The sequence below is a fragment of the Cyprinus carpio genome, chromosome B7 (genome assembly GCF_018340385.1).
Source record: "Cyprinus carpio isolate SPL01 chromosome B7, ASM1834038v1, whole genome shotgun sequence".
NCBI lineage: Eukaryota > Metazoa > Chordata > Actinopteri > Cypriniformes > Cyprinidae > Cyprinus > Cyprinus carpio.
The window spans coordinates 38,047,829-38,336,186 of NC_056603.1; the positions used below are offsets into that span (position 1 = coordinate 38,047,829).

The window sequence follows — 288,358 nt, forward strand, 5'->3', positions numbered from 1 at the left end:
GTGCCAAATGTTTTCTATGGGTGAAAGATCTGGACTGCAGGCTGGCCATTTCAGTACCTGGATCCTTCTACACAGCCATGATGTTGTAATTGATGCAGTATGTGGTCTGGCATTGTCATGTTGGAAAATGCAAGGTCTTCCCTGAAAAAGACGACATCTGGATGGAAGCATATGTTGTTCTAGAACTTGGATATACCTTTCAGCATTGATGGTGCCTTTCCAGATGTGTAAGCTGCCCACACGCACTCATGCAACCCCATACCATCAGAGATGCAGGCTTCTGAACTGAGCGCTGATAACAACTTGGGTTGTCCTTGTCCTCTTTAGTCCGGATGGCATGGCGTCCCAGTTTTCCAAAAAGAACTTCAAATTTTGATTCGTCTGACCACAGAACAGTTTACCACTTTGCCACAGTCCATTTTAAATGAGCCTTGGCCCAGAGAAAACGCCTGCGCTTCTGGATCATGTTTAGATAGGGCTTCGTTTTTGACCTATAGAGTTTTAGCTTTGAAAAATCCACACAAAATCTGAGTGTACCATCTTTCTTGGGAACCAAAACAACCGGACTGCACCATTCGCTCCTGGATGGTTCAATGATCCCCAAGTCCAGCATCACTTTCACTTCGTTCTTCAAGGCAGGTACCAGACGAGCAGGCACTCTACAATGTGTTTGTCTGATGGGCTCAGTTTTAAGAAGGCTAATGTTATGCTGCAGAAGCTTTGTTTTACCTGGCTTGTCGCTGAACAAACCCTCTGGTACCCGCCTTTGGAATTCCATCTGCTGCTCGGTTGTCAAATGATCAACTGCTGGGAAAGTAAGCACTTTATCCACCGGAAAGTACTGCTCCTCTACTTCCTCCTCTTCGTCCACTTTTCTTGCCCACAACTGTTCAGACCATGAGCCTTTTCTCTCATGCCAGGGTCGTAGGACGTGACTACCAACATGGCGGCGCCCTGTGAAAATGCTGTATCTCTACTCGACAAAAACTAACTTTACTTGCACAACGCATACGTAAGAAAACCGAAATAGCACAGAAAAACGTGGCTATGCCACCAAAGAAAATAACTAGTAAAGCAGAGATGGAGAACGAGATGCAGGAAATTCGTAAGTCGCTCAATCACTTGACTGAGGAGTTGTTCAAAGTGACTCACCAGCTAACGAAGCTGATGGGACTTTTCGACGAGGTGAAACAATTGAGAGACTTGATAAAAGAAAAAGACCAAACCATCAATGAGCTTGAAATGAGGATCGACCAGCTTGAACAATACACGCGGATGGAAGACGTTATCATCACAGGTTTGAAGGTCAAACCCCGCTCATATGCCAAAGCGGCAGCAGTGGGGAGAAATGTAAGTGCGGATGCTGACACTGAGGATGTAGAGTCACTGGAGAGACAAGTTGTCACATTTCTGATGGGAAAAGATATACATCTAGACGCGAACAACATCGCTGCGTGTCACACTTTGCCAAGAAAAGACACAAAACAGCCAGCAATCATTGTGCGTTTTGCAAATAGGAAACACAAAACTGATCTACTGCGTCAAGGAAGGAAGTTGAAAGGAACTAATGTCTATTTAAATGAGCATCTTACAAAAAAAAAAAAAAAAACACAGATCGCTCGAGAAGCCCGCGTGCTGAGAAGAAACGACAAGATAAAAGCAACATGGACGAGGAACTGTAAGATCTTCATTCAGCTAAAGGGATCTACTCCAGAACAAGCCAGGGTAATACTGGTAAGACAACTTAAAGACCTTGATCAGTTTAGATAATGTTGACTGAACTAAACAAACAACTAACGAAAAAAGACATTCTTGACGCAGGTTTGATGAACATTACGCTATGGACAAGAATATTATGTTCGTTCATTTAGACTGTTTCAGATGGATCTCTTTGTCTTCTGTTTGAGCTATGCAGATAATGAAAACGCGCAGACAAACTTTCAGACATCACGATAAATGAATAAAATAGGCTTACTTTACGTTGACTACTGTCGGATAAACTTTTGTGTGCTGGACTGTGGATTACAGGCACATTCTTATGCGTGGATAAACTGGATGATGGGCCCACTTTACGTTGGATGGAGGAAAACTGCTACAAAATTATCGTTACTGTGGATGGAGATCCGACTTATGGGCATCACTTATAATTTCACAATTGGGAAAAGACTTAAAATGTTATATAAAATGTGGACTGCACTGTGGGGATTTGGGAGTACTGGGGTTCTAGGAGCATTTTGTGAGGCGAGTCTTGTGTGCGTGTATGCATAGTGGGTAATACATAAAGAGCTATACAGTATAAGAACAATTCTAAAACAATATGACTAAGTGTGATTATGATTTGAAGGTAGTTAATAGTGATAAAGATGAACATGAATTAGAAAATACTGGTAGTCCTTATAGAAGTGAACTGATTGAACATAGTAATTTAATTGTGCATGACTTTTTAAACTACAAAACAAATGAGTTTGGGGAACATATAGATCCAGATAATAATTTTTATAATAAAATAATAAATGAATGTGAATATTATACTGAAGAGCAAAGTAACAACATTAATATGGAAGGAGCTTTTAGCTTGATACATTTCAATAGCAGAAGCCTGTACAAAAACTTTGAAGATATCAAAGAATGCCTTAGTAAAATTAACAAATTCAGTGTCATTGCAGTTTCGGAGACTTGGTTGGATGCGGACAAGGCTTGTGAAGTGGAATTGGAGGGATATGAGCTCTTTACTAAGAATAGGATTAATAAAAAAGGCGGCGGTGTCGCATTATATGTGGATAACGACTTGAGCTGTAAAATTGTTGATAGTTTGTCGACCACCATTGAGGGAGTTCTAGAGTGTTTATCTGTCGAAATCACAGTTCTAAAATCTAAAAATATAATTGTCACCAGTCTCTACAGAACACCAGGATCATGTTTAGATTTATTTAATAAAAATGCTGACAATTTGTTTGGTAACCTTAATAAGATGCATATTGTGTGTGGTGATTTTAATATTAATCTCTTAAATCCCCATAATAATATGAAAACAAGTGATTTCATCACAACTATGTATAGTAATAATCTATTTCCACTTATCACTAAACCCACAAGAATCACAGCTGATACAGCTACTTTAATAGATAATATATTTACGAACAGACCTGAAACCCAAATAACTGCTGGATTGCTTATAAATGATATTACTGATCATCTTCCTGTGTTCAGTATTTTTCACAAACTCCTTAATAGGGCTACTATTTCCAAAGTAGATCAAATTAAAATTATACGTTATAGAACCCCTGAAACCATGACTGCCCTAAAAAACGATTTGTTTAACCAGACATGGGATAAGGTATATGCCACCTCTCACCCTGATAAGGCCTATGACATTTTTTTGTCCACACTATTAAGTCTTTATGATAAACACTGCCCACTAAAGGAATACTCTACTAAAGATAGAACCAACCTAGAGAAACCATGGATAACAAAGGGCATAGCCAATGCTTGCAAAAAGAAAATATACCTTCACAAATTATTCATAAAACATAGAACCAAAGAAGCAGAGGACAAATATAAATCATACAAAAATAAGTTAATTAACATAATAAGATCTAATAGACATTTATATTATCATAATATGTTGGAACAGCACAAAAACAACGTCCAGAGTACTTGGAAAGTACTAAATAGTATTATCAAGAAGCAAACCAACAAAAATGATTATCCAAATTACTTTGTGAAAGACGGCCAAATCTTAAATGGTAATAAGGAAATGTCAATGGCATTCAACAATTTTTTTGCAAATGTTGGACCCTCTCTAGCCAATGAAATCCCTCAACCGTCAGATGTAAAGGAAATAGATAAAAACATCATTAAAGGAAATGTGAACTCTCTGTTCTTGAGGAGTGTGGATGAAAATGAAATTATCCAAATTGTGAGTAAACTTAAGAATAAGAGGTCAACCGACTGTTTTGAATTTGACACAATCGTAAAAAAAAAAATAAAAAATAGTATTGTAGCTCCACTCGTATACATTTTTAATCAGTCTTTTCTTACTGGCATCTTTCCATCTAAAATAAAAACGACCAAGGTAGTACCCATTTTTAAAAATGGAGATAAACATCAGTTTACAAACTACAGGCCAATTTCACTACTTCCACAATTTTCAAAAATTTTAGAAAAGTTATAAGACTTGATGATTATCTCAATAAATTCAACCTTATTTCAGATTATCAATTTGGTTTCAGGTCAAACAGAGCAACCTCAATGGCAGTCATTGAACTGGTTGAGGAAATATCCACAGCGATTGATAATGGAGAGTACACAGTCGGTGTTTTTATCGACCTGAGCAAGGCATTTGATACCATTGATCACAATCAGCTGTTGGCTAAAGTAGAACGATATGGTATCAAAGGCATTGCCCATGATTGGCTGAGAGATTATCTTAGTGGTAGAGATCAATACGTACATATCAACAACTTTGACTCTGAAAGAACAAACATAACGCATGGAGTTCCACAGGGCTCAATATTGGGGCCAAAGTTGTTCATAATGTACATAAATGACATTCCGGAGGTCCTGAGAAATTTAAATTGTATCTTATTTGCTGATGATACTAGTCTCTATTGCTCTGGACAAAATTTAGAGTTCCTCTTGGAGATAGTGGAAAAAGAGCTTTCCAAATTAAAAACTTGGTTTGATTATAACAAATTATCAATGAACTTGAATAAAACTAAATATATTATTTTTGGTAATAGAAAAATTGAGGAACCAATTAAAATTAAAATTAATCATATGGAAATTGTGAGAGTGTGTAACAAAATTTTTGGGTATCTATATTGATGAAAAACTTAATTGGAAATTTCACATAAACTTTCTAAAGACAAAAATATCTAAAGTCATTGGTATAATGTGTAAAATTAAATCATGTATTAATCAAAATTCACTATATTTATTATATAATTCACTCATTCTTCCGTACCTAAATTATTGTGTAGAAATATGGGGGAATAATTATAAATCTATTATCAAACCTATCTTCATATTGCAGAAGAAAGCTATTAGAATTGTTAACAGGGTTAATTATTATGCACCAACTAACCCATTGTTTATTAAATTAAAGGCATTGAAATTACAGGATTTAGTTGATCTTAGCACAGCTGCAATGATGTATAAGGTTCACAATCTCAAGTTCACAGTCTGTATTCAGGAGAGGTTTAAGCCCAGAGAGACTCGATATAAGAGGAGTAAGGAATCGGGGTCTATCAAAAAAATAAGGCCAAGACCAATACCAAAGGGAGGTGTTTCTCAGTTAGAGGAGTAAATCTATGGAAAAGCCTGGATGACACATTAAAAACAATCTAAATCAATAAGGATGTTCAAAAAAAAATTTAAACCAAATGTGATTGGTAGCTATATTGCATTAGAATGATATTGTTTAGTTTAAATACCAGTAAAATAAGTAGAAGGCCGGTGTATAATGAAATGATTCATGGCAGAATTAAGGTAATGAAATGTTTAGAGGAAAATTAACAAGGTGACTTGTGTAATGTTATTAGTAATGGTTTACATTTGGAAAATTTCATTAATATGTTAGTCGTATGAGCTGTTAATATATAGCTGGTAATATTCTTACATTTGTTTCCACTTTGCTACTTTCTGATTATTGTTGCCTCATGCTGGGTATTTAAATCTTGGTGTAAATAGGGTTAGGCATCAATAAGTGTTTCACTTCAGCCTAAACCCCTTCAGTCATCGCTGTACTATAATAATTCTGTTTGTGTATGTTGTTAATTCTGAATGACTGAAGAAATAAACTACTACTACTAGGAGGTTAATATGAAATACCTGATATTTCTTTCAACGATCAGGTAGAAGGATTTCATAATTGGTAGAGCTCAATTTCCGTACCACTTCATATGGCCCTTGCCATTTGGCCAATAAGCTGCTGTCTGATGTGGGAAGCAGAAGCAAGACTTTTTGCCCTGGTGAAAGAGTTCTACTCCTGCTTGATTGGTCATATCACTGCTTTTGCTGTTGCTGGGCATTTGTCATATTACTCCTCACCATTTCCACCATAGAATCCATCTTCTCCCGCATCTTGATGACATAAGATAAGATGTGCTCGCTTCCATTATCTGCTTCCCAAGCCTCCTTTAAGACATCTAGCAGCCCACGAACCTGACGACCGTACAGTAACTCAAAGGGTGAATATCCCGTGGAAACCTGTGGGACTTCCCTGTAGGCAAACATCAGATAGGGCAGCCAGTGGTCCCAGTCAGCACCTGTTTCAGACACAAATTTGCGCAGCATTGATTTTAATGTCTGATTGAATCTTTCAACCATTCCGTCAGTCTGAGGATGGTAAGGTGTGGTCTGAATGGGATGTATGCGCAACATTGAATACACTTGCTTGATTTGTTTGGACGTAAAGTTTGTTCCCTGGTCTGTAATTACAGTATTTCCTTGGGTATACCAACCCGTGAAAAAAGTTGAATCAGGGCATTAACAATTTGTCTTGTCTTTATGTTTTTGAGAGGAAATGCCTCTGGGTATCTAGTTGCGTAATCTGCGACCACTAGAATATACCGATTCCCTGTACTAGATCTTTGCAATGGACCAACAATGTCCATAGCAATTCGAGAGAATGAGACATCAATGATAGGAAGACTGACTAGAGGTGCTCTATCACCCTTCTTAGCTGGGCTCACCAGTTGACACTCCGGACATGACCTACAAAAATCCATTACATCCATGTAGAGCCTAGGCCAATAAAATCTACTGCCAATTCTGGCTAGCGTATTCTGCTACCCCAGGTGTCCTGCCCACGGCACTGAATGCCCCAACTGCAACACCTTGAGTCTTATCGGTTCTGGAACCACTAATCTCTCTCCCTCAGCACCCCGAACATACAGCCTGTCATCCCGAATTACAAAACGATCTTTCTGTACCATTAATGAAGAGGTCATATTCTCTGCCTTTTCAAACAGAGATTTCAGTGTTTTGTCCTGTCTCTGCAGCTGAACTATATCATGTGAAATATGTTAAATTTCATCAGTACTAGGTTTAGGCAACTTTTCAACCATTTTTGTGCCCTCCACTTTTCTCTGCCGTCTATCACGTCTAGACTTCTTTACTTTAGGGTGCACGTCAAAAGGTAAATCTTTCAAGGACTGCTTACAGGTCCCATCATGCTTAGCCTGAGCTCTCGTCACCACCCTAGCCTCTGCTAACACCCTATCAGTCTGCAAAAGATCTACAAGCACTGGAACATCTCTACCCAATATCACTGGATATGGTGCCTGCTCTACTATACCAACTGACAAATTGTAAGCCTGATTGTCTATTTCAATTACCAAGTCTGTCTTGGGGTATTCTCTCTCATCACCGTGAATACACCGAACCCTCAGTTTGCTTTGCCTTGATATATCCAATTCACTCAAACATTCAGTCCTTACTAGAGTTTGACTCGAACCCGAATCAACCAGAGCTTTGTAGAATTTATTCCCTATCTTCACCTCAATGACTGTGTCTTTGTTCAACTCTACCTCCCTGAACTCTAACAATGGTCTTGGTACATAACAAAGGCGAGTATTGGAAACTTTCTGTACGGGGCAGTCTACTTTCTTATGTCCAGGCTGACCACATGCATGACACACAATTACAGCTTTACCTTTGTACCGATTAACTACTCCCTGATGTTTACTAGTGTCTGTACCCAAATTAACGTGAGGGACATAAGAACTTAAGTTAAAATTAGTCAGACCACTACTCAAACCATCCCCAGACTTACCAGTTGGGCTGATACTGTAGTTCCGCCATCGTCTGGGTTGATTCAAAGATCGTCTTGCTGCCATAAAGGCCTCTGCCATCTCTGCCACCTGCTTAGATGAAGTAGGGTTGTTCTGCTTCACCCATGTTCTCGTATCTAGACTAAGTAACTTAAGGAACTGCTCTAACACAATCTGGTCACCGATCTCTTCTTTCGTTCGATGTTTAGGAGTCATCCATTTCTCATACAAGTCTTTCAATCTTACTTGCAGCTCTCTTGGAGTCTCATCCTCCTGGGCACTGTACGATCTGAAGCGTTGTCTGTACATCTCATTGTTAATTTCAAACTGGTCAAGAATAGCTTGTTTAACATCATCATAGTTTATAGCATCATCAGAATCCATGGCCACATAGGCTGCTCTCGCCTTACCAGTTAACAGCGGAAGAAGATGCAATGCCCAATCTTGCCTAGGCCATCTGCATGCTTGAGCAATGCGTTCAAATGTTGTTAAATAATAAAATAATAATAAATAATAAAACAAAACAAGCACTGAAACTACAAAACACAAAGGAAAATGCTGTCAACAGCAAAACCTACAACTCAACCACTTGCAGGGGTACGTCTTTCAGTTCATACACATCTCACAGCAGACATGTACTTCAAGTCAAAAAGTTTCTGCCTTCTGCCCCCTCCCATTACCACTAACAAACTGACTAAATAGGCTATTTTCCCGCCAGACAATAATGGCACGAACCAATCATAGGGGAGCACATATCTCAATGTACACCTCACCAAACACATTGCCTCAAACCAGAAATACAAAAAGAAAATGACATTAATAAAAAGAAAAAAAATACCTCTTATATACCGCATAACTACACTGAAACTGACTTATTCATATAACGGATATGTTACCACATCTCCTAGCACCCCTCCCATTTAGAAAACGGAATGATCTTAATTACAGGATGGCTCTGGTTACGCGCGTTACCGGCACACTCCATGTTCAAACTGGAACTGACAGGTAAGACTGGTCTACACATCTCCAACAACTATACTTATAAATATATGAATAAATTATGGTATACAATAAAGTACTGTGAAACACGCCATCTCGTTATTATTGCCTCTACCACTTACAGGCAATACTTACAATATGCTAGCTACTAGGTGACTTTCACACAGCTCTTGATAATCATAGTCCATGGGACATAATCCATACACATTTTGTCAATGAAAACTTTAAACACATTGCTTCCTTCCCCATAGACACAACACAGCCAGATATTAAGTGGGCGCTTTGGTGATGACGTCCTCCCGATCGTCATCACATGGAGAACAGCTGTTTGGAGTTTCCGGGACTATTTCTGATGACATTTGAATAGAAATTTGACCGTGCCTCCATAAGTGACTTTGAGTAGTCCTTTTGATGTTCCCGAAAAGCGAGCTTGTGCACAGTGAGACCTGTGCTTTTGAATCTCCTCTCAAGGGAATGCCCAGCTGCCTTCATTTTCCGTAGATCACCGGTATACCAGGGTGCTGATCGGGTGAAAGTGACTGTTCTGGTTTTGACCGGGGCATGAAGATCCAGAATGCTTCTGAGGGTGTTATAATAGTCCACTGAGTCCATGGGTGGTAGACAGTTTACAGAAAGGAGATGCTGGAGATCAGATGCCATAGTTTCTTGGTTGATGTTTTTCAGATTTCTGAAGCAGATTTGGCGTTTGGGCTTGATGAAGCTGGACAGTGAAGACATCTTCATGGAGATGGCCTTATGATCAGAACAATCCCAGATCATACACCAGAAGATTGCTGAGATAAACAGAGTTTGTAATAACTAGGTCAAGAGTATGGCCCCTGGTATGAGTTGGGGAATCGACAAGTTGTGTCAAATTAAAACAGTCGAGTAATTGGAGAAATTCTGCTGCAAAACGACAGGTTGCTTACATTTAAATGCAAGGCATTCAAACGAAGACAGCTCAGGCAGGGTTATAGGGGACAAGATCAGATCACTTCGGTGGATGACAGCCAGACCACCACCACACCCTGTACTCCGGGCTTTCTGTAAATAGCAGTAACCAGGGGGACAGGTCTCATTTAAAACAGAAAAAACATCTGGTTGATGCCAGGTTTCTGTAAGGCACATCATATCTAAACACTTTTCTAGAATATGATCATGTATGAGACAGGATTTATTTGTGATGAATTGTGCATTAAAAAGTTCAATCTTGATATTCGTTGCAGCAGTGTGTCTCTGTATTGGCCGAAGTAGACTGAGATCCACTCCACGTTTTCTCCGGTTTCCATCCAAGTCAGTGCGTAGCGTTGTCATGGGAACTTCAGCACTACTAGTCCTGGGAGTGACGGCGCTCTGATGACGTGTTCGAGATGCGACAGTGCGCACGCCAGACCAGATGGATGAGATGTTATGATCAGACCGGGAGAAAACAAACTTTCGTCGGCAACTTCTGTGAACATAACGGGGTCGGCGAAGGAGTCCAAGTTGTTTAATGACTGATGTACACGATGGAGTGGTATAGTTGTTGAATTTCTTAAGTTGATTGGCTGAATAATTCAGCATTATGCCAGTCGTGGAGAGTGGTCTGCTAGCTGCAAGCCATGTTCGTGATGCACAGAGAAAAGCCAACAGACACAGCAAGCAAACCACCGTGACCATGGGTGAACACCTCGCGATCATCGGCAGCGATCTCAGGCGAAGGCCCTACGGCAACAGGCAGCGACGGACAGACACGGGAATCCACAGGCGATAGCAAACTGGTAGGTGAGCAGCCGCTTGAGTCGGTGGAATCCGTACAGAATACATAAAAATCCACATATAACTTTCTGAACGTATTACTGGTTGATAAACGTTATGTTATAGGTTATACCATAACAACAACTGTTGGTTAGAGAAAACGGAGAAGCGGCGAACAAACCATGCCAGCTTCCTCTCCCAACGTCCTCCAACCTCAAAGGCCTAACTGAACGAGCCTAACTGAACTAAACCAAAGCTCATGGTTCTCTGACCTGATTTGCTGCGGCAGGTGTTGCAGCAGTTGGGGAGTGTTACTAGCCCATTGACGCAGTTCAAAATCCATCCTCGGCCAGCAGATGCCGCATGTCATCCACTAATTGTGTGGCAGTCTCAAGAGAGGGGACACTTTGCAACCAGTTGTCCACATAGAAACAACGATCTACTGATACTCGTACCTCACTGTCTGGTTGGCTGTGATCAGCAACATGTTTCAGAAGAGCAAAGGTTGCACAGCAGGGGCTGCACGTGGTGCCAAAGGGTAACACTGACCACTGATAGACATCAGGTGCATTGGTCGGTTTCAGGTCTCGCCACAGGAATCGCAAGAATGGTTGGTCTTCTGGTAGGAGACGCATCTGATGAAACATCCCCTTTATGTCACTGCTAATGGCTACTGCATGCTCTCTGAAACGGAGAAGTACTCCCAGCAAGTTAGCACCCAGAGTTGGCCCAGGAATAAGATATTCATTTAAGTTCAGCCCTTGGAAGTTGAAAGAACAATTGAATACTATCCTGTTCTTTCCGTTGTGGTGGACCATGTGATGTGGAATGTACCACCCTAGAGTCTGTACAGCTGTGGATTTGGGAATTTTTCTCACATAGCCTGATTCTAGCAGCCTATTCATCTCAGATGTGTATGCTTGGGATTTCTCAAAGCTCTGTGCCAGCTGATTTTCAGTCCTTCTCAAATGAGGCATTACCGCTTCCTTTGGAGCAGCTAGAGGTGGAGGACTGATTTTCCAGAGGAGGGGGGTTGCACACCTTCAACTTCAACCCTCATGGTTTTCTCCTCCAGAATGCGCACAGCTTCTGCATCTTGCTTTGACCTCGTCCAAGTCGTTCATTTTGGTAGGGCAAGATATCCATCTGCCACAACCGCTCCACTTGACTGTATAGATCATTAGGTGCAAGGCTTACAGATGTGAACAAGCACTGTTGTGTATGTGGGATGTGTTCAAGGAACTTTGATGGACCTTGGAGTGTCCATCCCAAATTAGTTTTCACAGCTGCTGGACCTCCGGGGGGTCCCAAATGAACTGGCTCAACAGGGGTGATCAGTTGTGGGTAATCTGACCCAATGAGCAGTAATGGCCTTGCATGGTCAATTGACTGAAGAGGTAGACCTCAGAGATGGCGATATTTATTCTGGAGCATTTCAATTGGGTAGGAATGAGGGGCTAATCCAAGCTCCTCAGCAGTGAATGCTCTTCTGATTATGAAGTTGCGATCTGGTTGTGTAGCTGGACTCACTGAGAATGATACTGTGAAGCCATGGATAACGCGGATGTCTTGGCGCACTGTGCGAAGAGACAGGTCTTCGGGTTTACCATTGAGGTTGAGTAGCTGAGCTGCTTCATGGAGAAGTATTGTGCGCTCTGAACCATCATCTAGTAGTGCGTATGTATCTAGTGAAAAGTCTCCGTTGCGTATGAGAACTCTGCACAATTTCAGTAACACTTTACTGCTGCCAGTAGGTCTATCAACATACAGAGTTTCTATCGTGGTGCTGGTAGACTGGGTGATCTCTCCCGTTTCTTTGGTGGCATTAGCACTCAGTTCATTGTTGGCCTCATGCAGAATTTCTAGATGTCTCCTTTGACACTTCTTGCATTTCGCCTTAAGAGTACACTGACCGGTTTGGTGATCACGCCCACATTTCCAGCCTCTCTGATTGGATCTGATCCAGATAACGATCTGCTCTTTGGTCAGCAGCTTGAAGTTTGAACAATGATTTAGATAGTGCTGAGTTTTATTACAGAAGGGGCAGTATTTCTTTGTTTTTTCTAGTGATTTCACCTCAGATACTGTATTCCGGAGAACCGATTCAACCTTGGAAACTGGACTTTGCTCTCTTCCATGGAAGATGGCAGTAGATTTGTGTGCTACTTTAGGCACTCTTTGCTGGTCTTTGAGGAAGCTCCGGCTCTCTCTACCAGGGTCAATACTCAACTGGGTACTGTCATCTTGCACCCTCACCTCATACTCCAGCCATTCTGCAAATTCAAGAAAGGTAGGGATAGGTGTCTTGAGGGGATTGACATGCCTCTTAAAGTTTGCTCTTAGATCATGAGGTAGTTTACCGAGGCGGGAGACTTGACACCCACAAGTCAGTTCTGTACGTCCAGGACTTCCTAACTGATCCAGCATTCCAACGAGGGCTCACACCTTCAATGCAAAAAGCCTGAATACTCTGGTGTCACCACTTTTTATGTTGGGTCCATCCATCAAAACAGCAATGCGTTGAAGTGCAAGTTGATGCGGTTGCCCATAGAGTTCTGTTAGTGCCTGCATGGTATGAGTGTAAGGGTACCTGCTGTTACTGTAGGAGTCAGCAATGAGCAATGCTTCTTCAAACTTCAAGTGGTCCATCAATATTTGGAACTTGAAGTACTCTTTGTTATCAGCAGGCAGGAGATTGTCAAGAGCTACCTTTAACCTGGCGAACTCACGTGGATCCTCTTTGGTGAAGTTAGGAATGGTAGGGGTTGGACCATGATAAGTGTTCTCTTGACTGATTAGCAATGAAGAACGATAAGGCACGAATGGTCTCTGCCGCCTGGAGGTAGGGCTGTAATAGTGTGAGGATGGATGTCTTGAGTGATGATAGCTTTCATCAGCATGCTCCGCCCTCTGGGGTGATACTGCACGCTCTGGCGATGGCGAAATTGATCGGATTGCTTGGAACCCGCTTTCATCCTCTGAAGCTCATGAATGATCTCATCTATTCTATCACATTGACGTTCTGAGTGCAACTTATCCTTACTGTGTTTCACTGACCTTTCTCCTTCATAACGTGGATCGCTTTGATCTCTTGTTGACGTTACTCTGTGGTGTGACAGTGAGGTAAGAGATTCGATTCTCCATATTGCACGTCAAATGTCTGAGTGAATGAAATGGTTGAGATGGAGACAATGATCTTGAAGTGTGAGCTGCTGAGTGTTCACTGAGGTCGCGTCTGAGTTGACGGTTCTCTTTCTCCAGATCCTTGAGGCGCATCTCCAGTGCTTCAGGTGAGAAGTGTGAATTCCCCCCATAGGCAGGAAAGTGATCAATGCCAGCAACCAGGGTGCTGTGAAGTGGTAATGGACCTCCTGTAGCCCCTATTGGCTGTTCTCCTACGTTGGAGTGGTCTGAGGGTTTGTGTGCTGATGGCTGCTCTGGCATATAATCCACCTCATAGTCATCAAGGTACTTTGGCATCTGCGTTCGCCATCGAGAGTGAACTGTAGCATCACTAATCTCCTCACCATGTATGGACATTATATTAATTCAGAAGTTGCCTACTTCCGGCTCGAAGGACCATGTAAAAGATTGTTCTGCTCTTAGGTGCTAATTAATAAACGGTGGAAACCACTGAAACTTGTCCGATCAGAACAATTAACTTAGATGATGTCCGTTTAGGAGGAGCTAGATGCACACACCACTCATAGACCACTCACTGCAAACTCGAACAATATTTAATTAAGTGTGGTTCTAGAAAGAGAAACAACAACAACAAAGTGTAAATATACACACTGATAAACATCAATATGCAAATGAATAATATCTGCATTTGCTATGACATTAACACTGATAGTGCGTCTAACAGCGATCGTATGATAAGATTGGCTAGAGATTAGCTGACAGACACATGTGCTCGACAGACGCGGTAAACACACGTCTTGAAAGACTAATGCACAATCAAATATAAACACAGTATAATGAAGAAACAAACTTACTCTTTGATGTACGCACACATGCGATAACTCAATATTGCGGGAGAACGGGCATTATCATCACCGTTAGAATCGTCTCACGCTAGTAATAATAATAGTGATCATATCTGCCCTGAAACTGCATCAGCGTCCGGGTCCTTTTTAGACTTCTGGGTCCTAACAATAGGCGTGTGACTGACGCCTGACTAAATAACAACAGCGATTAACCATTACACATATACTAGAACTGTGTGAACATTAAATAACTGGCCGTCATTTTAGTACACTCCTCCTCTTATCCTTCCGGAGCTCCTCCGTGGGACTCGAGACCGGTGGGTGGTGCATGTGTCGCTCATTTTCAATTACTCCACCGGCCTCGCTCCATTCCCACGGCTCTCGGCCCCGCCCCACTCGTCACATTTACTTAACATATTTAAACTTTTTTAATGAGTTTAACTTTCATTGTTACAAACTTGATTGCACATGAACATCAGCACCAGTCTTTTTCACGATTCACGAAAGTTGTAGGATACATACTGTATTAGAGCAGTGTAGGCCCAAATAGGGCTTGGGCGCCGCGTTGCATTCTGGGATGTGGCGGCCATGTTGATGGCCTCGTGAATGTAAACATACAGCAAGTCGAACGAGAAGAAACAGAGTTGGGAGAAAGAAAAAATATGTTAAAATCGCAAAAAGGTTGTGGGATTTACAGGGATACGCTAAGTAGGGATGCCAGGGATCGGTATGTGGACAAAATCGGCACTATTAACGGTTTGGATCAATATGAAAATCCCAACAAAGAGTGGAGCACCGACGACGAGTTGCTGCCGCACTTTCGCATTACAGATATTTTCGGCTACCTTGTTTGTTTTGTGAGCGCCTACACTTCAGAACAGTTCCGAGGCTACAAGTCATTGGAGTCTCATGTGCAGTTCACAAATGGATGGGTTAAGGAGCTGCAGATCATAAAGCCGGCAAACAGTATACAGTAATCCGGACAAAGGTAAACTGCACTCCGCCTAGTTGCTAGTTTACTAACCGTTAGTGCTAACAACCATTCACATGTACTTTTAACTAACTTATGTGTTTCAAAAGTTTAGTTAGTAGCTGTCAACCCTCCGTTTTTTTCCGGGGTTCTCATGTATTTGAGCTCTTTTCCCGCTGTCTTCCCGTTGTAGTATTTTCCTGTAAAATATCCCGTTAGCCCTTCCATCGGACCTGTCAGTCTCTGTGCTGTTGTCCTGTTGCTACACAGTTGCCCTTCCAGCAAAACAGATATTTTCAAACCATCGTTTTGCTTAACGTTACTTAAAGCAACCTTAGCGTGATATTAGCCTTTTTAAGATAACGGCGTGGTTGTTGTGAGAGCACGATTTCACACCAATGTAAGCAAAGTCACGTTAGACATAGCTTCACAATCTCGCATAGTTAATGCAGCAGTTTTGTAGTACGAATTTTTGCTGTCAGCAGAGGGATAGCAACAGAAAGATGAATGTAGAAATTTCCCCGTATTTTGGATGAGTAACCCAGGAAATTTCCCTTATTTTCAGTGTTTACTTAAGCTATATAAATTAATATTCAGATATTACACCTCACTTGGTCTCCGTGGTCGCGCCTCCAAGCAGGAAAGCAGTGGAAAGTTGGGCGATTTTTTTTTCAAATGGCGATTATTTGTTGCGCTATTACACCCCACAATACAGCAACGGTTTACCATGGTTGAAATAGATTTTTAATTAATCAAATTAAGACACACGGCTGAGAGGGAGTACGTCTAAACACTGCGCATTAGTCCGAGTAGCAGTAAAGAAGGCCATCAACATGGCGGCCACACCAAGTAATGACGTCACGACGCCCAAGCCCTATTAAAAAAAAAAAATAATAATAATTCTTCTAATTTTGTGCCTTCACATCTTGTAAAACATTTTCAAATCCTGCATTAACGGTTCATATGGTATTTTCATAAAAGGTTATATATTAATTTGAAAAAAAAATGTAACCTGCAATATGCACTTTAATAGGGTAAAAAAGAAACCTCATGCCCTGCGTTGCAATGTGCACACTATCCATCCTCAATTCTGTTTGATGTTTCGGTTTCAGATCCTCTCAGTTTCTCCTAAGAAAAGTAGAGGTTGGGGAGCAGATGTTAACCTTATACGTACAGTCTATGATGTTAACCAATAAATGGCGCCATCTGGTGGGAAAACCCGCATAAGCGGGCTCATATTATCGGCTAACCGGCTATTGTGACTGTTGCCGGAGTCTCACTGCAAACAGAACATACTGATGATGTCACCGTATTTTTCAGATGGTCACTGACATTTATCTTGACGTTTGAGAAGCTTCTTACAACTATGACTTTGTCCATTAGCCTTTATATCCAAGTATCTGTTCTGTAAGTTTTCCTGCATCTTCTTTGTTGATTTGTTTTGAATTTATAATATAGGTAGCAGTTTTATGTTTTCTGTTTATTGTTGAAAGTGAGACAGAATAACAGTGGCATCTTACACACAGAAGCCACTGGCACGCCCAGTTCTGCTCATAACAAGTTGACATAGGCTACCCCTTGCAAAGTGAAAATGTTAATAATTTTAACAAAATAAGAAGGCTCATAAAAGTGCATGTTTTTATTAAATACTGTCGTGAATAAGCTGTTTCACATACAGTATTCTTATACCGCAAGAAAAAGCTGAATTTAGGCCTATAAATATGATACCGTTCAAAAGTTTACATACCCTTTTTAATATGTTGTTACCTGGAGGACAACTGAGGGACTCCTAACCAACTATTACCAAAGCTGCCAACCTTCACTGATGCTCAAGAAAGAAACACAGTGCATTAAGGGGGCATTCACACTTGTAGTTCGGTTCCTTTGGATCGGACCAAAAAGGAAAATGATACATTTGGTCCTGTTCCGCTTAGCATTCACACTGGCATTTTTGACAGCGAACCTAAAGGCACAGTAATACGTTCACAACCTGATTGGTCAGCTTGAATGATGTATACATTGTGACAGAATTCACCAACAAAAGGTGCTGCGGGTGTATGATGTCAAAGCACCCATTAACCAATCAGTCTGCTCAGCGCCGCTTTAAGTCGAACACACCTAATGCCTTCTGCTGGACTAAGCGCGCTTGTTCTTGCATGTACATATAATTTTATTTTCTCCACCTGCAAACTCACAAAGAGCTCATAAAAGGCAGTCTACCTCATCGTTGCTCCACGTTTGCCTTCTGCCCATTTTATTTTTGTTACACCATGTCGTCAAATTATGCCGCATAATGTTGCATCTTGTTATTACTCCCTGTTTTTGGTTCGTTTAGAAGTATTTGGTCCGTGTTGCATTCATAATTTCATTCGAACCGCACCAGAGTCCGTTTGGAAGCGGACCGAGACCCATCTTTTTAGTGGTCTCGGTCTGCTTGTTTGTGGGCCCCAGTGTTCGGATGGCAGCGTTCACACTTACTCAAACGATCCGCACTAACAGAGCAATCGCACCAGAGTTCATTTTAATCAAACCAAACATGACAAGAGAAAAAATTCTCTTTTTCTTATTTGAGTGTAGGCTAAACACATTATTCTACAAATTTGCAGGCCTGTTTACTATTCATACATTTTAAGTATGGAAAATAACTACAAACAAATCTCTTTTAAATACTGTAGCGTTCTCAGACAAGGACGAGGCGTTTTGATGTACAAGGGGTGTTTATTGGGGTTGTTGTCGACCACAACCCATGCCGTACACACCCCAACTTCTAAGAGAACTGCACTTGAACCAGCAAGGCACTCTTCTGACCCCTCCTTCTCTCTGTTTCCCCTTACACACTCACATCCAACTCGAACATCCAATAACAGTTCGCAACACAAAAATGAATAAAGTGCAACATTAACATTAAGCACATTGTTATCTACAACCCAACAACATTTTGAACATGCTACAATAGGCCTACAGAGAAAAAAATAATAAATAAAAGTAAGGTTTTGTCTTCATACACTTATGGATAAAGAATTTACCCAAAATCAACATCACACTGATTAAAAATTCAGTCTTTTTTCCAACAACATACCAACTACGAAAGACCTAATGGTTCCTAGAAAAAATGCTTTCCCGCTAAACACGTGACGGCGATGATTCAGATGGTGTCCGGGAACCGGGGGAGTGGGGGGGCCTATACGCTATTTAATTCGAGTTCTGCCGAATTTACAATTAGCCTACTTCCTTTTAGGGTTCTGCAGTCAAAGCTGCACGTCCTCTGGGACTTTCAAAAGTCTTTGCACCATCAAACATCCCTGTTTTTCTAATTAATACATGTATCTCCGACAGGGCTATAATGTGATTGTTATTGAGGTATGAGTTAGGACACCAGAGTTATATTCTAACGTTATGAAACTTTTTTTTTGTTTTGTTTTAATTGTTCAAGATGCTTCTATAAAACCGTTCCTTATTTCTGCAGTTAAGATTAAAAAATAAAGCACAGGAGATTTTTTTCTGTAGGCTAATGGATTTTGTCTTAAATTATGTCTCAAGCCATTTTCTTTATAATACGCCTACAGATCGAGAGTCCATGTGACTGAAAGGGGATTTACAGAAAGGGTCTGCTGTCCACGTCAGCCGCGCATGCTCCACTTTTCCAGAAGAGATTGCTGCCACATTAAGGCCCTGTGTCCACCAAATTTATTTTCCCCGCGGGAGCGCCGCGTTTTTTAAAACGCCAGGAGCGTGCCGAGCGCTGAGCGTCCTTTTCGCGCTGAGCGTTCGGGCGTTTTCTTCTCGCGCCTAGAGTTGAAGAATGTTCAACTTTGGATAAAACGCTGCGCTCATCACGGTCACTTTCTAGTCAGCTAACCAAAACGCCAGGCGCTCTGCTGAAAACGCCACCTGTGAGCTTTTTGTGGCGCATCGGTTTTTTTTTTTTTTTTTCAGATGAGACGCTTTGGTTTATAATATGATACGGAATATCCGCTAATCTGTTACTTGTATCTGATTTGGTAGATAATTTGTTCCTGACTAAAATACTCAGGATGCTCGGAAACCACCAGCAATATTAATTTCTCCTCCATTTTTTTCGTTGTTGCGCTTGTTGACACATACGTCGTTGTAACAAAATGACAGTTGTGACAGCTGATCGGTGTGCAATTTGCCCCGCCCCTCCTGCACTCTGATTGGTTAGCTGACCAGAAAGTGACAGTGATGAGCGCAGCGTTTTATCCAAAGTTGAACATTCTTCAACTCTCGGCGCGAGAAAAAAAAAACGCAGTAACCCCTCACTGCAGAACACAAGATCCAGGGGGCGTGGTTGGATCCCCATCTAGGGGTTGGAGATGGGTAGGTTTAGGTATATATATATATATATATATAAGGTGGGAGAAGTTGGATCTGGATCTGGAAAAAGACGCCCAGCGCTCGGCACGCTCCTGGCGTTTTAAAAAACGCGGCGCTCCCATTGAGAACAACTGAAAAAATACGCTAGCCGCGGGGAAAAACACTTTGGTGGACACAGGGCCTTATTAAGAGTCAGAGTCAGTTGGTGTACTGTAATGTTAGAAGTATGAAGCGTAACTTCTGTGGATCTACGCCTACCTCCGAATGCACAAACGTGTCGAATAAACGTCAAAAGAATCAGAATACAAGAATGGGTCAGTCAGAGAGCGGATATGTTGCTTCGAAAGACTTTGAAACCAGATCAGACGCAGTAAGTTAATGCTTCTTTGTTTTGTTATATGGAATGATTATATACGGAACGGTTTGCGCCATTACTTTTACGCGCCCAACCTGCACAATTAAGATTAATAAGAAAAGTACACAGAAACCAGCGACCTAATGTCAGGATTTTTGTTGAATAATACATTAAATTTATGTTTGTTTTCACCAAACCCTGTCGTAAACTCCCAGAAAGCTTATGACGTGTAGGATGGAACTGTGATACATTTGTCTTTTGGTCGCTCGTTATTCACTGCCACTATATGGATGAGTGCAAGCGGTACATTTATTTAAATTTCTCCATTTGTGGTCTGAAAAAGAAAGGCAAACAGCATTAGAACAACACAAGGGTGAATAAATCATGACTCAGGCATTTTGGGTGAACAGGAAGTTTCAAACGTTTCACACGGGCTACTTTTCTCAGTACCAATAAATGTGCAAAGTTTTACGCAAATTAAAGGCTATGTTATGTAATCTCTCACTAAAAACATCTCGCGATTTAGAGGCACGTCATGAATGCTGGTTTTTGGGACATAGTAGCTGATGACGAACAACCATGTTCCACAGCTAGATTTTCATATAGGATTAGAACTGAAAGGTAATCTTCTTTTCTTCTATCAGTGTTCAGGTCAGCGGTCGGCTGTTCCTCTGGCTGTGGTTGAGGAGATCTTACTGAACCTGCCTGCACATCAGGTGGTCCAAGTCTGTCGGTTGGTGTGTCATGAGTGGAAGGAGCTGGTGGACAGTGCTGCACACTGGAGAGAGCGCTGTCGGACAGAGGGGCTCCAGCCGTATGATGCTTCCAGACCCCCAGAGGACTGGCGCCTGTTTTACTTTCTATCCAAGTTTAGACGTAACCTGCTCAAGAATCCCAGAGCTGAAGGTAGGACACATAATTAGGATTGTACAATAAGTGTCACTATAATGAATTTTGCATCAGGTGTCTCTTTTCTGATGTTTTTATTAGATGGACTTCAAGCATGGGAGATTGTACAGAACGGTGCTGACCGCTGGGTGACGGAAAGGAACAGAAATGAAGGTGACCGCTGGGCAACAGAAAGGAACAGAAAACTGTTTCCAGAAAACACAGTCACCAGATGTTTTGTAACATATCATAGGTATGGTTGATATTTTAGATCTTCAAGAAATGTTTTAGCTCATTTTATTTCAGTCGATGTTGCAGTATGAAGATAAACCAAATACCAAGCCAATCCACACATGAATCACCCAACTCAACTTTGTCCTCAGTCAATGTTTTAAGGAGCAGCTGATTGATTTGAAGAAAGAAGGCTACAGTGATGCTTTCATGGATCAACTGCGACCTCGTATCAAAATATCAGACTGGTGAGCATCCACTCAAACTCCCGCAGTATCTTAGGTGGTGGATTCTGTCGTAATTTACTCCCTTGTTCATGGCATTCTAAACCTGTGTGACTTCTTCGTACAAAAGAAGATACTTTGAAAAATGTTTCAGTGTTTTTTTTTTGTCTATACGATGAAAATGAATTGAGTCTAATATTGAGCACAATCAGCTTTCGAAATATTTTCTAATATGAAAACACAATTTTTGAACAGAGCCACATTTATTGGATGTCTTATCTGCAGGTATACCCCACTCTCTGATTATGGAAGTCAGTATTGGTTGTCTGTAGAGTTGCTTGATCAGGAGAAGAATCCCATCAGAACCTATCATCCTTATAAAGTTTTCTTTCAACAGGGGAGCGATTATCCATGGTGTCAAGTAAGTAGAATAACACGGACAGTCCAGTTATTCCCCTGTAATCAAGCTAATAGTCAAAGCTTAACTGTCCCTGAGTTTGTTCTGCTTTATTTCAGATTACCTACGTTTTTAGGGATTATGGACCTGGGGTTCGGTTTATCCGTTTCACTCATGGAGGCATGGGATGGTCTGGAATACGGGTTACTAACAGTAGTGTGGAAATCTGTCCAGCTGCAGAGAGGTAGTGTTTTCCAGAGTGATTTTTTTTTACATTTCTAAATGCAACAGGCACAAAAGTGACCTTCAGGTAAGGAATTCTATTGAATTCTATTATGTCTTTAGGAGATCACATCATAAAGCTTTATTATACTGTAGATGTATTCTGTTCCAATAAAGATACTGTTCAATGAATCTTATATCACGATACGAGTAATTTTATGCAACGAGAACAATGATCACAATACTCGATATCAAAGCAAAAACTAATACATGCCTAATTAATGTGAGTTAAAAGTCCTCAAGTTTATTAAAGACAAATAAACAGTCTGTAATAAAAATTGTAAAAAAATGGGGCGGGGGTAGAAAAATATAAAAATCAAATAAAGTGTGGTTCGATGTTTTTTTTTTTTTTTTTTTTTTTGATTAGGTCTATCTAATAGAAATAAGAAATAGAACTGGAATAATGAATAAAGTAATCAATTGTAAAATAAAACTTCACTGTACAAATTAAATATAAAGGGCTGGGATCAGAAAAGCACCACAAGCTGGAATATGATCCCAGGTTGCCAGAAGCACAACAAATTTTGTTGAAAAAATAATATACAAATCCATATACATTGTCAGGAAAGTAACAAAATAAAAACAGTACGTATTACATCGCTGCAATTACATCTCAAGAATTATTATTGGTCTAGATCAATGGTTCCCAATCCTGGTCCTGGAGAACCCCCAACACTGCACGTTTTTGTTGTCTCTTTTATCTGACACACACATTTGAGGTCTTGAAGTCTTCACTTAAGAGCTGATGAGTTGAATCAGGTGTGTTTGAATAGGGAGACGTCTAAAATGTGCAGTGTTGGGGGTTCTCCAGGACCAGGATTATGAAATATTGCTTACAGGCACTGTATTTATCTGTATGTGTTTACGCAGAACTTGTATTCACATTGCAATCCCTCGCAGAGATAATTAATTACCACAGAGACACGAGTCATATGTTATCATTTGGTAATACTTTTTGTATCTTTTTTTTTAAAGGGGTCATATGATGTGATTTCAAGTTTTCTTTTCTCTTTGGACAAGCTGTTTGTGAAAAGATAAGATCCCTAAAGTTGCAAAGACTAAAGTCTCAAGCCCAAAGAGATATTCTTTATAAAAGTTAAGACTTGTCCACGCCCTCCTAAAACGATTCACATAACACCGCCCAAATGTTCATGCAAAGAAAGAAGGCGTAACTTTGATTCTCGCTTTAGTATTGTTGCTGCCGCCATGTTGTGGAGACGCTGTGTGTTTTGTTGTGAAAGCAAAAATACTTTGTTTGACCTTCCAAAAGAGGACATAACTAGAAATCAGAGGTTAAGTTCTATTTACAACACTGTTACAGAACAGTTTAACCCAAACATTCAGATGTGTGCAGCGCATTTTATGGAGGACTGTTTCTTGAACCTGGGAGAGTAGACTACAATGCCGGCTGTTCTGACTCACAGTCTGTAAGTACGTTTACATATGTAAAGGATTTGCCACTGATGATTCAAACGCAAGTTTTGAGCAGTGTAGAGTAGCACTTCTTGTTTGTCGTTTCTCCGATTACAAATGCATACATGGTTTTATGTTTATGCGGTGCAATGCAACGCAACACAGAAAAAGACAGTATATGTCATTATAATACGTCATTATGTCCCCACTGGATGCAACAAATGGCTCATTTGTAATGGGTTTTATTGTTTTTGTCTTGCTGCACCGGTGTTTTGACTGGGACATGCATCACAATATGGTAAGAGGCGTAACATTTCCGTCACACGCTTGAAGCATTCGGCCAATCACACAGCACTGGATAGCTGGCCAATCACAGCACACCTCGCTTTTCAGAACGATGAGCTTTGTAACTGACGCATTTCAGAAAGGCGGGGCATAGAGGAGAAAAAATAATGTATGATGTTTTATTAACAATGTTCGGGAGGAGCACGATCAGATAATCAACCAATATGGCACAGGTGTTACTCGTTTAGCTAACCATCCTAACTAGCACAGTACGTATATATATATATATATATATATATATATATATATATATATATCCCTCCTCCACCCCAACTCTTCACTCCTAATCTATTTTTATCCCACATTAGCACATTAGGGATGGGGAAGTTCTCTGGTTTCGGGCTATATTTTAGGCTCGGAGCCCTCCCCCAGGACAGCGCGCCAAAATATGCTTAATATTTGCTCTCAGATTAGATGTAAGAGTGAACTCGTGAAACAGTATGTGGAAAATAATGTGTTTTTTGAACCTTAAACCTCATAAACACATTTCATTACACCAAATACACCAAATAATGTTCTTTTTAGCAACATCATATGACCGCTTTAAAGATTGAAGCTGATCACACTGCCATTTTCACTGCCATTATATTAACATTTTTTCAACATTTCTGCTATGTTTGAAGAAAGAAATAAGGGCATAATTATTATTGCTCATTGTTGTCTATAGGCTATTTTAGTAATTTAAATAACATAGGTTAATATATTATCTAATATGATTTTATAATCATATCTTAATATATTAATTAATGACATTGTAGTATAATATTATACCACCCAAATATGTATTTACTTCCTTCTAATTCTCATTGTCAGTGCAGGCTTGTTTAGCTTATTGACTGTTAAGAAAAGTGATTAGTGGCCTGCATAAAAAAAGCCTTAATAATATAGTTGATGACTTGACATAATCATTTCATGACACTTCTTTGTGAAACCAGTGGCATAATATAGTAAAATAATATGTTTTTTAGCCATATAAAAACAGTTGTTGTGTGTGGGTAAAATTTACCCGCTGGCAATTTTAGGTATACAGCGACCCCTGGCAGCTCTAGTGTTAAGGACACAGACAGCTGTTAGGCTGCTGTCACTTTAAGACCTAATGAATGAATCCAATATATATACAGAAGTCAACATTTGAAGTGGATCAAAAAAGTTTATCAAAGTTGTCCTAAGACAAGAACGGGTATTGTTTTGGTTTTAGGACAACTTTAATTGTATTTTATTTTTTTAATTTAAAGAGGGGAGTGTTTCCAGCATAATAACACTCTGCAACTCATTCCATAACGAGGGAGCAAAAAAAGAGATGTCAGTTTTGCCGATCTTTGAATATACTGACACAGATGTGATTTTTTCCCAACGCTTACATGAATTCACTTATGACATAACTGATTGTATTTACGTGAATATTTGCCATGACAGGCATTAGGACAATTATTATGTGAATTTGACCGTTTAAGCACAATAAAGGTGATGCACCTTTATGAAAATAAAATTATACACATCTACAATAATTCTCCTGCAAATTATACTTAACAAACAAATCAAACCACTATTTAATTTTGTTTTGCTCTGAGCTTATGAAAATCATTTTCAATTTCTAAACATTAAAAATTGTGATTTGATCTGAGAAATCTACATGTACGAATGAAATGTTTTTGTCCAAATAATAATAATGTTATTCAGAAGGTTCGTTAACATTCATCTTATTCATAACAGTATTTCTCTCAACAAATGAGAGAAACAAAAAATAATAGTAGTCTGCCATAAAGATGCTCCCCCACAAGAAGCAGATTAGGATGCTGCAAAATTAAAAAAAAAAGTGAAAACAGTGACATACAGCCAAGTATGGTAACCCATACTCAGAATTCGTGCTCTGCTTTTAACCCATCCAAAGTGCACACACACACTGTGAACACACACCCAGAGCAGTACGCAGCCATTTATGCTGCGGCGCCCGGGGAGCAGTTGGGGATTCGGTGCCTTGCTCAAGGGCATCTCAGTCGTGGTGTTGAAGGTGGAGAGAGCGCTGTACATTCACTCCCCCCACCTACAATTCCTGCCGGCCTGAGACTCGAACTCACAACCCTTGGATTGCAAGTCCGACTCTCTAACCATTAGGCCACGACTTCGAGTTGTTATTGCTGGTCAGAAGGGCAATGTTTGACATTTAAATAATGCAAAGGTACCTGCTATTATTTGTGTCTTGTTTGGTTTACTGTAATATCGTCAGAATATGAGACGTAAGTTCTTTGTTTCCAATTGTAGGCTGAGATGCACAAAACCTAACTTGCTCAAGAATCCCAGCGCACAAGGTGATTCATATAATAAAGATTGTACAATAAGTGTCACTATAATGACATTTTGTGTCAGGTAATGGCTCTTTTCTGATGTTGTCATTAGATGGACTTCGAGGATGGAAGATTGTACGTAGTGGAGGTGACTGCTGGGTGATAGGAGAAAATTGGAAACCAATTCCAGACTCAGTCACCAGCTGTTTTGTAACATCTTATGGGTATGTTTGATATTTTAGATCCTTCAAGGAAAGTTTTGAGCCAATTTCATTTCATTCAGTAAAAATATGAAAATAAGTAAATTGCCAAGCCAAATCCACACATGAATCACCCATAAACTTTGTCCTCAGTCTATGTTTGAAGCGACAGCTGATTGACTTAAACAAAGAAGGCTACAGTGAGACTTTCATGGACCAAGTGCAACCTCATATCAAAATATCAGACTGGTGAGCATTCACTCAAACTTTCATTTATTGCTACAGTATCTTGGATGGTGGATTTCATATTTTATTTTTGTGAATGACCTGTCCATCTGAGTCTAAGTCCATCTGTCCATCATGTGTCTTATGCTGGAATTGTGGTTGGTAGTATTGACAGATCTGACACAAATCAGGTTCCAAGATGAAAAGCCCAGTTTGTTCATAGGAACACTTTTATTTGTTTGTCTGGTGCAGGTATGGCCCACGCTGGGACTGTGGAAGTGAGTATCAGATCTGTGTAGAGTTGCTTGATCAGAGGAAAAACCCCATCAAAACCTTTCAGCCTGAGAAAGTTATACTTTCATTTAAGAGCAGTGAGCAGTGGTGTGAAGTGAGTAGAATAATACTGACGATCCAATTATTCCCCTGTAATCAAAATAATAGTAAAAGCTTAACTGTGTTTGTTCTGGTTTATTTCAGATGAGCCACGTCTTTAAGAATTATGGACCTGGGGTTCGTTTTATCCGTTTCACTCATGGTGGAAACGATACACAGTTCTGGGCGGGTCATTATGGAATACGGGTCACTAACAGTAGTGTGGTGATCTATCCAGCTGATGAGAGGTAGTGTTTTTAATGCAGATACAAGAAAGCATATCATGAAACAGAACATTAAAAATGAAAACAAAGCACAAACGTTAACTACTTCTGCTCCACCCACTTGAACACATTGGGTGTTAATGTGGACAGTAAAGACCACAGCCTCTAGCATCAGCTTTTAAATGGGACAAGACCTGAGAAATCAAAATTCCCTTCATCTTTCGACATGTAAGAAGAGGTCACTAAACTTTAACAACATCCTGTTGTTTTTGCAAGGTTTAGAACTCAAAACCTTCCCGTTAGTCTAAAAACTAGGTATGGGAAGATTCCCCGATTGCTCGGTGCATCGGCATAAAAAGTTAGTGATGCGATGCATCAGTTTAAAAAGTGTGCATTGGCTACAAATTGTCATTTATGCTGCGTTTCCGGAACAATTGTACCAGGAACTTTTTTCCCCAGGAACTATTTTCCCCCCAGACCTGTTGCTTTCTGCATTTCCACCACGGTCTAAAGTAATGTGAAGATTAGGCAAATAGTCTGGTGACGTAGGTCTGCGCGTGTTTCTCGGTATGCAAATTTCAGACTTGCATCCTCGGTAGTGCGGACTTTGCGAGTTCGATGTGATCTCCTGCAGACGAGACGACGCAAGTCCGGTAATTCTGCAAACAGCAGCGTACTTGATAACATAAGTCGGCTCGCCTTGGTTTCCTGAAATACTTTTAAAACTACATTCCATGACACAATAATAGTAATATTTTGAAAATGATCAGAATAAATGGTGGTTGAAATCACAATGCTGTGTAAACTCAACCAATCAGCATGTTTCAAAGTTCCGGACCTTTGAAAAAGTACTACCTCGCCAGCAGGGACTTTCTGAGGGGCATTTTTTTACCCAGAACTTTATTTAGATCCTGGTTTCTGTGTTGGAAACACACCGAGTACCAGCCCAAAGTCCCTAGTTCCTGGGTAATATTCCAGTGTTGGAAACGCGGCTTTATATCACGATGCATCGATTCTAACATATTTTCATCGGTAAAAAATGATTTATTTATATACAATTACTAGTGGATGCGCTATACTTTTATTGTTTAGAAAGTGACCAATAATCTGTGACCAATATTTTATTGGTGGATTGATTTCTCCTCTCTAAACTGTTTCTCAAGTGCGTTATCTAATCACTGCTGCTGCGTAAATATGACGCATCACAACACCACGGATACCAGAGGAAAAACTGGTATTAAAGTCCAAAACCTGATTTGAAATAACCTAACAAATCAATCAGGGCTAAAGCGGTTTCATTAATGACAATTAAATTCACACAATCTCATTCATTTGTGCATGCTTATTTTTAAGCAGACCTTAATGTCGATTATGGATCAAATCGATCCACCATGACAAACAGCGAATATATCTGCGCTGTTTAATGCATTTGAGACGTTGTGTTTTCCTCAGAGAATAACTGACATGTCACAGCTATATTTTTCATCTGTAAATGTTAGAAAGTCATGCAAAACATATCCATTTGCTGTCAGGAGTGGGCGAGGATGACGCGAGTGAACGAGCGCTGCTGCACGCATGCACACTAAACAGACTGAGCGCAATCGAATAGGAGTGCAATAATTCTGAGTAAATTATATATTTTGCTAAAAAAAAATTGTTAAAAAAATGTTTTTGGACATTAAATGTGTCTTTTGCAGAATTTTAAATCTACATATAAAGTGTATTTTTATGTATAGCACAGCAGTAACTGTAAGTGGAGTATTGTAATAGGTAAATCAAATGTAAGCTTGTAGGCTACCTTACTAATTACTAAGCTCAAATGAGTTAATATGTGTTTCTTATAGCAGTTAAAATGTAGACAGTTTCTTTATTATTTATTTTCATTTTTAATTCAGTGATTTTAACTTTTAATTTAGTAATTTTAATGTTTTAAAGAGCAATTTTAGATTGTAATGTTCTAATGTTCTGCTATCTGTTCTGCAAACTTTGAAATGGACAGCTGTAATAAAACCAGAGAGAAAAGCTGCATGGCTAGAAACTGTTAAAAAAAAAAAAAAAATTCAAATAATAGTATGTAAGGCAGTGGTAATATCATACATAACAAAACGGTCAATAGAGGAGCTTAGCTTAGCCTGACAGTTAGCCTGCTCTAGACCAGGTTAGTTTCCCAGCATAAGTTGCCACAGTGAGCTTGATCTAGGCCAGTGTTAAATTTGCTTTATATAACCAAATCATGACAATGAGTCAGACAAACTGAAATAAGCCTGGCTTTTTGGTTAACTTGTTTTATGAAACAGGCCTTGAGGCATTAGAAGTGATCATATTTTCTCCTTTGCATCATATTTCATATTGCATCACATTGTGTTGAATCATATCGCATCGGTAGCTGCTTCATATGTATCTTTAATGTATCATATCGTTGGCTATGCATCGAGATGCGTCATAAGATGCACATCCCTACTAAAAACAACTTATATTGAAGCCAATCTACCAAAATGACAGGTTCTGGAATGTGACACTTTATGAAATAATACTGTGGCTTAACCCTCTCACTGTTTCACACATGTAGGTGAATAACAAGAGAGGTGAGGTCTATGCAGAAACCACACGATAAAGATGGCTCAGAAAACAACAATCGATTGCATCGATTTCCGTCTAATTCAAATATCAGGAAAGAGTGGGTGAACTTTATTTTTAATGAAGTTCTAGACCAGGGGTTTTCAACTTATGGGGCGAGTGAAATTAGACAAATGTGCGGGGGGGCACATGTCCTGAAAGGTTGAAAACCCCTGTTCTAGACCATGTCAGTAAGAACTCAGTCCTTTCTTTACTTCATTTTACCAAAGATTTGTTTACTAACAAAGCACAATTCGATGCTGGACCTTAAGAAAGATTGAACTTAAAAGACGATGATGTGCCAACTATATTGGGTCCAAAAATAATGTCGCACCTCATGAGCATGAGTAACTATTTTTATTACGTGCTAACTATTGCTTTTTCTGTTATTATAGACCATTTGTACTGAATATATTATGCATTTTTAGCTTATATTACAGCAGCGTCCATCTATGAAGGATGTAGGCTGTTAAACATACACAACTGTTAATCAATCATAGCAGTGGGCGTTTACTTCTGAGTCTACAATCCGCCACACCTATTCAAACATAGTCTCAGCCTCAGACGTCACGTCCCGTGGACCGTTGGCTAAATATCTGATGCACTTGGGACACAAGAGTGGAAACACTTCAGGAGTGTCGAAATCCAGAGTCGTATATATCTGCCATCAAGACACTCCACCTCAAGACATATTTCAGTTTTCCAGAAACAGATAAGGGTGCTGCCAAATTAAGAGTTGTTATCACTGGTTAGAAGAGCAATATCTGACATTTAAGTAGTGTGAAATTAGCTACTATTATTTGGGGGGGGGGGGGGGGGTTGGTTTACTGTGATATCCTCAAATTTGACTCTTAATTTCTGTGTTTCCCCTCTTAGTTTCAGTCTCACATATCGTAACTTGCTCAAGAATCCCAGCGCACAAGGTGATTCATATAATAAAGATTGTACAGTAAGTGTCACTATAATGAAATTTTGTGTCAAGTAACATCTCTTTTCTGATGTTCTCATTAGAGGGACTTCAAGGATGGGAGATTGTAGCAGATGGAGGTGACCGCTGGGTGACTGGAGGAAATAGGACAACATTTCCGGTCAACACATGTTTTGTGACGTCATATGGGTATGTTTGATATTTTTGATCCTTCAAGAAAGTTTTGAGCTCATTAAATTTCAGTCGATGTTGCATATGAAAATCAAGCATCTAGCCAATGTACACATGAATCATAAACTTTGTCCTCAGTCTATGTTTGAAGGAGCAGCTGATAGATCTTAAAGAAGAAGGCTACAGTGATGCTTTAATGGATCAACAGCAACCTCATATCAAAGTATCAGACTGGTGAGCATCCACTCAAACTCCCATTTCATGCTACAGTATCTTATGTGGTGGATTTCATATTTCATGTGATAATACGTGAGTAACCCGTCCATGTGTGCATTATGTTGAAATTGTGGTTGGTAGTATGAGAACCTAAAGTGTTATGTCATTCATATTTCAATATTTAATGTTTTTGGCATATTATTTTGTAATTTTCCTCATCCTCATGTCATTCCAAACCTGTATGACTTTCATCCTTCTGTGGAGCACAAAAGAAGATTAAAAAATAAATGATGTGTTTTTTATTCATACAATAAAAGTTAATGTGGACCTATGTTATTTAGGCTTTTAAAATACCTCCTTTTGTATTCCACATAAGATAGAAAGTGACAGGTTTGAACTGACATGAGTGAGAGTAAAAGATTACAGAATTTAAATTTTTAGGTGATCTAGACCATTAAGAAGACAGTACCAGTGTTAAATCAAATTCAAATTAGAAAACACAATTTTTGAACAGAACCACATTTATTTTGATGTCTCATCTGCAGGTATGCCCCTCTCTCTGATTGTGGAAGTGAGTATCAGATCTGTGTGGAGTTGCTTGATGAGAAGAAGAAACCCATCAGTACCTTTCAGCCTGAGAAAGTTTTCTTTCAACAGGGGACGATTTATCCATGGCGTCAAGTGTGTAAAATAATACTGACAGTCCAATTATTCCCCTGTAATTGTCAAAACTTAACTGTCCCTGTGTTTGTTCTGGTATATTTCAGATGTTCCACGTCTTTAGGAATTATGGACCTGGAGTTCGGTTTATCCGTTTCACTCACGGTGGGAAGGATACAAAATTTCAGGAAGGCCAACATGGAATACAGGTCACTAATAGTAGTGTGGAGATCTATTTAACTGATTAGACAGAGTGTTTTCCAGATTTAAATTCATCAGCTGCAAAAGTGACCTTCAAATGATGAACTGTAGTGATTCAATATGCTTTTAGGATATCATATATACTGTTACATAGCTCTATAGCAAATATATTCTTTTCCATTAAACATTGTATGTTACACTGTTAAAATGAAGTACCTTAGTTGAAATGCTCATCATGTAATCAAGCACAGCAATCTTCTCAAAGTTACTGTGTGTGCTCATACAAATTAATTTCTAAACATTATACACTTGGTGACTCGATTTGAGAAACCTATATTTATGAATGAAATGTTTTGTCATAATATTATTCTGAAAAATCATTAACATTCATCTTAATTCATACCATATGTTATATCTTCAAATGAGAGAGACACAAAAAGCGGGTAACCTCTCAAAATGGGTAATAAGACTTTTTTTGGAACATAATAAATACAGTATACATTTGTAATATGGCACTTTGGGACTAAATCTCATAATAAGGTAACAAGGTGTTTATATAGTAACGTTACTTCTTATAACATGATGGCATTATAATAGTTTTTCCCCACAAAGTTATCCCTTCTCTTGTTGTATTTATTCCATTTTTAGTTCAAATTAACATTACATAATTTCTACAACTGACCACAGATAGACTTGCACACAAATTCATCCTCTATTAAAATGTACTTACTCTACAATATCATCGCTTGCCTCCAATCCAAAACTATGCTTTATCTTATCAACAGTCCAACGAAGCAAAGAATCAGTCATGATGAAATTAAAACTGTGAGACACTGCATAATCTGTACATCAAGTGACAGATTTCGGCATTTACGCATTTAGTTGGCTTCCGGGAGACGTGTTTCATAATAAAAGTCTCCCTAGACACTATATAAACATTTAAATATGTGTTTTGAATTAAAAGTCTATTCAAGTTTACCAGTAACATAAATCAAAGGTAAATTATGTCCCTGTTGAAGTTTCTTGAACGTACCATATGAGAACTGGTACTTTTCTCTATGCTGGTTAGGACTGACCAATCACAATTGTTTGCAATTGCGATTTTATCATGATTGTTGTTTGCTACTTCGAGACTTGTTATAGCACTTGTATATCATTGCTCTTTGTTGATTGTGATTGCTTCCATTGTCCTCATTTGTAAGTCGCTTTGGATAAAAGCGTCTGCTAAATGTAAATGTAAATGTAAAAACCCATGAAATTTATCAAAAGTAAATGCATTTGTAATGTTATAGCCTAAAGAATTCTATTATGTGCCAAAGTTATATATTAAGTTTCATTGTACATGAACTACATTCATGTTTTCTTAATTATGATGGTTATATTTTATTTCATGTGATTAAAACATGGAAAGTGGTCCTCGAGGGCCAGAGCTGAGAACCTCTGGACTAAAATATACTTTCCTAAATAATAATAATAATAAATAATTATAAAAACACAATGTAGAAATTCAAAACTGGTGCAACACGACAATATGTGCAATGAATGTTTTTATCATAAATTTTCAAAAAGAGAAAATAAGAACACCATAACACTTTAAAATGTCAAACCAGAATAGTAAGATAACGCATCACCAAAATGAAAAAAATGAGTAAGAAAATGTTCTGCAGGAACACACACATTCACTTAACTGATCATAATAACATGCTATATGTGACTGCTTTTCTCTGTAATTTTAAAACACTTATTTTTTCTTACAATACTATTGCAATTAAATATAAATAAATGTAACCTCCAACAACAAATAGTTAAAATAACTGTAATGACTGTGATTTCTGTTTGACATGCTTATATTAAACAATATTTAGCTCGCTTACTGTCATGATCACCTGATATGCAAAACGGAAATACAAGCATTTATATACAAGCATTTATATACACACACAGTTATTTACAGAAAAGTATATAACAGTCATACGTAAGTTACACACTGGGAGAAAAGCACATTAAACTCACTCTAAAATTAGCTATTTTAAATAAAACATAGTTTTAATAATGTGATGTCACTTACAGACATATCACACCAACATAATAAATAAATAATTTAAGCATATTTTAGCACATGGGTGTGAAACTCTGCTCCTGGAGGGTCACAGTCCGGCAGAGTTCAACTCAAGCCTGCTCCAACACACCTAACTTTTGTTTTCAAGTAATCCTGAAGACCTTGATTAGCTGGTTCAGGTGTGTCTGACACATTCTTCACAGCTTCTGTACTTAACATAAACACATCCATGATCCATGGTCAACCCAACAACAAATCCTGCATACAGGGGCTCAGTAAATGTTGAGTTGATGGTGTAAATTGGGTCATTTTGCCAGTTTCAGAGGAAACATTGTAAAAAGACAGAGCCAGCTGCCTGATCTAGATACACTCCTATTATGTTAGAACAGAATGAGGGTGCAGTGTCCAGTCAGGCTCTCTCTACACATAACCTGCTCAAATCTTTGGATGATCAGGATATGGCTGCTCCTCTTCCAAATATGTTGCCTTTTTGTTGTTCTCAGATGGAATGAGATGAGTGTTTACTGTGTTTCGATCTAATGTGAGGTCACAGGCATCTGAAGGGAGATTAAACATAAGTGATATCACTAAAGATCTTAAGGACATTTTCTTTGATATTATCATGTTTGGCCTTAGCTTGGGATTGTAAGGCCATATTCTTCTATGGCTGCTTTAGAATGATTAGTTTTATACAATCACAAAAATTTATTGAAAAATAAATATGCATTCAGTTTGCTTGTCAGCAAGAGAACTTACATTTCGGCAGTCCTGGTGTGATTTTGAAGGACTCTCCATGGAAAAAACTAAACAGTACAGAAAAAGGCATGTAAAAATGGTCTTGGAAAAACAGATACATGATGAGAGGTGAATTAAAGTCCTAAAATTCACAAGATTTACAAATTTATGTTGTACTGATTAAGTGAGGAGCACTAAAATGAATTCTTTATTGTCCAGCCAGATCTTTTAGTGAAAATTAGGGCAAAATAATTCTTGGCACAAAAGCTTTGTAGTCATTAGGCTGCTTGATTCATTGCATATGCTTGCTCAAGGTAAAATACAAAAAAATAAATGAAAAATCAAATAGAATGCTTTTATATTATACATTATAAAACATACAAATGTAACTTGCATGATTTTAGGTCTACATACTTAAGTATCTCCAGTTTGCAGTTTGGATGGTTCAGTCTATCAGAGAGCATCTTTACTCAGGAGTTTCCAGTAGCTGAGATCCAGCTCTCTCAGGTGTGAGGGGTTGGAACTCAAGAGCTAAGGCCAGACAATAACAGCCTTCCTCTGTCACCATACAGCTAGACAATCTACAAACATGCAAATCAACAGTCAGATAATCTACAAACACACATTGTTTTTAGAACAGTTTACACACAGTATCAGACAAGATTCTATTAAAAGTGAATTTTGTCTTTGCACATGTCTGGAAATATATGGGGCACTTGGGTGTAATTTTTAAACTGGATCTATTTTTTTATAATCTATGAACTGTTAATTATTTTTTTTTTAAACCTCAGTTTCTCTAGTTGACAGTTTGATCTCTTCAGTCCATCAGAAGCTTTACTCCTGAATCCTGCAAGTCACTGTTACTCATGTCCAGCTCTCTCAGGACAGAGTTTGATGATTGTAGAGCTGAGACCACAATTTCACAGGATTTATCAGTGAGATTACAGTCAGCAAGACTATAAGAAAGCCAAAAAAAAAAAATTTAAAATAGATCTACAAACATCTGCATAAGGTAGTTCAAATATAAGACGCAGCATTCATTAGCTTAAGTTAAAGAAGAATTTTTTCTCAAATGGTAAGAGTTTTCTTCAACCTTCTTCTGATGTATTAAATTTATTGGGATCAAGTTCTTCCAGCACCTCTTCTGACATCTGATACATGTAAGCGATTGTTGAGCAAATTGCAGAAGAGAGTTTATTTTCTGAGTGTTTGTCTGATTTCAGAAACTCCTGGATCTCTCTGTACATAGTCTGGTCTTTCATTTCAAAGAGACAAAGAAAAAGACTGATAGATCTTTCAGTTGAAAGATCATATCCATGTTTAATTTTGTTTTTAATATAAGCAGTTGTTTTCTCAATGCTCCTTGAACAGCTGTGAGTGTTGGTCAGTAGATCCTGTAAGAGTTTCTGGTTGGAGTCCAGTGAGATGCCCTGCAGGAACCGGAGGAAAATATCCAGGTGTCCATTCTAAGGTTTCATCTACTGCTCCTCTGAGCAAATTATGCAGAGAATCAAAAAACATTAGTACCGCCATAGTGTTAATTACATAACAATAAAAAAACAAAAATAGCAGCAAGAAACTCCTGAAAGCTCAGATGTATGAAGCAGTAGACTTTCCTCTGATGAATCACAGATTCCTCCATAAATATCTCTGTGCAAATCCCAGAATACACTGAGGCATCAATTACATCTATGTCGTACTCTTTCAGATCCTCCTCATAGAACATGATATTGCCTTTTTTCAGCTGTTTGAAAGCCAGTTGAGCAAGTTTCAAAATCGGATCTCCGTTGGGCTGCCATAGTTTTCCTGGATCTCGTTCATCAGCGTACTTCTGATTCCTTATGTTACTGTCAAGGTCCAGAAAAGTATGAAAGACATTGTCAGAATACTGCATCTGCCATCAGTGGTTCAATTTGAATTTTATGAAGTGACGCAAATACTTTTTGTATGCAATGAAAACAAAAATAACGACTTTATTCAACAATTTGTCTCCTCTGTGTCTCTCCACATCACCGTAGCGCCATTCTAGAGAACATCCTCTGTACGCAAACTGCATACGCTATTCTGTGTCAGCTGTGCCACAAGGATGTGCTTTGTTTCCATTCAAATCAAAGAGTAAATACACAATGTATTAAGATACATTTTTGAATTGGATGACCAGGGTAAATTGTGCTTTCCCTTTCGATTCGGTCACTCTACATTGCCATGGGAATTACCCTTTTCTCCAATTACTACTGAAGCCTTATTGAATCATGACAAAATGCGCTGTATAGACAGTGCTCCTAGCAGACCGCAAGAGTGGCTTCTACAGTCACTATTTTCTGGTACCAAAGAAAGATGGCGGACACTGCCCAATCTTGGACCTGAGAACGCTGAATCGCGCGATTTCCAAGCGCTCGTTCAAAATGATTACGCTGAGACAAATCCTCTCACACATCAGACTGAGAGATTGGTTTATCTCTGTGGATTTAAAAAATGCTCATTTTCACATTCAGGTAGCCCCTCACCACAGGCATTTCCTGAGATTTGCATTTGAGGGGATGGCATACCAATTCACGGTCCTACTCTTTGGTTTATCCCCGGCCCCTTGTACGTTTACATGCATGCATGGAACTGTGCCTCCTCTCTGAAGTTAACGTTATAGCATCCAAATCCAGAGTCATGGAGCCTTCTTCATGTCTGGCCGCTTGACGGGGCTGGCCTGTAACAGATCCACTTCCTCAGCACGTGTTGAACACTATGTCTGAGGAGAGTTTTCATAAATTGGTACGGGTCGTGGGGCGAAGACCCATTCAGCTACCCAATGCCAATAATTCTTGCCTTCCTTCAAGAGCCTAAAAAATAAAAAATAAAATAAAAGGCCCGTTCGAGCTCATACAATCAGCGAGCTTGTGTGCGCTCTCTCTGCAGGCACTGTCAATTGACAACTCGTGTATTGAGTTCGGGACAGGTGATTACAGGCTCAACATAAAGCCTAGAAAGGGTTATGTGCCTAAAGTGCTTTCGACTCCATTTAAAGCGCAGGTCATAACACTATCTGCTTTCCGTCGCGAAACTGGCCAGGACGGAACCGCTTAATACACTTTTGCTGTGCCCTGTACGTGCAGTGCGCATTTATACAAAGCGCTCTATATAGTTATATAGTATGTGAAACTTGACATACTTAAGTCGAGCCAGGCACCATTGCTGTGACACGGCGGAATTTTATACATTCCCATAGCAATGTAGAGTGACCGAATCGAAAGGGAACTTTCTCGGTTACTCACGTAACCTCGGTTTCCTGAGATGAGGGATTGAGACATTGCTCTTATTGCCGTGTCACCAAGCTCAGGATCTTAGAATGCCAAGTGCTTCAGTAAAGATTCTGAATGGATGACGTAGAAGCACTGCTTTATATAGAGTGGGGGGACCCCTCATATTTTGCGTGCTTTTTTATCTTGTGGGAAACATGCAGGCCTAAGTATCTTTTGTAGCTTCTGGAGGACAGTAAATGGAGAATATACTGTATATAAAAAATAATTATCTTTATCTCATGTGAGTGTATATAATTATAAACACATTAGTCAAAATCCCTACTCATTTTTTTTAGGTTAAAAACCATTTTAATATAGAATGTGCATCTTTTACATCTGTATAAAGAGCTCAACATTTAAAACTTTCAACCTTTTGAACTTCCATCCATCAGTGGAAAAAGGGAACAACACAGGGGTCTTTTCATTCATCTTCCAATGAGCCAAAGACTCTTAACCTCCCAGCAAATTTGCAGGCCTGTTTATTATTCATACATTTAAATTATGGAAAATAACTACAAACAAATCTCTTTTAAACACAGAGAAAAAAATTAAAAAAATAAAAGTAAGGTTTTGTTTTCATACACTTACAGTTATGGATAAAGAATTTACTTAAAATCAATATTACACTGATTAAAAATTCAGTCGTTTTGTTTTCCAACACCATACCAACGATGAAAGACCTAAATGGTTCCTAGAAAAAATACTTTCCCGCTAAACACATGACGGCGATGATTCAGATGGAAGTCCGGGAACCGGGGGACAAACGCTTTTTAATTCAAGTTCTGCCGGAATACTGTAGGACTTACAAATAGCCTAATTCTTTTTAGGGTTCTGCAGTCAAAGATGCACGTCCCCTGGGATTTTCAAAAGTCTTTGCACCATCAAACATCGCTGTTTTTCTTATACATGTATCTCCGACAGGGCTATAATGTGATTGTTATTGAGTTTTGAGGTAGGACACCAGAGTTATATTCTAAAGGTATTAATTTTTTTTTTCTTTTATTTAGAACTGGTCAAGTTGCTTCTCTAAAACCGTTTCTTATTTCTGTAGTTAAGATAAAAATAAATAAAGTACTTAGGAGATGTTTTTTTCTGAAATGGATTTTGTCTTAAATTATATACTGAGTCAATTTCTTTATAATACGCCTACAGAGAGTGCATGTGACTGATTTACAGAAAGGGTCTGCTGTCCACGTCAGCCGCGCATGTTCCACTTTTCCAGAAGAGATTGCTGCTACATTAAGAGTCAGAGTCAGTTGGTGTACTGTAATGTTAGAAGTATGAAGCGTAACTTCGGTGGATCTACGCCTACCTCCGAATGCACAAAAGTGTCGAATAAACGTCAAAAGAATCAGAATACAAGAATGGGTCAGTCAGAGAGCGGATACGTTGCTTCGAAAGACTTTGAAACCAGATCAGACGCAGTAAGTTAATGCTTCTTTGTTTTGTTATATGGAATGATTATACGGAACGTTTTGCGCCATTACTTTTACGCGCCCAACATGCACGATTATGATTAAAAAGAAAAGAACACAGAAACCAGCGACCTAATGTCAGGATTTTTGTTGAATAATACATTAAATTTATGTTTGTTTTCACCAAACCCTGTCGTAAACTCCCAGAAAGCTTATGACGTGTAGGATGGAACTGTGATACATTTGTCTTTTGGTCGCTCGTTATTCACTGCCACTATATGGATGAGTGCAAGCGGTACATTTATTTAAATTTCTCCATTTGTGGTCTGAAAAAGAAAGGCAAACAGCATTATTACAACAAAAGGGTGAATAAATTATGACTCAGGCATTTTGGGTGAACAGGAAGTTTCAAACGTTTCACATGGGCTACTTTTCTCAGTACCAATAAATGTGCAACGTTTTACGCAAATTAAAGGCTATGTTATGTAATATCTCACTAAAAACATCTCGCGATTTAGAGGCACGTCATGAATGCTGGTTTTTGGGACATAGTAGCTGATGACGAACAACCATGTTCCACAGCTAGATTTTCATATAGGATTAGAACTGAAAGGTAATCTTCTTTTCTTCTATCAGTGTTCAGGTCAGCAGTCAGCTGTTCCTCTGGCTGTGGTTGAGGAGATCTTACTGAACCTGCCTGCACATCAGGTGGTCCAAGTCTGTCGGTTGGTGTGTCATGAGTGGAAGGAGCTGGTGGACAGTGCTGCACACTGGAGAGAGCGCTGTCGGACAGAGGGGCTCCAGCCGTATGATGCTTCCAGACCCCCAGAGGACTGGCGCCTGTTTTACTTTCTATCCAAGTTTAGACGTAACCTGCTCAAGAATCCCAGAGCTGAAGGTAGGACACATAATTAGGATTGTACAATAAGTGTCACTATAATGAATTTTGCATCAGGTGTCTCTTTTCTGATGTTTTTATTAGATGGACTTCAAGGATGGGAGATTGTACAGAATGGAGCTGACCGCTGGGTGACGGAAAGGAACAGTAAACCGTTTCCAGACAACACAGTCACCAGATGTTTTGTGACATCTCATGGGTATGTTTGATATTTTAGATCTTTCAAGAAAGTTTTGAGCTCATTTTATTTCAGTCGATGTTGCAGTATGAAGATAAACCAAATACCAAGCCAATCCACACATGAATCACCCAACTCAACTTTGTCCTCAGTCTATGTTTGAAGGAGCAGCTGATTGATTTGAAGAAAGAAGGCTACAGTGATGCTTTCATGGATCAACTGCGACCTCGTATCAAAATATCAGACTGGTGAGCATCCACTCAAACTCCCGCAGTATCTTAAGTGGTGGATCCTGTCAATATTTCTCATTTCTTTTCATTATTTTATTGTTCATGTCATTCTAAACCTGTGTGACTTCTTTGTACAAACGAAGATACTTTGAAAAATGTCTTAGTGTTTTTTTTTTGTTGTTTTTTTGTTTTTTGTTTTTTGTCCATATGATGAACGTTAATTGGGTCTAATATTGAACACAATCAACTTTCAAAACATTTTCTTTTATGTTCTGCAGAAGGCCGAAAGTCACACAGGTTTGGAATGACATGAGTCAGTGTAAACGATAACAGTTTTCATTTTAAGATAAACTTTCCCTCTAAAAAGACAGTACCAGTGTTAAATCGGATTCTAATATGAAAGCAATTTTTGAACAGAGCCACATTTATTGGATGTCTTATCTGCAGGTATATCCCACCCTCTGGTTATAGAAGTCATTATACGTTGTATGTACAGTTCCTTGATCAGGAGAAGAATCCCATCAGAACCTGTCATCCTTATAATTATTTCCGTCAACAGGGGAGCGATTATCCATGGTGTCAAGTAAGTAGAATAACACGGACAGTCCAGTTATTCCCCTGTAATCAAGCTAATAGTCAAAACTTAACTGTCCCTGAGTTTGTTCTGCTTTATTTCAGATTACCTACGTTTTTAGGGATTATGGACCTGGGGTTCAGTTTATCCGTTTCACTCATGGAGGCATGGGATGGTCTGGAATACGGGTTACTAATAGTAGTGTGGAAATCTGTCCAGCTGCAGAGAGGTAGTGTTTTCCAGAGATTTTTTTTTTTTTTTACGTTTCTAAATGTAACAGGCACAAAAGTGACCTTCAGGTAAGGAATTCTAATGAATTGTAATATGTATTTAGGAGATCATATCACAAAGCTTTATTATGCTGTAGATGTATTCTGTTCCAATAAAGATACTGTTCAATGAAGGACCCTAGTTGACAACTAACTACAGGTTTATTAAAGACAAATAAACGGTCTGTAATAAAAATAAAAATTCTAATTTTGAGAAATGGGGGGTGGGGATAGTAAAAAGATAGAAATTAAATGTGGTTCAATTTTTTTTTTTGATTAGGTCTATCTAATAGAAATAAGAAATAATACAGAAATTGAATAAAGTAATCAAATATAAAAAACTTCACTGTACAAATTAAATATAAATATTTTTATTAAAGCTACAAAAGTGAGGTGGAAGGGGCCGGGATCAGAAAAGCACCACAAGCCGGGATTTGATCCCAGGTTGCCTGAAGCACAACAATACTAATTTACTAATTAGTAAATTAGTTTACTAATTTTTTTGTGGAAAATTTGTATACAAATCCATATACATTTTCAGGAAAGTAACAAAATAAAAACAATACATAGTACATCTCTGCAATTACATCTCAAGAATTATTATTGGTCTATATTATGAAATATTGCTGACAGGCGATGTACTGTATGAGTTTACTCAGAACTTGTATTCAAATTGCAATCCCTCGCAGTGATAATTAATTACCATTATTGCTTATTATTGTCCATAGGCTATTTGAGTAATTTAAATAACATAGGTTAATATATTATCTATCTAATATGATTTTATAATCATATCTTAATATATTAATGAATGACATTGTAGTATAATATTACACCACCCAAATATGTACTGTATTTACTTCCTTCTAATTATCATTGTCAGTGCAGGATAGTTTAGCTTATATTGACCGTTATGAAAAGTGATTAGTGGCCTACATAAAAAAAGCCTTGAAAATAAAACAACAGGACAAAAATATAGTTGATGACTGGACATTATCATTTCATGACTCTAGACACTTCTTTGTGAAGCCAGTGGCATAATACAGTAAAATAATATGTTTGTTAGCCATATAAAAACAGCTGTCATGTGCGTGGGTAAAATTCACCCACAAAGATTCATTAAAAAACCTTATACTCACTTTTTCTGTGGGTGAAGCTGGATCACGAATGATTCGTGCGAACATAGATGCATTTATGTAGATCAGGGGCACATTCTCTTCAAAAACAAACATAATCCACTGTGTCTTCTGCGCCTCTGATGTCGGGAGTAAATGACGACTGCTATGTTCATTATTACATTCAACAACAGAACACCTCAGTCGTTTAGAAATCATTCTTGCATCTACTCCGGCGGTGAAACAATGGCGGACTGATGACAGCTCACTCAGGGCAGGTCTAAGGTAAGACGCCAGTCCAGTTTGTGCTGAAACCCTACTGTCAATCAAACTATCGTGGGAGGGGCCTGTTTTTGTGATGCGGTGTGAGAGAGAGGAGGGGCACACGGCCGTCGGGCCAGGATGCCGGGCCGTCTATCCCCTTCAAGCGCTGCGGCCAGCGAGAAGGATGCAGCCACTGGAAAAAGCCGCCACCCCTCGCGCCCCGGACCGAAGAGGGGAGCGCGTGCGGCCGCTGGACTCCGCCCCTTACCTGGACCCTTTCCTCCTGAACACTGCCCCACCTACATGAACCCCGCAGTACGACGCAGACACCAGATTCCCTGTTTATTTTGGACACACCTCCCCTTTTGGACACTTTTTTTTCCCCGTTTTTGGTTTATTTTCTGTTAATAAAAGCCTCTCTGAGGCCTGACGCCACCCACACTGTGTCTGTCGTTTTGCTCCTCCCGCCACAGGTGGTTGTGTACACACACTGCCAACACACATTTAATTTCAAACAGCTTGTAAAAGTGTATGTAGCATCATATGACCCCTTTAAGGACACAGACAGCAGCTTTAAGACCTAATGAATAAATCCAATATACTGACACACATGTGATTTTCTCCCAACTGCTTACGTACGTTCACTTAAGACATAACTGATTGTGTTTATGTGAATATTGGGCAAGACAGGCATTACGATAATTATTGTGTGAATTTGACTGTTTAAGCACAATGAAGGCGATGCACCTTTATGAAAATAAAAATATGTAAATACACATCTACATTAATACTCCTGCAAATTATACTTTACAAACAAAGATTGTACAATAAGTGTCACTATAATGACATTTTGTGTCAGGTAATGGCTCTTTTCTGATGTTGTCATTAGATGGACTTCAAGGGTGGAAGATTGTACGTAGTGGAGGTGACTGCTGGGTGATAGGAGAAAATTGGAAACCAATTCCAGACTCCTTTACCAGATGTTTTGTAACATCTTATGGGTATGTTTGATATTTTAGATCCTTCAAGAAAGTTTTGAGCCTATTTAATTTGATCCAGTTAAAATATGAAAATAAGTCAATTGCCAAGCCAAATCCACACATGAATCAACCATAAACTTTGTCCTCAGTCTATGTTTGAAGCAACAGCTGACTGACTTAAACAAAGAAGGCTACAGTGAGACTTTCATGGATCAAGTGCAACCTCATATCAAAATATCAGACTGGTGAGCATTCACTCAAACTTTCATTTCATGCCACAGTATCTTGGATGATGCATTTCATATTTTATGTGATACATTTTTGTGAATGACCTGTCCATCTGAGTCTAAGTCCATCTGTCCATCATGTGCCTTATGCTGGAATTGTGGTTGGTAGTATTGACAGATCTGACACAAATCAGGTTCTAAGATGAAAAGCCCAGTTTGTTCATAGGAACACTTTTACTCATGGTGGAAACGATACACAGTTCTGGGCGGGTCATTATGGAATACGGGTCACTAACAGTAGTGTGGTGATCTATCCAGCTGATGAGAGGTAGTGTTTTCAATGCAGATACAAGAAGCATGTAAGCATACCATTAAACAGAACATTAAAGGTGCTGGATGTAGGATTGACACTGAGTGGTTGAACTAGGTATTGCAGTCCAAATTCAAAATATTGGAGAGGGTTTTTTTCACCCGGCCCCTCCTCCTCAGACTTGAGCACACACAGGTTGCCAGATTGATGACACAAACAGGAACGAGCGCACTTGACGATGAATGAAATGAAATACGCTGTGTTTTATGCCAACTGGCAACCTGGGGTGCCGAAATACAATTGAGTAAACTGGCAGTGGGTGGGTTTCACAAACCAAAACAAAGACAGACATAATGGCCCAAAATGCACATTTTTAAAGGAGAATAACTGACTGTAGCATTGTTTTTCAGATAAACAAGTATGTTAACTTAGCATGTTTCTTAAATATCTGCAAACATATTATGGTATTTTTATGCTTTAGTAGAGTCAAAAATGTACATACAGCACCTTTAAAAATTAAAATATTGTGCAAATGTTAACTACTTCTGCTCCGCCCACTTAAATGCATTGGGTGTGTTAATGAGGACAGTAAAGACCACAGCCTCTAGCATCAGCTTTTAAATGGGATCAGAATTCCCATTTAAAACTTTTAACTTTCATTAAACTTTAACAACATCCTGTTGTTTTTGCAAGTTTTAGAACTCAAAACTTTTCCATTGGTCCAAAAATAGCTTAAATTGAAGCCAATCTAACAAAACAACAGGTTTTAGAATATGGTACGTTATGAAATAATAGTGTGGCTAAACCCTCTCACTGTTTTGCACATGTAGGTGAATAATGAGAGAAGTGAATGCAGGTCTATGCAGAAACCACACGATAAAGATGGCTCAGAAAACAACAAGATGCTGTGTAGTGCCAAGTTGTCTTTGCATTGCCTTCCTTCTGATCCAAACGTTTGGAAAGAGTGGATGAACTTTATTTTTAATGAAGTTCCAGATCACATCAGTAAAGACTTGGTCCTTTGTTCACTTTATTTTACCACAGATTTGTTTACTAACAAAGCACAATTTGATGCTGGATCTTAAGAAAGATTGAACCTAAAAGACAATGATGTGTTGACTATACTGGGTCCAAAAATAATGTTGCACCTCACGAGCATGAGTAACTATTTTTATTACGTGCTCTCTTTTGCTTTGTCTGTTATTAAAGATCGTTTGATATGTACTGAATATTTATGCATTTTTAGCTTATATTACAGCAGCCTCCATCTATGAAGGATGTAGGCTGTCCAACATACACAACGAGCCTACAATACGCCACACCTATTGAAACAGAGCATTTAGTTGAGGGATTCAAAACAGGACAGGAAATAACCTATTACTTCTAAATTTATGATGTTTTTAATGTAAAAATTCTTGATAACATTATAAGTGGACCTCAGAGAACAGTACAACATAATAAAAAAGGCAGTTCATGACCACTTTAATGTGCCTCTTGAGGCCGAGATTTATCTTTAATTTTAAAGAAATTTACACTTTACAAACAAATTAAGCCACTATTTAATTTTGGTTTACCCTGACCAGAGCTCATTTTAATGAATTTCTAAACATTGTGAAGTGTGATGTGATCTGAGAAACACATTTATGAATGAAATGTTTTGATGAAATTATACAATTATTCAGAAAATACATTAACATTCATCTTTCCTCATACCATATTTCAGATCTTCAAATGACAGTGAGAGATATCATACACTTTATCAAAAACTTCTCAAAATGGGTAATGAGACTATTTGTCTAGTTGTTGGTACCATTAGTACACTTCCCATAACACAGTTGTCCAAAACAGTTAATCTAATCACCTAACATGCAAAAGTTCACTTCATGGAAGAACAAAGTGGCATTGATGAATATGAAATTTGGGGTTTGAAAAAACAGAGCAAATAGAAAGAGGAAGTTCAATCTGTATTATCATAGCTTTATAAATAAAGCATATAGCCTTCATTCAAGCCACAGGAAGACAAATGTTTTGCTAAAAGAACAATACACAATCTTCCAGCCTAGGGTGAAGTTATGTACATAAACAATTTTAATGAAAAACTATGTGCGTGGCGCAGCAGGATTTTGAACGGCCTCCAGAGTCATATATATCTGCCATCAAGATGCTTCACCTCAGAAATATTTCAGTTTTCCAGAAGCAGATAAGGGTGCTGCCAAATTAAGAGTTGTTATCACTGGTTAGAAGAGCAATATCTGACATTTAAAGGGTTAGTTCACCCAAAAATGTAAATTCTGTCATTAATTACTCACCCTCGTGTCATTCCAAACCCACAAGACCTTCGTTCATTTTCGGAACACAATTTAAGATATTTTCGAGATAATATAAAGGCTCTCTGGCCCTCCCATAGGCAAGGTAACTACCACGTTCAAGGTGCAGAAAAGTACCAAGATGATCGACAAACTGACATCAGTGGTTCAACGGTAAAGTTACGAAGCTACAAGAATACTTTTTTTGCACAAAGAAACGGCGTCACTTGTGGATGCTCATTCACAACAGTATCATGACGTGAGTGTGTGGCGGTGCTGACCCAGATCCAGGATAATGACGTCATCACGCAGGATCTGGCTCAGCGCCTCCACCGCCACACGCTGGCGTCATGATACTGTCATAAGCGCGCATCCACTAGTGATGTAGTAGAGACGAAAATGTGGAATAAAGTCGTTATTTTTGTTTTCTTTGCGCAAAAAAGTATTTTCGTAGCTTCGTTACTTTACAGTTGAACCACTGATGTCACAGGGAATACTTTGTTGATCATCTTGGTACTTTTCTGGACCTTGAACGTGGTAGTTACCCTGCTGTCTGTGGGAGGGTCAGAGAGCCCTCAGATTATCTCTCAAAAATTTCTTAATTTGTGTTCCGAAGATGAATGAAGGTCTTACGGGTTTCGAACAACATGAGGGTGAGTAATTAATGACAGAATTTAAATTTTTGGGTGAACTAACCCTTTAATTAAGTAGTGCGAAATTAGCTACTATTATTTGTGTTTTGGTTTACTGTAATATCATCAGAATGTGACACTTAACTTCTACGTTTCCCCTCTTAGTTTCAGACTAACAAATTGTAGCTTGCTCAAGAATCCCAGCGCACAAGGTGATTCATATAATAAAGATTGTACAGTAGGTGTCACTATAATGAAATTTTGTGTCAAGTAACATCTCTTTTCTGATGTTCTCATTAGAGGGACTTCAAGGATGGGAGTTTGTAGCAGATGGAGGTGACCGCTGGGTGACTGGAGGAAATAGGACAACATTTCCGGTCAACACATGTTTTGTGACGTCATATGGGTATGTTTGATATTTTAGATCCTTCAAGAAAGTTTTGAGCTCATTACATTTCAGTCGATGTTGCATATGAAAATAAATCAAGCATCTAGTCAATGTACACGTGAATCATAAACTTTGTCCTCAGTCTATGTTTAAAGGAGCAGCTGATAGATCTTAAAGAAGAAGGCTACAGTGATGCTTTAATGGATCAACAGCAACCTCATATCAAAGTATCAGACTGGTGAGCATTCACTTAAACTCCCATTTCATGCTACAGTATCTTATGTGGTGGATTTCATATTTGTGACCCTGTATCACAAAACCAGTCTTAAGTCACTAGGTGTCACGGTAGGAAATCCATTGTTTCCTCCGTGTCATGTTTTGTGTTTGTTTTTGTACTCACGTAGTCTCCATGTGCTCGTTTGGTTGATTGTTGTCACCTGTGTGTTGATTGTCTCGCTCCAGCTGATCCTCATCTCCACTCAGCTACATATACTCATTCATCTCTCTGTCTGTTGTCAGATCCTCATTCATGTCTCCGCTTCCTAGTTGGATTACCGTCTCCCGTGTTCGTGTGCTGGATTGTGTTCGTGTTGTCGTCTTCGTGTCAGTGTTCCGGTCTGTTCCTGGTTTCATCCATTGACCGTCTTCACCTTCACCATCGACTTCACCATCCAGCTCTTCTCACGCCACCGTAGACCTTCTTTTCCATTGCCTACATTCTGGACTCTGATATCAATAAACTTCTTCTGATTGCCTGCATTTGCTTCCTCCTCTTTTACAAGCCGTCACAGTAGGATCTGACCATCATGGAAGCAGCAGGCGATCGCTCCCCATCTCATCTGGAGGAGTTTCTGCAGAGAGCCGTTGGTCGTATGGATCGCCAAGACAAGGCGATAGATGAGATGGGTCGAGCTTTCCAAGCAATGGTGACGAAGGTGTCCGAGCTCGCTCTCCAGGCTCAACAACAACAACAACCGCCACCCGCTGCACCTCCCACGCCACCCACACTGCCGATCGTCGTCTCCGGGGGGATTTCCCAGTCCGAACCACGCCTCCCCATCCCTGAGAAATATGCGGGTGAGCCAAAGTTTTGTCGATCATTTCTGTCTCATTGTTCTCTGCACTTCGCCCTGCAGCCCCGCACGTTTAACACCGAGGAAATGAAGGTGGCATTCGTCTTGTCACTACTGACGGGGAGGGCTGCCCTCTGGGGGACGGCGGTGTGGGGAGAACCAAGACAGCTGCTGTGCCTCGTTCCACGCCCTTTCGGAGGAGATGAGACGGGTCTTCGACCCGCTCCGTCGCCGGGAGAGAGGCGGCTAGACTTCTCACGGACCTACGTCAGGAAGACAGGTCCGTATCCGACTATTCCATTGAGTTCCGCACCCTGGCGGCGGAGTGTAAGTGGAACGAAGAGGCGCAGTGGGATCACTTCCTGCATGGGTTGGCTGACCGCATCCAACAGGAGATCCGCGCCGTCGAGCTCCCCACTTCTCTCAATGGCCTGATCGACCTCACCATCAGAGTAGACAACCGACTCGACCAAGCCGCCAGACGGAGGGGGAGAGCAGTTCTCGCGACCAGACCGGAGGCTCAGCGTCAGCGCTCAGAGGTTGCGGTCAGCCCACCTGGAGATCTTGAACCCATGCAGGTGGGGCGAGCTCGGCTCTCCCGGGAGGAGAGGATCAGGCGGAGATCCCTGGGACTATGTTTATACTGCGGCAGCCAAGAACATCACATCCAGCGCTGTCCGGTAAAAGACCAAGCCCGATAGTAAAACGGAGGCTACTATCGGGTGGGATCTCTGCCAGGAAGACCTCATCTACATCGACACTCCTTCCGGTGAGTCTACGGTGGTCCACCCACGCACTCGATCATCACGCTTTGTTGGATTCTGGGGCCGAGGGTAGTTTCATGGACTTTAAGTTTGCTACTAAACTCAACATTCCTCTCACCTCCCTCAAACACCCCATTGCACCTTTTGCACTCAACGGACACAGACTGCCAGTCATCACACAGACCACTTTACCTGTTTCTCTTATCACATCTGGCAACCATACGGAGGAGATTTCATTTTACATCACGGACTCACCTCAATCCCCCATTGTTCTCGGTCACACCTGGCTCCAGAAACACAACCCCAGGATCGATTGGCGCCTCGGATCTGTGGTTAGCTGGAGCGAGGAGTGTCATTTGTCTTGTCTTTTGTCTGCTGGTGTTAATGTTTCTGAGTCTGTGTTTCAGGGGGAAGCAGTGGATTTGGCTAACGTGACCGCGGAGTACCACGACCTGAAGGAGGTGTTCAGTAAGTCTCGTGCTGATTCTCTTCCTCCTCATCGTCCCTATGACTGTGCGATAGAGTTATTGCCAGGAACTTCTCCGCCTAAGGGCAAGTTATATTCTTTGTCTATTCCAGAGACGGCGGCCATGGAGAAATATATATCCAGTTCTCTAGCAACGGGGTTCATCCGCCCTTCTTCTTCTCCAGCGGGGGCGGGGTTCTTTTTTGTGGGAAAGAAGGACGGATCCTTGCGACCTTGCATTGACTACCGAGGGCTGAACAACATAACGGTAAAGAATACCTATCCTTTGCCGCTAATGTCTTCAGCTTTTGAGAGGTTGCAGGGAGCGTCCGTTTTCACTAAATTGGACTTACGTAATGCTTATCATTTGGTCCGCATCAGAGAGGGGGATGAGTGGAAGACTGCCTTTAACACCCCTAGAGGCCATTTTGAGTACTGCGTGATGCCTTTCGGGCTAACGAACTCGCCGGCAGTCTTCCAAGCACTCGTTAATGACGTGTTGCGAGACATGGTCGATCTGTTCATATATGTTTACCTGGATGACACATTGATTTTTTCTTCATCTCTCCAGGAACACGTGCAACACGTACGACGAGTGCTTCTGCGGTTGCTAGAGAATGGATTGTTTGTCAAGGCGGAGAAATGCGTTTTTCATGCACAGTCTGTTTCGTTTCTAGGACACATCATTTCGACTGAGGGTGTTCGCATGGATCCTGAGAAGGTTAAGGCTGTGGTAAATTGGCCATCCCCAGAGTCTCACAAGGCCCTGCAGAGATTTCTGGGGTTCGCCAATTTTTACCGGCGTTTCATTCGCAATTTCAGCCAACTAGCCGCTCCTCTGACCGCCTTGACCTCCCCTAGTTTGACGTTCAGGTGGTCAAACGCAGCCGAGGCTGCGTTTGCCAAACTGAAAAGCTGCTTTGTTTCAGCTCCCATTCTCGTCACCCCTGATCGCTCACGTCAATTCATAGTGGAGGTCGACGCGTCAGAGGTGGGGGTAGGAGCAGTGTTGTCCCAACGCGCATCCTCAGACGGAAAGGTGCATCCTTTGCGCGTATTATTCTCACCGTTTATCTCCTGCGGAAGTTAATTATGACATTGGCAATCGAGAGTTGTTTGGCAGTCAAACGTGCACTGGAAGAATGGCGTCACTGGCTTGAAGGGTCGGGTGTACCTTTCATTGTATGGACGGACCATAAGAATCTCGAATACATTAGAACCGCCAAAAGACTTAACTCCAGGCAGGCTCGGTGGGCATTGTTTTTCGGTCGTTTCGATCTTTACACTTTCTTACCGGCCGGGTTCCAAAAACATCAAACCCGATGCTTTATCCCGTCTTTTTGAGCGTTCCGATTGTACTGCTACTCCCGAGCCCATTTTACCGGGGACCATCATTATCTCCGCCGCTCAGATGGGAGGTCGAATCGAAGGTGTTGACTGCCTTAGAAGGGGTAACGCCCCCGGCTCGTTGCCCACCGAACCGATTGTTTGTGCCGGAGGGGTTACGGTCAGACGTTCTCCAGTGGGGTCATTGTTCCAGTGTTGCTTGTCACCCAGGGGTTAGTAGAACTAGGTTTCTAGTCAAGCAACGATTTTGGTGGCCTGGTATGGCTCGTGACGTCCACGACTTCGTCTTGGCTTGTTCAGTTTGCGCTATTGGTAAGACTTCCAATCGACCTCCAGATGGGTTACTCTTACCGCTGTCTGTCCCTTCGAGACCCTGGTCCCACATTTCGCTAGATTTCATTACCGCCCTCCCGCCCTCTAAGGGCAATACGGTGATTTTAACCATAGTGGACCGGTTCTCGAAGGCGACTCATTTTATTCCCTTGCCCAAATTACCATCAGCCAAGGAAACAGCGGTAGCTGTCATTGACCACGTCTTCCGTATACATGGCCTTCCGACAGACGTGGTTTTCTGACAGGGGTCCCCAATTTGTGTCCAAATTTTGGCGAGAATTTTGTAAATTGTTAGGAGCGACTGTTAGTCTTTCTTCCGGGTTCCATCCCCAGAGCAATGGTCAAAAACGAGCGAGCCAATCAGGATGTCGAAAGGGTTTTGCGATGTTTGGCTTCCAATAATCCTTCGTCCTGGTGTCAGCAACTCTCAATTGTGGAGTACGCACACAATTCTTTACCAGTGTCATCTACGGGCATGTCTTCATTTAAGTGTAGTTTAGGGTACCAACCACCTAATTTTGTCAGTACGGAATCCGAGGTTTCGGTCCCCTCCGCACACGCACTAGTCCAGAGGTGTCACCCCGCACCTGGACCAGAGCTCGCAGAGCTCTGCTCCAGGCTAGGTCGCGCACCAAGGCTAAGGCCGATCACCACCGGTCGAAGCCTCCCCGTTACGTCGTCGGTCAAAGAGTGTGGCTTTCTACCCAGAATATTCCTATGCGTTCCATTTCGAATAAGCTTGCTCCCAAATTTATTGGCCCGTTTTCTGTTACCAAAATCATTAATCCGGTAACAGTGCGTCTTAGCCTTCCTCCGGCGTACAGGAGGGTTCATCCCGTGTTCCATGTGTCCAAAATTAAACCGGTGATTTTTTCCCGTCTTAACCCGCCTGCCCCGGTTCCCCCCGCCTCGTATCGTTAATGGGGAAACCACATATTTGGTTAATCGTATTCTGGACTCTAGACGGAGGGGACGCGGATTTCAGTACTTGGTGGATTGGGAAGGTTACGGTCCGGAGGAGAGAAGGTGGGTTCCTGCTCGGGACATACTGGATCACCGCCTTATTGATGATTACAATCTACAGGTAAAGCAGGCTGGGAACGTCAGGTGACGTCCTAGGGGAGGGGGGTACTGTCACGGTAGGAAATCCATTGTTTCCTCCGTGTCATGTTTTGTGTTTGTTTTTGTACTCACGTAGTCTCCATGTGCTCGTTTGGTTGATTGTTGTCACCTGTGTGTTGATTGTCTCGCTCCAGCTGATCCTCATCTCCACTCAGCTACATATACTCACTCATCTCTCTGTCTGTTGTCAGATCCTCATCCATGTCTCCGCTTCCTAGTTGGATTACCGTCTCCCGTGTTCGTGTGCTGGATTGTGTTCGTGTTGTCGTCTTCGTGTCAGTGTTCCGGTCTGTTCCTGGTTTCATCCATTGACCGTCTTCACCTTCACCATCGACTTCACCATCCAGCTCTTCTCACGCCACCGTAGACCTTCTTTTCCATTGCCTACATTCTGGACTCTGATATCAATAAACTTCTTCTGATTGCCTGCATTTGCTTCCTCCTCTTTTACAAGCCGTCACACTAGGGTGTATTTGTAGCAATAGCCAAAATTACATTGTGTGTGTTCAAATTGTTAATTTATTAAAGATATTAAGTGAAGATCATGTTCCATGAAGATATTTTGTAAATTTCCAACTTAAATGTATCAAAACATACTTTTTGATTAGTAATATGCATTGCTAAGAACTTCATTTGGACAATTTTAAAGGCCATTTTCTCAAAATTATTTGGTTTGGTTTGGGACTTGGTTTGAGAAACCTATATTTATAAATTAAATGTTTTGTCATAATATTATTCTGAAAAAGCATTAACGTTCATCTTAATTCATACCATATATTATATCTTCAAATGAGAGAAACACAAAAAGTGGGTAACCTCTCAAAATGGGTCCACTGCAGAAACGATCAGTGTGACAGTAAAAATCTTGCCTTTCATAGTTTTCCCAAAGACCCTGACAGGTAATTATTCAGGGTTAAAATATTGAGTGTTTTGAAGTGGGACGTGGCGCTGTCTTATGTACCTGCTAACTTCAACTGTTTTTTTAGTAGTAAACTTTTTTAGGAACTGCAGGTCCTAGCCATAGAAACCATAATAATGATTTTTATGGATATGACACTAAGTAATGAGCTTATGCAACTTTACACATTTAAAATTACTTAGCATATTATTGTTTACTATTACTCCACTAGGTCTGAAGTATATATTGTATGCTTTAATTCCCTGGAACATCCTACAAATATGATGATCTAGATTAAGAACATGATGCATTGCTGTGTCTCTGTCATAAGTTAATAATTAAACAATTTTGGAGAAAGTGGCTGTACTTGTTTTTTGTTGTTGTTGTTTTTTTTACAGTCTTCCTTTAACTTTAAATTAATATAAGACAATACTGCAAAAACAGTTTACTGTCAAGCTGTTATATTCCTGTTATAACACTATAATTCTAACACTTTTCAACCGAAACTGACATGGTTTCTAGAGAGCAAAGGGTTTTGTGAAAAAAGGGAAGACTTTAAAATAAAGTCTGTAAAACAAACTGTTAAAAGGATTTTATGATCACTGATTGTACATTATTGTTGTCATCATTCAGGATGTATTTCAGCTTTAATGTAAAATTTTTTAAACAAAGCAGCTGATATTTGCCATTGCGACAGCTAGAATCTAGTGCACTGCTGAGTCGCTTTCACCCCAAAATGGCGGAAGCGCTGGGCTGCTGCTGGGCGCTGCTGTTGCAATGGAACATTCTACAGAGTTTCGCCTCTTGGTCTTATACACTCTTTGGCCAAAGTTTCTAATCAGTAATCATCTTAGAAAATTGGAAGGCCTGTTTAGTCTTTATATATATTTCAATGACTGAAATAACTACAAAATCTCTTTACTGTTTGTTGTCTTCATACACTTACATTTATGGATAAAGGATTTACATAAAACCAACATTACATTAATTTCCAACAACATATACAATCCCAGCAAAGAGTGCGTTTCCATAATGTTCCCTATTTGTTATTTTTTGGGGAATTTAAAAACAAAAACAGAAAACACTTACCTTCCCAAAAATTTGCAGGACTTTTCTTGCTGTTTGTAGCTTAATGGTTGTACCTATGTTTTAAAGCAACGTACAATTAGATGAGCAAAGGCTATGAGCAAATGCGGCTGTGAAAATAAATCTGCATTGTTTATCCTTGTAATCTTTCATTCAAAAAATTCACAAAATTCTAACCTATCATTCAAGTAAAACAATTAAAAGTCTCATTGTGAAATAATGCTTTCTCTAGTTCATGTTGGCTACAATATTGGCACCCAATTATTGCAGCGTCCTTTTCCCAAGATAACAGCTCTGAGTTTTCTCCTATAATGTCTGAAGAGTTTGAAAAACACCTGAAAAGAGATCAGAGACCATTCCTTCATCTAGAATCTCTCCAGATCCTTCAGATTCCAAGCTCCATGTTGGTGCTTCTTCTCTTCAGTTCACCTCACTCATTTTCTACAGGGTTCAGGTCAGAGGACTGAGACAACCATGGCAGAAGCTTCATTTTGTGCTCAGTGACACATTTTTTTTATGTTGATTTTGATGTTTGTTTTGGATTATTGTCATGATGGAAGATCCAACCACTATAAGATTTATATAAGACCATTATAAGATTTCTTACAGAGGCAGTCAGGTTTAAATTTGTTATCTGTTGGTATTTGGTAGAATCCATGATGCCATATATCTGAACAAGATGTCCAGGACCTCCAGCAGAAAAACAGGCCCACAACATTAAAAATCCAGGAGAATATTTAACCATGGGCATGGGGTACTTTTTATCCCTGTTTGTACTAAACCCATCTTGTGTTTGGTGCCAAAAACGTACTCGTTTATTAACGTAACCTCGGTCCCCTTAGATACGGAATGAGTACTGCATCGTAAGCCGTTTAGGCTAAGACGCTATGGGGAAAAGTCCTTTTCTCTGATTTCTGAAGACTTTTTCAATCACGTAGTAAAACTGCACGACCATTGGTTTGTGGAGTTCGATAGAAACTAACCCGCGCGAGCCTATGGTGAGCGAGCCTGCCCGAGCCTGCCAAAAGGGGCGGGGCATCGGGCTTTATAAGCGGCCGTCTCACCTAGGCAAACTGATTTAATTACACTGAAGCGACGACATGAGGTGTCCTTACACATAGCACGGCAAAGTACGCAGTACTCGTTCCGTATCTAAGGGAACCAAGGTTACATTAGTAACCGAGTATGTTCCCTATCGATACTACACTCGTACTGTGTCGTAAGCCATTTAGGCTAAGACGCTATGGGGACAAGGTAATCACGCCATGCTATCAGGAAGGATGACTGGGTATTCATCCAGAGCACTAAGAAGGGCTTGTAATGAATACGTAAAACATCCCAGACAAGTCGGGGATGTAATTACACCAGTCATCTTGTTGACCTCCTACAGTTCAGGCGCCATGGGGTCTGAAACGTGTAGGGGACACAGCTAACCCCAGGGACCCGGATGCAGTCGGGGTACTAGGCTGGACAACAAGCAAAAACTGACCATGACAGTGGGCTTATGCTGACAGGACCTGTGTTTGTAGCGTCTGTACATCCAGGTTGTAGAACCTGACAAATGTGGACGGTGAGGCCCAGCCGGCCACTGCACAGATTTCTGCGATAGACACACCACTAGACAATGCCCATGAGGAGGCCATGCCCCTTGTGGAGTGTGTTCTAACTCCTTTCGGACATTGGAGCCCGGAGGATGAGTAAGCGAGAGCTATTGCGTCCACTATCCATCTGGATAGCCTTGGCTTCGAGACCGAATGACCCTTGGTGCGGCCTCTGAACCACACAAAGAGCTGTTCCGACTGTCGAAAAGAGGCGGAACGGTCAATGTAGGCTCCAAAAGCCCTGACAGGGCAGAGTAAGTTCAACTCGTGATCATCCTGAGAAGGAGGAAGTGTGGAGAGAACAACAATCTGGTCTCTGTACGGAGTGGAGAGAACCTTCGGGACATACCTGTGCCTTGGCTTCAGGAAGGCCTTAGTGTCGCCAGGCCCAAACTCAATACAAGAGGGGCTCACGGAGAGCACCTGTAAGTCTCCTACTTGCTTAACCGATGCTAGCACCACTAGCAGAGCGGTTTTCAGTGACAGAGAATGTAAGTCAGCAGTTTGAAGGGCGGCTCTTTGAGGCCCCTAAGAACCGTGGCTAATTCCCATGTGGGGATCATGAAGGGGCGAGGAGGGTTCAGCCTTCTCGTCCCCTTCAGAAAACGAACAAGCAGGTTGTTTTTACCCACAGACTGCCCAGCTATAGGAACATGAGAGGCTGTGATAGCTGCAACATAAACTTTAAGGGTAGAGGGTAGAGGGAGGCCGCTATCCATTAAGCCTTGGAGGAAGGACAATATCTGAGATATGTCACAAGTGAATGGGTCTTCACCCCGGGCTGTGCACCAGGCGGTGAAAACCAACCATTTAAGGCTATAGAGGTGCCTTGTGGATGGAGCTCTAGCATGTAATATGGTATTCATGACGCTCTCTGGGAGTTCTACCGACTCCCGTTGAGAGCCCATACATGGAGAGCCCACAGCTCGGGTCAGGGGTGCCATATCGTTCTGTTCGCTTGAGAGAGGAGGTCCCATCTCAAGGGGATTGGCCATGGCTCCAATAGCGACAGCTGCGACAGGTCCGAGAGCCATGGTTGGCTCCTCCACAGAGGTGCTACCAGGAGGACCTTGTGGGCATCCTCCCTAAATTGTCTGATGACTTGGGGGATCAGAGCGATCGGGGGAAAACATGTCCGCCCCTGTGTTCAGAAAACCCTGCACATGCGCTGCCCTCAGCAAGAGCAGGTGGTGCTGGGCCCACTCTAGGACATCTTTCACTAGAGTGAATAGGGGTTTTGAGTAGAGCCCACCTTGGCGATTTATGAAATACACCACTGTCATGTTATCCGACCGGACTAGGACCTGGTTCCCTGCCAGGAGTGATAAGAAAGCGTAGAGAACTCGACATACAGCCAGCAGGTGGTTGATATGGAGCTTGCTTTCTGTACTTGTCCAGACGCCAAAGGTCGGATGGCCTTCGCACAGGGCTACCCAGCCCGTCTTGGAAGCATCTGTGAAGATGACTTTCTGCCTGCCAACTATCTCCACCGCTGCCCCCTGCTCGTACCAGCTGGGGTTCGTCCAAGGGGCCAGGGTTGCACTGCATGCCTGGCTCACTTTGATCATGTGGTGACCGTGCCGCCAGGCATGGGGCGGGACTTGAGGTTTTAGCCAAAACTGTAGTGGCCGCATGTAGAGCAGGCACAGCTGCAGAGCTGGCGATGCTGAACTCATGAGACCTAATATCTTTTGAAACCTCTTGAGCCGTTCCGGGCGTTAAGGTTTCCGCAAGCTCTGGCGAGACTTCGGCCCTCATACGGGTCGAGTTGATAATTGTCCCCAGGAATATGATACACTGGCTGGGGGACAACAAGCTCTTGGAAAAATTTATCCTGAGCCCCAAACACTCTAGGTGGTTGAGGAGGAGGGATCTGTGAGCCACCAGCTCCGCCTCTGACTGGGCCAAAACGAGCCAGTCGTCGAGGTAATTCAGTATGCACACTCCCATCTGTCTGAGAGGGCTGAGAGCCACATCTATGCACTTCGTAAAAGTGCGAGGAGCCAGGGACAGCCCGAATGGAAGGACCGTGTATTGATATGCCACACCCTCTAAAGCGAATCTCAAAAAGATGGGGGGCTTCGCTTGGGGCACCCAGAACAGAACGGGGGGACAGGAATTCGAGACGAGGCAATTTGGAGGGTGGTCCGGCCACAGCGGGACTTAGCCTCCCCCTCTTCCCCTCTTCCGGCCCAAGATAGTGCTGGACACGGTGCCTCAGAAGTCAGCCTGATGCACCGTGTCCAGCACTATCTTGGGCCGGGGTCCCTGCCGCTTTGGAATGGGGTAGTGCTTAGCAGAGCTTTACCAGGCTTCTGAGTCGGTGCTGGCTTGGGGTGACTCGAGGCAGACGAAGACGAGCGCTTGGGCAAAAAGTGTTGCATAGCCTGGGATGTTTTTTGTACAGCGATGAAGCGCTCAGCGAACCCATCCACAGTGGGGGCGAAGAGACCAGCGGGGGAGACAGGCGAGTCGAGGAAGATGGTTTTATCAGCATCCTTGATCTCCTTCAGATTCAGCCAGAGTCTTCTATCCAATGGCAGCAGGCGGGCACAGGTGTGCGGCCATGGCTTCGTCCACTGGAGGGATCTTCTCATAGCCCTTCTGCCCAGTGCCGTCAACTGCAGTGAGGGCGTGAGAGGAAGATGTTTTTTGAGGCGGGCAGAGTAAGGGGCGCGCCACGACTTCGTGAGCTCCTTGTGGACCTCAGGGAAGAAGGGTGCAGCCCTCTGGAGAGGGGCCTGGCGGCATCCCAACAGGAACCACTCATCTAGTCAGCTGCATGAGGGCTCCTCAGGTGCAGACCACTCCAGCCCGAGTTCCTCGACGGTCTTAGACAGGACATGGATCAGCTCGGTGTCCGCAGAAGTCCTGGCGTCGACCGGCTGGGTAGACGGCAAAGGGGGCGGGGTCCTGAGTCGAGCCCGACCGACCCTCGGCGTCTGAGGCCACTAATGACATGCTGTCGTCTAGCGCCGCGTCTTCGGACTCACCGAATGAGACCAGGTCGTTCACGCTGGCAGAAGGACGCTGGTCTAGGTGGGAGAAATGGATGGGCGAAAACTCTCTCTGTGGAGAGACTGATGCGGGCCTTGAGCCGACGTGAGCTTGATCTCATCCGAGCGCTGGAATCCTCTGCCCCACTGTTTCTTCCTCACAGGCTCCTGGGAGGAGAGAAACAGGAGGGTGCGAGGGGCGGAGTCGCTTTCTGCTGTAAGCGGTACGCCAATCAGGGGCTGCTTGACGGTGGCGAGCTGAGGCGAAGAGCTGCAAGGGGGGCTGGCTGCTCGAAGTGACGTGCTGCTTGTGAGGGTGGAGCGCAGGGAGCGGCGAGCTGGTCAGCGGTGATCTTGGTTGCTTGCTCAGTTGCCTCAGGTCTCGGATCCAGCGAAGAGATATCAGTCATCACTGAAGGAGAATGAATCAGACGGCCACTTATATAGCCCGATGCCCTGCCCCTTTTGGCGGGAATGGGTGGGCTCGCTCACCATAGGCTCGCGCAGCTCTGCTACACCGCCATTGGTTTGTTTCTATCGAACTCCACGAACCAATGGTCGTGCAGTTTCACTACGTGATTGAAAAAGGCTTCAGAAATTGCAGAAAAGGACTTTTGCCCATAGCATCTTAGCCTAAACGGCTCACGACGCAGTATGAGTGTAATATTGATAGGGAATCTGTTTTTTGGGGATTCATCTGACCATAGAAGCCAGTCCCATTTGAAGTTCCAGTCATATCTGACAACTGAATATGCTGGAGTTTGTTTTTGGATGAGTGAGGAAATTTTTTCTTGAAACCCTCCCGAACCACATGTGGTGATATAGGGGCTGTTTGATTTTTTTTTTTTTTTTTTTTGAAGCCTTCTGACCCCAAGATTCAACTAATCTCTGCAATTCTCCAGCTGTGATTCTTGGAGAGTCTTTGGCAACTCACCGTGCATTAGGACGATATAGACACACATCCTACTTCCATTCAGATTTGTAACATCTTTACTTGATTGGAACCTCTTAATTATTGCCCTGGTCATGGAAATGGGGATTTTCAGTTCTTTAGCTCTTTTATTACAGCTACTTTCTATTTTGTGAAGCTCAACAATTTTGTTCTGCACATCGGAACAATATTCTTTGGTTTTATTCCTTGTGATGGATGATTAAACAAACAAACAAACTTTTAAAAAATGACAAAGCAAAACAATTCCCCTTCATGAAGCACTAAGAAATTAGAAATTAGTAAACCAAGTGAATCAATCAATCAATCATCAATAATAAATTTTCAATCAATTAATAAACAAATAAGCAAACTTTTAAATGACAAAGCGAATAATTTCCCTCAAATGCTTACAAATTAGGCATTAAAGGGGTGGTTGATTGCGATTTCACTTTTTTAACGTTAGTTAGTGTATAATGTTCTAAAGCAGCAATTTAAAGCGATCCTAAAAATAAATATTTTCTCATCACTTACCCCAGTAAATCAAAAAATAAAATTCATCAAACATGGGTTTGTTTGTTTTTATGACAGCACATATTTCCACTTTGCTGCTCCCAGAGCTTGAATGTGGAGGTCGCTCCCTGCTTCTTCAGCTCTGTTTTCTCGGCCAAGGAACCAGTGATGTCTTGCTCCCTCTCTCCACACTTTATGTTTCAACTCACCCAAAAACTGCACAACACCTGCACATAATTTCCAGCTCAAAAGCACATCACTGGCCTTGAATAAGGACACATTGGCTCTCTTGTAACGTTTATTTGTTACTACAGAGAGTGAGTTATCTGGGTTTACATTCCATCCTCATGTCTGTATCTCCCTGATAGTACAACAGCGCCTTGCAGGGAAAAAACATTCAGTTCCGATGCAGTTCTCCTTTGAACATCAGGTGGAGACAAATATCTAAAAACAAAAATCAGTCATAATCATTTTAAGTAACATCTCATCTTAACTTACTAGGCCTTTTAATTTATTCGCAAAATATTTTTTCTTTGATGCAACAGAGCTCTTGTGATACACCTGATTTACAGGTGGTCACAACCTCAAAAATAACTATCATTATTTACCTACAGATGAGGACACCTGTTAATAGGGGGCACCTATACAAATTGTAAAAAAATATATATATATATATTTTTTTTTCAGTAAGCATTTCTCAAGGTATGCTGAAAGCCAATCTCTGCATAAATCTGTATAAGCTAATTAAATTGCAATGAAGTACTTGTTAAAAGGGGACACCAAGGTAAATTGCAATTGTTTTTTTTTTTTTTTTTTCAATGAATATTTCTCTAGATATGTTTGTTTTTGAAAGTCATGTTGTAGGCACATACCCTAAAGAATTTTACACCTTTATTGTCCCATGTTAATTTAACACAAACTGACCTCATAGCAGGGCATGTTGTCACAATGGAAACCCGCTGTTTTTGGTCACTGGTTGAAGAAGCACAAATCGTTATAGAAGATCACATTTATGAACTGAATATGATCACAGTGTGTATAAAAACATTTGATACCCCAACCTCGCCCCAAGCTGACATTTGTGACAAATGACGTTATAAATAATGCAACTTATACATTTAATGTACACTTATCATCTTTTGTGTAAAAATCTGAGAGATCTGCATCATGGATATGCAGCCGAAAAATTTAAAGATACAAAACAGATTTTGGTAGTAGCGTGGCGTTTATCATTCAGCAAAAAAGTAAAAATTACAGCATTTTTTTTTTTCATAGCGTAGGTTTTTTAGTTTACTGTAAAGTCAGTAAAGAGAGATATAAGATACAAAAGAAATTAATTCCTAAGAAGAGCATGAGTAGACATCTCGAAAAGGTTATTTTACACACAGACTATAAGCCGTCCTTTTCGCGTCCTGCGATGCCGTGACCTATAACTATTAGCCCAAGGCATGTTTTCATGCCTACTAAACCTGACCTATAGGTCCGGCCTACCATATATATCCCAGAGACAGAGGGTTTTCATGTTGAAAAAAACAGTAGGGACCTTCAGATGTCCTGTCTTCAAGTTCATAAATCCATAGCTTTGTTTTTGTCAGTGGAATTTGTCTTTAAGGAAGTCGGCTACATATAGTAACTTGTCTGGTGGCTTTGTCATGAAATGGATTTTACAGCATCAAATAAAAGACTTCTCTTTAAGTCTTTACATACATAGCCTATCACCAGAATTCAAACACAGCTCTGAGGATATTCTAGTTTTAATAAACAAAAAAAGGTCAGAGGTCATTTAACATTTGGTGCTAAATTTACTGCAGCCATGTTAACGCCTCACTGGCAAGTGTTTACAGAGTAAGAGCTTTGAGACGCGTCTCATTCCAGTCTCAGCGTCACTGTTTGTGCTCTTTCAGTCATGTTCTGACAGCAGTGTGTATGGGCATACCAGAGCAACATTCCCAAATGACACCTCTCTAGGTATACTTTTACATACGTCAACCTTATCTGCTTTTTTACTCTCTATCTTTTTGTGTGCACTTGTGAGACTAGTTGAGATCGGTTACAGACCTTTTGGAGAATGTGCAAGAGGCCATTTTTGTTCACCACATGATCTCAAGTTACAGACCTCATACTGTAACAGAATATTTTGAAGGGCCCAAAATGGGTGTGGATGATCAATAACATACTTTTCACATCACACTAGACATTCCTTTGTCAACTATTGTCAGCATCCTCACAGTTTAGATCTAATAAGGTTTGGTTTAGCAAAAAACTGTTTATTAAGAACTATTTTAATATCACATGTAACCATCATGTAAAAAGTAATAACATTTTCCTTACACTTCAAATATATGTGTGGACACGTTTTTTTTTTCTCTTTTTTTTTTTCCTGAAATGTGTTTACACTTCTGAGGAGGTCTGCAGTACATTAGAGTGCAGTTTAAGAGGATGTGGATGAGGTGTACTGTCCCAGAACTGAGATCATGAAGGTCAGGACCCCCTCAGAGAGATAATGTGAAACACCTGAGGCCCTGGAGGAGCTCAGAGCGCTTTCATACAGAGTCTACTGTTGAGAGTAAACCTGGTAAACCTGAGGCCCCACAGATATCAACACGGTTCCGGTGATAACCTTTGCATTATGGACTGAGTTTCATATAAAATGGGTCATTTGTTGCATAGACAAAAATGGCACGGCAATATTTTGCTTATTTAAATCTATGGACAATCCTTGTTTCTGTAAATTAAAAATATAGAAGGTTCTTAAATTTTTTCACTCATTTTAACGAATCAATGGACATGAATTTTCATGATTTACTGGATAAGGAGATGATCAGATTGGGGGGAAAAATCTACACATACATATATTTATTTATTTATATATATATATATATACTTAAAATTTCTACTCAAAATATTTTACAGATCGACATGACAATAAAAATGTATATTCATTATTATTTTAATGTTGGTTTTGTCTTATTTTCATATGTGGTAATAATTTTTTTTATATAATATTACAACAAAGGTATTTATTCTCAAAAACATCTGACAATAAGCAAGAATTTTCTATTAGACATCTCACTATACCCCACTACAGTATGTGTGGTTAATTATTTTTATTCCTTTGTTTAGCAATAATGTTGACAATGTTCAACAGTTTTTTTTGTAATTTTGATTTTAATGTTTATTTATTTGAAACTGATTTTCAAAAATAATCCCACAATGAGTAATATTCTGGAGTAAATAGACTGACAACTTAACCTTGTCTCCGCTTACCACATTTTTTTTTTTCATTAAGACATTAAAACAATTGAATAAATGATTTACTCATTAAAATGTAGAACATTTCAATGTAGAATTGTTAATTCAGTAACAGAGAATTCTGATCTAGCATTTGAATACTATTACAAGTATCTGTATGCATCCAAACAGTCTGGTCTTGCTTTAGATCAGCACAACCATCTTTTATGTAAATATATTTTTCACAAATAAAAAAAACAACAACAACACAATTACATTATTACATGCCAGAGAGAGAGAGAGAGAGAGAGAGAGAGAGAGAGAGAGAGAGAGAGAGAGAGAGAGAGAGAGAGAGAGAGAGAGAGAGAGAGAGAGAGAGAGAGAGAGAGAGAGAGAGAGAGAGAGAGAGAGAGAGAGAGAGAGAGAGAGAGAGAGAATTTGTGTGAATGTGAATTTAGGAAAAAGGTTCCGCTAGGAGCTGTGATGAAATGCCTCCCCAGGACACACACAACTGAGTCATGATGCTTTTATTTGAGGTCAGTATTACTTGTATAGTAAAGTGAACTGCAAAGCAATAGACACATGTTCCCTGCATGCAGTTTTCTTTATTGGGATAATATATAATGTGATCATTCTTATCGGTTTCATTCAGCTGTAAGAAAACTGGTATATACAGTTGTAGAATATACTCTCATACAATCATGCATTTGCTGGTGTGAGGTTACAAAGCATCTTTTCAGCACAGGATGCACTTGGTTAAATAAAAACTACTGTATTTTTGTTCAGCCCGTGTGTTGTAACAGCACATAATATATTTTCCTTAGACAGTAATAACACAGATCACATTCTTTGTCATCTGTACTCTTCTCAAAATAAGCCCTGAGCAAAAGGTCCTGTAAACAAGCATCACATTCAGTTACTCACTTCATGCTACTAATCTAAACTAATCAGCAACAATACATTCTGAATCTACTGTACCAACCTGTGCTGCTAACTGATTTGTTGCACTGATCACAAGTTTCTTCTCTCTTTTGAACAGATGAAATATCATAGACGTTTTCTTAAAAGAAACAGCACATCCAAAAATGAGACAATCAATCAGGATTTACTCACCCTTGCATGACTTTATTTCTTTAATGGAACGTTTTTACCAGAATGTTGACAGCTCATTTTCATAAAATGCAAGTGAATGAGGACTGAGGCTGCCAAGTTCAAAATATGTATGCAGGCATTATAGACGTAGTTTATATGACTTGCGCAGTACATTTAAGTCATATGATAGATCTGTGTGAGGAAAAGAAGAATTCAGTGAAAATCTTCCCTTACATTCATAATCATTGGTTATAATGAACACCATAATAATAACCAGTCAAGTTTGGCAACAATGACATCAAATCTGTCATGATGTGTTCTCTCATGCCATGTAAAACTATGCCAATACATATTTGATTTAAGAGCAACAGTGGAGGGAAATAACTGACTTCAGAAGAATACGAATACAGTGCATGATTCACTACTTTTTTGATAATTCAAAGGAATGGTTTACTCAAAAACGAAAATTTGCTCACCCTCAAGCCATCCAAAATGTAGATGAGTTTGTTTCTTCATTGGAACGGATTTGGACTAATTTACATCTCTTGCTCACCAATGGATCCTCTGCAGTGAATGGGTGCCGTCAGAATGAGAGTCCAAACGGCTGATAAAAACATCACAATAATCCACAAGTAAGTCGCACAACTTCAATCCATCAGTTAAGGTCTAGTGAAACAAAAAGCTCTTGTAAGTTTGTAAGAAACAAATCCATCATGGTGCTTTTAACATAACCGTTGCTTCCAGCTAAAATACAAGTCCTCTGTCCATAATGCAGTTTTCTCCCATGTCTCATCTAAAACAGTCTAACAACAGTTCTAAACTAATATATCAGTGGATTTTGATGTGAGAGGACAACAGGGCATGGATTTTCCACTGGAGGAAGTTTTATAACCAATTATGGACTGGTATTTTGGCCAGAAGTGAAGGTTTAAAGTTTAAAAGCCTTAATGATGGATTTGTTTCTCACATTAACTGGTGGACTGGAGTCATGTGGATTACTTGTGGATTATTGGGATATTTTTATCAGATGTTTGGTCTTTCATTCTGACGGCACCCAATCACTGCAGAGGATCCACTGGTGGTCAAGTGATGTTTGCTACATTTTTTCAAATCATGGTGGCCTAAGGGTGAATACATTTTCAGCAAATTTTTATATTTTGGGTGAACTGTACCATAATGCTGCTTTATTTGTAATTATTGGAGCTTGACAGAGCAGTCCAAATTCCCTTACATTGTATGAAAAAAAAGAAGTGTGAAGATTCTGCATCTCGCTTCTCATTTTGGGTTTGGAGCGAGGTGAGTAAAGTGATGATAGAATTTTCATTTTTGTGTGAACTATTCATTTAAGACTTTGGCAAACAATTTTTTGAGAAGTGCATGCTGTTTTCAAATGCAGTTTATTTTGTGCAGGATTGAGTATGATAAATAAGTATATTCACTTTGCCCAGTTGCTAAAACAGTTCATGCGATGCCGTTGCATGATGTAAATGGTCAGCTAGTCATTCCTTGGCAAGTCTCTGTATTAGTGAATACCATTCTGTCCGTTTCCGTGTAATGTAGGTGGGTGTTATGATCTGAGCGGGCAGGTGGGGACAGCCCTCGACTCTAGCACTCTCACATAGAGCCTCGGCATTACAGATCACATACATGCCACAGTCATAGCTGTTCTGTTGCGAGGGGCTTTGCTCCTCCACAAAGGGCACTTTTGCTCCAGTGCCTACAAAAGCCTCCAGCTTAGCTGCAATACGGCGAGCATGCAATGAGTTGCTTCCACTCTGGGAGTCGTAGTGGGAGAACTGGTTGGTGTCTCGCCGATAGAGAAGCAGGCTCCAATGGGAGCCACCGGCTGATTGATTAGAGTTGTCATTGACAGCCAAAAAAACCCACCGACGAGACGCAAGACTCAGCGGCTCCAGGAAAATGCTGAGTTCCTCTTGACATGAGGCGTACTTTATAAACTGAGCGACTTCAGGGCTGATGAAACAGACCTTCTCGCCCAAACTTTGGAAGCGTTCTGTTGCAAAATACTCAAAGGCAAAACCTATGACTTGATCGTTGAGCCAGTGGGGTCCGTTTAAAAGTGCCACATCTGAGCGCCGCAGGAGACTGTCCTGGTAGCTCAGTACCACTGGATCCATCCTCAAGGGAACCAGAATGACAGCAGCAGTTACTGTGGGGGTGAGACTTAAGAGATTTTATTGATTTACATGCATAGTACCAAGTTAATAACATGCTTTATCATCAAGTCAACTTTTTAATCGTCCTTCGCTAAACACTTCAGCTTATCCAAAATTCAGATGCTTGGCTATTAACTAGAAAGAGAGAACATATAACTCCAGTTTTAGCTGCTTTGCACTGGCTTCCTATAAAATTTTCCTCTATATTGCTAAATTATATTCCGTCAGGAATATTAGGAAAACTGGAGGTTCCAGCAACAGGTGAAAGAAAATTTAAAAGAACGTTCAAAATCTTTACACCATAGTTTTTAATTATGTATTATGTTGTTAACATACTATACTTTTACGCATTACGTTGTTTTTTAAACTTGTGTGATGCATTTGATGTTATGTTTTTTTTATTTGCTTAATTTGTTTTGTGCGTGTGACATTTGATGCTTGTGCTTCTACATAAAGCACTTTAAACTGCATTTTATGAATGAAAGGTGTTATTTAAATAATGATGTTTATTATGTTACATTATTATAATGAAACTGTTTATCCTATCCATCTATCTATCATCTATCTATCTATCGATCATCTTTAACTGTACTTTAACATAACACTTTATGTTCTTCTTACAATTTTGTATGGCTTTTAAATTATTTATATTAGTACAACTTAAAGTTACTCTGATCTGTAGTTCTTGTGTTAGTTTTAAGATATAAGACCATTTATACTGTCATTTTATAAGTGCTTCAGCGTTATTTAAAGTTGTCTTATTTGCAAAAACTGCACAAATCACACACTGCGCACGGATGCAGGCCAAACAAACAGCGATTTAAAAACAAATACATTCCGCTTCTCAGCTTTCTTCATAATTTTAATAATGACAGTCAGTCATCTACTTTGACAACATATCGTTTCTTACCTTGCTAAAGAAAGAGTCTCCTAAGTAAGCTCTCATAACGTCCACCTTTCTCTACCACAGGCGTAACGAGTGCAGGTGCCGTAAACCTTTCACTGTTGTTATTGAAAATGTCGCGCTTCTGCACGATTGCGACAGTGTTGAGGGGCAGAGCGCTTTTCCGTTTCTTCGCCTCACGTACACGCCTCTTTCCAATACCCAAAGGTGATTGGCTGACATTCGTGACGCAACTAATACGTTTTGCATCTCTGAAAGACAGCCACCGCCCATCGCCGCAGCTGACCCCGCCCAATTCCTCCCGACTCCGAGACCAGCGCGTCTAAACGCTGATAGAAGCAGCACTGATTAAGCAGAAAAAAAAACAGAAAGGAGTTTCAGCGAGCGAAGAAAAAAAAAACGCCGCACTGTTGGGAAATTTCAATGGGAAAAGGACTGTAGTCATTTTTTTAGTCAAAATGGCACAGCGGCACGTATGTTTGGACACGAGAAAGTTGCGAGGGACAATTTGAGAGAGACAGTTCTGGGATATTAGTAGACTCGAGCTGCGCTGGATTGGATCTGTCCTTAAAGGAGACGCGCAGCACACTGGATTTTTACATTGAACTCCGAGAGGTGAGCTTTAGTGTGTTAAAAAAGGATTTTCACTTGTGCTTTCGGCGAATTACACAAACAAACTCATCGTTCCCAGTTACCATGTTGACTCGAAGGTTCCCTGCAGACACCAGTTTTATCTCCGGCTTTATGTCTGTGGGTTCTCGGGACGTTTGCGCGTGGCATACGTGCAACGCTATATTGTGATAGTTCTTTTGCTTCGGTGCCAGCAGACATCAGGGTTACCAGTGAAGGGTGTAACTAGTATAACTGTGTTAGAATAACTCTGAGCTGACATTTCAAAGCGGCTGAGTAAACCTCTTTTAAAGTGTGACAGATGCCCTGGGTGGAGATGATGATGATGATGATGATGGTGCATGTATTATTGAACACTCACTTCAGCCTCAGTACTGCAGTAATCATGGGCCAAATCTGCACAGTCATCCGGACCCAGTCATAATGTTTCATTTTCCTTTCATTCACTGGTCTTTTTTTGGAGATACTGTGGCCCTGAAATTATGTGGGCACTCAAGTTAGAGTTAAAGGTGTATGAATGTCATTGCATTTAGCTAGCATCTACAAACAAATGATGCTACAGGTTTTTTTTTTTTTTTTTTTTTTTTTTTTTTTTTCTCAGAACTAACGTTACTTTTCTGAGCTATTTGGAATGTCTTTTAACCATCTGATTCAACTGTTGGGGCGGCCCAAGAGATTGTGCCAAGACATGACTTTACCCTGACAACTGTCTGGCCCTGTATATAACATCCAAAAAGTTAGTTAAAAACCTCTCGGTGAGGTCAGAGAGCTGTTTTCTTTTAAATCAGATTCATAAGTCACCACAATAGTTTGCTACTGTTCTAAAACTATGTGCTTAAAGAAAAAGTACAGTGGTGATATCATAGTTCTGAAATATTGTATTAATGTGTTTATATGACACTTATTTTAAGCATACCACATTGCTATAATTTATTTAAATAAATAATGTAAAAAAAACAACAACAACAGCACTACTAGACTTTTAAAAAAAATTATTTGTGAGAGATTTTTTTTAGAGAGGCTTTCAGTTTGAAACAAAATCACTTCACAGGTTTAAAATTCCTTGTTATTAAATATTAACGCAGAGCAGAAATAGAAAAGTTGCATCACATAGCCTGGGGGGGAGAAGGTAAGGCCGGATGAGAACACTCATTTTAGTGACTGCTTGAAATGGCCCTGTGGGTGTGAAATCCTTTTTTTTTTTTTTTTTTTTTTTTTTGCTTTTTTTTTTTCCCAAATGCTGTTTGTTTCTTTTTTCTTTTTCTAGATTCTGTTTAAATGGTTAAATTACATTTTAGTAATAAAAAAGCAAGTTTAACTGAAATCATGAACCTTCTGCAGTCTAACAGCCATTTATTAAAAGTTTAACATTACATTTAATACATTTGTCTCTGGATTCCATTTTAATGGTTGAATTAAACTTGAATCAAAAAGCATTTCATAACACTGGAACAATTTGATAATTTGTTAAAATTTTTAAAATATAGGGCCCTATGAAATATTTTAGTTTTTTTTTTTCACAGAAATTCTGTTGTCTGTTTTAATTTTTCTGTATGTATAATTTAATATTAACATTTTATTAATCTTTATAAATGTAATCAAATGAAAATTGAACAGTTCTTTTTTTTGCAAAGAAGAGTACAACAAAGGTTGTGTGATATACCTTAAAAAGAAAGTGTTAATAAATGTATTATCATTATCATTACATATTACAAAAGTAGTATGTAGTCATCAAAGTTTCTTTAATTTAAACTAAACTTTTATTTTGGCAGGTTGTAGTAGTGAAGACCTTTAAAGGGATACTCCACCGCAAAATGAAAATGTTGTCATTATTCACTTACCCCCATGTCGTTCCAAACCCGTAAAAGCTTTGTTCATCTTCGGAACACAATTTAAGATATTTTGGATGAAAACCGGGAGGCCTGTGACTGTGCCATAGACTGCCAAATACACTGAAAAAAGTGTTTCATTCATCCAATTAAAATAAAATTAGGGTAATGATTCACATCTATATTTTATTCACATCTATACATCTATGAAACCCTTTTTTCAGTGTAAATAACGATGTCAAGGTCCAGAAAAGTATGACAAGCATCGTCAGAATAGTCCATCTGCCATCAGTGATTCAACCGTAACATTATGAAGCGACGAGAATACTTTCTGTACACGAAGAAAACAAAAATAATGACTTTATTCAACAATTCCTCTTTTCTTCTTGTACAAAAAGTATTCTCGTCACTTCATAATGTTACAGTTGAATCACTGATGGCAGATGGACTATTTTGACGATGCTTTTCATACTTTCCTGGACCTTGACAGTGTTATTTATTAGGCAGTCTATGGGTCAGTCTCAAGCCTCCCTGTTTTCATCCAAAATATCTTAAATTGTGTTCCGAAGACGAACAAAGCTTTTATGGGTTTGGAACAACATGGGGGTAAGTGCATAATGACAAAATTTTCATTTTGGGATGGAGTATCCCTTTAAGTTTCCATGTATATTTGATATGACGGTAGTTTTTATCAAATGAAATGGTCAAATGCTCATGAAAGTGAACTCTCAGAGCAGCTCTGGAGATGAAGCTCATGCTCTGTTGTTCTCATATAGTGAGACGGCAGGCGCTGAAAACACCACAACTGTAATGCGTGCTTGAGCATGTGTTGTAGACTAAACTGCATCAGTCATTCACACAGAGACATGCAGAACATGCAGACTTCATTTTTAAATAGTTGTCTTTCTGCGCCTAAATAGTCACAGACACAAGTCCATTCGTGCTTTAAGCATACAGCCTACTCTTGATTGATCTAATATTAGCCATATTCCATGACATTCCGCATTATATTGTAAATTCCATTTTTATGACTTGATTCCGTGTTTCTGTCAGCATTGTTGGAACTCAGAGGGCCTTACTGTACTTTATGACTTCGGAAGAGGTCTAGCTTATTGTTAGAGGCTCTGTATGATGAACCTAGCTTGTAGGAGAAATCTGAAGCATTTTTTTTTACTACAACAATAAGAGGAAACTTTCATAGGAAGTAGTACAACTTTCTGCCAGCATCAAGTTGCCTGGATTGTACTGTGAAGGAGATGCAGTAAGTAAACCATCCTTCAGAAACACTTTATATGGACATATGTTGTATGCTCTGACTAAAACCTTTCAGCATAGTATAACCGTTCATCATCTAAACAAACCAAACATGAGTTACACTGTCTGTTTTTTATTGTATTTATCTCATAAATGTTTATCTTTTGAATATGTCAGCTGTTCTTCGGACAGTAAGTTATTTAGCTGAATTGCAGATTGCGGACAGCTGTAAGCACAAAGACAGCTGAAAAGGAGTATGGGTCATATTCCCGGGCTGTAAATAACTGGAAACAACACAACATTATTCCTTAAACCCTTCTGTATTTCAAACACAGACTGATGTGTGTTGACAGTTCATTGTTTGGTTACCATTCACGTCATTTTTCATATAAAGATGCTCACGCGATTGCCATGCTATTTTGCTTACTTTGTGCATTTTGACTTCAGAAATATGTGTATTGGGTTTCCATAGAGCCTAATTGACCGCAATATGTGCCAGTCCTAAATTATCATCAAGCAATAAATCATCTTGGATTTATGTATCTTGCAGGCTGTAATTTTTCTTGGAGCTTGTTTTCGAGATGATCTGAAATTCAAAGCCTGGTGTTATGTTTGTCCAATCCAAACAAATATTTGGAGTGGATTTGGATGTAATTCAGGTCCGTGTGTTGTCTAATTCCAGAACTTCCCTTTAAAATGACTTTTAAGCCTCTATAAACTCCCAGCAAAATGATTCACTGAGAAAATTATTTAATAATCTTTAATAAGTTATGATGGTTTTCCCTCATAGAATATGACATTTTAATGGTTAGTTCATGCAAAATTGGACTTAGTTAATCACCAGCTTGTCATTCCAAGAACATAAGTCTTTTGTTCATCTCTGAAATACAAATTAAAATATTTTTTTGATATTTCTTCTGTCCCTTAATTCCCTTTGTTTCTTCAAAAAAGTTCATAAAAACATTGTAAAAGTAATCCATATGAATAAGCAGTTTAATCCATGTCTTCTAAAGAGACACAAAATTCATTTATATGATAAACAGATTTAAATTAGGCTTTTATTCACACAGATGCATAGCATGTTTAATATGGATTCTTTTACAATCTCTTTCTGGTCTGTGTTTCCCAAAAGCTTTGTATTGTAGCTCCATTGCCCCCAATGGTCTCTATCAACTTATCTCACAATGCTTTTGAGAAACGCAGCCCTGCACTTTTTGTGTTTAAGTTTTGGCTGACTGGACCTTCAGAGATGGGACAAAAATCTTTCATGTTTCATTAAAAATATCTTAATTTATGTTTTAAAGAAGGAAAAAAAAAGGCTTATTAGTTTGAAATAACACAAGGGTTTGAACTAAGCCTTTATGTTAACTCAGTTTATTATGAATAGTTACTTGCTGATTGATTAAAACTCTAGATGTATCAATCTTTAGGAAGGCCTGTATACATTTAACAGACCTGTTCACATGGGTTTCCTTGCATTTACGTAAGTCAAGGTCTAGCCTTAAACATCTACAGATAGATCAGTGGGGAAAAGAGTGCATGTGTTTTTGAAAATGAGAATATTTTTAAATCAACACAACACTGAATGCACAAGATGCAATGTAATGGGCAGAGACATCTGTCTAGATGTAATTGGCTGTAGTGGCAGTGGTGTAGAGGGGATGAATTAAAGCCCAGCAAACTGTTGATATGCTAATTAAAGCTAAAATATCTAGATGAACTAGTCGTTGACTGGTTGTTTGTTAGAGGACTAATAGACCCATTCCTAATCTTTCACTTCACTCTATTGAAGCACTGAAAAAGTTATGAAAATCAACGTCTTCCCAGATTTGACCCTTCAAGACAAACCCTTGAGGCCATCATAATCGCTTTAGCTAACTTCTCTTCATTTGGGGATTTTGTGTTTTGTGCCATTGCAGAAGAGTTTCAGTGGTTTTTCATGCCCATCTTGAGTTGGATCCTCATTTAAACAAGAGAACAACTAAATCCATTGCTGTCATTAGCTTGTGATGAGTGTCTACAAGATGCCTCTGCATCCCTGAGAACAGATCCTGAAGGCAAGCTGTCACATTTCCTTCTTCCTGCTGGAATAGGAATGATTTAATAGTTCCCAGACAGTAACAATAAACAGAATGTTGCATGTAAGGGATAATCAATGGCTAGCCGGCTGTCCCGCTTATGCCATGGTCATTTCCCAGCATTCACATATTAAAGATGTTAATAATATTTGTGGTGCAATATTTGACCGGAACAATAAAATTGTTATTTTCATCAGTTACAACTTGTTAGATGTAGCATTCTACTCGCTTTAAATCAGACAGAGCAGACAAATATATTAAGTAGTGCAGTAAGATTACATTTATTTGAATGAATTATAGCATTTATTTGAATTAACTGTTGAGAGAGAAAGAGATGCGTGTGTGTGAAGTAGCCTACCTGCACCATGGTGATACTTTTGCTGATGAGAAATATGATGTAGCAATTTAAGCTTAGGTATTTTATACAGGTGCAGGGCAGTGTTGACAACAGCTTATTCAACTGTAACTGTATGCTACTATGGTTACCAATGTTTATAGGAAGCACATTAATATAAAACGTGATTAAACTGACCTGGAACTACCTGTGCAGTTAAACGAGTTTAATCAACACTGGCCAGCCAATCAGAATAGAGTATTCAGACAGACCATGGCATAATAGTGCATGTTGTATATTGGAATTAACATTTTATTTTATTTTTTTATTATTCTAAAAACGTTAAGAATATTTTGAATTGACCAAAAGTACTGAATGTTCTTTTCTTAAGAAAAAACTTTTTAAGAAGAATCCTCTTAAAATTCAGCATAAATAACAGAATAATATCTCAACTTGTCTTAAATCCCCAAAGGAAAGATGTTTTATGAATTTGAGTTGATTCAAATATTAAGCATTACAGCATAACACTAGCTACATAAAATACCTATTACTGTTATTAGGAATGTGCGCAAGTACTCTGAAGTGATATGAACGATAATGCAAATAATTATTGTTCAAGGTTATGCATGACGTGAATTTTTTTTCCTTTGGCAAGAACCACCATTTAAACACCAGAGCCTGCTATTTTTTTCAGTTTTGCAAGAATTGCACTTAGAAACTTTTTTTTTTTTTTTTGGTTACAAACTTCTTGTTCTTCTATTGCATGAATCTGGCCTAGGTCTTAGATATGACTCTGGGGTTTTCTTCCCTCGTTTTATTGACTTTGAGGTAAAAATCACAAGTCCAATCATGTAGAAAGTAAAAAGCAGTATTTCCTCAACAAACTGTGGGATTTAAGGCAGACATGCATTTAGTGTTTGTAGCACATCAGGGTTTGTTCCATTTCCTAACCTTAAGTATGAGCAGTAGCTAGTTATGCTTTAAAATACTTTGGATGTAGTACTTAGCTAGCTTAAGTAGGTAAGTAGGTACCTGTCTGCTCTTGATAAATGTGCAGCTGCAGAACAGGTGTTGACAAGCCACTTTTTGTAGTGTAGGGGCCCTAGTAAAGGGGGCACTGTAAAACTGGGTCGTTTCACTAAAAGTACATGACCGTAAGAGAAAAATAGGGCTGCTCTGACCTTCTTATCATAGTTAGAAGACACTGCACCTGATCTATTTAAGTTAAGTGGTCAGCACCAGTCCTGCTCTGTACATTATCATCTCTCCTTCAGTGTTTGACTGTAAGGCACTCGGGGGCCGCAGGAAAAATGTCAGAAACTGCTGGCTGTTTGAAGGGTAGGGAAGATTTATCAGTAGCTTATCTTGTCTCAAATCTTGGATTTGGTCTTAACATGAGTGCTCTGCAAAACCAGTTTGTACAGCAAGCCAAGAAACTACATATGAATGAAAAGGCTGTAAGTCATTTTCTTCATCTTTAATGGAATGGGGAGGTAAACGGTAAATTACTTGGTGCAAACTTCCTGTACATGTTGTTAATTACTCATATGGTTCAGACCTATATTTTCTTTCTTCTGTAAAACACAAAAGCAGATATTAGAACACAGTGTCAGAAATACAAAGCAGCTTGCTCTCTTTCACGCAACAAAAGTAAGTTGCTTTGGATAAAAGCTTCTGCTCAATGACTAAATGTAAATGTACATGTAAAAGTGGATGGTGATTTATAATGTCAAGCTTCAAAAAGCTCCATGCGTGATGTAACAAGATTCCAGGTGCAGTTTTCTGTCTACACTTATTGCTTTTCCTTGTAAAACTTGAGAGATTTATAATATAATGTTTCTAAACTTCCACAATGAATTTCATCTTGTCTGTGTTTAATGTCTAATGCACACATTCATGATCAGAAATGAACTTGTATGTTATAAGAAGAGCAAGACAAAGCATAAACAAAGCAGCCATTTCAGTTAGTACACAAACATTCATTCATCCTTACCAAAAGACCACTGGTGCTGTTGGAATGAACACAAATCTAATCTGCAAAACTTAAAGTGAACTTTAAAATCACTGTAAAATCAAAATTGACTTTATTTTTCACTGTAATGTCGCAGTTATTTTAACATGCACCTCATGATTTTTTAAATGTTCACACGATCATAATCTTTAATCATGTAATATGATGTGGCAGTATGCCAATATTGGTGTCTTTCTATATAATTAAAAACGTGGACTTTTCCATTACCAGCATAGTTCATACTTTTACTGTGTAGAAGTATGAGAATTTGGTACAGAGTCCAAGACTTGAAACATGTCAAACCAGTGGTGTTTCTGTTGCTTTTAGGCCTTTGTTTGGATTCTCCTTTTTCATTTGTACAGATTGGCTGTGTCAGAGCAATGATGGAAACAGGAAATTATAGGCCTTTTGATGACTGACATGAAGTCAGAGAAACCATATTTTCCTTTAGTGTAGTTTTAACTGTTATTTTACAGCTTAAATTACACCTTTATATAACTCTTGGACAGTGATTTGTATTATGAAGAAGGTCCAAAATTAGCTTTTTAAGGATCCTAATGTTTAAAAAGTGATTGTTGCAAAATGGTTCATTGCTGTTTATGCATCAGTAAACCAAGCCAGTGACTAAATTGTCTGTTGACTTCTCATTGTTCCTCTTAGTAGCATGGAAACCATCTGTTATTATTGAAATTATTAAATTATATAAAGAAAGTGAGCATAGAACACTACTTTATAGTTGCTAGAGCTGTCAATCACTTCAGTTCAGTGCATACTCAGTGATCAATGCTTAGCACTGCAGTGCGAGTATATCTAAATACAATATCATTTATTGTTAGTTAATTTCAGCACCTGTAATAGTTTTCAAATCAGGAGAAGACATGTTCCTTTAAATGGAGTGTTTAAATCAGAGTTCTGAAATCGGGGTAAAAATGGGGTTCTATTTCTAAATTCCAACAGTTTTTGATGTAAAACTCCTTATAAATGCATCTCATGAAATATTATAAAAAATGCAATTTGTGACCTCTTTAAAAAACATAAACGATTTTATAATGGACTGAATTAGGATAGAATTCATGGAATAACACTCTCTGAATGAGCGTGATTTTCTTTGTTTCTTCAGGGGTTAATATTATCAGTGAAATCCAGCTATGATGTGTGTTTGTTTATCTGGCAGACAATGTGCCGGGTGAGACGCCTTCTGGTGGGCTTCTTGTGTCCTCCTCCTGTCTGCTGCTGCCCTCAGGACACACTTTGCTCAGTCTAGCAGTTTGTCATGAAGTAGACATTTCTGAAGGGGAAATGGTGTGTGCATAATCCTCTTTACTGATATATCCAGCCTTAAAACATCTCATTCTCTCCCTGTAATGCCCATACAACTCACACATGCCTTAACTGGCTATAATAAGTAAAAAGTGACAAACTGACAGTGAACTTTCATTGTGGGCGGGGCTATCCAGCATTTTATGATTTTTACAAACCATGACCACTTTCTCTATTGATTGTTAGAGTTACAGTGCAACATCAAATGTCTGTACCTGGTTTCTTTCTTGTCAGAAACTAGCCAGCATAACTTAGGTAAAGGTGGGAGCTAATTATAACTTTAGGGAGGGCGGTTTGCTGCATCTGTTTTTAGTGGGTACAAGAAATAGTGCAGTGTGTTAAAGGTGCGGTATACTCATTAAAGTCAATATGAGCACAATAATGTCATGTTTTGGTTTTGGATCGGAGTCACTCTTCCTGTACCGCCCATGTTGGGGTCTTTGTCCCAGGAGCGGGCGCCATAGGGAGGACAGGAAAAAGACCATTGCCATGGAGACATTGACGAAGAGGCGGCTTACATGCCAGACCTCCACCTTTCTGTACTCACTTACTGACTGAGTCTCTCCTGTTCATTATTTTTAGTAGTAGCTCTTGATTGTACATTTAAATTGATTAGAAGCTTCATTTTTAAATATGTTTGAGTCAGCATTGCATTGAAATTGCACCATGGATGCAGAACATTCGGCTTGGGCTCTTTTGCAGAAATATTGTGTTCTCCTGACATGCAATAACAATAGCCAGAGAAACCAGGACACATGCTTGTGGATGTCAACACCTGTCAGCACTAAGCATTACACATGCATGTTTGTATTATAACATGGGATGCTGGGTAAATGAAACACAACTGCAGCTTCCATTTGGAAAGGCTTTAGATGCTGTGAGAAGGGTCTGCCTCAAACTAAAGGTCTTTTTTAATTAGAGTAAAGACATGACGTGGGCTTGAACCTGAGCCAAGGTTTGAATGGTTGTGAGGCCCGGCTGAGCACGTGCCGAGGTCAGCAGCCAGACACACTGGAGTGCCGCTCACCCCAGATCATATGTCTGTATGCAGGACTGCCATTGGCTAATGGTTCCAACTCCAGTGTGATGTCTATCTGGCAGGGATCAAATATAGCTGCATGCAGCTTTATTGTTGTGCATGCATACATAGGTCCCTGAGGACACTCTAGAGTGTCTGTGGAGGTGTAGCCTATAAAACATGAAATTTAAGTGCACTTTTATGACATGACATTCACTAATTACTTCTTTATAATTAACGATCTTTAAAGCATTATATAATGTAGTGTTGTATATCAGTGTTGTTTATCAAAAAGTGTTCCTGAGAAAATCAGGCTGGTTATGGATGAGGGTCCCTGCTTTGAAAACCTGGACCTCGAGGACCAGAATTGAAAACCCCTGGTATAAGTAATATTAATGGGAAACACTGCAGCATCAGTGTAGAATTAGTAATTCACTTTGCCCTTTTTGAAGTATGTGAATCAGTTTGAGTTCGATACTGGCATGTTAATTTGATCTTGATTCGATGAATGTAGACATGGTCCTGTGATGTTTAAATTCGTCTTTTGTGTAACTTTTTGGCATGGAAATTGTCTATATCTGGGTCAATAAAGTGAACTGAAAGTGATAAAACATTGCATTGTCTGTAGATTTGAAAAGAAGCACTGATGCATATGAAAGTGATAGTGTAAATCGACTTCTTTAGTGAATTTCTCCCAAACAAGGTCAGACCATGATTTATAGCTCTGTGATATGACTCATTCACTCCAGAAAGACTGTTCAGACCACCCTCTATGTTCCTAATTCATCTCCCTCTTGTGTAGCTTGAATGCTTTCGGCTGCACTAGTGTCGGGCCGTCATGATTGTCATGACTATCCATTACCACTATCACTGGCCTATCTAAATGCACTGTACTTACTGTTTACTCACAATCCTCATTACTGATTCAGAGCCCGATCGATAGTAATGACGCATAACCCTGCATCTCTTTGTGCACCCCGGGGGGTTTTTACTGGCATGATGAATAGACAGATTAAAATTTCAGTATTGATATTTTTCTGGTAAACCCTTGTGATCTAACTGTGCTTTAGGATCACATTATTATTTTAGTGGACAATGGATGAAAAATGATTCTACAGTAGTCACATACACATGAGTTATGTTGCATAGTCTCCTAGTCAGTAGTGATCAAGCCACAAGCAAGACATTTGATCTCCTTCATTTTCTAACCAACTGTGACCATGACAAAGCGTGCCACGACAAGACATTTTGGCGATCTCTTGGTTTCTTTTTCTGTTGCGCTGATTGAAAAATCAGTGTTTCAAAAAGTGTTTTGCATTAAATGCTAAATATTGAAATATTATAACTGTGTAGCTTTGCAGCATTTTTGTTCCTGGTTTAGGACACAGTGTTTGAACCAAATGTCCAGTGTTGGGGAGTGTTACATTAAAAGTTACATGTTACATCATTGTGTTACTTCCTAAGAAAATTACTTCGTTTTTATAGAAGCTTTTATTATATATTTTTTTCTCACAAAGAATGTCTCTTCCATAATGATACCACTATGCAATAATAATAATTAAAAAAAAAAATCTAAAAAGAAAAGTAGGCTAACTACTATGAAAAAAAGTACTTTTGTATTATGATGAAAATGTTTCACTTTAACCCTAATCTGTAACACGCATTACCCCCAAAACTGGTCATGACAGCCCTAGCGACTCCAACTTATTGTTTTCTTTTCCTAATAAAGTAATTTAAAAATCAACAAAAACAATGTTGATAGCATTGTGTCCAAATGTTGACACAAACTGAAGGACATGCTGTTTCTCTGCCATTTTTGGCTTATATACTTGCATGTTTCCTGCTCCAGCTCACTCTGAATCCCTTCAGACTGATACAAGCTTGAACTAAGTTTTGTGGGGTCAGCCAGTCCGATTTGTTGAAGTGTTAGTGTCTCTTTTGCTTGCAGTTCTAACATAAATATTCCATTGTTGGCTCCCTGACGGTGAAGAAATTGTTTAAATTTGTTTCATTTTGGCTTCATTTACCCTACACAATGTTGTCAAGTGACAGAATCAATCTGCTTGTTATATAACACATGGAAATTCCCCGTCTTCTTGCCTGAGGATATTCCTTGGTGAAAAGCAGTTTTGCTGTGGTTTTAATCCTGGAGTGGAGGAGAGAAGATCAGGGGCAGGTGTATCCTTCCAGATGTTTCTCATAGTGGTTTGTAACGGTCTGAGAAGGCCTGTGATACATTTGCATTTGCTCATTCTGTGCTGGGATGGGGAGTCGCAGTGAGGAGTGATGTCATCCCTCCTGTCCGTCTGCGGAATGGGAGACTGTGACTCCCCAGCAGGCTGCTGAATGACTAGAGACAGACTCTGGAATCCTCCCAAACCTCTTTACCATCTACTTCTCCCCACATGGAGGACCCTTTCTCTCAGTTCTGGAAAGTGTCCAAATTCACATTCTGTCTAGCTTAAATAGAATTAGTCTGTCTTAGTATTGTTGTAGGTATATATTACAGGGCTCCAAACAAAAAAATCGAGTAAGGAGCCATTGGCTCCTATAAGAAAAAAACTTAGGAGCCAAATAATTTTTTAGGTGCCACAGAATAAACGTGTTTTATTTATTTTATGATTATTATTATTTATTTATTTACATTTCAACATTTCAATCATACTGTCATGTATTTATGTCTCATCTTTTCTTGATTTTATCAGCATTTTAATCCATCTTGTAGATGACCTGGGAACTAAGGTTCACTTAAAGTGTGCACTAAATGTCTTTTCCAGTTTGAAATCTACAGTCACAAAGAATTGTTCATTACACAGAATCTGTACCAGTATCATTGAGCATAAGCATCACTTGGCCAATGAGTGTAGCTTGGGCTCCTCCTACATGAGACATTTCAGTAAGTTGTACTGTAGGATCTCTTATAAAATAGCCTACCTTTTGATGTTAAAGAGCAGGTCAGATGGTATTTTAAAATGTCCCAATATTGTATTGGAGTCCCCTACATCAGGTTTAAATGCATCTAAGGTCAGAAAACATTGTAATTTTCTCAGAATATACATTTAATATTAGAGTCATTTGCCAATGATTAGGAAATGATTCGTTTCAAGCAAGTTCGGAGCAAGCCCCTCCCTTCCTCAAGCCTACTCTGCTCTGATTGGTCAGCTGGCCAAACCTGTTGTGATTGGCACAGAGATGAGTCCTTGAGCCAGTTAGCCAGCGCTACCATTGACAAAGCACCTTTACATAAAACAATAATATAATCAATCCGTTCTTATAATGACATAAAATACAAAAACACTTATGCAAGCGAATCGTGCCCACAGCTAAAGTTTAGCTGCTAAACTGTGAACACTAGGTGGATACGTTAGCCGAGTGCTAACGTGACTAACTGATTAAACAATACAGTTTGTAAACCAAAATATGTCTACTGTAATGTTTGAAGAACGACAGACAAAAGACGCTTGGTCTTAACTTTTAATCAGAACGCAGAACAGTTGTATCACAGGAGCACCAGCCGAAATCACTCATCTCTCCCGCATTAACCCTGTAACTGCCAGTGCAGCACAATAAACAGCAGTTTCACAATTATTATTAAGTCTGTGTGCTACACTACATTCTTTATTATTAAACAAAGTAATTAGAACAACGTCAGTCTACAATAATCGACATATTCTTAGGTTCACTGCGAATTTTTAGAACTACTTCAGTAAGACAGTAATATCGTGCTTTACCTGGAAACCTAAAGCTGCACTAGGTATACATCACATATTGGCACAAAAAATTATATTTTGAGCACTCAATTGAAAATGTACACCTAACGTATCAATCGTACTACTTACAGGTCGTGGTTCAGAGAGCTTGTTAGTCCAAATTAAGAAGATTAGAAGCCAACGAAGATAAAAGCCCAGATTAGAGAAGCAGTTCTTGATAAAATGACAAGCACACAACAAAAGGCTCGAATTGTATTTCTGTGGTATCCTTGAACACCGCGTCTTCTCAACATGATGTAAACGCACTAATATCAAAAGTGTTTGTGGGCAGATCAGACTCTGTTCGTATTTCGCGGGCAGGCGGGGATTATGCAAATGTGTTACCCAGTGACGTACACCGGTAACAGGCAAAAGAGTCGAAAATATAACGACTCGTTATGGCGATTCAGGACCGACTCTCTCTTTTGAGAGACAATATCTTTATTTATCATGCAATTTTTTGATTAACAACTTTGCAGATTGTTTTCATTTAAGGATAGCTACGTTATAAACTGCAAAAGAGAGATTTTTCAAAAACCCATCTGACCTGCTCTTTAATTCATGTTCATTATGTACTATATTAGTAAAGAGAAAGATTAAATGGGTTCACTTGCTCTTGAACTGAGGCGCTAAAGCGACCGCGCCTGCCCCATTAAGGAGCGCCAAAACTGTATTTTATGAATTTCGTTATGAATTCGGAATAATTTTAAAGCTGGTACTTTTTATTAAAAAGTGACAAAGCACAGAGCTTTTTGCGATTACTGGACGGCAGTTACACTTCAAATAATGAAGTTCACGCATTAAAAGAACACAGACCAAGATCTTGTTTAGAAGAAGCCATATTAGTAATTATTATAAACGAGAATTGTTAATGATATTGCCAATATCCACACAGCTGACAGCTTTACCTGTTCTAGTTTGTTCAAGTTGTGCACGAAATAGACGCTGTATTTTCTGCACTTTCGCTTCTTACGTCTCCGTCATTTCTCTCTCGCTGCACAGCGGAGCTGCGTTTATCAGACTGTGTGCTTCAGCACTGATGTGCGGCAGAGATGAGGACTGTCTGAAACTCTCTTTTTCCACTAAAACTTTGTTTAATACGTGAACATAACAAAAGATTTGATCGCAAAACAATTAGGAAAAAAGGCATTATATTCAAATTTTTAAGTTGGATAGCAATAACACTCGGGCTGATTCTGGCTGAAATGCGTCTCGGTTCAGTCTCGGCATCGGTGAGAAGATAATGGGCCAGAGCCACGCCGACTCTACAAAACACTTCTGGCTGACAGACGGCTTCTTCCCTATGGGCCGATCTCTGCTGAAAGCTGTTGTACACGCGGCAGGTCCACACTCGGTGTAGTTGTGTGTATTAACCTTCAGCCCGAGCTCGTTTTATCACAGACGCTGCTAGAATGAAGCAAATCATCCACCTGAGAAAACTTTTTTATCGGTTAATTCCTGAGGAGCTTTCGGCGGGTAGTTGCCAGTGGCGACCTCAGCAAAAACATCACTCGCAAATTAATATTTATGGTCGCAAATGCAACTGTTTTAGTCGCAGTTTGGAGCCCTGTATTATTAATAATGAGAGATATACAATCTATAAAGAAAAGGATTTTTGCGATAGTTCATTTTTAACGTAGCTATTATTATTATTTTTTTAAATACCAGTAATTACATGGCTGGTTTTTATTATATAATATTTTTATATAAATGTGAATGTACCTTTTTTATTATTAAGCACTTCGTGAAGAGCATCAAAGGTTTCTATTTGTAACATGTTTTTGAAGCATTAAGGTTCAACAATAAAGCAATATTTTTAGCACCAAACGCAATGACCAATCAGAAGTGTTTAGTTAGCCAGTGGTGCATCTGCTCATTACTGTTTGTTCATTGTGAGATCATTGACTAAATTCTACATGTTTGCTAACCCTTTCATTATAACCAACAAAATGTGAAAACGGTGTAAATATAAAGCTCTATTCGCATAGGATTAGTATTATCTGGAGACTTTATTTAAAAATCAACCCCCCCCCCCCACACACACATATCTGAATGTCATGTGGCGCATTTGCACAGGATAAACCAAACCTGTGATTTTACTAGAATTTACTGACTTATCTCCCGGATATGATGACAAGGCTTTGCGTAACATTATATATCATAAACAGAAGAATGTTACTTACCACATGCTGCTGCTATACATGTCATCCATCTTCATCTAGTCATTATTTTTTCACTCTTCTGATGGTTTTCAGCTTTCTTTTTCTGCAAATTGAACTTGTATGGTGTATAGCGATATGACCCAGCACATAAAATACTATCAAAACACTCCTACGGTGCCTTTATTCTTTGCAAAAGATGGATAAAAAGGCACACAGGAAACAAAAACCTTGATATATGACCCCACCAAATTACAGAGATGCCGATTCGCACTGGACTAATATTATCACATAACCTCTGTGTTTTGGCGAAATATGGTAGGTAATTTGTGGGGGAAATTTTACTTTACAAATTACAGACATGGCCGATTCGCACGGGACTATCACAGACAACCTCCACAATTATTACAAAGGACTAGAGGTCACCAGGTAATACTACTCCCATGCGAATAGGGCTTTAGATTCAGTGTGCAGTGTAAATGGCTTCACTGATTATGGCAGGAGTTTTTGTGGGAGTTTCACTGAACTAAAGCTATTGACAGCATAAGTGATTAAAAAGGGATTTAAAAAAAATGTATTTGCTGTATGTATACATTTCTGTTCAAAAATTTGTAATATAAATATAACAACAGTGTATAAATAGGCCTATAAATAATACTTCATACACTATCATTCGTTTGGGGTTGGAGTTTTTTTTTTTAATGATTTTGAAATAATACTCAGTATGTACTTTCTCATCACTAGTGAAGTACATACTTGTAGTTTAGAATATTGTGAATGGTGAAGTAGTCCTTTCTCTTTGAAGAGATTTCAGGAAATGACAGTCTTCTGATCAGCAGCCTTATGCTCATGTGTCCAGCGAGAGAGGGAAAGTAAAGGACAGGGAGGGACGAGCAGACAGGAAACTGAAGAGCGTGGCATGCAGACGTACTGCTGTGATGCAGCAGTGAGGGGAAACGGGAGGGAATCTCTCTTTTTGAACAGCCTGTGTGTTGCTGGCTCTCTATGAAGAGTGGCTCTTGTAGATAAGGTCTCTAGAGTGAAATGTCACAAGCCAACACGGAAATTGTGTCAGAGTGGGAGAGAGTGAGAGGAGGGATTGTCTGTCTGTGCTTTGAACACTCCGTTTACTGTCATCCTCTCCAACAGCTTTGACACCAATCCACATGGAGTAGCTTTATAGTCCCAGCCACAGCAATAGGCTGGGCAGTTAAAGATAGCCCTTCCAAAGAATGAATTACGAAATGTCCTTTATTTTGTCTTTCTAGCATAGTGTGTGGAGCACCAGGAGAGAATAGCACCATAAATGCATTCTAAAAGTCCAGCATTGAAGCATTGTGATATAGCTTTGTGTGAGAAATATACCAAAATAAAATTATTCACTTAAGATATTCCCTTTTGCTCTAGGTCTCATATCACACTTCTGCATGTGATGCATTGACTAAACTAAAATGCTATATAATGTTAATCATGTATTCAAAATATGAATTTAAAAACAAAGGATAAACGTTATGTAACGCAGGAATTTTTTTTATTATAAATAAGCCTGAAATACAGGGAGACTCTTATATTTAGTGCATTACTAAACAATCGCCATAAAGTCAAACCTTGTCATAATTCATCAACGGTCTATCATAAGCAATCATTTGGCATAAATGTTCTTTATACAGAGTTCTGGCATGAAACTCTAGATGGCGCAGACCGATAGGTCTTACTCAGTCTGACCTAATGACATCATTATCACATGGCACAGCTGATTGGTTCTCTCCTGTATTAGTAGCCAATGAGCTCGCTGCTCAGCATTCAAATATATGACTAGGGCTTACCGTAGCAGTTGCAGCTTGCTTCAGAAACCCTCCACCTTCCCCAGCTCCACCTGTATAGATCTGCTACGAGGTAATTCATGTATGCTATATGGGGGTTATTTCATGTATGTTATATTTACAGCAGCAGTATTTCTTACATGCTCACAGCAGCATGTTGTGGATGTACTGGCAGTAGCAAGTCTCGGTACTTGCTCTGCCGCAGCAGCAGCGTAGCAGATCTATTCCGCCAAGACCAAATACATTAAAGGGGTCATATGATGCGATTTCAATTTTTCCTTCCTCTTTGGAGTGTTACAATCTCTTGGTGCATGAAGAAGATCTTTAAAGTTGCAAAGACTAAAGTCTCCAAAGAGATATTCTTTATCAAATTTAAGACACTGCCACACCCCCCAAAACGGCTCATTCAAACACACCCCCACATATCTACGTCACAATGTGGAAATATTTGCGTAATGCCTCCCAAATGTTCACGCAAAGAAAGAAGGCGTGGTTTCAGTAACCGCAGTTAGTATTGAAGCAGCCATGTCAGGGAGATGCTGTGTGTTTCTAGGCGAACGCAAAAGCACTTTATGTGGCCTTCCGAAAGTAGATGCATTTAGGAATCTTTAAGATTACTTACAACAGAACAGCAACGCATTTTATAGGTGACTGTTTCGTGAACCTAGGAGAGGAGGTAATTCTGACTTTGCTACGACAATCTGGCACTTCTGAATCAGCTACTGTAAGTATGTTTTGTTATTAGTTTTTTGCTATTGACTGTTCAAATGCAGAGTTTTGCGTGTCGTGTGTTTGTGTGTGTGTGCGCTTGCGGTGTTTGGCCAATCACAATGCACTGGGTCAGTTGGCAAATCAGAGAAGACTGCGCTTGTCAGAAGGATGGACTTTGTAGAAAATGACGTGTTTGAGAAAGGCAGGGCATAGAGGACCTACAATAATGTACAGTATTTGAAAAAGAATGTGTTTTTTGAACATTAAAGCATGTCAACATATTCTGTTACTCCAAATACACACAAAAAAGCATCATATGACCCCTTTAACATTGTCACGTACATTACCATGCCAATCCCTCCGAGACTTGTCATGACAGAAATGTATTTATTGTGAACCGATCTAAAACTGCAAACCTGTAGAATGTGCTACAGTGCCACATTTTGACTATGAAACTTGCAGCGCTTTAATAATCACATTAGGCATTGATCACAATTATTGCCTTTTCATTCCCAAATTAAAACCTATTAAAATTATGATTAAGATGTTTGTTATACAATTTAAGATATTTCAGACTTTTTAAATACCTGCAGGGAGTTTTATTCACACACATGCTCCTACATACACTTTACAGTTCGCACTAGGCATGGGCTGGTATGAGATTTTGACGGTATGATAACCTTAATCAAAAATATCACGGTTTCACGGTATTGTTGTTACAGCTCTGAAATGTGTTATTTTTAGTAACAAAATAATTATTGTTATACAAAAAAAAATTTCTTCCCCGCTGGACAATATATTTTGTTTTTGAGCAACATACAGAATATTAGAAACAGTAGAATTAGTTAATTTTTTTTCTTTGATTTGTTTCCTAAAAATAAAAAAATAAAGACTGACATCTTTATTTAACCTAAATATGTAATTACAGTTATTTAATTTTAGTTATATAATTCATATACATTTTTTTATATTATTTCGTATCATTTAGTTATATAACATTAATCATACACATAATTTGATTTATTAATAACCCAATTTGAAGCAAAAACAGAATGTTCTGTCAAGCTTTGTGAAATTATACCACGTAAACTTTTCAGGAGACAGTCAGCTCCCCTCAGAAACACATTCTATAAACCCCCAAATCAATATTGAGGATTTTCTTCCAATAGTTCGTGCATCATGAACAGTGAGAGATCTGCCTGCTACAGTATTTTTCTCTGTGCGTCCGTCTTCAGTGTCTCTGGCCTGTGTTAACAGGTGTTAACAGACTTCATATTTTCACATAAATTACATTTTGGAAAATGATTGCATTGCAAAGCAGTTCTTGCAAGTCCAGAACAGAGAGTTGCAATAAGGCAAAAAATGTCTGGTTGCCGATCGCTTAAAGGCCAAAGTATATTTCGGCCATCCGCGCACCATCGGCATAACGTTATTTTCATCATCAAGAGGGCTCGCGGACAGCCGTGCACCCCGTGGTACTGCGCATGTGTCGAGCTCATCTGCGGCTGAGTATACTTTTGAAAGCTGTGCGCGAGACGGAAAGGAACATGCTGAATGTGAAGTGTACCCGGGCCTTAAGTTCGTCATCCTACACATACGTGACTGACCACTAGCTCGCTCACACCAACAGAAGGGGGAGGGGTCAGTGTTACTCTCTACACTGCACTCAGCTTGAGTTTTACTGATTTTAGAATTACTGATGGATACTGGTTTATACTGTGCATCCTTAGTTTTATATTAACTTTAAAAAGTCCACCCAAAATAGCCTCATGGTTAGTGTGCCGACATACAGCGCAGTTGCACTCCCGTCTCATTGTCCTTTGCCGAACACGTTCCCCTCTCTCTCTACCCAATGAGTCCCATAAATATAACTTAAAAAGTTCACCCAAAATGTAAAGTTCTGATATTTTTTTCTCATCAGATCTTTTAGACTCCATTGCATTTCAGCTAAAAAATTCTTCAAAATATATTCTTATGTAAACGTTTTGTAGTCAAATCCAGTCAAATATCTAACCTAAAAAATTACCACCTTTACCTTGCAGAGGAATTTTTATGTGATGGTAGGATCATTATCCGTTGCTCCATCAGTGGAAAATAAAGGCTTATCTGCTGGACTACTTTCAGGACACCAGCAGCTTTGGGCAAGATCCTGAATTCTGCTTAAATGCTTTTCATGTAGAGAGCTCTTGGAATTCACAACAAAACCCCCCAAAATCTTAATTGTCATAAACAAACCTTGCGTATCATCTTCACTATCTGAAACAGGCTTTTGAGATAAACATCCAACTCATTTTTTTTTATTTTTTCTTCCCTTTCGGCCCATTTTGAGATTTTACCTCTGATGTGAAAGGTTAAAATTTTTCTGTTCCAAAAATAAAAAGTGTAATGTGTAGTATGTCGAAATGGATCTCGTTTTTCACTTTCAGCTCAGGAAATCTCTAGTTCCCCTTAATTAATGATCATTTGCCTGGAGGCCTGCGGAAATATTGTATCTGTAGCTTATGAACACGAGTAAGGCCCTGTAGGCAGGTTATAGTGTTACACACACTGCTCTGTTCTTTGTTTCACTCGGATGCTTATCAGTACAGCTGCCCTGCTTTATCATCAAGGGTTAATTGAGCTCGATATAGTAACATATGCTTGCATTGGTTGCTCTGTGAAATGCATAATACATTTCAGCTGCATTTGTTATTACTGACTGACTGTCAATTATCTAGTAAAGCAGATATGAGATATGGTGTAGCTGATGATTTAGTGGTTAATGAAGACAGTGGCTGTTTTTCAATCAATATTTTTTTTTTTGTGATTCCAATTGTGTAATCTTTTTTGCATTTCTGGTTCTTAATATACTTTTAAAATGTTATTTTATAGATGGCAAGCTGAATTTGGTTGATTGAAAGAATGACTTCTGAAAGATCACGTAATACTGAAAACTGTAAAATTCAGAAGCTTTGCCATCTCAGGAATAAATTAAATTTTAAAAGTATATTTTAGAAACGAAAGCAGTTATTTTATAGTTTGTAGTTTTATAGTTTGTAATGATATTTCTCAGTGCTGTTTCTGCTTTATTTTTGATCAAATGAATGCAGCCTTGGTAAGCATGAAGCTTATTTCACAAACATTAAAAATCAAAACTTTTGACTGGTAGTGTATATTTAAGTATTATTTTTAAATTTAAGGAAACATGTAAAAAGTTAGATGCTTGTTTTCATGGCAGTATAACATTAAGCAACGTTATGAATATTGCAATAATTGTAATTAGATTTTTAATTTGACCATTAGGTTTTAGACTATTTTTGTTATTCCCTTCTTATATCACGACATGTAAGTTTGATTTATTTCTATGATAAATCTGATTTTATATAGGCAAATTGTTGCCTATTTATACAGTATATTGATGCATATGAATAATTTAATAATTTCCTTTAAGTGTGTGTGTGTGTATATATATATATATATATATATATATATATATATATATATATATATATATATATATATATATATATATATATATATATATATATATATATATATATATATTCTTTCAAGTGAAATACTTGTACTAGCTGTCTATTACGTCTATGGTCAATTGGCTACCAGTGTCCTTAGAAATTGCCCAGACAAAGTCATTGCCGCCTCTGTAGGCGAGATCTTCAGTAGCCCAAGCTCTCATCTCTGAACGTGTGGCTGTTTTGACTGCAGGCCTGGCCTGTAATTACACATACAATTGTGAGGGGAGTATGTCCATGGGGCGAGTTGGTGCCTGAACCGGTATGCCCTCCCAGGCCCCTTTTACCCCTCTACCCCTGTCATAAATCAAAGGGCCAGCTGCTAGCGGCTCATTATCTGTGTAATTATCTCATCCTGCAGTCCTGCTTTATCTCCAAGACAGCCTGGGCCTCACTGCCCTCACCCGGTCCTTTCCCAGACAGACCCCTGCATGAGCCCAGTCTCATCCTCTGGTGTAAAGCCTCTGATCTTGTGCCTCTGCATAGTCCTGTCTTCATTACTGATATGTATAATCTTATTTTTAATTGGTATTTTAATGAGTTTCTGGCATGACCACTGTTAGTAAAGTGATAAATCCCTCTGACATGAATATTCGGTCATGTTCTTGAGTCTTACAAAGTTTATATGCATGTTTAAGCTGCAATATTATGATCATAAGACCTTCAAAAGGCATTTTAAGAAGTATGTTGAACATGAGTTATTTATGAAAATGTCCAGGCTGTTATTTTACATACAGTGAAAGTGGATGGTGACCACAGATCCAAGCATGGTAAAAGTTTGAATAAAGTAGGCTACTGCAAAATGAGTTTGAATAAAGTAGGCCAAACCCGCAAATGAGTTAGCATGAGTTTGCACTTCCATCTCAGTTGTCCTGAGGTCAGTGCATTAATGGGATTTTGCTTAAACTACATCAGTAATACACCATTATGATTTTTAAAGCTTTTTCTTGTCTTGCAAAGGTCAGTTGCTAAAAAGCGGCTACATTTGACTACAGAGACTACAGAGGAACATTAAACACCTTCAAGCTAAGCAGGAAAACTCATCTACTCACAAGTCTGCTTTCACAGCCTCGTTGTGTTTATTATCATGCTCTTGAAAACTATTCTAAAGCACTATTCGGACGGGACTAGTTTTCTAAACTACGTTTGAGTTTCGATTCTTACCACCTGACGTCTGCAATTTTCATATACCAATTCGGACGGGACTAACATCTTCGTGTTTATTACAGAGGTGGGAGGGTCTGTTTTGTGCATCTGGGCATCACACAGATCACGCGCTCTGTATGCGTGCATTGCATATAACGTTAGTCATTCGGATCGATTACCATTAGTATTATTACACAATAAATACTAAAAACTAAATGGCTAGTATAGCAAAACCATGTTAATGTGTGGTTTCTTTAGTTTAATTTGTTTTTTGTAGTAGGCTAAACCCATTTTTTATTTTCATAAAGGTGTATGAAAATCTGTAATTAAAACATTATGTAACTGAGTGCATAAATGAACGTGAGTAACGTTAATCTTACCTGACGCTGATATTACAATAGCAAATATTAACAGTTTACGTGATCTGGCTCTTGATTTTATTATTATTTTTTTTTTATTATTATTATTTCTTTGCCGGGAAGCAAATATATCAAACATGCGCGCTGTAAGAGCATCTATGGTAATTCACGTTGGCCAAAACACACAAGGAAACGCGTTGTGAAATAAAATATCACCGGCAATCACAGACATTCGCATTCGGACGGGATTAGTTTTCTCAGAGGATCACTGAGTTTGCTGAAAAACAGTAGGTAATTCGCTCTGGAATTATCACAGAGGTTGTGTGAGAAAAACACAGACATGGCAGATTCGGACGGGATTAAAATCACCAAGTACGTCTGTGAAACACAGATTTCTCTAACGACCCCCTGTAAAACTAGTCCCGTCCGAATAGGGCTTAAGTCAAACTTTCAGGGAAAAGACTGGAAGAGTTGCCAGAAGATTAATTGTGGTGAAATTGAAGTGTAGTTCGTTTAAAGTCTTAAACATTTTACTTCTGGAGATTGTATTTAGGCTTCAGAAAAAATGTAACTTCTGGTGTGGCCTACAAAAATACGTCATCGTTGCAGAAGTCAGACATGATGTAAGTTGGTGATAACATGGACTTTGAGAGTGGCAAGGTTACCCCAAAGATTTCGATTTCAGTGATTGATTTTAAAAATTTTTATCCTGTTTACCCATAAATATTTCATTACATTGTTGGAATTTTATCTTATTTGTTTGGGTAAACTATCCTTTTAAAGACCGCTTCAGCTGGAGGACTTCTAGGTTGTGTATATGTTTTGGATGTTGTGTAAGTGCTTTTCAAAAGTAATGCATGTTTGTTCTGCATATTTTCCCTTGTGTTTTTATTTTTGGCAGCAGTCCTATAAAACAGTTCCCGTCCTTTGCTTTGAAACATGTTTGTTTTGCAGCAGTATATCTTTGCTTATTACCCGCAATAATAAACCTAAGCCCAGAGGCAATGAACATATTGAGATTATGGATGTTTGTCCTCTGCATTTTTGAGGGTTTGTCTCAGTGATGTTTTTGTGTGTTTAAAAGTGTGATTTCCTCTTTCCTGCTTTCTCAGAACATTATTGACTCTTACAGTGACTTCTAAGTGCTTGTAAAAGCAGTAGAACGTAAGCTTGTAGGCAGTGCTGATCCTAGACTTCTGGGGGCCCTACGCAAAACTGTGTCGCGGGGGGCGGGGGTGGGGTGGATGGGGTTGAGTGAATGAAACGCATTTGTCCATGTTTCTCTCCCGTCTTGAATTGCGCTCATGGAAAGCGCTTGAGAAACAGTGTCTCTTCTGTGGCTCGGTACTCTCTTAACTCGTTTTTTAAGTCTTGAGCAAGACTGTACAACATTCACGTTACATGATTTGACAGACATTTTCATAGAAAGGGTGACAGCGCACCGCATTAAAAGAAATGATCATTCATGTTTTCATGACCGCTGGCCAAATTCAAAAACTAAAATAAAATTAAATCATCTTGGGCATCAAGGGGGCCCCCTGGTGTTTCGGGGGCCCTACGCAGCTTGGATATTTTGCGTATAGAGGATCGGCTATGCTTGTAGGTTCAGGCAGGAACACTTGGTCCTCCGTGCCTCATTAGTCCCTGTTTCAACTGCATACATACTTCGGTCTCTATGCTTTCTGCTGGTTGGCCAGTGCTGAGATCATATGCTCTTATTGTATAGACATTCTTGCCTTCATAATCAGGGATAGCTGCTCCAGGAACTGTTACCCTGCAAAAGATCTCAAGCAGCGTTGAGTTTTGGAACAAAGGGTCTGTTTGACTAAATTGACTCAGGGCATTGCACTTGCAGTGCCATAGATGTAGCAGTGTTGTTTGAATGGAGCTCTGCCTCCAAGTGTCCAGCAAATGAGTCATTGAGCTAGTCGTGGAGGATGGATGGTTTAGAGTTTCCTTCGGGTTCACCACACAGTTTTAGAACAGTTGGTCATAACTATGCCCACACAGAATTAAAGGGTTACTCCACCCCAAAATTAAAATTCTGTCATTAATTACTCACCCTCATGTCATTCCAAACCCTTAAGACCTCCGTTCATCTTCGGAGCACAAATTAAGATATTTTAGATGCATTCTGAGAGCTGTTTTCATCCAAATCAAAGCATAACTAAATGTAGAAATCGTATCTGTGTGGTGCGGCTGACACAGAACAGCATACGCTGTTTACGTTCAGTGGATACTCTCCAAAATGGCTTTTACAGATGATCTTGCTACGTTTCTGGATATTGATCGTGTTACTTACATTGCTGTCTATGGGAGGGTCAGAGAGCTCTCAGAATGCATCAAAAATATCTTAATTTATGTTCTGAAGATGAACATAAGGTCTTACGGGTTTGGAACGACATGAGGGTGAGTAATTAATGACAATATTTTCATTTTGGTGTTTCTCTTTGTGAGGTTTGGTTAGCAGTGACTGAAACGCAGCTTTACACGCAACTGTCAGTCTGCATGGAGAGGATCTTGAGACTCCAGTAGCTTCAAACATCTGTCTGCTGCTCAGCAGTAGCTTTTTTTACAGCTGGCATTACAATACAGTTCATTTGTTTGACAAACTTTCCTTAATAAATCTTTATCTGACCAAGATCTTCTGTGCTTTAAATCACTCACAAATCTTTTGACAGTTCAATGATTTCTGTTTGCTTTTCGCAAAATATTGTTTGTTTTGATGCATTTTGGAAGACATTGCATTGTTTCATACTTTTCAACTTCAGAAAGATCTTTCTTCCTCACCATATTTCATGAGAACTGTGACTTGGTTAATAATGTGGAACAACCTCTTTAAGTAGGGTTTCCATTTTACCTAAGAAGACCTGGCAAACTATTGAACAAACCTGTCTGAGATTGATACCAGTTATCCAAAAAGATGTGAAAAACAACACAAACAAAAATCTGACTCTTTATTGTACCGAAATCCTATTGATATGTCACTTGCATAATAATTTGGAACGCAGTGTGTGTGTATGTGTGTGTATATATATATATTTACACACACACACACACACACACACACACACACACACACACACACACATACATACATACATACATATATACATTAGTCAGCAGCCTTGGTTCCAGATTTGTTTTTCCCATAAGGATTAGAAAAAATCTTTGTTTAAAGAGTTATAAGCTATGAATCAAACCAGTCAGCTATGAGATGATTGAAAATTGGAAAAACAGACGAAGTGAATATTCTCATTTCGTTATTACTCTAGATTACGTGTGGGATGTTTTCCGTGTCACTTGTGCAAATAAAATCATCACGTAATGCTTATATCCAAACAGGATGTGTTAAACTAAAATGTGTCTATAAGCTCTTCGCTGATTGGTTTGCAGGCGTATATTGCGTGTTTACCGCAATCACATCACCCAGCACAAATTCACATCTTTGCATTGACTTTGTATGTAATCTAGTAATTAATAATTAATAAACTAATAATGAACTAAAATTAATAATTAATTATCTAATAATTAAATTTGGTTTTGGTGTGCACACACCATAAGTTTGTGTACTTACAATTTTAGTGAGGGAAAGAACTACAATCCCATGAAGCACTGTGAATGACATAATCATTATATATTATTTATATTTATATGGATAAATATCAAACTGTTGATTTAATATTAATTTGTGTATATAGAGCAAAAATATTATACATTTATTGCAAAAGATGCATGTGTGTGTGTGTGTATATAGACAAATATTTAAGTGGTTATAGAGTGTATAGTTTTGGTGTGATTTACTTTGTTTTGTTTTTCTAATTGATGGATATTTCTTTGCAGAATCATTAAACACGATTGTTGGAAAAATATGTTGAAATATTGTAGGCTGTTGGCTTGTATAGAAGCATACAGTCAAATTGTCCATTAACAACCTCATAGCTTGTGTCTTTAAAAGTTATTATCAATATAGTAAATTCTCCTACATAGAAAATGAATAGTTTACTTTCAGAAACTGACTGCACTTTATTCCAATTATTTTTAAAGGTGATTCTCATTATATTATTATTACTGTAATACAGTAGCATTACTGTATTAAATGGTACAAAAATAGGCTTTGTTTTCTTTAAAATATAATTTGCATGTGTTATATGCCTATTTGTTTTATATTTGTTTGGTCCAGTAGCCTCCAGTCACACTCATCCACTGTCCATGAATGTCACAACACTTCTCATGCATTCTCAAGGACATGCTTCAGAAAGCCTTCACATGTGATAAAGATTGGTTACAAAGAAGTGTAAATTCCTGCCAAGAGATTCACAGTCTTGATCACAGGCCGGAACCCTCACTGTCCACATCAAATTATTTTGTTCAAGAATGCCCTGCTGATACTAAAGGAAGATTATAGAACATCTTTGCCAAGTGTGTTAGCCTCAAAATGTCTGGTACGTCTACAATGTGACCCAACCTGTGTTTGTTTGGAAAAAAATCGTATCCTCTCCTTTCTTGGAATTTCTTAAATATATGGTTTCTTTTTGACTAGATCATGTTTGTGAAGTGTGACGTTCTTGATGTCCTCAGGCTGTAGCCATTAGTTGATTGAGCTGGTATGGTAAACAAGGTGCAGCGTGGACCCAGGAGCAGAATCTTCCTCTAAATCTGTTGCTATCCTTTAAGTAGTGTGCTGCCATCTGCTCTGCTGCGAGGTCCCCAAATCCTCTGAGAGCTCAGCGAAGTGCACCTCTAATACTCTCCTTATGGCTACTTATGCAATCTACAGAGTGCACTGAGTTGGACATGAGTGTTTATGTGTGCATGTTCATTTGATTCTGTGTTCTGAGCCAGAAATCAGAAAGTATGATATAGTGTATGTATATTATATTTAGTGTACATTTTTGTTACATATTTGGCACATTTGTTACTGTATTTTTATATAATTATATTTAAATTAATAATTTAATATTCGCTTTATATGATGACATACTGCAAACACTATTATGAGAATGCAGTATGCACACTATGCACAGTATATATTTTCTGAATGCCATAATGCAGTGCACCTTTCATTTGTGCAGTGCACTAATGTTGAAATTCTGTGTAATAGCGTTGTTGATAATTATTGTCATGTTATTATCCAATATATAGTCACTATTAAAATTCTGTACTATAATTAAAAAATAAAATCACTGTATTTAAATAATGTGAAAGTAGTTATCACAACATTATAATATGCAACAGATAGATATTACTTTTGAGATTTAAAATAAATTATAAATGTTAAATATACATATTAATACTCTGTCAAATCTACCACATTTCAGAAACTTCCAAAAAAAGACTTAAAATTAGTTGACTTTATTGCATTATATGCCAATAGTTGACCATTCAAAAATATGGAAAAAAAAACAACTTATTTTCTAAAGTGTGCATGCCTGTATCTCAGTGTGATTCAGTTACAGAGATATGAGGATCTTAATGTGGCCCATGAGTAAATTAAGTTAATGAGTAAAATTTTTAAATTGTCACAACTGATACTTATTCTTTTAAAGAGGAATGTCTGAAGAACAAACAATGTCGAAACTAGAAATTGATCTTTTTTCCCTCTATCAAAACAATTGCATACATACAAGTCTGAGTAACAAAAATTTGCTTTTTTCCAAAGTTTGTATGCCTGTAACTTAATAAATACTAAGTACATCTCAATATAATTTTAGATTCTAAATATGAAGAAACTTTTATTTTGGTATCCTCGTTTCTACCCGTTTTAAAAGGTCAAAAACTAAATGTTGTTTGCTTTTAACAGCTTAAAAAAATTGATTAGAAATTTCAAGTGATGGGATTTATTTGCTTTATGATGACTGCACACTTCTTGGTAAATTAAACCTGTACTGTATTGAGGTTATGTGACAGCATTGTAGAATATTATTGTTTGCATTTTTCATGCGTTTAACATGCAGTTAAAATGGTATGCAGTATGTGCTGCACAGTACACAAAAGTTATGCTAGTATTCCTAAACATAGCCAGTGTGTTGGAAACCAGCTACAGGATGATAGGATCTGTTAGTTTTGCCATAACACTTTCTGGAATCCTTTTCCTTAACAACTATTTTTCCACAAATGGTATCCAAACATTCTACTTGAACAAGTCTTGGACTGCATTTAAGCCCTAAAACAATCCTGATGTTTAAAAGATGTCTAAATACAATCCCGTTTCTCGTCCACAAATGTCCCTGTGTAGATTGTGTCGGTTATATCAATAACAATACTATGGAGGACTGAACAGAGACCTCAGTGAGACCTGTCTCTGCACCTGAGAGGGCTGGCTGGACTCCAGATATCAGTCTCAGCCGCACAAGAGGGAGGCTCATTGGCTCCTGATGAGAGACGGGCACCAGCAGACAGGAGCAACATTGACCTCACAAGCACAAATAAATAAAGCCCTGCTCCTGAACGGGCTCCTGTATTGAAACACCAAAGGCTGTTAGTGTTTGATTTGTAGTTTAAAAGACAGCCTGTGCCTTGAAATAACACATCAGATTGTGTGAAGACCATAGACTGTAAAAAAATATGGACGTAGTGTCCGTGACGTCACCCATAGACTCCTCAATAGCGGTTTTGAAGCTCAAAGTGTGCAGAGCGGGCCGTCGCCATCTTGGCAGCGCGTCACCGCGCAACTCTCCCGGAAAATCGAAAATGGGCAAAAAGGCGGGAGCTGTTTGCTGAAGCCACGCCTACTTAGCGCGACGGCATTGTAAGCAACAGCAATCCACCTGTTACTCAAGTGGCCACGCCCTTAATTATGCAGAACTTTAAGGCTTAATACAATTTAAACGGATGAGTTATAAAAAAAATCACCCCCCTCACAGTTGTCATGAAGGGCAAAATTAGCAATATAGACCAAAATCATTTTTTGCACCAGGCTGTAAACATGTTTTTTTTTCTGCTGTAAAGTTGGGCATTTTAACAATGGGGAGTTTATGGGACTGACTCCCTTTTGCAGCCAGCCTCAAGCGGCCAGTCGATGAATTACAGTTTTAGTCACTTCCTTATTGGCTTCACGTGAGAGAGCGGGAGGTTGCCGCTCGGTGAAGACTGATGGTAGACTCGTGACAGGTCTTTGGGTGTTATTTCAGTAAATTAACTATTTTATTGGGCGTTTATAGCGAAGTCAGATGTATTATGTTAAACATTGACATTTATGTACCGTTTATAGTAATTTAACAAAGCAATTACTATGTTTTTATTTTGCGTCAGTGTACACAGGGCTTCTGTAATGAATAGTAACCCTTAGAGACTATTCAGGCATTATTAAGTGGATGGTTGTGAATCGAGTTATTGTGTGTCTGCTAGAAAAGGTGGCAGCTGGTGATTTTGGCAGCCGGCTGATTTTCTGTGCTCTGTTGAGAGCAGATAGTTACCCAGTGTGTATTGAAACACAAATCTGCCCATTCTTGATAGTAACTATTAAACCAGTCTGTTTCAATCACTTAAAAACTGTAGCTAATCATTTAACTTTATCTTTTGGTTTGTTAGTTTTGTGAAATTATGAGTGGGAGTACTAACTTAATTAGTGTACTCTTGCTAAAAGAGAACATGTCTATGAATACACAATATCTAGATATCCAGACAGAAATGTATGTTTTGCAAATTCATCGCGTGTTTGATGGATGATGAAAATAAATCTAAAAAAAACTGCACGCATTCTATTTAACCTATGCAAAGTTGTATTGTAATCTGTTTCTCTCTTCAGAATGCATTGTTGTTTTGAAAATTTGTAATTCAAATATCCCTGAAACACTGTTACATCTTGTTGAATGCACATTCATTCGTAGAATTTGTTTTTTTTTTAAAGAACTGGTATCTGATTAAGTTGAAAAATGACAAAAAATAAGAAAATTATGAATAATTGAAAAAAAAAAAAGATTAAATTGATCGTTGGCCTTATGGTGGCAATACCAGTGAGGTTACAGATATGTCATGTATCCTTACAAATGAAAAGTGTTTCTTGTGTCCATTAATTTATTATTCCATTAGTGATATATTTGCTTGTGATAGATACCTCTACATTTCCCAAAAGCATTGTATATTGTTGGTGCCAAGGGCATTTACAGTATACAGGGGTTGGACAATCAAACTGAAACTTATTTTAGACCACAGTAATTTATTACTGCCTTCTTTTGCTGCCAACAGACCATCAATTTGTCTTAGGAATGACCGATACAAGTCCTGAACAGTGGCTAGAGTGATTTTTGAGCCATTCCTCTTGCAGAACAGTTGCCAGGTCACTATGTGATGCTGGTGGAGGAAAACATTTCCAGACTCGCTCCTCTAAAACACCCCGAAGTGGATCAATAATGTTCAGATCTGGTTAATGTGCAGGCCATGGGAGATGTTCACCTTTACTTTCATCTTCATCAAAATGCTCTTTCACCAGTCTTCTTGTGTGTATTTGTGTATAATCATCCTGATACATTGCACCACCTTCAGGGTACAATGTTTGAACCATTGGGAGCACATGGTCTTTCAGAATGGTTCGATTAGTTTTTGGCAGGGACGTGCCCATCTGATATTGCTGCCCAAACATAAGCCTCTTTGGGGCTTCTCCACATAGCCAGAGAAGGTGGACTCATTAGAGAGCAAAACATGTTTCACATTGTCCACAGGCCAAGATTTCCACCGATGAAACTGACATGTGCCATTGGCACAAATGACCAAAGGTTTGTCTATAACAGCCTAACCATGAATATTGACCCTGTGGAGCTCCCAATGAGCAGTTTTGGTGGAAACAATAGATTTGAGATTTGTACAATTAATTCTGCAAGGAGTTCTGCCGTTGCAGCTCATGCATTGACGGTTACTAATGTTGGATGTGGTTCGCAATTCGTGGTGGTATGCCGACATTACCCTGGATACCATGGCTCTCAATACACCACAAAGACTTGTCCTGGTCACAGGTACAGCGAGACATGCACCAACAATTTGTCCTCCTTTGAACCCATTAGGTTCTGTGGATTTTTTTATTTTTTTATTATACCTTTATTTAACCAGGAGGTCCCATTGAGATTCAGAATCTCTTTTACAAGAGAGACCTGGCCAAGGTAGCAGCCAAATCACAACAAATGCATACATAACAAACACTAAAGTACATTTTAACAATAAAAGAAGTACAAAATATTAAAAATAAAAATATAAAACACAATGAGACTCTTAAGAAAAACAAGAACATGTCTCCATCACAACACTCTTTATAGTAGTTTTAAATTCATTTAAGGACATAAGGGTTTCTAACTTTAGCTCTTTTTGTAGATTATTCCACCCCCAAGGTGCTAAATAAGAAAAGGCAGTTTTTCCCAATTCGGTTGTAACTCGTGGCACATTAAAAAGCAACCACTTTGAGGAGCGTAGCTGATAGGTACCAGAGCAAACAGAGAGGAGGTTACAGAGGTACAGTGGAAATTTGCCAAGTATAGCTTTATAAATAAAGATATACCAGTGCTGTTGTCTATGAATTTTAAGTGATGTCCAACCAACTAAATCATAAAGAATGGCAGTGATGGGTAAGGGACTTTGTAATTGTTATGAATCGTAGTGATGCATGGTAAACTGAATCTACATGACGCAGGATGGAAAATGCAGCATGCATGTACAATATATCTCCATAATCAATTACAGGCAGAAAAGTAGCTTCCACAAGTTTCTTCCTAGCACTAAAAGTAAAGCAAGATTTGTTTCTGTAATAGAAGCCAAGCTTGACTTTAAGTTTCTTAACTAAAGCAGTAATATGTTCATTGAAGGAAAGCTTATCATCTATCCATATCCCCAAGTACTTGTATGAAGACACTCTTTCAATTGATTTCCCATCTAATGACAAAATGCCACAATTGTTGAGTAGCTGTGCTCGAGCTTTTGAGAAGACCATAAACTTTGTTTTCTGTGTATTTAAAAAACCAATTTTAGACTCAATAATGTGTATTGCAATGCCTGAAATGCAGTCTGAAGTTCCTGCACTGCTACTGAAATGGTGGAAGCCTGGGTGTAAACCACTGTATCATCAGCATATAAATGTAATTTGGCTTGAACACCTCTATCCAAATCATTTATAAAAATTGAAAACAAAATGGGTCCTAAGATTGATCCTTGAGGGACACCTTTAGTTATCTCAAGAAAATCAGATTTATAACCCTCAGCATAAACACATTGAATACGATCTACCAAATAATTCTGGAACCATGCAACAGCCTTCTCACTTAAACCAACTGAACGTAGTTCGGTCAATAACAATCCATGATCAACCGAATCAAATGCCTTAGAAAGATCAACAAATAATGCAGCAGAATGTTGCTTCTTATCTAAGGCCCCAATAATATAATTTGTCACTAATGTAGCAGCAGTGATAGTGCTATGGCCACTTCTGAACCCTGACTGAAAATTATTTAAAATATTTTTGTCAGTCAAATACTGTTTTAACTGTACATTCACAAATGATTCCAAGATCTTTGACAAAACAGAAAGTTTTGATATTGGACGGTAATTATTCAATTCTGATGGGTCTCCACCTTTATGTAAAGGGAGAACATAGGCTGCCTTCCAACTTTTATCCAGATTATCTGTACCTGCTGACTTTTTGTGATCAATGTCTCTGAGGGCTTTATGAACTTCTGAAACTGAAATCGGTTTAAAATTAAACAATTCCCGATTTACATTTTCAGATGCTGACATGGCTGGACATGGGACAGATTTATTTATGGTTTGATTAAATATGAATCCAGCCTGAATAAAGTGTTTATTAAACTGATTGACTATGACTGCTTTATCTTTTATTTCATCTGAACCAATAAGAATCTGATCTGGGAGGTTTGAGGTCACACGTGCACCCGACAAAGATTTAATTGATTTCCAAAACTTTAAAGCATTGTTTAAGTTTTCTGTGGTTGACTTAAAAAAAAAAACCTCAGATTTGGACTTTCTAATCATCAAAGTACACTTGTTTCTTACAGTTCTAAATGCAGTCCAATCAGCAGAAGAGTCGGAAAATCTGGCTTGTGCCCACATTTTATTTCTCAAACAGATTAGCTCTGATAGGCTGTCTAAAAACCAATGATTGTCCTTACCACTGATCCTAAACTTTTTGATTGGTACATATTTATTTACAATGGAAATAAAATTTGAATGAAAAAAAATCCCATGCCATTTCAGCATCCGAAAACAAAGACACCCTGCTGAGTTCACTATGATACAGATCATGCAGAAAAGCTTGTTGTTCAAAACTTTTGAAATGTCTTTTTAGGATCATGCGTGGTTTTACCTTAGGGATTTTTGTATTTCTTACACAAGCGACTGCACAATGGTCACTGACATCATTACAAAATACGGCAGTTGAGGTATATTTATGAACTGAGTTTGTTACGATTAGATCTAGGAGAGTAGATTTTATTTCTGCTTTGGGATTTATTCTTGTCTGGTTCATTAATAAGTTGCACTAAATTTAAGTCATTACATAAGTCTTTAAAACAATCAGAGTTCCCAGACAGCCAGTCCCAATTCATATCACCCATAATAATAAATTCAGAGTCATTAATTTTATGTAATATTTCGGATATAGATTGGAAAGCATCCTTTGAAGCAGATGGAGGTCTATAGCACCCAACTACTGTAATATCAGCATCTTTTGAAATATTCACTTTCACTGTCAGAATTTCAAACTGTTTAGCTTTAGTTAGTGACAGGGTTACCTAGCTTAAAAACTTGGATTTCACATATATGGCAACCCCACCTCCTTTGCCAACCCGATCAGTTCTATAAACTTTAAAACCTTCAATAGAAATAAATTCATCAGATACAGATTTTTTAAAGCCAGTTTTCAGAGATAATAATGATATCAGCATTGGTTGTATTAGCCCAGATCCTAATCATATCCATTTTAGGGACTAGGCTTCTAACGTTTAAATGTATAAACCCAAGGCCATGTCTGCTTTTGAAATCTGAAGGAGTGGCTAAGGATTGCAAAGTATTAAGAAGACCAAGAACAGGACCAGGATTGGGCTGAACATTACCAGATAACATCAATAAAAGCATAATCAAACAACGTAGTTTTTGTTTAGCTGGGTAATATTTATCATTACCACTGTCCTCTATGAACTGAGAAAAAGAGTAATCTGAGACAGTAAAATGATCATTTAACAACAATAAGTTCTGGAGATACAGGGTGTTATTAATTTGTGAACAATTTTTTTGGTAACACAGGTTGATTTTCTGGCAGTACATCTCATAATAACTTGTAGATGAAATTGAGAAATGACCGTAATTTAACTGTATCAGTATACTACTCATTTTGGGCATATTAAATTCATCTAGTATAGGGCTGGACTGTAAAAGTATGAAGAGTATAAACAAATGCATGATGTCAAGTTACCAGGTTTAGTTGAAGAAAGCCTTAAAAGGGGTGAACAGTAGCTTGGAGTCAAAAAGTCAGGGCTATAGGATGGAGGCTAGCAGGGAAGCTTCCAGGTGATAGCTCGCAAGCAAGGCTAATAGTAGCAGGCTAGGAGTAGGGTTATCAGCAACAAAGCTAGCAGCAGGGCATCCAGGTGGTGGCTAGCTAGTGGGGCCAGCAACAAGGCATCCGGAAGGTGGCTAGCAAGTGGAGCTAGTAGCAGAATCCTGGTGGTAGCTAGCAAGGGCAGCTAGCAGCAAGGCATCCAGGTGGTAGCTACCAGCAACAGGCTAACAACAGAGCATCCAGGTGATGGCTAGCAGACAAAGCCACCAGCAGCAGGCTATGAAGCAAGGCCACCAACAGCAGGCTAGCAGCAGAGCTACCAGTAGCAGGGTAGCAGCAGGGCATCCAAGAAGCGGCTAGCAAGCAAGCAGGACTACTGACAGCAAGCTAGCAGCAGTAATTCCAGCAGCAAGCTAGCAATAGATCATGCAGGTGGTAACTAGCTGCAGGGCTAGTTGCAGCAGGCTAACAAGCAGGGCTACCTGTAGCAGGCTGCTAGCAGGGCATCCAGGTGGTGGCTAGCAAACAGGGCTACCAGGTGGTCAATGTCCAGGTTTTAAGTTCAAAATTCAGCCTTATCCCCTATTAAAATAATCCCAGTATGGAAGAGAATGTCCTGTTTCTCAAGAGTATACTCATTTGAGTTTAAAAGACATAAAAAAGACATAAAACATCACAAAAAAAAACTAAAATCTTGAGATCTCAAACACTAAGGTCAACACATAGGTGTGGCTCGGCTGCCATCTTGGATGCATCATGGATTACAGTAGCTGTGCTATTGCTCTGCTAATTCAACTTTAATACATTGCCATTTGCTGATGGAATGTAAATCAGTGAAGACACGCATATGGTCACAAAACCTCCAACACAGAGCTGGATGATTAATCGAAACATAATTGAAACCGAAATTCAGAACCTCTAACCGACGTAATTTTCCCATTTCGGTTATTTTGTTTTTTAATCCTATTATTTTCCCCTAAAAAAAAAAAAAAAAAACTTTCCGTGTGAAGTCGCCATTATACAGACATCTATGACAATTGCGCTCCCGTCTTTTGCAGAGATGTGCGTTAAAAGAATGTAAAAATAAATAAATAAAATAATCGTTCAATAATTGTAATCAAGGTTTTGATTTTAGGTCATGTCATCCAGCCCTAATCCAACACTATATTTGCGAGTGTTTCAGTTTCATTGTCGAACCCCTGTTATTAGGCTTGCAATATTTTTTGGCTACGCAGCCCAGACAAATTAATTGGCCAATATTTTGAGATAAACTTTGCCTACTTGAGTAACATGAGCAGGATTAGTTCCAAAGTTAAGGAAAGGACGTGACATGTGGCCAAGTGTGGTGCCCCTTACTTGGAATTTGTGCTCTGCATTTAACCCATCCAAGTGCACACACACAGCAGTGAGTAGTGAACAAGCACGCACACACACAATGAACACACACCCAGAACAGGGCGCCCGGGAGCATTTGGGGGTGTGGTGCCTTGCTCAAGGGTCTCCCCTCAGTCATGGTATTGAGGGTGGAGAGAGCGCTGGATATTAAATGCCCCCACCCACAATCCCTGCCAGACCTGAGACTTGAACAGACTTCCTATCCATTAGGCCACGACTGCCCTTAATGGACAGTTGGTTGTTTAGTGTTTAGTAACAGCTTTGTCCGTGGGTAACAGACATTTAATGGTTTTGACATTTATATGACTAAATATTGTGTGAAATTATTGTTCAACAACTTTTCAAAATGATGCAAAATATTGTGTTGTCTCTCATAATTAATAGATATTGTTATCAACCACTGGAAAATCCAGTTGAGCACTAATATTTATTTTTTATTTTCTTATTCTCAATGACTACGTATACATGGACATCAGTAATTGAATTAATTACCTTATTCTGAATAAGACAATTGTCCGATTAAGGTGTTTACATGAATTGCTTTTAGAATATTCTTTTCATGTTTCTGTTTTATATGTTATAGTACATAGATCGATTAATGAAACACGTCATTACATCACCACACGCCATCTGACGTCCCCTCCAGAATTTCATGTATAAACATATAGTTCATCTTTATTATGATGCCATATACAGTTTTGGGTGTTTCATTTTTAATTTACTAAAAGCTTCAAGTTAATTATTTGTCATACTATACAAACAGATGACAGAGTTGTTGAAGCCATTCTTTTGTTTGCCCTCAAACGATTGACCACTGCCGTGTGTGTATCCTGTCTCGAAATGTCCTACACAATGGTAATAATGTGATTAAGCTGTGTACATGTCTTTATTGCACATCAATAATGCGACTAAAATAGGAATACTCCACATGTCTTAATTCGATTAGTGTTTACTTTGATTATGACTTTAGCTGGATTAAGGTAATCAAAAATCTCTGTTTACATGGTAGATTCTTAATCAGAGTATTGTCTTAATCGTATTAAAATCTGAGTATTGTTGTCCATGTAAACGTACTGATTGTCTGTTTTCTTTCTCTGGCAGTTGTAATGTCTTGAAGCAGTACCTGGCCCGTTTGAAGGATGTGCAGTGAGTGCTGATGGAAACTGCTGCTCCAATATGAGTGTTCATGATGTTGGTGGGAGACGACGCTTTGAGGACTCTGAGTTCACCCTGCGCATCTACCCAGGGGTCATCGCAGAGGGCAGCATCTACTGCCCCATCGCCGCCCGTAAGATCACTTCGGCTGCGGAGGTCATCGAGCAAGTCATTGATCGCCTCCAGCTAGATCGGACGAAATGCTACGTCCTGGCAGAAGTGAAGGAGTTCGGCGGGGAAGAATGGATCCTCAACCCAACCGACTGTCCCGTCCAGCGCATGATGCTGTGGCCTCGCATGGCCTTGGAAAACCGCTTCAGCAGCGAGGACTACCGCTTCCTGCTGCGAGAGAAGAACCTCGATGGCTCCATCCATTATGGCAACTTGCAGATGTGGCTGCAGGTCACAGAAGAGCGGCGGCGCATGGTGGAGCGGGGCTTCCTGCCACAGCCCTTGCCAAAGGACTTCGATGACCTTTGTAACCTGCCGGATCTCAATGAGAAGACTCTGCTGGATAACCTGCGCAGTCGCTTCAAACAGGAGAAGATCTACACCTATGTGGGCAGCATCCTCATAGTCATCAACCCCTTTAAGTTCCTTCCTATCTATAACCCCAAATATGTTAAGATGTACGATAATCACCAGCTGGGCAAGCTGGAGCCGCACATCTATGCGGTGGCGGACGTGGCTTACCATGCTATGCTGCAGAGTAAGCAGAATCAATGCATTGTTATTTCTGGGGAGAGTGGATCAGGCAAGACTCAAAGCACCAACTTCCTGATCCACCATCTCACAGCTCTAAGTCAGAAAGGCTTTGCTAGTGGGGTTGAGCAGATCATTCTGGGTGCCGGACCAGTGCTGGAGGTAAGAGCTGATTATATAAATTTAATATTTTACAAGTTTGTTGGCAATGGCTTTTATAGACCTATGAAAAGTCTTTTCAAAGTTTATTAAAAGTTTATTAGGTATTAATAATCAAAAACCGGGTACACCTTTTGTTGTGGGTCAAATTGTCCCACATTTGTTTCCATGCAATGTGCCAATAATCAACACTATTAAAAACAATAAAAGTTCATGCAAAAACAAAAACCCTTTATCATAACTTGTCAGTGACCAAAATATAAAATATGAGAAATGTAAAAATCCACATCTATTTTTATTGTTAGACCCACAACTATTGTTCAAAATTAGCTGCAAAGACACAAAATAAAATTGTTTTTGTCATGACTATTTGTAGTCGTTATTTGCACACTGAGATGCAAATAGTATCTAACATTATTTGTACTTAGTCTAAGAAGTATTTGTTGTTTATGTTGTTTCTCTGCATTTTTGTTATGTCTGGTTTTCTAACTCCAGTGAGTGTAAAATGAAACGGCAACAGTCTGGTAATTAAGGTCCATAAAACTAGCAACCAAAAAAAAAAACAAAAAAAAACATTTGTTGTATTTTTTTGATAGTAAAACTCAATTAGATAAAAAAAATAAAATAATATTATTTAGTGTTCGACAATCTGCTGTGAAGGTTTTTTCTTTTCCTTTTTTTTTCTTTTTCTTAAACCCTACTTTTTGCTGGTTTTCAAAGTGTTGATTTTTGGCATGGAAACTAATTTTTGGTCAATATGACCCCAACACAAATGTAATATCAAAAATTGTACAGCCTTCCAAAGCACATCTATGTGTTCAAAAAATAAACCATTTAACCACTTTTTGAAGCAATTCGAAAATTTAGAGTTCACATCAGGAAGGTTAATACCATTTGGTAGCAAGTTATAGGTTTGAGCTTAGATCTGATCTTTAGGAAACATTAAGTTCTGTCGTAACCCACTGCAACGTGTCTAAACATTCTTTCTGTTGGTTGCTTGGTTGATATTCCTGTCAGGTCATGCTTGGTATCTGTATATTAAACACGTCATGTGTATATGGTTGTCTGTGATTGTGTTGCTTCATGCACCATTTTTAGTTCCAGTGTGAACAGAAAAACTTGTCACGCCAAGTTGTCATTTGTCTTGGTTAGTCTTTTGAATCCTGAGGCATTACCTTTGAGGTCTGAGAGCCATTCGCTCTTCGGCCTCTGTTTGAAATACCCAACGGCACACCTTTAATAAACCAAGTTATTGTTTTGTGTGCAATTGTCACATTCTTTGATTTGCTTCCAGTTTTGTGTGTTTTGTAGCCTAGATAACCTCTTTGAGTGATGATAGTTTAGAAAGGCATACACTAGGTCTTGCAATACAATGTTACAGTCATAATGGAGCCAAAAGAATGGGTTTTAAAGCTGCTCTTGTGGATTCCAGTGATGTCAGGAATTCCACATGGCTTTTTTCACCAAGACGCACATGATGCTGTTTTGATAACATTATCATAGTTACTGTGGTTAGTGCTTTTCTGTGTGTAGTTTACCGGTAGGGTCTTTTGTTACTGGAAGAGTGATACGTTAAAAGTCGGAATCAAAAGAATTTGTTTGCACACATTTATTAAAGCATACTTGAACCATAAGAGGCCAAGATAAAATCAAAGCAACTGCCTCTTGTGGCCTATTGCTTTAGCATGTTGTTGCCGGCATTTTATATAAGACATAATGTGCATTCATTATTAATAATAATCATTCAAAACGTAAACCTCTTTTGCCATGGAATGTACTTCATTATTTGGCAAGTCTCTGAATATATAGCTTCACTAATGTAGTTACTATTAATGTTCCACTGATATTCAGCTTTTATTTTGTCTCATTCAATCAGATTTTAGTTCTGTAACTGTGGGCTGTGATCTATTTTAAAATTGAACACTGTAAAATGTTGGTTCAACTAAAGTTTATTTAAAGTTAATTGAGCCAACTGAACTTTTTTGACCTTTTATAGTAAAAGAATATTTAATCCAAAAATGAAATGAAATCATGTCATCATTATTAACTTCTTTCTTCTGTGGAACACATACAAGGAAATGTTTAGCAAAATGTCTGAAGTTCTGTTTATACATCATGGGATCTTGCAAGCTCCGAAAAGGAGGGAAAAAAGCTACATTTTTAGATCCACATTATAGAGATAATGATAGTTTTGTGTCAGAAATTTTTCTCTTAAAGCTCTTAAACCTTATTTGCTATCCAATTGATTCAGAAGATTTGCAACAAAGTGCACAAGTTGTATAGAAGACTTTTATGGTACTTTATTAGTGCTGGACAGCCTCCAGTTATTGTAAGGTAAAGAACGGCGGTGTCAGAATCATGGCTAAATATGTTTTATGCACAATATACTGCTGCTTCAACTGGGACTACAGTATATTGACAATACAGAACAGCTTTCAGTGCCTTATTGATTCTAACAAAATTGTTACTACATAAAATATTAATTACACATTCTCATTAAAACTTTATTTTATTGCGCAATTCCTGAAGGCAGGCGTTCCTGCACAGCACATATGCCGTCTCCCTTTTTTAGCTCGCAGATAAAGCTTGTTAGAAGAGTACTATGAACTAAACTGGTTGTGTCAGATTAGTGAGATGCCTAAAATGTGCAGTGCATACTTGTAGAAATGGAATTTTATTTGTCTATTTCAGTCTAAAACACTTGATATAATCTGACTTTTTGACTTGCTGTCCGCATGCTTAATGTTTAAGCATATGGGTTAATGTCCAACCATCTGGCACAGTTGAATGGCTCTTGAGTGGGGAGAATGGGTTTTAATTGTTTGTAGAGTGAGATTGTGGATCTGCTCATTACTGATTAATGCAGAGCATGTGGAGTGGCCAGGCACACAGACGTCTCTTCCTCTTTACTCATATGGAGGTGACGCATCTGTCATTCTTTCTAATGACAACACTGCCGGTTTATACACACACTCTGTGCCCGAAGCTCTTTAAGTGCAAGGGAGTTAAAGGGTTAGTATGTTTTACTCACCCTTGAAGCATCCTAGGTGTATGTGACTTTCTTCTTTCAGATGAATCCAATCGGAGTTATTTTAAAAATTGTCCTTGCTCTTCCAAGACTTTCAGTGGGGGTAAGTGGGTGTTTGTTTTCCACAGTTCAGAAGACGTGAAATAAAGTGCACACATCTGTAATAAAACGTCCCTCACACGTCTCCGAGGGGTGAATAAAGTCCCCCTGTAGTCAATCCATGTGTTTTTGTAATATAAATATCCAGATTTAAAACGTAATAAACTATTTTTTTCTCACATCTGCTGACTGTGGGATGCAGTTCGGAACAGTTCAACCCAAATATTCAGATGTGTGCAGCGCATTTTACAGCGGACTGTTTCCTGAACCTGGGAGAGTAGCCTACAATGATGTCTGTGCACAAAGGCTGTTTCTATAAAGTGGGACAATTCCAACTTTGCAAGGACAGTCTGGCACTTCTCACTCACAGTCTGTAAGTACGTTTTCATATGTAAAGAATTTGCCACTGATGATTCAAATGCAAGTTTTGAACAGTGTAGAGTAGCGCTTGTTGTTTGTCGTTTCTCCGATCACAAATGCAGACATGGTTTTATGTTTACACAGCATGATACGCAACGTGTAAAAAGACAGTATAAGTCATTATAATCAGTAATTATGTCCCCACTGGATCCAACAAATGCCTCGTTTATGATGAGGTTTATTGTTTTTGTCTCGTTGCACAGCATCACAGTATGGTAAGGGCCGTAACATTTCCGTGACACGCTTGAGGTATTCGGCCAATCACAACGCACTGGATAGCTGGCCAATCAGAGCACACCTTGCTTTTCAGAACGATGAGCTTTGTAAAAATCAACGTGTTTCAGAAAGGCGGGGCATAGAAGAGCAACAATAATGTGTTTTTTAAACCTTAAACCACATAAACACATTGCATTACACTAAATACAGAGAGAGCATTATTGTAGCGCGGAAGCACATAAATATAATGCGCGCGGATTTCCTTTGCTCTCGCACAAAACCAGACGCGCGCTCTCAGATACATGCTGCTCATGCCCAGAGAGAGTGCATGCACTTAAAACGTCTCTCCTCTCACACTCGTGCATTATATTAATGTGCTTTCACGCTACAATTATTTTGTAAAGACTTAAACTGAAGGTGGAGAACCTAAGACATATCTGTCACCTCCTAAACATTAACTTTATGCTGGAAACTAACGGTTTTATGGCCAAGCACCACTCATGTAATTCTTAAGAAAAAGAATTATGTTTCTGGATGTATGATCAATGTGCATTGATTTGAAGCTTAATTTTTGCAAATGTTAAAGGGTTTGTTCACCCAAAAATGAAAATTCTCTAATTATTTACTCACCCTCATGTCGTTCCAAACCCATAAGACTTTTGTTCTTCGAAACAAAAATAAGGACATCTCTTCTTACACAAAAGAGAAAAATTTGTAGTTTTTGTTTTCTTTACACACAAAAAGTATTCTTGTAGCTTCATAACATTACGGTTGAACCCCTGATGTTACATGGACTATTTTAATGATGTCTTCCTTACTACCTTTCTGGGCCTTGAACGTAGTAGTTGTGTGGCCGTCTATGCAGGGCCAGAAAGCTCTTGGATTTCATCAAAAATATCTTAATTTATGTTCCAAAGATGAACGAAGGTCTTACAGGTTTATAATGATATGAGGGTGAGTAATTAATGACAGAATTTAAATTTTTAAAAAGTTTTCTTTCAGGCACATTGATGTGATGCAGCCTGTTCTTCAAGGCCTATAACAGAAGTTTAGAAAGGCTTTTATGTATTTCTAATTGGCAATGAAGTGTTGCCTTGGAGTTCAAACGCAGGAGCTTTAATTTGTATGCCACTTTCTTCTTCTTTAGAAGGCCTTTGTTATGGGTATAATCTTCTCTGAAGCTTAACGTTTCTGCTCAAGTGAGAATATCAGTTTCAAAGACTCATCTCATGCTGGCTTTCTGCCAGAGCAGTAGCGTGCTGTAGTAGTGCTGCTGGTATCTTTAGTCATAGAAGTGTTGCGTTGTAATGCATCAGATGGTTAGTAAAGACTTCAGTTTCAAGTTGTAGCCACACAATGAGCCTCTTAGAATCAAATCAAATAATTGTACAGAATATGTTTGAAAGCACCTTGTGTGTTGAAAGGTTTCAGTTTTATTCTGATAGTACAAGTTTGAAAAATGTTCCATAATTATTTTTGTTATTTGGACTTTTGGTTTAGAAGTAGTTAACTTTCTGGTCGTTAGATTTCTCTGATGTCGTTTTCTACAGTCCAATTTTCGCAATATCTAAACCTTGGCACAGTCCTCAGTTCTGTAGTTAACTTGAGTAATTCAGTGGGTTTAAAGGTATTTGTGTGATTGTGTGACGGTGTGTGAGGTAAGGGTCTCTGGGAGTTTGGCAGGCTGCTTGGGTTCGTTTCCAGGCCTAAGTGAGGCTTGGTGTTTTTCAGTCCAACCGAAACATTTCAGCTAGAACCGTATGAGAGTAAGCCTGGGTCACAGCATGGCTGTTCCTCCTCAGCAGACTGTAATGAATCTTTAATACCTACTGTCATTAGTCTTAACGGGCTGCTGGGATTAATGTGAATCACTGCTAGCACTGGATGGGGCGGCAGAGTTTGGGGATTTACTGTATGTTAGTATTCATTATCCTGGCAGAGATGTTCTGGTATTTATTAAAGCCAACAGTACTTGATCGTTTCGTTTTTATGGTTTTAAAAAAAAAAAAGTGTTGCTGAGCTTTATAAAGTTGTACAGTATGTGAATAAAAGATGAGGCAAATTAAGTCCAGCTTTGTTTTTTAATACAGTCAAATTATGTTGACGTGAAATAATCTGAAAATATTACATTTAAATTTTACGTAGTGGAAACTCCAACCTGAACTTATGTTACAAGGTCGCGATTTTGAATGTCCACCTCCTAAACCTAATCGTCATTGAGCTGCAAGCAGATTGTGTGAAAACCATACGAATGAGATTGTAGAATTTTTTTTTTTTTTTTTTAACACAATCATAAACCCAAATTATGGGTTTTTAAAAATAGGCCTAGTCTTTTATTACATAAAGGATTCACTCAAATATTGTCGGATTGCTGTTTTTATAATTTATTTTTGAAATTATATATTTGGAGAAAAAGAGACAACATTTTCTGTTCCCCTTAGAAGCACTTTGTATAGCTATTTTAAGCACAAAAGGCATAATCTGTGAATATTTATTTTACCGTGTATATATCGCTTGGTAGCCCTCAGGTGTCTCAAAATTTTAGCCTGAATCTTCTTTACAGATGTGATCCGAGCATGGTAATGTACAATGCCACCTCTCACAAACACAGCTTAGATTTGTCATGTAGGGTCACTGCTATTCAGGATCTTAAGTGGTAAGAGTGAAAGGGTTAAGCCAGCTCTTCTGTACTTTATCTATCAAATCAGTTAAAATTGGTTTTAATCAGTTCTCCACTGAAATCACTGAATCCTGTTGTAAACACAGGTGTCCTGATAAACCTTGTCTGAAGTGCTGGGCAATACATTGTCTGGTCTCACAGAGCCAGACGTCTGACTATCAGTATTAAGTCTGGTTCACATTGCTGCTGCTTCTGGCCAGCCAATCAGATTTTGCTCTTTTTTTCATTAACATTAACATTCTGCGTGATTACTGTGTTCTGTAGTATACCGATGTGATGTAATTTAATATAATAAAATCATTATTGCATGTTAGCATTTATTTTGTAGAATTTTGTTTCACCTGTTTTCATAGTCAGTATATTCAAGCTAACATTATCTGGACTGGACAGTTGAGGTCTTCACTGACCAATGGTCCTTCAGAACTGGGTAAACTTCTAAAGTGGTGAATAGAGACTTCAACAAGTATGAGTTTTACATTCCTGTTTGCTCAAATAGCAAAAGTGGGGGGAAAAAAATCCATGTAGAGAGATTGATCAAGGTAGTCAGAAGAGAGAGTGATGTCAAATTTACCATCACTCCTCCAGCTGTTACATTAGAAACATCCTTTTTAGTAGTGTTTTTTTTTAACGTCATTGTAATATAATTTAATGTTATAAATACCTTTTACATATATATATATATATATATATATATATATATATATATATATATATATATATATATATATATATATATATATATATATATATATATATATATATATATATATTATAAACAAATAAACTATAAAATAATAACTTGCTGGAACTATAGCTAGATTTGCAATGTTTATAACTGTGGAAACGCACCATCACAGTCTGTGAAAAGGATCAATCCTGCTTGCATTCCCAGGGTTCCTGCATGCCTCTCTGCAGACCTCTGGTCCTGGTGTGGTTTCACTCCAACACAACAAACTGTCAGTTTCTCTCAGTGTGGTAAATCTCGTCCACTCTGTGTGGATGTGACTCACTTTTTTTTTTTTTTTTTCAAACATCATGAAGCACTTGTGCTTGCATACAAGGAAAGAAAGAATTGGAAAGACTTAACTTTTGTAAACTGAATTGCTAGTAGGTCTGACAAAGAAAATGGCAAATCATTAAGCTCATTCGTTGTTGGCATGGTTTATTACTGTTGTAAAAGTCCTGACTGACTGTTGACTTAGTTCACCTAGATGTTCAGACTAGTGCATGAATTGCATTGTTGAACGTTAGATAGTAAACACCCAGGCCATGCCAATGAATGGCTTTCTTCTCCTTACAGCTGTGCCTTATGTATACAATCAAGTTTTTACACCATGTATTGTAGTGACGAGAGCATGACTAGTAGTTAAGATATTGTGAATGGTGATGAAGGCTGGTATGGGATTTAATGATCTCTTAATATTGATTGTATAGAATTTTTTTTTTTCTTTTCCTGAGTAGCACACAAAACATAAATCTCAACGTTAAAAGCATGTCCTATTTTAAGTCTCATTTTAAGCTATTTTGTAGCCACAGGAAATTGTAAATTACACATATGCAATTTAGGAATGTCACATCCTCATTCCAGCTTTTACAAACATGTCGAAATTCAAAATGATGATACAAATGTTTGCATTTAGCAATAGCGTAAGAAGTCTGTACTTGTAAGGTTTTTGTAATATTGCTAGTGATGTGTTAGTGATGTTAAAGTGTTTTAGTCAGACACAGATGTTCAGTGTTTGTGAAGGCCACACTTGCATTATTCTTCAGCATCTCCACACAGAATAGCTGCCATTAAATGGTGCACCACCCGAAAATGAATATTCTGTCATCATTTACTCCCCCTTACGTTGTTCCAAACCTGTTTGAGTTTCTTTCTTTTGTTGAACACACACACAAAAAATATATTTTGAAGAATTTTGCTAACCAAAAATTTTCATGGTAGCCATTGACTTAAACCTTTAAACCTTAAGTTAAAACTTTAAAGGAAATGCCACCCCAAAAATGAAAATTCTCCCATCATTTACCCTTATACTATTTTCTAGAAAATTATAGTTCTGTCCCTATAGAATACAAGTATATAGGTGCCAGAAAGTTCCAAAAAAGCACATGCTTCTTTCATGATGGTTTCAGGGTGATTTCAGATTTTACTCTTACTCTAGGTTGTTTTGAAGTTTAACAGTTTAATGAAATGGTCACCAATTATGGGATGGCAGTGCAGATCCAGACCCAAGACCGTTCCACCCAAACTGAATAATTTCTTGTACATTTTCCATATTTTACCATGTAGTTCTGAATACAGAAAACATGCACACTTCTATATGTTCTATATTAAAAATATTTTGCTTTCATAAAATGAAGCCTATTTTTGAACCATTACAGTTTTTGCATTGTCAGATTAATATGTTCCATTTTTCCCAAGAATTTTTTTTTTTTTAATTTACATACATCAAAGAAAGAAATTATCACACAAATGAATATTAAGCAGTAAAACCATTTTCAAAATTGATAGTAAGAAATGTGTCTTGAGCACCAAATCAGCATTATAGAAATATTTCTAAAAAATTATTTGTAGAGAATTCAGCTTTGCCAGTGCCATGGATTTCCGTACTTTTAAATAAATTAAAATAGAATTTGTAATAATTCTTCACAATATTACAGTTTTGCTCTGTTTTTGATTAAATAAATGCAGCTTTGGTGGGCATAAGAGACTTCTTTCAGAAACATCTTATGTACTATATTTATTGCTTTTAGTTGTGTTTATATTGTTCCTTATTTATGCTCACCTAATAAAAAAGAAAGAAAATCATATTATTGCATAGTGTAATATTACGCAGTTTCTATAATGAGACTGATACTGTAACAAATGCAACACTATATTACTACTAAATGTGCTCAGTTGTCACCAAAATTATTGCACATTGAAAAATATCCTAATGATTGTAAACTTTATGCTACTAATTTGTATTGATCTATTTTTGGATTCTGGAGTGAGATATGATCTGGACATTTGATTGTACAATGTTATTGTTCAAACCTTTGCTAAGAATGAAACAGAAACTGAATTTAGTGGAACATAAATTAAAAACCGACATTCCAGTGTGTTTTTTAAGTATGTTTTCATTTCTACTGCAGTCTGCCCTCATTAATGTCTATATGTCTTTATGCAGGCAGCATGAGTCACCTGCAGAGATGTTTCATAGTTATTTATAAATATAATTTTTACAGTGGCAATTATTTGCATTTTGCTTTGTTTGCATTGGCGGTTGCGGTCAGACATTTCCATACTGGTCACTGAGAGTTCACAGTGCACTCGACAGATACCTGTAACCCTCAGCAGGACACTGGAGGGAATCCCTGTGTTTGTCTCATCGTCACAGCTAATCAGATTGGCCTCCTTTCTCAGAGTTCCAAGTGGGATGTCTTACTAAAGTATGTTGGTTTCCCCCTCCCCCAGCCACCAGCCGGCCCCATGTGATTAATTTGGGCTGTGTTTCTGGTCACCACCTGTTTCTTAGCAAGCAAAAGCACAGAACTGCAATGCAGCCCGAAAGCTGTACTGTTTACAGTTTTAGCCCACACTTATGCAATGTGTGTACATTTAAAGAGATAGCAGACCCCCCCCCCCCCCAAAAAAAAAAAATCTGTCATTGTTTTCTCACTCTGTTGTTTTCATGGTTTATATTGTTCTCCTTTAATTGCCAAAACCATTAATGTTTAACAAAATGGCTGTGAAATTCTACAAAATAATGTGTTTTTGTTCCACAGAAGAGGAAAAGCATGGGTTTGGAATGGTATTAATGTTTAAAATCTTAAAGTAGTTGGTTACATTTCAGCAGAAGAAATTAAGTTTTAAGTGAAAGAAATTTACCCTAATGTCATTCCAAACTAGCTCCATACAATGAAGGTCATTGACGTCCAGTGTTGTTTTGGACTCCATTGACCTTTATTGTACTATGTGGAAAAACAGTCAAATCATTTTTCAAAAGATCATAACCTGAAAAGTGAAAAAAAGAATAAGAAGTCTTCTTCACATGTACTCTTTATTCTTTAATAATTAGTTGAATACAACTTTGTGCAGCTCGCTTGATTGAATTGTGAGGGCAGTGTGTTGCTGTTCAGAGTGAATAGTGACGTTTCTTGTTGGGAAATGCTCCAAACTAAATCATGCTGCTGATCTTTAGAGTTGGACAGAAGTTTGTGGACGTGATCCAGCCCTGCCCTGTCAAGTCTGATAACATGGCTTCTTTGGATTTCTAAGATGTTTAAGGCTTTATAGGGATACAGTAGGCTTTTTCTTTAGACTTTAAGCCATCTTGAGGATCTGTTAAAGACGAATGAAAAAATCTTGCTAATTTAGTCAAATCATGGGAGAATTATTAGACTGATAATGCTGCCATATGTACGGTCATCTGTTTCAGTAAACTTTGAACACCACTCATTGGACATTTCACTTTGAAAGTACCAGAAAACATGCATGCATTCTGGGATTCCTTGCTCTACTGAAAATGCTGCCTTGAAAACAAGACTCCCATTCTACACTAATAATAATAATAATACTGCTTTGAAAAGTAGCTTTTTTCCTTTATAGCTCCCTTTTTGGCCATTTCTTAAAAGGTTGTGGGAGTCTTTACTCCTGGTAAACTGCCCTCGGTTTGAGACATGTCAGGTAGACAGTTTATGGAGATCTGTGGTTTATTTTTCATCTCCTGTCCGTTAGGAGGTGTATGCTACATTCCTGGATATGTTTGGGAAGCTAGTCTTCACTTTCTGCTGCAGTCTGGTCTGGCTTTCCTCTTCCTGCTCCCACACGTGTTCACAACCTGTCAACGTCTTTAGGCCGTAGCTGTGGCTATTGTTTAAACAGGGTTGAGGGTGTGTGCAGTTTAAAGACCGCAGCCATCAACGTAAGAGCTCATTCCTCCTTAATGTGCTGCTGACTAATAGATGAGCAATGGAACATCGTGCTTTAAAACTCAAGTTTACACCCACCGACAGAGTATTAACTACACACCCTTTGCTCCTTTACCAAAACACCTACACACACTTACACAGGGTGGGAATGACACACAGTTGCTTCTCTTCACTAGCACAGAAACATCTAAATTATATGTTTGGTGTTGCCAATTTATCACTTGTTCTTTAAGCGGTAATTCACTTAAAAATTCTATCATTTACTCATGACAATTACCATGTTGTTTCAAACCTTGTATGGCATTTTTACTTCTGTGGAACTTGAAAGAAGATATTTTGAAGAACACTGAGGTGCCCAATGACTTTGAATCAAGAAAGTCAAGTTTGAAACAACATATAGGTAGGACCATATGATTTCTGCAATGCGGAAATGTGGACAGAATTTTGGAATCCAGTATTAAAAATGGAATTTACTGGATAACATAGAATTTCATTTGATGCAGAAATTAAAAGTAGGTCAGTAGTACATGGATTAGTGTCTGTGAATATTAAGCAGCAAAAACACTATTTAAACATGAATCCTGCATGTTCTGTGTGTCTCTGCATAAAAGAATGGTGATGCTCGGGGTTGTTTTTTTAGTACATGAACACATGAACATAATCTCTAGAACTGCTCTGAGTCACTTTTTTTATGAGCATTTTACCATTTCTTTTGAGAAAAACTATCAGCATATCCTATACAAACAGAAACTTAAAGGTCTTCAAAGCAACCTGTCAAAATAAAAGCTTGGTTTAACTTGAAGATACTTTTTTTTTTTTTTATCAAATCTAATAGATGCTTTATATTTAAAAAAGCTTTTGATTATTAAAAAAAAGTTATGAAAACATTCAAATGGAAACCAGAAAATTACAGAATATGATAAAAATAAAACTGAATTTGAGAAACAAAATTCTCAAATGCATTTCATAGGGCCTTTAAAATATTACTTTTTTATAAACTTTTAACAATTTGCTGTTAAATATTGTAAGTTTCATTATCTCAATTAATTAGACATGCTTTTTAATTAATACAATTTAATTTGACGATTAAAATGGGGACTGGAAAAATAGAAAACAGAATTTTGAAAAATATAAAATAGAATTTGATAGGACCCTATATTGGGTGTTTTTAATTTTTGTTTGAACGCTGTCTTTTAGGACTCTAATTCAGCATTTTTATTGTTAAGTTTTAGTAGTTATTTAGATTTAAATGTTCATTTAAAGTTTGTTTTGTATCAATATCAATAGGTCTGGTGTGAGGTAACTTGTATTTACCCAACTTGTGTGTATGTGTGTGATGAAGGGGTTATCATCTGTTTACTCAGAGATAAGCCTGATTATAAAGGGGCAAATTTACCTAATACTTGAAAAAAGCTGGGTCACACTCTTGGTCACTTTGATTTGTTTGATCAGAGTTGGGTCTGAACATTCCTTTTACACTTGGCCACATACAGTAAATGTGCCTCTGAGTTATATGCTCTCTTTAAAACCGTTCTTTCAACCATGTGTCTCATGATCACTCATTGATGATACCCAAATGTCGATTTGTTGATGTAGTCCAGGTTGGGTGGAGTATAGTTTACATAATATGTGGACTGAACAATCAGATGATAATGACCTGAAAGTAGAATTGCTCTAGAACATGCCCATGCATGAGCTGGACAAACCTGAAAGAATTAAAATGTGTTACAGTTGTTGTCAAGCCTTATTTGTGATTTTACGCATTGAAATTCGGATACTTGTTGTCAAATTACAATTTTGATTCCGCCTATCGATTCCTATGTGCTTTTTTTTTCTTAATCTGTGAGGACCCATCCTAGTGATCTGCCAGGACCTTGCTCGCTAATCTAAGCGCTTCAAAGTTTGACTACATTTGCGATCAGAAGCCAGAAAAGCTAAGTATAATATCTGTGACAGCTAAACAATGTTGCAAGAGAGGTGTCACCACCAACATGACAAAGCACTTTAATTTAATAGATTGTTAAAGGTTGCAAACACGATTCAAACACCAATGTGATTCTATTCCTAAACTACAATGATTGATCTGTTTCATTCCTCAACCTTTGTCGTGTGTGATCAATGTTGTGATCACTAGGTTTGTCCGTGCAGTGTATGATCACACCAGTGTGATTTGTTTGCACTGCCATTGACCTGAAGAGAGCAGCTGTCTTTCATGAATTCAACCACACAGTATCATTATTTCTGTTACAAACATTCAAATCACTGAAGTACAGGGGAAAAAAGTTTATAGTCCAGATATAAGCTCTCATGGGTACGGTAGTGACTAAAATTGAGTAAATCAACTTTTGAAAGTAATTTGACACTTCAAATGAAGATTTATCATTTACTTTATGCCAGTAGGTGGCGAAATGGGGCTTTTAAAATGTATTTGTCTTTGAATCATACAAGAGATTCGTTCAAGAAGCTTATTTATCCAGTAATTAAACAAGTACATATTGAGTGAGTCATTGAATCATTTATTCATAAATTACATGTGATTTTGTTTAGTTGTCTAATGTTTTTTCTTCAGAATCATGAGAGAACCATAACCTCCATTGGGGAAAAAACTCAATTTATCCAGAATCTTGCAGTTCTATTTTGCTGTTGATTTTTGTTCATGGTATTCAGCTCCAATAAATGGTATGCAAAAAAGAGACACAGGATAAATGTTTGATATCATAATTTAATCACATTGGAATCGAAACTGGGAATCGATAAGCAGAATCGAAATCGGAATGGGTAAAATTAAAATGATACCCAACCCTAGAGCCCTGTTACTCCCACTACAATTTTGTATAGCCACACCCTTGATTGACGGCATAAGGTATGGGCTCTTTAGCCATTTCAGCTTGCCAAGATCTGTCTGTCTGACTTGAAAATTGGCCTTTTGTTCAACATCATATTTAGGCATAACTACTTTGTATGTTCAACTATGTGCCTCAAACAAAACTCTTGAAGATATATTTTAATGTTTTTAATCCTAACCTGCTTTCACATTAACCATTACTTGCTGGGTTTTAAAAAATTTAAATCTTAACCACTGTGACTGGTTTGCTGTACTGCTGTACCAACGTCAGAGTCTGGGTGATGTAATGGCAGCCAGAAACAGAAGTGCACTGTGTAATGGGTTCACTGGGGTTAGGCTTGCCCTGGCACCAAACCAGCACCGCATGCTCCAAGATGCCATTCTGTTGGCACTGTGCCAGAGTCTTGCTTAAAAACACATGCATGCATAACTCTGAGACACTCTGAGGACTCCACAGGTCCCATCTGTCTGCTGGTATGAAGGAACGTCTCTGAACTATGACATTAGCAGTGTACAGCTGGAGCCTCCTGTTTGAAATTCTCATTGGTCAAGGGATTCCTACAGAGTGTTTCGCAGAAGTTAACTATGCAAAAATGAAAATCAATCAATTTCATCATTTACACACCCTTTTTACGAACCTATAAACCATCTTTGTAACAAATTAAGTTATTTTTAATTTTCCATTCCACCAAAATGCTTTGTCTGTTAGGACTGTAATTCAGCATTTTTATTGTTGAGTTTTAGTGCTGTGAGGGTTACTTCATGAGCATTTGACCATTTAAGACAAACAACTGTAAAGGTATTCACGGCAACCCGTCAAAATATAGTCTGGTTTGATTAGAAGACGTGCCTATTAATATTTTTCAGTAGAATGTACATAGCCTACTAATATTACTTAAAAAAAAAAAAAAAAAAAAAAATTTTTTTTAAGGAATAATCACACAACATTTGTTCCATGTTTTAATTTTAATAGTAAATCCCCTTTGTTTGCCAAAAAATAAAGTTTGCTTAATTTTCAATAATTAAAAGATAAATGAAATTAATGTTTTATGGCTTCATTTGATAACCAGAAAAATGTAAATACACAACACAGAATTTCTGAGGAAAAAAAAATTCTTAAGATTACTTTAAGAAAAAAATGAATAAATTAAGTTGTTTTATGCATTCAAATAATTAGACATGCTAAAACAAAGAATTTGGGAACAATTGAAAATGTGAAAATGTACAAGTTTCATGATTTTAACTAATTAGACATGTTTTTTGATTAATAAACGTTAAATTTAACTATTAAAAAGGAGTCGAGAAAAATTTAAACAGAAAAAAACAGAATCCAGAAAAATTAAAACGGAAAAATTTGGAATAAAACAGAATTTAGGAAAAAATAAAACGGATTTCATAGGGCCCTAAAATTGGACCAAAAGGAGATCGAAATCCCAATGTGAATATGAGCTGTAGGTTCAGATTTGGGTAAAGAAAAAAAAAAAAGAAGTTCCAAGTTCTATTAGCACCAAAGAGCATTGATAAAACATGACTTTTTGGAGTCAAATGTCATTGCTTACTAGTTTGCAGATTTTGCACAAGCGGTTTACTTTTGAGAACTGCTTTTTCGGTGTGATTTCATGTCTGTCTTTGATATCCAAGAAACAGCTATATGCATTTATCACAGTAGTCACATTATTTGTTAAAAGGGATAGTTCACCCAAAAATAAAAATTTCTGCGATTAATTACTCACCCTCATGTCATTCCAAACCCATAAGACCTTTGTTCATATTTGGAACACAAATTAAGATATTTTTGTGGTACTCTCATGAGCATACAGTGGAGACTGACATGGAAGAGAAGAATTTCTGAATGAAGTCATTATTTTTGTTTTCTTTGCATTAGTGGTGTAACAATACATGTATTCGTACCAAACAGTCACAGTACGGACATCTCGGTTTGGTGCATGAAGCCATACAACGAATACAGGCAAGTCACCCTCAATCCAGAAGGGGGTGCCCGCAGTAATGCAACACTGTTTGATAACCACCAGCGGAAGAACAGTGAATGCCATGAGTTGTGCAATTGAAAACAAAGCCCACTAGACAGTGACCATGTGCTGAACATGTCTCTCAATGACAATGGAGTATATTTTAAAGGCTCGCACACTCAACTTTTTGCGAAATGGAAATTTGTGCTCTTGTATCCTACCTCTCTCATTCGGCACAAATCAAAATTTGCGATGTATCCAAATGCTAAACTATTATTTATTATGTAAATTATAGGCTTTGTACTTAAGTCACGTTCCAACAGTGACACAGAGGCAGGCGCTGATGTTTGGTTCACTGTATTTCATTTTGATAAAGTACAAACTGCTCTGTCAAGTTAGCAATGCTGTTAGCAATGTTTTGTGTGTGTATGCACCAACGCGATTACTGCAACTGTTTCCTTATACCAGCAGAATCAACTTAAAATACTCCTATTGTCTTAATAACGCATCACTGTAAAAGGTCTACTTCTATTTGTGTACATTCACAATGAAACCAAAACATTGTGCTTTTGTAAAATAAAGAAAACAAATAGGATGTAGCTTTCTGCCTTTTGAGTTTCCTTTCTGTGAACAAATTAAGCGTTTCACAAAAATGAACTGAAACTCACATATATAGGCCACGTTTCGTGTTGTACTGTTTTTTTTCCCTTGTTTATCTGTTAACTAAATCAAATATATTTCAAGTATTTATTCCTTGTGCTGCAGTTTATATATATATATATACATATATACACATATATATATATATATATATATATATATATATATATATAAAAAACATTATAATTGAATGGAATATTTAGTATTTTCACATCTAGGTGGAAAAAATTGTAATTTGTACTACTGTCTGTTCAAAGTAAATGAAAAGAAACCTAGCATAGTAGATTTTTTTTTTTTTCTGTTGTACTGAAATCGTATTGAAACGTGACCCCACTTGAACCGAGGTATGTACCGAACCGTGACATCTGTGTACCGTTACACACCTACTTTGCATACAAAAAGTATTCTCGTAGCTTCATAAAATTACAGTTGAACCACTGATTTTTCTGATGTGTTTACATGTTTCTCAGGAGTTATGTTGCTGTCTATATGCAGGGTCAGAGAGCTCTTAGATTTCATGAACGAAGGTCTTATGGGTTTGGAATGACATGAGGGTGAGTGATTAATGACAGAATTTTCATTTTTGGGGGAACTATCTATGGTGAACTAATGGTGAATTAATATGGAGCCCTGGTTTTATTCTTCTAACAGTTAGTGCTCGGGTTCAGTGCTCACACATGTATGCTGTCATCGATGGTTTAGTCTCAACCAACCTTCTACCAGCTTCATAATCGATACAGTTGATGCCATCTGACACACTGCTGCTGTGTATCAGGGGCAAGGTCACATTTTCCCATGTGAATGGTTCTAAACCTATCATTTATTATGTAGCTTAGAAATCTGCAAATCCTTGTAAAGGCCAGTGTATACTTATTGGACTCGGTTTCATGCACAGCTGTGTCTGCACGTATATATATGTATATATATCCCCTTATGTACAAATATACCCCAGCGACTTAAGACTGGTTTTGTGGTCCAGGGTCACATATTTATTAATTGTAATATGTAATCACAGTTGCTTAATTATAAAGCACTACGATAATTATTTTCCCCTTATGTATGCTAAGTATTAAATTTACTGATATATATATATATATATATATATATATATATATATATATATATAGATATATATATATATATATATATATATATATATATATATATATATATATATATATATTGACATAACTTAAGGAATTTGACCAAATTTGACCAAAATGTCAATATCAGTACATACTGTTTTTGTAAGGGTAGAGGTCTATTTTCAGCTACACTTTTGAAAATGTTTAAATTCCACACAATACACACAATGCTGTAGTTCCTCTGTGCGACAAAAGCTAAGTGTTAACGGATAGCAACTCTTTGATCCAGTCCCCTTGCAACATTATCCAAATCTGCATCATTTTGTGCTCTCAGATGCACAGCAGGAGGAAGAATAGTGTTGGTCAGATGGGGTCACTCTGCAGGACAATGTGCTCTTGTTTCTCGTAGGCCGTTTGGGCTGGTGGGTGACTGAAGGAATGGAATAAGCACAGTGTGAGTGAGTCAGTGCTCAAAGGCCGGTTAACTGCCTCTGAGCACTGGAACAATGCTTTATCTGGACCACTGCACTTCACAGCTTTTGGAAACAAATAAGCAGTCACCCCTGTCCTCCTCTTTTACTTCCTCCCACCGTGACCTTCCCCCAGCTCCAATTCACATCAGCGTTATTCTGAACATGAGCCAGGAACCGGCATATGGTGTAATGTCTAAAGGATATCACATAGTCATTTGTCAAGTTGATCTACTGATATCTAGGGATGAGAATCTTACTGCAGGTGGGCTTGTTTGACTTTGGCTGGTAAGCAGCAATCACCCATAGCATCCTAGAAACCACATAGCAATTCTGGCAGAAATTATGCACCAATTCTTCTCTTGTTTTGTCCTATAACAGATACATAGCCAATATTATGAATCTATATTACATTTTTAGATTATGATTTAAATCTTAAAATGGGCATTAAATCAACCACTAAATAGTCTATTTTGACCAATACCAATCCAATAAATAAATAAATAAATAAATGCAATTAAAAATAAATAATGAAGATATACTATTGTAAATTTCTATTTTGTATTTAAAACACTAAAATTTAAATGAACTAAAATTTAGCTACAATAGTGACCAACTTGGCATGCATAAAATAAGCTTTCCATTGATGTATGGTTTGTTAGGATAGGACAATATTTGGCTGAGATACAACTATTTGAAAATCTGGAATCTGAGGGTGCAAAAAAATCTAAATATTGAGAAAATCGCCTTTAAAGTTCTCCAAATGAATTCTTAGCAATGCATATTACTAATCAAAAATGATGTTTTGATATATTTATGGTAGAAAATTTACAAAATATCTTCATGGAACATGATCTTTACTTAATGTCCTAAAGATTTTTAGCATAAAATAAAAATTGATAATTTTGACCCATACAATGTATTTTTGGCTATTGCTACAAATATACCCCAGCGACTTAAGACTGGTTTTGTGGTCCAGGGTCACATATTTATTAATTGTAATATGTAATCACAGTTGCTTAATTATAAAGCACTACGATAATTATTTTCCCCTTATGTTTGCTAAGTATTAAAATTACTGATATTTTGCTATTCTGAATGCAATTAAAAGTAAAACCTTAAAAATCAATAATGAAATTAGCCATTACAACAAATTTTTACAAATGTAAATATAGGGGAAATGAGCATGCACAATTAAATATCCAATATCGATCAATACCAATCCATTAAATCCCAGTATTGTCCAGTAACCTTTATGGTATGGATATGTTGTGCATCCCTACAGCCACACTAACACTCCAGTATCATGACAATGGCTTTTGCATGGACTAGGAACATCTACACTCCAAAAAAGGCTGGGTTAAATACAACCCAGTTCTGGGTGAAATATGGACAAACCCAGCAATTGGGTTGTTTTGACCCAGCGGCTGAGTTAAATGTTTAACCCAGCCTTCTGGGTAGTAACCATTGGGTTAACCATAATTATTGGGTTTGTCCATATTTCACCCAGCGCTGGGTTGTATTTAACCCAGCATTTTTTAGAGTGTACATTTTCTTCAGATCTAATTTGATGTAACTATTTTGCTTGTCACTTATAATGTCAGATGTAACATTTAGCACCCTAAACTATCAGTGTCTGTTTAGAAGAGAAAGAATGGCCGAGCTAGAGTTGTGTGCGGTCTAAACAGTGGTTTGGGGTCATGCTGTTCAGCTGTCAATAACGGATGGGGTTATTGATGCATTAGAAGAGAACACAGTCCTAATAGCCTCAGTCTTCCTGTCTGAAAAGGCAGCACCCCTCATTTCTGATTAATGGATCATTAGAAGCCAGAGCTTTATCAGTCACACTGCTGACAGTTAGCAAAACACCCAGAACACATAAGTATTGATTTCATGCCTGTATGAGCCAGTGAAATAGTGTTGTCTGATTTAAAATGTTCCTAACTGGAAGATAACTAGGCTACTTCCATGTTGTTCATGAAGTAAAATACTGCTTAAGGCCACTGTATAGTAGTGTAGTCAACAACAGAAAATAGGCAGCTTGGTCTTCCCTTACTCTCTTTTGTATGATCACTAAAGGTACTTGCTGTTTGTAGCGTGATGATTTGATCTAAGGTCAGTTAATATAGCATTTTTAGGTCCTAATGGACACATTTCCAGTTTTTAACAACATTCAGCTGGGATAATGTGATTTCCTCATCACTAAGGAAACCTTTCCAAGAAGCCTCATGAAGAAGAGAGAGACGGCTCCCTCAGTGAGTTTTCCTGTGGCCTCTGAAGCTGAAGAGCACAGCTCACTCCTGTTACATCGCCTTGAGAAGACAGTACGCCATTGTTTGCTGCGGAATGCACAGGGAATTTTGTGTCCAAAAAAAGGAGGCTTAGCTTCAACCTGACCCTTTCATTGTTTATTATTCATGTTTCGTCATACTTTGTTGTTTAGGTCAAAAAAAGTCATTTGTGTCAAGACAAAATTTTAATTTTGGGATGATCACTCTTTGAAAGTTCCATATGAAATTCTGTCTCTCACCCACTTAAGAAACAAAGTACTCTTAAATAACACAAGTCAAAAGTTCAGTTTTAAATAAGAGACTATTGGATTGTGTGTCTGTGTGCATGTTCGTCCTTTTTTTTTTTTTTGTGGTTGTTTTTCTCACATGACTCTCTTGAGATGCTTCGGTGCAGCTGGAATTAGGAAATATAATGCCACACGTACTTGCATACTGTATTGACCCATGGGAAAATGTTATACATTTTAAATATGTGTTATGTAACTTTTTCCAGATCAGTAATAGTTCAAAAATACATTTAAAAACCAATTTATACATGTTATATGTCTTGGTGACAATGTGAAAAATTCAGGGCATCCAGATTCATAATGAGAAGAAAAAAGGTCTTTAAAATGATTAAAGTTAATGTGCAAAAATATACAGAAAAAAAAAACAGCTTGATCATTTGATTCAGTAGGTAAAATAGATTTATTAGTTTATTATGTAAGTTGTAAGACGTCATGTGGTACAACCCCTGCAAAAAATAATTATGAATTATTAACTCTTGATTTTGCATAAAAATAAATAAAATAAAACATATGTAAACTTGCATGTATTCAAGGTGTAAAAAATACACCCCAAGAAATTCTTAGTCATTTAAACTTTTGATTGTAATTGGTGTAAAAGGTTTTCAAAGACATATGAAATTAGTATGACTTCAAATATTTAATTTCTTACGACTCTGTATGCATTTAAACCTTTGTAACCTATGTATTTTCTTTATCTTGGATGAGTGAAAACCTCCCCGTGTTTGGATACCAAAAAGGTTTGCACAATGCTGCAGTATATGGTCCATCACCTCTGTCATATTGACTAGATAAATATGATCAACATCAGTTGACATTTGAGAGTCTCTGTAAATTGTCATTGAGCTTGTATGGCTCTGACTCTCATGTGGTGACAGCAGCTGTTTGTGGCCACCCACATCCCGGCTCGGTCATCAGCTGTGCTAATTTTAGGCTCTTTACATGTCAGGAAGAATGGTAAACCTCCAGGCTTTCAACGCAAAGACCTTGATGGGAATTTGACATAAGTTTCCACCCAAAGCTTAAAAACAAACCCAGCAAACCATCTATTAAGCATTTCTTGGATCCTCTGTGCACCTGTTTTGAAAGAATCGTTCTGTAAATCATCAACAATACATTCAAGCTCTTAGGATAAAGTATGCCTGAATAAGGGGCTAAAGTCTCTGGCCTCTTTTTACTTTGTTTACACAATTTCATAGCTGTTACAATGAAACGAACACAGCAGTATCTGTGGTATGTGCTATTGTAGTCTTGAGATACTGAGCCTGTTATAAGTATTTGGGCAAGTAACTTCTGTGTTTTAGTGAAATAAATCGGCCTAAAATGAAAATGTTTTTATTTACTCATGCAACCCTCATGTTGTTCCAAACCTGCATGATTTTTTCTTTCTTTCACACAGCACCAAAACAAATGTTGACCTGGATCTTCATGATCCTCTTTGCCATGCAATTATAATGTGGTGATGCTACATGAAGTAAAAAACAAACAAACAACAACAAAAAACCATTCAATTATTTTCCTTAAAAGTTGTCTAAAATAGTGGCTTTTGGGTTCTTAGCTTAGTGGGCTTATTAAGGTCAGTGCCACTGTTCCTGATAAGCATTATTTCAAATAACTCAAGAACTAAACAACTACACTGTAATAACTAAACCAATAAAAAGGATGAATTTCACTTAAATTAAGCAACGAGCTGCAAAGCATTTTTAATTTATTTTATTTCAGTTGTAGTTGTGGCAACTATTTTTAAAAAAAAAAAAAAGTTAATATGATTGTTGAAGAAGCATTTAAAAAACTACTAATCTAACTTTAAGAAATAATTTTTCACAGCTAAATAAAGTCCACTAAACTCAAAATTGTTTAGCAGTTGGTTGTTGAGTGCATGACACTAATCACAGTAATGGTGACTTAAACATATTTATGACACCATCAAAACCCAAAGTAGTTGTTTTGTCTTTTATTCTTATAAAATACAATTAAATGTACACATCCTCATAACTCCATGTTTTTACCCAAACACAACATTTTTTATTAATTAAGTGCAGATTGATTATCGTTATGCCTACCCAACCTTCTGCTTAAATATTTCTCCAAAAGACTTACTTAGTAATACATGTAACAGTATTGGGTTCAATGTGCTTAGTGTTATAAAGCAAACTCAAACGGTTTACTCTACAAGTAAATATATTATTTATTACTATATTTGCATTTTAATGAATACATTCCATATTTAAATATGAAAATAATTTAATCCTGAAATCAAGTCAAGACTAGCTGTGATAATCATAGTGGCAGTTCTAAGCAATAAATTATTGACAAAAAAATATATTTTTTAAAAAAATATATTTTTTTAAATAAGTGCTCTATTTGCGCAATTGGCTGTTTATTCACTTTTAAAAAGTATCTCTCAAACACGCTTTTTACATATGGCCTTTCTTTGAGGATTTTTTTTTTCTTATTCTCGATTTCTATTATGCTATTTGCACATTTTTGTCTGTTTCTTTTCTGTGAATGCATTCATGCATGTCTTCTGTAAAGCAGTTTGTTTACCCTTTTTAAAAGGGTTTACACAAATAAAGCTCTACTTACAGTGCTTGACATTATAAACTGATAAACACAAATCATCTTACATGAGTGAATTCAGCCTCAGGATATAATAATCAGTCATGCAAAACTTACAAATACAAAAACTGTCTCTTTATATTGTTATTGCCTTCAGACTGAATCTTGACGTAACTCATCAAATGTGCACAAACACACCTGTAGGAAACTATAAAGGCGTAAAAAGACTATATCCCTCAAGGCTAAGAGAAAACCTGATTACTAGGCCAACACAGAATCTTTTTTTCATCGCCTTTTCTGCACTGACTAGAAGACATCAAAGCTTTTAAACTGAGCTAAAAATACTTGAAAGACATTTCTGAAAATTCTAAATGGCAAAACTCAAAAGTTTTATATCAAACCGATATATTGCCTGATATTTGCACCATATAAAGCCAAATAAAATCAAATAATGATAGATAACAATTTCTGTTTTAAAAATAATTTTAAATATTATTGTTAAATATTATGACAAGAACAATTCCAGTGCCCAGTCATTGTAATGCCATAGTTGAGCAGGAAGTGAGGCATGGCCTTTGGAAGGCCCTGTGTTTAAAATATCAGCCACGCTAATTAACTCTGAATAGACTGCTATCACAGGGAAGTGTGTGTGTTTTTTGTGTGTATGTTTAGGAGAAAAAGATATTTAAAGAATACTTTGATAGTCACGCTTTCTTGTTGTGTAGCGTAAGTGTGAGAGGAAGAGCAGTCTGTGACAGGATGAGGGGAAGGATGTAGCTTTCAGCTCAGGGTTGAAGGAAAGCAGGCGAGTTTGAGCCATGACTCACAGACCACTGAAAGATAAGAGACTAAACTTCCCTGTGTGTGCTGAATGAGGGATGTCGTTATACACAAAACAGCTCTTCTGTTATTAGGTTGCCATAAATTCATTTTTTTTTTCTTTTTTCAAATACTGTATGTGCTCTTTTGTTTTGTTGTTTTATGGGCTCTGTGTTGATGAATTTTTATCATTGATTGGGCCAGTGATAATTCCAATTTTAATATTTAATATTTCTAAAATTACATTTTAATGGTTAAATTAAATTTTAGTAATTTAAAAAAAACATGTATAATTAATTGAGGTTATGAAATTTAACATTAACTTATTACAAGTTTAACAAAAATGACATTTTATGGCCCTATAAAATCTGATTTATTAAAACGAAAATGGTTAAATTTTAATAATCAAAAAGCATGTCTAATCATTTTAATCCATAAAACTTTATCAGTTCAATAATTTCTTTACATTTTTACAGGTTGTATTCATTTATCGGAAATGTCATGATTTAATACTTTTTAAAAAAATCAAAAACAGTGGCAATCAGTTGAAGGGATAAAACTTTAAATATAATTTAGCTTTTAAAATGTAATTTATGAAAATGTAATAATTCTTGTTATATTTTGGTAAACAAAGTGCTGCACAACCAAGGTCTACTGTTAAAATTAAAACATGGAAGAAAAATTATAATAAGAAAATAAGGGAGTACATTCTACTGTAAAAAATGTGTATATTTCTTCAAAAACTTAAATCTTGATGGGTTGTTATAAAGACTTTTCGGGGATACTCGTTCACACAGAGACTTCATATTTATATAGCAGTCTTTTTGCACTTTAATATTCACATACATAATCTGATTTATTCATTCAAAATTTGCCAAATTCAATGACATACCATGTTATAATGTAAATTGCATTTTTATGGCTGGATTCCATGACTGTGTCCTCATTTTCCAAATCACATACTCCCTCTCTGAAACTAACATGTGTTCATTTCTTCACTATAAATGGATAGTTCAGACTCTGAAATCCTATTAGATTAAGCACTTTTAAAGCTAATGTAAAAACATTATGCTGGCATCTGTGCAATGATTGAATTCTGTAATATGGATTGATTGATTAAACCGTCAACGTTTTAGGTTAATGTTTACATAGTAAAATAGTGGCTAAATTGGGATTGGTCTCTTTAATGGGCCTTTCTTTGTCTTGTTTTATGTTTTTTGTAATGTTTTGTTTTGTTTTGTCTTGTTTGGTTGATGTTTTTTTGTCTTTTGTCTTTTAATCTTAAATTGATATGAATGTCATGAACGAACACAACTTGTTTTATCTTTTAGCATGTCTCTGTTGTCTTTTGTTTTTATAAAAACCTCAGTTGAAGGCACTGATTTACAGTTTTACCATGGTTAAGGGTTTTTGTGGCACTCTGCTTTGTGTTATGCTTAACTGTTCCTAATCATGGTAAAATCACTGTAACGCTTGGTCTGTTGTGACTTGTTGCATTATATTACTTAATGGGTTTGATGTTTGAGATTAAACACACTTACTGTGAGAAATTCATCAAGGTTTGCAATTAGACTTGCTTTTGCTTCCTGTTTTTGGCCAGTTTTGCAGATGACTAATCTGGATGCACAGATGCATTTGCGTGCCAAGATTGTCACATAAATACTTAATGCTGGCTGATGTCAGATGTGTGAAGGCTTAACTCTGTGCAAAGGTTTTAATTGCATCCAGAGTTTGTCGTTATGCTGGGAGCTTTGGTGGGGGGTTAGGCCTATATAATTAATGTAGCAGACGTAGATGCCAGGGTTTCTGCAGTGCAGACGTCTAGGTTGTGTCCCAAATGTAACAGTCCCAAAGACCCTCTCCATATTGCTGGCAGATTTAAGAATATCTGGAGAGAAACACAGGTGCTGTACTCTCTAACGTTTAGGGTTTGTTCTGTCAGCGTTTGCTCTGGAGTACATATCTGTAGCACAAGAAATTTCATTTAATGATTTCACCAATGATTTCGCAAAATGCTTGGTGCTACTTTGAAATTAATTTGACAGAATTTAAAAGCTGAGACTTTATGAAACAATAAATATCTTTTGATAGTCTTAAATGTGATTGCTGTAGAGTGTCATTTCAAGTGGCATGTGAACCAAGCTTGTAAACTGTTTACTTCAGGAAAGCCTTATTTTTTACATTTAGAAGCAATAAAAACCAACAAAAGAGCAATAATATGTAAATGCTGTGACAAGTCTCAGTTAGTTTTTAGTAAACTAGAAAAAATATCTTTCAAAATAGTATTTTGCTAAATATATGCACAATATTACATATTGCATAAATACACAAAATCAGTCATACTGTAAGTCACACAGGGATATTTGTAGCAATAGCCAAAAATACATTATATGGGTAAAAATGATCAATTTTCTTTTATGCCAAAACTCATTAGGATATTAAGCATCATGTTCCATGAAGATATTTTGTAAATTTTCTACTATAAATAAATCAAAACTTAATTTTTGATTAGTAATATACATTACTAAGAACTTCATCTGGACAACTTTAAAAAATTTTTTTTTCTTTTGCACCCTCAGATTCCAGATTTTTAAGTAGCTGTATCTCGGCCAAATATTGTCCTATCCTAACAAACAATATATCAAGCTTATTTATTCAGCTTTCAGATGATGTATACATCTGATTTTTTTTTAGTAGAAACTTAATTACCGAGACTTGCCACTGCCAATACATCCACAACATGCTGCTGTGAGCATGTAGGAAATACTGCTGCTGCACATATAATATGAATAACCCCATAGCATACATGAATCACCTTGTAGAAGGTCTTTACAGGTGGAGCTGGGGATGGTGAAGGGTTTCTGAAGTGCACTGCCGAACTGCTACAGCAAACAAAGCCAGGTATTTGAATATTGAACAGTGAGCTCTTTGGCTACTGATACAGGACAAAACCAATCAGCTGTGCCATGCGACAATGATGTCATTAGGTCAGATTGAGTTAGACCTATCGGACTGCGCCATCTAGAGTTTCATACCAGAACTCTGTATATAACAAATATATTTTTTAAGATTCTTCTTGAGACCATACCTAGAAGTTTATACAGATGTAAATTCATAAATACACATTTGCTGGAAAATTGTGGAATATGGCGCAAAACATTATTGTTTTATTGATAGTTTTGGAAGCACCAGTTAGAGAGGGTTAAAAATCAGAAGGACTTGCAATAATAGCACTGAACCAACACACTATTGCTGTATTTTTACTAGTTATAGTGTTGACCTAGAGCAATGATATCTTGTGGATCATTATTTTTTTGGTTGTGTGTCTTTTTTTTTTTTTTTTTTTTTTTTTTTTTAAACAGTATGTTGGGCTGGGTTGGGCTGTTTTGTTAAATCAATGAGGCTCAGTGTGACCCTGAACAGGCCCGGTCACATACAGCGGCAGACTGAATTATTATTGACCAGAGAGCACAGCATTAGCCGAGCTGCCACTCCCATTACAACAACTGAATGCGTCCCACAGATAATCTAAAGACACTCAGGAGGATTGACTTCATTTAGGCCACTCAAAACACTCTCACACTCTGTAGTGCAGCCGTTTAGGGCTTCCTTTTCTGCATTTGCACTGTAATCCAGGAAAAATGTCCTATTTCTGGCATTGGCCAAGTGGTGAGTCACTTAGCAGTACAGCCTATAAGTCTGAAACCGAAAAAGGAAATGGGGAAAATGAGTGCTGTTGTAATTTTCTGGATAATCTGTACAGCATAAAGGGGATGACAGTGTGCCAAATATAATACTGTCCTAATGCCTTAACATAATGAAATTAAGTCATATATTACAAAATTAAAATCAACAATTAAAATGATAACTGAAAATGTAAGAAAATAAGGTTATCAAAATATTAATAAAACAATAGTGGTAAAAAAAGCATGTGATCGTTTTTAGCTGTAGTCACAGTCATAGCTTAGCAGTGATGTAGTGTGTTCACAGAGACAGTCATCAGTGGTCATCAGTTATTTTGGATGAGTTTAGGGTAATGCTGGCATTGACCTCAGAGAAATCACAAAGTGCTCAGGCAGGATGACTGTGTCCAGTGGTGTTAGTCAGACTAAACCCACTCCACCGCTGGGGATTTACAGTGTCCAAAACAGCCACACAACACGTTTCTAAGTAACATTTCTGTAGTCACTTTAGCATTTTGCACACACCCCCTCCTCGTGATACTATACATTTTTGTGCCTAAATGTACAATCCACCAACAAGCTCTAACTCAGAGGAGGGCGTGTATGCAAAATGCTAAAAAAAAAAAAAAAAAATACAAAAAATTATAGTAATAATAATAAATGTATATACTACTTTAAAGAAATTAAATATATTAAAATATATTTTAAAATGTTTAGAAAAATTAAGGTTGCATTTTTTAAATGTATTTCAAATATACAGTAAAAACACAATTTTATGTAATTATATAATTATAAAACATGATTGAAATATTACTGGTTTAATAGAACCTTTTTTATGTAGTGGAAAATAAAATATTGTCCTATCCTAACAAACCATATATCAAGCTTATTTATTCAGCTTTCAGATGATGTATACATCTGAATTTTTTAAAAATTACTGTTTTGTGGTCCAGGGTCACATATCTGTTTTGTGTTGTAATATGTTTTAAAATTTATTCTGTAAATTTAAAATAAATGAAATATAAAATGTAAACTAATAAAATAAATTCAAAATAAACCACTTACTAAATTTTTTAATTTAATTTTTTATTTTTTTAATTGTTTACCTGCATGTGTTGGGACCATTGACATCAAAGAACTGAACATATGAATGTTATGTTAAATTATTAAAATATTAACATCTCAGAAGATACGTCGAGTAAATATTTAAAGGTCAAAGGGGTTCAGCTGACAAAAGAACTGGGGAATACTTGACATATAGAAATAAACATATGCCATTACAGTCGCGCTTGGTTAAGAGAGGCACCTGAGACTCTGCAGGCCCCAAACACATTGCAAACTCTCTGCGCTCACACATGGAGAGGATTATGGTCTTATCACACTGACCCTGTTTTGAGAGTATTTCCCCTGTGATGGCTCTCTGGCCAAGAGATAATATTTACCTGATGCGGTCCATTAGAAGACGTGGAATGAGATCAGAGTGGGTTGTTGTTGTGTGTTTGTGTGAGTGACAGAATGCTCTAATGGTTTCATTTCTCAGCCCCTGAGATCAATTCACAAGCTCTTACACTGAACGCCCTCTGTAGAGCTCATCCAAAATATGTTTGCTAAACGTTCCCCTGTGTCTTGTGCCGGGAAAAGCCACAAACTTCCCATCCTGCTTTTGATGTCATTTTATTCTCAGTTCAATATGTGTCAGAGCGGATTTCGGTAATTGTGATGAATTTGGCTTCTCAGTCGTTTATTCACTCCCCCAACTTCTCCTATGAGATCAAGACCTTTAACTCAAGACAAAAGCCTTTTGTATTGTTATTTCATCTGTGGAGGATTTGCCGCTGCCAGTAAGCAGCAGAGCATGCTGGGGTAGAATACACCATTCCCTTTCATAGCAGGCCTTTCGCAATATATACACAGTCACCTTAATGTGATTTTTTTAAGCTAATATTATGTGCTTTAAATTCCAGCCACTTATTATTTTTATAGGAATTTTAAGGCTAATACTGCAAATGCCAAAAAGAGTGAACAGATCTGGGTTTGACAATATATTACAACCAATGTGGATCACCATCATCCACATCATGAAGACCATCATGAAATAAATATTTTAGTAAAATAATAACAACAATAATGGTAAGGACTGTCTATGTAACACATCAGTTTGGTGTGATTAATTATGAAAAAAATAATTATACACCAAGCCCAGAGACCTGTACGTCATCTTACATCGCATGCAGTTGCTGATGAACATGATGCAGGACGACTATCTGTGTGATGTAGCTTATTAGAATCTAGTTATATGCCCCTAAAATTCAAAATATAGGGCAAAACCTGCCCCTGTATGGATTTTTGTTGTATATTTATATCATATGATGTAGTTCAGCAATATCAAATCAGCAAGAGTATGTTGTTTTTTTACCGAATATCAACATGATTGCAGATATGATATTGATTTTATGCAACAGTTCAATAAATAAGTTAATGTTGTCACATTTTACACACAATATTGTCTGTTTTTTTTTTTTTGCTTTTTGTTTATTCAGTGCTTTTTACGATTCAAATCATTGCAAAGCAACTTTACAGAAAATGAAGTTTCCACAATATTTAGTAGTATCTTATCAGTGATGACTCTCAGTTTATGTGCATATGGCAGAAATGTATGGAAAAATCAGTTAAAGACGTAAACAAACAGACGATGAACACTATAAACAACAAAAAAAATAAAACACAAAAAAAAAAACAGAAAACATATAAAATTCTGTATGTTGTTTCAGGGTTAGCATCATCTGAGGTCCTCTGAGGGGTTGCCATCATCTCTTCTCAGGTGTTCTGGGTCCAGACTGGAGCTTGTGTAAATCCTAGTTACGCAAAACAGAGAAAAAAATAGAGACATACAGTAATTAGTGTAGCTGCTGTTCCAACCAAGTAAAATTAATTAGTTTAACCCAAGCTAAAGAATAATAATGCGCATTTGATCAGATATAACTGCAGTCCAAAATTATGAGATGCATTATTTGAATGCTTGGACAAAGAGATGTGTTTTTAATCTAGATTTAAACAGAGAGAGTGTGTCTGAACCCCGGATGTTATCTGGAAGGCTATTTCAGAGTTTGGGAGCCAAATGCGAAAAAGCTCTACCTTCTTTAGTGGACTTTGCTATCTTAGGTACTACCAAAAGTCCAGCGTTTTGTGACCATAGAGAGATGGATTGTAGCGTGGTAGAAGACTAGTTAGGTACGCAGGAGCTAAGCCATTAAGGGCCTTATAGGTGAGTAATAATATTTTGTAACTGATATGGAACTTAATAGGTAGCCAGTGCAGAGACTGTAAAATTGGGGTAATATGATCATATTTTCTTGATCATAGGACTCTAGCCGCTGCATTTTGGACTACCTGTAGCTAGTTTATTGAAGATGCAGGACAACCACCTAGCAGTGCATTACAATAGTCCAGTCTAGAGATCATGAATGCATGAACTAGCTTTTCTGCACCAGAAACAGGTCACATATTTCGTAGCTTGGCAATGTTTCTAAGATGGAAGAATACTGTTTTTGTAACATGGGAAATATGATTTTCAAAAGACAAGTTGCTGTCTAATATAATAGATTTTTGACTGTAGAGGAAGTAACAGTACAACCGTCTAGTTTGTAAATTATAATCTATGAGATTCTGTGTACTGTTTTTTGGTCCAATAAGTAATATTTCTGTCTTATCTGAATTTAATAGGAGAAAATTATTGGTCATCCAATCTTTTACATTTTCAACACACTCTGTTAGCTTAGATAATTTAGAAGTTTCATCTGGTCTTGTTGAGATATAGAGTTGAGTATCATCAGCATAACAGTGGAAACTAATCCCATATTTTCCAATAATATTACCAAGGGGCAACATGTATACTGGAAATAACAGAGGACCTAGGACAGATCCTTGTGGAACTCCATATTTTACTGGTGATAAATGAGATGACTCCCCATTTAAATAAACAAAGTGGTAGCGATCGGACAGGTAGGATCTAAACCATCTTAAAGCCTGCCCTTGAATACCTGTATAGTTTAATAATCGATCTATGAGTATGTCATGATCTATGGTGTCGAACGCAGCACTAAGATTAAGTAAAACTAGCAATGAGATGCAGCCTTGGTCTGACGCAAGAAGCAAGTATTTTGTAATTTTAACAAGTGCAGTTTCTGTGCTATGGTGGGGCCTGCCCTGAATCCTGACTGAAATTCTTCATAGAGATCATTTTTTTGCAGGAAGGAGCGGTTTGACAAAGCAATTGACAATTAACACTATAATAACTTTGTGGGTCATTTCTCAGCTCATATTGATGTGCAATTAATTTAATTCAATTGATTAGTTAATTGACACAGCATGAAATAATTAAATACAAAATGTAATTATTTGACAGCCCTGAAAAAAATGATGAAGAAAATAATAATAATAATTAATAATTAATAATAATAATTATAATAAATACCTGTTAGGAAGCCTAAATAAAATAACACGTTTATGTATCTAATTTCAAAGGCCCTCAGTTTTTAGTGCTAAAAATGCTTTTGGAAAACGCACACTTGTACATGAAATGTGAATCTCAGCAGACTTTAATGGCAGCTGTTTCCTGCAGTAACAGGAATGTTGAGTATCAAGAAGCCTGGCAGTCCATCCTCAATAATTTCTCCATGTCTGTTTAAAGTTTTTTTGGCTTCAGCAGGTTTGTGATAGCCGTGAAGTATTGCTGTGTCTGTGACTGCACAGGAAGAGTTGAGGTGACACTTTAACGGCTGATTTTTGTCCTCGTCTGACCTGTTTTCCTGGAGCGTCCAGGCCTCTTCCATTTAGAGTGTGTAGCAGATGATGTATTTCTGAAGCACCGTTCATTAATATGTCAGAGGAGTAACTGTGAAACATCCACTTGATGTTTGGCAAGTGCTGTTCATCATGAAAGGCTAAATAGACTTTTCCAACATGGGTTCCAGAGGCCATTTGTAAAGTTATCTCTGTGTTTGACATAACCTTTTCTAGACATTCAAGACATAGCTGGCTAGATGCGTCATGATGGCTGGACTGTTACAGTAGCTCATGGCTGTCAGCTATATGCCGCTGGTGCTGCCCTACCCAGAATTCCATTCGTCTGTGGCAGAACGGCTTGTCCTTGCTTCCCCTGAGAGCCGTAAAACCCACTCTGAATGTCTGACTCATAACAGGGTGGTGTGCGCCTGGCACACTTGGCTGTGAGATTGACCTCTGGAGCAGCCATAGGTGCCGGGAGTGAGCGCTGTCCCTTCAGGCGGACCTCGGGAGCTCGTTCCACTGAGGAATTTGTTCACTTGTGGCGTAGCTACAAATAAAGAGAGCGTTTATGTACAACTGAATAACTTTCTGCTCTCCAGACAGGCTCATTACAAAAACAGTCCGAAATGGGATGAATTAATTAATCATTAAAAACTAACTTAAATATTTTAATTTACATGACTAAATTCTGTTAGGAGCCTAAATGCAGTTAGCTGATACATAATTTTAATTTATGAGTTAAATAGTAATTTACATGATTCATTTTTGTGGAGGAAATTGAAGGAATATTTACAGTATTTACAGGTTTATGCAGTTAATATTTACAGTAATGGAAGGAGTTAATTGTGTCATTTTCTAAAATGTGTATGGATAATTTAGAGTGCATATGACATTGGATATACTTTGGAAATAGAGGACTGTAATCGCATTTTTATCTTTAATTGCATGTACCTTTAATTGCTTGGGATACAAAAAAAAAAAAAAAAAAAAAAAAAAAAAGATGGCTTCTTTGTGGAACGGTCAGGCAAGCATAGAGTGGAGCCACACAGTTTTTTGACCTTCTTTTCTCCCTCTCTCTTTTTCTTTTGTCGGTAATTAATCGTTGTTATTTTATGTAATATTCCTGTGCTGATGTTTTTTGATGCTAACTGAGTAAACGGATACGTTATTTCTTTTCACGAGTGGTTCTGTGGATTTATTGATGTGGATTCTGACGAAGGGAGTGGACAAAGCGTCAAGCTAGGGCTTCATTCAGTGGAAACCTACATTTTTGTCAAAAAACTTGCTCTGCACGGATTTATTGGACTTTGGAACGGCCTGACTCGAGACAAAGGACGGAAGGAGGAAACTTTCACGGTGAATCTGTGAGTTGTAGCTTTCCTTGCTCTGCTGTGGATGGTGAATCGAATCATGAGGAGCGCGGTTGATGTGCGCACATCCGTAAGAGAGAAATATAAATAAATAAAAAGGACGCCGTTCGGCTGAACGACAAAGTGGAACGCATTGCGTGTATGTTAAGCTCACCCTACGGTTTTGACATTTGCATTAAATAAGTGTGGAAACATTTGTTTGTTATGGATGAACAAGACAGTGAAAAACGGACAGTAAAAATGACTGAGAAGGCCGTGGAAGAACACAAATCTAGACAACTCCATGCACGCAGGAATAAGTTATCCCAGCTAACGAGCATGATAAAGCATATTGAGCAGTTAATGGAAGATGATGCAAACGCTGATATTGTTAAAAATAAATTGCGTGTGGACTTCAGTGGTTTGCAGCAAGAATTTTCCGACTTAAATGCTGGTTTGAGAAGATTTATGTCTGAAGAAGAATTCCTGGATAATCAAAAGAACTGGTTTGATCTTAAAAATAAGCCAATAAATGATTTCTTCTGGAAATGTGAGGAATGGATGAAAGATGTCATGAAACGCTCTGAGCAGGCTGAAGAGTGTGATAAACACGTAATGCCAACAGAGATAGTAGGTCTACATCCTCAAAAAGCAACACGAAACGCTCAAGCAGACCTGGATCACGATGTGGAAGTGTGTCATCATCATCTTCAGTCAGAATAAAGGCAGAAATGGAGCGTGCTTCATTAAAGGCAAAGGCTGCAGCTTTAAGAGAGAAGCTAGCCATAGAAAAAGAAGAAGCAGATTGGCATGCAGAAAAAAGATGTAGGGAAGCTCAGCTGCAAGCAGAAGAAAAACGGCGAGAGGCGGAGTTTGAGGCTGAGCAAAAACGAATAGAGGCTGCGATAAAGGCTAGAAAGGAGATGCATGCAATGCAGACCGCTCTTGCTGAGTCAGATGCAAAAATGGAAGTTTTGCAAAAATATGAATGCACACAAGCAGCCGAGAGCAGTATAGAAGCTAATGAACAGATCTCTGAAACAAAGGTGAACACCATCTACCAACCACCAACACAGCACACACCCCGCCTACGTCCAAACTTGAAAACAAGGTTCATCTTGCAAGGCTGCAAAGAACCCGGCCTGCATCGAACATGGACCTCAATGATGGACCAGTGCTTAATAATTTATGCAAGGCTATCTCTCAGCAAGTTGACGTCACTGAGTACCTTGTGAAGAATCACAAAGCCACATTACTCCCTGAGCTCACCATTCCAACGTTCAAGGGCGATCCGCTTGAGTATAAATCCTTTATCAGGTCTATTGAACACGGAGTTGAAGATCGCACTGGTGACAGTCGTGATCGCTTACAGTTTTTGTTGCAGTACACAAGTGGACAACCACATGAGTTGGTAAAAAGCTGCATTCACATGGAATCCTCAGCAGGTTATGCTAAAGCAAAAGAAATGCTGAAGGAGTTTTATGGTGACGACTACAAGATTGCAGAAGCCTACATAAAGGAGGCTTTGGATTGGCAGACAATCAAATCAGAAGATGGCGCTGCACTGCAGTCTTTCGCATTGTTTCTCACAGGCTGTTTCAACACAATGACTGATATAAGCTACATGGAAGACTTGGACAACACAGCTAACATAAAGGCACTAGCTAACAAGTTGCCATACAAACTCAAGGAAGCTTGGAGAAAGTCTGCGTGCGACCAACAAGAAAAAACAAAAAAAAAGGTGAAATTCAAGGATTTTGTCGAATTTGTCAACAAGCAAGTTAGATATTTACTTCACCCACTCTATGGGAACATACAAGAAACCACCAGGCCAAAACAACCAGTACAACAGAAACCAAACTTAAAATACGCAGAGATACTCAAACCAAAGAAAGTATTCACAGCGGCTATTGTCTCTTCCCAAACTGAAAATAACAAACAAACAACGCCAAAAACACAAAATGTCTTAGTGGATGCAAACAGCAAGCCTTGTGTTTATTGCAAGGGAGAGCAACACAGTCTTACAGTCTGCAGAAAACTTAAGAGCAAGCCGCACAAGGAAAAGATTGACTTCCTACGAAGCAAAGGTCTGTGTTTTGCATGTTTGAAACATGGTCATATGAGTAGCGGCTGTAAAGAGAAAAGCCAATGTCAAGAATGTTCTCGACTGCATCCCACACTGCTGCACATAAACAGTAAAGGCTTGCGAGAAGAAGCCACAAGCGAACATTGTGAGCAGCAATCTGTTTCAAGTGCCCTTGTACACATGAAAGAAAAAGTCACCGGGGCCGGTAAGGAAAACTGTGTTCTTTCGATCATTCCAGTATGTGTCAAAGCACAAAAGGGAACCAAGGCAGTGACAACGTACGCATTTTTGGATCCAGGTAGCTCAGCTACTTTCGCTACGGAGTCTTTAATAAACCAGTTGAATATGAATGGACCCAATACAAGCATCTTGTTACAAACAATGGGGAATGAATCTATTGTCAACACTTGTATTGTGAATGGAATGGAAATCAGTAGCTTGGATGGCAATCACTTTATTGAACTTTCAGAGGTGTTTTCACAGAAAAACATCCCTGTAACCAAAGACAATATTCCCCGCCAAGAGGATGTTGACAGTTGGCCTCATCTAAAGGAGGTGAAACTCCCCACTATCCAAGCAGAGGTTGGATTACTCATAGGAGCAAATGTTCCCAAGGCGATGGAGCCACTGCAGGTGGTTAACAGCATGGATGACGGCCCATATGCCGTGAGAACAATATTAGGCTGGACAGTAAATGGGCCACTCAGAGGTGGAAGCGGTATGAGGGAGACAAACACATTTACAGGAGTCACCACCAATCGTATTTCAGTAGCCAAACTAGAGGAGCTCTGGCAACTGCAGTTCAAGCAGGACTTTCCTGATGCTGGACAAAATGAAGACATTGAAATGTCCAAAGATGATCACCAGTTTATTGACATGGTGTCTCAGTCCTCAAAACTTGTGGATGGTCATTACAGTGTTTGCCTGCCGGTGAAGAACAAGTCATTATGCATGCCAAATAACAGATCAGTCGCAGAGCAACGTGCGTTGAACCTACGGAAAAGATTCTCCAGAGATGTAAAGTTTCATACTGAATACATTGCATTTATGGATGACCTCCTCAAGAAAGGCTATGCAGTGAAGCTGGATAGCGTTGAATGTAAGCCTACTGAGGGACGAACATCGTATCTGCCTCATCATGGAGTTAGACATCCTGTTAAGCAAAAACTGCGTGTTGTTTTTGATTGTGGAGCGAGCTTTCAAGGAACATCGCTGAACCAACAGCTCCTGCAGGGACCGGACCTAACAAGCTCGCTAGTGGGGGTCCTTTTAAGGTTCCGACAAGAGACCGTGGCGGTCATGGCTGACATGGAGGCTATGTTCCACCAAGTCAGAGTCAGCAATGAAGACACAGATTTTTTCCGGTTTCTTTGGTGGCCCGAGGGGAACTGCGAGCAGGCACTTGTCGAACACAAGATGTTGGTCCACATCTTCGGCGCAACGTCTTCACCAAGTGTTGCTACTTTTGCACTTCAGAAATGTGCTACAGATTTTGAGGATGAATTTGGTCAAGAAGCTGCCAAAACAGTGAAGAAAAATTTTTATGTAGACGATTGTCTTAAATCAGTTACAGATGAAGACACAGCAATCACCCTTTGTGCTGACTTAAGGACCATGTTGGCAAAAGGTGGATTTCGACTAACGAAATGGTCGAGTAACAGTCGAAGGTTGCTCAACTCCATTCCTGAAGAGGAAAGGGCCAAAGGTTTTCAGGATTTGGACTTGGATGAAGATAACTTGCCAATGGAGAGAGCATTGGGAATTCAGTGGTGTGCTGAAACGGATCAGTTCAAGTTCAAAATTAACCTCAAAGTTCGACCACACACTAGGAGAGGCCTGCTTTCCCTCGTCTGTTCCATTTTTGATCCGATGGGTTTTCTTGCTCCAGTGGTACTGCCTGCCAAAAGAATCTTGCAAGACTTATGCCGGCAGAAGTATAGCTGGGATGAAGATCTGCCTGATAACGTCATTAAGAGTTGGAAAAGGTGGATGTCTGGATTGAAACAGCTTGAGACCTTTGGAGTTGACAGATGTGTTAAGTCAAAGCAGTTTGGTGTGCCAGTCTTTGCACAGTTACATCATTTTGCTGATGCTAGTCAAGACGCATATGGAACAACAAGTTACCTACTGCTACGCACTGCAAGTGGTGAAGCTCAATCCACCCTGATTATGGCAAAGGCAAGGGTTGCGCCCTTTAAAGTCTCCAACCATACCAAGAATGGAATTGACTGCAGCCACAGTTGCTGTCAAGATGGACAAGCTTCTGAAGAAAGAGCTTGAACTGGAACTTAACGAGTCAATTTTTTGGACAGATAGCACGGCTGTGCTGAAATATTTGAACAGCGAAGGCACAAGATTCAAGACTTTCGTTGCCAATAGGATCACAACAATCCTGGAGCACTCTCAGACTTCACAGTGGAGATATGTGAATACCAATCTGAACCCTGCTGATTATGTCTCGAGAGGACAGACTGTTTAAGCGTTCTTGAATAATGAAAGCTGGCTTTCAGGACCAAGTTTCCTGCTCTGTACACAAGACCAGTGGCCCAAAAATCCAGATTTTGGAATGCTGGACATTGAGGACTCTGAGGTTAAAAAGGTAGTTGAAGTGCATGTTATTCAGACGCAAGAGTCCAAAGATGCTATGGAACAGTTGATGACCTATTACTCATCCTGGACAAAACTAAAACGCGCTGTCGCCTGGTTTCTGAAATTTAAAGATTTGCTTAAGGAACTGAAAGCAAAGAGAAAGGAACCAAACTCACATGGAGAAAACAAGAATTAATCAGTTCAAGAAAGCTTTCAAAGGAACGCACCTAACCTGTGAAGGTTTGACTGAAGCAGAAAGAGAAATTGTGAAATACTCTCAAAAACAAAGCTTCAAAGAAGACTTGAATATGCTAAAGGAACATCAAAGGGTAAAGAAGAGTAGTTCGCTCTACAAGTTGAACCCCGTACTTCAAAATGGAGTCATTAGAGTCGGTGGAAGGATGAGCCGCGCAGCAATGCCAGAGGATTCCAAGCAGCAAGCCATCTTATCAAAAGATTCACATATCACGAGGCTTGTGCTGAAGCACATTCACGATGTTACAGCTCATGCTGGGAGAAATCATATGTTGGCACAACTGCGTCAAAGATTCTGGGTCCCCGGAGCAAACGGCGCTATTAGAAAGTTCTTGTCCAGGTGCATCAGCTGTAAGAAACTACACGGAACTGCTGGTAAGCAACTCATGGCTGATCTACCAAGATGCAGGGTCCTGCCTGACAGTCCTCCATTCACAAGAGTCGGTGTTGACTACTTTGGTCCATTTTTGGTGAAAAGAGGAAGAGGGCAAGTAAAGAGATATGGTGTCATCTTTACATTGTCTTGCCATACGAGCAGTACATCTGGAAGTAGCATCTTCACTTGACACTGATGCATGCCTCAATGCAATTAGAAGATTTATTGCAAGAAGAGGACAAGTCAAAGAGATGTACTCTGATAATGGAACCAACTTCAGGTCGGCTAACAGTGAGTTAAAAAAATCAATAAAAGAATGGAACACCAGCAAGATAGCAAAGAACTTGCAGGAGAAGGGAGTTCAGTGGCACTTTAATCCGCCAGCAGGTTCTCACCACGGAGGAAGCTGGGAGCGGCTGATCCACTCGGTGAGAAAAATTCTGAACATCTCCGTGAAGGAACAACTTTTGGATGAAGAAGGTCTCCATACCTTACTGTGTGAAGCTGAGGCCATCATAAACAGCAGGCCAATCACCCAGGCATCTTCAGATCTCAATGATTTAGAGGCCTTAACGCCCAACCACCTGTTGTTACTCAAGATCAAGCCTGAGTTACCCCCAGGAGTGTTCAGCAAGGAGGACCAGTACGCTAACCGCAGATGGAGGCAAGTCCAGTACCTTGCGGATGTCTTCTGGAAACGCTGGTGTAAAGAATATCTTATGCAGCTCCAAGAATGTCAACGATGGTCCACTCCTGGAAGAAACTTCAGTGTTGGTGATGTAGTGCTGATTGTGGATGATACATCGCCCAGAAATTCATGGCCACTTGGAAAAAAATTGTGGAGATTTTTCCTGACAAGAAAGGCTTCGTTCGTCAAGTGAAAGTCAAGACTAAGAGCAGCGAGCTTTGTCGCCCAATAACAAAGCTATGTCTTCTTCAAGGATCTGAGGACAATGTATAGACTAAACGGTTCCAAAGGAAAAACCCTGTTTCGGACAGGGCGAAGAACAAGAAGATTTCTTTAGATAGTCTGTTAGTTAGCATGTAGGCTCCTTTAATTTAAGTTTTAAGTAATTGTTTCAAGGACATCGATAACAATTAGGGGCCGGTAATGTAGGAGCCTAAATGCAGTTAGCTGATACATAATTTTAATTTATGCGTTAAATAGTAATTTACATGATTCATTTTTTGTGGAGGAAATTGAAGGTAATATTTACAGTATTTACAGGTTTATGCAGTTAATATTTACAGTAATGGAAGGAGTTAATTGTGTCATTTTCTAAAATGTGTATGGATAATTTAAGAGTGCATATGACATTGGATATACTTTGGAAATAGAGGACTGTAATCGCATTTTTATCTTTAATTGCATGTACCTTTAATTGCTTGGGATACTCTGACGAAAAAAAAAAAAAAAAAAAGGAAGGCTTCTTGGTGGAACAGTCAGGCAAGCATAGAGTAGAGCCACACAGCTTTTTGAGCTTCTTTTCTCCCTCTCTCTTTTTCTTTTGTCGGTAATTAATCGTTGTTATTTTATGTAATATTCCTGTGCTGATGTTTTTTGATGCTACCTGAGTAAACGGATACGTTATTTCTTTTCACGAGTGGTTCTGTGGATTTATTGATGTGGATTCTGACAAAGGGAGTGGACAAAGCGTCAAGCTAGGGCTTCATTCAGTGGAAACCTACAGTGGGTTTGTTGGCTTGTCAAACATGTTTTTTTCCTGCCTTGTTTTTCTGTAATAGCATCTTGTAAAGCCTGCAATGAATATTTTTAAAATGATTTTTATGGCAACTTAAGGGTCTAAATCTAATTGTTATTACTGCAATATGAAACAAGAATGTTATAGGCGGGTTATTTAAATTGTAAAGCATGCATATGCCAGGGTTAGTTTTTTTAATGGTTTTCAATGACAGCCATATTTTAAAGTGGGTTTCTGTTGAAAATTAAGTCGAAGTTAATTAGCAAGCAAATAAGATTCAACTAAATTTTCAGCTGAAGCTCACTTTGACATAGCATATGTATTTCTTTTTGATATATTGAATTTATTTATTTCTTTTTCCCTTCATTTTAAGTGCGCCTCCTTTCTTATGCTGCTTGTTTTTCTTGTGTTCACAGGCTTTTGGCAACGCTAAAACAGCCCATAATAACAACTCCAGCCGTTTTGGAAAGTTCATCCAAGTGAACTATCAGGAAAGTGGCACAGTTAGAGGGTAAGAACTGCATGAGTCTGCAGTCTTGTAGAGGTGTTTGAACCCCTGTCTAATTTGGTGTTTGTTCTTATCCAGGGCATATGTGGAGAAATACCTGCTGGAGAAGTCCCGGCTCGTCTATCAGGAACACAATGAAAGGTATGAGATGATTTGTTGATGCTGTTGAATATTCATTTCAACAGTTGAGAAATGAAGTCAGCTGCTGAATTTAAATATTTTGTAATTAAATCGACATTATTATACTGGACTAGACAACAGTTTATTTAAACTCGAGAGAGTGTAGATTTGGTAGAAGCTCGTGAGGAAATAAATCCAGTAGTGAACATGTGGGAATCATTTCTCCACAGTGTTCAGTGTTGTCAGAGTAATTTTTCAGCTTATATGTGTGAATCTCAGCTTTATCTTCTGGCTGTAGTCCCACTGGTTTCATGGCATAAGGGCTTATGAAGGAAACAGACCATAATGTCTTTGTTTTTGGGAGTTTGGTGTAAATCACAGCAGTCATACTGTACTTGAGTATCGGGGACATGCTTTTTCAAACTGAAACCAGCTTAGCATCGTATGATGCAAAACATGATAAAGTGACAATCAGTAAAGCTATCTCTTTGTCATTCTCAGTTTTTGTCCTTACCAGCTGGATCAATGAAATGACATTTTATATCTATCTATCTATCTATCTATCTATCTATCTATATATATATATATATATATATATATATATATATATATAGAGAGAGAGAGAGAGAGAGAGAGAGAGAGAGAGAGAGAGAGAGAGAGAGAGAGAGAGAGAGAGAGAGAGAGAGAGAGAGAGAGAGAGAGAGAGAGAGAGAGAGAGAGAGAGAGAGAGAGAGAGAGAGAGAGAGACTAAAATACACTAATACTACCATAAAACTACCATTCAAACAGTCTCAGAAAAAAAGGTACAAAAGCTATCACTGGGGCTGTTCAGAGGTACACATTTGTACCTAAAAAGTCCATATTGGTACCTTAAAGTTACATATTAGCAGTTTTGGGGGGAACGCTCAAGCGGCAACCTCCCGCTCTCTCGTGAAGCTAACAAGGAAGTGACTAGAACTGCAATTCTTCAACTGGCCGCTAGAGGCTGACTCCAAAAGGGAGTCAATCCCATAGACTCCCCATGTTAAAATGCCCAACTTTACAGCAGAAAAAACATGTTTACAGCCTGGTACAAACAATTATTTTGGTCTATATATCTAATTTTGCACTTCATGACAACTGTGAGGGGGGTGTATTTTTTTATAACTCCTCCGTTCAAATTTTATTAAGCCTTAAAGTTCTGCATAATTAAGGGTGTGGCCACGAGTGACAGGTGGATTGCCGCTGCTGACACTGCCGTCGAGCTAGTTGGGAGTGGCTTCAGCAACCAACTCCCGCATTTTTGCCCATTTTCGATGATCCGGGAGTGACGCGCGGTGACGCACTGGCAAGATGGCGACGGCCCGCTCCGCCCACTTTGAGCTTCAAAAATGCTCTTTAGGAAACAATGGGTGACGTCACGGACACTACGCCCATGTTTTTATACAGTCTATGGTAACGCTTTACAAGTAACGTGAGTTTTGTAGTCAGATAACTTTAAGTAACTAGTAAAGTAATGCATTAATTTTAAAGGAAATTTTTCGTTTTTCAAATAAGTAATAGCAGTTACTTTGTTTCCCGTGTATTGACTGACAGGTCTCATGTATATAAAATATAATTTATGTATTTATTCCCATTTTATTAACCAATGTCTTTGCTTCTGACCTTCGATGATCCAATTCAACTATACTAAGCAAAAATGACACATTTGTGTTGAACTTTCTTCTACTGCGTCATATTCTTCATGCAATTTGTTTGAGCTGCACCCTCTACTGAGGCTTATTCATTTATCTTTTGTTGTGTAAAGGGCTCTTACATTTGTAAAAGGAGAAGTTTTTTATGTTAAAAACAAACAAGCAAGCCCTGCCGAGCTCAAAAGTAACATAATGCATTACTTTCAATAAAAAGTAATGTAATTGGTTACTTTTTTAGGGAGTAATGCAATATGTTACTTTTGAGCTCGGCAGGGCTTGCTTGTTTGTCCCCAACACTGCATATCAGTACCTAAAGTATATATATTAGTATCTAAAAGTTCATCTTTTGAATAGTTTCTGCCACAGTGACAGCTTTTGATCCTTTTTTTATTGAGAGTACATACAATGACAGAATGCACTTCTTTTTTGATGAACATGTTTTCAGTTTCTGAATTAAAATTAACTTTTATATTTTTCTGAGGCAAAAATAAACCTGTAAATCTGTTGTGACTGGTTAAGGACCTTTTTAAGGTGGTAGTCAGTACATAATGCAAGCTGCTCCCATCTGGACCAAACTGTAACCCTTTATGTATTTATAGGCACATATGTTCATACTGCACCTGATGGTACATTGGTTTGTTCTTCCAGGAATTACCATGTGTTTTACTACCTGCTGGCAGGGGCGAGTGAAGAGGAGAGGACATTGTTCCACCTCAAAAAGCCTGAAGAATACCATTACCTCAATCAGGTACGGCCTGATACTGCTGCATGCACCATACTCACCATCAGTGACCCCATTTACTACTGGTATTAACATTCGTCTCATATGATCCGATCACAAGTGGTCAGCCGAGACACATTGCCATTCACATCTGGCGTTAACATGCATCTCCTGTGACCACTTGAGATCGAATTTTATTGAGGGGAGGGTCTCTGATTTCATGACCACTTACATCACTTACTATGTCAGTGTGTTACTGCATGTTGATGTCAGGCTTATGGAAGATGTTTTGTGCACATTTTTGTGTGGGCGTTTCCAAATTTTCTAATTGCTTGAATGTTTTCACTTCAAGCCTGAACTAGCTGCAACAGTAGACAGTTATTATGTTGTCCGTTGTCCCGGGTGCATCAAGACGCATGCATTTACATGAAAATAATTTATACAGTACAAAGGACACGTTGATGTTTCTCAACATCTTGAAAGGTGGTTAGAGAGATCCACCGTTTACACATGGAGCAGTCCACATATGACTGAATATCCTGGGATGTTTTTTTAAAGGCAAAAAAATGTTCATGCTGCTCATTCCCATACAATTGAAGTGTATGGTAACCTGGAGTGTATATATTTAAAAAGGCACTATTCGATATTCATTTATTCAATAAATACAGTTATTCAATTACAGTTTGGACATTCTGCTATAAAATATTGTATTGCTTCTTTGGTTTGAGTAAATTATGATTTTAGGGATCAATTATAGATTTTGTTTATCGATAAAACTATAGATTTGTATTTTTCTATCTTTGTAAATAAATAAATAATGCTATAAGTCAGATTTAACTTTAAATTGGTTTATTTTCTGTTTTTATTTTTGGTTAATGAATCAAAATATGAAAATGTGAGTGTAGGTAGACAGAGAGAGTTTTTAACCATAACTATACACAAAAAACATACAAAATAACTGTTGATCAGCACTTCCTGCATACTGAGGTGTCTTCTGCTCCATCTTTTTTCACCAAATCAGTGACCTAACTTTTTTCAGGTGCAGCTAGAGTGTCCCGCTTTAGTATGTAATGTCCTCTGACATGATTTTGTGCGACTGTAATAGCTGTTTTTTTATGGTATGTGTAGTGCTAATAAGATATCAATATTTCATTTTTTTCATCATAAGTACCTGTATATTGTGAAAGCCCTAGTCCATGGTGTACTGCCTCCGCTGTTAAAAATCAACAAAGCTTTGTTGACAAAATTGGATGGCAGCAGTTTTTTTTTTTTTTTTTTTTTTTTTTTTTTTTGTGGTGTGCCCTTGTGCAGTCATGAGTGCGTGTCAGGCAGCTGCTCTCTGAGGCCGGAGTCACTCTCACTGGACAAACAGGAAGGAGGGGAAAATGGAGGAAACAGATTCCACAGTTCATTCCTTTCAGCTGGCCCCGTGGTCTCGCACACAGAGACGCTTTAAAACCCAATCCCCCCACAGAAAGCAGCCCTGTGCTCCTAACATGCCCCTCATTTCCATAACACACACCTGCCTCATGCTTTTGTTTCTGTGTGAAAAGCTGTTGCGTGCAGCCGTCCGGTCTTTTTTTTTTTTGTGTGTGTAACTGTTTTGTCTTATGAAACCTTAAATGCTCAGGAATATTAACACTGCATGTGTTAATAACAGTTTTTGTCTAATATGTCTGTGTTTGTGTATCTTCCATTGCGAACAAAATTAGAAGAGCTTTCTCAAAACAGCTCAAAGCTTCAGTCTGATTGACTAGCTTTCACATCACACACTAAAAATATCAAAACCACTAGTGGTTGACTAGACAGTCATCATGACCCATTCCTACTCAATAATTTTGACCAGTGTTTGACAGTCGCTAGCAGAGGTCTTGGGGTTTCACATACAGAGGATCTCTGTTGTCTCCAGCCAAGAGTCCCTCTTTTTGTCCTTGATCTAGTGTGTCCATCTGGTGCTGGCTGCACACACAGACTCCTCTGTGCAGTTACATATTCAGCAGGAAAAACAGAAATATCAAGTTAGGATTACATACAAAAGTCCAGGGCTCCAGTGAGCTGAGAAACTTAATAAGGAAGAAACTTTAGAGGTGTGAATTCTTGTCATTTTTAAAGTACCCTTATAGTTGCTCTTTCTTAACTTCCGTCTCTAATGTCTTAAAGCCTCAAAAATGTGGAGAATTCACTTAAAAAAAGAACATTCACAGAAATACAAGCCAAGTTTTGGCTGTGGCTTGCAGATTTAATCTAGCCAGTTGTTTTGCTTTGCTAACAGTCAAACCGTTTTGGAAACTTGTTAGGCAAGAGCAAATACTAAATGTTGTTAGGTTTTCGTTAACGTTTCACAGTAAGGTTCAATTTGTTATTAATGCATTAGATACAACAAACAATCAACAAGTTTTACAGCATTTATTAATTATATAGAATACATATAAAATTAACCACGATTAATAATCATTGTTTTTCTTATTAGCTATTAGAATATAAATGTTAACATACTGTATACAGCCTTATTGTAAAGTTTTACCAGATTCTTTATAAATTAAATAATTCCTTAATTTTATAAACCCTTATAAAGGTTAACATTCATTTCTCCTGGATATAAAATTCACACATAACCCATTTCACGATCTGTCATCTCAGTGTGTGCCATCTTTTGTCATAATCTATTTGGTATATATGTCATTTTGTGCTTTCACTTTGTCGGAATGGAATACTAGCATACTATTTAGGTCATACTGTTCAGTATGCTATTTATTTGAATTTACTGAATTAATTTTTATTCCCATTTTTCTTTAGACAGTTGAAACAGTTTGTATTGTGCAGCAATAATGTTTCAAACCATGGGATGCTGCACTGAAAAACACTCTAATTTGCAGTCACATAATAAGTTAAGAAAGACATTTAACTTGCAGTTAAAATTGAATGATCAAACTGGAAATTGGAGATTAAGTCTATTGCATTATGGGATAACTCATAATGCACCTTTTAGCAAATGTAGTGGGTCATCTGAGTATTCCATGTGTAATTTTGTGCACATTATACTGTACATACTAAAGAAAATAATGAGTAGTGTGACAGCATCCCATTCCGAGCATAGCCTTTTGTGTTTCTAACCAAGAGCATGTTGCTATATTCTGTAATGCTTTTGTTCTCCCATTTAAAAACGGCATGTGTTTAACAGGCATTGTGTGGAATGTCGCTCTAATCCCATCTACCTTACTTCCAGATGATGACAAAGAAACCTCAAAGGCTGCACTGGGAAAATTACTATGAAAACGAACCGGTCAGTATTGAAATAATGTGTCGTTGCTGTACAGAGAAGAGTCACTGGCTCCACAAATCACTTTCCGTAGCTTTTCCTTCACACAATACACCACTCCCATCCTCTGTGTGTGTGTGTGTGTGTGTGTGTGTGTGTGTGTGTGTGTGTGTGTGTGTGTGTGTGTGTGTGTGTGTGTGTGTGTGTATGGCTCGGGATGTAATTAGTGTGCTCACTGCATCTCACTGGCTTTCTCTTAGGCTGTGCATATTGTTTGGTCATTGTGTTTTTGAGGTGTTCCCTTATCTGCCGTCATGCTATTCTTCTGCTTCTATACATAGATTGAACTCTGGGCATCTCGGTCAGATCTATGTTGGCAAGTAAACACAACAGTTGGTTGGGTAAGACTGATAAGCAACAGTACAAACAAGCTTTATTTGCATTGGGAGGGTGCTAAAAATGTATACTTGAGATCTTAGACACTAAAGACATGGAGAACTAATCCCGGACTTCACTAGCTGAGAATTAATGGGTTAAATACTACTAAATAATACTGTTGTCACAATACCAAAAATTTAGTAGTCACATAGTACAAATACCAGTAAATTTCATTTGGGAAAACATTTAATGTTAAATCAAATTAGTTAAGTATTAATGCTAATAATAGTTATAAGTAAGTAATACATTTAAAAGCATGAAGATTGTATTTCAGTGCTCTAACAAAAATATACTGTAAGTAAATATAACAAATAAAATATAAGCCCCATAAACTTCCATTAAACAGTCAAGTGGATAAATGTGGATTTTCCTTTTGTTTTGACAAACTTGAAGGATGAAATAAAACTTTTGTCTATAGTAATTTATTAAAAAATAGAAATAATACCAAACATTTTAATAGTGTATTTCCTGCTCCCTGTTTGATGGCGTGACTAGACTACTGATGGAGATCTGATTGTTTTCTGCTGTAAAATAGTGCACTTGGAATCAAGCAAAGCCACATACTTTAGATTAAGCTTGATTTCAAGAGGTCAGAGATCAACTTTAACACTCTACATGAAAACAGCTCAAACAAACCAATGACCAAATCAACATGGGTATGTTGGCATGATTGGTGTTATTGATATGGTTGTTGTATTTCCTAATTGTTGGTTCAGTGTCTTCATGTTCTCTGTCAGGGGTCTCAAACTGTCGGCTCCTGGATATGGCCCCTTAATATTCAACAACAGATTGCTCGTTATAAGAAACATTTATGCTGTTGAAGTGACTCTTTTTGAGGTGCTGCATAACTGCTTTTCTGAAAAAAACACAATAGTTTTAATTAGAAATATCATATGAATTGATCGCTGTGTGTTTTAGCCCTTGGAATCATGAGGCCCTAAACCTGAAAAACATAAACAATATATTAATAATTCTGAAAACAGTTTTTGTCATGAATTCTCAGTTCTTTATTAGTCTGCCATGATAATGAATCTTTACATTATCTTAATGCAGTTGATTGTTATTAACTAAATTCATCAATTGGCATACCATGTTATTAATAAGATCATAAATGTTTATTTTAATAGAATGACAGGCACAGTACAGTACAGTATATAGTTCAAATTCATGATTCTAAAAACACTCGCTAGACTTAAGCTTAAATTTATTCACTTATACTTATATACACTTATAATATATATTATTATTATTCATTTTTTTTTTAATGTAATTTGAGTTTGAGACCCCTGCTGGTTATGCCTAGTTGTGGACTTCCTGTGCCGTGTTTTTCAGTTCACAGTGTACATTATCATGAATGATTGTTTAAATAAACAGCAATCAGAAGGTAAGTGTTCATAATGTGTTAAAGTACACAAGAAACATGATGCTTCTGTACAGAACTATTGCTGTGTATCCATGCCATTTTGCTTCAAACCCAAAGCATAATATGTATGTCTGTTTGCTCAGGTCTGTTTTGGTTGAGAAGTTTTACAATGTTTAACTGTTTGTTTGTTTTTTTACATTTCCTGCCCTGAAAATGTGAATGAGAAAAAACAAATCAGCAGGACTGCGTTCAAACCATAAAGCTTATAGAGTTTCAGCAGTGTTTGCCTTTCCACTGCTCTGGTATGCTATAATTTTGGCATCAGTAATGAAGCGAGGCGATGAAGGAGACACTGTCTCATTAAGGGGAGGATGTGTGAGTAAATTTGACTGTGTTGTTATGCGTAGGAAGCAGTTGCTCTGCCAGCTGGAGCCGACCTCTGTAGATGGCACAAGTTTTGCTTCCACATCCCCTTCACAACACTTTGCACCACTATAGTGAAAGATCAGTTAGAAGTGCTGACAGCCCTTTAAATTATTAACTAGAGATACAGCAATATAAAAATGGTTACCGATATTGTAAATCAATACTGTATAAATCAGTATTTTTTTAGAAAAACCACCATTCACACTAAGGGCCCTATCATACACCTGGCGCAATGCGATGCCAGGCACGGCGCAAATGTTTTTTGCATACAATATGCTTTTTCTATACAATATACATCTTCTCAACACTTTGTACAACTATAGTGAAAGAGCAGTTAGAAGTGCTCACAGCCCTTGTAATGACAGCTAGCAATATAAATGATGGCTAACATTAAAAAAAATTAATAAATAAAGTGCCAGTTTACAGTTTTACAGACAAAAAATTATTTGTAAATTGAATCAAATACAAATTAATTATAGTACTTTTGGGTTAAAATAATAAAAAAATAAAAAAATCTGTCATTATCAGTATGGGCCTAATCGGACCAATGTCTTTTTCAATGCATTCTAGCACCAATAAAGAATTTTACAAGCAAAATTAAGAAATCAGAGATCAAAGACAATATTGGATAAAATATGTCCTGTTATTAACTGCTTCCAGATTTGGCTTAATGAGGCGAATGCATTATCTTGGCCAGTATAGTTATGGTCACAACATATTGTGTATGTTTTTAAAACTACATTGAGAGCCACAGATCTTGCAGATGGGAAATAACTTTCATGCTGTGATTTCTGAAAGTATAAATCAATTCATCCAGATTTACTTTGTGGGATGGTGCACATACACAGCTTCACTGAACATGCTTTTCTTGTTCCATTTGATGGAATGAATCAAGTCATAAATTGCTACTTTTCGTATTGCCTTCGCTGGTGTGCCAGATTTCCAGCGTGTGTGTAAAAGGAAATCACTCTGAATTTTCCACTGCATGGGCAGAACATGCATTATGCTAAAATTCACCAGGGCCCTAATTTTCAACCAAAAAAATGTGGTGGCTCTTGTTTTTTTGACCGAACTTCATAATGACACGGTGCTCCAAGTCAATCAACCAAACCCTGACAGTTTCTCTCTGAAGCTTTGGCAGAACATAAGCCCCCCCACTCTACACATTTGTGTTTGGATGCATACAAGCAGCTAAAACGCAACACTCTATAAGCTTATTATATGTTAATGTGCTGTACATTGCTGGAACATCATCATGTTTATAAGTATTTTGAAGAGATACTAGAGGTAATTAAATTATACGATTGCATAGCAAACCACCATGAGGAAACCCCAGACTGTGACTGTGGTGTGAACTGGTTTTTAACTGTTTGAAATGCTGGTAACCTTTCTTTTCTCATTGAAACCAGCAGGATTGCTTCACAGTTGAAGGGGAGGATCTTAAACATGACTTTGAGCGCTTGCAACTGGCTATGGAGATGGTGGGCTTCCTTCCTGCCACGCGTAAACAGTGAGTTTGTCCAAAACACTGGCCCCCGGCCCTCATGCACATACAGGTCCTTCTCAAAAAATTAGCATATTGTGAAAAAGTTCATTATTTTCCATAATGTAATGATAAAAATTAAACTTTCATATATTTTAGATTCATTGCACACCAACTGAAATATTTCAGGTCTTTTATTGTTTTAATACTGATGATTTTGGCATACAGCTCATGAAAACCAAAATTCCTATCTCAAAAAATTATCATATCATGAAAAGGTTCTCTAAACGAGCTATTAACCTAATCATCTGAATCAACTAATTAACTATAAACACCTGCAAAAGATTCCTGAGACTTTAAAAACTCCCAGCCTGGTTCATTACTCAAAACCGCAATCATGGGTAAGACTGCCGACCTGACTGCTGTCCAGAAGGCCATCATTGACACCCTCAAGCGAGAGGGTAAGACACAGAAAGAAATTTCTGAACGAATAGGCTGTTCCCAGAGTGCTGTATCAAGGCACCTCAGTGGGAAGTCTGTGGGAAGGAAAAAGTGTGGCAAAAAACGCTGCACAACGAGAAGAGGTGACCGGACCCTGAGGAAGATTGTGGAGAAGGACCGATTCCAGACCTTGGGGGACCTGCGGAAGCAGTGGACTGAGTCTGGAGTAGAAACATCCAGAGCCACCGTGCACAGGCGTGTGCTTTTGAACCAGAAACAGCGGCAGAAGCGCCTGACCTGGGCTACAGAGAAGCAGCACTGGACTGTTGCTCAGTGGTCCAAAGTACTTTTTTCGGATGAAAGCAAATTTTGCATGTCATTCTGAAATCAAGGTGCCAGAGTCTGGAGGAAGACTGGGGAGAAGGAAATGCCAAAATGCCTGAAGTCCAGTGTCAAGTACCCACAGTCAGTGATGGTCTGGGGTGCCATGTCAGCTGCTGGTGTTGGTCCACTGTGTTTTATCAAGGGCAGGGTCAATGCAGCTAGCTATCAAGAGATTTTGGAGCACTTCATGCTTCCATCTGCTGAAAAGCTTTATGGAGATGAAGATTTCGTTTTTCAGCATGACCTGGCACCTGCTCACAGTGCCAAAACCACTGGTAAATGGTTTACTGACCATGGTATTACTGTGCTCAATTGGCCTGCCAACTCTCCTGACCTGAACCCCATAGAGAATCTGTGGGATATTGTGAAGAGAAAGTTGAGAGACGCAAAACCCAACACTCTGGATGAGCTTAAGGCCGCTATCGAAGAATCCTGGGCCTCCATAACACCTCAGCAGTGCCACAGGCTGATTGCCTCCATGTCACGCCGCATTGAAGCAGTCATTTCTGCAAAAGGATTCCTGACCAAGTACTGAGTGCATAACTGAACATAATTATTTGAAGGTTGACTTTTTTTGTATTAAAAACACTTTTCTTTTATTGGTCGGATGAAATATGCTAATTTTTGAGATAGGAATTTTGGGTTTTCATGAGCTGTATGCCAAAATCATCAGTATTAAAACAATAAAAGACCTGAAATATTTCAGTTGGTGTGCAATGAACCTAAAATATATGAAAGTTTAATTTTTATCATTACATTATGGAAAATAATGAACTTTTTCACAATATGCTAATTTTTTGAGAAGGACCTGTACACAAAAACATTGCATGGAATTTTTATGACTCAAAAAAAGAAGAAGAAAAAGTTCTCTATTCCAACCTGTATGGATTATACAAAAATATGATTTATTTTTATCCTGTCAAAACGTTAAATGGATAGTACACCCAAAAATGAAAATTACAAGCCATCCTAGGTGTATATGACTTTCTTCTTTCAGACGAATACAATCGGAGTTATGTTACAAAATGTCCTGGCTTATCCAAGCTTTATAATGGCAGCGAATGGGGTTTAAGATTTTAAAACAAAATAAAGTGCGTCCAGCCATCATAAAAAGGTCTCCACACGGCACCAAGGAGTTAATAAAGGCCTTCTGAAGTGAATTGATGTGTTTGTGTAAGAAACATTACCAGCTTTCTTTTCCCTTGCAGGATTTTCTCTCTGCTGTCAGCTATCCTTCATTTAGGGAACATCCGATACAAGAAGAAGATATACCGGGATGACTCCATTGACATCTGCAATCCTGAAGTTCTGCCCGTGGTATCAGAGCTGCTTGAGGTACAGGATCATTGAATCACAAAACATATTGTTAACTCTACTGTAAGCACTGTCATTTGAACTGACGTGATTTCCTTTAGGTCATGTTATTCTGAACCTGCATGTCCTTTTTGTTGAATGCAAAAGGGCTTTTGAAGAATTAACAGTACTGGTCACTCTTTTCAGTGTAATAGTGTCAGAGGGCAGGAGCATTCAATTAGGAAACCGAAGTAGCATTAAAGTAGTCCATACAACTTTTTATTTGATATTCCCCATAAAAATAACATAATAATGTTTACCTCCAATGAGCTTTTTACGCAAGAACCACCGCTACTGGTAAGTGCATTAAACTCGATAAATGATTTATTAATTAACTACATATAATGAAGAACTTACTTTGCAACCATTTAAAAAAGTACTTTCTATCTAGTTTAAATGTGTGTAGGGTCGGTGAAACCATCTGGATGGGCTCAAACCTGCCATGTTGTCATGTGACATCAGTTGTGCCACTTTACAGCTATTCACAGCGCCTCTCCTATGGTGCCATAATATAGTAAAGTGTCCATCAAATGCACACTTTTGAATCTAGGCTGACGTAGTGGGTCATCTGGGTGCTTTTCACCACTTGTTTTATGAATACTATTAATTCGGACATACAATCTTTATTGAATAATGAAGATTTAGAATATAGTGTTTCAAGCTCTATATGTTCAGACTATGTTTATTCACCATACACACATTTCAAGATATTTGGAAGAGGACAGCTCGGTTACTTTTGCACAGGATTTGGTCAGCAAACTGGCCTACCCAAGGAAGTAGATTGAGTTCCTGAATGAAGGCCTTGGAGCCCTGTGCTATGCAGGAAATAGGATGTGATTGCCCAGACCCCTTGAACTCAACACATACATAATGCATATACATACCTTGCTACACCAGGACCTCTTGTGGCCTAATAGCATGATCAAAGCAAACCTGGCCTTTATCTTTAGACATACACCTTCATGAATCTCTCTGAAGAAAAGAGAGAACGACCACTCAAGTGTTTTTACATTTGCCCTTAGATAGCAGAGAAAAGGAAGTGCGTGCGTGTGTGTGTGTGTGTGTGTAAGTCTGCTTGAACCTTGAAAACACTGGAATATACTGTATGCAGATGAGGCCAGTCCAGAGCTTTGATGAGCCCTTACACATCTGTTCACAATTATAGAGTTGAATGACTCAACATCAGGCCCAGAGAGTTTATATAATTAGTACATTAGATGTAGACATCTCTCCCAGTGTGCATAGACCAGACACACATTTTTCACAGTTCACTGCTGGGTTCATTTAGGTCCTTTAATGTGTTAATGAAGAAGCGTTGGCCTGTGTTGAGGTCTCTTGTCCACATTGTCTTTGGCACCATGTGTGCAGACTTTGATTTGAAACAGGCAATACAGGGCAATATACTGTAATTTATTTGCTAATATTATTATAGCTGTATTGTTTTTATTTACTATATTATTATACTATATTATTGTTAGAATATACTGTAGAAGTGGATGAATATGACTTCATGTTATTGCATTGCAGTCTCTCTCTGTCTTAAGCGACCTAAAAAGCCAATTTTCCAGAGTGCTACCGGATGTTTAAAGGACAATTCAACATTGCAGGCCCAAAGTCAACAGCTGGAAAGAAATCTTTCTCACGGCCATTAGTGCAGCTTGGTGCTAGTATTGTTTTTCTCCATGTCTATCTATGTAGCTAAACACATCTTGATTTAAAGCTGTAGCGTGATCTGTACGTTTCACTGCTGAAGAAGGTAGAGATTTTTAAGTATAGTATGAATGAGTGCAGACTGTACAAGTCCTAGTAGCTGTCTGATTGTGCTTTTGTACGTTAAAAATGAGAAACCTGACTTGTATCGTGATAGGTCAAGGAGGAAATGCTCTTTGAGGCCCTGACAACACGGAAAACAGTGACAGTGGGCGAGAAGCTGATAGTTCCATACAAACTGGCTGAGGTAAGAAAAAAAAATTGTCTTTTAATTTTGTCATTTAAATGCATGATGAAGTCATTTTGGATAATGTTAGACAAAAGGTTGTTAAAAGTCAGTCAGGCTGAACAGTTTTTTGAGCTAGAAGGAGACTTTTTTACTTCTAGTGGCCTCATGACCTACATTAAGCAATTCATGTTGCGTGTTATTGTTAAGGACACACACGAGAATCAATAATGAAATGACTAGAATAATTTAAAATGACTAAATGCGGTATAATAAATAGTAGCCTAGCTATGGTGAATGTTAATGTCTTTTTCAGAATAAACCAGATGGAATGATGTTCAAGTAGACACAGTCAGTGTGTCTAAATATAAAGGTCTTCTTGCATTCTGTTTTGGGGCCTTCCTAAAGAGTTACTTCAGTTTTAATTTTTAACATTTCTAATTTTTATAATTCATCCCTTCACTCAAATGAATCTCACAGTGAAGTGATGTGTTTCTCAAGGACTTTTTCATGCTCCATCATCATAATTAGAACCAGCTATGGGGTTCTATCAGAGCTTTTATCCAGCATTAGGACTCTGTTCTCCTGTCATCTTTAAATAATGGACTGGCAAACTCTTTTATTAAACTCTTTTATTAAAATCACAGTCACCATTTGTGTAGACTTAATAAATTCCTTGAACTATGCGTTAACAGATTTACACCCTAAAGTCCTTGCAGGTATAGAATCAAGTCATTCATATAACCACAAATAAAAGTTTTCTCCCTTTCCAACTAGAGCTGGCTGATTTATTGTATATTCAAGAGATATACGTGATGACTTTACTGGCAATATCAAATTAACCAACATTGTGAATATTGTAGATTCTCAGTGGCATTTATACCGTATACGGGTATTTTTTCAAACCGTATACATCATCTTTTATGCCAGTTTCCTACATTTAATCAGGAAATTCCGTTAGACTATTGAGACACTATAGGGATATTAATAATCAGTTAAAATCATAGCACCACAGAATATCAACAAAATCCATCTTGGCATTGCAGAGGTGGCATCAAGATGTATTTACACAGAATGTTTGCTCAGATGCAGCGCAGCATACAATTACTATTACATATGTTTTTAATTGAAAACATATTGTAATGATACTTTAAATATGAAATTGAAATTCAGGGAAAAAAAAACAGCATGCGTGCATGTAATATTGTTTAACATTATATCATATGATATAAATATAAGACATATGCAAGGGGCATTTTGGGGGGAATTTGAACTACATTCTAATAGGATTCATCAACTGTTCACTCTCTTTTTTTTTTTTTTTTTTTTTTTTGTCAGCTCTCACTTGGTTAAAAACACTTTAATGATACACATCTCCTAATAAAAAAGGGTCTGATTCAGTCTACTGGTGCTTCACAGAATAGACCTTGCTACCCCAAAATATGGATTTACTTGTATATCTCACTGAGGCCCAAATCACAAAAGACTCCTACTGAATCACAACATCTCCTACTCTAAAAACCGATGACCACAGTAGTGAGACAAGAGCAGATAACCCTTATTGGTCACGAATGTTGGTTGCATTTTGAGTAGTGCTGATTTGAAAGCAAAAAAGTCTCCTAGGGATTTTATGTGTGACGTGGACCCCAGAGCATACAACACTTTCATGTAGAAGGATCACATATGGCGCACTGTCATATCTCTGATTGCTTGCAAATGTGTATTAGAGAGGCTGCCACAGTCCTTAATGAAAACCAGCTCAGATTCCTCTTCCAGTTCATCCAATAGTCCTCTAAATCAACACATCTAATCACTGTGGTTGGCTCTTGAAAAAATATTTTCTTTCTGGTTCAGCTGAAGTCAGGATCAAGGCTATACCTACAATAGCATACTCAACTCTGCCGAACAGAGTTTTACAATCGTTAACAAATATGTCTTTGCATTACATCATGTCAAGACAAGATGTGATGATACGCTAAGCAAAACCGAAATCTGAACAAATGTTAATATTCATTGCCAAGACAGCCCATAGACATGTTACCATAAACAAATAATGCCTAACCAGAGGTTTATCTGCCTAGAATAGTAGTCCCACCTTTTAGCCAGCTCAAATATTTCATTGAGGAATTCAAATAAGTGCTTAAGTAGTATTGCCAAATATTTGTTTGGTCTCAGTGAACATTTTTGCATTACATTTTCACATCTATGTTGGTTAAAAATGTCTCTGTCGTGATATGTCATTATATCAAATTGATGGTTTTCACTCTTTTGCAGGCTGGGACAGTACGGGACTCCATGGCTAAGTCTCTCTACAGTGCCCTTTTTGACTGGATTGTGTTCCGGATCAATCACGCCCTGCTCAACCAAAGAGACTTGGAAGAATCAGCCAAGGTGAAATCATTTCTGTACCAAAGAATAATAATAATAAGTGCTGCATGTTAGCAGGGGCGATAGCTTCATAGATCGAGCCCTAGTGAGTCACCTGACAGCAATTACATTACACAGCAGGAATATGAGTTAATCTGACAGAGACGCACCCTGTTTTTCTGTGGCTCTCACTGCTTTAATCTCTAAATTATGGATGGAGACATTATGTAATGGGATATATTCAGCCACACTGACTGGGCCCCTGCTGTTATGCAGAATTCATTTGAAAATTTCTGCCGAACATTTTGTTCGAGTAAAGCCTGAGATAAAGTCTAAGTAAATGAACACAAACAGATCAGGCTACACAAGCTTACTTGATTAAATTGATTAGAATAATTTAGTTAAACATTTAGGGACAACCAATTGTAATATTTTTAAGCTCATGTTAACCTGCTTCACCTTTTAAACATAATTCACAGAAACCCAGTGTTTAGTCTCTGAAGTGTAGTCATCATTTGCACACAGCTTTTTACATTTGATAAGTTGACTGAAGGCATGAAAAGAAGCCAGTTCCAGTGCAGAATTTAACTGTTGCACATTGAAAAAGCATTTTGGGAGTTTTTAGCAGCCATGAAACTGTATTTGCAGTATTTCATTTAAAAACAGCAGTTACTTCTACTACTTAGGATTTGGGGTAACAAATCTAACTGTATTTTTTTTTTTTTTTTTTTTTTTTTTTTACATATTTCTCCCCCTGATAAATCAGGATCATTATTATAATTATTACAAATATTTTGCTCCTCTGGCTCAGTGGTAGAGCATTGCGTTAGCAGTGCAAAAGGTCGTGGGTTCAATTTCCAGGGAACACACATACTGGTAAATTGTATATCCTGAATGCACTGTAAGTCGCTTTGGATAAAAGCGTCTGCTGAATGCGTAAATGTGAAATGTGAATTTATTTTAATTTTAATCACATTATAAAATTAAAACAAATCAATAAAGAAATATACTATGTGGTGCTTGGTGGGTGTTAATTTTAAATAACTGTAGACACGGTTATTGCTAGTTATTTGACTGGTAGTGCAGACCTCTGAACACTATTGCCCCCTACAGTTTGTTACTGCTACAGTGACGCATAAAATGTGCTTAAAATCGCCCAGCATTCCAAATGAGTACTTTTCTGTTCTTAATTTTCTTCCCATCTCATCATATTTTCAGATCCTGTCCATCGGGGTTCTCGATATCTTTGGCTTTGAAGACTACGAGAACAACAGCTTTGAACAATTCTGCATCAACTTTGCCAACGAGAGATTGCAGCACTATTTCAACCAGCACATTTTTAAGCTGGAACAGGTAATGTTTTTTTTTAATTTTTTTATTAAAAAGCTGGACGCAGAATTAACCATCAGCTTCTCTCCCAATGCACAGCTTAAGATTATAGCCTAATAACAGATTTATTGCCAGCAGTTATGACTCAAGTTGTTTTGACTGCACACAGAGAATAAAATAAGTACCTACATAATGCTTGACTGAATGCAGAATCAAAGGTTTGCGATCTTTATTTTTGTGTGCTTTCAGCTGTCCTTGAAGTGCATGAATTAATCATCGATACAGCCCTGGGGTATACGTTCTACTTATGTAGATTAATGAAAAATATAGGGACACATGTTTTTCATTACTTGAGCTTGCTTGAGAATTGCATTAGTATATCTAGGGATCAGAATATAGAAACTTGAGAATGGTCCAATTTTTATTTTGGCCAGTAAGCATCCACCTAAAAATGCCCTGGGAATGACCTGCATCCTAGCATTGTGATTATCTTTACACATACAAACTGTTCTGTATTTTATGGTAATAAACTTAAATGAAAAAAAACAATTCATTATACAAAATGTAACCATTAGAGAAGTCTTTAATGGGTTGGGTTGATGAATGCCTTAGGCTGTGTGATCATGTGAGGTAGACTGTCATTAATAGTAGCAGTTTTACACAAAATAAACCGTTTGATGATGAGACAATAAAAAAGGTTGCTTTACTCCAACCTCAGACAAAGAATTGTGTCTCTGTAATAATGTGTTTTCTCAATGAGGCCATTCTCTTAGGAGAGGTGACCAATCACGGTAATGACAGCCTGTCAAAGCCGTGCCTTTGTGACGCACCTCAAAATATATGTTTGCTCAAAGAGGGTTTGTTTAAGTTTCTAGTCAGTCCAGTTTCCAGATTTGATAAACTCACTTTGACAGATTTGCTTGCACGAGGTACATTTATCCACACAAATCACACACTGTCATAGGAAGTGTTGCTTTATGCAGATGTGCAAATAATAGTCTATCACTTGTGGGTTTAGCACTCTGTTTCTGCTTATGTTGACAAATGATCCCTGTGAGCAAAGTCAAATTTGCTTACCTGCTTCACTTCATAATTTACCTGTTTTCAGGGTTGCCAGGTTTTCACAAGAAAACCTGCCCAATCGCTATCCCAGAATACAATATATGGTGTCCCAAAAAAAAAAATATCTGTCCGGGTAAAAAAATACACATTTTTTTTGGCAGAGTTCCCCTGCTAGAATTCGCATTCCAGGGGATAAATATCATGTTATTGGAGTCGCTTTAACTCGCAGACATGAAAAACAACCTGCGGCAACAGTGTTAAAGTAGTCCAATTCTGCGGGAAAACCACAGACTTGGCAACACTGCCTGTTTTAGGAGTTTCAAGGTAGCTTCCGGCTCGCTGGTCTTCCCATGATTAAAGATATCATTATCTTTGGTGCCATCAGCCAATCAATGTTGTCATGATGTAATTTTCCTTTAAGTCTATGATGACGTGACATTTACGGCTCAAGTGATTGGTTCAAAAAATGTATTTAAATCGTGCCTTCTTAATGGTAAATGGGAACGGTAATAACTAGCTCAGTCTAAGTTCATGCTGAACTCATATTGAGAATTCTGGGTAATTTTGATGTTCTTATTAATGGATTTTTTTATTGGATTCATTCAAAAGTCTAGCGAGTATTTTCTGTTTGTTCCTTGATAAAAGTGCAGGAATTTTGTTTGCGTCTGCCAAGTTCCACGCTTTAATTGCTCTAAGAGTTTGAAACTCTTAGATTCAGATGTCAGGAATGAGTTCACATCCTGGGTGTATTGCCAAGCATGTTGTGTGGTAACACTGAATGTTTAATAGAGACCATACCCAGGTTATCTACACAAAACATGGAATGTGACAGATTCACATATTATGAGCATTATTTAATGTTTGACTGAAAAAACGTTCAAGTTAACTAATTTGGTTGCATTAGTTAAAGGGTTAGTTCACCCAAAAACAAAAATTCTGTCACTAATTACTCACCCTCATGTTGTTCCAAACCGTAAGACCTCCGTTCCTCTTCGGAACACAAATTAAGATATTTTTGATGCATTCCGAGAGCTCTCTGACCCTCCATAGACAGCAAGGGTACTACCATGATCAACGTCCAGAAACGTAACAAGGAGATCGGTAAAATACAAAGCTACGACATCAGGGGTTCAACCGTAATTTTACAAAGCTACGAGAATACTTTCTGTGTGCAAACGAAAAAAAAAAATTACTTTATTCAACAACATCAACCTAGCTCCATTTTGGAGAGTATCCACTGAACTTAAAATGCCAACTCCGCCAATGACACCTTACCCACTCGGATATGTTGTTTCCATTCAAATCAAAGCGTAGCTTTGTAAAATTACGGTTGAACCCCTGATGTCACACAGATTATTTTACCGATCTCCTTGTTACGTTTCTGGACGTTGATCATGGTAGTACCCTTGCTGTCTGTAGGAGGGTCAGAGAGCTCTCGGAATGCATCAAAAATATCTTCATTTGTGTTCCGAAGAGGAACGGAGGTCTTACGGTTTGGAACAACATGAGGGTGAGTAATTAATGACCGAATTTTTGGGTGAACGATCCCTTTAAGATTATTTGCCCGAACTGAGTTCTGTAATTTAAAGCTACAGTTGTAGTATTACTAGTAGAAGCAGGTTAGTGTTAGATTATAAAAGTGTGGCAGGGAAGCAGAAAGTCCCGCCTACATACTTGCCATCTGATGCCCATAAATACAGCCATGCTGGAGCCAGACGCAACACCACACGCGCTTTCATTAGTCCATTAATGGGCTTTTTTTCATCATTCCACCAATTAAGAAGAAGCAAAAAATTTTTATTATTTGATTTGAAGGCTATTTGAGTGCATTTCCCTTATCAGCCAAATAGAGTGCATGTGGTTGCTTGAAGTTTCAGAGCGCTTCAGATGAAGGTTACATAATTACTACAAGAACACTGTTATTATTACTCATACTTTGAGTATAGGCTTTGAATAAACCCATAACTGAAAGCGTTAGATTTTGGCAGCACGGTTTGTTTTCTATGTGCTTTGCTATGGTTATCATTATGAACAGACATTCATAAGCTTAAAACATAATTTTCATTTATCTCACATTGACAAAAAAAAGTCATCAATCTTTATCAAACATTGTTTCCATGAACAATAGGATTATATATCATATTATCATGATGAAAAATCTATAGTGAAAAGGTTTCTTGTGAATCTAATCCCCTCTTTTCTTCCTCTTCCTTACACAGGAAGCTGAGTGATAAGTGTAGATTATCTGCTTTGTTCTGCTGATTTTATACTTTTGCCTTTTAATGGGCAAATAGGAGAGAGATTCCACTGATTGTATGAAACCCTGCTGAGATTATATCCTTTATTGTTTCATTTATTTTCCCAGCGATCTAAGGAAGCAGTTGAGGAGAAAAAAGCAACAAAATGTTAAGAATGTCTTTCATATTATTAAACCGCAAAGACCACAAAACCTCAGGCCGGCGAAAGGAAGTCTCCTCTAGAGGAACATGAAAACACTTTGCAGGCCTGTTGTTTTGTTGTTCTGGCCGCAGTCCAAAAATGAAAGAATTACCCATGTAGTTATAACAGGTTTTGTGAGATGTTGTACGTTATGCACACATCTCATGTTACTATGAAATATTCAGGAACATTCTGGAACATAAAAGGATGTAAAAGGAACACAAAAGGAACCTTGTAATTGTCAGAATCTTTAATTCCTCATGAATATTGATTATCAGTGTTGAATTTGTTCTTGTAGGAAGAGTATAGATCAGAAGACATTGCTTGGCACAACATTGATTACATCGATAACACTGGTTGCATTAACCTCATCAGCAAGAAGCCCACAGCACTGCTCCACCTACTGGATGAAGAATGCAAGTATGTCTGCCTTTTTCTCTGTACACAAATAGAGGAATGAGAGAGTATGGAACCAAACTGATACAAGTACAATATCATTTATTGATAGTTAGAACAACATGGAATCTCTGCATGTACAGTAAATAAGAACTGTACTAGAGTGTTTTACCTGTGAATCAAATAAAACAAATAATAAAAGTAATGTCTGATTACAGTAGGAATCTAAAAAACTTTTTCTCTGTCAAAAAAAGAAAAAAGAAAAAAAGAGTAAGTTTCCCTCTGCTTAAAATAGCTGGAAACCTGAATCTCCACATCAGTGTTTTTCATAGCTCAAATCTCTAATGTCTCATTCTTCCTCTTCCTGTGGCTGTGTTGCTTTTCTGCTGAAGTTTTGGCAGCAGCTCTTATTCTTCTCAAGGCCAGAGGAACAGCACAGGTTTATAATATACTGTCTCCAGTAACTCGGTCATGCTGCCTAGATGACCACTTTCACTCTCTGGTTCTCAACCAAGGGGCCTGGGCCCTCTAGGGGACCTCAGCAGGCTGCCTTAGAGCACAGTAATGGCAGCTTTTTTATAATTTATAAGGAATATTAAAAAAATAGAAATAGCATATTTTTTAAATAAAAATAAAATGTTTTGCCCCATTTAAACGAAAAAAAAATATATAATAAAATAAAGAAGAAGAAAAAATAACTAAGAATTAAAAGTACCGAAAGTGAAATCCTGAGCAGCGCTTTCAATGAAACACAATATATATTGTATAATGGCCCTTCTAATGCACTCTCTTCCTCCTGTATTACAGCTTTCCACAGGCAACCAATCAGACCCTCCTGGACAAGTTCAAGCGGCAGCATGAGGGAAACAGCTATATTGAGTTTCCTGCAGTCATGGAGCCGGCCTTCATCATTAAACACTACGCAGGGAAAGTCAAATATGGAGTGAAGGTCAGAGCTATTTGCAGTATAACAAAGACCTCTTTGGGTTTTAGGATTTGTATGTCATAATAACAAAAAACGATATCTGAACTGTAGGTCAGATAGTTCATACAATTAACATATTGTAAACCATAAACAAGCACTAGCAATGTGTGGAAAAACTCTAAGTATCAGTATCTATCTAACAGTATCTATCTATCTATCTATCTATATATATATATATATATATATATATATATATATACATATACATATACATATACATATATATATATATATATATATATATATATATATATATATATATATATATATATATATATATATATATATATTATACGTATACGTATACGTATACGTATACACGTGGCAAAATCCCAGTTACCATTCTACCAAAAATGGAGTCACTATTCTGTTACTGGTTGTACATACAGTAGTTGATCACTGTTAGCGCTGTGACCTCTACAACACTGAATGTAAAGAGGCTGTGATGTCTTTGTCACATGACTGTATATTTATAGTATATAATGAGTAACTCTCAGTTTGTCACTCATGACACCATAAACATGACAGTAATGAGTAACTGTGTTAAATCCCAGCATCCCGTGCTGGTCGACTGGCTGTTTTATGTTAACAATCAAGGTCACCAATGTGGCCCTTTAGTACACTGAAAGATCATTTTTCATAAAGTCTTTTTGTATATATAAAAGTCTTTTTTGGCAACAATAACATAAATATTTGCTTGGGTTTTTCAATCATGACTGAAGACTTTCCTAAAATCAAACATTCTGTCTTAACTTCTGGCTTCTGCATAGGCTTTCATCCAAGTCATAACATACATTTTGACAAGCACCAATCATAAAAGACAGAAAAAAATTACATGGTGTACACCCGGCTTAAGTTTGGCAGAGTTTGACAGTCATGGGTAGCTGATCCTCTTATTTACAATATAAAGCCTCTGTTCATGTGTTACATAATGGATCTCTGCAGGCCTCACTTTCTCTCATCACTTATGTTTCATTGGCTTTATTGAATGGATGAGCCTGTATTGTTTGCTAATAGAGTTAGACATAATAAAAGCGCAGTTATCTGACTGTCTGTATGACTTGCTGTCCCAGGACTTCAGAGAGAAGAACACGGACCACATGCGGCCAGACATCGTCGCGCTCCTCAAGAGCAGTAAGAACGCCTTCATCTGTGGTCTGATCGGTATCGACCCAGTGGCCACCTTCCGCTGGGCTGTACTTAGGGCCTATTTCAGAGCCATGGTAGCCTTCAGGGACGCTGGGAAGAGACATGTGGAGAAGCGCAGCGGTGAGTCAAATGAAATGGTTATCTGCCCTGTTTTTCTGATCCCATGCTTTTAGTTTGTATGACGGATTCTTAAGCAATACTTGTCACACTGTACCAGTGTGAATGGATATAAATATGATTACACAGTTCAAAACCTCGAACCTTAAGCTTAAAAATATCAAAATTTTCTTATTGTGCCAAATCCAAGACCCTTTTTGGATCAATAAATGATTCTATTGGCTAAAATACTGCTTTTGGGCTTCTGTTGTGTGCCTCACTACAAATCAAACAAGTTGATCTTAATCAGTTTAGTTCTTACCATCAAACTCCTTAGGTTAAAGTGTTTTATTTTAAATTATGTTGCATTAAATACATGAAACTGCAGCTGGTCTAAGTAAACTATCATTTTCTTTAGTTAGCTAACATTAGTATTGTATGCAAAACAATTAGCCTGCCAAGTTAACAAAGAATACCATGCTGTAGGATATTGTAACACAGTTGTTTCTTTAAGTACTGTCATGATGTTAAAAAGGTATAAACTATAATTTAAAATTTTGGAGGCAATTTTTGAAGTATGTATGTATGTATGTATATATATTTTTTAAGATAGAGGTAAACAGTATTATTGTAAAATATTATTACAATTGAAAAAAACTATACACTGTCTATATTTTGAAATTTTATTTAGCAGGCATCGCTCCAGTCTTCGAGTGTTACATGATATTGATTTGGTGCTCAGAAAACATTTCTTTTGATGAATATTAGGTTCAAAATTACAGATATTTATTTGAAGTAGAAAACTTTATGAATGTCTTTAATGTCACTTTTGATCCATTTATTGAGTGACTGTTGAAAAAAACTATAATAAAAAAAAAATCTTACTGACCTCAAAGTTTTGGACTGTAGTGTATACATATTTATTTTGATCTTATTTTATTGATTTTTGTGATTGCAGCAACTGTTTTGTTTTGTTTTTTTGGGTCAGGCATTACAAACGGCTACCCCTCTGGGTACCTGAGATTTTGTACAGTATTTTGGCATATCAGGATTTTCTCCCATGTAATATAGTCCTTCATTTTCAGCTGGGGCTATATGTTTTGCCACATTTAGCTGCATAACAGTCTTTGCTTTTATGTAAAAAAGTAGTTAGATGTCATGAAGTATTACATACTGTATGACAACATGCACATATGCTATTTTGTGTGTATGTTGGCTAGTAAACCCAATCCATATTAGCCCAGCTCCTCTTGCTTGTTTTCTATTGCCCTGCTCTCCAGCTCTTCAGTATCTATATGCCTTTCTTTCATTACAACAGGTTTATATTAATGCTTTGATACCTCACATAGGGTGGCATTTCAGCAATCTAGTTTAAACCGTAAGTGCTGCCCACTGCCTTATGGGTTGCCCTTCACATAGATCACATTCACTGCATTTCACTCTGGCCCAAATCTGATTTTTAAGTGTGAACACCAAAAATCACATTCATTTTCAATCTATGTCATGTGTACCAGACTTTATGCTGATAGTAAACATTTAGCTTCGCATAGACAAGCACATCTTATTTCTCCCTATTTAATCTGTCTTTTCTCTTTCTTCTCTCTTTCTTGTTTGTGTTTGTTTTTTGGCTTCCAGGGCATGACGCTGCTGCTCCAGTTGTGAAAAGTGTGGATAGCTTTAGTTTTCTGCATCACCCTGTGCATCAGAGAAGCTTAGAGATCCTGCAGAGGTGCAAAGAGGAGAAATACAGTAAGGCTGCCTTTCCATCATCTCGTCTCCTCACTCCATGCACCCCGGGCCAAGACATGAGGACCCTGTTAAATTTTACTGTTACGGCTATATTAATGCATACCTCTGCAGATACACATATATAACAGAATCATTGATTTGATTCAGAGCTGAGACTGGCAAGACTTGCCCTCATGTCTCTGCCCATCCGTCTTGCACCTGTCTTGCTTTCCTGCATGATGTCAGTTTGGGCACCTGTCTTTCACTAACAGCCGTCTATATGGGTTCAGTCCAGCATGCATGCTTCTCGGGCAGCCCACCACTGTCCCCTCACTGGAGCCCCTGTTCTGAGCACTCGCGCCCCAGCACCGCTCCAACTCAGAGTGTACACTCGTTTTTCTTGCCCTCCGAGGACAGCGGGCTCACAATAGGTCTGCTTGATGGAGGTAGCTCAGATTGCAGACTATACACACAAAAACACAAGAAAAAAAATACTTATGATTCCTACCTGTTACAAACTTTCCCTCATAATTCATTTGTTGTAGTTAGGGCTGGGTGATATAATTGAGGAAAAAACATCTATATTTTATATCTCAAAATAGTCAGTAATCAGTAATTGACAAATATACGTATGTGTGTGTGTGTGTTTGTATTATTAGGTTTATATTTTAGGGATTTTAGTTATTTTAGGTTAGGTTTATATTTTTGTATGAATGTATAAGTGCAGATATACATTTTATATAACTTAAATTGACAAAGGAATTTTTAAAAGAATAAATATTCTGTTTAGATGATGAATAAGGTATTAAAAGCTGTTTGCAAAATGCAGTTTAAAAAGGTTTTAGATGTGACCCACAGGACATGCCAATTTTATGACTATGGCTTAAATGAAAATGAATATTTCACCCAAAAATTAAAATGTGTTTAATATTTACTTGCCCCCATCACAACATATTTTGCGAAATTTAGCATTACATCACTTGGTCATCAAAGGATACTCTTCAGTGAATGGGTTCTGTCAGAATGAGAGTTGATAAACGTTGAAAAAGCTGAGAAAAACATTACAATAGCCTAAAAGTAATCCACACAACTCCAGTCCATCAATTAATGTCTTGTGAAGTGAAAATCTGCATGTTTTTAAGAAACATTCACCATTAAGGCATTTTAACTGTAAACTGTCGCTTCTGGCCAAAAAGTCGATGATCCATAATCTGTTCTGATGAAGAAGCAACCTAATCTATATCTTGGATGTCCTGAGGGTGAGCAAATATTAAGCACATTTTAATTTTTGAACTATCCTTTAAGAAAATTTAAGGAGCTTGATAAATTTAAATAAATAAATAAGACGACTATATACAGTATCTTATCGCCAACATAAATATTTTAAATATATGGTATATTTTCAATATATCACCCAGCTTTAGTTGTGCTACACTGAAAGCCTCCAGGTGTTTTTGTATGTGGATGTATGAACCCAGAAACTGTGGGTGTGTGTGTGTCGTATGTACTGTAACTGATTCACATGAGCATGTTTCAAGTAATTCACTTCTAATTGAATGGTTAAATGTTTCATTTCATCAACAGCAGTGAATTAATCAACATCACATCCTGTTAGGCTGATGATACAAGAGGCAACTTTTTGAGCAATGTTGCCATCAACGGGCAACCAGGTGAGACTCGCTGTCCATGATCTAAAGTATCCAGATTGAAATTTGTTACCCATTCTCAATGGAAAAGTGCCCAAGCAACATTGCTCAAAAAAAAGTTTTCGGACAAAATTACTCAAAAATTTGCCCCGTGTATCATCAGCCTTATACTCATGAGAACCATTACACAATCCTCTCATAAACTTTCACTCATTTTCCATATTACCCGTGTGTCTTGGGGCAGTCTGGATGTACAGGTTTTGTGCTCTGTTTCAGGTGTGAACAGGAAGAATCCTCGCACTCCACTATCTGATCTGCAGGGAAGCAACACTCTCAATCAACGGTGAGAACACCTCACATATGACCACCATCCTGTCCTGTATCCCTCACAGATACAGTGGACATGAAAAATGTCTAAATCTAAAACTTGTAAGATATAATGCTTATTATTCAGTATATATATTTGAAATATATTTAAGTGAGCTCAGATTTTGTGAATAATAATAAGAAAGTATAACTTCTACAAATTTTACAGTATAGTACAGCTGATATCCCCCATAATAATAATTCTGGTGGAGGTGTGTATGACTTATCTCATTCCACAAGCACTTTGATGAGATCAGCATGACATTCTGCTAGCGCACTGATAATATTTTCCTGGAGAACCTGCGTATTATTTGTTTCTACTGTAAGAAGCCGAGATTCTGAAATCTCCTCTGTAGTGTCCTGACACTTTTTTTTTGTTGGGAGGGGGAAATGAAGTGTGTCCGATGAGCCCCTGGTCAGTATTCACACGGCTTGTTAAGTTCTCCGTGTGGGTGTAGAGTTAGATCAGTGACTCCACAGATACCCAGAGGACGACCCACGGCCTTCTCGGATTCATGCTTTGTTAATGACTGCATGGCACTGAGATTAGTCTTGATATCCAGAACAAGCCGAGCTCACAACAGTGCTTTTGTTGCACTGTAAACTCCCCCTAATCTGTTTTGCAACCCCACACACTTTTTGGGTTACTATGTGACCATTAAACACCAGGAAAGAGCAGCTGCTTCCTGTGTGATGTAAGACTGGAGTTATTTGCTCATTTGGAGGACAGGCCCTGGGCTGATGGGTAATTGCTCTTCACAGTCCATGACCACATGCTCCATTGACCTCCTGTACACAGAATATTGTCATAAAATTACTGTCGCCCCCCTCGCCATTTTTTTTTCTTTTTTCGTTTGGTTAATTTGACAGATCATTTTCAATGAGTTTTATACCTAGAAACTATTGATAGTTTTCACGTGTCGTCATACACTCATAGGAACGCCCACCTGGCGGGCAAAACGAAGCTTTGCTCCACTGACCGCCAGTTATTTTTAGCAGTTTGCATTAAGTAGTAATGTAGTGAAACACAGATATTAAAAAGTGAAATTAGTAAACACCTTATTGATGATGTAAATTTTGTACAGGCAAGCATATGAACGCAGAATATAAATGCAATGTTTCACGTTAAATTGTTTCCCATAGAAAACCATTGTAAGGAAAACACTGAACCATTAAGCGGACGGCGTTCATATTCTGACCTCATCTGCTTGCCTGTGTAAACTATGCAACATTAATATAGCGATTACTGAATTTGATCTTTTAATATTACTGTTTTAAATATATTAAGGCACTTTAAGTGTTTTTACAACGTTTGTCACACTGTTTAGTGATTTAAATATTGCCGTGGGTGCTTAATATGGATTACAAATGGCCAAAACTCGCATTTTGTTCACATACCTTTGTTTTATTCTTTTGAGAGGTGATCGAAATATTTGCGGCTGTGAAACAGATGGAAGATTGAAAGGCTTGTGCTGCAGTTCTATGGATGTTTTGCCCTCCAGGTCTTTGAGCCGGTCACGTGACTTAAAGCTATCAATTGGTGTCCTAGAAAAATTCTAATTTAAAAATCTAATAATTAATCAAATGTAGTTAATAATCAGCAGTCAAATAAAAACTTGCATTTGAAATGTATATAAAATTATCCAAAATGTATAATTTACCCTCTGGTCAGCGCGCCAACATATAGCACCACTGCACTTCGGGCATCCCGAGTTCGAGTCCCAGCTCCTGAACTTATCCTGATCCTGTCCCCCCTCTCTTTCTCCCATGTCTAAATACTGTCCTATCACAATAAAGGCAAAAATGGCAAAAATAAATCTTTTAAACATTTAAACGATGGCTCATGTTTGTCATAAGTTAAAATGAGTAGATCACAGTGGACTGTTTGTTGTCGTGATAAAAGACATCTGAGCTGGAGAAGTAATAATAATAATATTAATTATAATAATAATAATAATATTTCTGCTGAAGTGCTATAAAGACAGTCATTTCTGAATAATTATACTGAATGGTTCCTTTAACAACTATGAATTATAAAATGGTTAAAAATCTGCCTCAAAATCTAATTTACAGTACATTAGCAGATAAGCCACCATAGCTGTTTTTACATGCTCCCAAAGCATTTATAATCAGACTGATGGCTCAACTGAACCGAAAAGCCTGTATAAACTGTAATCAGTTCGAATGAGATTGAAATGAACAAAACTTTGATTAAATTGGAAGGGACCTGATATAATTTTATCAGCAGGGAAAAACAAACATGTAAACGGCTGAATCTGACTGTTTTATTAATTGGATTCAAAAATATCTTGCACACATGAGGAGTGCCATGTTGCATGTTTACATAAATTGAATGTCTTATGAATGTGTATATATATTTAAATTTCCATTCTTTGGTCAGTGAAAGCAGGCTAAATATTTGCTTAAAAAAACAAACAAAAAAAAACCTTCGGACACATACAGTATGCCAACTTTCTTTTTAGATGTGTTTCATCAAGGCGAAAATTAGTAGCTGTGAAATTACCACTGTGGCTTTCTCTTCACACTCTGAACAAATATGTAAATCAGATTGCAATGTTCAGGGTTCATATGGATACATTTTATCTTAAATCAGAATCTTAAAGGGATACTCAACCCCAAAATTAAAATTTAGTCATAAATCACTTACCCCCATGCAGATATGTGCCGGTATTCGGTAATGCGATATATCACGGTAATGAATATGCACGATATTGTTATCGTGGGCGTTTCTAAATACCGTGAATAATTATATATTACAAATTATTCAAAATTTGGAATGCATTTTGAGAATACTTTTCCCATCAACTGGTCAAAATGCACAACACCGCTGTATGCTGCTTGAAAGAGGAGTGTGTGCTCTGATGTAAACACATGAGAAGCACACGAGGGAACACGTGAGAGACACGCTGAATGAGGGCACATTCAATCTCTGACAGCAGATGGCGCTAAACTGCAGAAAATGCAGCCCTTACCCTGGAAACCCCCTAAATAAAGCAGCTGCTACTTTCTAAAACATATTTAAATAATTTTAAATAGCCATTCAGATTTGTGTATTTGATATGGTGTCCATCACCGAGCCAAATACTTAAATATTTAGACTTAATAGGCTATTTATTTTCAAACTTTTTACTACAACATGCCCTAGATATTGTTTGAAAGTGTTTTGATTCTTTTTTGTTTATTCACACTTTATATTAGGGCTTCATTAGTTAACATAAACTGCCAATGAAAAATTCTTCTGAACATTCATTAATTTTAGGTATTCCAATATTTAATAACACATGGTTAAAATCAAAAGTTGCAACTGTTTATTTAATGAGCTAACATGAACTAAGACTTGTATTTTTAACAAAGATTAATAACTTCTGTAGCAAATGTAGCTATTGCTCATTGTGAATGTTAATGCATTAACTAAGGTTAGCTAATGAGGTCTTATTGTAAAGTGATACCTATGGGTCTTTATAGTTCTTTTGCACTTTAATCTGTGTAAACCTTTTAACTTTATATATTTTTTTCTGTATTGCTTTATTGTATTTAAATGTTCAGTTATTTTTGTTATAAGAAAAAAGTTATTTAACCTGTTATACTGTATTATGACCACTTTTTTGAAACAAAATTTCAATACCGTGATGAAAGCATGATCAATTAATTGCAACAGGAAAATTTGATACTGGCATATCCCTACCCCCACGTCGTTGCAAACCCGTAAAAGCTTAGTTCATCTTCAGAACACAATTTAAGATATTTTGGATGAAAACCGGGAGGTCTGTGACTGTCCCATAGACTGCCAAATAAATAGCAGTGTCAAGGTCCAGAAAAGGTATGAAAGTCGTCAACAGAATACTCCATCTGCCATCAGACGTGATTGAAATCAAACATTAGATATTTATTTCAAATTGTTTTGCTTTTTTTTTGCAGATAAGAGAGTTATAGATATGAGATGTGTGTTTGATATCCATATTTTTGCTGTCCCTTTTAGAGAGGGATGGAATGGGCGTCCTGGGAGACAAAACCGTCTGTCCTCTGCTGGATCCTTCAGTGAAGAGGAGGGTATCTTCGTCAACTCCACCAGCAGTAAACTCCTGGAGCGAGCCCACGGCATCCTTATGTGAGATTCTGTCACTCTGTGCTACACAGCTCTTTACTTTTACTGTCATCAAATACAAGAGTCTACTGGAATAGCATAACCACTATTACTTGTGCTTTTTTTTTTTCCAGGAGAAATAAGAACTATAAAATGAAGCCCAGTCTTCCTAAGGTGCGAATCCCATAACATACTTTTTCCTATTTTTATTTTACTCAATAACAAGTCTGTCATGAGCTACTCACCATATTATCAATATCTGGTGTTTTTGTCATTTTGTTTTTTATGATTGTTTTGTGAGATTTTTGTGAGATTTACCAATGCTGAAGTCAAGTTAATTCATTTTTAAATTTTTGTCTTTTCCCTCAAATCATAAGGTTTAGAATACTTGAAGAGTATTGTATCATATCATTATTTTTTTTGTCCTTTTTGGCTATTTTAGTACTTTTTGGAGCTGTCTAGTTGCGTTACGTGCCTTTTAGGATACTTCATTGATTTTTGCCATGTACAGAATTGACTTCTCCTTTTGTGTTCCATGAAAGTTCATATGGTTTTATAATGACACGATGGTCTGTAAATGCTGATAGGATTCAGATTTTTGGGCAAAATATCCCTTTAACTAGTCTGTGTAAGCTTGTGCCTGACTGACTGTGTGTCTCATCTGTCTATGTGTTTCTGCAGCACTTACTGGATGTCAAGTCTCTGAAGTACCTGAGTAACCTGACGTTACAAGATCGCATCACAAAGTCCCTGATGCACCTCCACAAGAAAAAGAAACCCCCAAGTATCAGTGCCCAGTTCCAGGTCAGATCTCGCTCTTTCTTAAGAGTATTCTGAATCATGTCTATGTTGTGTAAGTATGGTGTAATTTCCACTCTGTACAGCTCTGTTTTATGTGCCCCCCAAAAAAGCCCAAATTAATCATAATAAATCATGTCTGTCTTTGATACAATAACACTTTTATTTGCTCTGTCATTCCCAAGCTCTTTTGTTTTGGTTTTACTTAAAAAAAAAACTGCTTGTAAAAGTCTATGATTCATGACATTTAAGATCATGCAATGCAGTACGTACAGTATTTGTCATATGGCTGTTTTTATCTGGACAGGATCTCCTTACCTACTGTACCCAGAGCTTGAACTCATGTGCATTACAGTTTATTGAATTAGCTGAGCCTCTGCGTATTACTGTGTATTACTGTTGTCAGCGCTGTTGTGGGTTTTACATTTATGGTCACTTAATTAAATTCAATTAAATTAGACATTAAACCCTCTTAAAATAAACTTTTCAATCTCTCTAGTTGATGTACTTCAAATAATAACAACAGTGTACAACAGTGGATATACATGAACCATTGAAGGATTTTTGCTTTTATTTCTGAACCACCATAAACTTAAACAGAAATTTTCAAATCAACATTCATTTTGTCGTGACCATTTTAAATGAAATAAAATGCTTGACTTCTTTGTCTTGCTAAGTTAGCATTTTATGTATTTTAAATGCATATAATTTAGTGCTGTCAAATGATTAATCGTGATTAATTGCATCCAAAATAAAAGTTTTAGTTTACATAATAAATATACAGATTACACACACATATATTATGTATATATAAATACACACATATTCATGTTTATATTTAAGAAAAATATGTTACGTTTATGTTACGTTTATATTCAACCCTGAAACAACATACAGAACTACCAAATTCTGCTATTTTGATTGCAACATATAATAATTGCTGTTAATAATGTTCATCGTCTGTTTGATTACACCTTTAATTGATTTTTCTGTCCATTTCTGCCATATGTACATCAACTGACATAGAAACTTAATTTTCTGTAAAGCTGCTTTGCAACGATTTGTATCATGAAAAGTGCTATACAAATAAACTTGAATTGAGTTAAATATATTAAATATATTTATATATGATAGAAATTATATTAATATAGATATATACATGTAAATAAATGTAAATATTTTCAAAATATATGCTGTATGTGTGTATATTTATATATACATAACACATATACACAAAACACACGCATGTATTATGTAAACAAAAACTTTTATTTTGGATGGGAATAATTGAGATTAATCGTTTGACAGCACTAATATAATTAAATAATATTTTCATGCTTTTTGCATAATTCGACAATCAGAATGGAAGGTGATATTTACCTTAGTTTGTCTAAAAATATAAACATTTAAACATATAAATGCGTATTTTATAATGGATTCTCATAGTTTAATTTAGCTATGAAATCTAGCTGGGAAAAAAACTAAAGTATTTCCAGGTTTTTTTTTTTATGCAAAATTCATCTGCTAAATGAATATTTATAAAGAGAAATGTTGAAATCTGTTTAAAAAAATTCCAATCCCATGTGACATGAAAATGAATGTATTTGTTTCATTAAAAATGCAGCATTGTATGACAATTCACTCTGCTGGCTAAGAATTACATTTCCCTCTAGTGTCTCAGATTGAGACAGAGAGCTGTAAACATTCACTCGCTCTGCAGTTCTGGGGTGTCTGGCAGCAGGCCTGCACAAATGTGTGGATGACCTCACTTCCCACATCCTGTTCTGTGTGGCTCTCACTTTGGGAAGGGAGAGTGAATTCCTGACCACCAAAATAGCCCCTTTCTCTCTGTGTAGAGAGATGCAGACATGGAAACACACACAACAAATGCTTTTTTAAAGATCTTGAACATTAGCTTGTCTGGTGCTATATGTACATTTTTTGCTACTTTGGAATGGTATATATGTGTCATATTACACGATGACATTTAAAATATTGTAAGTTATAGTTAAAATAAACATCATTGTCTTCATTTATAATATATTTTTTATTTATTTTAAATGTTATTTTTTCTTATGGAGTGAAATGTTCTTGAAGGTTTTGTGAGATTTACCTTCATAGTCAAGAAACATAAGAAAATGACGAGATGTGAACAATTTGAACTTGTGCTGCCTTCATGAACACTATAGCTCAATGTGTTATTCAGACAATTAAAGTAATGCAGACAACATACAGCTTGTTTCTGCCATGTACGTTGTGTACTAATGTGAAATACCATTTAAGCTGAACAAATCCTTATTTATTAATTTATTTATTATTATTTTTTTTTAAGCCTCTCTCAACAAACTGATGGAGACGCTGGGTCAGTCAGAGCCATACTTTGTGAAGTGCATACGATCAAATGCTGAAAAGGTGTGTGAGTCCATATGAATGTTTTTGTATTAATTTCACTCATACTGAACAGTATATCATTTATAGACTATATACATTTCTGTGTTTATTGTTTGACATAAATCCCTGCTGCTTTTCAGCTCCCTCTGCGTTTTAATGATGCCCTGGTGCTGAGACAGCTTCGCTACACAGGCATGCTGGAAACCGTGCGTATCCGACAATCTGGCTACAGTATCAAGTACACTTTTAAGGTGAGACAAATGCACAATACAGTAAAGTTTTTTTGTGTGTGTTTTTCAAATAAGTCTCTAATGCTTAACTAAAAATAAATTAAAAGCAGTAATATTTTGAATTATTTTTACTCTTTAAAATAACTGTTTTCTATTTGAATTAGTGCTCTCAAACGATTAATAACATCCAAAATAAAATGAATACATAATAACTGTTTTCTGTTTGAATTAGTGCTGTCAAACGATTAATCGTGATTAATCACATCCAAAATAAAATAAATACATAATAACTGTTTTCTATTTGAATTAGTGCTTTCAAATGATTACTCATGATTAATCACATCCAAAATAAAATAAATAAATACATAACTGTTTTCATTTTGAATTAGTGCTGTCGAATGATTAATTGTGATTAATCGCATCCAAAATAAAATAAATAAATAAATAAATACATAATAAATATACACAGTACATATGCATATATTATGTAAACAAAAACTTTTATTTTGGATACGATTAATCGTGATTAATCGTTTGACAGCACTAATTTAAATATATTTTACAGGGTAATTTATTTCTGTGACGCAAAGCTGAATTTTCATCAGTCATTACTCTAGTCTTCAGTAACATTTATTGATATTATCAGTTATGTAAACCATTTCTATGAAAACCATGACACATTTTTTCAGAATTTTTGATGAAATAGAAAGATCAAAAGAAATCAAATGTTTTGATAACAGTCCTTACTGTCACTTTTGATCAGTTTAATGTGTCCTTGCTTAATAAAAGTGTTTAATTTCTTAAATAAAAATAATAATAACAATAATTTACTGACCCCAAAACTTTTGAATGAAGTTGTACGTGGATGAGCGTAATTTCTGATCCTATCCTCATCTTCTGGAGTCCCAAAGCTGAAATCATTGTTTCCAGTTATTCAGTTCCTTTCCTGGGTGTGGCTGTCTGGGGATGATTCTGTTGTTTTGGCCACTTTCTGTGTATTCAGCCCAGACAAATAGCATCATGTAGAGGATACAAATAGGATTAGTTTACACACTGTGAATCCCTAATGACTAAACAGATCATCAGCTCTATTTTCAATAATTAAAAGTGTTTTCTTAGGCAAGCCTCACTATTACTATTTCTTATGTTGGGTATTGTGTAAAATGGCCTTTACATACATGTAGGACTTGAGGGCTGTGTGTACTTTTGCATCCATTTCACTTTTTTATCCATGGCATGAGGAAAATTATAAAAGAATGGTGTTTTTATTTAAAGCTAAATATCAAAATTGTACTATACAGTCGTGGCCAAAAGTTTTGAGAATTACATAAATATTGGAAATTGGAAAAGTTGCTGCTTAAGTTTTTATAATAGCAATTTGCATATACTCCAGAATGTTATGAAGAGTGATCAGATGAATTGCATAGTCCTTCTTTGCCATGAAAATTAACTTAATCCCAAAAAACCTTTCCACTGCATTTCATTGCCGTCATTAAAGGACCTGCTGAGATCATTTCAGTAATCATCTTGTTAACTCAGGTGAGAATGTTGACGAGCACAAGGCTGGAGATCATTATGTCAGGCTGATTGGGTTAGAATGGCAGACTTGACATGTTAAAAGGAGGGTGATGCTTGAAATCATTGTTCTTCCATTGTTAACCATGGTGACCTGCAAAGAAACGCGTGCAGCCATCATTGCGTTGCATAAAAATGGCTTCACAGGCAAGGATATTGTGGCTACTAAGATTGCACCTAAATCAACAATTTATAGGTTCATCAAGAACTTCAAGGAAAAGAGGTTCAATTCTTGTAAAGAAGGCTTCAGGGCGTCCAAGAAAGTCCAGCAAGCGCCAGGATCGTCTCCTAAAGAGGATTCAGCTGCGGGATCGGAGTGCCACCAGTGCAGAGCTTGCTCAGGAATGGCAGCAGGCAGGTGTGAGCACATCTGCACGCACAGTGAGGCGAAGACTTTTGGAAGATGGCCTGGTGTCAAGAAGGGCAGCAAAGAAGCCACTTCTCTCCAAAAAAAACATCAGGGACAGATTGATCTTCTGCAGAAAGTATAGTGAATGGACTGCTGAGGACCGGGGCAAAGTCATATTCTCAGATGAAGCCCCTTTCCGATTGTTTGGGGCATCTGGAAAAAGGCTTGTCCGGAGAAGAAAAGGTGAGCGCTACCATCAGTCCTGTGTCATGCCAACAGTAAAGCATCCTGACACCATTCATGTGTGAGGTTTGCTTCTCATCCAAGGGAGTGGGCTCACTCACAATTCTGCCCAAAAGCACAGCCATGAATAAAGAATGGTACCAAAACACCCTCCAACAGCAACTTCTTCGAACAACCCAACAACAGTTTGGTGAAGAACAATGCATTTTCCAGCACGATGGAGCACCGTGCCATAAGGCAAAAGTGATAACTAAGTGGCTCGGGGACCAGAATGTAGAAATTTTGGGTCCATGGCCTGGAAACTCCCCAGATCTTAATCCCATTGAGAACTTGTGGTCAATACTCAAGAGGCGGGTGGACAAACAAAAACCCACTAATGCTGACAAACTCCAAGAAGTTATTATGAAAGAATGGGTTGCTATCAGTCAGGATTTGGCCCAGAAGTTGATTAAGAGCATGCCCAGTCGAACTGCAGAGGTCCTGAAAAAGAAGGGCTAACACTGCAAATACTGACTCTTTGCATAAATGTCATGTAATGGTCGAAAAAATCCTTTGAAACGTATGAAGTGCTTGTAATTATATTTCAGTACATCACAGAAACAACTGAAACAAAGATCTAAAAGCAGTTTAGCAGCAAACTTTTTGAAAACTAATATTTATGTAATTCTCAAAACTTTTGGCCACGACTGTACACACAACATGCTTCTCACAAAATAAAAAATACACTTTATTAAAATAAAAAATAAAGATTTTTAAGGAGGAGAAATAATAATGTTATATAAGGAAAATGGGTTTGTATCTGCTTATTCAATTCATGAGTGTCAGTACCATAAAAAGGGAAATGTATGTATTTCTGTATTTCATTTGTGGTAAAAAAAAAAAGAAAAAAAAAGGAATGGACACAAAAATACACAGACCCTTAATTCACACTTTCACTTTTTCAAATCTTTAGTCAAGAATTAAGATAAAAGGTTTCTGTAATACAGCCTCTAATAATCAGTAAGTAAACACTATTAGCAATGTGCTAACAGCCAAGCAGAACACTCCAGCAACTGTTTAGCAATGACTTATTTTTATTAAGGTTTCTACCTTGGCGATGTGTACTCAAGTGTCTTTTTATGAAGCTTGAGTGTTTCCTCCCCCAGTAATTTCTGTAAGATATGAAGCTGGTGTAGTTAGCTGACTTCACAGAGGCTCTCTATAGTCTGCAATAAAAGTGGCCAGGAATAATTGCATACACAACGGCATCTGCCTCCCAGACTGTCCACCCCCAGTGGGCTGCATTGACGGAGACTTCAATAAGGCATGCCTTCACAGTGATGTTAGTGTTCTAAGTTCTGCCCAGTTTTAAGGCCTTAATGAGAAATGTCACTTCCTGGATGCTTCAGAAAGTGAATGACGTTTTGTGTGTGTGTGCCATTAAGAAAAAAAGTTTGACTATGGCGGTGTGGTGTAAAGTCTCTGTGTTATGCCCTCCAGGACTTTGTTCGACACTTCCATGTGCTGTTACCAGAGGGTACCAACCAGGCCAGCCAGGAAGCTATCAGACGGTACCTGCACCAGGTGGATCTCACTCCTGAAGGGTTCCAAGTGGGCCGTACCATGGTATGATCAACCTTCAGCCTCTGCCAGTGATGGGACTTAATTAAATTCCTAGAGTCTTAACTTTTTCTGATGCCTTTGGGATGACACATACTGTCCATTCATGGTTAGCTTTGTTGGAAATGTACAGTATTGCATGCATGTGACGCGTCTCTTTGTCTATGCATGTGTATGGCAGGTGTTTCTCCGTGAAACAGAGCGTCAGCGGCTACAAGACCTGCTCCATCAGGAGGTGCTGCGCAGAATAATTAATCTTCAGCGACGTTACAGAGCTCTTCTGGAGAGAAAGAACTTCCTCAGAATGAGACAGGCTGCTTCTCAGATACAGGTACCTCTAAGATTTATTTTGTACTTTAAAAAAAAACAACAAAAAAAACAGAATGTTGAGTAATAGATTTTTATTAATTTTTTTTTCATTTGGAATTTTAGAAGAAAAAAAAAAAAAAAAATATATATATATATATATATATATATATATATATATATATATATATATATATATATATTAATATGACTGAAAATGAATGGAAGTTCATTGTTCATTGGGCAGAAGGTGTGGGAACCGTGTCTGTGGTATTTGGGTTAGGCTTTTGACATGTAAACAGTGGAAGCACTTACAGAAATAAAGGATTTAGTATTAAATAAATATTATTTTAACTCTAAAGGTGATTTATTTGTTCCGTCAAACACTCAAGGATGTTTAAAAAATGTTGATAGACTGATTGCAGTTATGTATCGATCCTTCTTTGATTTACATCTTGGAATTGACCAAAATATTCTTATTTAGTAAGATTACTTTTTAGAATTTAGTATAAATTTTTCTAATAAGACTTTTTTGTACATGTGAAAAAATATATTCCTGTCTATTCTAAAACATAAGTTTTTACACCAAATATTTTGGAGTAAATGTTTATTAAATGCCCACTGTGTTGTCTCCTGTAGAACTGGTGGAGGAGCTGTCAGTCTTCACAGAGGGACAGCAGGTTTGAGTATGTCCAGCAGGAGGCAGCGGTTTGTATCCAGTCGGCCTGGAGAGGCTTTAAAGAGAGGCGTAGACTCCTGCTGTGGAGGGAGGCAGCCTTGGTGATCCAGAGAACCTGGAGGCAGTATTGGCGGGGGCGGGCAGCCTGCCAGATCCAGACTGCATGGAGAAGACACAGGGCCAGAGAGCTCTACCTCCGTCAGCAGGATATCACCATCCGCCTGCAAGCAGCGGGTAGAGGCTATCTGGCAAGGCAGAGGTATGATACAACCCTTTCTAAAGAGTAACATCTCTGTTGAAATAAATTGCCTAATAATACAGAGAGAACTGTATAATGGTCTGGGTTACACCAATCAACATTCTAATGCTTTTTATACAGGTTCATAGTGCTAGCCTGCCAAGCAAAATTCTGGTTGGTTTAACACCGGAATAGCATAAGAACTTAAAGTTTATTGTTGTTGTTTTTTCATTGTTATTGTTTATATCATTGCAAAATGTAAACAATATTATTGTCCAGCGTTGAATTAAAAGTTGTATTTACTGTATAGTCCATCCAATGGCATGCATGCAGTACACTTACATAGAGCAACATGTACTATATATCAAATCTCAGCTGTGTGATAGTTTATATCATTGCAAAATGTAAACTATATTATTGCACAGCCCTTTATATAAAGTTGGAAATGCAGTACATCTGACTTTATCCACATATATACAGCATACTCATTTAATGTGATATATACTAATATACAGTATATAGCCAATCTCAAATGCTAGAATGCTTATATAGTTGCAAAATGTAAACTGTATAATCGGCCATCTCTAATCAGTGAAATGTGATTAGAGCTATTATAGACATTAGCATCATGATTTTCTGCAAAGCTGACTGGGATTTTGAAAAGCACTACACAATTTTTTTTAAACGTGTGCTGTCTTCCTACTAAGAAGTGTTTTTTTTTTTTTTTTTTTGACATTTTCAGATTTAGAGAACTTCAAGAGCAGAAATTAAAATCCACTCATCTGCCAAATGGAAAGATCAGTCTGTTACCAGAAGAGGGCAATCTGAGAGACATGGGTTTGGATCAAAGGAAGTGGGACGTCTCCGTTGAGGTGCAGGACGGGAGCAAACAGACACTCACTGGTGCAGTAGAGGTGCCTGGAGAAGATGTTTTGGAAGAGCTGGTGCCAGAGATGACAAAAGGTATTGCAACAGTACAACCGGCATCTGAAGTGACAATCCGAGAAAGACCACAGACTCTAGAGGATCCCAACCAGAGGACCCGGGCCAAACGGGAGAGCAGGCGGATGCGAGAATTGGAGCAGGCCAAATTCAGCTTGGAGCTTCTTAAGGTACGCTCCACTGGAGGTGTGTCTCCTTCAGAAGAAAGGCGCTGGTCAATGGAGCTGGTCAGCGAGATCCCTCACACTCCTCAGGGTACTCCAGACAGCCAGAGCTCCAAGGGCAGCTTTGAGCTACTCAATATAGATGACTATTTCAAAGACAAGGCACCTTGTGCCGAACCAGAGGACCTTGGTTCTCCTTCTGTACCTGACATGCACGATGTGTTCTCCAACATGCCCGAGTCCGCTTTGCCCTCTGACACTCCAGCACCTGATATAATGTCAAAACCAGCTGGCCAACCTGAACCTCCCAAAATGCAGAACTCGCTCCCGACTTTCTACTCCCCTCCATTAGAAAGCAGCTCTCTAATTGTGAAGTCCACCATTAATTCTGCCACCCCGTGCCCTGATGGCCTCAGAAAACCTATTAAAGACAAGAAGGAGTCCACTCGGAGACCTATGGTCGTGGTTATTAGTATGCAGAAGGAAAGCCTTTTAAATGAAGCAGATGTGAAGCCTCCGGAGGTTAAAGACAGTGCTGCCCAGACCAGCGAGCCACCGAGCCCAGCACAGCCTAGCAGCGAAAGCCTTTATGTTCTGGAAAGGCTAATGAAGCTTAATGAGCAAAAGGAAGAGCGTCAGAAACATCAGCAACAGCTAAATGAAAAAGAGTTGATGGAGCGGATCCGTCAGCAGAAGCACATCTTGAAAAAAGAACGTGAGCATAACGCCCAACATGAGAGGGAGAGGTATGAGAAGCAGAGGGTTGAAGCTCTGCAAAGGATTGAGCAGAGTAGGCAAGAAGGTTCAGGAGGAAAGCCAGATAGTTTCTTCACAGACAGAGGCCCTGCTCCCATAGCTCAGCCAGAGCCTGACCTCAGCTCCCAGCCACTGGTCCCAGAAAAGGAAGCTGCTCCTTCCATTTTCAGAGGCCAACCAAAAGATAGCCGCAGTGTAGCAAAAGGGTGGGCACCGAAGTTGACCCTGGAATCCAGAGGGGATGAGGCCAGAAGGAAATTAAATATGAAACCGTCCACTCAGAATGTCAACATGAACATGTCCGAGAGGCCTGGAAACATGTTCTTTTCACCGAAGGCCAAGGTTTCAAAGTAAGTGATGTGCTTGACCTCAGGGTGCCAGGTTACTAAATAGTTCATTGCAATGAAAATTATCATCATTTCTCACCTTCCGAACCTGTTTGATTTTCTTTCTTCTGCTGAACGCAAAAATAAAATGTCCAAGTTGTCCTTTACTATACAATGAAAATGGATACCTGGGGCTGTCAGGCTTCAGCTTTGTGTGAGAAACAGACAAATTTAAGCTGTCGTTAACATTAAAGGGTTAGTTCACCCAAAAATGAAAATTCTGTCATTAATTACTAACCCTCATGTTGTTCCAAACCCACAAGACTTTCGTTCATATTCTGAACACAAATTAAGATATTTTTGATCAAATCTGAGAGCTCTTTGACCCTCCCTAGACAGCAATGCAACTGCAATGTTCCCAGGTCCAGCAACGTAGCAAGGACATCGGTAAAACAGTCCATGTGACATCAGGGGTTAAACCGTAATTTTACAAAGCTACGAGAATACTTTTTGTGGGCAAAGAAAACAATAATAACAACATTTATTCAACAATTCTTTTCAAGAGTTACCATCTACTTTCTACATTTCTGAGAGTACCCCAGAACGTAATCCACATAAACAGCGCTGATTACGTTGATTACCACTGATGTCACATGGACTGTTTTAACGATGTCCTTGCTACATTGCTGGACCAAATTCCAGTTTATTCTGCACACAAAGCTAAAGAAAGAAATTGATATGGTTTTGTATGGACATAAAGGTGAGTAAATGATGGCAGGTTTTTTTTGTTTTTGAGTAATCTAAAGCTTGAACTTCTTGAATTTGTTTTAGGTTGGATAAGGACTTAGCCAATCAAGGGAAAACCGCAGGAGTCCAGAATGAAGTGAGCCTCTTGGGTTACAAATCCGCTAAGAGTGAGGTGAGAGATGTAGCAACTGACACTAGGTCATGACAGAATTAAATAGCTTTTCACAAACCTCAAGATTTTTTTCCTCGTTATTGAATACATTTGTCTTTCTGCCTCACGAGGCCCTGGTGGGGTCACCTGACCTTGACGTACGGGGGAGCATCTTCATTTGTTTTATCATTTGGTTGATTAGGTTGGCCGACCGGGTCATAAAAAAGCCCGAATGGCAAGGACACGTTCAGACTTCATGACCCGCGGTTCAAACGCCATGGGAGAGGGGGAGTCAGAGGAGGAGGAGTATGATGAGACCCCTCTGTCTCCTAGCACACCCCTCCCCAAGCAGGACTCAGAGGAGAGCACACTAGAGGCTTGTCACAGTGACTCCGAAATGGTAATTTAACGGTCTGTGTTAGCGCAAGCAGGCCAAGCAGCAAGATCTCTCTCTACAGCTAACTCCTCCAGAAGAAGCTGATAGATTGCCTTACTGACCACCTGAAACGCTTCTACACTCCCTATCCAATTGAAGGACATAATCTTCAACCACAGATGCTGAAACACCTTTTGAAAACTATTCTCATCTGTGATGGCAGGTGTTTTCTGCATCCACATAGAAATACTATACAAATAAATTATACAATGCAAAGAATCATTTGCATTTTAATAAGGGCTGTCAATAGATTAAAAAAATGTATATAAAAAAAATACTGATTAATCTTAAATTTAGAATTTTCCTCAATACATACATACAGTAGTTTACTTAGCTCTCTACTATAAATAGGGACATTACGTAGACATCTATTGTTTTTATATACAGCTAGTTAAAGGGTTAGTTCAGCCAAAAATGAAAATTATGTCATTAATGACTCACCCTCATGTCGTTCCAAACCCGTAAGACCTCCGTTCATCTTCAGAACACAGTTTAAGATATTTTAGATTTAGTCCGAGAGCTTTCTGTCCCTCCACTGAAAATGTATGTACGGTATACTGTCCACATCCAGAAAGGTAATAAAAACATCATCAAAGTAGTCCATGTGACATCAGAGGGTCCGTTAGAATTTATTGAATTTATTTATTGGACAGAAAGCTCTCGGACTAAATCTAAAATATCTTAAACTGTGTTCTGAAGATGAACGGAGGTCTTACGGGTTTGGAACGACATGAGGGTGAGTCATTAATGACATAATTTTCATTTTTGGCTGAACTAACCCTTTAAATAGATTACCCTAACCCTAACCAACACCCTACCTAAACTTTTTTACAATAAAAAATGTTATATAAAATTATTTATTTTTAATTTTGCTTTATTTTATTTATTTTTGTTATATTTTATAGTTTAGTTTAGTTTAGTTTAGTTAAGTTTAATTTACATTACATTACCGAAAAGATTTTGTCAGATTTAACACACTTCTGGGTATATTTTACCAAAAATATCAGTTAATGCTAGAAGGGGTACAGCTATGGCATGCACACATTAATATAGCGTAATTTTTGTCTGTACAACTATATATATTTTGTCTAAAGCATAATTTTTGTCTATACACTATACAACAATAATTACTGTTTTTGCATTATTGTAAGGGGTAGGTAGGTGTAGATGTTAATAAAACACAATCTAATAGGTTTCCATTCGTAGCTGTATCCCTTCTAGCCACAAACCAAAATATCCCCAAGCTTTTTTTATGGGCAGTAGAAAAGTGTTCTTGCTGACACCTATTGGTGTGGATGTACTGTAACATCACACAAAACAATGTTACTTTACATTATAAACATATTTGTCAAAAGCACTATTCATTTTTCAATAGTCATTAAAACTTTTGACTGTTTTTTTTTTTTGACACAAATTTAATTTAGCTCATTAGTTTTTCTATTAACTTTGACAGCCCTAATTTTAATGCATTTTTATCCAGCACAAAAATATAGTAGATTTAATTAATTGTCACACTTGACCCAGAACTTCTGTTTTCTTCAGTACATTGCTTCATGAACCAGCCACACAGATATGGATGGCTTCCATCAGAAGTTTGCTTTTCTTTCCTGATGTAATAAGGCATCTTGCGTAAAGTTTAACCCACGGCACTCTTCACAATCTGACCACGCTGCTTGTCTAGACATAACAGTTATGCTAGTTATAGGTTGCTCCTTCCAGAATTACCAAGACCTTCTGCGAGATTCTGCTTTCTACACTGCCACCTTGGAAAAAGAGTACTGCATGCTTTAACATCTAGCTCTGCTTTAACATCTAGCTCTGTCAGGCTAAAGCAATGGAACTGTCATGGCGCATATTCTGTATTTCTTATTCTGTACCTCTCTTTACAATAATCACTCTTTGCATTCTTGTTGGTTAACAATACAGTAGAATTCAGTCATTATCTGGGTCATTGAATGAAACCGGTGCCTCTTTTTTATATCAAATATATATAGAGAGAAAGAGTAAATAATTGAAAAATAAAGTTGCTAGATGTGTTTAGAAAAATGGCTATAATAAAAAAAAAAATTATTTATCTGTAAATATGTTACTTATATCTCTTTAATATAAGTTAATGTATTTATTATTTAAATTTATGCAAAAGGTACCTGTTTTGTAGAACGACCCATCTAGTTTCTGTTAAATACTATTGTTCTTTTTTTAAAAGTTAAGAGATTTACTTTGTGTCCTAGTCATATGCTATCTTTAAAGTGCCCTTTCATTGTGTGCCACTGGTTAGTTTTAGTGCATTAGTGTTGTAGAAGAAGATTGATTTAACCACTTAGTGCTTTCAGACTATGTTAAGGAGCAACACATGTTCTTTCTCTTTGTGGCCATTGTAAATGTTTTAAACTGACACTACCTACCGGAAAATAGTGGCTGAAGTGAAAGGAAAAGGCAAAGTGTCTATTTAAAGGCTTGTATTGTGCTATAGAAGGTTTTGACAGACAAACCTTGTCAGTAACTGTCAGTTAGAGACCTTTGCTCTTACATACTATATGTAATGATCTCTTTCAGCCGTCCACAGCCAATGAAGAGCAGAAGAACATGTATAAAACAATCTCATCTGGAGAGCTGGGCAAAAGTGATGCGAGGAAGAACTCTCATGGAGATGGAAGGTGCGTGTTTTTTGAAGAACAGTTGAGATTAAAATATTTTCATTTTATGTTTATTTTACTCTTCATTTATTCATATTATTTTCTCTTTTCCCCCATGAAACCGATATTACAGTATGACCCAATTGTAAATAAAACATATATTTAATAATAATAATAAAATATATATATATATATATATATATATATATATATATATATATATATATATATATATATATATATATATATATATATATATATATATATAAATATATTTTTTTTCTTCTAAAAAAGGACAAAAAAGCACCCTAGAGTTAGTCACTATGGCACATTTAGGTTCGTCACTTCTGGTTTTTCAGGCTGTTTTTCACGCATAAAATTTTTGTGTCTAAGAGAGAAATTGTGGGCCTGGAACATAAAGTAAATGAAATAAAATAAAATATAAGTATCAGGACAGTCTATTCCTTTAAAATGATTGCTGTCCTTGTCAACATGTTTTGTCTGCAGGGTTCGCACTAAAATGCGGTTTTGGGGAAAGGCAAGGCATGGAGAGAAGAAAACCTCGCGAGAACGGCTGCTGTGTGGCAGTGATACTTTGGAAGGAGACTATGCTGAAACAGCATTTCTAATGGAAGAAGGTGAGTTGACAAAAAAAACTAAATTAAAATGTTTCAAGTATATTGAGATTTGAAGAACTCTTTTGGTCATAAAAACACTGCTATTCTGATTATTCAGGGGTAGAGCGCCTGACCCCTCCTCAAAGTCCAGACCTAACATTACAGAGGGAGTTTAAAGAGAATAAAGACCCGTCCCCTAAAGTGAAGCGCAGACGGAGTGTGAAGATCAGCAGTGTGGCTCTGGAGCCCGTCCAGTGGCAGAATGACGCCCTGCAGATACTCACATGTGCCAGTGACTACAGGAGCATGAATGACTTCCTCATGAAGAAGGTGATGACTGTTTTCTACTTCAATTTACTACAGCTGCATTTACTTACTGATGAGAAGAAATCTTAATAACCTTGTTTTAATCTCACAGATTACTGATTTAGACACAGAAGATGGTAAGAAAGACACAATGGTGGATGTTGTCTTCAAAAAGGCCCTAAAGGAGTTCCGCTTAAATATCTTCAACTCATACTCAACAGCTTTAGCTGTAAGTACCTTTATAAAGCAATTGTTTTACTGTTATCACCTGAAAAATGATTCATATTGTCATCAAAAATGTAGGACGTTTGGTTTTGTCTTTGCAAAAGAATGTGAGTGTGATCGTCCCTTAAGAGATGTGATGTATTGCTTGTTGTCATATTGTGCCTGGTTAGGACATTATGTCAGAAACAGATATATTGTTTTTGCTCTGTGTGCAGATGGACGATGGGAAAAGCATTCGTTATAAGGATCTCCACGCCCTCTTTGAGCAAATCCTGGAGAAAAACATGCGTCAGGAGCAGAGGCACTGGAGCGAGTCACCAGTGAAAGTTTGGGTCAACACCTTCAAAGTCTTCCTGGATGAGTTCATGACAGAGCACAAACCTCTGGACAGCAGTATGAGCAGGGTACAGTGTTAACACAGTCAATGGCACTTTTCATGAACGGGATACAAAATAGGGCTTCCAGAAAGTAACAGGATGGAACAGGATGGCGAGTGAATTTTTAGATATGGGTGTGAAATAAAAATGAGGTTAATGTAATATTATGTTTTAATTATTATGTCTTTAACGCATTAATTGATTAATGCCAACAATTATTTTATCGTGTGTTAACACAGTTTTTTATTATTATGAAAGTCCCTTGCTCACTGGCTCTGAATACACATACAGACAAATCATGGGCCACAGGAAGGGATGATGCAGATCTAATTATTTAGGCTCAACACAGTGGAGTGAATAGTTTTGTTAACTTTGTGGTTTATTATTCTGAGTTGTATGGGACGCGGTAACACACGTCGCTCTCACAATATATTGCTTTACAGATCTATCACTTTTGCCCCTCAGAAATATTTCCGCAATCATGCAGCACGCATCAGAAGATCTGCACTCCGGCGCGGTTAGCACTCACACTCACTGATCTATATATAACTGAACCGCACTCTGGCGATCGCACTAGCCAAACGAACCAGGCTTTGGAGGTCAAACGCGCTCCGACACGGTTATGATTGCCTAGTATGAGCACACCCTAATTATTCTCCCACGAGTCTCTACCCACCTGCACCCGCACTCGACCATCAAGTGTTGTCCCGCACCGCACTCTGCTGCGATTGGTCCCGCGATCATGCAGGTCTCTAATAGGAAGGTGCCTGTTGTAATGTTATGATCGAGGCTCTGGACTCATAACGCATAACTTGTTTTTCTATAACAAACTATAAAATATTTTCTATAAAAACATAAATGCCCTGGCAGTGTAAAATAACTTGTTTTATATTTAATTTAATTACATTTATGTTATAAGTTGAGATTTAGGCTACAATAAATATTTTAACTGCTACTGTGTAAAAGGAACACTGCTGTAAAAAGCACCTTATTTGTTTAAAGTGTTTGTGTAACAATATAAAACTTCATATTCACGGGAAGAAGGAGGCGGGAACCGGCGAACACTCAAATAAACCTTTAATAACCAAATAAAGATAAAACAGTGCGACGACTGCCGCGCACAAAGAAAACCAAACCCAAAATAAAGCCAAGGCCTGGTCCTCTCTCGTCCTTCACTGTCGTCGCTCCTCTTTTGTATCCTCCCCAATCTCCTCCGTGGGACTCGAGACCGGTGAGTGGAGCAGGTGTCGCTCATTTCCCAATCACTCCACCAGCCTCGCTCCGTTCCCACGGCTCTCGGCCCCGCCCCACTCATCACAGTTTGCAAACCAAATTTTATTACAGTTTTGTTCAAATAGCAGTAGGCCTACTTTTAAATGAAAAAAAGTGCACAATACACTACTTTTGAATGAAATATAATTATCGTGAATAAAAAAAAAAAAAATAACGATTAATCGTGAGTAAAAAAAAATTAATTAAATTAATAATTGCGCAGCACTTGTAATATTTAAATAAAATGTGTTAAAATGAATTATAAAAGAATTGTTAAAATATGCGAGGTAATATATAATACTTCTCTCTTCTCTCTCTAAAGAGAATTTAGCGGCAAAAAAAAATATTAGAAGTTAAAGAGTTAAAATTAGAATATAGAGAAGAGTGAAATAGAGAAATTAATTGATGTAGATTTTAAAAAGATTCTCTGATTTTAAATTTGCTGAAATATGCTTTTAAATAACAAAAAAATAAATAATACAAATTTTCAAATTAAAATTAAATAAATACATAAATAAAAAAAATAGTTTTATTCAATAATATAAGATTATATATTACATTTTATATTTATTCAATAATATAAGATTATATATTACATTTTATATGACTGTATAATTTTAAGAGAGAGAGAGAGAGAGTATATTTTATAAAACTATTTTTATTGCCTTTTTTCCTCCCACAGGCACCTAAACCAGACCGCAAGAAAAGAAGGAAAAAGGATACTGATATAGTGAGTGGAATCACAGTCAGAGATTTTGTAAACTGAATTAGCGTTTCCGTTTTTCATGGAAATCAGCTGACACTCTGCCTTTGTTTGTTTCAGGTGGAGGAACACAATGGCCACATATTCAAGTCAACTCAGTACAGTATTCCCACCTACTGCGAGTACTGCTCCTCCCTCATCTGGATGATGGACAAGGCGTGTGTCTGCAAACGTGAGTTTCATGTCCACAGTCTCCGCATCAAAGTGCCCCTGAACTCAATTCAACATAATCAGATTGTTTACCAACAAGCCCATGGCCTCTCGGCTCGAACAGAGAACAGTTTGGCTTTGTAGAGCAGGATGTTTTCCGCCAAGTTACAGTGAGAGAAGAATGTTGACTTGAATTGAGTTTATTTTAAGTGGTGTTGTTTTTGTTTTTTTTAATCTGTGTCGTATGTACTGCCGTTGAAAATGAGAATGAATGAGATGTCTGTGTCTTGTGTAGTGTGCCGCTATGCGTGTCACAGAAAGTGCTGTCAGAAGATGACCACCAAATGCAGCAAGAAGGTAAGGAATTTTTCTCTGCTAAGTGCGTTCATGTGATTTGGGCTGTAATAAAGCATGTTTCCTTTCTTTCCATGTGCAGTATGACCCTGAGCTCTCGTCGAGGCAGTTTGGTGTGGAATTGTCCCGTCTGACCAACGATGAGCGAGCGGTGCCTTTAGTCGTCGAGAAACTTATCAATTACATTGAGATGCATGGCCTGTACACAGAAGGGATATACAGGAAGTCTGGATCCACCAATAAGATTAAGGAGCTGAAACAGGGTCTGGACACAGGTATGACACAATAGGGATTTTCACACTGCGCTTAATCCGGAGTTATCATTGTTCTTAGCCCCGCTTTTAACCCCGGGTAAAGGTATGTTTCCCACTTGTAATTTAGAAGTGTGGTTAGGATCAGGGTTCTGAAATCTTGCTCTGGAGCAGGGTTCTCAGCGCTTCTGTTTTTGTTTTTAAATGACAGTGTGAAATGACATGGTGTGACAGTGCTAGGGCTAGACACTTAGCAACCAACCAATCACGTGTCTCAAATTCACATGTTTTGGACAGTTACGGAAATGCAGTGTGTTGTATAAACAGTCGGTTCAGTCAGAGTACTGTTTGAGTCTTGATAAAAATAAAAGGCGTGAATTGGAGAGAAGACAGTTTTTTATTCTTTCTAGATCAAAAAGTTATTTCAAGAAAAACTTTATAGTATAGTCTGCAACATATAATATAAGGATGCACAATGCTAGATTATTTATGTAAACAGATTGTGTGCTGCGTTCGTCCAATTTATGACATTGACACCGCAAATATGCAAATACGAATGTTAACCCAGGATTTAGTAATGTACAGTGTGAAGCATCATCCTATGAATACCCAGCAATAATTATTCACTACGGGTAAATTATGAATAAATGGGGTTTAGACAGACCCAGGGTTAACTATTTTAAAGCACTAATGATATATGGCTACAAGAGACCAAAATTAGTGAGAAATGTGCTTTACTGTTTAATAGCTGTTTATAGAGCCTTTCCAGCTCTGCGCATTTTGGATGTTTTATTGGACACATCAGGTCAGAGTACTGTAAAGTAAACTTATAATATAACTTGTTATATTAAACACATATGTACAGTATGTGTTACTTATAAAACATATATATATATACTAAACAAAATGTTATGTTCTCTGAAAACATGTTAATATCTTACACAGTATTACCTCACAAATAAATGTATCTTGTTTTAAGGATGTTTAAAAATTTACTGTAACACAAGATTCTGATATCTTGTCCACAATACATTACTAATAATTTCTAGTAATATAGCTACTTTATCTAGTAGATGTATTACTATAGTAATTATATCGTATATATCCGTAGTCTGAAATCTTTGATTTTCTGCCCTCAGATGTAAACAGCGTGAATCTGGACGACTATAATATTAATGTCATTGCCAGCGTTTTCAAGCAGTGGTTACGTGACTTGCCTAATCCTCTGATGACCTTTGAACTGTATGAAGAATTCCTGCGGGTCATGGGTAAGCTTGATCTAGCACACTTATTGCATTAGCATTCAGTACTGCAAATACAGTTTTTGTGTCTTTTTTGCTTATCCTGATTATTTGGGAGTTTTGTGTGTGTGTGTATTTGTGTGTGTGTGTGTGTGTGTGTGTGAGACACACATTGAAATTGGTACTAATTGTATTGATGTTGTCAAGTTGTGTAGAAGTCTTGGATTTTTTATTGTTTTTGACTAATTCTGATATAACTTTTTAATAGGTTTTGAACTAAATCTGGAACAGATGAAATGATAATAGTAACACGCAGATTCAAAACTACATTTTTTTACATTTTATATGCCAGTCTATGGATGCAGTACTGTTCTAGACCCCCTGTGTTTAAATAAATTAGACATTTATGGAGACATACAGTAATGTTCGAACTTGGATGATAACGTCTCTTCAGGTCTTCAAGACAAAAAAGAAGCGATTCGAGGGGTTTACTCTGTAATCGACCAGCTCAGCAGAACTCATCTGAACACTCTGGAGCGCCTTATTTTCCATTTGGTCAGGTGAGATGACAAAACTTCCCATGTCACCAAAAATATATGCAAGAATGATTGCATCAAAAAAAGAAACTTGGTTTCTGCTGTATCGTTATACGTACAGTAGCCATGTCCACAGAGAAATCTCATTGATCTAAAATTGCAGATTATTTCTAATAATAATAATAAAATAATATCTTTTTGTGCAGATTGTTGGCCTTTTATGAGAACAGTGACTATGAAATGTCATACATAGTTAGAACACAGTCTTGTGCAGTTCTGAGCCTTGTTTCTGCTGTTTACAGGATTGCCCTGCAGGAGGAAACAAACCGCATGTCTGCTAATGCACTGGCTATCGTGTTTGCCCCCTGCATCCTGCGCTGTCCTGACACTACCGACCCTCTGCGGAGCGTACAGGACATTGGGAAAACCACAGCGTAATGGGCAACTCTTACTTCATATAGTTTGATAAGATCAGTTCAGTTTAGTTATGGGTAGTGATTAAAATACTTCCGTTTCTTTCTTTCAAAGGTGTGTCGAGCTGATCATTTGCGAGCAGATGAACAAATATAAGGCCAGACTGAAGGACATCAGCACTCTGGAATTTGCGGAGAACAAAGCCAAGAGCCGACTAACATTCATCCGCAGGTCCATGGTAAGGGTTAAGAGTGAATTTCATATTTTCACAAATATCCACATAACCCAGATGTCCAAAACAAGTCAACATCCTTGTTGGACCTGAAACAACATTTTTGTCAACCTTTTATTTCTCCTCCTATTTTATAGATAGTTAATGATTAGAGTTAATCCTTAACCTGTTCCTTAAATGTTCCTTAACCTACAGCATTAAAAGATGTTGATCCAGGAAGTTGAATAAGTTGGATAAGTGTTGGTCCTGGAACAACATTCTTATCTCACAATCACATATTAACACCAAACCCACCCCTACAATTAGAGGGAAAAGACTGGTTGATAAGCATGAAGCTTCAACCCCAGTTATAAGCTTAACTTTAACCCTTAAATCTGACAGATACATTGCTTCAAGACCAAAAAGGATGTTGTTCCAAGATCATGTTCTACTTGAGTAAATCACCCATATTAGCTCTGTCTTGACACTAACCCCAGTCTCTCCTCTCCCTCTCCTTTCCTCTCGAATCCAGAAACCCGTAATAATTGCTGTTAGATTTATGAGCATAACCCGCAGTGCTGCGGCGGTAGGTATTTATGTACCCGCTGTTACCGTAAGTGTCATCACGTATGCCGCGTCCCAGCACTGTGTGGTCCGTCTGTCATCATGATCATGACATACAGACGCTAGAGCAAGAAACTCAAGAGCTTAGATGTTAGTCACGCTGCACTTTATTAATCTAGACCGGTAACAAATTCACCTTGTTGCATTGCATTTTCATAATGTTGCACTGCATGACTTGGGAATTTTTTCAATAAATGTTTCTGTTGCATTCACTCCATTTGCCTAATATTTAACTGTTTTTTTTTTTTTTAACTTGCTTTCTCTGGTTGGTTATGTGCAGTCCAACTCATTCAGAAAGGTAACAGCTTTGGGCTGAAGTGAGTCTGTGTTGTCCATCCAGGGTTCAAAATGAACACTTGCAAGAGCCAAATGGCTACTTGTTCATTTTATATGAAAAAAGAAAAACTCTCTCTCTCTCTCTCTCTCACACACACACACACACACACACACACACACACACACACACACACACACACACACACACACACACACACACACACACACAGTTTAATTTCCTGTGTAAGAATACATTTCTGACCATCACTGACATGAGTGAATCAAATGACAAAATAATAGCCTAACGAGTCATTTGCCATTGGGACTAAAATGTTCATTTTGGCCCTTGTATTCATGTTTTGTTTCTGTAGCCTGAATGAGTTTTGAGAATGAAAATAGAAACTTTGATTGTAGCAGTATTTATAGCAAAATCTGATATATAACCTCGAGTTCCTCCACTCATAGTGCTGTCTTGTGTTTTGTTGACAGGGTAAGGGCCAGGTGCACAGGGTGAGGTATCACACACCGTCTCCTCCGGTGAGTCCTCGGTCTCCAACCGCCCCAGAGGTGATGCAGGAGAGCGGAGATGAGGAAGTCAGCAGAGATCCAGAAGTCTCGGAGCAACAGCAAGTCGCCATGCAGCAGGAAGAGAAAGTCCTGACTGAACAAATCGAGAGTCTGCAGAAAGAGAAGTAAGAGAACCAGTTTTAGCTTCTGGGATTGGTTGCATTAACTTATTATTTAAACTTATTTATATTAATACTCAAAGGGTGGAATAGCATATCATCATATTATTATGCTTCTTGTACAGTACGAAATACCCAGAGGACCTGCTAAATAATGTGCAGTATACAGACAGGGCACACTGCATTGGGTATCCCACAATGCAAAGTACAAACCTTCTGTGCCAGTTGTAATTAATAGAAGGAAGCAATATGCACTGTTATTTTACCATATAGTGTTTGATGATACTGCTGAGATAATTGTACCCAAAATTAATGATCAAAAATGCTGTTTTTAAAATTATGTAGAAGTACACAGTTATTCTGGTTTGTACTGAGATTTGATATTCACCTCATAGGGAGGAGTTGACGTTTGAGATGCTTGCTTTGGAGCCGCGGGCATCTGATGATGAAACTCTGGAGTCAGAGGCCTCTATAGGCACCGCAGACAGCTCTGAAAACCTGAATGTGGACTCTGAGGGAGCCGCTTCCGACTTCTCTGGTTAGTGAATACTGAAAGTTCCTATTAAATGTGAAAATGTTGTAATACATTATCTTTTCAAACAATCTTTTGTCGATCCATTTAATGTCACAGATGCCCTGCATTTTCACATAACAAACATTAAAAAGTCATTCATATTAGAGCGTTTAAATCCAAGTCTTCTTATGAGACACAGTGGCTTTATATCACACATAATTTAGGTGTTTATTTACATAGAAACACTGATCAACACACATACATAGAGCTATCAAAGAGAGCATATCAAATATGGTAAATGGGTTTTGAACAACTTGACAGATTTTATATTTGATTGAATTAATAATTTAAAGAAAATACATTTCTTTCCATTCCTATCCATTTTCAAAACACTTTTAAAAACACACTTGTTCGATCTGGCCTTCTAATATCCCATTCTCATTACACTGTATTATGGTCTTGATTATTACTCTGTCTTTAGAATGCTTATCTGTCATTCCTTTTGGTCTTTAAATTCATATGTTTTATTATTTCTGTTTTATGTGCTTGTGGTTTGATTTTTATGTACAGCACTTTGGTCAGTTTTGCAGCTGTTTTTAAATCTGCTTTATAAATAAATGAATTTGAACTTGAACTTTAAGATTTCATGTGGATTTCAAAAGTTCTGACTAAAAGTTCTGACTAATTAAAAAAAATATAAAAAAGCTACTGTAATTAATTTTAAAAAATTTACTGGATCAACTGGACAAACAGATTCATTTAAAATAAATCAAATGTCCAATAATATACATAAGAGAGTATTTTAGAAGAAGCTGTGTGCCAAACACTGACATAAAAACCAGCAATGCAGTGCTTTGTCACTTTAAAACGGGAAAAGCTACACTAGTTTAAATTCCAGTGTCCTGCTGTCACACTAATGGAAAACAAAACTAAGATAGTACTGTCAGAACTTCAAGTACTTTACTCCCCAGCATCAGTGCTTAATGATTTTCCAGTGCACCTGCTCCCATTGCTGTTCTCTTTGTCTCTCAACAGAGCGAGGCCCAGCGCTGGCCGCCTTGAGGCCCAAGAAGTCAGAGGGGAAGAGCAGGAGGGTTCTGCGAAAGCAGCCTGAATCCCTGGACTCCATAGACTCCAGTTCTACCGTCTCCTCTGTGTCGTCTTCCTATATGCAGCCACCTGCACAAACCCATAAATTACGTTTACGCTCCAAATCTCCTTCGACACGATATTATCTATCCAGCCCCACCGATAGCCTGGACCAGCCTGAGCAGGATGGAGAGGAGAGACCGCAGTTCACCAGCCGTGGCACCTTCAACCCAGAAAAAGGCAAACAGCGCCTGCAGGGTGCCAAGAACTCACCTCAGAGGCACCGTGACCCTCCGATGGGCGGAGGGCAGAAGAGAGATCCAGACTTGCCCCCTCAGCAGGTGGTGGTGTACGGCAGCAACGAGTTCATGGTATGAAGGCCACAAGGTTCCACGTCCATCCACAGAAAAGAGCTCATCCCTCACTGCTAGCTCACCCCGAGTTCACATTTGCTGCATTATAGTCCTTAAGTGCCATGTTGACAGGAAAAGCAGGAGGAAAGAGCTGGGAGGCTTTCCGATTTGCATGTGAGAAAGCTGGAAAGCAGGGCAAAGGGAATGCTGAAGCATTCCGATCTCGGAATGTTCTCCTTTGGGCTCCGTGACTGTGATCGGGCTCCAAAGGTGGGAGACGAAGCCATTGATGAACTCCACCAATTCAAGCTAAACCATGGGCTGCTTTAACGTTTACAGCATTCTCTCCAATGTATTTGCCCCCAAGCCTATTTAATAAATTTTATTTACATGGAATATATAAATCTATATAAATATATTATGTGATATAAAGTGTACAAAGCCAGAGCACCAGTGACTGCTGGGTTGATGAATTCATGTATATTATATCGTGTATCGGTCATGAATGAGTTGGAGAGAGAAGTGAGGATGTGTGTGAGAGTGTGTGTCTTGTGAGAAAACCTCTGGATATGTTTGTGCTGCTTTTTGTCTTGTGCTTGGAGGGAAATGATGCCATTAAAGGGACCAAGCAAACTGGTGTTATAATGCCAGAGGATCCCACACTAAATGAAGACTCCAAAGTCTTCCAAATCACCACATAGTGTATTATGTCAACTGTTTGAATTTGTTTGGATTTTCATTCCTGTTTTTTTGTGCTTATCTGCCTCAGTCTTGTTTAAAGAAACCAGTGTTAAAACACAAAAATGCAGAGTTACTGGATTGCTATTGCTATTAAGGATCATTCATGCCCTGCAAACACGAGATTCCTCTTGCCAGAAAATTACTTAAATATGACTTAATATATTACCAAATGCTCTCTTCTGCCTGTATATATAATGTAATGCGATATTTCACTTTTTTCCCTAAATATTTAATTATTAAATTAAACCTGGCTGTAGAAATGCACACAAGTGCATTATGGAAGGCTATGCTCCGATTCGATTTACAGCTCTCAATCAACTGCTGTCTTATCAGTGTTGCCCTCAGAGAGATTCTGATATCTCTCCATCATTAGTTATTGATATCAGGAAGCTGACTGCAAAATGAACAAAACCAGTTATTTTACTTGTGCCACCAGCAAAATATTTCTGTGTCTAGACCATTTGTCCTTTCTTTGTCACTGTGGTTTGTGCAAAGATCATGAAGATCCAGATTAATTTGTCACCGTCATGTTAAACTGTGATTATATCCAATACCATGGCTTGTTAAAGGTTTCTGCATGTGATGGTGTTTGGCAAAGGCTGTGTTTCTCACAGGAACGAGTCTGCGGACATAAACACATGACATCAATCTCAGAAGTAAGACTGTTAATTTATATTGTGTTGTTTAGATCTCATGCATTGCTGACACAGGTCACACCGCCTGCAGGATTGAGCAAACAGCTGTCTGGCCTCAGATCTGTCTTACGTTATGTGTAGTTGTGTTGAACAAATATTTCTTATGAAAGAGAAAAAAGTGAATGGTTGTAAAATAAATCACACATTTTGAACAAATAAGAACTGTTTTGGTGAATGAACGGTCTGAGTTATTGTGCAGCTATTACTGCTAACTTCTTCCAGCCACATTCAGTTTTGTATATTGATTGATTTGAGCTCTTGGAGGAAAACTTGAAATACCGGTTTGTCCTGCGAACCTGAAAGAGGTACTCTAGTCTCTTCGCACTTTGCCAAATGGGTGCATTCACCCTAAGGGAATTTTAATTGTGTGAGAGCTGTTTAACTCGTCTTACTGCTGGCAAAGGTGCATATATATATACACACAGTGGGTATGGAAAGTATTCAGACCCCCTTAAATTTTTCACTCTTTGTTATATTGCAGCCATTTGTTAAAATCATTTAAGTTAATTTTTTCCCCTCATTAATGTACACACAGCACCCCATATTGACAGAAAAACACAGAATTGTTGACATTTTTGCAGATTTATTAAAAAAGAAAAACTGAAATATCACATGGTCCTAAGTATTCAGACCCTTTGCTGTGACACTCATAAATTTAACTCAGGTGCTGTCCATTTCTTCTGATCATCCTTGAGATGGTTCTACACCTTCATTTGAGTCCAGCTGTGTTTGATTATACTGATTGGACTTGATTAGGAAAGCCACCACACACCTGTCTATATAAGACCTTACAGCTCACAGTGCATGTCAGAGCAAATGAGAATCATGAGGTCAAAGGAACTGCCTGAAGAGCTCAGAGACAGAACTGTGGCAAGGCACAGATCTGGCCAAGTTTACAAAAACATTTCTGCTGCACTTAAGGTTCCTAAGAGCACAGTGGCCTCCATAATCCTTAAATTGAAGACGTTTGGGACGACCAGAACCCTTCCTAGAGCTGGCCGTCCGGCCAAACTGAGCTATCGGGGGAGAAGAGCCTTGGTGAGAGAGTTAAAGAAGAACCCAAAGATCACTGTGGCTGAGCTCCAGAGATGCAGTCGGGAGATCGGAGAAAGTTTTAGAAAGTCAACCATCACTGCAGCCCTCCACCAGTCGGGGCTTTATGGCAGAGTGGCCCGACGGAAGCCTCTCCTCAGTGCAAGACACATGAAAAAACACCTGAAGGACTCCAAGATGGTGAGAAATAAGATTCTCTGATGAGACCAAGATAGAACTTTTTGGCCTTAATTCTAAGCGGTATGTGTGGAGAAAACCAGGCACTGCTCATCACCTGTCCAATACAGTCCCAACAGTGAAGCATGGTGGTGGCAGCATCATGCTGTGGGGGTGTTTTTCAGCTGCAGGGACAGGACGACTGGTTGCAATCGACGGAAAGATGAATGCAGGCCAAGTACAGGGATATCCTGGACGAAAACCTTCTCCAGAGTGCTCAGGACCTCAGACTGGGCCGAAGGTTCACCTTCCAACAAGACAATGACCCGAAGCACACAGCTAAAACAACGAAGGAGTGGCTTCACAACAACTCCGTGACTGTTCTTGAATGGCCCAGCCAGAGCCCTGCCTTAAACCCAATTGAGCATCTCTGGAGAGACCCGACCAATGTTTACCATCCAACCTGACAGAACTGGAGAGGATCTGCAAGGAGGAATGGCAGAGGATCCCCAAATCCAGGTGTGAAAAACTTGTTGCATCTTTCCCAAAAAGACTCATGGCTGTATAGATCAAAAGGGTGCTTCTACTAAATACTGAGCAAAGGGTCTGAATACTTAGGACCATGTGATATTTCAGTTTTTCTTTTTTAATAAATGTGCAAAAATGTCAACAATTCTGTTTTTCTGTCAATATGGGGTGCTGTGTGTACACTGAGGAGAAAAAAATGAACTTAAATGATTTTAGCAAATGGCTGCAATATAACGAAGAGTGAAAAATTTAAGGGGGTCTGAATACTTTCCATACCCACTGTATATGTGTGTGACCATGTACCACAAAACCACTCCTAAGTAGCGCAGGTATATTTGTAGCAATTATAGCCAACAATACATTGTACAGGTCACAATTATCAGTTTTTCTTGTATGCCAAAAATCATTAGGATATTAGGTAAAGATCATGTTGCATAAAGATATTTTGTAAATTTCCTACCTTAAACATATCGAAACTTAATTTTTGATTGGTAATATGCATTATTAAGGACATTGTTTGGACAACATCAAAGTTAATTATCTCAAGATTTAGTGTGTGTTTTTTTTTTTTTTTTTTGCACCCTCAGATTCCAGATTTTCAAATAGTTGTATCTCGGCCAAATATTGTCCTATCATAACAAACCATACATCAATGGATGATCAATATATCAAATGTTCAAAAAATTTATCCTTATGACTGGTTTTGTGGTCACATATATTTATAAACTACCAGTCAAAAGTTTTCGGACAGTAAGATTTTTAATGGGTTTATATATATATTCTCTTCTGCGCAACAAGCCTGCATTTTTGGATCCAAAGTACAGTAAAAGCAGTAATATTGTGGGTTTTTTTTTTACTGTTTAAAATAATTGCTTTCTATTTGAATAGATTTTAAAATGTCATTTATTCCTGTGTTGACGATGCTAAATTTTCAGAATCATTACTCCAGTCTTCAGTGTCACATGATCATTCAGAAATCATTCTAATGTGCTGATTTGCTGTTCGAGACACATTTTGTATTATTATTATTATTATCATCAATATCTACAACAGTTGAGTACTTTTTTTCAGGATTCTTTGATGAATAGAAAGATCCAAAGATCAGCATTTATCTGAAATAAAAAGCTTTAGTAACATTATAAACTATACAATTTAAAAGCTTGGAGTCAGTATATTTTTATATATATATATATATATATATATATATATATATATATATATATATATATATATATATATATAATGGAATTATATAAATTAATACTTTTATTTAGCAAGGAAATTGATCAAAAGTGATGATAAAGACATTTATAATGTTGCAAAATATTCATATTTCAGATAAATCTGTTCTTCTGAACTTTCTATTCATCAAAGAAACCTGAAAAAAAATCTACTCGGCTGTTTTCAACAACAATAATAAGAATAAAAAAAAATTATTATTATTTTATTTTATTTATTTACTCATTTTTTTAAGTATCAAAACAGAATATTAAATGATTTCTGAAGGATCATGTGACTAGAGTAATAATGCTGAAATTCAGCTTTGAAAAGTAAAAAAAAATTAAATTAAAATGGTAATGTAGCTACCATGTTCTGTACCAAGTAATATCTTATTATTAAACTGGTACGTTTCTGTCCGTACACGTGTAGCAGGATACCTCCACATGAGAACTCGAGCAGTATTCATTTCCAGCAGTGTAAGCAGAGCTGGAACATGAGCTCAAACTAACCCCGGAGTGACGTGACGACTGCATCCATCGCGCGTGCGCAGCGAGGTGCGCGCTCAGGGAGTTGCGCTGGCAGGTACACAGAGCACCAGTACACCTGTGCTGCCTACCGCGAGACAAAATGTCTGGATTCGATAACAACCCCTTTGCCGAGCCAGTTGATGTCAATCCCTTTCAGGTAAATATCTACTTATTTATTATGTCTTCAGTAATATGTAAAATGTTAAAGTTGTATGCGCCTCAAACCTGTTTGGTTGGTTTGTTAGGTTCTGAGACACTAGAGTAATTGACAGGCGTTCAGCCAATCACGATTCACTGTAAGTCTGACAAGCCAATCAGCATCTGATGACGATAGAGGAAGTGTTACTTTGTTAAATTAAATCGTGTTGTTTTAATTGTTTTAAAGTATAACAACCGTGTTTTTGCCTCGGTGGTTACCATCATAAACCTGTTTATCATTCCGTGAATAACGAAAAGCATTTTACAAACATAAAAATGTCCACATCACGAGAGGTGTACGAAACCCATGTACAAACCCGACAGGTGCATCTAATTTAATTTCGTGACACAGGATACATACTTTTTAGATACATACATATATATATATATATATATATATATATATATATATTATATATATATATATATATATATATATATAACAATAGTTGGCAATACTGTGGTACTTTCAGAGATGTCATGGTACTGAATAATTGTTATATTCATGTAGCCTTACATGGCACTCCAAAGTACTTTAAAGAATGCTATGGTGTATGTACAGTAACTGTATAACATGTCAAGTGTTATATGAATAGACAAGTCATATTTTATGTGTCTGGCAGGATCCATCAGTTACTCAGGTGACCAACACAGCTGCCGATGGCATAGGAGAGTTTAACCCATTTACAGCCGGTGCTCTGGTAAGCATGCCAACAGTTTCCAATCCTCATTTTCTAAATATCTTTTCTCAATTCCTCATGTCCTTGGCTTTATATCTAGTCAAAAAAAGCTGGCGGCGCGGCCACACGCAGCGGCTTCTCTCTGTCCCGACAGAACGGTGTTTTCGTGTTTTTTGTCTTGTGAGTCGCAGTGTTTTTGCACGTTGTCGTCACGTCTACCTGTCTGTAAGCGCAAATACAGTCGCGAGTTTCTGCTCGATGTCGGCAGAACTGCATTTTTACAGTTAAACTCCGCGCAAGCGGAACAGCTGCGGGATCTCGATCTGCTACGGAGGCCTTCACCATCATCGACCCCCACCACTGCATCTCGCCCGCAGCGGAGGCGCCACAAGCGGCGTGAGAGGAAGCAGAAGAGGGGAAGCGCGGAGGTATCCGGGCTAGGCTAACGGCTAACCCACACAAGCCATCTGTCCCCACCATCGTACTGGCTAACGTACGCTCGTTGGACAATAAACTGGACTACATTCGTTTACTACGCTCAACTCAGAGGACTGTAAGAGACTGTTGTGTTTTTGTGTTCACGGAAACATGGCTCAGCAACAGCGTTCCAGATGGCGCGATTCAGCTCGACCAGCTGACGTGCTATCGAGCGGACTGAGCTCTCGTCGCGGGAGGAAAAACCCGCGGCGGCGGGCTTTGTGTTTACATCAATGACGCGTGGTGCCGCGAGATACTGTTGTGATCAGCAAACACTGCTCAACCCCTGGTGGAGTTTATGATTATTAAGTGCCGGCCGTTCTATCTGCCGAGGGAATATACTGCTATACTGCTCATTTCAGTGTACATTCCCCCATTCAACATCACCAGCAACAGGAACGACGCACTTAATGAACTGTACCAACACATCAGTGAGCAGCAGACAGCACACCCGGATGCTTTTCTCATCATAGCTGGGGATTTCAACCACGCTGACCTTAAGAGTGTTTTTCCAAAAAATACACCAGCACATCAACTTTCCAACATGAGGTAATAACATTTTGGACTTTGTTTACACCACACAGAGAGGAGCTTACAAAGCCCTCCCCCTCCCCCCCACCTCGGAGCCTCAGATCACATCACTGTTATGCTAATGCCTGCATACAGACCACTCATTAAAGTCGCCAAACCAGTTTACAAACAGATTAAAGTGTGGCCAGAAGGATCATCAGAGATTCTTCAGGACTGCTTCAACACAACTGACTGGGACATGTTTAAACAGGCTGCCACATGCAATAACACCACTGACCTCCAGGAGTACTCAGAGACTGTTACTGCCTACATCAATAAGTGTATTGATGATGTAACGATCACAAAAAACTATCACTGTCCGGGCCAACCAGAAGCCATGGATGACGGGGGAGGTCTACAGACTCCTGAAGACACGGAACGCTGCCTTCAGAGCTGGAGATGAGGGTGGGCCTGAGAACAGCCAGGGCCAACCTGTCCCGCGGCATCAGAGAGGCTAAGAGACAGTACTCCAGGAGGATAGCTCACCAATTCAGTGACAGCAGAGACACTAGGAGCCTGTGGCAGGGGATACAGACCATTACGGACTACAAGCCCCCACCACGGACCTGTGACAACAACATCTCTCTGCTGAACGAGCTGAACACCTTCTTCGCTCGCTTTGAGCAACAAAACAGCACCACTGCACAGAAGACTCCACCTCCTCCCGGCGACCAGGTGATGACTCTGACCCCAGACAGTGTGAGGAGATCCTTCAGCAGGATCAATGCCCGCAAAGCTCAGGGTCCTGACAACATCCCTGGGCATGTACTGAAAGACTGTGCAGCAGAACTCACTGATGTCTTCACAGACATTTTTAACATCTCACTGAGTCAGGCTGTTATTCCCCACATGCTTTAAAACTACCACTATCATCCCAGTCCCGAAGAAGCCATCTCCATCCTGCTTCAATGACTACCGTCCTGTTGCACTTACCCCCATCCTCATGAAGTGCTTTGAACGGCTAGTCATGCACCACATCAAGTCTGCCCTCCCCCCCTCCCTGGACCCATTCCAGTTTGCATATCGGTCCAACCGGTTCGACCGATGATGCCATCTCCACTGCCGTCCACTCAGCACTCACCCATCTGGAAAAAAAGGACTCTTATGTCAGAATGCTGTTCATAGACTTCAGTTCAGCATTCAACACAATCATCCCTCAACAGCTCATCTACAAGCTGAGTCAGCTGGGGCTCAACACTTCGCTGTGCAACTGGCTGTTGGACTTTCTGACTGGAAGACCTCAGGCAGTACGGGTCGGCAGCAACACATCCAGCACCATCACACTGAACACTGGGGCCCCCCAAGGATGTGTGCTGAGCCCCCTCCTCTTCACTCTGCTGACCCATGACTGCACACACCGTCACACAGCTCCAACCTCTTCATTAAGTTTGCGGATGACACGACTGTGGTGGGTCTCATTAGCAACAGAGATGAGACAAACTACAGGAGCGAGGTGAGCCGCCTGGCCGGGTGGTGCATTGACAACAATCTCTCTCTGAATGTGAAGAAGACGAAGGAGATTGTTGTAGACTTCAGGATAGCACACACTCAGTTCCCACGTTCCTCTGACCATCAACGGTGCGACTGTGGAGAGAGTGAGCAGCACCAAGTTCCTGGGTGTGCACATCACAGAGGACCTCTCCTGGACCGACAACACTGCAGCACTGGCCAAGAAATCACAGCAGCGTCTCTACTTCCTCCGCAAACTGAGGAGAGCCAGAGCCCCACCCCCCATCATTTACACATTCTACAGAGGCACCATCGAGAGCATCCTGACGAGCTGCATCACTGTGTGGTATGGCACCTGCAACGCGTCCTGCCGAAAGACTGTACAACGCATAGTGAGAGCAGCTGAGAAGATCATTGGTGTCTCTCTACCCTCCCTCCAGGACATTTATGGAACACGTCTCACCCACAAAGCCCTCTGCATCACAGGTGATCCCACTCACCCATCACACAGCTTCTTCAGCCTGCTACCATCAGGGAGGAGACTTCGGAGTCTCCAGGCCAGGACCAGCAGACTGAAGGACAGCTTCATCCACCAGGCTGTCAGGAAGCTGAACTCCCTCCCGAACCTGCCCCCCGTCCCCTCTTCTTCCCCAGGCACCACTGAACTATGAACCCCCCCACCCCCCCCCCCCCCCCCCCCACACACACACAACACACACACTAATTATATGATGACATGCACGAGTCACTTGTGCAGCATTGGTCTGCTCACTCACCGCTCACTACCTCATTCGGCTTGGAACTACCTCATCAGTCAGTTAAATAACTGCTCTTGGTCACTTGTCACTTGTCACTTTAATCAGACTTAAGATATTTTTAATAAGTGATTTTTTTGCACTAAAAATCTTTTAACTGCACTGTTGTTCACTTCATTGATTTGCACTATATCTGTCATTTACCTTGCGCTGCTTTATTTAACTTTATTTTTAACTTTTATTTTTATATGTCTTTTATATGTCTTTATTTCTTTTTTTTTTTTTATAAATCCCTTATTGTATAATTGTATCTACATTTTATATTTGATCTAGTTATTTTTTTAGGCTTTAATGTTAATGTTATCTGTATGCACCGGAGACTGAGAGTAACGCAATTTCGATTCTCTGTATGTATGTACTGTACATGTGGAAATTGACAATAAAGCAGACTTGAACTTGAACTTGAAAAATAAATAAATAAAACAGCTGCAAGATATACAGAATTACGTTGTTCTTGCTGTAATTTGGAACCAAAATTATCCTGTGGGATCAAAAATAGAAGGGCAAATAAAAAAAAATACAATCAAATATTGTAATTAATAAACTGAAATCCTATTTTTAATTTGATTTATTTATTCAGAATTTAAGTGTGTCTTATTTAATCTTTAAATGTTACGATATATATTTTTATTAGCAAACCTTGTCAAGTAAATAAAGTATAAAAAATGCAAAATCCTAAAAGAATCAAGTAGTAGGAGTTCAGTTAAAAACGTTCTGGTGTTTGCTTATTTTAAAAAGCATCTGTTGTGCCTTGTATGTAATCACAATCGAAGAGCTTGAAAAGTTTAAAAACCTTGCCCCACTCTCATTTAAGGATGGGCGCACCATTCCCGTATCAACTGCCTCTCAACCAGCAGTCCTGCAGGCCACAGTGGAGCCCAGTCCACAAGTTAGTACAGTGTTTATGCTGAACTATATTTAACACATGATATTTGTATGCTAATGCATGCTGTATTTATTTTAGTACATCATGAAATAATGTACTGTAAGCTACTCATATCCTCCTAAAGACAACCAAACAGATGTTAGGTTTATGCATAAACCTCAGTGCAGTAAAGCAGTATGTACTGTATCATTTTCCTCCATCAGGCCAGTGTCACTGCAGGACAAGCTGAGCTCCTCCGTCAGCAAGCGGAGCTGGAGAAGAAGGCTGCTGAGCTGGAGCGTAAAGAGCAGGAGCTGCGGGATCGAAATACAGCATTAGGTAAACCACGCTTATACTGATCTTATTCTGTAAGGCTTTCTTCTGTGGTCTCTTGACATTAAGGAAATTTGTTTGCTTGCAGGTAAAGAAAACAACTGGCCACCTTTGCCCAAGTTTTTCCCCATAAAACCTTGCTTCTATCAGGATTTTAATGAAGAAATTCCTGTGGAATATCAGAGGGTTTGTAAGATGATGTACTACCTCTGGATATGTAAGTGAATGCAGACTTCATAGACGTGTAATGAATAAAGACTTCAAAATAAAATAGCTTGTGATAATTATACTGCAGTGGGGTAATTACATGTTTTAAGATAAAAATAAAACTGTAAAAAAAAAGCACTTTTGTTACTTGAAATAAATAAAACTTAACCTAAAGTAAGTAAAGTAACTAAAACTTAATAAGAACTATATAGACATTTGAAAAAAAAAATCCTAAAGAAGTACAACAAAATTAATAAAATAAGTAAAGGCAGCGGCTATTTGCACTAAGAGTACAGTAAATTGATATAGAGGCTATTCACACTGTGTAAATAGCAATTAGATGCTATTTACACTAAGTGAAAATAGCATTTTCTTTTAGCCATAGATGCTATTTACACTAAGTGAAAATAGCAGTATTTTTAACAATATGCTATTTACACTAAGTGCAGATAGCGATAGATTATATTTACACCATGTTAAAACAACAGGATTTTGTGCTATTTATAGGCCTACTACTTGCAAATAGTGGCAATTATCTGCACCTCAGTATTGTAGCACATTATAAAACAGTATGCAGTAATAATGTATTTAGTGTAAATTGTCATTTTAATACAAATTATTAAATGGATGCAACCTTATTGGGACAAAAAAAGCACTCCCTAAACCTATCCTAGCCATACCCGATATTTTATTTTCAACTTTTTGATTTTATTGAAAATAAATGCCTTTCCGATGTGATATGAGAACTGAAAAGGAAGGGGAAAAAAGTTTGGTAAAGGCGGATTCGAACCCGGGTCTATTGTCAAAAAGACAACGGTACACACTTTACCATCTACGCCACTGAAGCTGATGTGTGTCTGCCGTTGGTTATAGTGTTGACTAATCCTATAACACGTTTGTGGGTGGAGCTAATGTAAAAAGCCTCTGCCAACAAGGCAAGCTATTTGCACTCAGTGTAAATAGACACTCCAATAAGGGAAATTAAAGTTAAAAGTTAAAGTAAAAACCTAATTTAAATTATTAACAAAAACTATAATAGTATAGTGATAAAACTAAAATTATACTGTACTGCAGTATTTTGTTTTTAATTTTTTTGTGTGAAAATCTGTAACATTTTTGTGGTGTTAGATTGCAAATTCATATGGTTTGAGCGTCATTGAGCTTCATTGATCACACTGGAAATTAAAGGTTAAGTCAAGCACATTGCATTTTGGGATGCAGTATTTCGTGCAGTGTTTTCTGTTGCAGATTGCTAATTTTGCGCAGTGTTGTAAGTCATCAGAGTATTTCATTGCACTCTGCCTACTATACATATACTGCAAAACATTTTGAGAAGTATGGTTGTATGCTTTGGCAAAGATTTTAGGAAATGTTCATGCTCTATGTAAACCTAGATAACGGACCACATGTTCTTTATTTTTTTTATTTTTTTAACAGATCACAGTGTGACGCTGTTTCTGAACCTGCTGGCCTGTCTGGTGTATTTTACTGTCTCTACTCAGAATGGAGTGGACTTTGGACTCTCAATCCTCTGGTTTATTTTGTTCACTCCTGTTGCTTTCCTCTGCTGGTACCGACCCGTATACAAAGCCTTTAAGTGAGTTCAGTGTTGATATTTTGCATTGTGTCATAATTTTAATTACATTTTTATGCCAGCCTCACAGCAATGTCACAACAGGTGAATAGAGAATTTAACTTATACTGTAGATATCACTATACTTCCCCAGCAGATTAATCACAGCAAGACAACAGTTTTGTTTTACAATTTTTTTCTAAAATGCTGTTTAAAGGGTTAGTTCACCCAAAAACGAAAACGAAAAAACCCGTAAGACCTTTGTTCATCTTCGCATCACAAATTAAATTATTTTTTGATGAAATCCAAGAGCTTTCTGATCCTCCATAGACCGCAACACAACTTACACATTCAAGGCCCAGGGCCCGGTTCCCCAAAACGTTCTTATCCCTAAGTAGTTCTTAACCTATTCCTTAACCTCTCTCTTAATGTTATGGCACGATTCCCGACACGTTGGTACGCTAAGTATATCTTCTGGAAGTCGCACTTTCGTAAGGTTGGTCTCCCGGGACCATTCGTTAAGCTCTCTCTTAGCGTTGTTTGAGCTCAAGACGCTAGTCGCCGCCACTGTGCAGCAGTCTTTAGAAATCAGCGCAGCGCAGTACAAGTCAAACTACGGTATGTTGACAATGTTGTGGCTCAACAATGATTTTATGTTATGGACATTTTAAGACTAATAATAAAATGTTTGCAATGGATACAGGCCTATTTATGAAGTTGACTTTATTTGGTATCAGAACTAATATGGTGGCAATTAGCCTAGGCTATTTCGTAATGTCATTAAAGCGTTTAAATTGGCAATCACTTTTGATAATTAAAATCTGGCAAACAATTTGGCTCTAAATGGCGATCCAACGTGTCCTTGTATTGAATCAAAGACGGCGCCGGCCGCGGAGCCGTTTAGTCCATGTCAATTTTTTTATTCGGCAAAACTTAAGCCCTTTTGACATTTTGCCTGAAGTGGCTATATTAAAAAAATTTCGCCTCCCAAGACAACTCATTATGGAGCTGCTGGACCTTCTCAGACCTGCGCTTGCAGGTTTTTTGCTACAGGGAGCTTCTTCGAGGTTGTGGGAGAGGGCTACGGCCTAAGCAAGACCTCGGTGTGGAGGTGTGTCCACACTGTCACCAACGCCCTTCTGCGCCATGCCGGGGATTACATCTGGGGAATTCTGATTGTAAAGTACCTTACCATTAGTATAAAAGTAGTTAAACCCATGTCAAGAAGCGGCACAAGTGGCACAACGGGATAAGGAGGGTGGATGATTAGCGAGAGATACCCGGTTCGTCTACCCGTCACAACATATAGTGTGAACATATTACTGACAATTTGATAATTTAATCAATAGTCTATATTTTATGGATAACTTAAACTATGTTAAAATAAATGTTACTGGAATAATTTGAGGAATGTTTCATTTGCATAGAACGTGTTGTTTTTCTTAACGCCGTAATGCACCTTCGCGTGAAGTGGAAAATCGATTCCTGAGCAATCAATGCCAACTAATTCAGCACCTTCACTTGGGACAGCGCCTTTGTATCGTCGAACATAAGAGGCAGCATGTTAAGAAGCTTCCTAAGGGACACTTCGGGGAATACGCTTAGGAACATAAACAACTTTGGTAAGATATATCTTTCGAGTCTTCTTAGCGCGCTAAGAGTGAGCATTATCGGGGAACCGGGCCCTGAATGGTAGTAAGGAATCGTTAAAATAGTCCATGTGACATCAGTGGTTCAACCTTAATTTTATGAAGCTACAAGAATACTTTTTGTGTGCAAAGATTTCATCAAAAATATCTACCTAACCCTTTAAAGATTTAAACAAGGTATTATCTAATTAAATAGGCACTCATTTGAATATGTATCTGAACATTGGATAAAACTAAAATCGTTTTCATTTTGTTGACATATTATAGTTACAGGTTTTTACAGAATGGATATTGAATGAAATTTGGATAAATCTTTTTGTTACTTTTATACCTCCGTTATACAAATATACAAAAAAATACCGCTAACAGCCAGAGGAAAAAAAAAAAATCACTGGTTGTAGAATTAAATGTTATATATACCAGCATTCTGTAAAAACCTTCAGGATGCATTGAGGAATAAAACAGCAAAGTTTTTTGTAAGTGCTACTAAAGTAGAGATTTCTGGATCAGTGCAGGAGAAAAAATAAAACTTTCTTTGAGAAAACAGCCTTTAAAGATGTGCACTGCAATTGAAATCTACAGATATAAATAGATATACAGGTGTAATAAAATTTTGGGTGCTTCTTTCACTGGTCTGAAAGATGATATGTTATGGAATCAGCATGAAAACCAACAATGGTTTTGCATGTAGTGTCTTAGCTTTATTGTCATTTAAAAAATAATAAGTCATGTTACAATGTAATCTTTGTAGTCCTGAAAGCTGCTTCAATTGTAAAGAGAGAGAGGTTTAGTGTTTTGATTTGAAAGACATCTGAGTATCGCCATCTCACCTGTAACTTTTTCTTTTCCATTGCAGATCTGACAGCTCCTTCAGTTTCTTCTTTTTCTTCTTCATTTTCTCATTCCAAGTAATAGTGTACATCATTCAGAGTGTTGGGATCCCCGGCTGGGGAAACAGGTGAGGTTCTCCATCACTGGCGCTCTTTTAAGTATGTTATTTGAGTTTTTGTGTGTACTTCCTCTCTGCATGTTTCTTCGACAGATTTACAATTCATAATCTGCCAGTGTTCATTTTCCTGGGGTCTCTCTGTAAGTGTGGGCTCTCTTCTCTGTTTTCCATGAACCTCCTCATGGTCATATTTTTTCTGGTGAAATATCCTGCCTTTTTAATTTACAGTTTCATACTGTTAATATTCTACAAAACTCTAACCCATTATTAAACGTTGACGGACATTATTCAGCACAGTTTCTGCTAAGAACATGAATAATAGCTCAAATTGTCTGCTTGTTGAGGAGAGGTGTGGGATTACTTCCCAAACAATTTTAATTTCTTTTCTATGTTAAGTATATTTAAGTTTTGTTGTGTTTGTGAGATAGTATGAATGTTTGTGCTGAAAGCTAAGTGAGTCCTCTGCACAATCTGACTTTGTTGCACCCTAAAATTAAACTGCTGGTTTTGTATGGCCAGAAGAGAACGGCACACTATTTCGAAACACTATTTCCCAGTTTAATACTGTAAAGCTGCTGTAACACAATCTGCATTGTAAAAAGCGCTATATAAATAATGGTGATTTGACTTGCAGGCATTAATGTGATATAATGATTGTTTCGTAGTGGCTGGATCACGGCCATCTCTGTGATCAAGATTAACATAGCCGTGTCAGTCTTCATGATGGTGGTGGCTGGATTCTTCACTGGCAGTGCTGTGCTGTCTGTTATCTTACTGAAAATGGTAAGTTGGCCACAGCTGTAAGTTTGCATATAAGAACATGCGGATGTTCTTGCACTTGTGTAAAATCTGTCTATTTTTACCTGTCTATCTTTACACATATTAAAAGTATTAGTACCTATTTGGGTCAAAGGTGAAAATTAGTTTTCAAGCATCAAAACAGTAAAAGTTTATTATAGCTTTATTTTTTTTCTGTACATTAGAATGTGTCCTGGTTAATTTTATTTTTGTTGAGCAAAAAATAATGACTACCATACATTTTTAACACAATTTACAGAAAACGCCCAATAAAATACCATTCAGTGTAACAATAGTTCATATAACAAAAAAAATCATTTCAGGCATATTTAGAACTAGAATCGTTAGTTGCCATTAAAAGACCATGTTTAAGGATCATAGTGCAGCCCACAGAAACTAATAAACACAGGTCAGAATAAGTAAATAATTTTATTTTTACAAAAAATGTTATGCTGAATGAAATTGGAATATTATTTAACCCATATTTTGATGTAACTGGAAACATTACAGTTGACAGTTTATTTTCATTAATATGCTTTTTATGTATATAAAAACACTTTTGTAATTTTATGCAGACACCAAAACAGGATGTCTCATCTTTGACCATTATACACTTTAGGTAGTAGTATGTAGGTACTAATTTGTATGGAAGCCTGTTTCTGCCACTGAATTAAAAAAAAAAGAAGGTTATTGCAACTTTTTTTATTCACAGAATTGCATGATATAGACTCAAAATTGTGAGTTATAAAGTCATAATTGCGAGATATAAAGTCACAATTGTGAGATAAAAACTCAACACTCGCAATTGCGAGTTCACATCCAATTTTTTTTGGGGGGGGACTGCAATGTCGCAATTACATGTTATAAAGTTAGATATAAACTCGCAATTGCAAGAAAAGTAAGTCTAAATTTATTTCTCACAATTATGACTCGCAACTACGAGTTTGTATCACACAATTCTGAGAAAAAAAGTAAGAATTTTGAGTTTGTATCACGCAATTCTGAGAAAAAAAGTAAGAATTTTGAGTTTGTATCACGCAATTCTGAGAAAAAAAGTAAGAATTTTGAGTTTGTATCACGCAATTCTGAGAAAAAAAAGTCAGAATTTAGAGTTTGTATCACGCAATTCTGAGAAAAAAAGTAAGAATTTTGAGTTTGTATCACGCAATTCTGAGAAAAAAAAGTCAGAATTTAGAGTTTGTATCACGCAATTCTGGGAAAAAAAAGTCAGAATTTAGAGTTTGTATCACGCAATTCTGGGAAAAAAAGTCAGAATTTTGAGTTTGTATCACGCAATTCTGAGAAAAAAAAGTCAGAATTTAGAGTTTGTATCACGCAATTCTGGGAAAAAAAGTCAGAATTTTGAGTTTGTATCACGCAATTCTGAGAAAAAAGTCAGAATTTCGAGTTTGTATCACACAATTCTGAGAAAAAAAGTAGGAATTGTGAGTTTGTCTCATGCAGTTCTGAAAAAAAAAGTCAGAATTGTGAGTTTGTATCACGCAATTCTGAGAAAAAAAGTCAGAATTTCGAGCTTGTATCACACAATTCTGAGAAAAAAAGTAGGAATTGTGAGTTTGTCTCATGCAGTTCTGAAAAAAAAGTCAGAATTGCGAGTTTGTATCACACAATTCTGAGAAAAAAAGTAGGAATTGTGAGTTTGTCTCATGCAGTTCTGAAAAAAAAGTCATAATTGCGAGTTTGTATCACACAATTCTGAGAAAAAAAGTAGGAATTGTGAGTTTGTCTCATGCAGTTCTGAAAAAAAGTCTGAATTTTGAGTTTGTATCACACAATTCTGAGGAAAAAAAGTCAGAATTTCGAGCTTGTATCACACAATTCTGAGAAAAAAAGTAGGAATTGTGAGTTTGTCTCATGCAGTTCTGAAAAAAAAAAGTCAGAATTGCGAGTTTGTATCACGCAATTCTGAGAAAAAAAGTATGAATTTTGAGTTTGTATCACGCAATTCTGAGAAAAAAAAGTCAGAATTTCGAGCTTGTATCACACAATTCTGAGAAAAAAAAAAGTCAGAATTTCGAGTTTGTATCACAATTCTGAGAAAAAAAAGTAGGAATTGTGAGTTTGTATCACACAATTCTGAGAAAAAAAGTCAGAATTTCGGGTTTGTATCACACAATTCTGAGAAAAAAAAAAGTCAGAATTTCGAATTTGTGTCACAATTCTGAGAAAAAAAGTATGAATTTTGAGTTTGTATCACGCAATTCTGAGAAAAAAAAGTCAGAATTTCGAGCTTGTATCACAATTCTGAGAAAAAAAAAAGTCAGAATTTCGAGTTTGTATCACAATTCTGAGAAAAAAAGATTAATAATTATTATTTTATAACACAAAACTCAGAAAAAAAAAACACAAAATCTACGAGCTTGTATCACACAATTCTGAGAAAAAAAAAGTCAGAATTTTGAATCTGTGTCACAATTCTGAGAAAAAAAAAGTAGGAATTGTGAGATAAAAAGTCGCAATTACCTTTTTTATTCTTTATTCAGTGGCGGAAACAGGCTTCCATAAATTTGTACCCTTAAGGCCGGGGTAAATAAAAATAAAAAAATAGTACAAATGTGTACCTTTTGAAAGGGTGACAAAGACAGTGCCAGCTTTTAAACCTTTTTTCTGAGAGTGTATTTATATTATTCATTACTAATAATGTCCAAAGTTCAGTTTGGGATTGTGCACTGACTTTCACTGTGTTTTCAGGTTCACTCCATGTACAGACACACAGGTGCGAGCTTCCAGAAGGCGCAGGAAGAGTTTTCTCAGGGGGTCGTCACTAACCGAACCTTCCAGTCTGCTGCCGCCACAGCAGCATCTTCAGCCGTACAGGGAGCCTTTCAGTAACAGCCACTGTTAAAGACTGTCTCACAAACTTCCGTCAAACAACCCAAACCTCTTATGGAAAGGACAGTTTGTTTTTGAAGCTTCTAAAAGCTCATGTTTTTTCCTGCTGCAATACATTCATTTGGTTACTGAAAATATTTTGAGGTGAAAAGTTACCTGGCTGTTGATCGGTGAGGCACTTTAGATGATGACATGGGTTCTGTCCGAATACAGGCTGTCTTTTCTTTCTGTATTCCTCATGTAATAAAGGCAATATTTAGAGATGGTTTTATGAAGGTAAAGTGTTTCAGTGGCACTATTTAATTGGTTTATTTAATGTTACAACATTGTTACAGTATAGTCCAAATTCCATCCAATCCAAATTATCTAGTTCTTTAGTTTTGTCCCTGCTATATGTATTTAGAAACCTTTTGTGAAAGGTACTGTTACATGTTGAATTCTTCTACACTTTGATTTAGTCTTTATACTCCAACTAAATGTGTTATGTCAGCTGATGTCAACATTTGAACAATCATTCCCCAACTAGAAACATATATTTAGCTATAGACTGTCTTTAGAGTGAACTGTAGTACTGTTTGTGGAAAAAAGGGGCTGTTATCAGTTTGTTACAGTCTTGCTACATTCTCAAACTGAAGTGATGGTTTTGCAGTGTTCTCAATTATGAACAAAATATGTATATATTTATAAATTAAGCAGATATTATTTTACTGTGGTTGATTTGGGTGGGCTGCGCAAATATTTTATGAGTTTTTGTTAAATAAACATTCTGATTAATGTTTTGTTGCCATTGTTGCCGTGTGTGTGTGTGTGTGTGTGTGTGTGTATTCCCACTTCATTTAAGTAAATATCAATTCAGAATATTGGCCAAAATTTTTATGTACATGTTCTTATTTAAACCCATTAGTATGAATATCAAATTATCTTGCAGGTCTAATATTCATCCTATTACAGAACGCCGTGTACCTGTATAGGTGCCCCAACAGAAACAGGTGAGCAGCAAAATTATAGATTACTTTCACTAAAACACAGCAGGAAAATACAATGCAACAAATATCTAATTATTTTTCTCTCTATCTATCTATCTCTCTAGCTATCTATCTATAACCTATGAAACTGACTGTTCAAACCAGATCTGACAAGACGTTCCTGATCTACATTTAGCATTATTAATCTGCTAAGAACATTTAAAAAAAATCATGTTTATAATTGGGAAAATTGTTGTTAGATGGCTAGGATAGAAGTTAAACTTTGAAACTGCTAGTTATCTTTTTTTGCTCAAGATGAGAACGTTTTGATTATTAGCTATTTTTAGGAGGCTAGATAATGCTTTCAAGTAAAACATTAAAATAGTATAGATTTCAGGAGGAAAAACCTGAAAGAAGAAAAAACAGCATCGTTTTCTGTCACGTGGCACACTCATGTATCTAAATTTAAAATTACAATACATTAAAATAAATAAATAAATAAATATATATATAATATATATATATCTAATATATATATATATATATATATCTATATATATATATATTATTATTTTTTTTTTTTTTTTTTTTTTTTTTTTCCTGCTTGGAAAAATATAGAGCCTCTTGGAACTTAAATTGAATACCCCTGACTTATATAATAAAGAAATACTTTATTTGTATGGTTTTGGTATTAAAATTGAATTACAGGGATTTATTTTTTTATTTTTTTTTTTTTTTAACAATAGAATTTGATTACAGAAAAACTGTTTTGAATAGGGTAATGGATTAATTAAAACATAAGTAACTGGCTGGATGTAAAGTACATTAACCTGACATCTTAACACCTCTTTTCTTTTTTACAAAGCAGATCGATAGATCATATATTTAGTCTAAAAACAGGTTCGTAAATAGGAAGATTTCAATACATGAGGATTCTGAATGGGATTTTTTTTAGTGAGTCATTAAATGACTTGAGACTAGACTTGGACTCGTGACCAAAGACTCAAGACTTGACTCAGACTCCAGCGATAAAGACTTCAGACATGACTCGGACTCTAGGTTAAAGACTTGTGAACATCTTTTCATTTAAGTGATGCGGAGTAAATTCTGAGAGTAACAAAGCTACAGCAGCAACAAGTCTGTGTTGCCTTTAGCAGCTTCTACAGGTCAAGATAACTTAAAGCTCTCCTTTTATGTGTCCTTTTTAGGCAATGTTTGAAAATTTGAATTTTTAAATTAAATCTAAAAAAAATGGCAAAATATTTAATGCATTATTTAATTATTATACCATTAATAATTAACTTAATTAGTGGATAAATAGTTAAGTAGTCTATTTAAATAATTTACCATACTAGGCTGTTGGTGTATGGGCCTCTTTATTTATTTATTTTTTAAATGACATGAGGCTTTGTGACTTCCTGCACTTGCTATACTTCATAGTCATTTTATAATAAATCCATTCCTAAATTTACCTTTGTAAATAAATCTCATTGCTCTCTGCTGTCTTTGACGACGACATCTTTACCTGTGTCGGCCACCGTAGCTTCTCTAAAGGGAGGGCTGAGCGGGGGACTGAGCCGTTGGTTGCAATTCGCAACCTCACCACAAGATGCCGCTAGAATTCACACACTGCTCCTTTAAGTCTTTAGTTTGCACCAGCAGACAATTTTTTGTCTTCTTCATGAATGAAAGTGAACATTTAAAGTGATTTTTTTTTTTTTGGAAGAGTTAAAAAATATAATAATTGAGGCTTTAAATTGTTATAAGTGTTTAAAAAATGTAGGGTTTTATTTTGAGGGGGGCGGGGGTGCTCGTCTTTGTTCCCCATGATTAATTTTGCATCCCTGGTCACTGCGTCTTGCTGCCAGTGGGGAGCCCACGAATCAATATAAATAAATATTACATTTACTTGGTTGACTATTTATTTAGCTCTTCTACATTGAATTAGTTGAGTTAACCTAGTTAGTTATCAACTAATAAAACTAGTAAAGCTGATGAAAGCACACCTCAGGTCAAAAATGAACTAAGGGAGGCATAAAAAAATAAGAAATTTAGGACCCCCACTGGTAGCCACGGGGGTCCTAAGCAGCAGCTTAGTTCGCTTATGCCTTGGGCTGGCTCTGATATTGGACTATTATTACCAGTATTCATCTTGCAAATATTTAAACGATAATAAGCTGGAATTACCAACGAAAACATTTGTTTGTCATATAATTATCTTATCTCCATCATTTGCCGCTGTCATGTTTGCTCTTTTCCTCCTCTTCTTGCTTTTTTCCGCTTCTGGCTGCCAGATGGATAAGTGATCTTCATGTTTAAATTAGCATATGCACGAGTAAGCTCTGTGCCAGTTTAAAAACAGCGTCTGATGCACCACGAGGAAAAAGCTAGCACATCCAGTGTAACACGAGAGGGGGCCCCTATGGAAGATGCAGATATATTATTCCATTTTCTATTAATAACGACATTTCCGATTGTTAAAATGGTCAGCTGACGGGGGCCATCAAAATGTGGGGCCCCAGGCAATTGCCTGCCCTATTGCTATATGCCTCTGCTGATCAGTGACTTGAGCGCACCTAATTTTAACATGGAACCACATTTAAACAATGTGCTGAGGCAGTCTGCCAGATTCTTACTCCAGGTTTGAAGTTGTTTATTTGTGCTTTATGTAGCCCTATTGGGTTTGTTAACATTCTTCACTCATTCACTCACTATCATTACTGACCAACATTATTGAATGTTGATGCTTGATGTAGATTAATTATTGATGTAAGAAATTCCTTTTTGAGTTAAATTTGACATGTCGTCTCCCTTTTATGTTGCATCTTTAAGCCAGGAGTGACAATGACATTATATTATTTGTTTGTTGTTATATCTCTACTACAGTAGGATGTTTGTAGAATGTGCACATAAAGTCCACAATTTATGATAAGGCTTTATTCTGTTCATTAAAAAGTTCTGTTCATTACACTACTAGTCACTACAATTGTAAATTATTTGCTGAAATTGGGAAGCCATGAAAATAAGTCCTTTCTTATGTATTTCTTTATTCCTTTATTCAATAAAAAGTGTTATATCATCACCATACGCAGCAGTCACAAGTCTATTTATTGAAACTTGGAAACCATAGAAAGAACATATTTTTATTTTCATTAAACAACATAAAATATAATACAATATTTTAAATTATTTGTGTTACTCATTAAATCGCATTATATCATTATAAGAAACATGGCAGTCATTACAATTCAAATCCAATTTCAGGTAAAACCTAAAAAAAAACAAAGGGGGGGAAAAAATTACATTTCTAGACAATACACAATATTACACAACATATATTATTATCTAATAATGTGAAACATTTGCTGGAAGTAATGCCGTAAATGAGTCCTACCAGTCATGATATTCCCTACTCTGGCTTCTCATAAAAAAAAAAAAAAATTTTATCAAGGCAAAATTTACATATAGTTCCCAATAAACATATTGTATTGCATAAAACATGTTGAAGATTATCAAACAGGCTGTTGATTCATTAAATGATGAGCTATTTTCTAACAAAAACTGTTTATTCAGTATAGTGAAGCCTCTTCTCCATTGATGCTTTTCGGGCTTAAGGTTGTAGGGTTGCCTTCAAGTGGCTTTGCTAATAACCATAGGGGTACTGAGGAAACAGGAAATAAAAACAACAGAAACTGCCACCAAAACCTAATCTTATGTCTTTTTTATACAGTATGAGCTATAAACATGCAAACAGCAACTGATTATATGAAATTAATTATGAGTGATTAATAAGATGTTTAAAATTTGTCATATAATCAATGTAAATGGAGTCATTCATGAAAGCAGTTAAGATTTATAATAATCTGTATTGTGATTAAAATCAGAATTTGTAAATTCATTTGTGAATTTACACAAGTGAAAAAAAACAAAACAATTAAAAACACCAATAACCCCTTTTTCTTTAAAGCATTTGCTATGTGAATTACATTGAAATGATTAGTAATAGCTGTCATTTTCAGAATTACTGGGCGTGTTGCATAAAGCCAGTAATCCTCCAACATTCTCCCTCAAAGTATTTATAAGGCCTGGGACACCATCACTATAGAGGAGCCGATTCTCAGCAATATTTACTATTGCCTTCATCACATCTTCCATGGACTTTACTACGGGCTGCCAGAGGATGAAATGTTGTGTTTGTCTCTCCAGCACAGTGACTCTTCCACTAAGAACACTCAGAAGGTTGACAGTTCTCCTGACCACTTCCTGAATTTCAGCTGTGCCTGTTAGATGCTCTTGAACCTCTTTAATCTTCCACTCAATCCCCTTCAGTGCTCCATTGGCCTGCTCAATTTCAGACTGTGTCTTAGAGATTATTCCCTCGTAATGAACCACTTTTGTAATCCAGTTCAACATTTGAGACTCACAGTCTTGTTTCTCCCTTTCAGCATGTCTCAAGGCATTTGAAGCTTCTTCAATTCCCCGCTGTCCCTCAGTAATCATTATTGGACCTAGAGAACAGAAATCTCTTGAATACACATCATCAGCCAAAGGGAAAAAATGCATAACTTCACAAATTGTTAAATTCAGAGTGATGGTAAGAGTAATGTCATACTCACCAGCAATCCATCCAATAATTGGTATTGCAAGCAATACCCCCCCTGCAATTGTCAGTCCTTCACCTGCGTTCCTCCTGTCTTGTTGTACACTTAGGGCATAGTTTGCTGATTCTAGGTTTTTAATAGCCTGTGTCAAAGCTGCTTCGGAATACTCTAATGAACCTTCAGCGGACTTCTTCTCTTCGTGCAATTTATCCATGGTCATGCTTTTTTCTTTCTTCTGCTGCTCAACGTTTTGCTTCTCTCTAATAAGTTGCTCCATGCTTTCATCCAGATGTTTTAGTTTTTCTTGAATCATTTTCTCAGTATTTTTCATGCACTGCTCAGCATCCTCGATATATCCCCTGATTTGTTTGTAATTGGAGCATGTGTCCGTGGTGGGATTGACTTGTGCATTCATAAGGGACTTGCAGATGTTACAGATCGAGGCAATTCCTTCATTTAGAGACTTAGAAACTGACTTCATAGACTGCAAATCCATAACACTGCAAGTATACGAAAAATGTTTAAAATGCTTTAATGGTATAAATGAATACTTTTCATCACTGTGCATTTAAATGTAATATGTGCAGATTAGATAAAATAACCTACTGGTGTTTGTAGAAATGGTTCATCTTTCCTGTTACACACAAACACAAAGGACAGTATAATCAGATGTTTTGACACTAAGATCACAAATAATGAAATAGAAACAATCATTTAAAAGTCCTTAAACAGTAAATAAAATAATACAATTTTTTTACAATCTTGACGGCACTAATATCAGAACCTTGATGTCATTGCCTTAAAAAAAACTGATGTTAAGATAAGGTTAAGATAAAACCTGTTTTTCCTCATGGCAGTCAATCCTGAAAATATTTGTTACATAAAATTTCAGTGCATAAAACTGTTCTAATTTTTGTTGACACTAACCAGTTTTGTCTTGTTGAATGCTAATATGCATCGCACTGAACTTTTTAGATTTAGCTTTTTAGGTTTACAAGTAAAAGTCAATAGTTTAGTACACAGAAAAAGAATATGCACTTTTGTGTGTACACATTTATCTTGTACCGATGTGTTACCAAACTTGTTAAAAGCATAACATTTTCACTGAGAATGAACTGAAGATAACTGTACGTGCAATTTGTTTAAACAAATATGAAATTCACATTCAAAGTGATTGTAAAAGATGGTAACAATAACCCTCAAAATTTATTAACCCCTACATGCACATTCTTTAGTGAGAAATTAAATTGTCTACATGAACCATTGGTTTTTGGATCCTGATGATTGCAGCTTATACAGCTATATTAATTTCTTTACCTTTTCAGTAACAAGTCCACTCTCACAGTGGGGGTACATTGACCTTATATTTTATAGTATATTTTATATTATACAGTTTATTTGTAACTATATATTGTTAATTTTATATTCATGTAGTATTCTTTAAAATAAATGGGTAACACTTTAGAATAAGGTTCCATTAATTAATGTTAGTTGATGTATTAATTAACATGAACAAACAATGAACAATCCATTTATTACAGTATTTATTAATCTCTGTTAATGTTAGTTAATGAAAATACAGTTATTCATTGTTAGTTCATGCTAATTCAGTGCATTAACTACTGTTAACAAGCACAACTTTTGATTTGAATAATGCATTACTAAATGTTGAAATTAACATTAACTAAGATTAATAAATGCTGTAGAAGGATTTTTCTTGCTTAGTTTATGTTAACTAAAGTAGTTAACTAACATTAACTAATGGAACGTTATTCTAAAGTGTTACCAATAAATGTTATAAAGTAACACTTTATTTAGAGATTGTTAGAAACAGAGTCCTATAATTTAGCCTGCTTCAATTTGGGGTGTAGTCAATCTACTGAAGACGTATTTGGGGGTACGTATAGGTTAACATTTTTTTCCCCAGTGTAGTATACTTTTCCCCCCCAGCATATTAAGAGGAAAAAGATGATTTCAGAATTAGTAGCCTGCATTTTATAAACTATTAACATATTAAATAGGTGATTTTCCAAAGTGTATATAGAGGATTAAAGCTACAGCATGTTTTATCAAAAGATCCTAAATGCAGCTGCCTTACCCTATCCAAAAGTCAGAGTCGTTTGATCTAGTCACAAGATCTGTTAAGGTGCATTAAGAGTATCAGCAACTTTCTTTCTTGTTGTGATGGTCTCTGTTCTGTAATGGGCGTTCATAGTGCTGGAGCTCTAATGCTATTGGTAGATGTCTTGCTATATTTAGAAAATGTGATTACACATGATCACAGGGACTCTTGAACTTGGTGTTATAAGGTAAGGCAGAGTAAGATGTTCTAATTTTATATCTCTGGTTATCTGGTTATCAGTCTTCTGAGACACTGTATGTTGAATCTCAAAGTATTTATAACATATTTATTGTTTGTTTGACTATTTGTTAATTAGAATTTGTGGATACATTTAAATGTTTAGAATTGTAGCATAAAAATTTTACCTTTTTAATACTTTAATTAATAATTTAATACTGTAATACTTCATACTGTAATTCATAAGGATATTCAGTAATTCCATTAAATTTATTCACAGATGTGACAGATTTTACAAAGATTGGTAAAAGATTTTTCAAAAATGTTATTGGTACAGTTTAACTGAATACTTGTCATCAATATGCATTTCAATATATAATATATATTTATATTTATGCAGACGCTTTTATCCAAAGCGACTTACAGTGCATTCAGGCTATCAATTTTTACCTATCATGTGTTCCCGGGGAATCAAACCCCCAACTTTGTGCTTTGTAACGCAATGCTCTACCACTTGAGCTACAGGAGCACTAATATGCACAGATTAGATAAAATAATTTACCTATTGTTTAGGGAAATGGTTAAAATTTTCTGTTGCACACGAACACAAAGGGTAGTATGAATAGATGTTTTTACAATTTAATTACAAATCATGCAACATTAACAATAATTTAAAAGTGATTCAAGACGAATTTTTTTTACATTTTTTACAATTACAAAAAATCTTGATGATATAAGATGTTAAGATAATGATAAAGATAAAAAGATAAGATTGAGATGAAATTATTTTTTTCATAGCATCCTGAAAATATTTCTTACATACATCAGTGCATAAAATTGTGTTAATTTTTGTTGACACCAACCAGTTTTGCATTGCATTGAGATTTTTAGACACAGATTTCAACAACAGGTGAAGGCTTACTGCGAAAAGTCAGTAGTTCAGTATACAGAAAAACAATATGCACTTTTGTATGTACACACATTTATTTTGTAGCAATGTGTTACAAAAGTTGGGAAAAGTATAACTTTTCACTGAGAATGAACTGAAGACAACGGTCGTGCAATTTGTTTAAATGAATATGAAATTCAAAATTCAAAGTAATTGTAAAAGATTGTAGCAGTAACCCCAAAATGTATAAGTCCCTACATGCACATTCTTTAGTGAGAGAATTTAATCGTCTACATGAGCCACTGGTGCTTGGATCCCGATGATTGTAGCTTATGTCTATATTCATTTCATAACCTTATTTTTCACACAGCTATAGGTCAGTGGATAAAAATAATTTGCTCCTGTAGCCTGATGTAGTGACAACAGTTTCATTTAGGTAATGAGCCCACTCTCACAGTGGGGGGTAAAGTGCCCTTTGGGGCTTATCGATGTGCCCCTCCAATCCGAACTCCTTGAACTTTGCTATGGGGTAAGACTGGATAAAATGTCTTACCCACCCCTATGTCCCCATCTAATTTTGTATCTCTCTCTGGAAAATAGTTATCTATGATGCTATATGTTGGATATTAAATAATTCGTTTTTTTTTGTTTGTCTATCTGTTAATGAGGATTTTTTTTTTTTGATTTGCGGATTAAAAATTATACGTTCTTATTTTTATGTTCTAAAGTTCTTATTTTGAAAGGAAAATGTAAAATTAAACTTTTGGGATAGGATGGCCTTGCCAGAATTGGCACAAAAGACCCAAAGTGGCATGTTGTTATTAGTATTATTATTTTTCTTTAATACATATTGTAATTCATGATGTTATTATTCAGTAATTCCATGAATTTGATGTACATTTCAGATATATTTCCTTTTCATAAAAAACAGTAGGCTTATTGAGTGACATCTTTAAATTTGAATCCATAGTGTTGGTATTCTGACATATCTTCAGTAAAAATAAAGACAATTAAGAGCCAGATTTACTAAACGGCAAATTAGCGTTAGAGCGCAATTCCATTTAAAAAATAACTGTGTCCACTCCTTTTCAGCTGTTAATTCCTCACTGCATGTCTTTAGTAAATCCTGACAGTACTATTTTAATGCCAAAACACTGTTTGCGCTGGTGAAGCTGTTAGTAAATCTGGCTCTTAATATATAAACCCATAGGAAAATGTATTGCTCAGTGGTTGGCTTTTCCTAAGCTCAGGAGACTTAGATGAGATTCTCATATATCCCTCATTTTAGTAATAACTGCATTTCAGATGTTTCTCCTAAAATTCCTTAGGAGAAATGGAAGTAGACACAAATGAGACATGAGAAATATTTAAAAAAAAAGTCAAAACAGAGAATTTGTTGGAAGAAACATAGATTATCTCTTTATTGTCTTGCTGCAATCTCTATCAAGACTCCATTATAGGAATATTTTATTGCTCAGTGGTTGCTCTATTTAACCCCAGGAGACTTAGTTGTGATTGTCATGTATTTCTCATTTTAGTCTCAACAGTGTCTCAGATTTTTCTCCTAAAAGTCCTTAGACTGAGACACGAGAAAGTTCTGAAAGAAAGAAATCCAAAAGGACAATGGAAGAGAAACGTGTGAGATCTCTTTATTGTCTTGCTGAAATCTCATGCAAGGCTCCATTATAAAAATGTTTTACTGCTCAGGGGTTGCTGTTGCTTTTTTATTGCAATGGGTTTTTCACCTTTAATGGTCAGGACAGTAGGAGTAGAGACAGAAAACAATTGGAGAGGTGAGAATTGAACAGGAGCAGGAAAGTACCTTTAGCTGGGATTCGAATCCATGTTGTCTGAGGTGCAGGTGTGCCTTCATGTCGATGCACTGCCCACAAGGCTATGACTCTGACCGATGTTACTCTATGCTCAGAATACTAAGTTTATCCTCTCATATGTCTCACTGAGATATCAGCTTTATAGTAATATGTCTTCAGTTTTATTTTAGGAGAAGCTTTAAACTTATGGAGTTAATTGGTTAACAAATGTTCAGGAGCAGAGCCACGCCCCAAACGATCACCTGACATCCGAAAACTCCATATATCAGGCCACCTCATACCGTACTGTTTGTTTCTTTCTCTCGAACGACAGATGGACTCGCCTGGTCTGGACAGCATTCCGTTCGATTCAATGTCACTGGTGTCACTTGAGGATCACCTCTCATCATTCCGATTGCAGTTTTTTTCCGAGCGCTCGCGTTCAGTCACACACATTCCGGGCCATGAGCATCCACTCCCAGGCTCATCTCGAGAGGACTCTGAGCTGTTCCAGGGCTCCACCCTCTCCATCAGTGGGATCCATGGGCCGAGATCGCCATCCTCGTTTGCATGGTGGATGCAGACACGGAATCCTTGCTCTCCTCACCAGCCACTTCTCCGGTGCTTCCTCAGCCCTCCCATTGCACGTATTTTAGAATCCAGAGCTGAGGACAGCTGAACCAAGGATCGTCTTCAACACGCACTTAAATCCAAGGTATCTTATTCAATCATGCAGATAACAAACAGTTATTTCAACTATATTCAGTGTCAATAAAACTTCCGTCATGACAAACTTTGAGCCCTCAGCACTTCCGGCAACTCCTAGGGAGTCACTCTCCGTCACATGTGATGTCACGAGAATTCTCCTCCAAAGCATCAGACAGCAGCTCCTCCTAGTGGCAGGCAAGACGTAATTCCACTTGCACGCGCTCAGTCTGATCTCTCCCAAAATTCTTCTCTTCTCTATGCTCACAGTTTGCTCATAAAACTCTGCTCACAAACATCCTTTCATCCCAACATCCATTCCTATACCCTTCCCTTCAGCTGATTACAGCAATATGGCTCACAGCCCAAAGACATGCAGGCTGGTTAAATTGAACATTCTTAATTGTTCCCCCTTGACTGGTATGTATAACAGACTTGTGTACGGATTGATGTATGTATTAACCTGTTTTCGCCATGAAATATAGCCACATATGCTGGTATGGCTTAATAAGTAAATCAACAAACTAATAGCAATACGGCTCCATGTTTTCTAATAATTATCTATAACTACTTCTGAATTCCAGATGCCCATTCACTGTCCCTTGAGGCTTTACCTCATGCAAAAGTCCTTTTAAGTCAAGTCATGTCACTCAGCGGCCATCTTTGAAACACCTCTCGGGCATGCAAGAGCAACTCCTATCTCTTTGTATGTGGAAACATCAAATTCTCCAAAACGGTTCACTAAGCTTACGATTAAATTTCATATTTGAAATCACCAAAGAAATCTGACAACAACTGTGTCATAAATGTTGTTACTTTTGCTCAAATAGCGTTATTAAAAGATTATTTATTCAGGCTAGAACAGTCAGTGCGCATGCGCAGTCCTTAGCACACGTCTCAGACCTCTGACTGTTCCTATAGCAAGCTGGACACTTCTAACAGCAGCTGCAGTGACGCACTGACTTTACCGATTAGCGATTGGCTCTTTCTTTCAGAAGGCGGTGCTTCCTGCGATTGAGCGGCCATATTGAGCGTTGCATTTTTTTTCCCCATTCAAAACTAAAGGGGTGACATGTCTTGAGTATTCTATAGTCTTTGCTCACGCAGACCATCCAGTCTCCTTCAAGCTCCAATTCTATTTCCAAATCTTCTATCCATTCTCCCCCTCCCTCCCTGCATCTTGCAACACACCCCACTCACAAACATCCTTTCAACCCAACATCCATTCTTCCACCCTTCCTCAGCCGTTTACAGCAATACGGCTCTCATGTTTTTAATAATTCTCAATACTTACTTAGAAAGTTTTAGAATTTAAGAGGTTATTCTCAATAGCTTCTTATTCTCCCCTCTCTCTATACCTCCCTATCTCACTCTCTCTCTACCTTCCTCTCTCCCTTCCTCCTTCTGTACCTCATTCTACCCCCTCTCCCCACCAATACCCTCTCATCCTCAAAACTCCCCCACTCAAAATCATCCTTTCGTCCTAAAATCCATTTTTTCCACCCTGCCTTTTTTTTGTATTTGTTATACTTGTATTTTAATTGTTTGCCATGAAAATAGCGTAAGATGCTGACCTGGCATTAAATTAAAATATACTACTATTTAATAGCTTCTTATTCTTCCCCCTCTCTATACCTCCCAATCTCAATCTCTCCCTACCTCCCTCTCTCCCTCCCTTCCTAATTCTACCTTCTCCCTCCACCAATACCCTCTCATCCTCAAAACTCCCCCACCCAAAAACATCCTTTTATCCTAACATCCATTCTTCCACCCTTCCTTCAGCCGTTTACAGCATATGGCTCCCAGTTTTCTAATGATTCAAACAGCTACTTCTGCAGTCCAGGTGCCTCATCCAGTGCTCCAAGGGACCCTACCTCACGTGGGCCAGCCAGGACTCCTCCAACCTCCGATTCCATTCCTCTGGTCTACCATTTCCCCTTTCCTCCCTCCATCAATACCTTCACATCCTGCCAAAGGTACCTACTTAGCCATAGCAACACCACCTACTCAGCCAGCTTCAGCAGCCCATCACCTTCTTTCTCAGTAGCTCTACGCTCACAAATAATTCAGCAGCAGGTCATCTACAGCAGTCCAACCAAGGGTCATTCAGGAGCCCTCTTAACCCTGAACTCTACTGCTGGATATTCGAATTTTAAACATCCCTTTATGTGAACTTATGGAGCCCCCTCACATCCAGCTTCAGCATGCTCAATTACAGCTTCCCCTTAAATCTCAACACTTCTCCATGCAAACTATAGCTATCTGCTGCAGCTCCATCCCCTCCAGTAATTCCAATGCCGAAATGCACCTCAGTAAACATTTACCTTTCCTTAAATCATTGACATAGAGGTCGGTCATGGCACGCAACAACCTCAATCATCTGGGCTGCCCCTTGTCTAACTGCAGGCTCCTTCACACCTGCGCGTTCTGTGACGGAGCCCATGCAAGAAACTCCTGCCCTCATAACCCTGCGACACCAGCAGACTGACTTGCAAAGCACCTCCGCACTCCTATCAAGAACCTGATATAGTTGACAGGCTACTAGCAGAATAAAAAAAAAATCAACTTATCTTCTCCCATTGACACTCACATTCCAACCATTAATTGTATCATCACAACCCCAGAATACTCATTCACTTAGCAGGCCACAGAGCTTGGCTCGCCAAAGCCGATACCACTAATGCCAAGTCTTGCCTATCCATCAAGAATCCGGTGAGGCTTCTGGGAAGATGCCATTACTTCACCGTAAGCCACATTCGATTGCAGAAGCAGCCCTTGGATTTTAGACTCTTTTTACAAACCCGATTCCAAAAAAGTTGGGACACTGTACAAATTGTGAATAAAAACAGAATGCAATGATGTGAAAGTTTCAAATTTCAATATTTTATTCAGAATACAACATAGATTAGATTAGATTAGATTCAACTTTATTGTCATTGCACATGTGGGCACAAGGCAACGAAATACAGTAGACAGGGGAAGAGATAACAGCAAAAAACATTAGGAAAGAGAGGAGGAAAAAACCAACACCCAGACTGTGCTCCTTTGGGAGCACCGTTTGAGGACAGGAAAAATACCTCAGCACAAAAGCACATAATCAATACACCATAAAAACACGACTTTGCAACTGGGGACGGAAGTTGGGGGTCGAGGTGATCCAGCCCAGGCAATCAGCATCCGGTCCTGCAGCCATTACAGCGCTGGTCACAGACCCGCTCGCCAGACTGGTGGAACAAAGCGGCGAAGGCGAGGGATGGGGGTTGGGGGGGTGAATGCATATCTGTATATGTGTAAGAGTTAGTGTATGTGTAGGCCTGGAGAGTTGCGATTCTCTCTAGATGCCTCAGTCCGCAGATTATACAGCGTCACAGCAAGTTGCCATGGAGACAGCCTTGGTCAGGTCCTAGACAGAGTCAACAATCATAAGGTGTCTGTGGGAGGGGGGAGGAATGCGAGAGCGTCTCGCTGCCGTGCTCACCCGGGAGATATATGTTATCCAGCCAAGGCCAAGGCTGGTAGAGAAAGCCGAAAGAAGATATGATACCAGTTGTTTGGTCTAGTAGCCGCATTCCATTTTACGGTCACTATGATTGTTCATTGTCCATTTTGGTCTCCAAATTCTCCAATTTCCTTTCCAAAGCCGTGAGCTTCTTCGTGATGTTATCCATATTGCAGTTAATAGTATCAGTCTCAATGCTGACCACTCTGCCCACTGCTTCAATCGTGACGGGCAGCCTTGTGAGGCTTTGGACAGCTGTTCCCGACTTCTGAATTTTCCGATAACCCAGGGCAAAGCCTAATCCAATCAGCAGAATACCTGTTATCATGGTTCCGAATAGGTAGATGTCTTCAATGTCCTCCACGGAAAGAGCCGCCAGACACACGACCCGCCAATTCGCCCACGCGTCCATCGTGTAGTCAGCTGCGAACGTTCCGGCAGGGCAGTCAGGTTCCCCCGAACCCGAGCTCCTCGTCGAGAAGATGGTGTCAATTGCGTTGAGAGACCAATTAATCAAATCCATGTTCGAGTTTAGGAGAGCAGTGCAGAGAGACTCTCTCAAAGTAGACGAGACAAGAGAAACCAAGCAAAGCAGGGAAGGCAGGGAGGAGAGGAAGAAAATGCGACCGCCTCCGCTGAGGCGGATATGACATATCAAATGTTTAAACTGAGATAATGTATCATTTTAAGGGGAAAATAAGTTGATTTTAAATTTCATGGCATCAACACATCTCAAAAAAGTTGGGACAAGGCCATGTTTCCCACCGTGTGGCATCCCCTCTTCTTTTTATAACAGTCTGCAAACGTCTGGGAACTGAGGAGACAAGTTTCTCATGTTTAGGAATAGGAATGTTGTCCCATTCTTGCCTAATACAGGCTTCTAGTTGCTCAACTGTCTTATGTCTTCTTTGTTGCATCTTCCTCTTTATGACCAAATGTTTTCTATGGGTGAAAGATCTGGACTGCAGGCTGGCCATTTCAGTACCCAGATCCTTCTTCTACGCAGCCATGATGTTGTAACTGATGCAGTATGTGGTCTGGCATTGTCATGTTGGAAAATGCAAGGTCTTCCCTAAAAGAGACAACATCTGGATGGGAGCATATGTTGTTCTAGAAATTGGATATACCTCTCAGCATTGATGGTGCCTTTCCAGATGTGTAAGCTGCCCATGCCACACGCACTCATGCAACCCCATATCATCAGAGATGCAGGCTTCTGAACTGAGCGCTGATAACAACTTGGGTTGTCCTTCTTCACTTTAGTCCGGATGACATGGTGTCCCAGTTTTCCAAAAAGAACTTCAAATTTTGATTCGTCTGACCACAGAACTGTTTTCCACTTTGCCACAGTTAATTTTAAATGAGCCTTGGCCCAGAGAAAACGCCTGCGTTTCTGTATCATGTTGAGATATGGCTTCTTTTTTGACCTATAGAGTTTTAGCCGGCAACGGCGAATGGCACGGTGGATTGTGTTCACCGACAATGTTTTCTGGAAGTATTCCTGAGCCCATGTTTTGATTTCAATTACCGTATCATTCCTGTATGTGATGCAGTGCTGTCTAAGGGCCTGAAGATCACGGGCATCCAGTATGGTTTTTTCGGCCTTGACCCTTATGCACAGAGATTGTTCCAGATTCTCTGAATCTTTGGATGATATTATGCACTGTAGATGATGATACCTTCAAACTCTTTGCAATTTTTCTCTGAGAAACTGCTTTCTGATATTGCTCCACTATTTTTCGCTGCAGCATTGGGGGAATTGGTGATCCTCTGCCCATCTTGACTTCTGAGAGACACTGCCACTCTGAGAGGCTCTTTTTATACCCAAGCATGTTGCCAATTGACCTGATAAGTTGCAAAATGGTCCTCTAGCTGTTCCTTATATGTACATTTAACTTTTCCGGCCTCTTATTGCTACCTGGTCCCAACTTTTTTGGAATGTCTAGCTCTCATGAAATCCAAAATGAGCCAATATTTGGCATGACATTTCAAAATGTCTCACTTTCAACATTTGATATGTTATCTATATTCTATTGTGAATAAAATATAAGTTTATGAGATTAGTAAATTATTCCATTACTTTTTTACTCACAATTTGTACAGTGTCCCAACTTTTTTGGAATCGGGTTTGTACAAAGCTAGGATGGATTCTCACTAACAACCATAGACTCCTTTACGTCCTTCACCTCCTCGAAGACTTCAAATCGTTGCACCTTCATCTGCACCACCATAATTAGGATTTTCACACTAATCTATGTTTTCACTGAACTCTGCCTTCTATTATCAGAGTAGAAGCCACAGAGCCTCACACTTCATCTTAGCTAGACAGATGTATTAAGCATCAGCTACAAGAGCCGCATTTCCACTGTCGGGCCTGTGCGAGCCAGGGCTTAAAACGGGCCGGGCGGGGCTAATAGCCTCGGGCCAGTAGCACCGAGGCCAGAATAGCACTGCGTTTCCACAGTCAGGCCTAAAGCTCCGCTGCCCTTTACACGCCTCTCAGGAACAACGTCACGCAACCCCATCATTTCACCAACAAAGAGAAGTTATCAGAAAACTAAGAAATAAATCACTGGAACATGCGCGATCACAAACCTAACACGATGACAGCGGCCTTTTGTTTGCATGCTTTGTTAAATATTCAAATTCAAAAACATCAATGTTTTACTATAGAATAAGTGATACATTGATCATAATGAATCAATTTATCAGAACTCAAAATTAATCACACAGAAATAAATGTATTTCTATTTTATTTATTTTTAACGCCTATGAAAATAGCCTGCTTATTCAGTCGAGTCTGTTTCTGTTTATTTGTAGCCACATATACGTCACATTTAGAATGAATGATAATAACTCTATTTTTATAAAAGCTTCTGAACAAAAATCATTATTATATTTTGATGACATGCTACGCGGAGCTAAATTCTCGAGACGAGACTTATGACAGAAAAAATATGTTACTAAATAAATACACAATTGTGACAGAGAATAAGAAGCTGACATCCGATTTCTTCAAGTGGTTGCATTTACCATGTTTATTATGGTAACGTTAATGTTTAGCGTGCATAGTCTTACATCGCTTATAAATATTTCTGCCTTTTATGGTGATTATAATCCACATCGGATTGCGTTATTTCAAACACTCGCTGCTGACTGAAAGTGAGTTTTGAGCTTAGCTTATTTTTAAAAATTTTTAATGTTGATGTCATAGCTGTTATCTTTCTGAAATGAATGGTGCTGATGCTCTCCAGACGCGAAGAAACTCCGCCTTTGTTCATAACCACTCCTCTAGCCCCAGCTGGCCTGCTTTGGCCCAAGGTTTTCGTCGGGCCAAAAAACCCTGGCCATTGGCCCCAAGGAAGCCCTGACGAGGCACGATCAAGTCCCGGAAGTGACAGTGGAAATGCGACTGGCCCTGGCACGCACTAGCACGCCCGCTTTAAGCCCGACAGTGGAAACGCGGCTAAGGACTTCTAGGCCACCTTAACAATGCCATCCAGATAATTCTTCAAGGGAAATCCTTCGCGTCAGACATTCTGTCAAAAGCAGCAACCATCCCTTCTCCTACGGCAGAGTCACATTAAATAAGCATGCAATGGAAATGTGCCTCTGGCAACAACACCTCTCATCACGGAACAACATTTATTTTCCATAATGTCTATATCTCTCATCCCGGCTGCATCCAACTATACACTGATGTGTGTGTTCACTGCTGTGTGTGTGCACTTTGGATGGGTTAAATGCAGAGCATGATTTCTGAGTATGGGTCACCATACTTGGCTGTATGTCACGTCACTTTTCACTTTAAATAGACTTTAGTAGTTAATATGGTGGCTGCTGGGTTGATTCTGAACAGCCTCCGGAGTTCAGTTCCCCCAATCCACAGTCTTCACAGCATTATGAAATATATCCCAAAGTCATAGTAGCCATCCTTTGGAATGAATGGTTGAATGGTCCGAATCTACTCATCCGCTCAGACTATGCAGCAGAAGTCGAAACTATAAAAAAGCTATGATCATGTTTGGCATTTGTTCAATTCATGCATAGGCTAACTTAATCTCTGCTCAACAACAATTCCTTCTCCAAGCAACTCATATACCAGGACTCCTCAATCACGTAGCTGACTCTTTGTCTCATTTCCCATTTCCAGAAATTTAGACTTGGCTCCAGAATAAACATTCTGTGGTGAGACCCACCCCGGTCCCACCACAGATCAGACACCAAACATGCTTCTCAAGAAGCCATTCTTAATTGCCTTGCTCCAAGCATGATTTCTAGAATCCCTCTCCAGCTGGAACTGTTTTAAAGCTTCCTTTCCCATCAACCGACCCGCCGTCCATTTTCAACTTAATATCTTACTCTCATTCTAACTTACAATTCTAAACCTACTTGTCAGGGATCAACTACTCCTATGAACAACCACTGGCTATGATTGCCCAGCTTTCTCTCATTCTCATTTGTACTAACAAAGGCTTACGAAAACAAGAACCCGCGTTAACCATTGAATGCCTGAATTTAGCCTCTGCATCCTCTCTGTATGATCAGGCCATCTACATTCCAAGCTCACGCTCCCAACTTTGGGGGTCCTAATTGTCTGGCCTAAATATATGATAGAGATGGTATCCCCACCCTGAGTCTCTCTGAGCCATCAAATCTAGACGCCCTGATCAACCGGACCATCATCCCATTCCCTCTACCCCTTCGTCCTCTTTCTACTCTTCCCCAACACTCTGTTCAACTATTCAACAGTTTCATAGCTTGTTTGTGTTGTGGTCCTAGCTAGTGAAATGGAGTTAATTGGTTAATAGATGTTCAGGAGCAGCGTTACGCCTCCAAACACACTAGAAAGGGCTTAAAAGTGCAAGATGTTTAGTATTATAGCAATACCTTTTTTAACAAATGTAACACTAGTGTACCAGTGTTATTCTTTTTTTGTATTAAAATTTTGTCTTGTACAGTCCATTTTTGCATGTATATAAATACAGGTTTTGGTTTCCTCTGTTAAATCACTGTGCAATAAAACACTGTCTACATAAAACAACTTCAAGTCAAGTCAAGTCAAGTCAAGTCATCTTTATTTATATAGCACTTTAAACAAAAAAGATTGTGTCAAAGCAACTGAACAACATTAATTAGGAAAACAGTGTGCCAATAATGCAAACTGACAGATAAAAGCAGTTCATCATTGAATTCAGTGATGTCATCATGCAGCTCAGTTCAGTTTAAAAAGTATCTGTGCCATAATTTGCAATCAAGTCAACGATATCGCTGTAAATGAAGTGTCCCCAACTAAGCAAGCCAGAGGCGACAGCGACAAGGAACCAAAACTCCATCAGTGACAGAATGGAGAAAAAAACCTTGGGAGAAACCAGGCTCAGTTGGGGAGCCAGTTCTCCTCTGGCCAGACGAAACCAGCAGTTCAATTCCAGGCTGCAGCAAAGTCAAATTGTCCAGAAGAATCATCTGTTTCCTGTGGTCTTGTCCCGGTGGTCATCGGAGTCAAGGTCTTTACAGGGGATCTGTCTATGGGGCTCTAGTCCTGGTCTCCGCTGTCTTTCAGGGCTGTAGAGGTCCTTTCTTCTTCAAATATGACAATGCATGTCAAGTCAAGTCACTTTTATTGTCACATCACCACAGCACATGTGCCTTGGTGAGTGAAATTCTTGGGAGCGTGCACCAAAAATTGCAGAAACAGTTAACATATAACCATACAGACTTCAACAGGTGAAAATATGCAATATGCACATACATATAGTCAGTACACACAGTGTACTATTGGACATACTTACAGTTAGCACTACACATTTTATGCAATATGTACATACATACAGTGAGCACTACACATTATACACTATACACAGAATGTACACATTCTACATTATGTAGACATGTATACGCATGAAAATATTCTAAGGTGCAAAAGAGTGTACGTGGGCTGGATACAGAAATGTTATGGATGTGCATTGGATGGAATCCAGTGGTAGCAGGTAGATTATTGTATTAAATAGTTTGGTGTTGAACTGTTAAAGTTAAAGTGCAGTGTGTGGTATACCATATTGTGGAGTATGCTGTAGGGTGTATTAGTTCAGACTGTTCATAAGTCTGATAGCCTGAGGGAAAAAGCTATCCCTCAGTCAGCTAGTGCGGGATCGGATGCTGCGGAGACGTCTTCCTGAGGGCAACAGAGAGAGCAGTCTGTGGGACGGATGGCTGGAGTCACTGATGATCCTCTGGGATTTCCTTATACACCGCCTGGTGTAGATGTCCTGGAGGGAGGGAAGCTCACCTCCAACAATGTGGCTGGCAGTTCGAACGACCCTTTTCAGAGCTTTGCGGTTGCCAGCGGTGCTGTTTCCAAACCAGGCAGTGATGCAGCCCATCAGGATGCTCTCTATAGTGCAAGTGTAGAATGATCTGAGGATGCTGGGGCTCATTCCAAACTTCCTCAGCCATCTCAGGAAGAAGAGGCATTGATGTGCCTTCTTCAGCACTGCATCAGTGTGTGTAGACCAGGTGAGATCTTCACTGATGTTAACGCCGAGGAACTTGAAGCTGCTTACCCGCTCCACAGGTGTCATGTCGATGGTGATGGGTTTGTGTTCTCTGCTCTGTCTCCTGAATTCCACCACCAGCTCCTTGGTCTTGTCGATGTTGAGTGAGAGATGGTTCTCCTGACACCATTTAGACATATGTGTTCTTATTTCCCAGGTGGGAGAGAGCAGTGTGTAGGGTGAAAGCAATAGCAGTGTATTGTCTTTGAAATGGTGTAGATAAATGACGTTGAAGCTAACCAGAGGGAAGAAAAATAAAAGAAATTCAGATATTTCTCCTAGACAGAAATTAGGTTTTGCTTGAGTCTCCTGCTTCTCAAACTTGTCTACTGAGACAAAAACTCACAATGGTCTTTAAAGCTCTAGAAGAGATCTCAGCAACATCACACACTGTGCTCAGATTTTTCTCCTTAGCTGAAGACTCTGGATCTCTCACATTTGTGTCTTTTAAAGCTTTAGAAGAGATCTCAACAACATCACATACTGTGCTTAGGTATTTCTCCTTAGCTATACTCTGGATCTCACATTTGTCTCTTTTAAAGCCATAGAAGAGATCTCAACAACATCACTGTCATGAATTGCCTGCTGTGGCAGATACCAGGAGACCAGGAGGATTAACATCAAAGGGATTTATTTTAAAACACAACAAGGAACACAGGGAGGATCTCACACGTAGACACATGGGTTGATGTTTACAATACTGGACAAAGGATCTCCTTCATCTTGTGTGATTTGCGGCAGCTTAAGATGTTTCAAAGGTGTTTTGCTGCCCTATGGATTCATAGAGCCATCAGTATATCTGCACACAGCCTGACCAGTTTCCTTTTAAATGTTCACAAACCATGGCTACAGGATCACCATTATGCTCCTTAACTTGATCTAGCACTGAAAAATCAATTGTAGGCTCTGGCAGGAACCTTAGTGGAACTGGATACCAGCTCACTGCTGGTCCTATTATGTAATCTTTCATACCCATTTATTGAGCTCTCTTGTCCACGGAGTTAATCATGCTCCCCTTTCTATCCCTTCCACCCCTTCTCTGAAACTCCCAGTGTTCCTCTAAACTTCTGGCTGGATTTCTGCAATTAAAACTTCTGAGTTTAGACCAATAGTTCAGAGACCAGCTTAACTCTAAAGTAGTCTCCTCCATTTCAACTAAAAGTGCTTTGATTGGTGTTGTTCTCATTCCCCCACTACAAATTCTTAAAGTCATAGCTTGAATAACTTGCAATTTCTTTAAAACAGATGGTGCTGTTGACCATATGCCATACATCCATAGTCGATGTTGGATCTGATGATTCCCCTGTAAATCATCATTAATGTATCTCTATCCCCACCCCAATCTCTTCCAACTAGGCATCTTAAAACATTAATAACTTTCTCACATCTATTAACTATTTGATCTATATATATACCATCCATGACATTCTCTCCTCAAACCAAACTTCCAAAAATGTTAATGATTTAACCCTTTTAATGGGTGTATTATATATCTTTTTCTCTCGTTTGGCTCTCAACGAAGGTGGACGCATTTTCTCTCCCTCTCCTCCCCTTTACCTTCCCTGCTTGCTCTTTTGTCTCGTCTTTTGTCTCATACTTTGAGAGACTCTCTCTGCACTGCTTTCCAAACTGAAAAATTATGGATTTGATCAACTGGTCTCTCAACGCAATTGACACCACCTTCTCGATGAAAAGCTTGGGTTCGGGGGAACCTGAATGCCCTGCCGGAACGTTCGCAGTTGGCTATACGATAGACGCGTGGGAGAGATGGCGGGTCGTGTGTCTGGCGACTCTTTCCGTGGAGGACATTGAAGGTATCTACGTATTCGGAACCATGATAACAGGTCTTCTGCTGATTGGATTAGGCTTTGCACTGGGTTATCGAAGAATTCAGAAAACGGGAACAGCTGTCCAAACCCTTACAAGGCTGCCCGTTATGATTGAAGCAGTGGGCAAAGCGGTCAGCACTGAGACTGAGACTATTAACCGCAATATGGATACCATCACGGTGAAGCTCAATGACAAAGACAATGACAATTTATTTATATAGCACAATTAATCACAATTTCCGTCGACCAATGTGCTTAATTAAAAACAGAAAAAAAACACAACAAACAAACAGAAAAATTATAAAATCATACAAATATCTCATCAGCCAAACGCTTTTGAAAATAAACATGTATTAAGCCTGGACTTAAAAATATTAAGAGAAGAGGCTTGTCTAATGGACAGTGGCAAGGCGTTCCAAAGCCTGGGGGGAGCAATACAGAAAGCACGATCTCCCCGGCACTTAAGCCTCGACTTAGGGGTAAACAATAGATCCTGGTTGGAAGACCGAAGGGATCTAGTGGGTTGATACTCGGTCAGTAACTCACTAAGATAAGGGGGAGCCAAACCATTCAGAGATTTATAAACGAGGAGCAACATTTTAAAATCCACTCTAAAACAAACAGGCAACCAATGTAGTGAGCATAAAATAGGAGTAATATGCTCCCTCTTTTTTCCCTCTTTAAAACACATTACTAATGTCAACAGTCAAAAAAGTTTCACAGGATTCTGAAAGTAGCAACCTGAAAGTGATGCTCGGGCTTTTTCTTTTTTCTGCGCCAGACTGCGCTGATGTCTTTTCTCTGATATAGCCTAGTTGTCCATTAATTATGATTATTATTGATATTCAGCAACAAACATCAGGTGAGAGAGAGCGCGGGCGCAGACGCAGGAATGGTGCGTCACGTGTGCTTATACTGCCTATTGCATTCATCATAAAATGCATTTTTTATAATTATTGTAGGTACGCATTATTAGATAATTGGTTTTGACGCATTTGTTTCTTGAACAGACCGATAATAAAATGTAATTTCCATACCTTTGAAAATAAAGTTGGATATTCCAATCCATTTATTATCCATTTCTTTGATCACAAATAAAAAAAGCAAACAATCCATTCAAGTCCATCACGGTCAAAAAAGTTTGTTTGACTTTCTTCGACGCACACCTTGTAGTTGATTTGAGAGGATAAATACATTATGCACCCACTACATTCCTTAAAAAAAACCACAACCAAAAAATTTCACCTACAACTAAATAAACACCAGTGGTTCTCAACTACATTCCTTGGGACCCACCGCCTTGAACATTTTTTATGTCTCCCTTATTTAACACACCTGATTCAGATCATCAGCTCGTTAGGAAAGAGAGCCATCAACTGAACTGAGTGTGTCAGATTCAGAAACATACAAAATGTGCAGAGCAGTGGGTCCCTAGGCTCCCACCATTTAACCTGATATACACTGTATATATACACTGCTCGAAAAAATTAAAGGAACACTTTTTAATCAGAGTGCACCATCAAGTAAATTAAACTTCTTGGATATTGATCTGGTCAGTTACGTAGCAGAGGGCGTTGTTAATTCATTTCAGCTGCTTTGGTGTTAATAAAATTAACAACAGGTGCACTAGATGGGCAACCATTAGAAAACCCCCAAAACAGGAATGGTTTTACAGGTGGAGGCCAATGACATTTCTTTTCCCTACTCATCTTTTCTGATTGTTTTTCACTAGTTTTGCATTTGGCTAGGGTCAGTGTCACTACTGGTAGCATGAGGCGATACCTGGACCCTACAAAGGTAGGCAGTCCAACTCCTCCAGGATGGCGCATCAATATGTGCCATTGCCAGAAGGTTTGCTGCGTCTCCCAGCACAGTCTCAAGAGCATGTAGGAGATTCCAGAAGACAGGCAATTACTCTAGGAGAGCTGGACAGGACAGTAGAAGGTCCTTAACCCATTAGCAGGACCTGTATCTGCTCCTTTGTGTGCAAGGAGGAACAGGATGAGCTCTGCCAGAGCCATACAAAATGACCTCCAGCAGGCCACTGGTGTGAATGCCTCTGAGAAAACAATCAGAAACAGACTTCATGAGGGTGGCCTGAGGGACTGACATCCTCTAGTGGGCTCTGTGCTTACTGCCTGGCACCGTGTAGCTTGATTTGCCGTGTAGCAGAATTGTCAGGTCTGCCTCTGGCGCACTGTGCTTTTCACAGATGAGAGCAGGTTCACCCTGAGCACGTGTGACAGATGTAAAAGGGTCTGGAAAAGCGGTGGAGAATGTTATGCTGCCTGTAACATTGTTCAGCATGACCGGTTTGGTGGTGGGTCAGTGATGGTCTGGGAAGGCATATCCATGGAGGAACACAGAGACCTCTACAGGCTAGACAATGGCACACTTACTGCCATTAGGTATCGGGATGGAATCCTTGAACCCGTTGTCAGACCCTACACTGGTGCACTGGGTCCTTGTTCCTCCTGGTGCACGACAATGCCCGGCCTTATGTGGCGAGAGTATGCAGTCAGTTCCAGGAGGATGAAGGAATTGATACCATTGAATGTCCTCCACGCTTGCCTGACCTCAATCCAATAGAACACCTCTGGAACATTATGTTTTGGTCCATCCGACACCACCAGTTTGCACCTCAGACTGTCCAGAAGCTCAGTGATGCCCTGGTCCAGATCTGCCCCAGGACAACATCCATCATCTCATTAGGAGCCTGCCCCGACATTGTCAGGGCTTGCATACAAGCACGTGGGGGCCATACAAACTACCGAGTACCATTTTGAGTTGCTGCAATGAAATTTCAGCTTAATGGACTAGCCTGCTGCATCCTTTTTTCACTTTAATTTTGAGTGTCTTTGAATTAAACCCTCTGTAGGTTGATAATTTTCATTTCCATTAAACAATGTGGCATCTTTTTATCCCTAATAAATTACCCAGTCCATATCAGTATAGATATCCTGCATGATATTTTTCCCCATTGAGATCTGATGTGTTTTCAAAGTGTTCCTTTAATTTTTTGAGCAGTATATATATACATACACATACACACACACGTGACCTTTTGTCTAATCTGGCCCGGTCTGACCCACTCTTCAACAGCACACACACACTCCGAATGTTGATGATATTAGAATTTATTTTCCTGCACACAGAGCAGTGGAAAGGAGAGAATAGTGAGTCATGATAAGATATAATACAGCTCCATCCACAGCAGTTCTCTCTAGCTCTGCTACTCTCAATATAATAAACAATTTATTCACATTATTTTATATTTAACAAAACAACATACAAAAATAAAACAAATTGTGAAATGTAAATTCTCCAGGAAATTACACAAACTTTGCCAATACAACATGGCTTTGCTTTCTTTCTTTTTCTCTTCTTAAATTTAATGTTTTGTGATCGTATAATTTTTTTTAACATCAATTAAGAATATGAATAGACAGAGGAAGTATAATATGTAAGATAATAATCCACTTTGTTAAACGTAGAATAAAATTAATGGAAAACATTAAAGGGTTAGTTCACCCAAATATTAAAATTATGTCATTAATGACTCACCCTCATGTCGTTCCAAACCCGTAAGACCTCCGTTCATCTTCGGAACACAGTTTAAGATATTTTAGATTTAGTCCGAGAGCTTTCAGTCCCTCCATTGAGAATGTATGTACGGTATACTGTCCACGTCCAAAAGGGTAATAAATACATCTTCAAAGTAGTCCATGTGACATCAGAGGGTCCGTTAGAATTTTTTGAAGCATCGAAAATACATTTTGGTCCAAAAATATCAAAAACTACGACTTTATCCAGCATTGACTTCTCTCCCGGGTCTGTTATGAGCGCGTTCACCTCACATCCGGTTCGCGAACGAATCACTCGATGTAACCGGAACTTCTTGAACCAGTTCACCAAATCGAACTGAATCGTTTGAAATGGTTCGCGTCAACAATAAGCATTAATCCACCAATGACTTAAGCTGTTAACTTTTTTAACATGGCTGACACTCCCTCTGAGTTAAAATAAATCAATATCCCGGAGTAATTCATTTACTCAAACAGTACACTGACTGAACCGAGCCAGATAACGAACGAAACATTGACTCGTTCTCGAGTCAAGAACCGGTTGCATCGGTTTTCGGATCACCGGTAGTGATGGGAAGTTCTGTTCTTCTCCGCGAACCGGTTCTTTCGGACAGTTTGATTCAATAAACCGGTTGCCGAAAAACGGTTCACCAGTTCTTTTGCGCTCGACGTAATGACTTCATTGGCGATGATTGCCCTTGATTGAAGCCTTCGGTTTACCCACGCTCATAACATTAGCACAGAATCGGTTCAGAATCAATCACCAAAAGAACCAGTTCAGTTCAGACGCGCTGTGTGTCAGTCTGAATCACCCATGCGCAGTATCATCAGCTCCTCGGTTCTCGAATCGGACGAGTCCGACAGAAACGGTTCTTGACTCGAGAACGAGTCAATGTTTCGTTCGTTATCTGGCTCGGTTCAGTCAATGTACTGTTTGAGTAAATTAATAACACCGGGATATTGGTTTATTTGAACTCAGAGGGAGTGTCAGCCATGTTAAAAAAGTTAACAGCTTAAGTCATTTGTGGATTAATGCTTATTGTTGACGCGAACCGTTTCAAACGATTCAGTTCGATTTGGTGAACTGGTTCAAGAAGATCCGGTTACATCGAGTGATTCGTTCGCGAACCGGATGTGAGGTGAACGCGCTCATAACAGACCCGGGAGAGAAGTCAATGCTGAATAAAGTAGTAGTTTTAGATATTCTTGGACCAAAATGTATTTTCGATGCTTCAAAAAATTCTAACGAACCCTCTGATGTCACATGGACTACTTTGAAGATGTTTTTATTACCTTTCTGGACGTGGACAGTATACCGTACATACATTCTCAATGGAGGGACAGAAAGCTCTCGGACTAAATCTAAAATATCTTATACTGTGTTCCGAAGATGAACGGAGGTCTTACGGGTTTGGAACGACATGAGGGTGAGTCATTAATGACATAATTTTAATATTTGGGTGAACTAACCCTTTAAGTAAAACAGTGAATAGAATTCTCTACAAAATACAGTTTGCGGTAAACATTTGCAAAACACAGTAAATTCTTAAATGCTATATGACAAACAATTACCTGCACACAGAGTAGTGGAAAGGATAGAATAGTGAGTCATGTTAAGATATAATAAAGCTCCATCTATTCGAGAAAAGATTTCACTTGATTAGAAAGCACATGGGAAAATGTTGCACATTGAAAAATAATCGAGTTCATGCAAACAGAAATAAACCCATAGGCGCGGGAAGTGGGGGTGCTGAGGGTGCTGCAGCACCCCCTGTTTTTTGTGGGCAACTGTTTAACTGTTGAAAAAAAAAAAAAAAAAAAAAAAAAACAGCGTCTATTTTACATTAAAAAAAAATGCAAGTACCTGGTATTTGTGGCAGATTGTGATTGTGCTAGTCAAGATTATATAAGGCGGCCACCAATTGTTAAATTCAGTGGTGTAGATGGTAAAGCAGGTGTCATTTTATCCATTTTGACGCGATCGAACTTGGTTCGAATCTGCCTTTTGGCAAACTTTTTTTCTCCCTTTTCAAACTTCAAATCACATCGGAAAAGCATCAAAAAGTTGAAAATTGAGTACTGGGTAGGATTAGGGAGGGCTTTTTTCCCAATAAGGTGGCATCCATTTAATAATTTGAATTAAAATTTACATTCAATTTGCACTCAACTGGTTTATAATGTATTACAATGCTGAGGTGCAGATAACTGCAACTATTTTTTTTACAACATACAGAAACTGCAGAGGAATCTGTACCTAACCAAAATAAAGACAGATGAAGCTAGATGCCCGACTCCAGACCCGGACAGCCTCATAAAGGTGATCTGGACTCTCCCTTAGCAGCTCAGTGTTTTACATTTATGTCAGGAAAAGGACCATTTACTTCCAAATGTAATTTAAAGCTCCAGTATGTGACTTTTGTAATTGACCACAAGAGGGCGCATTTCCAACAATAACAAAGGCGAAGCTTGATGACGCTATGAAGCAGGTGACGATGGGAGATGTCGTTTTTAATGCGTTTTCACCATAGCAATGTATCTAAATTGGATAAACGAATCATGATCACGGATGAGGTAATTTATTTGTTTTTGTATTACCTGTATATATGATCGTATTATTTTATGTCATCATAATTAATGAACTGCAAGGAATGTGAAATGTTATACTATATTATCCCGTTACAACTTACAGCTATTTGTTAAATGATTTGTTGGGTTAATGTTGTGCAGTGTTACGTGTTTAAGGTTAATGCCGTGTTGTTTAACGTGCTCAAACCAATCGTTCTAAAAGTAAATTTGAACGAACATTTGCAAGTAATGACTAAATATATTTTTAACAACACATATCCGATTGTATTTAATTGTACTGCCATAATCTCGGTCACCACACGTGATAAAAAATCCTTACCTTAGTACAAAGAGCAATATAACTTACGTTTTACTGGCACTTCAATACTCGCCAAAGAGTTATCGTGATCCATAACAACGACAACCAAACCATACGCGCGGCTATAACATAACCACCACTTCCGCATTTGACCATGTGATATTCCAGTGTGGTCTACACCGGAAAAAAAGTATAGAGCGGACATTGCGTCACTGAGAGGCAACATTTTTTTTGGGATGGCCAGTTATTTAAAATCGGAATTTCTCTGAAATAAAAAATCTTTGGAGACTTTTGAGATATTGTAAGTACACAACTGGAGGAAATATATCACACTGTGCAAGTTATTTTCGGAAATTTTATTACAAAATTCCTACATATTGGAGCTTTAATGCACACAGAACACAACCAATAAATATATTTCAGAATATAAACTGCTTAATCGGCCATTTTCAGTAAGATTTAAAGTTACTAAATGTGTTTGTGTTCCTGTGCGTTTAACTTGAATAATGTCCAAAAGATATCGGTTTTAAAGCAGTGGGTAATTCACTCGTTGATTTGCTTAAAATCTACTTTGCGATTCTGTTGGCGAACATGTTTATGGTGAATTCTATTCAACCTGTTTATTGCTAGTGAAGCATACATAGACAGCGTAGCCTTTACAAATAATTTGTGTGCAATGTATCTGGTTGCCATGAGCTTGCTACTGTGCTAATCATAGTAAAACCGCTTTTAATTGATAACTTACATGGATTGTGACTTTGTACGTTTACTACAGAAATGCTAAAATGTATTAAAAGTTTGACTGACAAGCGTCAAGCTATGCCTATGTGTATAAATAGAATTGAGCTATTTGCAGTTTAAATATATATTTTTTTTTTTACCTGCTATAACCCCCACCCCCCCACCCCGCGCGCACAGCACCCCCAACCTAAAACATCTTCCTGCGCCCCTGAATAAACCTATCAAAAAACTCAGAAATATGAACAGAAAACACACTCTAAAAATCAATTAGTGTCCACTGTGTGCAATTCCTTTACATAAACTGTCTAACATTCGATATGAAACCAATATTTTTAACTTTTAACACAGAGCTGCAACACAAACGACTCACCCACAGCAGTTCTCTCTAGCTCTGCTGATAGTTCGAACTCAGTGCGCTATAGCGCCACCAGCGCAGCAATAGGAAGCGCGATCAGATTACAACAGGATTTACTAATCCTCAACTATAATATTTTTCCCGTTACATATACACAAATACACACACACACACACACACACACACACACACACACACACACACACACACACACACACATATAATATATTTATGCATATGTTAAATTTAATACAGAAAGAAGGTTTATTTTTATTTTTTTTGAGCTGGAATGGTTCCCCCCGCGTGACTTATTACCCGACTTTCCCTGGGTTACTTGCATATAGTTAAGTTAGTCTCCTGCAAACTATTGCGAGTTTGACATTCCTCTCAACATTGCTCTGGTGTCGCGGTGAATGTTTGCGGCCGTTTAGTAGTGTTGGATGATACACAGGCTTCGGAGTTTTCTCGGCAGAGTATGTAAAACATTGGCAGAGTTCCGAGTGCCTTCCAGGGTTGCCAGGTTCTCTCAAAACCGCCAATTGCTACTCAAAACTAGCCCAATCGCGTCTCGAGAGTGTTTCCTCTGTAAAAATTTGCATTCCAGGCGCTACTGTAAATATCACATTATTGTGGTCGCTTCAACCCGCGGACATGAAAAGCAAACTGCTGCAACAGTGTTAAAATAGCCCAATTCCTTGGAAAAAAAATGCAGACTTGGCAAGCCGGTGCTTTCCGAGTGGTCACGTTGGCGCTGCTTGGGTCTCAGCAGAGAATGTCTAATATGGCGAGAAGTTTCACTCTCACTACACTTCCGGCTTCTGAACTGGTTGCAGTTCCATTTTGATGCCATATGAGGGCGCTCACAGGACGAGTGCAGAATGAATGGAGGTCAATGGCGGTATACCCCTCAAAATCCACTTTTCTCAGGATATAATTTTTTGTCTAGTAATTTAAATGTTGTACTCGAAAGGAGATGCAAAGAAATTACACATTGCTGGGTGTTAGATTTTTTAGAGTCACTTATTTGCTTTAAAAAGTCTTTTAAAATGTCAATGACGTCATACGTTCATTAGCAGAATGCTAGCGCGTTATGGGCAACAACTCAACCTGTAAGAAATCGAAAGGACATAAGTACTCATTCATTCAACTTTCGACCTATAATCCATGTTGAACTTGCAAAACCTACAATCAGATCTGAGATTTCTCAACGGCAATCAGGTGAAAGGGACAAATTTAGCCGTCTAGCCCCATAGACATCTATATTTTTGGACAATAATGTTGATCCAGGAACATGTCTTACTTGGCAAAATCTTCTAATACATTAGAAGCTGTTCCCCCCATCAAATTGAAAAGGTTACAGGAAAAAAAAAAGGACTGTGCCATGGTATAACAGTAATACCCACTCTCTCAAGAAAGAAACTCGTAGTCTTGAGCGCAAATGGAGAAAACTAACTTGGAAGTTTTTAGAATTGCATGGAAAAACAGTATGTCCAGCTATAGACAGGTTCTAAAAACTGCCAGGGCCGAGCATATCCACAAACTCATAGAAAATAACCAAAACAATCCAAGGTTTTTATTTAGCACAGTGGCTAGATTAACAAATAACCAGATGTCACCCAATCTAAATATTCCCTCACAGTTAAATAGTAATGACTTTATGAATTTCTTCACTGATAAAATAGAAAACATCAGAAATACAATAACAAATGTAGACTCTACAGTGTCTAATACTTCAGTTTCATCCATCGCACCCAAAGATAAACTGCAGTGCTTTACAACTTTAGAACAGCAAGAGCTAAATAAACTTATCACTGCATCTAAACCAACAGCATGTTTATTAGATCCTGTACCCTCTAAATTACTGAAAGAGTTGTTACCTGTAGCAGAAGAACCGCTTCTCAATATCATTAACTCGTCGTTATCTGTAGGTCACATCCCAAAACCATTCAAGCTGGCGGTTATTAAGCCTCTTATCAAGAAACCACATCTAAATCCTGGCAAATTACAGACCCATTTCAAATCCTTACATTTGCCTAAAAAAAAATTTAGAAGTTGTGTCTGCTCAATTGTGCTCCTTCCTATTAAAAAAAAAAAAAAAAAAGACTTCCATGAACAATTTCGGGAGTTTCAGTCTGGATCCGGAACACCTGAGAAGAGATGATGCCAACCGCTCAGAGGACCTCGGATGATGCTAACCCCAAAACAACATACAGAACTACCAAATTTTACTATAAGTTTGATTGCATCATATAATAATTTCTGTTAATAGTGTTCATCATCTGTTTGATTACGTTTTTAATTGATTTTTCTGTACATTTCTGCCATATGCACATAAACTGACAGTACCAATGATAAGCTACTACTAAATATTGTAGAAACTTACATTTTCTGTAAAGTTGCTTTGCAACTGCATGCATTTGTTTTCCCGAATTTGGACCATCATTTAATAAGCTGGTTTTAGCAAATTCCTGGCATCCTACTGCTTGTAATTCTTCCTTAAGAATCCTTTTTCTATTTCATATGTCTTACATATCTTCATAACATGCTTTACAGTTTCCTCTATTAAACAGACATCACATAGACCTGTGTTATGTATCTCTATAATGTGTAAAGTGTGGTTTAGATTTGAATGTCCTGTTCGTAAATGTGTGAAAATAACTTGTTCTTTTCTACTTAAGTTGTGAATTATTTTGCTTTTCTTTATGGTTTTTTGAACCTTATAATAGTGTCGACCTGTATGATATGAGTCCCAAACTGTTTGCCATTTCCAGTAGCTTACCGTGGGGTTTCAGTCAGGGCCTTCAGTAAGCAACTGTAAACTACATACCTTTACACATCTATCTTACACATCTCTGTAACAGCTCATGCATATTATGCCACACACAGGCTTGCAACAACAACGACAGCTGATCAACAGTTTCAACAGTAGGCTAGAATAGAGTGAGTTAAATGCAAAGTAAATTTCCCTACATGGATCAGTAAAAGTAATCCACCAATACACGGGTCACTATGCACATTCACGTCACTCTAAAATGATGACGCGCCCACAGCAGCAAAACTGTACAAATGCTGGTCATCCACACACCACTCCATAGTATTATCAACGCACCACGTACTGTACACCTCCATGACAATGTGTATGATTCAATACTCGTAAGACAATAAAGCACTCACCTGACACTTGTAAATAAAGTCTGTGCGTCTCTCATTCTATGTCACTTTACTCATATTAAACATAGACAGTAAAAGAAATGGACACAGTGACCCCATTGGATTCAACGGAGACAAGTGAAGTCAATTAGAAGCATGCACTTCCTGGGGGTCGAGCGTACTGCGCAGACTCAAACTCAGCTTGATGACGTAAATGTCACGTGAGCAACCTGTCTGACAATTGTAAGTCTTCTAATCGCTGTGCCAAGAGAAATCTGAATCAGAATCAGAATAAGCTTTATTGCCAGGTATGTTCACATATACGAGGAATTTGTTTTCGTGACAGAAGCTCCGCAGTGCAACAGAATGACAGCGACAGAACAAAAAACACATAATAAAGAATAATAAAAAAAAATAATAATACAAATAAGTAGGTAAGGAATAACAATATACAAATTGACAATTGTATGGCAGGTATATTACAATGAGCAGTTGTGTATGTACAGGTATATTATGTGCAAAAAAATTAAGGTACACTAAGTATGTGTGTTAGATAAATAAGTGTATGTGTATGTAAATATAATAGTGTAGTGTGTTCCACAGTGCTCTGTAGCGTCGACCAGATGGCAACAGTTCAAAGAGGAAGTGTGCTGGATGTGAGGGGTCCAGAGTGATTTCTCCACCCTTTTTGCTCACTCTGGATAAGTACAGTTCTTGAATAGAAGTGAGGGTTGTACCGATGATTCTCTCAGCAGTCCGGACTACCCTCTGTAGTCTTCTGAGGTCAGATTTAGAAAGCTGAACTGAACCAGACAGTTACTGAAGTGCTGAGGATGGATTCAATGATGGTGGAGTAGAACTGTTTCAGCAGCTCTTGTGGTTGGTTGAACTTCCTCAGCTGGCGAAGGAAGTACAACCTCTGCTGGGCCTTTTTCACAATGGAGTCAATGTGAATGTCCCACTTCAGGTCATGAGAGATGGTGGTTCCCAGGAACCTGAATGACTCCACTGCAGTCAAAGTGCTGTTCATGATGGTGAGTGGGAGGAGAGCAGGGGGGTTTCTCCTGAAGTCCACGATCATCTCCACTGTTTTGAGCGTGATAAGCTCTAGGTTGTTGAGAGTGCACCAGACAGCCAGCTCTTTAACCTGCTGTCTGAAAGCAGACTCGTCACCGTCCTGAATGAGGCCGATGAGTGTGGTGTCGTCTGCAAACTTCAGGAGCTTGACAGAAGGGTCCATAGATGTGCAATCGTTGGTGTACAGGGAGAAGAGCAGTGGGGAGAGAACGCAGCCCTGGGGAGCTCCAGTGCTGATTGTACAGGTTGCTGCCTGTCTGTCAGGAAGCATTTGATCCACTGACAGACGGAGGTGGGCACGGAGAGCTAAATTAGTTTGGGCAGGAGGAGGTTTGGGATGATCGTGTTAAAGGCCGAGCTGAAGTCCACAAACAGGATCCTCACATAAGTCCCCGGTCTGTCTAGGTGTTGCAGAACATAATGCAGTCCAATGTTTACTGCATCGTCCACAGACCTGTTTGCTCTGTAGGCAAACTGAAGAGGATCCAGTAAGGGTCCAGTAATGTCCTTCAGGTGGGCCAGCACCAGTTTTTCAAATGACTTCATGACCACAGACGTTAGAGCCACAGGCCTGTAGTCATTTAGTCCTGTAATTTTGGGTTTCTTTGGGATAGGGATGATGGTGGAGCATTTGAAACATGAAGGGACTTCACACAGCTCCAGTGATCTGTTGAAGATCTGTGTGAAGATGGGAGCCAGCTGGTCAGCACAGGATTTCAGACAAGCTGGTGTAACACAATCTGGGCCCGGTGCTTTTTTTCCTTTTCTGCTTCCGGAAGACTTGGCGCACCGCATCCTCGCTTATCTGTATTGCAGGTGTGGGGGAGAAGGGGGTTGCAGGAGGTGGTGAATGGTGTGAGCGGTTGTTTGGAGAGGTGTTCAGGGCGGGCTGCAGGAGTGGATGGTGTGAACGGTTGTTTGGAGAGGCATTCAGGGCGGGTTGCAGGAGTGGATGGTGTGAACGGTTGTTTGGAGAGGCATTCAGGGTGGGTTGCAGGAGTTTGTGAATGGTGTGAATGGTTGTTTGGAGAGGCGTTCAGGGTGGGTTGCAGGAGTTGTGAATGGTGTGATCACCCACCAAATTTTGCAGACGTTGTTGAATAATTTTGTCCTGTTGCTTTTATGGACTCTCTATGGGCTTCTCCTTTGACTTCATGCCTCCACGTCCCCCCGATAGCCTCATAGACAGTAAAAGATTGCCTGCGAGCTTCTCCTCCTGTCCATACGGTAATTTCTCTACTGTGTGCGACAGAGTCGCAGGTTATGACGCAATCGTTAGCCTATTTTTACAAAAACTACTTCTACGAGGCCATAACATAAGATACAAGGTAATGGGGCCTCTTATACATTTTCGTGTTTCTTTAGAAATAATGAATGGACAAATGAAGTCTTTAATCGCCTCAGATGTAACGCCAAAATGAATGGGAGTCAATGGAATGCTAACAACAGATGGGGGTCCGCTAGCCAATGGCGGCGCCCAGGGATGCTTCAAGAAAATATGAAACCCTGCCCCCCGGTATTAAAGAGTAAACATGGCCAAATAACTTCTCGGTGCTAGCTGTTAGCCACTCATAGTTGCAATCTTTGAAATGGAGCACAAAACCTTTGTTAGCGAATTCAGTTTGAGTAGTTTATCCTTTCTCAGTTATTCCTCTTTTGTTTGCAAAAGAGTGCCTTGAAAAAGGCATTTAGTAGATCGGCAACAAGATCTGGTGTAGGCGCCGATGACTGCAGCTGTTATTTTCTTTTAGTTTAATTACACTTTCATACCTTGGAAATTCCCAACTAAATGCTGGGGCGCAGTGTTGCCGAATTGGGCTACTTTAACACTGTTGTTAACATGGGTTGTTTTTCATGTCCGCTGGTTGGTGTCAATAATGTGATATTTAGCCCCTGGAATGTGAATTTTACCAGGAGAACCCGGCCAAAAATGTGTATTTTACTCCTGGAACGCAATTTTTAATGGGGGACCCCTCAAAACGCGATTGGGCAGGTTTTGTCAAGAAAAACCTGGCAACCCTGACTGGGGGTAGCACTGGGCACGTCGCTAGACCCAGAGGGTGTGCAGTCATTTTACGTCAAAATTTGATTGGCTGATGATTCTGTCACTAATGCTCATTACAAATCAGATGCATAACTTTGAACAAAAGGGAAGGACTATCTGTAGGTGCTGGCCGCAGCCTTTTGTTATGTAGGATATTAGAGTTCAGCCTCAAAACTAATCATAGGCCATTTTGTGGACATTAAACAAATAAAAATAATACCTATATAAATAAATAAATAATAACAACATGTTTTACACAATTTTATTTTTTAATAGGGCCAGCAGAGAAGGCCCTGCTGACCCTGACAGCCCACCACTGGCCATTTCCTATTGCATGCTTCTAAAATAAAATGTTTTCCTTCTGATCTACTGAGTGCAATGTTTATATTTGGTTCTTTCATTTTAATTGATTCTTTGGCAATTTTGTCTGCTTCCTCATTACCTTGAATTCCCACGTGTGCAGGTACCCACATAAACTGAATTATTATTATTCTCATCTGTCGTAAACTGTACAACCTAATCATGATTTCAGTTAAACTGTCAGTTCTATTTGTTTCCAATGATTGTAAACTCAAAAGGACTGCCATTGAATCAGAACATATTATTACTTTATCAGGTCTAACTTCATACACACACTCTAGTGCCATTAAAATAGCTATCATCTCAGCTGTATATACTGATGCACCATCTGTTATCCTTCCAGCCTTCCTCACCTCAAACTCTGGAACATAGAATGCATCCCCTGTCCTTCCAGTATTTGTACTCTTTGACCCATCTGTATATATTTTTGAAGAAATGAGTAGTATGAATTTTTTTATATTCTCATATACATATGTAATTAAAGGGGTCATATGATGAAATTTCAGATTTGCCGTTCTCTTTGGAGTGTTACAAGCTATTGGTGAATAATGAAGACTTGTGAAGTTGCAAAGGCTAAAGTCTCAAATCCAAAGAGATATTCTTTATAAAAGTTGAGACTCGTCCACGCCCTCCTGAAACGGCTCGTTCTAACACGTCTCTACGTCAGTTTGTGGGAAGATTTGCATAACGCCGCCCAAATGTTCATGAAAAGAAAGAAGGTGTACCTTTTATTCTCGTTGTAGTATTGTTGTTGCCGCTGCTGCCATGTCATATAGATGCAGTGTGTTTCACTGTGAAATCGAAAATATTTTTTTGGCCTTCCAAAAGAGGATGATATCCGCTTCGACATGCTTGGAGCTGATCCGTGCTGGTCGCTGAGGAAATACATCAACTTTGCACTGTGGATCGCCGAATTAGCTTTCACTGTGGATGAAGCGGCGTCTAGCCCGGGGTGGTCACATGTGGTTGCTGCAAGACCAAGATATGCTCCTTCGTAGAATCCACCTGCCACACCGTTCTCAAGCTGCCCGGCACTGCTCACTCAAGCCGGCCGTGGCTCACTCTAGACCGTGGCTCACTCTAGGCCTCCGGCCTCTGCTCACTCGAGGCCGCGGTGTGACGCTGTTTCACTGAGAAAGCGAAACTACTTTGTTTTTGCCTTCCAAATGAAAACACGACTAGAAAAAACGTTTATATCACGTTTATAATGGGTTTTATGTTTATGTCTCGTCGCTCCGGCTTACAACGCATCACAATATGTTAAGAGGCGTAACATTTCCGTCACACACTTGTGGCATTCGGCCAATCACAATGCGCTGGATAGCTGGCCAATCACAGCACACCTCGCTTTTCAGAGAGAGGAGCCTTGTGAAAATCAACGCATTTCAGAAGGCGGGGCACAGAGGAGAAACAGTATGTGGAAAAAAATGTAGATTTTTTTTTAACCTTAAACCGCATAAACATTTCATTACACCAAATAATGTTCTTTTTAGCAGCATCATATGACCCCTTTAAACTAACTGCTTCATTCATTTCCCTTCTGTTCTTATGTAATTTTATGTCTATTTCCGGTTGATCTATTATCCAAGGTGGAACTGGGGATACTACCCACTATTGGGGCAAATGATACTGACTCTAGACCAACTTTCTTAACCCCCTCCTTTATTTTCCATGCAAAGCCTTTACCTGTTGCATTTAAAATTTCCCAGCAATCATTCAGAACTTCCCCTACATGATGGTTATATTTTTGTCCCTGTAGAATTACCCAGTATGCCATTGCTAGTTTCTGTCTTATAATTAATGGCATTTCTGACATTTCTACTTGTAATGCTGCAATGGGTATGGTTTTAACTGCTCCTAAAATTAGTCTTAATGCCTTAGCTTGCATGACATCTAATTTCTTTAACAACGTTGATGATGATGACGACTGATGAGGGTTGATCGCATAAGACCAACATAAATGCCCTTTAATGACTGTTTATCAGCACCCCAATCTTGTCCTTCTACTGCTCTCATTACATTTTCCAATTTTTTTTTTTTTAAATATAAAATCTATATGGTCCTTCCATGATAATTTGTCATCAAACCATAATTAAATAAAATTGACATTTTCTAAAGAAAAACCCATATAATTTAAGTAGTTTATTGTGTTTAATTTTCTTCCTTGTAAATATCTGGTAACATGTTTTAGATATTGAGAATTTAAAACCCCATTCTAACGACCATTTTTCAACTACTTCTATAGTTTCTTTAATCCACATTATGCCATCGTCTGCATATAACCCAGTGCTAATTCCCGGAGCCACTTTTCCAAATATATCATTAATCATTATATTAAATAATATAGGCCTAATCACACTTCCCTGAGGAGTTCCGTTTTCCATTCTTAGAGTTTGAGATACTTCACCACCCACTTTAACTTGAATTGTTCTGTCAAGTAACAAAAAAAAAAAAAAAAAAAAAAAAAATCTTAAAACCCAATTATACATTCTTCCTTCTACTCCAATACTCTTCATTTTAATAAGTAATTCCTCCTTCCACAACATATCATATGCTTTTTCTATATCAAAGCGGGGCTCCAAACTGCGACTAAAACAGTCGCATTTGCGACCATAAATATTAATTTGCGAGTGACGTTTTTGCTGAGGTCGCCACTGGTGACTACCCGCCGAAAGCTCCTCAGGATTTAACCGCTAAAAAAGTTTTCTCAGGCAGATGTTAATACACACAACAACACCGAGTGTGGACCTGCCGCGTGTACAACAGCTTTCAGCCGAGATCGGCCCATAGAGAAAAAGCTGTCTGTCAGCCAGAAGTGTTTTGTAGAGTCGGCGTGGCTCTGGCCCATTATCTTCTAAGTGAGGGTTGTACCGATGATTCTCTCAGCAGTCCGGACTACCCTCTGTAGTCTTCTGAGGTCAGATTTAGAAGCTGAGCTGAACCAGACAGTTACTGAAGTGCAGAGGATGGATTCAATGATGGTGGAGTAGAACTGTTTCAGCAGCTCTTGTGGTTGGTTGAACTTCCTCAGCTGGCGAAGGAAGTACAACCTCTGCTGGGCCTTTTTCACAATGGAGTCAATGTGAATGTCCCACTTCAGGTCATGAGAGATGGTGGTTCCCAGGAACCTGAATGACTCCACTGCAGTCAAAGTGCTGTTCATGATGGTGAGTGGGAGGAGAGCAGGGGGGTTTTTCTCCTGAAGTCCACGATCATCTCCACTGTTTTGAGCGTGATAAGCTCTAGGTTGTTGAGAGTGCACCAGACAGCCAGCTCTTTAACCTGCTGTCTGAAAGCAGACTCGTCACCGTCCTGACTGAGGCCGATGAGTGTGGTGTCGTCTGCAAACTTCAGGAGCTTGACAGAATGGTCCATAGATGTGCAATCGTTGGTGTACAGGGAGAAGAGCAGTGGGGAGAGAACGCAGCCCTGGGGAGCTCCAGTGCTGATTGTACAGGTTGCTGCCTGTCTGTCAGGAAGCATTTGATCCACTGACAGACGGAGGTGGGCACGGAGAGCTAAATTAGTTTGGGCAGGAGGAGGTTTGGGACGATCCTGTTAAAGGCCGAGCTGAAGTCCACAAACAGGATCCTCACATAAGTCCCCGGTCTGTCTAGGTGTTGCAGAACATAATGCAGTCCAATGTTTACTGCATCGTCCACAGACCTGTTTGCTCTGTAGGCAAACTGAAGAGGATCCAGTAAGGGTCCAGTAATGTCCTTCAGGTTGGTCAGCACCAGTTTTTCAAATGACTTCATGACCACAGACGTTAGAGCCACAGGCCTATAGTCATTTAGTCCTGTAATTTTGGATTTCTTTGGGATGGGGATGATGGTGGAGCGTTTGAAGCATGAAGGGACTTCACACAGCTCCAGTGATCTGTTGAAGATCTGTGTGAAGATGGGAGCCAGCTGGTCAGCACAGGATTTCAGACAAGCTGGTGTAACACAATCTGGGCCCGGTGCTTTTTTCCTTTTCTGCTTCCGGAAGACTTGGCGCACCGCATCCTCGCTTATCTGTATTGCAGGTGTGGGGGAGAGGGGGGTTGCAGGAGGTGTGAATGGTGTGAGCGGTTGTTTGGAGAGGTGTTCAGGGCGGGCTGCAGGAGTGGATGGTGTGAACGGTTGTTTGGAGAGGCATTCAGGGCGGGTTGCAGGAGTGGATGGTGTGAACGGTTGTTTGGAGAGGCATTCAGGGTGGGTTGCAGGAGTTTGTGAATGGTGTGAATGGTTGTTTGGAGAGGCGTTCAGGGTGGGTTGCAGGAGTTGTGAATGGTGTGATCACCCACCAAATTTTGCAGACGTTGTTGAATAATTTTGTCCTGTTGCTTTTATGGACTCTCTATGGGCTTCTCCTTTGACTTCATGCCTCCACGTCCCCCCCGATAGCCTCATAGACAGTAAAAGATTGCCTGCGAGCTTCTCCTCCTGTCCATACGGTAATTTCTCTACTGTGTGCGACAGAGTCGCAGGTTATGACGCAATCGTTAGCCTATTTTTACAAAAACTGCTTCTACGGGGCCATAACATAAGATACAAGGTAATGGGGCCTCTTATACATTTTCGTGTTTCTTTAGAAATAATGAATGGACAAATGAAGTCTTTAATCGCCTCAGATGTAACGCCAAAATGAATGGGAGTCAATGGAATGCTAACAACAGATGGGGGTCCGCTAGCCAATGGCGGCGCCCAGGGATGCTTCAAGAAAATATGAAACCCTGCCCCCCGGTATTAAAGAGTAAACATGGCCAAATAACTTCTTGTGCTCGGTGCTAGCTGTTAGCCACTCATAGTTGCAATCTTTGAAATGGTGCACAAAACCTTTGTTAGCAAATTCAGTTTGAGTAGTTTATCCTTTCTCAGTTGTTCCTCTTTTGTCTGCAAAAGAGCGCCTTGAAAAGGGCATTTAGTAGATCGGCAACAAGATCTGGTGTAGGCGCCGGCGACTGCCATTTTCTTTTCGTTTAATTTCACTTTCATACCTTGGAAATTCCCATCTAAATGCTGGGGCGCAGTGTTGCCGAATTGGGCTACTTTTAACACTGTTGTTAACATGGGTTGTTTTTCATGTCCGCTGGTTGGTGTCAATAATGTGATATTTAGCCCCTGGAATGTGAATTTTACCAGGAGAACCCGGCCAAAAAAGGTGTATTTTACTCCTGGAACGCAATTTTTAATGGGGGACCCCTCAAAACGCGATTGGGCAGGTTTTGTCAAGAAAAACCTGGCAACCCTGACTGGGGGTAGCACTGGGCACGTCGCTAGACCCAGAGGGTGTGCAGTCATTTTACGTCAAAATTTGATTGGCTGATGATTCTGTCACTAATGCTCATTACAAATCAGATGCATAACTTTGAACAAAAGGGAAGGACTATCTGTAGGTGCTGGCCGCAGCCTTTTGTTATGTAGGATATTAGAGTTCAGCCTCAAACTAATCATAGGCCATTTTGTGGACATTAAACAAATAAAAATAATACCTATATAAATAAATAAATAATAACAACATGTTTTACACAATTTTATTTTTTAATAGGGCCAGCAGAGAAGGCCCTGCTGACCCTGACAGCCCACCACTGGCCATTTCCTATTGCATGCTTCTAAAATAAAATGTTTTTCCTTCTGATCTACTGAGTGCAATGTTTATATTTGGTTCTTTCATTTTAATTGATTCTTTGGCAATTTTGTCTGCTTCTTCATTACCTTGAATTCCCACGTGTGCAGGTACCCACATAAACTGAATTATTATTATTCTCATCTGTCGTAAACTGTACAACCTAATCATGATTTCAGTTAAACTGTCAGTTCTATTTGTTTCCAATGATTGTAAACTCAAAAGGACTGCCATTGAATCAGAACATATTATTACTTTATCAGGTCTAACTTCATACACACACTCTAGTGCCATTAAAATAGCTATCATCTCAGCTGTATATACTGATGCACCATCTGTTATCCTTCCAGCCTTCCTCACCTCAAACTCTGGAACATAGAATGCATCCCCTGTCCTTCCAGTATTTGTACTCTTTGACCCATCTGTATATATTTGAAGAAATGAGTAGTATGAATTTTTTTATATTCTCATATACATATGTAATTAAAGGGGTCATATGATGCAATTTCAGATTTTCCTTTCTCTTTGGAGTGTTACAAGCTATTGGTGAATAATGAAGACTTGTGAAGTTGCAAAGGCTAAAGTCCCAAAAATCCAAAGAGATATTCTATATAAAAGTTGAGACTCGTCCACGCCCTCCTGAAACGGCTCGTTCTAACACGTCTCTACGTCAGTTTGTGGGAAGATTTGCATAACGCCGCCCAAATGTTCATGAAAAGAAAGAAGGTGTACCTTTTATTCTTGTCGTAGTACTGTTGTTGCCGCTGCTGCCATGTCATATAGATGCAGTGTGTTTTCACTGTGAAATCGAAAATACTTTTTTGGCCTTCCAAAAGAGGATGATATCCGCTTCGACATGCTTGGAGCTGATCCGTGCTGGTCGCTGAGGAAATACATCAACTTTGCACTGTGGATCGCCGAATTGGCTTTCACTGTGGATGAAGCGGCATCTAGCCCGGGGTGGTCACATGTGGTTGCTGCAAGACCAAGGTATGCTCCTTCGTAGAATCCACCTGCCACACCGTTCTCAAGCTGCCCGGCACTGCTCATTCAAGCCGGCCGTGGCTCACTCTAGACCATGGCTCACTCTAGGCCTCCAGACTCTGCTCACTCAAGGCCGCGGTGTGTGACGCTGTTTCACTGAGAAAGCGAAACGTACTTTTGTTTTTGCCTTCCAAATGAAAACACGACTAGAAAAAACGTTTATATCACGTTTATAATGGGTTTTATGTTTATGTCTCGTCGTCGCTCCCGGCTTACAATGCATCACAATATGTTAAGAGGCGTAACATTTCCGTCACACACTTGTGGCATTCGGCCAATCACAATGCGCTGGATAGCTGGCCAATCACAGCACACCTCGCTTTTCAGAGAGAGTAGCCTTGTGAAAATCAACGCATTTCAGAAGGCGGGGCACAGAGGAGAAACAGTATGTGGAAAAAAAGTTCATATTTTTTTTTAACCTTAAACCGCATAAACACATTTAATTACACCAAATAATGTTCTTTTTAGCAGCATCATATGACCCCTTTAAACTAACTGCTTCATTCATTTCCCTTCTGTTCTTATGTAATTGTATGTCTATTTCCGGTTGATCTATTATCCAGGGTGGAACTGGGGATACTACCACTATTGGGGCAAATGATATTGACTCTAGACCAACTTTCTTAACCCCCTCCTTTATTTTCCATGCAAAGCCTTTACCTGTTGCATTTAAAATTTCCCCAGCAATCATTCAGAACTTCCCCTACATGATGGTTATATTTTTGTCCCTGTAGAATTACCCAGTATGCCCATTGCTAGTTTCTGTCTTATAATTAATGGCATTTCTGACATTTCTACTTGTAATGCTGCAATGGGTATGGTTTTAACTGCTCCTAAAATTAGTCTTAATGCCTTAGCTTACATGACATCTAATTTCTTTAACAACGTTGATGATGATGACGACTGATGAGGGTTGATCGCATAAGACCAACATAAATGCCCTTTAATGACTGTTTATCAGCACCCCAATCTTGTCCTTCTACTGCTCTCATTACATTTTCCAATTTTTTTTTTTTTTAAATATAAAATCTATATGGTCCTTCCATGATAATTTGTCATCAAACCATAATTAAATAAAATTGACATTTTCTAAAGAAAACCCATATAATTTAAGTAGTTTATTGTGTTTAATTTTCTTCCTTGTAAATATCTGGTAACATGTTTTAGATATTGAGAATTTAAATCCCCATTCTAATGACCATTTTTCAACTACTTCTATAGGTTCTTTAATCCACATTATGCCATCGTCTGCATATAATCCAGTGCTAATTCCCGGAGCCACTTTTCCAAATATATCATTAATCATTATATTAAATAATATAGGCCTAATCACACTTCCCTGAGGAGTTCCGTTTTCCATTCTTAGAGTTTGAGATACTTCACCACCCACTTTAACTTGAATTGTTCTATCAAGTAACAAAAAAAAAAATAAATAAAAAAAATCTTAAAACCCAATTATACATTCTTCCTTCTACTCCAGTACTCTTCTTCATTTTAATAAGTAATCCCTCCTTCCACAACATATCATATGCTTTTTCTATATAAGAGGGTATCCATCCAATATTTGGTATTGCAAGCATTTTTTTTGTGCAATTTATCCATGGTCATGCTTTTTTCTTTCTTTCTGCTGCTCAACGTTTTGCTCCATGCTGTCCATCCAGATGTTCTAGTTTTTTCTTGAATCATTTTCTCTGTATTTTTCATGTACTGCTCAGCACCTCGATATGTCCCCCCTGATTTGTTTGTAATTGGAGCATGTGTCCCTGTGGTGGGATTGACTTGTGCATTTCATAAGGGACTTGCAGATGTTACAGATCGAGATAATTCCTTCATTTGGAGCAGTGCCCGGCGCTGTGGTGGGGCATTCGAGGGCCGTGCCCCCCCTAGCGGTCATTGATGCCCCTCCTACAGGCATGGGCGTGGCCCAAAAAAAAAATCCCTTTTAGTTATTATTTTACTATTAAATGTTCAAACTGTAACTTAAAGTAAATAAAATAAAAAGAATGGGGAAAATGCATAATTTTGGTTGCTCATGGCACGTTACTAGGCTTCGTCATGGTGAATGCTTATTGGTCGCCGAGTAAACTTGTTACATTTGATTTGCAGCGCGCGCGCAAAATCCATTTCAAGTTGAAGAACAGTTTTGTCCGTCTATATTATATAGACAGTTGTTAGCAGCTAATTAAAAAAAAAAAAAAAAAAAAAAACAGGTGAATTGTTGATGAATGTTTGTGGGTTCTAACTGCATTTGTGTTTTATACTTGGCTGTCTGTAAAGATATACGGGCTTATGTCATTTCTGCTTGGTTGCGTGCATAAACTGTTGGGAGGTGTGTAACCCAGGTTAAAACCAGTATTAGCATAAAGTAATAGCAGAAAATACATTTATTTTTTTGTCCTTTATTTATTTTGTTTAGAAAATGAGTCCTTTACAGTATTTAAAGTCCTTGAAACCCTAAGAAAAAACGGTGTTTAAAGAAATTATTTTATTTGTTGAAGCACACTTTGTATTTTCTGTATTTTATTTTTTTCCATTTCCTGTATTTATATTTTCTTTTATCTATTTCTCAAGTTCTACAGAATTTGCATTCAACGCAAATCAAAAACTACAAAATCAGTTAAACCTTATAACCTGTGTGAGTGGCTCATTATTGTTGTGACATCCTTATTCTCTGCAGGCGAATTTTAGTCTTCTGTTGGTCCATACGCAGACTTTTGTGTGATGATGTCCAACTCGTTTTATTAAGAAAAAAAGCCTTAAGTTTTCAGAAACATCTATACGAAAAACACTTTGTCTGATGGGGACATTTTTTTTGCCGGTTTTTCAAAGCTTCAAACTGATTCAGTGTTTTATTTTTGTCGTCGTAATTTGTAAATTATTTAAGTATAAAAAATATAGCTATTCATTGTAGGCCAATTTTATGTTTTTTATTTAGCCTATATTATATTTATATTATTATTTTCTGTCCTGTTCTGTTGTTTAGGCTATCTGTTCTGGGCCGGGTTTCCCCTCGATGTAGCCTAGCCTATCTTAGCTCTTAAAAGCGCTCTCTACGTGCAAGGTTATAAACGTTAGCCGCAATTCCTCGCGCGTTTCCCAAAAATGTACATTTTCCCAAAAATGTAGGCTACTGAACTCATAGAACGAGAGAATGAGTCCGCTGTCCATTCGCTGACGTGCTGAACTAGGCTATACTAACCTTATATTGAATCGTATTCTGAACGTTTAAAACCTAACAATCGTCATCTGTTGTGTATTAGGAATCAAGACAGGTATAAAAAAAAAAAAAAAAAAAAATTATATAAATGACATTCTATATAGATAGATCATTGGAGCTAACATTATAGGGTAGAATGTCATTCTATATAGATCATTGGAACCGTATCCGGTCGGCAAAACAGCAAATTTCAGCGCTGTCTTCTGTTCCTCTTTTAGATAAAACCCCAAGTCTAAAGGCCCGTTCACACCAAGGACGATAACTATAAAGATAACGATAAAGATATAGTTTTCTAAAAATCGTTTTCAGTATTAAAGAACAGCAGCGTCCACACCACAACTATAACGATAAAGACAAAGAAAAACCATATCGTTGGAATCACTTTCAAAACGATTTTTTTCCAGCTGATGAACGATAAAAAAATTGACAGCCAATCAGAATCCATCCTGTTGTAACGCGCTCGAGAATTTAAAGCGCCAGACGAGCGTGCGCTTAGAATAAACAGAAGATATCGTTCGCTGGTGTGGACGCTAATATCGTTATCTTTATAGTCATCGTTCTTTGTGTGAACGGGCCTTAAATCTTTCATTGTCATTCTATATAGATCTTTCAGATTTAGGTCTGGATTTCCATGCTACTATGATGTTGCCAATGCGGTCAACAAAATATTTATCAAACGACAGTGCCCCCCCCGCCGATGATCCAATGCCCCTCCAGTAGATCTGCTCTGACAAACAAAAAATCCCGGAGACTTGAAATCTGACTTCATAGACTGCAATCCATAACACTGCAAGTATACGATTTTTATATACTTATATACTTTATATACTTACTTTACGAATGGTATAACTGAATACTTTTCATCACTGTGCATTTAAATGTAATATGTGCAGATTAGATAAAATAACTTACTCATGTTTGTAGAAATGGTTCATCTTTCCTGTTACACACAAACACAAAGGACAGTATAAACAGATGTTTTGACACTAAGATCACAAATAATGAAATAGAAACAATCATTTAAAAGTGCTTACACAGTAATAAAATAATAAAAAAATCTTGATGGCACTAATATCAGAACCTTGATGTCATTGCCTTAAAAAAAAGATGTTAAGATAAAGATAAGGATAAGATAAAACCTGTTTTTCCTCATGGCAGTCAATCCTGAAAATATTTGTTACATACAAAATCAGTGCATAAAACTGTTCTAATTTTTGTTGACACTAAACCAGTTTTGTCTTGTTGAATGCTAATATGCATCGCACTAAACTTTTTAGATACAGATTTCAACAACAGGCAAAGGTTTACAAGGAAGTGTCAATAGTTTAGTACACAGAAAAAGAATATGCACTTTCGTGTGTACACATTTATCTTGTACCGATGTGTTACCAAAGTTGTGGAAAGTATAAAATTTTCACTGAGAATGAGCTGTAGACAACTGTATGTGCAATTTGTTTAAACAAATAAGAAATTCACATTCAAAGTGATTGTAAAAAAGATTGTAACAATAACCCTCAAAATTGATTAACCCCTACATGCACATTCTTTAGTGAGAGAATAAATTGTCTACATGAACCATTGGTGCAGTCAATCTACTGAAGAAATTTGGGGGTAGGTATAAAGAATATATATATATATATATATATATATATATATATATTTTTTTTTTTTTGCAGGGTACTAATTCTGAAGTCATCTTTTTTCCTCTTAACACACTTTTTTTTCCAGTGTAGTATACTTACCCCCCAGCATATTAAGAGGAAAAAGATGATTTCTGAATTAGTAGCCTGCATTTTGTATACTATTTACATATTAAATAGGGCATTTTTCAAAGTGTATATAGAGGATTAAAGCAAAATTTGTGTGATTACCAACTACAGCATGTTTTATCAAAAGATCCTAAATGCAGCTGCCTTACCCTATCCAAAAGTCAGAGTCGTTTGATCTAGTCACAAGATCTGTTAAGGTGCATTTAGAGTATCAGCAAATTTTTTCTTCTTGTCATGGTCTCTGTTCTGTAATGGGCATTCATAGTGCTGGAGCTCTAATGCTATTGGTAGATGTCTTGCTATATTTAGAAAATGTGATTACACATGATCACAGGGCCTCTTGAACTGCGTGTTATAAGGTAAGGCAGAGTAAGATGTTCTAATTTTATATCTCTGGTTAGCTGGTTATCAGTCTTCTGGGACACTGTATGTTGAATCTGAAAGTATTTATTACTTATTTATTGTTTGTTTGTCTATTTGTTAATTAGGATTTGTGGATACATTCAAATATTTAGATTTGTGGCGTAAAAATTGTACCTTTTTAATACTTTAATAATTGAAAACTGTAATACTTCATACTGTAATTCAAGGATATTTTAACATTAAATTGATGTACAGATGTGACAGATTTTACAAAGATTGGTAAAATATTTTTCAAAAATGTTAATGGTACAGTTTAACTGAATAGTTGTCATCAATATGCATTTAAATATATATATTATTATAATTTAATTACAAATCATGCAACAGTATCAATAATTTAAAAGTGATTCAAGACAATAATTAAAATAATACTGATTTTTACAATTACAAAGAATCTTGATGTTATAAGATGTTAAGATAATGATAAAGATAAAGATAAGTTTGAGATTAAATCATTTTTTTCATAGCATCCTGAAAATATTTCTTACATACATCAGTGCATAAAATTGTGTTAATTTGTGTTGACACCAACCAGTTTTGCATTACACTGAGCTTTTTGGACACCGATTTCAACAACAGGTGAAGGCTTACTGCGAAACGTCATTAGTTCAGTACACAGAAAAACAATATGCACTTTTGTATGTACACACATTTATTTTTTGTATCAATTTGTTACAAAAGTTGGGAAAAGTATAACTTTCTCACTGAGAATGAACTGAAGACAACGGTCATGCAATTTGTTTAAAATGAATAAGAAATTCAAAATTCAAAGTAATTGTAAAAGATTGTAGCAGTAACCCCAAAATGTATAAGTCCCTACATGCACATTCTTTAGTGAGAGAATTAATCGTCTACATGAGCCACTGGTGCTTGGGTCCCGATGATTGCAGCTCATGTCTATATTCATTTCATAACCGTATTTTTCATACAGCTATAAGTCGGTGGATAAAAATAATTTGCTCCTGAAGCCTGATGTAGTGACAACAGTTTCATTTAGGTAATGAGCCCACTCTCACAGTGGGGGGTAAAGTACCCTTTGGGGCTTATCGAGGTGCCTCTCCAATCCGAACTCCTTGAACTGTGCTATGTGGTAAGACTGGATAAAATGTCATACCCACCCCCAACTTCCCATCTAATTTTGTATCTCTCTCTGGAAAATAGTTATCTATGACGCTGTATGTTGAATATCAAATAATTTTGTTTATTGTTTTTGTTTGTCTATTTGTTAATGAGGATTTGTGGACTCATTATTTTTTTTTAGATTTGTGGAGTAAAAATTATACATTCTTATTTTTATGTTCTAACGTTCTTATTTTGAAGTGAAAAATGTAAAATTAAACTTTTGGGATAGGATGGCCCCTCAAGAATTGGCACAAAAGACCCAAAGTGTCATGTTGTTATTAGTACTATTATTATTTTTCTTTAATAAATATTGTAATCCATTATGTTATTATTCAGTAACTCCATGAATTAGATGTACATTTCAGACATATTTCCTTTTCATAGGCTAATTGAGACACATCTTTAAATTTGAATCCATGGTGTTGCTATTCTGACATATCAGATTTACTAAACAGGGGCAGATTCACGTTAGAGTGCAATTCCATTCCAAAAATAACTGTGCCCAAACCTTTTAAGCATTAATTTTTCACTGCATGTCTTTACATGTCTTTAGTAAATCCTGACAGTACTATTTTAATGTCAAAAGACGGTTTGCGCTGGCGAAGCCGTTAGTAAATCTTAATACATAGTATTAAATTACCCACAGAATCAGACCTTGTTTCTTTTCTTTTCACATAATGAAATTTCAGTTTTCAATCAGACCGAGACCACCTCAGTCAGGTGATCTAGTGTAGGTTTTTCGTTTAAATGTGAGTGTGTTTGCCATGTTCATATATGCCTAAACAAACCAAACTATAGAAGAAAGATTGCCACGTTCAAACACTCCGAACAAGCCAGGTGTGAAAAGGATTTTATAAATACTGCATTTAAAGTCTTCTGCATATTTTGAACGGGTAGGGTGTTCAGCTGTTTTCTATTAATGTAGATGGTCCTGCAAACACTGCTTTTATACAGACAACAATATAATGTTTCTCGTTTGGTTGTTTGTTTCAGTGGATCTGCTTTATTAATTAAAATAGGTTTTATACAGTTATACAGACTAACTTTGGTTTCTATCATATAAGTTGAGCTATAATTAATCTACACTGACTCTCAACTATAGCTATATTATCTGTAACAACCTTGTAAAAACCGATTTGTTAAATTCTCTCAGTAATATGATTCTTCTTCTTTACTGAATCCAGTTTGAACATCCTCTTGAATACTCTTGATTTTTTCAGGAGAAGCAGCAGGAAGAATGGCAAGCAACTCTCGATCAATCCTTTCTAGCCTTGCGGTGCTCTTCCTGTCAAACTCCAATTTATTTTTCAAGACAAGATTTAAGATGCCTTTTTGTGCCTCATCACAGCCATTCTGGAGCAGTTTTCGCTCATGCTCAAATTCTGGCTTACTTTTATCCATGGCCATCAGTTTGCCCAGTGAACTGACACGATCCATCAGGTACTTGCTGGAAACATCTGTGTATGTTGCAGAGATCATATGGACCAGACTAGCAATGTTAGTGGCTTGGAAGGCTTGAGTATAGAGCAGATCTTTTGAGAAGAGCTTTCCATCATAGGAGAGGGCTTGTGTTTTCTCAGATGTGGAGACAAAGTTTATGAGAGTTTTACTCAGGCTGGTTTTCACAATGTTGGAAACCATCTGAAAGAAGTGAACCATCTTCTCCCACTGCTCCTTCACTCTCCCCATGGCATCCATTCCTTTGATCAACATCTCTATGGTAGTTTTGAAGTCGATCTCTTTCAGTTCACAATTTCTCATAGTGACCAGGATTTCAGTTAGTTCCTTCTGGTTGTTCTCTAGGTTCTCCACCCACTTTTCATAAGTCTGTTTTGTATTGTTCAGCTGAGCTCGGGTCTGCTCAATGGCAAATCTTGCATTCTCTGTGGCCCTCTGAGAAGGACTTGTATTCTCTGACTTTTTTTCTTCTTTGTGCATCATTGGTGGTGTTGGAGAAAGTGGTGGAGTATTTGTGATGGCTTTACTTTTGCTATCAAAAATATGGGCTGACTTGCTCAGATCCAGGACCTCACATATTATTTTAGTGCTTTGTTCTTTGTCACATTTGCCATCTGGTGCATATTTTGCAAGCTGGTTGCATATTTCCATGCACTTTTTGCATAACTCCTGAGCTTGTTTATTTGCTGGACAGTCTGGGATTTTCTTTAAATTTTCACAGATTCTTACTATCTGTTTTGCTATGAAATCTGTGGTTGCAGTTTTCTTCTTCTGATCATACAGATTTGTCCAGGCAATGTCATCATCCTCACTGTTCACATTCATTAGTTGCTGGATATTCTGGACACATTTTAAAATTTCAGCAGACTTACTATAGACGTTTATTTCAGCTACCACATCTTTTTCACCTTCCTGATCTGACCCTGATCCTGATATTGCAGAAGAAATCAATTTCATTGGTTGACTAATAAGAGATGTAATTCCGGTAATCACACCTGTAATGGCTCCCGTTATCCCACCCACAAAATCCATGCCAATCATTTCCCATCCATTAGGGAGAGAATCCAGAGCTGCCTTGTAGCTCTCATGAGCCTGTTCCAGTTCCTTCTCCACGGCACTCTCAATGCCTTCTCAGTCCTTTTTCCTGGTCTCTAGAGCTGACTGCTCCCTCAGTTTGCCCTCTTCTAATTTCTTCTTGACTGCATCCAGCTCTTCCCCATAGAAGTGCTCTGCATTTATACATGCTTCTAGCAGCTCTTGGATAATTTTGATGACTTCAGTGAAACGTTTTTCAGTTGCATCAGACAACTTCAGACATTCATCTGCAATGACTCTGATATTGTCTAGCTGATCAGGAAGATGTGCTTTGACGACTTCATCATTGTCTTGGAACAGAATCTTCACAGCTGTTTTCATGTAATCTGGAACTTGGGCAGTATGGAGGCGAATTTGATCCATGCTCGTATGCGCCTCATTAAATGCCCACCAACCAGAGTTACACACTTGCATGAGGCAAGCGCGAAAGGAATCAGGGTATTTGATGAATTTATAGCCATCTTTAGGGGGATTTTTATTGATTGAGAAATCTGTTGAGGATGAGATGAATACCAGCTCTCCCAGGATGGCTATGGATAGAGGTGCTGGAGTTAGATACTCTTCCCAGTTGGCATAAGGCTTCATTATAATTTTGGTTTGATCCCTCATGTCCTCAGCAGTAGTAAGGCTTTGAGTAGATTTTGAAATTGCAGAACTCATACTGTAGCTTTCCTTTTCCTGATAAAAAAACAATAAGAACAATTGATAATAATTATCCGATCACAGAAACCAACTTTGTAATTAGCAGCATTTATCAGAGTGCCTTATGTCAGACTGAATATTTTTTGGCCATTTTTATGAAATAGTCTATCTAGGTTCATTAATCATGAATCATGTACATTGCCATTGGAGACAAGACGCTGTGCTGGTTAAATGATGAAAAGTAATTTAATACTACTCAATGCACTGCAATTGATCTGTACGAGAGCAAAAAAAAAAAACAAGACCTTACCCTTTTGAAATGTCAGATGTTTTCTCTTAAAAGTTCAGGACTTTTAATGGTCTGATGGAATAGATCAAGCTGTAGGTGCTTTTATAGTGAGCATGTAGAAAGCTTATGTTCTATAAAAGGATGAGTTAAAAATAAAACATCTTGCAACCTAGCACGGTGTACATATATGACCAACATTTTTTCAGTCACATACAGAGGCTTAGTAAGGACCTCTTGGGCAGAGAGGCGTCATGCACATTCAAAGTGAGGGGGCATGTGCCCCCTCAGATTTTTGAGCCAAGTGGATTTTGAATGCAGCTTCCAAAAGACAAAAACAACAACAAAAAAATATATATTTTCTATATTTAATACAATCACAGCTATGTAGCATGTAGTGCTGGGCGGTCTACCGGTTTTACAATGAAAAACGGTGTATATTTTCGTTACGATATTAATTTTTAATATACCACCATACCGATGTATTTAATTACTCAATGTTCGGAACGTTATGCTGCGCCGCGGCCGCGGCACACTGTTTCAGACGGACCCTTTACAATGTTGCACTTCTAAGCAGCGACAGCGGTAAACACAGTAGTGCTCTGGTGTTTATAACGCCTGTTTCACACATACTCCGTCTGCAGTGCGTATGCGTTGCGTATTTTTTTTTACGCACCCATGTTAACGGATTCCAGCGTTCATACTGCACGAGGTTGCGGTCCGTCAGTGCATTCCAGGAGCGGTGCGTCTATTTTTGTTGTGCTGCAGGTGCTGAATTAAAGTGAAAGTATGGAATGATTTTTGTGTCTTTATTATTCAATCAAACATTCTGTGTTTGAAAGTAAAACTAATTATTTTGTAATTAAAAAATAAAAGATTGCAAAAAAAGTCCTCTTAAGGCTCAAAAATAAAGAAATTCATAACAAATTATTTGCAGCGCATATAAATCTTTGAAAATCTTTATTTTTCTTTATGCACTCCAATATTTTTTTTATAGCGAAACCACAAATGTTGCTCTTTTCTGCCGTCTTTTTTTTTGCGATTCTAAAACTTTTTTTTTGCGAGTTGAAAAGTTTTGCTTGCGAGTTAAGCTGTCTCTCAGTGGGCAGTCTCTACCCACCAGGATGAAAGGCCTTTTCCTATTGGTCACTCTCGATTGAAGTCACAGGTTGACCACGCCCACTCAGTTTCCCCGCAATCCGCTGCACTGCCGCCGCAGTCTGACAGAAGAGCGAGCAAGGGTGCATCATGACGAGCAACAGGTCGTGTACTGGGTAAGATAACTAACTTAACATCTTAAACTCAGTGACAAGTCAACTTAATTATTATCTCCTCTCATGCTCTCCCATCTAAATACGTAAGATTTGATTAACCAACAGTATAGCTAGCTGCCAGAGCCCCCAATAGTAAAGCGTCAGGCCAATATTTTCAGAGATTATAGATTATCATCGCTTCAGTGAAGTAAGGTAAGTAACGCACATCAAATAACTAGCTCATTTGGCGGGTTATGATTCATCAATTATGACCGTTTGCACACTCAAGTCTATTCGCGGCACCCCACAACTGTAGTCTGCCATTCAGTTTTCTAAAATACAACGATTTGGGACTGATGTCTGTACATTCTGACTTCACCCTAGTCTACAGAGCTGTGTATTGTGCATTTTAATAACAGGTTTTGTTTTGTACTGTCTTTAAGACCTGTGCAATGACAATTGCCAAACTTATTACTTCAATAGCAAGGACTGATATTCAGGACTTGTAAGCCAGTACCACTGTAGCCTTGCAAAGACTTTGCTTTGAAGACCTTTTAATGAACTAACTTCCACATTTCAATATGCCCCTGACTTCTAAGTGGTGTTTATATTTGTGACTACTCCAAAAAGCCTAGATTTCTATCAGTAGAACATCACATTTTTCTTTTCTGTTTGCAGGAAGATTTGGTGTTGATGGAGGAGGCAACATCTTCAAGGGAAAAACCCTTAGACCTGATGCAACATCATCCATACATGATGCATACATTTTTATCTTTAATGTGTAGGCACTTGAAGACCAGTGCCCAATATGCACAGGAACATTTCCAGTGTCAGAAGTAGACCTGCCATGCCAGCTTTTGTGGAGACAGGTAATGGTAATAGGGACTCACATTGAAGCTTAAAAACACCTAAAAGGTGCTCTGATTTGGATCATACCTCACGGTAACCTACCTACGTTCATTGCATTCGTTCAAAACAGTACATTGCAAAGGTCATAAAAAATCAAAATGTATATATACACACACACAGGTGTTTGGAACCATTACGTTTTTTTTAATGTTTTTTGACAATGTTTTGTGCTTATCAAAGCTGCATTAATTTGATCAAATATACAGTAAAACAGTATTATTGTGAAATATTGTTACCATAACTGTTTTCTATTTGAATACATGTTAAAAATGTAACTTATTCCTGTGATCAAAGCTGAATTTTGAGCATCATTACTCCAGTCTTCAATGTCACATGATTCTTCAAAAATCATCCTAATATGCTGATTTGTTTGCTCAAAAAATATTTATTATTGTCAATGTTGAAATTTTTTTTTTGGGGGGGGGGATTCTTTGATGAATAGAAATTTATCTGAAGTAAAAACTGTTTATAACATTATAAATGTCTTTACTGTCACTTTTGATCAATTTAATGCATCCTTGCTGAATAAAAGTATTATTTAATCCCCCCCCCCAAAAAAAAAGTCTTACCTACCCCAAACATTTGAACAGTAGTGTATATTATTTCAGATAAATGATGCTCGTTTGAACTTTCTATTCATCGAAGAATCCTGAAAAAAAATTGTACACAACTGTTTTCAACATCAGTAATAATGTTTGTTGATCAAAAAAAAAAAAAAACCATATTGTTATATTGTGACACTTAAGACTGGAGTAATGATGCTGAAAATTTAGCTTTATTGTTTTTATATACATGTATATGATTTTATTTATTTATTTATTTTTACAGTGAGGAGGATGTGATTCGTCATGCAGCAGCACAGATAAACACCACAAAGACATCTGAAGTCTGTCACGAGATAACACGTCTGAAGTTGTGTAAACATAAAAAAACAGGAATTCCAGTCAATCCCCTGAAAATCACCTTCCTTGGAGAGCCTGTAAAAATAAATAAATAAAATTATATGTATATAAAGCTAAAAACAATAAAGCAAAATGTACAGCTCCATTACTCCAGTCCTAAGTGTCCCTTTTAGAAGTTTTGTAATTTTTTTTTTTTTTGTTTTTTTTGAAAGGTGTTTTTAAGCTTCAATGTGAGTCACTATTGTACCATTACCTGTCTCCACAAAAGCTGGCATGGCAGGTCTACTTCTGACACTGGAAATGTTCCTGTGCATATTGGGCACTGATCTTCAAGTGCCTACACATTAAAGATAAAAATGTATGCAGGACAAATTTAGTAAAATAGGAATTGATAACTGGCGATGTTCAATTTAGCTTTTGCTTGTGTACCTCCTAAAGGGTGATTTTGACACTGGATGATGTTGCATCAGGTCTAAGGTTTTGCCTTGAAGATGTTGCCCCCTCCATCAACACCAAATCTACCTGCAAACAGAAAAAGAATAATGTGATGTTCTACTGATAGAAATCTAGGCCTTTTTGGAGTAGTCACAAATAAAAACACCCCTTAGAAGTCAGGGAGGTCATATTGAAATGTGGAAGTTAGTTCATTAAAAGGTCTTCAAAGCAAAGTCTTTGCAAGGCTACAGTGGTACTGGCTGACAAGTCCTGAATATCAGTCCTTGCTATTGAAGTAGTAAGTTTGGCATTTGTCATGAAAGTGAAAGTGAAAGTTGTGACATTTGCCAAGTATGGTAACCCATACTCTGAATTAGTGCTCTGCATTTAACCCATCCAAGTGCAGACACACAGCAGTGAGAGGTGAACACACCGTGAACACACACCCGGAGCAGTGGGCAGCTATATATCCAGTGCCTGGGGAGCAACTGGGGGTTCAGTGCCTTGCTCAAGGGCACTTCAGCCATGAGTATTGAGGGTGGAAGAGATCGCTGTTCATTCACTCACCCCCAACAGGTCTATTGCACAGGTCTTAAAGATAGTACAAAACAAACCTGTTATTAAAAATGCACAATACACAGCTCTGTAGACTAGGGTGAAGTCAGAATGTACAGACATCAGTCCCAAATCGTTGTATTTTAGAAAACTGAATGGCAGACTACAGTTGTGGGGTGCCGCGAATAGACTTGAGTGTGCATACGGTCATAATTGATGAATCATAACCACGCCAAATGAGCTAGTTATTTGATGTGCGTTACTCACCTTACTTCACTGAAGCTATGATAATCTATAATCTCTGAAAATATTGGCCTGACGCTTTACCTATTGGGGGCTCTGGCAGCTAGCTATACTGTTGGCTAATCAAATCTTACGTATTTAGATGAGAGAGCACGAGAGGAGATGATAATTAAGTTGACTTGTCACTGAGTTTAAGATGTTAAGTTAGTTATCTTACCCAGTACACGACCTGTTGCTCGTCATGATGCACCCTTGCTCGCTCTTCTGTCAGACTGCGGCGGCAGTGCAGCGGATTCCGGGAAACTGAGTGGGCGTGGTCAACCTGTGACTTCAATCGAGAGTGACCAATAGGAAAAGGCCTTTCATCCTGGTGGGTAGAGACTGCCCGCAAGCAAACCTTTTCAACTCGCAAAAAAAGTTTTAGACCCGCAAAGAAAGACGGCAAAAATACGGCAGAAAAAAGCAACATTTGTGGTTTCGCTATAAAAAATATTGGAGTGCATAAAGAAAAATAAAGATTTTCAAAGATTTATATGCGCTGCAAATAATTTTGTTATGAATTTCTTCATTTTTGAGCCTTAAGAGGACTTTTTTTTTGCAATCTTTTATTTTTTAATTACAAAATAATTAGCTTTACTTTCAAACACAGAATGTTTGATTGAATAATAAAGACACAAAAATCATTCCATATGAAAGCGCATTGTTCGCGGGAAAAATGAACATGGATTTACACGGAGATGAAGTCATTTCACAATAAATGTATACTAATTAAAGCTGTTTCACACGCAACACATGGGTTTTTGGCTAGGTTTAAAACAAGAAAAAGTGCACTTTTAGATAAACAAGGAAAACAATATATATATTCACTTTTGTGGAGGCAGGAAAACAAAGTTCATTAAGACCCCGTGGGATTGCTTGTGATAAAGATTTAAATGCAAAAGGCACGAGACTGTTTCTGTCTGTGTCTGTTTTAATTTGAAATATTTTAACAAGAAAAGTAGGCTAATTATTGTGTTTTTAAATGTTTTGCCGCTTGCTTGAGCAGCTTATTATACAAACCTAGAAGTCAAATGCATGAATAATGCGTTGTTTATATTTATTAAGTTTAAACTAATGTCTATAACTATGAAAGATTGTTACTGTTCTGTGATAAAAGACACACAATGCTGAAAAAAAAAAAAAAAAAAAAATATATATATATTTATATATATATATATTTATATATTTATATATATATATATATATGTGTGTGTGTGTGTGTGTGTGTGTGTGTGTGTTTACATGATATGAAAATAAAAAAATAAACAAATGTTGTGTTTGTGGACTAAACAGCCGCGGATCAGTAGCGGACTGCAAACGCGTCCCCACTGCAGACGGAGTATGTGTGAAACAGGCGTTACAGGGAAGATGGATGCTGCAGAACTAGTAGAACATGACACAGAAGAACTTGTGCCAAAAAGAGGAGCATGGTCTGTTGTTTGGAGGGTTTTTGGTTTCCAAACAAACATTTTATGCAAGTGCTGTCGGGCTAAAAGCACGTCTTGGAATATCAACTAGCAGAAAATTCATTGTACACATGATTATGCATGAGAAAAAAACCCCCGGCATAATTTAGAAAAAAACCGTGATATACATTTTTGGTTGGTCAAACCGCCCAGCACTAGTAGCATGTAGGAAAGTAGGTATTGGGGGCGGGGGTCATCTGCCTAGGTATATCAGGTGACGCAGATTAGAGGGAGACTAGCCATTTGTATGAGTGACTGCCACTAGCACAGTGTTTCGGTACAGCGCAGGGGAGTGAAACTGCAGAAGGTTTTGATTGAATGTGATATTCTTAAAGGTGTTTCTTAACTAAGAAATGGCATAGTGTTTTAAGTGCACTATATGTGATGTAATCATTCACAGAAGCACCAGTGTGTGAAGCCGCCTGCAGTTAAAGAAGATTTTAATAGTTTTTTAAAAACTGTTTGAGGTGACCAGTATGCAAGTCTGATAACCAGCTATTGTGGTACGATTCAATGTGAATTGTATGGAGTCAATATAATGCCACATATATATGCAAAAGAATGAAGTTTTGCAAAAGAAAATAAAGTTTTGCAAACGAAAATGAAAGTATTGAGAAAAATAAATGTGATTTTTGCAACAAAAATAAAGAATTGCGAAAGAAAAAGAAGTATTGCAATAATAAAATAAGTTTTTCTAACAAAAATGAAGAATTGCAAAGTATAAATGAAACAGCGCAAAAGCAATGATTTTGCAATACATATTTTCCATGGCCATATCTACTAATTTATTTGCAATGCTGCTTTTATTTTGCTTTTCAGTCAAGTTTGAGCTTGCGATACCGTTTTTCCCTTCACGTTTCTGCGCTTCTCACTTTCTGGCACTGTTTTGACGTGAGGGTGGAGTAAAGGGACGGGGGCGTGTACAACATGCCTCCCTGGAGGTTACGTCATAGGCCGTAGACGCAGCTCACTGATCCAGGTACAGTCATGAGCAGAGGCATGCGAGTGGATCGTTTCTTTTTATTCACTAGCATTAAAACATGCATGTTTTTGTTTTATTAACTTTACTAACAAATGTTTATGTGTATTAGAAGCGTTTGCTCAAGTTAAGAAGTTTTTAACATGAACATCTGCTCTTCTCTCAATGTGCACACTTTTATAGCATTAAAATGTGTATTGTTTCATTGTTTTTTGGTTAATTAAATGTGTATTAACAGTGTTTGTTTAAAATCTCTTAACAGCCAACACGTATATGTGGGGCCCATATGGGTTACAAAAGGGCTACAGGGGTACAGAGTGGGCATGGGCTCAAAATGGGCATCCTATCTGGGGCCCATTTGGGTAAACTAAGTAGGTCCCACATGGGCAAACCTAGGTGGGCTCCCCATGTGGGACCTACTTGGTTCACTAATGGGAAATGAGTACATGGGCTGAAAATGGGCTACTAATTCAGATTAGCAAGAAGACAAGTGCAAACACAGTCAGTCCCAAAGGTTGATTACATGGGTAGATAGTACACACATATTTTTTTATTGTTATTTTGACAGTTTAACACAATGTGACTTTAATCAAAATTTTTAAATGCCAAAACTGCTATTTTACCCAAATTTATGCAATTTAAAATTAAAATCACTTGCTGTTTTTAAATCTAGCCTAAAGACTCATTTATATAGCCTGGCATTTGACGCTACATGAGAGCTGCTTCCTTTTATTGTCCTTATTGTGTCTTATTGTCTTCCTACACGTTGTTGACTGTTGTATCATTAATATTTTTATTATTTTTGTTTGTATAGCACTTTGATAAACACTTGCTGTTTTTAAAAAAAGGGCTTTATAAATAAACTTTGACTTTGACTTTAAAAGGATCAAGTGCTTGCATACAGAGAAAACATGCTAAAAAAAAAAAGAGTTTACAAAAGTTTGGCAGGATGGATCTCGCGAGATTTTATTCAGCAATACCCATCCCCCACCCCTCCTGAATGTCGCGCCATCGCGGCAGCGCCATCACTCACCGTCTGTCATTCAGTTGTAATCTTTCGGATATTTTTGCTGTCAGTGTATTCAAGGTAAGAACCTAATAATTGTATGCAATATATACAAAAGTGAACATTTTAATTAAAATACATTGTTTTCAAATCATAATATTTAACAAAACGTATGTTCTTGTCAAGTTAGACTTTCAATTACACATCCACTTCCCTAAGATCGCGCCATTTTCCCCCTTATTTATGACCAAAGCAATAAGAATTACTGTATGCTATCATTTTAACATTTTTATTTACTACAAACTGTGTCCCAATTTATTGGATTTTAGAATCTAGCTTTAATATTTTACCACTGTTTTACGATATCCGACAATGGCAGTCATTTCTTAATTTGTGTAAGGTGTACATTTCAAACACCCAAAATGAAAGCAGGAATTTTCGAATGAATGTAAGTTAATTACGAGACAAGACTGTTTTATATTGTGTCTGCTCCTGTTTATTTTGTGATCACAGAACAGTGCATACAGTGACCACTTTAGCTTTTATTCTAAAAGTGTTCACATTCAGTGAAATATTTGCATTCTCAAATGTTTATTTTGACATTTTAAATTTTTATAAATGTGTTTCATCTCAGAACAACAAGTTTTCACTGAATCACGAGACCCTTTCCTGTGCTCTTTTGTGTTTTGTGTTTAACAAACATCTTCTCAGTTAAGGTGGCCGGTCAGAAATTCGTGAGCCCTCGCTCATGTTACGATTGAGTTCATCCGAAAATATACGAAGGCAGTCACACACAAAAATGCACAGAAACCATTTGTGTATGACAGAATATTATATTCGATACCGTTATTGTATTTCCTAAAAAAAGTGTCAAAGTGGAGATAACTCCTTTGTTGCAAGAGCTCAAATATGGAATTTAATCTCTCTTTAATGCTGTTTATGTATTTTACAGGAAGCTTGAAAAAAAAGCCCTTACAAACCCAATAACCAGAAGAGAGGCAGAAAAAGCAGTGTCAAAGTGTCTAATCAGTGCCAGGAACAGGAGGAAACCATACTGCAAGGGCACGTGTTGGAGAGCAAGATAGGTAAAAGTCTTAAGATTTAAGTTTTTAAATGGGAATACAAACTTTAAAAAGACAAGAATGATTCTAAAATGTTTTACAATTTGTGTGCTATTACATACAGTGACCGGGAGGGGACATGTTCACTTAGTTTTGTCGTGGCTACTATTAACTTGTGGAAACATCATATGATCATAGCCAAACAATATTGAATCATGGGTTTTTAAACTTGTCCTGGGAACCCACAGCACTACACATCTGAATTGGGTGTATTCGATTAGGGAGACATACAAAGGCTGCATCTGAAAATTGACTTGTTGCCTCGCTGCCCTATCGAGAAGGGTCTGGCTGCAGACTTGCAGTCTGAGAGTGCAAGTGTAAGTCTGCAGCCAGACCCTTATGGCCCTATAAGGCAACAACATAGCAGTGTTTACACACTAATGCAGAGTTCATACTGCACAATTTTAGGGCCGATCGTCAGCCTCCGACAGGTTTTGCAAAATTGCAAATGCACGTAATCATAGGCATATCGGTACTCGTTCACGCGAGTGACAATCACACAGTGTGAAGTATCAGATGCGATCTGAGAAAAATTGAGAGATATTTGGCATGCTAAATATGTGGACCTTTCGGTGATTTAAAATCATGATGTGTGAAATTTGTTCTGACTGAACACTACATTGGCAATGACCAGGGAGGCAAGAAGTTCGGGGAGGAGTTATAGACCAGAGAAACCATAAAAAACATGTAGCAGCCCCTTGGCGTCGACAAACGAGACAGAGAGTTTCGACGGGTGCTTAATCTTCTTTATTTCGCTCGCTTTGAGCGCCATTAACCGTGACTTCGAGAAACGTTGTGTTGTAGCACCGTGAAACTACATAAAGAAACAATATACTCATAAATAAAAAACATATGTACAAATGACAGATTACTTAAATAAATACACATTTACAGATACCCAAAAGGCAAATAAATTATTACATACATGAGAAATTAACCAAAAGAGCTCGACAAATAACAGGTGACATACGAAATTATATATCACTTTAAAATACAACATGCAAAACACACAATAAAGACACATACCTCGCTCCGCTTGCCAAAGGGT

The 288,358-nt window shown here is 38.2% G+C and overlaps 8 protein-coding genes and 4 long non-coding RNA genes across 28 annotated transcripts in view; 5 read left to right on the forward strand and 7 right to left on the reverse strand.

The window, feature by feature from the left end:
• Positions 1–5,344: 5,344 nt before the first annotated feature.
• LOC122137872 (zinc finger protein 394-like) lies at positions 5,345–8,449 on the reverse strand. The gene is made up of 2 exons (XM_042726878.1): positions 7,778–8,449; positions 5,345–6,269 (listed from the first exon to the last, which is right to left on the reverse strand). The coding sequence occupies exons 1-2, from the start codon at positions 8,157–8,159 to the stop codon at positions 6,007–6,009; spliced, it is 645 nt and encodes a 214-aa protein (XP_042582812.1). The 5' UTR covers positions 8,160–8,449; the 3' UTR covers positions 5,345–6,006.
• A 10,684-nt stretch (positions 8,450–19,133) lies between these two features.
• si:dkey-147f3.4 (uncharacterized protein LOC553461 homolog) lies at positions 19,134–32,553 on the forward strand. The gene is made up of 16 exons (XM_042728525.1): positions 19,134–20,175; positions 20,805–21,066; positions 21,151–21,301; positions 21,432–21,527; positions 21,789–21,924; positions 22,020–22,144; positions 26,203–26,249; positions 26,338–26,449; positions 26,579–26,674; positions 26,903–27,038; positions 27,128–27,270; positions 30,739–30,785; positions 30,874–30,979; positions 31,100–31,195; positions 31,723–31,858; positions 31,945–32,553. The coding sequence occupies exons 1-16, from the start codon at positions 20,032–20,034 to the stop codon at positions 32,083–32,085; spliced, it is 1,974 nt and encodes a 657-aa protein (XP_042584459.1). The 5' UTR covers positions 19,134–20,031; the 3' UTR covers positions 32,086–32,553.
• A 1,204-nt stretch (positions 32,554–33,757) lies between these two features.
• Positions 33,758–42,884, reverse strand: LOC122138034. 2 transcript variants are annotated; one of them, XR_006155268.1, is made up of 4 exons: positions 42,829–42,884; positions 35,247–35,413; positions 34,854–34,900; positions 33,758–34,654 (listed from the first exon to the last, which is right to left on the reverse strand). It is a non-coding gene; the product is annotated as an uncharacterized LOC122138034 (long non-coding RNA). The 2 variants fall into 2 exon arrangements; XR_006155267.1 differs by lacking the exon at positions 42,829–42,884 and adding an exon at positions 35,619–39,261.
• On the forward strand, positions 39,299–48,145 carry LOC109079807 (F-box only protein 44-like). Of its 4 annotated transcripts, XM_042728527.1 has the most exons (10): positions 39,299–39,549; positions 40,177–40,438; positions 40,523–40,637; positions 40,769–40,864; positions 41,294–41,429; positions 41,525–41,649; positions 42,999–44,069; positions 44,198–44,293; positions 47,824–47,929; positions 48,054–48,145. In XM_042728527.1, the coding sequence occupies exons 1-7, from the start codon at positions 39,331–39,333 to the stop codon at positions 43,060–43,062; spliced, it is 1,017 nt and encodes a 338-aa protein (XP_042584461.1). In that variant the 5' UTR covers positions 39,299–39,330; the 3' UTR covers positions 43,063–44,069; positions 44,198–44,293; positions 47,824–47,929; positions 48,054–48,145. The 4 variants fall into 4 exon arrangements, with proteins under 4 accessions (XP_042584461.1, XP_042584460.1, XP_042584462.1 ...); XM_042728526.1 differs by lacking the exons at positions 47,824–47,929; positions 48,054–48,145 and adding an exon at positions 45,416–46,884; XM_042728528.1 differs by lacking the exons at positions 47,824–47,929; positions 48,054–48,145 and adding an exon at positions 45,832–45,876.
• Positions 48,146–66,374: 18,229 nt separating this feature from the next.
• Positions 66,375–68,630, reverse strand: LOC109057206 (sentrin-specific protease 8-like). 3 transcript variants are annotated; one of them, XM_019074413.2, is made up of 2 exons: positions 68,449–68,630; positions 66,375–67,500 (listed from the first exon to the last, which is right to left on the reverse strand). In XM_019074413.2, the coding sequence occupies exon 2, from the start codon at positions 67,497–67,499 to the stop codon at positions 66,861–66,863; it is 639 nt and encodes a 212-aa protein (XP_018929958.1). In that variant the 5' UTR covers position 67,500; positions 68,449–68,630; the 3' UTR covers positions 66,375–66,860. The 3 variants fall into 3 exon arrangements, with proteins under 3 accessions (XP_018929958.1, XP_018929957.1, XP_018929956.1); XM_019074412.2 differs by having other exon boundaries at positions 66,375–67,545; positions 68,449–68,626; XM_019074411.2 differs by having other exon boundaries at positions 66,375–67,531; positions 68,449–68,623.
• A 94-nt stretch (positions 68,631–68,724) lies between these two features.
• On the forward strand, positions 68,725–207,647 carry LOC109084418 (unconventional myosin-IXAa). Of its 11 annotated transcripts, none has more exons than XM_042728530.1 (45): positions 68,725–69,057; positions 107,371–108,288; positions 149,871–149,965; positions 150,041–150,103; positions 152,404–152,503; positions 155,703–155,759; positions 159,372–159,472; positions 161,479–161,605; positions 163,491–163,580; positions 165,834–165,950; positions 167,145–167,279; positions 171,055–171,176; positions 171,960–172,101; positions 173,211–173,406; positions 175,018–175,131; positions 177,033–177,099; positions 181,123–181,251; positions 181,362–181,401; positions 181,909–182,031; positions 184,357–184,437; positions 184,557–184,667; positions 188,293–188,418; positions 188,594–188,743; positions 189,358–189,656; positions 190,378–191,847; positions 192,655–192,742; positions 192,924–193,121; positions 195,714–195,814; positions 196,301–196,431; positions 196,529–196,740; positions 196,829–196,945; positions 197,157–197,345; positions 199,273–199,320; positions 199,414–199,525; positions 199,799–199,860; positions 199,940–200,132; positions 201,248–201,376; positions 201,804–201,909; positions 202,188–202,319; positions 202,414–202,537; positions 203,043–203,096; positions 203,415–203,432; positions 203,900–204,102; positions 204,492–204,634; positions 205,646–207,647. In XM_042728530.1, the coding sequence occupies exons 2-45, from the start codon at positions 107,446–107,448 to the stop codon at positions 206,074–206,076; spliced, it is 7,689 nt and encodes a 2,562-aa protein (XP_042584464.1). In that variant the 5' UTR covers positions 68,725–69,057; positions 107,371–107,445; the 3' UTR covers positions 206,077–207,647. The 11 variants fall into 11 exon arrangements, with proteins under 11 accessions (XP_042584464.1, XP_042584465.1, XP_042584466.1 ...); XM_042728531.1 differs by having other exon boundaries at positions 159,375–159,472; XM_042728532.1 differs by lacking the exon at positions 203,415–203,432.
• A 3,218-nt stretch (positions 207,648–210,865) lies between these two features.
• LOC109084417 (secretory carrier-associated membrane protein 2-like) lies at positions 210,866–225,172 on the forward strand. Its single transcript, XM_042728542.1, has 9 exons — positions 210,866–211,130; positions 211,795–211,872; positions 215,977–216,051; positions 216,252–216,366; positions 216,449–216,577; positions 218,005–218,164; positions 220,646–220,747; positions 221,404–221,521; positions 224,249–225,172. Exons 1-9 carry the CDS (start codon positions 211,074–211,076, stop codon positions 224,387–224,389), a joined length of 975 nt encoding a protein of 324 aa, XP_042584476.1. The 5' UTR covers positions 210,866–211,073; the 3' UTR covers positions 224,390–225,172.
• A 3,476-nt stretch (positions 225,173–228,648) lies between these two features.
• Positions 228,649–230,705, reverse strand: LOC109059550. The gene is made up of 3 exons (XM_042726879.1): positions 230,562–230,705; positions 229,971–230,455; positions 228,649–229,862 (listed from the first exon to the last, which is right to left on the reverse strand). Exons 1-3 carry the CDS (start codon positions 230,582–230,584, stop codon positions 229,351–229,353), a joined length of 1,020 nt encoding a protein of 339 aa, XP_042582813.1. The 5' UTR covers positions 230,585–230,705; the 3' UTR covers positions 228,649–229,350.
• Positions 230,706–275,680: 44,975 nt separating this feature from the next.
• LOC109103230 lies at positions 275,681–278,471 on the reverse strand. Its single transcript, XM_042728543.1, is given in 2 exon segments — positions 275,681–278,152; positions 278,427–278,471. A coding segment is annotated over 1 exon segment (2,064 nt). The 5' UTR covers positions 278,135–278,152; positions 278,427–278,471; the 3' UTR covers positions 275,681–276,070.
• Positions 278,472–280,387: 1,916 nt separating this feature from the next.
• Positions 280,388–281,614, forward strand: LOC122137873. The gene is made up of 2 exons (XR_006155107.1): positions 280,388–280,524; positions 281,393–281,614. It is a non-coding gene; the product is annotated as an uncharacterized LOC122137873 (long non-coding RNA).
• LOC122137874 lies at positions 281,401–281,984 on the reverse strand. Its single transcript, XR_006155108.1, has 3 exons — positions 281,896–281,984; positions 281,720–281,803; positions 281,401–281,541 (listed from the first exon to the last, which is right to left on the reverse strand). It is a non-coding gene; the product is annotated as an uncharacterized LOC122137874 (long non-coding RNA).
• Positions 281,985–288,041: 6,057 nt separating this feature from the next.
• LOC122137875 overlaps positions 288,042–288,358 on the reverse strand; it is a 509-nt gene continuing 192 nt past the window's right edge. Inside the window, exons 1-2 of the long non-coding RNA XR_006155109.1 lie at positions 288,337–288,358; positions 288,042–288,124 (exon numbers count right to left, since the gene is read on the reverse strand). The exon at positions 288,337–288,358 is cut by the window's right edge and continues 192 nt beyond it. This is a non-coding gene — a long non-coding RNA (uncharacterized LOC122137875). The remainder of the gene's footprint in view (positions 288,125–288,336) is intronic.

Coding starts and splice junctions, on each gene's coding strand:
- LOC109057206 (XM_019074413.2), bottom strand. CDS start 67,499: ATGGATCCAGTGGTACTGAGCTACCAGGACAGTCTCCTGCGGCGCTCA.
- LOC122137872 (XM_042726878.1), bottom strand. CDS start 8,159: ATGGATTCTGATGATGCTATAAACTATGATGATGTTAAACAAGCTATT. Junction 6,270..7,777: donor CTACAGTATCAGCCCAACTG/GTAAGTCTGGGG, acceptor TGTCTGAAACAG/GTGCTGACTGGGACCACTGG.
- LOC109084417 (XM_042728542.1), top strand. CDS start 211,074: ATGTCTGGATTCGATAACAACCCCTTTGCCGAGCCAGTTGATGTCAAT. Junction 211,131..211,794: donor TTGATGTCAATCCCTTTCAG/GTAAATATCTAC, acceptor TGTGTCTGGCAG/GATCCATCAGTTACTCAGGT. Junction 216,052..216,251: donor CAGTGGAGCCCAGTCCACAA/GTTAGTACAGTG, acceptor TTCCTCCATCAG/GCCAGTGTCACTGCAGGACA.
- LOC109084418 (XM_042728530.1), top strand. CDS start 107,446: ATGAGTGTTCATGATGTTGGTGGGAGACGACGCTTTGAGGACTCTGAG. Junction 149,966..150,040: donor GAAAGTGGCACAGTTAGAGG/GTAAGAACTGCA, acceptor GTTCTTATCCAG/GGCATATGTGGAGAAATACC. Junction 188,744..189,357: donor AGGCTGCTTCTCAGATACAG/GTACCTCTAAGA, acceptor TGTCTCCTGTAG/AACTGGTGGAGGAGCTGTCA.
- si:dkey-147f3.4 (XM_042728525.1), top strand. CDS start 20,032: ATGAAGCGTAACTTCTGTGGATCTACGCCTACCTCCGAATGCACAAAC. Junction 26,250..26,337: donor CAAGAATCCCAGCGCACAAG/GTGATTCATATA, acceptor TGTTGTCATTAG/ATGGACTTCGAGGATGGAAG. Junction 31,859..31,944: donor CGATTTATCCATGGCGTCAA/GTGTGTAAAATA, acceptor GGTATATTTCAG/ATGTTCCACGTCTTTAGGAA.
- LOC109059550 (XM_042726879.1), bottom strand. CDS start 230,584: ATGAACCATTTCTACAAACACCA. Junction 230,456..230,561: donor AACCATTTCTACAAACACCA/GTAGGTTATTTT, acceptor GTATACTTGCAG/TGTTATGGATTTGCAGTCTA. Junction 229,863..229,970: donor AATTATTGGATGGATTGCTG/GTGAGTATGACA, acceptor TCTGTTCTCTAG/GTCCAATAATGATTACTGAG.
- LOC109079807 (XM_042728527.1), top strand. CDS start 39,331: ATGTTCCACTTTTCCAGAAGAGATTGCTGCTACATTAAGAGTCAGAGT. Junction 40,638..40,768: donor TGTTTTGTGACATCTCATGG/GTATGTTTGATA, acceptor CTTTGTCCTCAG/TCTATGTTTGAAGGAGCAGC. Junction 41,650..42,998: donor ATCTGTCCAGCTGCAGAGAG/GTAGTGTTTTCC, acceptor ATTCAACAACAG/AACACCTCAGTCGTTTAGAA.